Genomic DNA, 288358 nt, shown 5'->3' with positions numbered 1-288358 from the left:
ACAAAGTGCATTAATATGGACATACAGAAGTGTATACCCCACTTGCTTTCGCGAGACAACCCCTTTAAAGAGTTTATAATAATCTTTATTTGTATAGCGCCAACTTATTCCGCAGCACATTAAATGCATGGGGGCTCAATCAGGACGGGGTGGGGTGGGGGTACGGGGGCAGGGAGTGTACAGGATGGGCGTAGTTAGAGGGCAGGGGACTAAAATGAGGGGAGCTGGTATGCTTCTTTGAAGAGGTGAGTCTTTAGGGCACGTCTGAAATTCCATGCATCAGGAATAATTCAGATGCTCTGGGGTAGAGCATTCCATAGGGTCAGTGCTGCTCTGGTAAAGTCCTGGAGGTGAGCATGTGAAGTTCCTATAAGGGGGACATCTAGACGGAGCATGTTGGCAGAGCGCTTCACATGGGCTGGGTGGTGTACGGACAGGAGGGAGGTGATGCATGGTGGTGCAGCACCATGGGGCTCTCTATGAATGAAGGTGATAAGTTTAAATTGAGTTCTGTAATACATGGACAGCCAGTGCAGCGACTGGCATAGTGTGGAGGCATCTGAGAAACGGCTTAACAGGAAGATGAGTCTAGCTTCCGCATTTAATATGGATTGGAAAGGGGAGAGTCTGGTGCGGGGGAGGCCAATTAGCAGTGAGTTGCAATAGTCGAGTCTGGAATGGATGAGGGCAACAACGAACGTCTTTAGTGCATCCGTGGTCAGGAACAGTTGGATTTTTGCAATGTTCTTGAGGTGCAGGTTGCATGTTTGGGCCAGAGATTGGATGTAGGGGGTGAAGGAGAGGTCTGAGTCCAGTGTGACCCCAAGGCAGCGGTCCTGCTATCTGCGGGCTATGGTGGTGCCAGCTTCTAAAATGGAGATGTTGGGTGAAGGTTGGCTGGTAGAGGGTGGAAAGACGAGAAGATCAGTTTTTGAGACGTTGAGTTTGAGAAAAAGGGAGGACAATTTGTTCGAGACAGCGGACAGACAGAGATGTTTTAGAGGAAAGGTGCAGGGATTTCACAGGAAGAGGTGTAGAAGAGGTGAAGAGGAGCACCGCTGAATGAAGCGCGTTTGAGGCGTGAGCCAGGGGTGGTCGTGGTCTGCGATTGATGGCTCTGGTCATGGGGGTGTGGGTGGGTGGTGCTTCATCCAAGGCGCACCTGAGGATGGTGGAGTAATGTTCAGCAGCCAGGTTGGGGCATGAGAGGAGAGAGATGGGGGACAGGGAGGACTCTTGGCAAACTGCTGGGTGTGGATGGTCTGGAGGTTCCTGGAGGTGCAATAGATGGGAGGGTCTGGGGAGATGTTAGGGTGCCTGATGGAAAGGGAGAGGAAGTTGTGATCTGAGAGAGGGAGGGGGAGTTAGTGAAGTGGGAGGTGGAGCAGAGGCGGAGTAAGATTAGGTCGAGAGTGTTACTGTCTCTGTGAGTGGAAGAGTCAGATAGTTGTGGAAGGCCGAAGGAGGAGGTGAGGGTTAGACTTTGGAAGGTAGGAGGGGATATGGGATTGGTTATGAGAATGTTGAAGTCCCTGAGGATGAGGGTTGGGAGTTCACATGACAGGAAGTGGTGGGAGCCAAGCAGCAAAATGATCTAGGAACAGGCAGCTGGAGCCTGGGGCCGGTAGATGACTGCGACCCATAGGGGGAGTGGGCAGAAGAGTCTAAGGGTATGTACTTCAAAGGATGAGAAGGTGAGGGAGGGAGCCAGGGGAATAACCTGGAAGGTGCAATTTGGTGAGAGGAGAACACCTACTCCTCCCTCACGCCTGTCGTCCGATTTGTGGGTGTGGGATAACTGCAGGCCATCTTAGGATATTGCAGCAGGGAAGGCAGAATCATACTGCTGCATCCAGGTTTCGGTAAGGGCCAGTAGGTTTAGGGGCTTGGTGGGGAAGAGATCGTAGATGGTCGGGAGTTTGCTGCATGCGGATTGGCAGTTCCAGAGGGCACTATTGAAGGGAGCAGAGAGGGGTGTGTGCAGACTAGAGCTCTGTCTTTGGGGGTGTCTAAGTGTGGTTTGGGAGGGTATTGGCTATTAGTGATACAGGGAGGGCCGGGGTTAGAGCAGATATCCCCGCAGCTAAGGGTAACAAGGTAGCGAGGGTGAGCAGATGGTTGGGGGATTTATGAGGGTGGCTGTGGTGTTTCTTGGTGGTGAGGGGGGGATGGAGGCATTTGAAGAAGGCGAGAAGCGCGTAAGGGCTATGCATGGATGACGGGAGCAGGGAGGGGCTGATGTAGATAATGTGTTGGGTCTGGGCGTAGGAAGTAGGAGTGGAGGCATGCAGTGAGGATGGCAGTAGAGGTTAGAGCAAAAATGAGTGTATTAGTGTGCAGGGTGTTAGTGTTGGAGGGGATAGCTTGCCTCTTGATCCGTTGAGCGGCCATGTTGAGGTACACTGCATGCTCAGTGAGCAATGTTATGGGTAGAGCAAGCCGTGACAAGTGGTAAGGCGGAGGCAAAAAAAGAGGGGAGTAGCTAGTACAGAGAGGGGAGGATGGCATAGGCATAGACAGGGACAGGACAGAACATGATATAAGTAACACAAAATGTAGCATTAACTGAGTTTTTGACATATCTACGGAATATGTCATAAAAATCAGATAGATGTGGGTCCCATCTCTGGGATCCACAGCTATCTACAGAATGGGTGTACCTGGCCCGGTTGTATGCAGAGACTAGATGTGGCCAGGAGTATAGAAACAGTTGAGTGTTTCTGTACGTTTCTGTTCATTCTGCCATTCTGCCCTATTATCATAACTCCCATAAAAGTGAATGTAAGTCTCTGTAATGGCATAGCACATCAAGCCACATTTTTTTCGCAGTTCCTGAATAATGGAAGCAATGTCGCTCTCTGTACTCTGCTGTTATCATAATTCCCATTCGCTTCCATGGGAGTCATGGAAACAGTGTAGCACATCCGGATCAGCTGTTTCCATGGTTGGCCATGATAGCAATGCCCCTTTAAATTAACCAAAGTCTGACCAAATGAAGTATTTGGTGCACAGTGAAGGATGCTGTGGTTAGGTTGTGTTCATTGGAATTGGAATCTGCACCATTGTTTTTATGGCACAGACTTGAAATCTGCATTGTTTAAAAAAAGAAATAACATAAATGACACTTCTTCACTCGGACGACGCGTGGAATTTGCATGGAGTCTATATGTGGATTAGCCTCAATGGGACTCAGATCTGCAACCTCTGTAAATGCAAATCCGCTGCAGAAATACAAGACTCAACCTCAGATTGCTGCGGCACATTGAGTGGCATATCCATTACGCGCTTCGGGTGTCTTGTCAGGGCAGCATTGCCCTCTAACTCAGGGAGGTCGAAATCGGGTGACAATGCAGACTAGACCAACTTTCCTCAATCTCCATCTGAGAGTATTTTATGTCGGGCAGCTCAGACAATAACATAGAAGTAATTAGGCCAAGTGTTATTATATAATCCATTCCTTAAAGGGGTGGTCTCGCGAAACCAAGTGGGGGTATACACTTCCGTATGGCCATATTAATGCACTTTGTAATATACATCGTGCATTAAATATGAGCCATACAGAAGTTATTCACTTACCTGCTCCGTTGCTAGCGTCCTCGTCTCCATGGTTCCGTCTAAATTCGCTGGCAGCTTGCTTTTTTAGACGCGCTTGCGCAGTCCGGTCTTCTCCTTTCAGCACGAGCCGCTTCAGTGTGCTCCCCGCTACAGCTCTTCTGCGCATGCGCAGACGAGCTGTCACTGCTCGGGAGCGCGCTGGAGCGGCCATTCTGTACCTTCCTCTGTTAGAGGAAGGTGCAGAAACTGGAGCTGCCGTCCGGAGAAGCCGCCCAGCTGTCCTGCCGTCCAGCCGTCCAGGGAAGTGATGGGCCGGGGGGGGGGGCTGCCGCTGCGCCGGGGGGGGGGGGGCTGTCGTCGCTGTGATGCGCCGGGGGGGGGGCTGCCGCTGCGATGGGGGGGCTGTCGCTAGGCCGGGGGGGCTGTCGCTGCGATGGGGGGGGCTGTCGCTGCGATGGGGGGGCTGTCGCTAGGCCGGGGGGGGGGCTGTCGCTGCGATGGAGGGGCTGTCGCTAGGCCGGGGGGGGCTGTCGCTGCGATGGGGGGGCTGTCGCTAGGCCGGGGGGGGCTGTCGCTGCGATGGGGGGGCTGTCGCTAGGCCGGGGGGAACTAGCGCTGGGCCAGGGGGGTAAGTGATGGGTCGGGGGTGATGTTTACTGACAGGTGAAGGCCCCGGAGCCCAGCGCTGGGCTCCGGGGCCTTCACCTGGGCTGAGGGTCTAGCGCTGGGGAGCCGGGGGCTAGCGCCGGTTACCTGCTGCCTGGCGGTGGGTGACTGGTCGGCGGCTGCGGGGCGTCTGGTCGGCGGCTGCGGGGCGTCTAGTCGGCGGCTGTGCGGCGTCTGGTCGGCGGCTGCAGGGCGTCCGGTTGCCATGGAGACACAGCTGGCAGCGTCTCGGGAGCGCGCACGTCGGGCTGCAGCGAGCGACGGGGAAAGAGCCGGCGGCCATCTTGGGGAAACTTTTATAAGTTGCTGAAACGCTGGAACGGTAAGTAGAAACCAGCTAGGAAAGTCATTTACAGGGGTAATTAGTAATGTATGTTTAATTAGGGGGATTGGGCAAAAAAAAAAAATCACTGCTTCCTCGAGACATCTCCTTTAATTGTGTCATAAACCTGTTACAACTACCAAACATACAATCGTAGAGAATTGTCATTTCTCTTGGAAAGGTTGTGGCTTCTCTATGCTGCCGTGGACAGATTTTCAGAATATCTTATGTATCTATAAATACGGTTCCTTCTACAGGAGATGCTACAATTTTCATGTGATTATATTGTTCCCAGAGTCTGTTCGGTCTTCGTGTCGTGTGAAGTTCTTATAGCGCATCTCGCAGGGAGGAATACATTACGGTGATATGGTTACTCACTTTGCTCTGTGAAGAATACATTTAGCACAAGCTATCGAATTGTTGCTCTCATGTTTTAACCTTGAAGTACAGTATATAAAGAGAAGGCAGTGCCCGTATACACAACCATGCTGCTGCCCTGATAGATGCCTTTATCGAAGTCACACATTAGCGGGACACATTAGCTGTTTTGACCAATACATGTAAACTTGGGCTCCTCTCACGCCTGCGTTAGGGTCAGTTCAGGGTTTCCATCTCTCTGCTCCATTGGATTGAAAAATACCGCAGTCTGCATCATTACTTTTCTGTCCAAAAACACGGAAACCTGACAGAATGGAAGCGAATAGAAGCCTTTCCACTTCTTTGAAACCCTATTGAAATCAATGGAGGAAAAAAATGGATCATTTTTTTCCGTTTTTATATCGGTTTCTCTTCTCCAAAATCAGAGCAGAGAAACTGACCCTAACGCAGGTGTGAAAGCAGCCTTACGCCGTAAACCTGTCTGGGTATGTATATTCATATCCAGGCATTAAATTAATCACCTTGAAATGTGTGGAATAAATGTACCTTATAATTGCTATTTCCCTAGCCAAGTAGTAACTCAGACTGTATTAGTAACTGTTTGCATGCAGGGTTAGGAAATACATACTCTGCGAAGGAAAATTGGAAAAATTATACATGAAAATTAACTTTTCTGCATGAAATTGCCATATTCTGCGTTGTGATGATAAGCCCACATTTCCTTACACTTCTGTCTTTTAGGAACTGGAGGCTGAGAGGGTCAAACTAATGGAAGAAGTGACTTCAAACAAGAGGAAAATGCAGGAGCTTGAGGACAATCTCTTATTTCGTCTTACCAGCACGCAAGGCTCTCTTGTAGAAGATGAGTCTCTAATTGAGGTTCTCAGGATTACAAAGAGCACGGCTGAGGAGGTACGGAATATCATGTCTATATCTTACCTAATAGATGCATTTGGTATAATGTGATCACATGAACCAACAGTCTCAGAAAAATGCATCAGGATCTCATGCAGAAGTGATAAATAACAATACTGCGGTGCCAATGGCCCTAAGGATACAGATATCAGACAACTGGCGTTACTTTACCGGCCCCATGCAGTTCGTTCTGCCAAGACCTAGTACAAGGGATAAAAAAGTTATTGCACCCGTGTTCCAGCGTGATTCAAAATGTAGTAATAATAAATGCATTAGCATTACAGATCTTCCAAGAATATTAAAGATTTATAGAACATTAAAAATGATAATTCTGCCTGCTGTTACAGACTTTCATTGCTGATCTCATCTACGTTGGGGGGCATCATTTGCCTTCTGTAGTTTTGTGGGTGCCATCTTACAGTAAATGTTGCTCAATATTTAAGTAGCTCTGTTCATTTTGCAGTTTAGTGATACCTTTGGGTTAAGAGTGCCTCAGCTTACAAGATTTTTCACGTGAGAGCAGACTCTCTCCCGAATTCTTGCTCTGATCTAAGAGCAAAAACTTGGGTTAAGAGCCTTGCTCTCAATGGTGCCGCCACTGCTGCTGATGGTCCCAATGGAAGCAATGGCCTGCCGGCAACCCCTGCAGTGATTTTCGGGGAACGGCTTTAAATATAAGTCCTTTCCTGAAAATCCCTAGCTGTTGTAAGCTGTAGTAAAAAATATATACTCACCCGGGGCTCAGGCGTGTCTAGCCGCTGCTTGTTCTCCCTGCATTTTTAATCCTCGCCTTCTGAAAAGCTTTAGAGAACAAGCAGGGAAAACAAATGGCGGCAGCGCTATTCTAACATCAGCCCTGATAGACACATTTGTAAAAAGTGTAACGACAGGTGAGCCCCGGCAAACAGGTGAGTATATACATTTTTTATTTTTTTACTACAGCTAGGGATGATTTTCAGGGATGGGCTTATATTTAAAGCCCTTCCCCGAAAATCACTGAGGGGGTGCTGGCATCCTATTGCTTTCAAGGGGGCAATGCCATCCCCATTGAAATCGATGGGAGAGCTTCGCGATCCAGAACGGATCAATGGCTTTTCCATTCATTTCAATGGGGAAAATTGATTTGACTTACGAGTGTTTTGCATTAAGAGCTCTGTCACGGAACAAATTAAACTCTTAAACCAAGGCACCACTGTATATGTTGTACTGCAAAAAGTAGAGCAAAATCGTCTTGTCATAGTTACATCGTGTGAAAATGTGAATCCGTAAACCTAGAATTTGTTATGGAACCTACAGCCTTGTTTTATGCCATCAAGTCCTGATCTATTTGGCCCAGTTGACATCACTTCTGCATCCTCTTGGATCCACAGGACTCATAGGCTTACTACATTCTAATTAATCCTATTAGTGATAATACAGCACCCCTAGAAGTCTTCGGGCCTCAGTGTGCCTCCATCTGTTTCCAATTTCATAAGGAGTCTTGCAGAGTTTTTCCTGTCATATTAATCTATTTTCCATCTGAAAAACAATGGAGTGAACGTCTTATTGCAGAAGTGTTTCCCCCTAAGGTAATGGTGGCAGCAGCACATGGAGCGCCCGGGGCTTCTGTATTGCTATGTGCACGAGCTCGAAAACATATTTATATTCATCCGAAATGATAGAAATTATAGATTTTAGTAGAGTCTTTATTAAGAAAAATGAATATGTAAAGATCCTATGCAACTTACTTTACGGATATAAGCTCCAAAATAGCCCTAGATTTGTAAACGTCTGAGAACAAAACTGTGCTTTCTTGTGATTCATGTATATGAATTATAAATGTGCTGCGGGGCTTGATTTTTCAAGGTCAGTGAGAAGTTGACGATTGCAGCAGAAACAGAGTTGAAGATTAATACGGCTCGCGAGGAGTATCGCCCCGTAGCAACGCGTGGCAGCATCCTCTACTTCCTCATTGTGGAAATGAGTCTGGTGAACGTAATGTATCAGACTTCACTCCGACAGTTTCTGGGGATCTTCGATCTATCAATGGAAAGATCTGTGAAGTCCCAGCTGACCGCCAAGAGAATCGCCAACATCATTGAGTATCTTACTTTTGAGGTGTTTAAGTATACAGCTCGAGGCCTGTATGAAAACCACAAATTTCTGTTCACTTTGCTCATGGCATTAAAGATAGACCTGCAAGCTAAGAAAATCTCTCATAATGAGTTCCAGACGTTCATTAAAGGTACAGTATGAATATGTTGTCTGTCAGTGCTTGCTGGGGGAAGGGGGGGGGGGGGGTTAATGTTTTATAAGGCAACAGGTAGTCCCAAAGGAATTAAATAAAAGCCTAAAAGTGTTACTAAATAACATTTTAGATCAGTATTTTACTTTGGACTGTTCACAGATTTAACACGTTGCTGTTGGGTTGGCCCAGGAAATATATGTTGTTTATAGTTAAATCCAGACCATGATTATTACCATTTTTTGTATTTACACTTAAAAAAAATGTATCTATCCCCGGATATTCCAGGAATAGCGACAGCTAATGTCTCTATTCTGTGTCCATCTCAGTAGTTGTTCCAAGGTGGTCGCACATGCTCAGTCTTGCCTCTTCTGGGTATGTGGAGGATCTCCGGTGAGCGGCGGCCTCTGAAGTTGCTGCATCTTCTCTGACGGCAGCAGAGATAATGAGGAGGTGATGAGAGAGGAGATGACGCCACGACAAAGAAGCAAGACTAATGGCTCTTTTACATGGGATGATCATCATTCAGGATCTCGTGCTCTCACGGGAATTTGAACGAAAGTCATCTCATGTAAACGCATACAGCGACTGAACAAGAATCGTTAAGTTTCTGCATGCAGAAAACTGAACAACGAGCCATTCAGTGTAAACAGCAGTCATTCACTTCTGAATGACTGTCTGCTTACCGTGAATGGAAGCTGCAGGGGGTCAACGCTCCTCGGCATACTCCGCCTCCATTCCGGCATACTCCTATGTAACAGCACAGGAGCGAGCATCACTGGGACAAGCTGTCGGGTATTGTTTGCCCGACAGCTCGTCCCATGTAAATGGACCTTAAGTAGGTGTGGCCACTTTGAAACATCTATTGAGGTGGACCGGATACAGAAAGGCTCTTCAGTAGAAACAGCAAGCAGCGGTATTCTAACATTAGTCTTGAAATATATGAGGATAGACACATTTGTAATAAGTGTAAATATTTAAAAAAAAGTTTATAATTATGGACCAGATTTAACTGTAACTAATGTTTCTTGTGGGATAACCCCTTCATGGGGAAGATGTTCTGCCAATTAGTGAGTGCCAACCAACAATAGAGTATTAATTGGGGCTCGTGAAGGTGATTTTACACAGGCAGTTGATTGCTAATATGGGAACAGATGATCATTACTATGATCATTCGTTCCCATGCAGATTGCATTCTTCAGCAGTCCCCACACCCCCTATTTACACGGTTTCATGTACGGCTAGCGAGTCAGCCTTTTTATACCCGCCTAAAATATCCAGCCAACCAATGGGCTAATTGTGGACATATTCACCGGGGACGATGATCAGGCAAATGAACTTTTGGGCAAATGTTGATTCCCAATCATCAGCCCCTGTAAAAGGGCTTTTAGAGTGGTCGTACACGGGCAGATATTTTTCCCATTAATGAGCACTGACCAACCATATAGCTTTTCGGTCAACGCTCGATAAGGTGGTTTTATGCGATTCGGTGATCACTAGTATGAAGACAAACAATCATTTCTACAGTCCTTCATCCTCATACTAATTGAATTCGTCAGCAGCACAGTCCCCTGTTTACAAGGATAGATGTGCTGCCAACGTGCATGCCTTTTTATGCCCACATAAAAGATCTAATGAAGCGCCCCCAAAAATGTTCACTTGTTCATCATCTGTTCATGGGTATATTCACCCAGCCCCATGGTCAGGCAATGAACGTTCATTTGAACATTTGTGCCCAATCACTGTCCTGTGTAAAGGGGCCTTTAACCTAGATACAATGACCTTTACAGTGTCCATTCGGTATCTCATCTAGTATTTGGCCACCCCACTCATTCATGTTTAGCAATCAATAAATAGCTGTACTGGTTATGGATCTGCCATGTAAAGCCACCCATACACATTGGATTAATGCCAACACGTAGATGCCAGCAGACCCTCAGGCATCTATGGTCTTGGGGTTCATTTCAATGGATTGGCAATGATCGGCTTATTCACTTGTTTCTTTCCTTATAAAAGGTCCGCCGCAGACATCTGGTAGATGCTTTCTTATGCGCTACCATAAAAGTCAACTTGCATTTTGAAGGAAAACCAAAACTGCCAGCCGAAAAACATCTGGTCAGCAGTTCGGTTACGTCTGTGGCATCTTAGCCCTCCTGTTAACCATCTCTTCACTCTGCTGCCGTGTTGCAGGTAGATGGGAGATAGTCTATGAGATGTACGACTCTACATAGAGGGTACTTTTTTATTAAAAGGATACAATAGATACGATGTTACGCAATTCTTTCCCCAAATATTCAGCTTCCTATCAAGCTTAAACTATGCTGAAACCAACAATGCTTGTCTTCTGGACGGCGTACACGGTGTTACTGTATGTACAGTAGACATAACTTCAGAATTAGACAGCATTCTCTTTCCTTCCAGGTGGTGCAACGTTAGATCTGAATTCTGTGGAGCCAAAACCAAAAAGATGGATACTTGATATGACCTGGCTCAACCTAGTACAGTTATCCAACCTACCACCCTTCAGTAACCTCCTTGGACAGGTGGCAAGAAACGAGAGAACATGGAAGATCTGGTTTGATGAGGAAGCACCAGAAGAGGCAAAATTGCCTGATGACTATGATAATTCATTGGATACTTTTAGAAAATTGCTTCTTATTCGAAGCTGGTGCCCAGATCGCACTATTGCACAGGTACAATTGCATCTCTATGCATATATGTGTGATCTGTAGAACGTTTCCTGGAAGCTTTCATTATATATTATACTTAATATGTTTTATTGGGAACCAATGAACATGAAGCACCTACAGTATTACAAAGAACTTTTTAGTATTGAACCGCGAATTTAACGTTATTGTTAATCATACCTGTACAGCAGATATATCTTGAAATGATGTCCACATCAAACGGGGAATCTGTTATCTACTTTTAGTCCTATGAGTTGAGCTTATGGGCTGAGAGCAGGTGACCCGCTGAGTCCGGGGGTGTAAGTGTTATATTCATCTCTCCCATTGTTTCCCTGATGTCAGCGTTGAAAGCCGCCACTCAATGCATTGATCGGGGCGCTCAGTAGTCCACCTGTCCTTTTATAGGTAAGTATACTACTTACATCCCCGGACTCAGTGCATCACCTATTTTCAGACCATAAGCTTAGCTTATAAGGCTAAGAGTAGGTGATGGAGTCTCTTTAAGAATGCTATACACTAAAAATTTTGGATGGCTGAAAAGGCCAATTTAGACCATCTTCTGCTGAGCATTGGCACCTTTTCCTGACAGAAACAAGTAGGGCAGATGCTGACAAATGGTAGATATCCGTCAAAGAATTGATCTGCCGTGTTGAATATTTCAGGTTGTTGTCAGGTGCTGTAGTTGACAAGTTGGGCATGTCGAATGATAGATCGGCATCCCATCATTATAAACCCAGGCTAGCCCACAAATCACAGCAGAGATCGATCTGTTGTCCAAAATGTCGTTTTAACTTATTGCACCACTGTCAAAGATGACAACCCTCAAAGACCAAGCATGCAGAATAAGCCATTCAGAAAACGACTGCCTGGAATCCTTAATGTAGGGCCAGTTTGAAAGTGACATTCTTCAGTCAAAAGGAAGATTAGTACAGACATTGCTTTTGATTTCCTGCAGCATTATTACTTTGTTTTGGAGCCTTCAGCTACTGTATCTTCAAGCATCGCCTACCATATATGACAGGGAACTTGGTTGACTTCAGCCTTGCTTCTTTTCACTGTACTCTCAACAATGCGGTGTACTTTTTCAGATACAAATACGATCACTTACAGTATTGGATTGTTGTTTTTCTAAGTATACATGTGTTTGTTTTGTAGGCTAGACATTACATAGCGGAATCTCTAGGTGTAAAATACGCTGAAGGTTTCATCCTTGATATGGAGTCCATGTGGGCTGAAAGTGATTGCAGAACCCCTTTGATCTGCTTCCTGTCCATGGGCTCAGATCCCACAGAAAACATTGAACGCCTTGCCAAATCCAAGGTAGGGTATGATACGAACATAAGATCCTTAGGTCTAGATCTAAACCCTACTTTACCTACCAACTAACGTTGCAAATATATTTTTGATAACTCTTTCGGCAGCGCCTACTGCACAGTTACCAGACTCTACAGCTATGTGAATGTTCTCTATACACATCGTACCACCTTAAATGAGCAAGTTTCATTCATTGCTCAGGCTAATGAGGAGGACTGAAGCTGTTAGATCCATGAATCGTCTATTTTCTTGAGTCTTTTGGCGTCTAAAGAAAGGAGATTAGTTCGATATTGATATTTTGTTTTCTTTCCGTTCACAGAATGCTCCTTGTCGTGCCATTTCTATGGGCCAAGGGCAAGAGGTTCATGCTAGGCGTCTTCTAAGTCAGTCCATGCAAGATGGTGGGTGGTTGCTCCTTCAGAACTGTCATTTAGGACTGGACTTTATGGACGAGTTACTGGATACAATTACTGTCACAGAAACTGTGCATGAAGGTTTCAGAACGTGGATCACTACAGAAGTTCATCCCAAGTTCCCTATAAATTTGCTACAGTCATCGATAAAATTTACTAACGAACCACCTCAAGGTATATTTCTTAGATTTGTCTGAAGGGGAATTATGATGCAGTCAAATATTTGCATTCCTCTGCTGAAGGTTGTATACAATTCTGGTACTTTTAGGGCTAATGCCCACGAATGGATTTCTGCCGCGTTTTACACGGTGGAAATCTGCGGCGTTATGCTGCACCTATTAGGTTCTATTGAACCTAATAGCTCAATGTTCTCCATGCCACAGCGTGAAAGAAACCGCGGCATGCTCTAATTGCCGTAGAAAAACGCGTGCCCGTCTTCCATTGTAGTCAATGGAAGCCGTCTGTCGTGCGATACTTCCGCTGTGAGCACAGCGAACGTATCGCATGATTATGCGTCACCACCTAGCCTCCTTGTCCTTACCTAAAAAAAACCCTAACTAAAAAAAAAGTCCCTGACTTGTAGACCCGATGATGCAGACCCGCCATGTGGTATCTGGCAAGATAGTTGCAAGTTGGTCCTCTTCCGCATTCCAACCCATGTCATTGATCTTGCAAAAATTGTGCAGAACCATGCGAGCTCTGATTATGGCACACCCATTCCCGGGATCCATCTGAAGTGTTCCTTGGAACACACGCCACTTGGTAGTGAAAATGCTAAAAGCACAATGTATGAAATGCAGGGCCAATGTGAGCCTGTCATTAAAAATACACCAACTGGCATCCAATCCTCTGTGTGCAAATGGGCGAAAGCATGGGTGGTCGGGCCGAAGCCCTCATTCACCACAATAATGAATGGGGCTGTATGACCTGAAGAGCCAGGAATCAAGTGCAGTTCTAGGAGGGACAACTGGTTGGAAAAATGCTGCTGACCCATTCTGCAAGCCCTGAAAATGCAAGCGTCCCCAGTGCTTCCATAGAGCTTCCATATCTACAGTTATAAACCGATTGTTACTATCAGCCAATTCCCAGTGGAAAGGAACATAAAAAGAAAAAAAAAAATAATTTAAGAAAAAAAGGTACCACTATTTCTCACTTGTGCGAATGCATTAGGGCACATACACAAGGCAATTGCGCTCAGGTCGCCCTTGACAGACTACCAGTAGAGAGGATAGTCTGATCATCCGACAGGTACGAGCAGCTCCAATTTTTTCATTGTCCGCCATGCAGAGACAGGTGGCACCATTGTTGCAGGTCCCTTTGTCTGTCAGAACCATTTCCAGGCACTGGGCTGAAGGACAGTTAGTCTCACGCTGCTAATTATGTATACTGCCTTTGACACCCACAGTCGCCTCCATTTGCAGTGCTGTCTTTGAACAATGAAACTGGACTGCTTTGGAGTGGAAATGGGTTGTCTTTGGTGATGAATCCAGGTTTAGTTTGGCCACTCATGATGGTCATACTCATGTCTGGAGACCTAGACGTGAGCGCCTCAATCCTTTGCTGTGAAGCGGCACACTGCCCCCTGCTGGTGTGATGGTCTGCACATTATAGTCAATCACCCCTAGTAGTGGTATGAGGGACAATGACAATTCAGCGATATGTTCATGTGTTGTCCCTCATGGTGACTTCCAAGAGGCATTTTCCAGCAGGATAATCCTTGACTACAAACAGCAAGGGTGTCACCAGAATGCCTCCATGACATTGACACACTTCCGTGGCTGCCCGGTCACCAGATTTATCATCAATAGAACATGTATGAGACCATCTGGGATGCCAACTTTGACAGCCTATTAATTTGCACTCTAGAGGCTCAGCTATGGCAAATGTGGACCGATATGCTGCAGGATTCTATATGTAACCTGTATGCCTCCATGCCCACCCGTATCACATCTTGTATCCAACCTGAGGTGGTACAACAGGGTACTAGAGCCTCCATGCCTGCCTGTATCACATCTTGTATCCAAGCTAGAGGCAGTACAATAGGATACTAGAGCCTCCATGCCCGCCTGTATCACATCTTGTATCCAAGCTAGAGGTGGTACAACAGGGTACTAGAGCCTCCATGCCCGCCAGTATCACATCTTGTATCCAAGCTAGAGGCAGTACAATAGGATACTAGAGCCTCCATGCCCGCCTGTATCACATCTTGTATCCAAGCTAGAGGCAGCCCGACCAGGTACCAGTGCCTTTCCAGATCACATCTTGTATCCAAGCTAGAGGGAATGCTCCTTTTGCTCTGATAGTGTAATCACTTATTCATATCAATGTTACAATCACACAGAGAAAGTTTTGTTCAATTCCGACAACTTCTAGGGAAGGGATTTTTCTTGACAAGGAGTGCATGTTCTTACCTCAGGGTGACCAGAAGCCATTCCTCAAGTTAGTGTCGGCATAAGTAAGCCCAGGATCCAGCACCTCCAGCAGACCAACAGATGACAGTGAACTTCTTAGGATGGTGACTCAAGTCACTGTAAAGGCTGTAAAAATGGCCCTTATGTGCTCACTGCTATACCGTAGGGGGAACAAAGCACTATCATTTACCATGCTCCATAATATTCTCATTAGTTTTGGTATAGAAAATAATTTTTCTTTATGCCATTAGGTGTAAAGGCAGGATTGAAGAGGACATATTCTGGGGTTTCCCAAGAACTACTGGATGTTACCAATGTGCCACAATGGAAACCATTGCTCTATGCCGTTGCTTTCCTCCATACAACAGTGCAGGTAATAACAGCATAATGCACTTAATATTATGGCCTTTTTACTTTCCAGTATTGGATTACTCATTCAGTGTTTTCACTCTACAGCTTAGTCATATTTATTTTGTACAGACTTACATTAAAGGGTTTTCTAGTTTCAGCAAATTCATTGTCTTCTTTCTACAGATAAGTTGCTCCATTTCTAACATGAATTCCTCGTGATTTTCTAGATCTCTGTTTTTTGTCATTCTACTTTATTGGTCGTTAAGATGGCGACTAAGAATGTGCTAAGGCCTACTACCCAAATATTACATAGCAGAATAACCAGGGATATATGCTCCCTTGTGCAAATATGGTCTAATAACAGACACAATAAATTCAAAATTCACATGAGCACATGCTGTGTCCAGGGATAAAACATAACTTATTAATTGTAATAATAAAAAACATAATTGCACCGTAATCCTAGCTAACCCTAATTAAAATGAGGAAAGAGGGGGGAGTATATATAAGATAAGGTCCATTTACACAAAGCGATGATCGACCAAAAATCGCCATAAAAGCGATCATTTGAGCGGTCATCGTTGCATCTAAACCCGCGGCCATCATGCACTTTTCATGCACTGCTAGCTGATCGTTAAATTCAGGCCAACCTAAAAATCGTTGTTCAGCCTTATCAGCAGTTCTCCACTGGGAGTGCTGATAGCATTGTTTCCCGTTGGAGAACAAAGGAGCTACTTAATAGTTTATGCAAAATGATCGCTCAAAGCTGTCACTCAAACTGTCGTTTGAGTGATCGTTTGAGTGACCATCGCTCCGTGTAAATGGGCCTTTAGGGTCAAGAAAAAAGAGTGAGATCTGATCCAAATAGGATCCCAACACAAAGGAAGATAAATATCTCTGTCGCTCCAGGATTGGCACTCCAAATGACAAAATTATCATATAAAAATAGACGTACAATATCACTTAATACCAGATTAATAACACCTCCTAATAACTCTAATAACACCAAGATAATGAACATTTCGCATTCACACTGAATGATTATCGCTCAAATTCGTCCATTTAAACAAATTTTAAGCGATAATTGTTATGTGTAAATGAGCCTTTACTATTGTATAATACCCCTCTCTTCTCCTCTTAATTACAGTGATGTAGAGTAATGTAAAATTAGGTTCCTGTGCGGGGTCGTCCTTTTCAGGGCGGTCACTCTGCTATATCATCTACATGTAAGTGCTTGGGACAGATTAGGGTGCAATTAGGTTTTTTATTATTAGAATTAATAAAAGTTATGTTTTATTTTATGACACAGCACGTCCTTATGTGATATTTATATCAGTGTGATTGTTCTCAGCAAGAGAAACCAAGTAATCTTGTAGATATGATACCTTTTAATGGCTAACAAAATCATCAATACATGATGTTATAGCGAGCTTGCGAACCTCTTTAGGGTTCTTCCTCGGTTCTTATATCAGTAATATAGCCTGAACACAGAAGTAGCCCATTTACATTGTATTCCGCCTTCCCACTCAAGCCTGCACATCCTCCTCAGCTTCATGACAAGAATATACTGAAAAAGAAGCTCTGCAGCAGATAAGGTTTTCCAGGAGCTCTTTAAAAAAAAGGTTGCAAGAAATGATAGAATGATTATGTATGAGACCTCCATTACAGACAACAGAGACTCTGGGGTTGCAGAGGATTTCACACTGTAAGGAAGTGCAGTCAGATGAAAAGTTATTTAAATTGTAAGATGAATGCATTTTATTAGATACTACCTGCAGCTGTCACCTGTAAGCATATTTAGGAGAAATCTATAAAAGCCTTGTGGAATAGGGTTTTAATTCATTACCTACTGATGGCAAGGTTCTGTGCCTAGAACATCCAGTGGACAGGTTTCATACCTCTTATTTATTTTCTCCCCCAGGAGAGAAGAAAGTTCGGACCTCTAGGATGGAACATCCCCTATGAGTTTAACCAAGCGGACTTTGCTGCCAGCATACAGTTTGTCCAGAATCACTTGGATGACATAGGCACCAAACGTCCGGTAAACTGGAACTGTCTGCGCTACATGCTGGGAGAAGTGCAGTACGGCGGCCGTGTAACCGATGACCTCGATAAGACATTGCTCAACACGTTTGCTAGAGTCTGGTTTGGAGAGCACATGTTTTCTGACAAATTCAGTTTCTATAAAGGCTATGGCATCCCGAAGGGTAAAACCGTTGATGAGTATGTCCAACATATAGAGCAGCTGCCAATGGTGGACACCCCACAGGTAACGACAGCCTCGTTTAGAGTTACCTCCAGCCCACAATGTCTCTTCTTCTATTGTTATAATGTGACATTAAAACAGACATTACATTATCAAAACATACAAAGCGGGAAAAATGAGATTCACAGATACGTTGACTTAAGGGTGTTGGTCCGAAAAACTGATATCATGCTTGTAAACTTACAATTTTCACTGCAAAAACATTGCAGTTAGTGAGAAAATCGCATGGTATCGCTGAACATGCGTCTTCCACGTGCGTGAAAATTGCATTTATTAATAATTGGAAAAATTGAGAATCGCATCACACTCACATGCAAGTGCAATGCAATTTTTTTTCTCACGTATGGGCAAGATTTCTGTGGACTCGCAGAAAAATAGAACAAGCCACGATTCTTACATGTAAATAGACCCATTGCGAACAGCGGGGTCTATTTCAGTGCGTCTTGCAACGCTCAAAACTCTCGCCAGAACCTCGCTCATGTGAATGCACCCTTAGAAGGACATCTATTTCATTCTGAAACCTCAAGCTCATCATGCTTTATCATTTTAGTATCTAATAGTAATGGGCATTGTTTTCTGTCCACAGCACATTCATGTTGTATTTTCTCAGCTTTCTTGGGCTTACAGTAGCATTAGGCCTATAATGATTATTTAATGTGTGTTTGTTAAAGGTATTTGGATTGCATCCCAATGCAGACATAACCTACCAGACAAACATGGCGAATGAGACTCTAAGCACAATCGTCAATATTCAGCCGAAGGACAGTGCGGGAGGAGGAGGAGAAACCAGAGAGACTATTGTCCAACGTCTTGCAAATGAGATGTTGGAGAAATTACCAGAGGACTACATTCCACATGAGGTATCAGCGTGTTCATCTCAGGGGGCTACTGTGTGTGTGAGAATGGTTAAATATCACTAAGCTTGCAGAAGTAAGCGTCTTCCGGTCAGGTTTGGGGTTTCTGTAAAGTACCGGCTGTACATGCTTGTGTATGTCGGCGATAACGTATCACCAGTAAATGTCTTCATGCATCTGCTGCTGATATCATTCCACTAATTAATCTTTTATTTTACAACATTTCAGCATATATATTAGGTACTCTAAGGGCCCTTTTACATGGGACTACTGTTAGGTGCTTCAGTCCCCGCCAACCGTCCCAGCAGTAATCACTCCTGTGCTTTCACGTAGGAGCGAGGATCACTAGTGAATGGAGGCCACTGAGTGATCCACGCAGTCATTCAAAGACGAACAACTACCCAATTACACAAGCCAATTATCGTTTGTCGTTCAGTCGCTGAAGTGAACGATTATCGTTCAGATTGCCACCATCCAACCTGAATGATGATCAGGCTGTGTAAAAGGGCCCTAAGCCTACAAGACAACATTGCTACCTCTTACACTCAGGGCTAGAGTTGAAGACACAACCTTGAGACGTCCAATCGTCTGGAACCATCATTTGACTTACTCAAAAGAATTTCAGAAATAATTGCTCATGCTAGTATTCCATGTTGATGACATCGCTGGTCTCTAACGTGATGCATGACAAAAACTAGTATCCAACATTAACATACTAGTCTATTTCCAAGATATAACTGATGTAACCAGAATTACTGTAGATTATTGGATGTGCAGTATAGTTTAAAGTTTAAGTTACCACATCTGGGAGTTTGCTCCGAGCATCTACTACTCTTTCAGTATTATAATATTTCCTAACGTTGCTTCTGATCTTCCCCCAACTAATCTCAGATTGTTCCCCCTTGTTCTAGTGTTTTGCTTCCTAATAAGAACACTTCCCTCCTGATCCTTACTTATACCCTTCACATGTATAAAAGGTTTCCATCATATCCACCCCTCTCCCTTCTTTCCTCCAAGCTATACAAACTAAATCCTTTAAGTATTTCCTGTGAAGTTTTGTTTTTGAGACCTTCCACCATTTTTGTAGCCCAGTTTTAAACTCATTCTATTTACTCTTAGATGAGATCTCTAGAACTGAGCACGGTATTTCAGATGCAGTCTCACCAGAGCTCTATACAGCAGGATCATAATCTCCCCCTCTTTCTTCAGGTTGTACCGCTAGCTATGTATCCAAGCTTCCTACTTGCTCTCACTGCTGCTTGTCTGTGTTGTGGGAGGTGGTACAAGGTTCAGGATACAAGGCAGACACCAGACTTACAAAAGCATATATTTTTATTAGAACTGCTAACGACCAGTAAATAGTATACTTGAATGAGATAGATGAGAAGTAAGTAACTTTTTATGCAACAATTTAACATTTTTAGTAGTAAGGCCTGACTATCACTATCTCATAATCACAACACTTAGCATATACTGTAAACAACATACAGTTGGTACACACTATTAGAGAAAAGTACCTGTACAACGAGGAAATAATATTTCTAAAGAAAGTAATAATTCGAACACATTTGCAAAGGAGTTGTCCACGAACTTACACAACAAGAGAAATGATAAGTTCTCCTTGACCTCCAAAATTCCACAAGGCTCTAGCTGAATAATGTGGTTTCTCTGAGTCTCTACCTAGCAGGCCTGCTTACTATTTGACTCTGGTTGTTCGTGTGCCCTCACTTAGTTTTTACTGAGGTACTTCCTCACTTACAAACTCTAGTGTCCTCTGTACTGTGATGGGGGTGAAGAAATGTCCATTTCCATTGCTGGTCTCTGATCTAATAAACTATAGAAGATAGTGTCAGTCTCTGTAATGGCTCCAGCAGTGTCCCTGTGGTTGAGGGACAAAGGAGTTGTCCAAGTACTTGTGCACAACAAGAGAAATGATAAGTTCTTCTTGCCCCCAAGATTCCACAAGGCTCTAGCTGAATAATGTGATTTCTCTGAGTCTCTACCTAGCAGGCCTGCTTACTTTCTGACTCTGGTTGTTCACGTGCCCACACTTAGTTTTTACTGAGGTACTTCCTCACTTACAAACTCTAGTGTCCTTTGTACTGTGATGAGGGTGAAGAAATCTCCAATGTCCATTGCTGGTCTCTGATAGTGTCAGTCTCTGTAATGGCTCCAGCAGTGTCCCTGTGGTTGAGGCCTTTGTGATTTTGTAGTATGAACTCCTGCATCAGTACACTCTTAGCAATCCTTCCTAGTACAGCACTGCTTTGGAAACAATAAGCAGCCCACTGAGTCTCTCAGCTGCCCCTACTCTTGGACAGCTACACGAAGTCCTTGGCAGCTCTCTCTGCCATCTTTTCTCTCTGGTGTGCTTCTCTCTCACTTCCCCTGTCCTTAGAAATCTTGTGCCCATTCTGGCTGCGGTGCTTCATTTTGGTGCATAAACATCCACTTGATCAGATATGTATTCGCACGAGCCACAAGTTTCCGCAAACGCTTCCACATTTGCGCGGCTCCCCATTACAGCTGTTTCATAATTCTAGAATATAGTCTTTGTTTTAAAAGCAGGTTTCTTTCTTAATGAAGCCGTACCTTATATTTCATGTTAAAACGATGCAATAAGTGAATGATTGTGGCAGGATACGTCGCTGGGTTAATTATTGCTGGCAATTAAGAGCATTCTATTTGTTTTGCTTCCAAGAAATATTATCTTTGTATTGCTATCTAGCAAGGCTGTTATTCATGCATGCGAAGAAAGACAAATTGTCTGTCTTTATCTCCTTTGGGCCGTATTTCAGAACATTACGGTACGAATGTATTAGTGTGGGAAAAAGGTCTGTTCTCTGTCATATTTAAATGCAGAGGAGAATTAGGTGCTGAAAATGTAGATGAGCCAACTGTATGAAGGTGGGTTGAAAAGAATATATTAAAATCAAGTTTCATTATGAATCCTGAAAAAAAAAGCCTGTTCATCATTGACTAGAATAGTCAGGCTCTTATAAAGCAACACTTTAGAGTGGGAATTTCATTACATATTGGCAGAGCTATAAAGACAACATATTGGCTTTCACCCAGATGCACATAAACTGCCTCGAATTAACATGCGCAGATATAAAATACAGCTTTTTAAAGCCCACTTACCATTCTGTATTGATAACGTATAAGGACCGGAGCAGTTGTTCCCTGATCATATTAGTCAACCCTTAAGACACATTAAGTAACGCTACTTTGATGGAAACAGCCAAAGGGATTGCCTTTTATCGCCGTGCCTTTAGCATGGCATTGGTGGCGCAGTTATTGCACATCGGAGTTTGTCATTTAATTCTAGAATGTTTTTACACTGCATTGCTAATATATCAGAGTATCACTTAGGACATTTTACTAATTAAAACCAGATAGTGGAACATTTTGCACATTTTTTTTCTTTTTTTTAATTCTGTTGTCGGTACACGAATATGGGAGCGGACATCTTGCCTTTGTTGTAGAGATATGTTTTAACCCCTTAAGGCTCCAGTTACATGACAGAGTTTGGGGTTTGTATGAAGTAGGATTGGAGGTCGATACCTTTCCATATAATGCAGGTGCCGGCTGTTTTCTACTCCTTTGTGCAACACCTTTAGTATCAGCTCTGCCACTGATTATGGCTGTTAACCCTTTAAATGCCCCAATCGGAGATCGCGGGTCCCGAAAGGCAGCCGTGGGCCTTCTGAAAACCCCTAAGGTTGCCACTGTAGATTGCCTATCAAGCAAGGCCTATCAATTAAGGCTTAATAGATTCTGGCAGCAATTCTGTAACAAAATACACATTTAGCCATGCAGATTTTGGTGTGGAGATCTGGGTTGGCATGTTCCCTAATTTTATGTCCCATGTGAAAGCGCCTTATAGGTGTTATCTCATGAAGACAACTCCTGTCCATATGCTCTATTGGCCACCATGCACTACCCAGCTAACCATACCTTCACCAAGCAAAATCAGCGGTTTGCTGGAGTTGCCAGAAATTTGACCTGATGGCCTCATTTTGAAACAAATTGTCTCCCCTTTAACCTCCCAGGCAGTTTTGGATTACAGAGTTTATCATGTTATCATCCACATATCATTCAGAGAGCATATTTGCTCTCTGATTGTCACATATGCTTTGTTTTACCCAGAAAAAGAATACAAACTTATGAGGACTTGTTCATCTAATCCTGTCTCTACATTGTTTAACCCTGCAGATGCTGTAGTCATTGCTGACTGTGGCACGTAAACAGATTTACCGAAAAAAAAAGTAACACTTTTTTCCCCTTAAGGAAACTACTAGAGATGAGCGAACGCGTTCGTCCGAGCTTGATATTCGTGCGAATATTAGGGTGTTCGGGATGTTCGTTATTCGTAACGAACACCATGCGGTGTTCTGGTAAATTAAACTTTCTTCCCTGAGACGTTAGCGCTTTTTTTTGGCCAATATAAAGACAGGGAAGGCATTACAACTTCCCCCTGCAACGTTTAAGCCCTATACCACCCCCCTGCTGTGAGTGGCTGGGGAGATAAGGTGTCCGCCTGATATGAAAGTCTGCCCCTCCCGCGGTTCGCTATGGATGCATTCTATATGCGCTCAATGGGGCCAGCGGCAGCAGCGCTGACCCCATTGAGAACATATAGAAGACAAATCCTTCTTCTCTGGCACAGCTGTAACAGCTGTAGCAGAGAAGAACGATGTTTGCCCATTGAATTCAATGGAACCGGCAATACAGCCGACTCCACTGAATGCAATGGGCTGCCGGCGATCGCAGGATGAATGGTCGGAAAGGGGTTAAATATATAACCCCTTTCCTGCAATTCATCCAGAAATGTGTTACACTAAAAATATATACCGGCGTATAAGGCGACGGGGCGTATAAGACGACCCCCCAACTGTCACCTTATACGCCGGTAATACAGTGGAGCAAAGAATAAAAAGCATTACTTACGTTTTTAGATGATCTGCGGCGCTCCTGCAGGCTGTCACTCCCTCCTGGTCCACGGCAGAGTATTGCTTTCTCCACGAAAGACTTTAAATCCCTGCCTCCAGAAAGACACGTGCCTTCAGCCAATCACAGCCAATGACAATGATGTCATTGAATGGCTGTGATTGGCTGTGTTTCTGGAGGCGGGGATTTCAAGCCTTGAAATCCCCGCCTCCAGAAACACAGCCAATCACAGCCATTCAATGACATCATTGTCATTGGCTGTGATTGGCTGAAGGCACGTGTGCTTCTGGAGGCAGGGATTTAAAGTCTTTCATAGAGAAAGCTTGTCTGCCGTGGATTAGGAGGGAGTGACAGCCTGCAGGAGCGCCGCAGATCATCTAAAAACGTAAGTAATGATTTTTATTCTTTGCTCCACTGTATTACCGGCGTATAAGGTGACAGTTGGGGGGTCGTCTTATACGCCCCGTCGCCTTATACGCCGGTATATATTTTTAGTGTAACACATTTCTGGATGAATTGCAGGAAAGGGGTTATATATTTAACCCCTTTCCGACCATTCATCCTGCGATCGCCGGCAGCCCATTGCATTCAGTGGAGTCGGCTGTATTGCCGGTTCCATTGAATTCAATGGGCAAACATCGTTCTTCTCTGCTACAGCTGTTACAGCTGTGCCAGAGGAGGACGATCTTTATGCTGACAGTGGGGGGGGGGGGGGGGGGGCACTCTTGCCGCTATTGTGGCTTAATAGTGGGACCTGTGAACTTGAGATGCAGCCCACCATGTAGCCCCTCGCCTGCCCTATCCGTCACTGTGTCATTCCCATCACTTTCCTGAATTGCCCAGATTTTCACACATGAAAACCTTAGCGAGCATCGGCGAAATACAAAAATGTTCTGGTCGCCCATTGACTTCAATGGGGTTCGTTGTTCGAAACGAACCCTCGAGCATCACGGGAAGTTCGTTACGAATAACGAACACCCGAACATTTTGGTGTTCGCTCATCTCTAGAAACTACACATAATTGTTATCGCCATATCCATAACAGCCCGTATTACAAAATATTACATTATTTATCTAGCATGGTACATTCTGTATAAAGAAAGAAAAGCCAAAATAGACGTTTTCTAATCATTACGCTTCCCTAAAACAGGAATAAAAATAATTTAAAAAAATCAAATACAACTCAAAATGATACCAATAAAAACTACAAGTCGTCCCACAAAAAAACAGATCTGATACAGCTCTGTCCATTGAAGAATAAAAATGCTCTGGTCCTGGAATGTGGCGCCAAAAAAGTGTTTGCATTCTGCAAAACTGATAAAACAATAAAAAATTTTAATCAATTTGGTGTTGTCATAATTGTAAACACCTGTAAAATAAAGGTAAAGTAATAATTATAGCACATGGTGAACACCGTATATCTAAATTGCAAAAAACAATGATGAAATTGCTTTTTTTGATTGCCCCGAGCAAAAAAAATAAACTAATAAAACTTATGTAACCCTTTCCAATCCACTGTCTGACGTCTGAAGACATTATGATTTAGGGCTGTACAGCTCCGATGTTGGAAGACGTCCGTCGGGGTTCTCTTACTGTATATTGGCAGCCTCTCTGCTGTCGGAGCCTATCCAACGTGTCACCTCATGCAGTACTGGCTTTAGCCAGCAGATAGTGCTGTTGTATAACGGCAGAAAAAGAGTAAGCCCCCTAGGAAAACCAGGATACAAATTGGATTGTAAAGGGTTAATACACTACATGTACCTGAAAGCCTTTTTTATAAAAACTAAAACTTGTCCTGCAAAATACAAGGAGTCATACAGCTATACTGATGAAAAAGTTATAACGGTTGAAAAACAAAAGGGGAAATGATTTACTGGCCCTTAAGCCTAAAATTAGTTATCTCACTAAGGGGTTAAAAATGGTGACTAAGTTCTACACCATGTATTTTTACATGAGACGTGACTGTTGGGGGCTTAGATTGTGGCTCCTGCTCTAGATGTCTTAAAAATAGGGCACTATTAATATATATGGTTCCTAGCTGTCTCTCCGCTGTTTGCACCGTTGATCGTGTCCTTAAAATGTGTTGAATTTGGAAATCTTTGTATTTCTTACCATATATTCTCCTCCATTATCTCTGTGCGGTAGGTTAAAGCTCGACTTCAGAAGATGGGCCCCATTCAACCAATGAATATATTCCTGCGACAAGAGATTGATCGCATGCAGCGTGTGATTGCGAGAGTCAGGAGTACACTTACTGACCTTAAACTGGCAATTGATGGTGAGATGATTTACTGTCGGATATATCTTCTTTTACTCGAGTGGTTTGATTTACTTTTTGTCTCAAAAATCATTTTGATGAGCTCAGTTTCTCAGGAAACGATTAATACGCTGCTGGAATTTTCATCTCGGCAGTAAATTTCGGGTATGATGTAAGTATGCATGAGAAGCCTTGCCTTGAAAATCAGCCATCCAGGAGTGGTTGTCCTTCTTAAGATGGTGACAATTATAAGAAGGCTTAGAAAAGGAGCAGAAAGAATAGAACGTTTCATTTTTCTGCCTTATTTCTTAAGCGGAAGGATATTACAGGATATACATTTTAGGTGACCAGTGGGTTGTTGATCCGGGTCTTACAGACAGGTAGGAACTATTAGAGGTTGATCCAGGAATTAGTCTGATTGCCATTAGGGAGTCGGAAAGGAATTTTGTTTTCCCGAAAGGCTAATTGGCTTCTACCTCTTGGAGTTTTTTGCCTTCCTCTGGATCAACAAGGAGGTTGTATCAGGCTGAACTAGATGGACATTGTCTGCATTCGGCCTAACCTACTATGTTACTATGTAACCACCTGTATCTTACATTCCATTGTTCATTGTCCATATCCATGTAGCATTTACCTTCTTAGCATGTATGAAAAGAAATAATGGCCGATACCTTGCAGTCCTGGTCTATGTATGAGAATGACTGATGGCCATCTATTTTGGTTCACTGCTTCTTGACTAATCTTCCCCGTCCGGTGGTGGCAGCACAATGGAGGTTTTCTGAAGGATGTTGTGCTAGTGGGTAGAAGAAAAGGTTATTTGTGACAATAGAACTCTCCATTATCTTGGTAGTTGCATAAGGGTTGCAACGGCCCAAATATAAGCCACGTAACAAGTAATAAGCCAGTTCTTGTTGGCCATTGGGTTCTATACTGAATGGACGATGACTACACTTATGTACATTTAACCTTTTGTGGGAACAGGATTATTGGGGACACTTGATTTAAGGCTTAGACAATCACACCACTTATATAGATGATTGAGAGTTTGATCTTTGAATTCTCTTTAAGTGAATGGTTTGCTAGCTTAAGGTAAAAACTTCAAAAATGTTAAAAAAAAAAATGCAACTTTTTGCAAAGGGTAAAAACTGTTAAGCTATCCATTAAAGCTTATTAAAAATCTCCATACCGTATCTCTTGAATTGCTAGTTTTACAAATGTCACCTGGCTGTGAAATATCATCTTCCAGGTAACCTTTCCAGTAATATGCTCTGTAAGCAACAAAACCTGAACTTAAGGTTTTACTACATTTGATAGAAAAGGTTCGTACTCTCTCAGGATTCAAGGCCGTAATCAAATTGTACATCGGAAAAATCAGACAAAAAGTTGCTATAGGTAATTTCTGAAACATTGTCCAGTTCACATATTTCAACTTTGTACAGTTTACCCAATGTTACATTTGTCTTCACATAGATGTATCAGAGAATCTTTATATTGAACTCCCTGAAGATGGGAAAAGGTAGCACAGAACTAGAAATGAGCGAGTATACTCGCTAAAGGCAATTGCTCGAGCGAGCATTGCCCTTAGTGAGTACCTGCCCTCTCGAGACGAAAGGTTCGGGTGCCAGCGCGGGGGAACGGTGAGTAGCGGCAGTAAGCAGGGGGGAGAGAGGGAGAAAGATCTCCCCTCCGTTCCACCTCGCTCTCCCCCGCAGCTCCCTGCCCGCCGGCACCCAAACCTTTTGCCTGGAGCGGGCAGGTACTCGCTAAAGGCAATGCTCGCTCGAGCACTTGCCTTTAGCGGGTATACTCGCTCATCTCTACACAGAACCCATTAGAAGTATACCACCGTATACCGTCTCACCCGCTCAACATTATCTATTCCTTTATGTTTTTGTAACCATATGCCTTGTTGTATCTCAAGAAGAGAAACCCTTTTGTTGCCCTCGATGGGCCTGAGGGTTGATAATATACTGTATATGAAAAGGACAAAACCATTTTCTAAATGTGCCTGCAGTTTGTTCTTGTAATGTTGTATCCAATTACTAAAAAGTCTTCCAACATGGTCCTTATCACCGGTCTCACAGGGCTTCGTGAGTGCCAAGGATGAACCCCCCTCCCCCCCCTTACATACATGGTTCCATAAATGGGCTTATTGTTATCTAATAGTCTGAGACAACTCATGGGATCCTTGTTATGGAGGCCATTAGTTGACGTCCCGCTTAAAGAAAAAATAGCAAAGGAGCAAAAACGGGTTATTTAGAAATTAAGAATCAGCAAAATAGAATTTTAACAATTTTAAAGGGACTTTTTCTTCTTGATGGTACAACCACACGGCCTATACACTGCACATTTTCCACAGCTGAGTTGTATGTAGAATGGGGTCATACACATGAGCGATTTTCTTTCCGCATTGCATTGCGGTACGGGAAAAAAATCGCGGCATGTCCTATCTTTGGGCGTTCCCTTGGAACGCATCGCACCACCCATTGGGCTGGCACAGCATCGCGAGGGGCACGTGAATACGATGCAAGGTTTACCCATTGAAAACATGGGGAAGCACTCTGTGATTCTCCCTTGCAGCTTAAAGATAGAGGATTGCTACTTCCCTGAAGTGATGTGAGGCGGTCTTAACACAAAAATACCTCCCATCCGCGGGGACATCGCATGTTGGTGAGCACGACATCAGCCGGATTTTCACAGCTGATATTGCATTGGCCCATGTTTACATGTTGCTGATTTGCTGCAGATTTCGTCTTTCCAATTGAAAGTGTGAAATCTGCTGCAGATCTGCATCAAAATCTACTACGGAACCCGCAGTAAATTAATGGTGTGGAAACACACCCTTAGGGTGACTACGCACTATAGTTCTTTTTCATTACGAAATCCGCCGCTTTTTTTTTCCAGGGGTCTATCACGATTTTGCGGTAACTTGCGATTTTGCCGCGATGCGTTTTTGACATTAGAAAGCCCCATAGACACTTGGAGAAAAAAAAAGCAGCAAATTCGCATACACTAGTGGGTAATCACCCTTAGGGCTCCTTTCCACTAGCGATAGTGATATCGCTGCAAGAAAATCGCAATGTTAAAATCACATCGCAACGCTGCAAAATCACACGCTTTTGCGTTGCGAGAATCTGTTTTGCCGTTGCACTGTATGGGCGACAGAAAAATGCAAAATGCTAAAACATTCCTCCTGCTGCGATTTTTAATCCTCGCATCGCAGCTTGCCTTAAACATCACTAGTGGATGGGTTGTCATAGAACAACATGTGTGGGACCTACCTGCGAGAGCTCACACTGAGCATCGCACTGAAAACGTGCGATTACCTCGCCAGTGGAAAGGAGCCCTTGGGGTAGTTTCATGTGAGTGATAGCATCGCGTGATTTTCGCACGATGCAAGAGTTAGTAGAAAGGCAAAATTATGAAAACAACGATTTTCAATGGTTTCCTTCACATTTTCGTGTTTTCACTCATGCGATGTTGCGATTAAAAAAAAAAAAAAGCAGCATATAACTTCTTTCTGCCTTTTTGCTATTTTTTTTATCGCCCATGTTTCCCTATGGAGCCTCCTTTTTATCTTATCGCATCGGACGAACTTGCGATTGTTTTTTTGTGCAGTGTAATGCGTTTTTAACATTAGAAAGTCCTATTGACTTTTGCGCTAAAAAAATCTCGGCAAAATTGCTTGAGAAAATCCAAGCGCCAGCAACGTTTTTGCGAGGAAAAAGCAGTGCTAATGCTCAAAAATTGCGATATCTCGATTGCCCGTGTGAAACTACCCTTAAGGCCCATTTAGACAGAACGGTTATCGCCCAAAAGCCGTCTTTCACCTCCTGTCACATAGAAGAATTGTACCGGGTTATTACAGATCATCAATAAACTTCAAGCATAAACTAAATTAAAGGGTAAAAGTAAAAATGATACGCCGGGTTATTACATATGATCTTCCTGATGTGAGACCCCATAACTGCCATGTAATGACACTCAGATACAGAATAGTGATATCAATGGAAACAGAAACTCAAAAATTTTCAGTTAGCAAAACTGTCTACCATAAGACGTCCTCGTTGTCCAGAGCAACCAATCACAGCGCAGCGTTCATCTCTCAAGCTGCTGAGGTAAAACGAACCCTGCCCTATGATTGGTTGCTCTGAGGTAACATGGACGTCTTATGGTGGACAGTTTTGCTATATGAGGACCAAAAAGTTGTATTCTGCCGTAGTCATTGCAATGTTATCCCTACCGATTGCAATTGTTACCGGCCCTGAAACCAAACAATGAAGAGAGGCGATGTTCTTTCTGTGGGACTCTGCAAACTGTACGGGATGGTTTCATGGAGTCTTTAGTGTTTAGTGATGAAGCCGCCTTCCACCTTTTGGTCACAGTTACCAAACAGAATGTCAGAATGTGGGGCTGAGGGAAAGCCCACCTGTCTATGTAGAGCATATGTGCGAATCCTCTTGGTGAATATGTTGGGCGCTATGACCTGTAGGAAAGTGTACGGCCCTTTCTCTTTCCATAAGGAAACAATCCCGGTGATTTTGTACCTGAACGCTACAGATATGGCTTCTGCCGCAGCAGTAACAGGAAATCCCAGGTTTCATCTTCCAACTGGACGCCCCCCTCATTTTCACAATGTATTCAGAAGTGAGCAGTGACTACCAAATAGATGGAATGGCCTTCCGTGTGGTGACAGTAGTGAACTTCTTCCTTGGCCCACCACGTTCCCGGACCTGACGCCTTGTGATTTTCCTCTAGGGGAGTGTTGGAGCCATTGCATCCGTCATTTGGAATGCTCTATAACGTGTATAGCAGGAACTTGACTACAGGCTCCATGTGTGCCCAGTGACATGGGGGTTCACGTTGACACCTCTGATGGGGAGGTATCAATGTGAGGTGTCATAAAACTTTTTTATGTTGTACAACGAAACATTTTGAGTTTCTGTTTCCATTCATATCAGATTTCTGTATGTGAGGGTCATTAAACAGGAGCTTTGGCGGATTCACATTGGGAAGAACCCAATAATAACCCTGAATGTAGTTCTGTGCCTACATGTTGTATTTCTCAGTATAGGTTTGGGCAAGGAATAGGTCATTCTTTTATAATTCAACTATGAATGTATTATAATGGGTTATATTAATACGTTATTGGGGTTTGCTCATCGATGAGACCTGACACTGCCCACTGGTTTATGGGGTTACTTCACGTTAAACTGCTTCTTGGAGAAACGATAAGCTAGTAGAACTTCTCAGATCTGTTATTATTGGAATTGCCGCCTTCATAAGTAGGCTGTGATCTTATAATAAACCGAAGGACCATGCGGAATAGTAGCCTCGTTCAGGGTGCATCGTGTATTATTAGCGCTCTGCAGACACATTGGGGACATTTATTAGTAGTGTCTTTAGAATGAAACTTCACAAAAGGGGTCAAGTCATTTAATTTAGCACAAATTGATCACATTTTTCTGAAATGATGCACACAACAAATACACCACGCAAAAATATTACGGGAACACTTAAATCACATATCAGATCCCAATGCAGGAAAGATACAAGTTTAAAATCCTAAATGATATAAACTGTGTAAATGATGTAACAACGGAAATCAAAATCATCAACCACTTCTGGATTCCAAATCACCCAGAAAATTCCTAATGCTGTCCTAGTAGACCTTCTCCCTGACCTGGATCAGGCCATTAGTGAGTTCCTGGACAGTTTGTGGCACTACTTGGTGGTGTTGAATGCACTGATACAGAATGTTCCAGAGGTTCTCAACTGGATTCAGGTCTGGAGAACACGAGGACCGGTCACTGATATCAATGTCTTCATTATCCAGGAAATGCATACACACTCTGATCAAATGTGGATAGTCCTTGTCCTGCTTTAGGAGGAACTCAGGGCCCATTGTACCAGCATCAGGTCTGCTGTGACTCTTAGTATTTCATCCCACTCAGGGTACTGTTGGCTATCATGTGGAGGTTTGCACATAAAGGAGCAGAAATTTTCATGTGATGGCCATCTTTGGAGGAACAGAACAATCTATGCAACCTGACTGGGCTGCAGGTACCACCTCCTGCTACCAGTAGTGACAAGGACATTAGCAAAACACAAAACTAGAGAAGACTGTGAGATAGGATAAAGAGAGGGTAATTGTCTGTGGCCACCACCTACAAAACCATTCCCCTTTTTGGGAGTCCTCTTGCTGGCACCTCTCCATTGTGCCTGTTGACACTTTAATTTGCACCAAAGCAAGATAAAATGATTCACAATTGCTTCTGCTTCCTAACTGGACAGATTGATATCCTGAAAGTTTTAGTGATTTGCGGTTATACTGTGATGCGTACAGCATACCTAACTTTTTAGACAAATTATGCTCATCTAAAAGCCTGTGTGTCTCTCATCAATCTTGTAGCATACTTTCAGTATAATTTTTGGGGTTTTACCTCTGTAAATCAAGATTGAAGTGCAAGCCCTCTGCAATCCACTGCTTGTCATTAGGCATTCAGCTTCCCTAGCAACTGGGACAGAGCATATTCTTATCTGTGGGGGAGGGGCTGTCTTCACAAGCTCCTCCCCTACACTCACACAGCTCTCGGACCTGCAGTCAGTGTGTATACAATCTCTGCCTCTCCTGATGTTATTTTGACCTTGCTATGTGCAGCATAATTTTCATAGATCTTTATTTGCTGCTTGTGCGTTTGCATGGTCACAGCCTGTATAAAGTATATGTTGTGACCATGCAAACACACAAGCAGCAAATAAAGATCAGCCCAGTAAGAACTATGCTGCTTTGGCCACCGCAAACGTTAGACTCATATAATGCCTCCAACATAAAGATAAGTGCACATACCAGGTTAGGTGAATCTAACATCGGGAGAGGCAGAGATTTAGCACACACTGACTGCAGATCTGAGAGCTGTGTGATTGCAGGGGAGGAGCCTGTGAAGACAGACCCTACCCTATTGCTAAGAGCCATTCTAACATCCCAGTTACTAGAGAAGCTGAATGACTAATGACAAGCAGTGGATTGCAGAGGGGTTACTCTTCAGCCTTGATTTACAATGGTAAAACAAAAAATGTTTAATGAAAGTTTATTACAAGATTGATGAGACGCACAAGGGCTATTAGATGAGCAGAAGTTGTCTGAAAAGTTAGGTACACTTTAAGTGTTCCCTTAATTTTTTGAGCCCTACACATGTTGTGTAACCCAGAATACCAGGTTTCCTTTCTTACATGGAAGCCATACTTATATGACAGAATTGTGTGCCAACAGTAGTTCTAGTCCATGGCCACAGCCGGTTGATCCACGTATTAAGAATCTGTTGTACTTGTTGTAGAATAGATATGTCCGAAGTCACTTTCACCATGTTTTCAACCAAATTTTACACCATTTTCTGGTGCAATCAATTTAAAAAGTAAGTCTAAGCCTATCTCGCTCTGCAGATGTGTTTTACAGACGTCAAGTAGCATTTAATAAAAAGGGCAGAAAGCTCCAAATCGATAATATTATTTACCTTTTATAATGCCCGCCGGGCCAATGCCACATTGTTCCCATCCTGTTCCGACCTTCACTGTATGACCGCCTCTCGATGTGACCCTACAACCAGTCTCTGGTCTCAGTCGTGACAGCTGATATGAGATGTGTGCTGTAAATGGAGAATACACTGGATACTGCTGATAGCATTTTCCCAGGCAATGTACATTTCCACACCCTGAAGGTTATTTTTAGTGTGTCTCTTTTAGGCCCCCTGTCCACGGGCGTTGCGGTATCCTGCGGCAGATCTCCGCTGTGGGAGCCGCCGCCCGGGAGCAGGAGCCTGCAAGCGGCTCTCCACAGACAACCCTATCTGACAGATAGGCTGACCGCGAAGAATTGCGGCAAATCACAGAATGCTGCGATTTGCCGCCCGTGAGCGGAGATTTATAATGATTCTCCGCTCGTGGACAGGGGGGAAGCGCTCTCCATTGTGACACTATGGAGGGCTTTCACTGCGTTCCCTGTGGCCGGATTATGGCCGCGGGGAACGCAATTCAAACTCGCCCGTGGACAGGGGGCCTTATATAGAGTCGTTTAGAAATGTTGTATTAGGCTGCGTTCCCACAGGGTGGAATCCCGCCGGAAATCTCGCCGTTTGGCCACAGCAAAAAAACGCAAGGTTACCGCCGGAAAAGCGCTGCTTTAAAACCCGCAGCACTAAGCCACAGGTTTTGGAGCAGCTTGGCTGCATGCTTTTCCATTGCGGCCGGCACTCACATAGAGGAAAGCGCAGCTGCAACGGAAAGAAAATGGACATGCTGCGGCCGGGGAATCTGCGCCACAGTGCCAGCTTTGCCGTGATGGATTGGCCATCCCGTTTGGATGAGATTTTTGACAAATCTAGTCCACATGGCTGGCTTATACCGGGATTAGCGGCTTTAGGCGGATTTGCCGCGGTGAAATTCTGGACAGAATCCGCCCTGTGTGAACCCAGCCTTAGAGAGTTGTCATTTCTGCCATGTCCCAACATAATATGTAGAGTGACCTCTAGCCAGAGTTGTGCTGTAAGTCCAATCATTGCTACTTTACCCATTATCCTGAAGGTTGCAAGTTCGATCCCTGCATGATTCAGGTAGTCAGCTCAAGGTTGACTCGTCCTTCCGAGGTCAGTAAAATGAGAACCCAGCTTGGTGGGGGGTAATAAGTAATAATTACCTGAAAGCGCTGTAGAATAAGTTGGTGCTATACAAATACCAAGATTTTAGATTTTACAGTAGAAGCATACGCTGAGGCATTAAGGTTCTGTTTCCTAAAAGAATATGTGCGATGAATAATACCGACATAGATCTGCCTAGTAATGAAATGTAGAAATGATGCCGTGATTGATGTTCTTTGCTATATGAAATCTAATTGTGGCAATTATAGTGGAGGTAAATGATAGCAATAGCAGTTTGACAAATGTGCGTGCTTTGGTGATCGGTGTATTGTGGATGAACCTGTCAGGTTCAGTACCGTCAATAATCTCTTTGTTCTCGGATAGGGAAATAAATTGCTGTCTTGAATATAATTATTTACGAACTCGCATATCTGTCTGGTGTCCATGCAAGACGCCCAATATTCCGAACACAATTGATAACTTCCTTGTATCTTTATAGTTGCTGATAACCACTCTTGCTGTAATTAAAGGGCTTGTCCACTTTCTTTTTGAGAATTAAATGTTAGGTGCAGATGACCTAAAATAACAAATCAAACAGGACTTACCCCTCCTCAACCACGTCGATCCAGCTCTGCAACTCTGCAGTCCCCCTGATCTCTATTAACAGAGGAAGTCAGGTGACTGCTGCCCGCCAATCAGAGGCTGTAGCATCACCATTCGGAACTCCTCGCATCATGGCGCTCAGGATATGAGTGCTGATGCCAGAAGAATGGGCGGTCATGTTACAGTCTCTGATTGGCAGTCACTTTTTATGCTATCTAATTACTAGAGTGAAATTGTAACAAATTTTGTGACCTTTTTAAAAAAGTTGTAGTTCTGGAATATGGAAAAGTGGAGTGAGAAGCAGAGGAGAGTAATAAGTGACAAATTATTGAGCAAACTCGCACTCTGTTGGGACTTGAACCTGGGTCCTCCTGTCCTTCTCTCCCCAGTGAGACTTGCTGGACAAGCTCCTCTGCTGATCCTAGCATTGTCCTTGTTCCTGTTAAATCCACTTCCTGTCTCCCTGTCCTGGTCCCACCCTGCTTTTAATCAGGCGCACAGCCTGACCTTGCCACTGCACCAGCGTGCAATTATTGTGCTCCAAGCCATGATCAAGCTATACTTCCATCTGCTCCTCTGCTATTCAACGGAGGCCTCCTATTGCTGACTCCTGGCTTCCTTTCTGACTATGCTACCTGCCTCCTCCATCCATACTGCGAACTGAGACCTCCCGTTGCTGACTCCTGGCTCTTCCCTAACTACTCTCCAAACCTACGGCTACTACACCTGAAGCTCCACCCTAGTACCTGAAACCACACTCATGGAAAATGTATAACTTTTTTATACCAGAAATATGGCATAAACTGCTTTGTGAATCCCCCCCCCCCCCCCAAAAAAAAAAAACCTTAGCTGTGCCTTATGGCCCAGACTTGAAAATAGCAATAGAAAGCCCAACTTACAAAGGATATGTCATAGTTGGCAGGATTGTTGCAGACCTAGAGAAAAATTATGTAGCCAATACAGCCATGTTGTGGGTTCAAAGATCTTATGCAAGTGCTGAGGATGGCACTTATTTAAACTTGGTGCAGATGTAAGGTGTGCCCAGTGTATATTAATGTGTACCTGTATGTGCGGGTCCCACAATGCAGGTAGATAAAGAGATGGAACCCATGTTGCACTAAACAGTAACCACCTCTATTTAGCAACTGAATTAGTGGTACAGTCTCTTGCTTGACACACAGTTTCAGAATGTTGTAGCATAATTTCAATATCTGGCAATGCTGCCTCTAGGATTTGGCAACAGTTTTCCAGCTTGTTGGCCCATGCAGGTCTCTTTAGCTATACAGTCTCTTTAGTTACTTAGCAGGCCTGGCGTAACTCCATGGAGACTCTGAACACTTGTCAATAATAGCAATCACGGGGTCTTGATGGTGGACCTCTGCTCTCTCAATAATGTAACAAGTCTCGACCAAAGCTCCCACAGTTATGACGGACTGACTGTTCAGGCCATTTCAGCTCTGAGACTCCCCAGTCATTTTCACAGCACACTCGGTCATGTTGCATCGGACTTCTTCTACAATAGGCTTCCAGGGCTTTTCCTGTCAACCAAGGTCCAGGCGACACCCAAACTTGCATTGACCTCCTGTACTTTCTGCTTACTCAACCACTGCACCCAAAACAACGTCTTGTGTGCCACATCCCACCATTTATACAAAACACAGGTATCAACCTGTGGTGGGCAGATGAGCCTTTCAACTCCTCCATCTAACACACAAACCGCATCCAGCATGGATATCGCTTATGCAAACCTCCAATGGTCACCGTGACTGGGATCAAAGCACTTCCGCAATTTCCACGGAAGCCACGACAGAGACCTCAAGGGTCATCGGGTCCAACCCCCTGCGCAATGCAGGATTCACTAAATAATCACAGACAGATGTCTGTCCATCCTCTGTTTGAAGACTTCCATTGAAGAAGAACTCACTACCTCCCATGGCAACCTGTTCTACTCACTGATCACCCTCAAAGTTTCAGTTTCATCTCATTGCTTCTAGTCTTTCCTTGTGTAGATGAGAATAGAGTTGATCTCTCTGCACTGTGACAGCCCTTCAGATATTTGTAGACAGCCTTCTTTTTTGCAAGCTAAACATTCCCAGATCCTGTAACCGTTCTTCATAGGACATGATTTGCAGACTGCTCACCATTTTGGTAACTCTTCTCTGAACTTGCTCCAGTTTGTTGATGTCTTTTCTAAAGTGGGGTGCCCAGAACTGGACACAGTATTTCAGATGAGGTCTGACTAAGGAAGAGTAGAGGGGGATAATGACCTCACGTGATCTAGACTCTATGCTTCTCCTAATATATCCCAGAATTGTGTTTGTGTTTTTGGCTGCTGCATCACATTGTTGACTCATGTTCAGTCTGTGATCTATGAGTATACCCAAGTCTTTTTCACATGTGCTGCTTCGCCCAATTGCTCCAATTCTGTATGTGCTTTTTTATTTTTTCTTGCCCAGCTGTAGGACTTTGCATTTCTCCTTGTTAAATACCATTCTGTTAGCTGCTGCCCACTGTTCAAGCTTTTCTAGATCTTTTTGAATACTCTCTCTCTTCCCTAGTGTTAGCTATCCCTGCTAGCTTTGTGTCGTCGGCAAATTTGATCAGTTTGCCATCAAATCCTCCTCGAGATCAATTATAAAAATGTTGAATAACACTGGGCCTAGGCAGAGCCTTGTCGTACCGCACTTGATACATTCTTCCACTTGGATGTGCAGCCATTTAGGACCACTCTTTGAGTACAATCGCTCAGCCAGTTGTGAAACAGTGGACATTAAAACATCAGCATTTAAATCATTTTCCCCACTTTCACCAACCAACCTTATTACCTGACTACACTAAGTTAACCGTTTTCAGCCCCTTTACATGTATATGTGCAAAGTTTTAATAGTATACTGCCACATGTATTTACTGTTGCATTGTGTGTGAAAGACCTGTGATCACATAATTAGTGCTGTGCAGGCGCTTAAGCCAATAAGTATACTTCTCATCTATTAGGGGCTTGTCTGATGAAAAGGGACCTCCTTTGGTTTGAAAACGAGCTGGGCATGTGCCCGTGTGTCACCCCCTCCTCAGCTGGCGGATGTGATCAAATCCCCCATGAGAATGAATGCGGAGGGGAAAGAGAGCTGGAGGGACACAGCTATACAGAATTGTAGATGAGATGGTAGCCAAAGCTCAAGGAGGCTGTAGACCAGCTGACAGACATTGAGGGCTCCATTGGGATATTGTGGAGCTGAGAGGGTACATAGATGGACGAGGAGTGAGTATGCTTGCTGTAGTGATGGACTGTGAGCTGCATGAGGTCTAGAGCCAGGAGCAGAGGCTGCTACCAAGGACAGCATGTCATGAGCCAGCTGAGTATGTAAGGGCTGCTGAATGTAGCCTCCGCTAACGAGGCTTATGTACAACTGTCCTGGACAATCTGGCAGTCCACAAGCAAGTGGACTCTGCTGGTAGTAACATCTGCTGGGTGCTTTGGACGTTCCAGCTGGGCAGTAGGTTATGGGACCGTGAGTGGTAAATTAGTGGGGGAGACTGGCATGTCTGGCTGGTGGACAGTGCAGGAGCTGGAGTGACCGGGTGGGATAATAAGCATGCAAGAGGCGGAAGTGGATGCTTGTTAAATCAACAGTAACATTAAACATAAAGCACTAACATGACGTCCCCAGGTTTGTTACTTGCTGGTCTCAGTGAGATGTTTCAGTTGGTCTTGGCTTCTCCAGGACTTTGACACAAGTACAGACCTCCCTGCTGCACCATGTTAGTTGTACTTAAAACAAAGTCCTGTTACCACCAAAGTCTCTTCATGCCACCCCACGTTCCACTTGTCTGACTCTTAACAGGTCTAGCTAGGGTTTGGATTTCTTTGCACCCGACCCTTTTCTAGTTCTCATGGGTTTTTTTATGCAACATATCCTGGTAATCCAAAACTTCAGGCAAAAAAAAATGTTGTATAATGAGGGTCATGACTATAGGGATCTCCACCATCTTTACCAGTTATTAGTCTTCCACACCTTCTCCCTACCTTCTCTGTAACTGCTGTCCTTCCCTCCGAGAGCTACGGAACGCCTTGCTGTACTCCATTAGTCCGTCCTTCTTCGACTGGACAAGCAGGAGAGACTGGGGCTCTGGCTGGTGCTAGAGTATGGCAGTAGGAATGACCGGGCAAAATAATGAATATGTTGGTGGCAAAATTGGATGCTTGAAAACTAATTTTAATTACTCACAACTGCATGAAACCAGGCAATAGAGGTTTGACTCTGCCTCTTGGGCCTGGCAGATACAGTCTTTAGACTTTTTCCTTTTTGGAGAAGTATAGCTTTTGAGGTTTGTGCGCAAATTCCTTAGTCTATGGACTACCCTCATGCCAGGCCATTTTAAAGTCTACCTAACTTTTCAAAAAATTTTCAGAAGCAGCCTAGGTCACCGTTGGTTACTGTTTTGCTGCTCTTTGCATCCAGTTTGAGCTCTATCGAGTTAGTTTTGAATGTAGATTTTCCTACTTTTCTTCTGCCCTGCTGTTTGCAATCCCCTTGGCCATAAGTTGTGTGAAAAGTTAGTGTGCATGTAGAGTTAACTACTAGGGCCTAAGCCCTAAGGCTTCTTTCCCACGAGTGTATATCAGCCAGCCATTTTTACGGCCGGCCGATATACGCTATGTTGAGAGAAATAAAATTGGTGAACGGGCGCATAAATCTAACGTTTGTGTGCCACGCTGCTTAACTCCCTCCCACCTGCGGTCTCTGCCATGGGCTCCCATAGGAGCCCATGCAGTGGCCGACGTATTCCGGACCAAAAGGTAGTTCCAGGACTATCTTTTGGGCCCGACGTAAAAACGTCCAGCACTATATTGGCCGGCCAGGCGCTTTTACGTCTCAGGAATACGACCATGTGATCTGATGCTTTGGAATCCAATGCATCACAGCGCATATCAGCCAGCCATGAAAACAACCGGCTGACATACGCTCATGGGAAAGAACCCTAAGGTGCAATATAATGTTGGAGCTGGGATATGACACCTCTGCTCAATATATAAGGATTATATGTGTTATTGCAAAATCCATGTACATGCTGATACTGTTACTGTTCTTTTTGATTGTGGCCACTTTGTCACGTTTGTGAGATTATACCGTACTGAAGGCTTTGGTGGATCATCGCTATAAACATGCCGGTCATACCTCGTCCAGTAAGGCTGCTGTTCAACACATATTACATATTTCTACATTAGTACAATGATAGTTCAGCACTCCTGTATGTTAAGCATTGCATGGGAGCGATCAGTGCACTTCACCTGCTTGTTCTGTATGGGGATGAAACTTGTCAATGCTTTCTAATAATTTAAACTGTCAGAAAATAGAAAGTTTTTCAAGTTGGCAGGAAAATTCCAAGGCTCAGAGTCAAAGCTGCTGGCCGCGGAATGAATGAAGGCCGATGGCTGCTGGACCTGACGTTGGCGAGCACAGAAACTAAAGAGCTCTCTTGGAGAGGATCGGTTCATTCCTCTGCCTCCTACGCTGAAAGCTTAGAAGGATTAGATGAAGCTGGGTAGGGAAATTGTGACTAGAGGACAGCTGGAACATATGGTAATCTGTTGATTTTCTGAGTAATCTAAAAGCTGCCAGCATACCAGACAACCGGGCTGCCAGGAGGCAGATAGCAACTTTCTCTTGCAAGTTTTACAAAGTTTACTTCTTTACAGACTGCGATAGATCTATGCCATAGGTCACATGTGTATGATACCTCAAGCAGTCACATGAATTCCTTTATCACATAAGGCAACTATTAGTGGTGACAGTCTATTGCTGCCTTAAAGGACCTGTACCCTGAGGGATGCACAATGTTTGACCAAAGCCCACTTCTGGAGGAACCACTCAAGGTCATCACCCTGTATGGAAATGGAATCCATGTAGGGAGATGTTATGGAGGTTCATATTTTGCTTTGTCATGATTGGTGAACGTTCTTAGCATGTATATGTAGGGGGTCGGCCCAAAAGGGGTAACTGGTTGCTGTGCCAAAAGAAAGACTTGTAGCAAAACCCGTGCAAATCCACTGCTTGCACTAATATGTCGCAGTGTACTGCTGAGCATGCCCAGTGAGGACTTAGAGGAGGATGAGGTCAGGACTATAAAGGTGTTTGTAAGGGCGGATTCATACAAACGTATTTGCTCCTGGATTTGCGCTAAAACAATTGCACATGCAATATGCGGAAAATAGAACCGATTCATTTCAATGGGTTTATTCATATGCGCGTAGTTGGCGTGCGTAATTCAATTGCGCAAAAAAATATGTAACATGCTCTATTCTCCTGTGCATTTGCATAGGGGAAGAAGACATCTTGAACTCATTAAACTAATTGGCCATTTCAATGACTGTAGGCATCGGCGTGCGTTCTTTTGTGTGCATAATTAGGCTTGACTTGCGTACACAAAAAGTACAGTAAAAAATGCAGTTGTGCACCCAAATACGCATACGTGAAGCCTAACTATGGCACAGCAGAGCACAATGTGGAGGGGACATTGTAAGGGCTCTTTCACACGGGCGTTGCAATTTTCGTCTGCCCGTATCGCGAACGAAAATCGCATGAACGAGAGAAAGCCATGACCAAGTCGGGGCTAAATCTCCCGTTTTCTAGCCCATTCAGACTCTGGGCTGCGGTGTATATATGCTGCAGCCTGGAATTCCTTTGTCCTGGGGGAGAGCGCTGCTAAAGTCTCTCCCCTCACTCCCCTCTCCTTGTGCGCTGAACGCGACAATAGAGCAGCTGGCAAAGGAAGGGGGAGGGACTTTAGCAGTGCTTGCCATGCTAATTTCCCTCCCCTCTCTCCCCAGCCTATGGGAGCTGTCGGTAAGGGGAGGGGGAGGGACTTTAGCAATGCGACCCGCTGCTAAACTCCCTCCCACATCCCTCCCCTTTTCTGATGGCTCTCATGGGCGTCCATAGGAGTCTATGGGAACCGACTACATATTCTGGCAAAAGATAGGACAAGACATATCTTTTCTGACAGCGCCTAAAAGCGTCCGTCCGGCTGGCCAATTTTACACACCAGAAAATTGCCCATCTGAACGGATGCATTGGAATCCAATGCTTCAGATGGTCATGATTTCCACCATAAACCGCTCATGTGAAAGAAGCCTAAGAGACCCAAGAGAGGTCCGGCAGCCAAAGGGGCGAGACAACTGAGGTGCTGCAGGGAGTCTGCTAAGCAAAGCACATATTGAGTGTCAAAAAGCTGCAGAAAGGACAGCTGCTGCACATGTTGCACCAAGAAGTCCTTGAGTGACTGGATGGAACAACCAGAGACTATCTATAGAGAGTGACCGGACCGTGGCAGCACTGTTTTAAAGCAACAAACCGTAAGTGAGGCGTCCTCACCACAGATAGTAATTGTGCACACTCATAAGGGAGCAAATTAGTTACAACAGACCTGTAGATAAGTAACGCTGCAGCAGTTAATATTTAAAGGGATCTTACTCGCACTTTCCGGTCAGAGACCCGATGTAGTTCACCATCGCGAGCATTGGGAGTAGACCTGCTGTGTTCAGTTACATTGCATTGTTAGGGGTGAAGTGACAGCCTTTCTGAAATGGACTCTCTGTTGAACTATTTGTGCCGTATTTCAGAATTCTGCATAAGTTTGGTAACTCCGTTGGCTTCATCATATCCTGAGACCTGCGTCGTGCACCACCTCCCGTGACACATACGCCATTAAATGCATTGGCACGTCCCAGTATCTGGACCATGTCGGTTTTGCAGCATCTCACATTTATTTTTGCAGTCCAGGGCCGAGGTTTCTTGTCCGCTCGCTCTTTAGTCTTTTTAAATTGCATCCAGCTGATTCATTCCACAGCCCTGAGTCAGGCTGCAGGCGGTGACAGACAGCCGTAGTGACAGAAGTCTCAGTTGCTGCAAACATGGCTCGGCGCCGAACAGATGTACCTTCATGCAGAAAGCTATAATTCTATGGATGTTTATGAAGGTCACACTGCAAAAGAGGCTGTAAAATAAATCTGTGTTAGTCTACCGCAGCTCGGTCACATTCGCTTTCATAATTCGACCTGGTTATTGTTGTTGGACGCCATCATGTTGTGTTACACTTGTTCCTGGCGTCAGGACCTTTCTCACCAAACACCTAGATTTCCTTTATAACTAGCAGAAGACGGAAACAGCCTTCCCTGTTGGTTAACATCAGAATTTGTGGCAACAAGGTGACTTATGGGGGTGAAGGCTGCCAAACCTCTTCAGCAAAAGCAATTTCTGTATGACAGTTGTTGCAATCTGTAAGGAGAAACGTTGGTCCTGCGCTCATAAAGGATAATAATCTCTGTCCCCGAGACCCCTTTGTTGGGATTCCAAGCGATATATGTAGATCCAGTCCAGGGATTTCACTGGAAGAATTTATTGGTCCAGTGAAATCCCTGGACTGGATCTACATATACCTCTTGGAATCCCGATGAAGGGGTCTCGGGGACAGAGACCTCCTCCGGAGTAAGTCCTTCACGATTTTCACTTTGTCAGCCCTATTATCCCTTATGAGCGCAGGAACAACTTTTCTCCTTACATTTGCTTTTTTCTACGTGTGTTCGGTGCTGGTCTGGCTGCTCTCCATCTACAGTGGATGTACTCCATACATAAGGCGTTACCCTGGTGTGATTGGGAGTCCCTCCTCTAAAAGATCTAATATATAAACTTTGCTTAAACTTTCCATTATGTCCAGAGCCTGTCCTTTTAACTTTGAATTTTTGCAATCTCACACATGTACCTTTCCTGGCCATGTGAGGAACCTAGCAGTGCAGCGCTTCCTAAACCATTACCCAGCTACATGCACTGCTGGAAATGGCCAGAAAATAGTGCTCGCACTTTCAGTATTCACACCCAGCCGCCAGTATTCACACCCAGTGCTCGTCTGGCAGAGGCGCAGCAACAGTTTGGCTTACCACCTTACCAAGTTTTGGTAACTCTCCTGCTTTTCTTTGGAGAAGGAGGAGCAGGAGGCCCGTGCTTGAGTGTTCTGCTCAACTAATAGAGTTTGTCTTTGGAAAATGTATGACATTGCTCTTTTAACTACCATACCTGGTGATTTTCTTTGCATCATTTCTGATCTAGGGGACCCCATGTGGCCTCTTTGTTTTCAGTGACAACCCTCTGCTATCATTGACCTCCACACCACTATTTCATCTAATCTTTGGGAGGAGCACAGTGTTCCCCAGATGTGTGAAGGTGCAATGTGAAGGTCTTTGGTTGCAATGGGGACCTTCTGGAGGGCGAATTGGTGAACCTGATTTTTACTCCCATTGACTTTATTAGGAGTTAGAATTGGCCGTCCAAATTTACATGATTTTAGTGAAATCGCCCCAAACCAATTATTCCACTAATCACTCATCACTAGTAGCGGTATTCCTCAGTATAATTGGAAGCCATTAGGAATTATAGAAACCTTGCTGTACGCACATCCTGTAAATCCCCGGAGAATCTCATCCCTTCCCACTCTGGAAAGGCCGTTAGGACTGTCGTACCAGAATGGACAAGCCATGTTCTCTGTGCGGTGGGATTGTTATTTTCAGATGCCTAAAAGTCTCTGCTGCTTAATTTAAGCAATCCTTAGTTAGAACTCCGTGGTCACGCCTAGGATATTTGGCATTGGACGGCGGCCCATAGTCATATCTCCTCTGTTTATTTTTATCAAAGTATTTCTTCTCGTAACACGTATCAACACCCACAGATGATATGTGATCTTTAGAGATGCAGAAAGTCACTTCTGGACTTGTTCCAAATATCTTTCCTGTAACGGCCATAGGTTGTATGCTGCCTGAATAGAGCTGTCTTCTATGTAGCTCACTGTGGTTTTTTTTCTCGTTTACCCAGATGTGGTTTGGGCTTATTGGGTTTGAAACTGCTCATTTCAACACTTTTTTAGAAATGTACATTTCATCCAAATTTTACAAGATTAGTTCATTACTTCCTAAGAGCAGAGTTGTGTGCAGTAGACTATATGGTGGACGATCCACAGTGCTTGTATTGGAGAATACCCCCATATGTACAGTACCCGTCGGAACATGGCGTGCCCCAAGAAAAACCTCTGTATTGTCCTATAGAAAACTGGAACCACACAGGTGTGATAAGACCTTGTGCACCGCTACGGTACCCCATTAGGCCTCCGTACAGCCTACGGTCACGTCTGTCAGACTACAAATAATAATAAATGTTGTACTATTTGTAGCGTCTTTTATAACAGAATGTAAGTAAAACCAAAGTCTGGATTGTTTTTGTTCAGGAACCATCATCATGTCCGAAGACCTGCGAGATGCTTTAGACAACATGTATGACGCCCGGATCCCCAAGCTTTGGTACAAGATATCCTGGGACTCCGCCACTTTAGGCTTTTGGTTCACAGAACTGTTGGAAAGAAATCAGCAGTTCCGAAGTTGGTTGTTCGATGGGCGTCCAAATCAGTTTTGGATGACAGGGTTTTTTAATCCACAGGTGAGAACCATGAAAAGCAACTGTTTACCATAATAATATGTTTCTTAAAGGCACAGTACAGATATTTTGTTAATGAGGGGGATTTTCCTGTTTAGTGCACATGTGTATATTGAAAAATTCTGCTACTTTCTAATATACTTTGTGTTTTCAGCTCTTCATCATTTTCAAGATCCTTCAGATGGACATATTTGCGTGCATATTTGCACATGCAATATGCAGAGAATAGAACCCATTGGTTTGTCCTTATTTTCCTTTTTTGTGCATGTATTTCGCATCCGCGCATAAAAAATCAGTGGGTTCTGTTCTCTGCGAATTGCACACACAAATACATCCGTGTAAAGTCGGCCTTAAGAGAGGGATTGGATATATATTTTGAGGCTGCTCCAGCTGTCAGTTGGATATAATCAGTCCAGCTGCAATGTGCTAATGTGGAATAGGATGGAAGCCGGGCTCTATCAGCACTCTGCGTAGGGTGATAATTAGAAGAACATACACCCAGTATTTTATGTTGTCACATTGCTATCATAATAAGTACGTAGCGCATTATTTCTGATGGCCGGAATGTCTGAACGTTATGCATCGTGCTCATCTAACCCAAAGCATGTATCCTATAGGGCTTCCTGACTGCTATGAGACAGGAAACAACCCGGATGAATCTGTCCAAAGGCTGGGCTTTAGACAGCGTGATCCTACATAATGATGTCACCAAAATGATGAAGGAAGACGTCAACGCTCCTCCTCCGGTTGACATTGGGGGCGTCTACATATATGGACTGTTTCTTGATGGTGCTGGGTGGGACCGCAGGAACACTAAGCTTGTGGAAGCTCAGCCAAAGGTACAGTACACGTAGAAAATGGTGTGCAAGAAATATCATTGATAGTGTTGAGCATCAACCAGGAAAGCAAGAGTTGCTGTACATGTGTACAGTAAAGTCTGTATATCAGTGGTCTTCACTCAATGGCTCATTCTTGTCGTCACACATGGCCACCAATAGATATCTTCAGAGATTTATTTATCACCTCAGTCTTGATTTTCTTTCCATCTCTGGAACTAAAACCAGGCCGCTAGTAACAACTTAACCTGCGGCAACGCTAGTGTGTCATAAAGCCGCTGCAGCACTGTGAAATTTAGTTTTTGTAACTAATGTTTTTGAAATCTTTGGACTTTTGTATTAGTAATATGTTATAGTGGGCAGAGTGCGGGATGACGGCCAACAGTGACCTACTCATGATCCCCTGATTCCTACATTTAGCAAGCATATACACTCTTTGTAAAAAAAAATATATATATCAAATTTGGCTACTAGAAGAAGTTGTCGTGTTGCTGCAAAACTCGTCCTGTAGTTCCATCTCAGGCAGATCTGTAGATGATGAGAGTTGTGGTGATTGAATGAACACCAGAGGTCCTAAAAGTGGTTCCCCCCCCCTTGCCCTAGAAGAGGCTCTCGGAGGCTCCTTATGTGTAGTGACCTCTTCTTCCGCTTGTAGAGCTTGTTGACCACTAGACGCCTCCACGACGCAGAGAAGAGATTTCACCCCATTACCTGAGAGGGGCGTGTTATTGGGATGTGAGAAGCTGGATGGTTGTATTGATGAATTTCCCACCAATCTGGGCCCTTCTTACCAGACTGTTAGGAGGTGTTGGGACCAGTGGATGCTTGAGGGCACACAAGGTGACCAGGCTCATGATGCCCTCAACAGGATCGTCTGATTGTCTGACACGTACGAGCAGCTCCAACTGTTTTGTTGTCCGCCACACAGAGACAGGGGGCCCCTCATCTTCCACTTTCTCATGCTTTTTCTCCTGAGTGGACTCTACGTCACAGTAAGCACTAGGAGCTGGTACCTCTGTTTCCACCCCCCTGAGTACACATTGCCTGTGGAAGGATGACCGCGCGCAATGATCCACCATCATCTTCCTGTTTGGAGGAAAAAACTGATTGGGCATCAGTGGATTCAATGTCTTGGTTGTTTAGACTGCCCAGCTGACACAGAACAAGCAAACCGCTTCTCAGACTGATCCATGTGGACTGCTTTGAACAGTGTGGGAGATATGGCACAGGGTGAAGTGGGGGGGGGGGGGGATGTTCATGACCGACTGTTATAGACTGACTGCTGTGATTTGGAAGAAGAGGAGGTGGTGGTACTAGAGACATGTTGTGTTCTGCATGCCCCAGATGGAACACATGGGCAGAACCTCTTCCAAGGAATGGCAGTGAGCTTGGCTCACCTCCAGCAGAACATGGAGCTGTTACTTCACTGGAAACCAACTTGGCCCATCTTCTACTACCTACACCACCACCACCACCAAAACGTCCCCTACCCCTTTTCTTTCTTCACATTTTTTTTTTATTTATTTTTTGTTTCCTTTTTAGTGTACTTTTATATAACTTATCAGCTAACTTTGTAGTGTGCAGAAAGCTACTGCTGGCTGCGTAAGGCCTGCAGATAATGCGTAGTGGCCGGACGGGTGACTTTGAACAACATCTGAAGCCGCTGAATAAGAAACACTGGCAGCTAAATAAGCTGCAATCCGTGGGAGGCATGATATGTGAGAACAGAAGCCACACGGTACAGCCTGTATATTTGTGCACTGTCCCTGTTTGGCGCAGCGTAATTAAATTTACCAAACCGCACTGCTAGCTGTATAGGATCTGCTAATATTTTGTATATCCCATCTCCGAAGGTACAGACCATATTTCATACAGACATATACACGTACTGCAGCTGCTTCCTCTGCTCCCTCTTATAGAACCCTGTTTAAGTTCTCTGCTGGTATACAAGCTTTCATATTCAGCAGCAATGTATCCTCTGTAGAATAGCTGTCCCTAACAACAGACCACGTGCAGCTTCTCTGTCCTGTACTCAGCTGTAAAATGGCCGCTGTTTACACTGTGCCTATGTTATATATGGCTAGGTCATGTGATGCAGGCGTCCAATGAAACTACTGCCCATATGCAAGATGGAGGACACATTTGGTGAGATCAGCAAGTGACTTCTGATTGGCTGCATGCTGACCTCTGCAGCAGGCATTATGGGAAATTCGATTTTCCTGTGATTTTTGTCAAAAATTGGTTTGGACTTGATTTTGTAAATATTGGGACGACTTTATCGACTACTGGTGACGAATATTATAGGGTTTCTTGGTGAAAGCAGTGGGGAGCCCCAGATAGGAATAACGTGAGCTTCAGCCAAAAGCTAAAGAGACCTTACTGATGTTTAGAAAAAATGGAGCGGTTTGTAACGGCAGCTGCTGCAAGCGCCAGTAATCCGCAGCACCGTTGTCTTGGACTGCAGGGCCATCCGTCTACGCAAAACCTTAATAACAGCCTTGAAAGTCAAGAATTGGCACATTTAGGATGGTTTCACATCTGCATCGAGGGTTGCGTTCAGGGAGCAGGAAAGGGGAATCGCCTGGCTGGGCAGCTTCGTCTTATGTCAAAACGGAACACGCGGAATGGACGCCATTGACTATAATGGGGTCCATTCGGTTTCCGCTCAGCTGCCCGGTATTTTGTTTTACTACATGCAGCTCTCTTTCTTTCGGTATTCTGTGCCGGATCGGCGACCGAACCTCCGAATGGACATTCCAGCGCAGATGTGGAAGCAGCCCTAATGCCCCTTGTTTCACCAATCTTTTATGTCCGCCCACAGATTTGCTTTAGTAATTCTTATAATCTACGGATGTGTTTGGCCTGATGTTCCCCTTGAGTCTACGGCCCTACTTACATTTCCTTCGTGTAACCAGAAGATCCGATTTGCGCGATGGCCGTGACTCCAGTTGACCGCGCTGTCAGTGGAATAGCACGCTGTTTTCTGCGCACGGTATATTCAGTCCAACTTGGGAAATGTAACTCTTATCACTAAAGCTGGCAATGAGAAGCATTTTCTCATGAAGGATTATGGACTAGCGGTCTCACTGTCATTTTGGTTATTTTATTCATTTGCAGCTGTCACAGCCGGTGTGATACGACATGTTCAAACAGGCGCCGGACGGAGATTGCATTTAGTGGTCTGCTGCTAGCAGGCCTGGAGCTGCGGCACCTATAGGCTCTGACAATCACTCCGGCGACTCGCTGCTGTTTGTTTTAATATCTGGTACATATTGTTCTGAGGAAACACGATCTCCACTCCAAAAATATTGCGCTTGTCGGTTTTCTCTATAATATCCTGCTCTGGACACAATTCCAAAGTAGATAGGAAATATCACATAATGCAGTGTATATAGACCTTATATCATGACCTCGCCTGGTCATCTACTCCTCTTATTAGTGAGGAAAGAAAGACACTTCTACATCTAAGTCCTTATAAGGTCACTAACTTTTTAAACCACTTATTCTTACATGACAGCCAATGTGATAATAAGTGATATTTACTGTATTTACCCAAAATCCATCTAAACTGCTGGCCACTATAGGTCTCCCTTTCTTCTAATTTGCTGTCTATTGCCTGGCCAAGCGATGTTATGTCTGGAGATGGACGAGGCAGAACGGGAATTGAAGCGCGGAGGGAAAGAAACAGAGACGCACACAGATGTGCTTTGAGCGAATGGGGAATTACTGCCATTTATTCACAACTATACTGCTCAGTACTGCTGTACACAGTCCTATATAATGATCTTATGACTCTCTGTGTGCTTCAGACAAAGAGCAGAATTTGCTATTTTCTGTACACTGTATAGAAAGTAGCATAACAGCGAAGACTGTTCCCAACATCAATGGAATCTGCGGTAAAATAGGGTTTGCTGCGATTTTTCTTCCGCTCGTGGAATATGTAATTTGTATTCACGCGTGTGAAGGAAACATTGAAAATACATGCCTTTCAATGCCCATGTTTTACCACGGATTGTCCATGCAGACGCTTATTGCGGATCGTCTGAGTCCGGCCTTAGTCAGACCTCATCTGGAATACTGGGTCCAGTTCTGGGCACCCCACTTTAATAAATACATTGACAAACTGGAGCAAGTTCAGAGAAGAGTTACCAAGATGGTGAGCGGTCTGCAAATCATGTCCTATGAGGAACGGTTAAAGGATCTGGGAATGTTTAGCTTGCAGAAGAGAAGGCTGAGAGGAGACTTAAAGGAGATGTCCCGCGCCGAAACGGGTTTTTTTTTTTTTAACCCCCCCCCCCCCGTTCGGCGCGAGACAACCCCGATGCAGGGGTTAAAAAAACCACCCGCACAGCGCTTACCTGAATCCCGGCGGTCCGGCGTCTTCATACTCACCTGCTGAAGATGGCCGCCGGGATCCTCCGTCTTCGTGGACCGCAGCTCTTCTGTGCGGTCCACTGCCGATTCCAGCCTCCTGATTGGCTGGAATCGGCACGTGACGGGGCGGAGCTACACGGAGCCGCTCTCTGGCACGAGCGGCTCCATAGAAGACTGCTGAAGACCCGGACTGCGCAAGCGCGGCTAATTTGGCCATCGGAGGCCAAAAATTAGTCGGCACCATGGAGACGAGGACGCTAGCAACGGAGCAGGTAAGTAAAAAACTTTTTATAACTTCTGTATGGCTCATAATTAATGCACAATGTACATTACAAAGTGCATTATTATGGCCATACAGAAGTGTATAGACCCACTTGCTGCCTCGGGACATCTCCTTTAATAGCTGTCTACAAATATCTGAAGGGCTGTCACACTGCAGAGGGATCAGCCCTATTCTCATCTGTACAAGGAAAGACTAGAAGCAATGGGATGAAACTGAAAGGGAGGAGACACAGATTAGATATTAGACTGTGAGGGGGATCAGTGAGTGGAACAGGTTACCATGGGAGGTGGGGAGTTCTCCTACAATGGAAGTCTTCAGCGGCTGGACAGACATCTGAGCAGGGGGTTGGACCTGATGACCTCAGAGGTTCCATCCAATTCTACCATTCTAACTTCTCATGCACACTAGCCAATCGCAGGTCTGCTTTGCTTACAATTGTAGTATGCCATCCATAGGGGAGTGGGGGCTGTAAGTACCCCCATAGGCTTCTGATTTCATACAGAGGATTTTTTTTATGTCAGCCCGACGGAAAAAAAATTGTGGCGCGTTCCATCAGACTCCATATGGATAGAGGTATTCTTCCTAAAAAGCAATGAGAATAGTTGTATACATGCAGCATTCAATGCAACATGGGAGCATCTGCGGCCCCGCAGCATATGCACTTTATATGCTTACTCCAATAGGGAATGGCACAAGTACATAGCTTTCCCACACTCCTAAAGGTCAGATCTGCCCTGGTATGTGGTGTATCATTCAGTACGAAGAGCCTTATTAATGCTTCCTGTTGTACCCCAGGCCAAAATACAAGGCAGGCTGGATATTGTAGTATTGATCACCCACTGAAATCCTTCCATAAATACTAAGCACATGGCAGATAGTTCAGCTGCTTTTTAGCTTTGGCTGACCCCGCGTAGCACCAGTGCTCGAGTCTATATTAGCATCGCCTTTGTAGTCGCCCCCTCCAAGCAGTCTATGCTTCCTAATCTGTATGCTGTGTAAACGGCTTCATCTAGAGTCATGGAATCCATCGATTTGTCTGCTGGTTCACATCTCTCATTACTGCTGCCGTCCCGGAGTCCTTTAAGGCGCGCTGCCCACTTCCCGGAGATACAATGATATCTTCAGCTGTAGAGCCGTTGTGATGAATAAGGTCAATTATGTTGTAATTAACAGCTGTCCCCCGATACACTAACAGCCGAGGGTTGGAGGATCCAACAGCTTGGGCCATAAATAACGTTCTGCTGCTTAGACTTTTAGCATTGCAGGTAGTAAAAGTCGCAGCATGATGGCTGATGGTTGATGCGCGGCCATCAATATGATATAAGAGACCGTGTTACATGTTTGTTGGCTATGCACAACACATGGGCACATTCGGCAGACTTTCAGCCCTTGTCTATATATTGTGTATCGATGCACTTGATAAACATAATACTGTTCGCACTTTATAACAGTAGAATCGCTACATTTTAACCCAAGTCTGACCGATCCTGTGCATGTACGCCGCTTGTCCCGGGCTTTAAGCCCGCAGCATTGTAAATGAACGGTTGGAGTTTAAAGGTCCTGCAGTGTAGCAGGAACATGTTGTGTGCCGGCTGTTACAGACAGCCGAGGACCCTGAGGAGAAGACAGAAGAGGTTCATAACCACATAACTGCCTACATATTGCACAATGAGTGCTGCTGTTCCTTCTACTAATCCTGGCGATCACGTGATTGCCAGCACCCCAGCATTGGAGAATTAATGGGCTTTCGCAGACCCAGCTCAGCTGGTGACTAATGTCACAATAAACAGATGTTTTCAGCTCCAATGGGGTTCTATGGAGCTGAAAACACAACCAGTGCAGCGCCTCTCCTGGGTTGTCTCTGGTCCTGCAGCACGGCTCTATTGAAGTGAATTCGAGTGAGCTGCTGTACTCACAGACTCCGGACAGATGGGGCTGACAGCATACACAGCGCCCTCTATTGCCATTCAGTTTCCATATTACTCAATCCAGCTGCTGCAGAACTTCTTTGAGAAGAGTGTGCGGCCCCAGCACCCACCTAGTTTAGTTTGCAGGCTGGGTTCATTCACACGGTCGAGCATGATATCACGCTTGCCAACATGTGGTTTTCAAGGTGCAGTAAAGTGTTTTTGATTCAAAATCGCATCGCTTCTGTAAAATTTTCATGCGTGTGAAAGGATCGCAAGTGTTGACTTCAGTGGGAAAGATCACATCGCAATCGCATGGACATCACATAACATGTAAGTGCCATGCGATGTCTTTTAAGGTCCCATTGAAAACAATATGAAACACGTTCCAAGAGAACGCCCAAAGATAGAACGTGCTGCGAAGCAAACATCACGCATGTGGATGAGTCCATTCAAAATAATGCGTTTCATATTCGTGCAAGTTTTGTGTAGGAATTAGTGCAACATCATGTATAAGAGTGCTAAGGCAGCAGAAATGCAGTCCTAAGCTCTCACTCACGACCTGAAGGTTGCGAGTTCAATCCCTGCATGGTTCAGGTAGCCGGCTCAAGGTTGACTCAGCCTTCCGAGGTCGGTAAAATGAGCACCCAGCTTGCTGGGGGGGGAGGGGGGGGTATTAAATAAATTACCTGAAAGCGCTGCAGAATAAGTTATACAAATAACTATGTTACTGGAAATAATTAGAAATCTCCATCTGCAGTTTGGGGAACATTCTGTATAATATATAACTTACCTGGAGTGTATAAAGTGCGTCTGCGACCGTCGTCATTGCTGTTGAGTTTGTAAATACGGACAGACCGTGAATACGATGATAATGCTCAACCTACAAACAATCATCAGTAGGACTAACGGCTGTTCCTGTTACTTCCAGGTCCTGTTCACCAACCTGCCTGTAGTTCATGTCTACGCAATAAGTACCAGCGGCCCTGCAGACCCCAAGAAACAGCTGAGCAGCCTGTACTCCTGCCCGGTGTACAAGAAGCCCCGGCGGACGGACCTGACGTATGTCTTCTCGCTGTACCTGAGAACGGTGTTTGTCCCCGACCATTGGACGATGAGAGGGGTCGCCCTTCTCTGTGACAACAAATAAGCATTAGTGACTTTCCTTCATGTCTGCACTCAACATTTGGGCTGATCTTAAGGGTGTTCTTACATGTAGCGATAATCGTTCACGCATGCGATGGCACCGTTGGTTCGTTCACTCGGGTGCTAAGTTTAAACACAAAGGATGGTTCAGTCTCTGTACCGGTGACTGAGAGCGACCGATCGATCGCTGTTTAACCCTTTCCAATCCACTGTCTGACGTCTGAAGACATTCTGATTGAAGGCTGTACAGCTCCGATGTCGGTAGACGTCCGGCAAGGTATTCTTACTGTATACTACTGGCCGCTCTGTTGTTGGGGGCCTCTCCAGCATGTCACATACTGCAGTACTGGCTATAGCCAGCAGACGGCGTCATTGTATAATGGCAGAAAGAGAAAGCCCCCCTAGGAAACGCTGAATCCAAAATTGGATTGCAAAGGGTTAATCCGAACGAGCCAACGCTGATTATCATGTTCACGTAAAATGCAGATAATGCACAAATGATCATTCCATTGTTGGCAATGTTTACACTGAATGATTATCATCTAGATTTGAACAATCCAGCGATTTTATTTTTTGAAATTTTTTTTTTTTGATTTTTTTTTAAATTTTTTATCTTTTTCTTTAACCATAATCAAATAGAATATTCTGCAACAGCATTGTGCCATATGCCCTCCTGCGCAATATTCATCCCCACAATCCATATTTCTAGTGTGTGGACTGTGCTGCAGAACTAAAAGAAGGCATACTGTATGTGTGGCGCAGAGTGTTAGGGCAGCAGAATGCAATCCCAAGCTCTTACTCACGACCTAAAGGTTGTGGGTTCAATCCCCGCATGGTTCAGGTAGCCGGCTCAAGGTTGACTCAGCCTTCCATCCTTCCGAGGTCGGTAAAATAAGTACCCAGCTTGGTGGGGGGTAATAAATAAATTACCTGAAAGTGCTGCGGAATAAGTTGGCACTATACAGAGGGGGGTAATAAATAAATTACCTGAAAGCGCTGCAGAATAAGTTGGCGCTATACATATAACAAGTCCCTTCAACGCTGTTGCGGAATATTCCATACCGTGTGAAAAGTCCTTCTATTTGTTCTTTTCTATGCTTTCAACACATCTTACAGTAATTAGCATTGTTGCATCCTTCTCACACATGGTTATCATAGATTTCTGACAATGTAATGTATACATCTGATGGGGTATTCAATAAATATTGGTTATGAGGCGCACGTTATCCACAGCTTCTTCATACAGCGGTCTTGTGCGGTAGAATATGGAGATATGATGAAGCAAAATAATGGGAAATTATGAGAAATGGTCATTCTACAGACAGGATTTGAGGTGAGACCTCCAGACGGCTCCCGCTCATCACTGATGCATGAAGTAAGGAATGAAATTGAAACAATGCGGAGGAATGATGGTCGGACTCTCTTATGCTGTAAGTACGATTTCCAGAGTTGGGTCAGCCGGATGAGATTCAGTCCGGGGAATGTTTGGGAATACACACAGTGCACATATAGTTTCTAAGGGGACACTCTTACAAGTCATGTCCGCTTCGGGCATATTTTCACTGCCTCACACGTTATTGTGAAGACCTTAGCAGTGGCGCTATGCGTTAGATAGTCCAGGTCTGTCCTACTCTCAGCACGCTCAAATCTAATTATTAATAATATTGCCTTCTCTGGAAGTACCAACTGGGTTATCTCTGTTTTATCGGTATCTGTTATCCTTATATCATTAAAAAATCCCCCGTGACAATTAAGATTAAATGGGACACAGATGTTGGTCCTATTACGGATGAGCAACGGACCGAGATTCTAGAGGTCACACCTAGCCTGTCCCTTATGTGAAGCCCATAGGCAATGACATCTGTTCTTCATAAACTTTATAGGACTCCAGTGGTGTTAGATAAAATTGGCCTCAGAACTGATTATAGGTTTCCCATAGGTGGGGTTGGGAAATGAAATGGCACGTTAGATAGCTGATTGCTGTGCACTGCATGCAGTTGTTCGCCTTACTATATTGTAAAAAAAAAAGGTAGAGACAAAGTTTGAGCAGGTTTGGGATCCCTGGATGAGCAGATATGGCCTTCCATCTAATTGTTTGTGTAGTGGCCTGAAGTAGGGACACCCACAGCTCTTGGGTGACTAATTCTTTCCTGGTGTGTCTTGGTCAGTTTGTGTGTCCTGAGATTAGACAGCAGAGTGGGAGTAGAATAAAGATGGTAGTAAAAGAGTGATGCGAGAGGAGAGAAGGAAAAGGGAGCCTCCGGGAAAGTCGGCCCTGAGGTAGGTTCCTGGGTAGATGGTCATGGGAACCCAGTACTCGTTCAGCTGCGCCTGATGGGAAATAAGTAGTGAAGCGGGCCGCATCAAGGGTCTTCTTCCTCCCTACTAGACTGTGTCCAAGTAAGGGCAGAAGCCACCCAACCGGAACAATAGGACGAGCCTGAGTATCGTGAGTGACTTGCCACCTTGTCAGTCAGAAGTCAATGTTCCTCCGACAAGCTCCGGCAGTTTCCTCCACAAGTAACCGTTCATAGCAAGGTTCAGATAACTTAGACTGGCCAGTGCATTTATATGAAAAGGACAAGGAAAAGTAGCCAACGGGAGTCATTGCTGATGGTAGGGTGGTCTTCATCGTGACACAATCCAAGGTCCCCACTCAGGCCATCTCTGCCATCTTCAGACCACTGCATTTGCAGAGACGTTCCCTGAAGTATACTGGCCATCTGCTTTCCAGATAAATGCAAACTGCGCAAACCGATGTTTCTTATTTAAACATTTTTGTCCCCTACTTGGGGCAATAATGAAAGAATCTGCTTTATGTCCTTATTTGAAATAGGTCAGTTTCAGACAAAGGAAAGCTGCACCTTGTTGTAGAGCGGACGTTATGGGTCCCAGCCTATTGTCATCAGAGTCAGTATTAACTCCTTGAATGCCTTATGTATATGTATTTTTCTGCTTATATTGTTATTATTGTATTTCTACAATACTATTTTGAATATTTAAGGATTTTGTAATGACAGGGTCTGTCCTACAGGTCTGCTGCATAGCAAACATGGTTACAATGTCCAAAAAGTGAGCTTGGAAACTATAGACATGTAAGTTTAACCTCCTTGACCTATTTTGGGTTAAATGATTGAAACGTTTCTTAGAGATGCTATCCTGGAGCACCTCAGTGTAATTAATGTTATAACGTGGCATCAGCTTGGGTTTATGAGGTGTTGCTCCTGTGCAACTAATCTGATCAGCTTCTTTGAGCAGGTACGTTCTAGACTGGACCAGGGGGAATAGTGAATATCATACATTTAGTTATTTTCTTTAAAGTGGTATTCTCATCTCACAGACTGATGGCATATCTTCACGATATACACTACTGGCCAAAAGTTTTAGAATGCCTCAATTTTTCCAGTTATTTTACTTACTTTGAACTTAGGTTCAAAAGTAAGTTAAAAATATAAGGACATTTTAACCTGAAACGTGTCAAAAGTCTGAATTGCTCTGCAGCACAGAAAGCAAATTATGGTTTGAGATTAGAAGCAAACTATTCCCACAGGTGTCTCAACTTTTGTAGATTACTTTCAAACCCTCCGATTCTATATAACCAGTGTTGGAACAGACTGCATTACACTCTCTAGGGCAGGATGTGGACAAAGCTATCATAATGCAAAGAAAAAGGCAATTAACCAAAGAAGACAGACAATTATAATCCTTAAAACTGCAGGTTTGTCATGCAGAGAAATTGGCAAGAAAGTCAAGGTGGCAGTCCGTACTGTTTCCTATACCATCAAAAGGCACTAGAAAATTGGACGAAACTCTGACAGGAAGAGGTCTGGAAGACCAAAAACCACTATATCACATCACGCAGGGTTTTTGTACAGCATCAAGTATGTGAAAGGATGGTTCCTGAGTGTGATACCAACTGTCAAACATGGAGAAGGAAGCATGATGTTCTGGGGATGTTTTGCCAGATCCAGAATTAACAGCTTTCACAGGGTGACTGATGGGTCATAAAGGGCTATAACACTCACTACTTTGATATGCCATTCAATACCCTCTGATTTACACCTAGTTGGTCAGGGATTCATATTACAGAAAGACAATGATCCAAAACATACTTCTAGGTCAGTGGTGGCAAATCTATGGCATGCATGCCAGAGGCGGCACGCAGCGCCCTCCCTGCTGGCATGCGTCACCATCGGCCGCTCACCACATTACTGAATGCGTGCAGAGGCCGCGGCTCCCCTGCCGACATTCACTCAGAGCTGTTATCTGTGCTGATCCCGGCGCACACTGTGACGTCAGTGTGCAGCCAGGATCCTCGTCCCCCGACGTCTCCTACTTGGTTTCGCAAGAGCAGGGGGAGGAGGCATCCAACAGCAGCACACGGGGGGGTGGGGGGTGGAGGCATTATGACTGCCGGGAGAATCGCTGGGGGGGGGGGAGGCATTATGGTTGCCGGGAGAATCGCTGGGGGGGGGGGGAGGCATTATGGCTGCTGGGAGAATCGCCGGGGGGGCATTATGACTGCCGGGAGAATCGCCGGGGGGGGGGGGGGGCATTATGACTGCCGGGAGCACCGCTGGGTGGGGCATTATGACTGCCGGGAGAACCGCTGGGTGGGGCATTATGACTGCTGGGGGAACGCTGGGGTTGGGCAAGGGGGCATTATGACTGCTGGGGGAACCACTGGGGGGTCATTATTACTACTGGGAGAACCGCTTGGGGGAGGGGGGCATTTTTATTGCTGGGGGGCCGCTATGGGTGGCATTGTGACTGCTGGGGGACCGCTGGGGGGGTATTATGACTGTTGGGGGAACCTCTGGGGGACATTATTACTGCTGGGGGACCGCTGGGGGGGGCATTCTTACTGCTGGGGGTCCGCTGGGGTATGTCACTATTATTACTGCTGGAAGGGTGTCACTCTTATTACTGCAGGAGGGCCGCTGGGGGGGGTGTCACTATTACTACTGGGGACCGCTGTGGGGTGTCACTATTATCGCTGGGGGGTGGGGTCACTATTACTGCTGGAGTATGTTTACATGTGGCAGAAAAGGGCAGGGCTGTTTCAAAATAGACGGGGTGCAGATTTTGACAGCTTTTTGGATGCGGAAATGTTGCAGAATTTTCCACAGTAATTTCCGCATCTAAAAAGCGGTTAAAATTTGTGCGCTGTCTATTTGAAGCGACCCTGTTCTTTTTAGAACAACGGGGGTAAAATCATGTCGTGATAAGCCCCGCCCCCTGACGTGTTGGCACTTTGAAATAAATAAGTGGGTTTTGGGTTGCAGTTTGGGCACTCGGTCTCTAAAAGGTTCGCCACCACTGCTCTAGGTTATGTCAGAACTGCTTAAGAAGACAAGAAGAAGTCGATAGGCTTCAAAGAATGAGATGGCCTGCAGAGTCTCCAGACTTCATCCTAAACAAGGTCACTGGGGTTTATCTGGATGCAGATGGGTAGATCAGGTGTCCAGACTATCTTCAGGGAAGGTGGGGAAAGCAACTCAAACTAGCAGCATGCATGGCACCAAGTACTGAGTGGGAATGAGATAATGGGTAAATAACCAGCACCCTCTAGTAAGAGCAGCTTGTATTTGTATGCAGCAGACCGGTGGTGATTGGCTGGCTGGAAAACTCCATATCATCAGCCAGCCAAATCAACCCCACCCGTAGCAGTGTGATCCTGGAAACCCAACAGAGCCACACATCCCTGGCGCACAACGTGACAACAACAAGTATTTCATAGTAAGTTTACATCTCCTCCACATTTATGTATCTGTAGCTGCGTAAACATAGAAAATTATTTCATTTCAAGGAAAATAATCCTTGAAAAAGGCACTCAGCACATAAGCAACGAATAATGCCGAAATATCAGGCTGCGTGATTATGAATACAAGGACATTGTTACAGAAGAATTCATCATTGTAAGCCTATAACCCGGCTGAGGGAGCGATGTGCTGTTAAACCATTCTTCTTAAGCTACTTTCACACTTCCACTCTTCAAAAACATGCTGATAGGTTAGTATGAGTGTAACAGATAGGGGAAATAGATTGTGAGCTCCATTATGGAGAGCGACTGATGTAATCTGTGTGCTGCGGAATATATTGGTGCTATATAAGCAGCATACATAAATTATATGCGCAGACAGTAAACCATAGTAACCAGTGTCAGTCAGCTGTTGTCAAGGCAAGAACAAAAGAGGCATTGATGCATATGGTTCTACCACTTTACATATCACTAGTCGGACCACGTATGGGGTATTGTGTACGGCTTTGGGCACAGGTGTGCCAGAATTAAATAGTCGACCTTGAGCGAGTTCAGTCGTCCCCTCTTGCTACCTGAGATGTGGATGACGCAGTAGGTGTCGTCCATATAGTGCTGCCAAGTCTCACATATATGACCTTAAGATCGTCAACTGGGGTGAAAACATAAGCAACGCAAATCTACCCACAGAAGGGACAACCTCGCAGCGCACACGTGAGGCTTGGCAGCGCTACGTGGATGGCGCCTACTGCATTATCCATGTTCGAGAGGGGCCAACTTCGGGGCCAAACAGGCTGCTAGCAGAGTCATGTGGCATGAGAAACATTAAACTCCGATTCCTAAAGTATGCTTTTGAGGACAGGTGGTAGATGTTTTTGGTGACAGTCCCTTAGGGGACCTTTCACATAGGGAAAAATATGCAGTCCCTGAATTCCACACCAAAGTTGCCTTCAGAATTCTGCCATTTTCAATTCTGCAGCAAACACATTAGTAGTGTGTATATAAGGGCTGAACATTCCGCAGGAGTGCGTATGCCACAATGCTGTTGCAGTATATACTGTCCCGTGTGATAGGTCCCTTATGGAGCAGTGTGTGTGTGTGTGGAGAGGGCGGGGGGGGGGGGGGGGGGCGCTATCATTACTCCTGTGTGAAAGCAAAGGAGAGATAAGCTAGATATCCCACTGTTTGCTGGACTCCTAAGCTCAGGATGAATGGAGATTTACAATGCTAAGTTAAAGGGGTTTATTAGCGGACCTCTTCCAGGCTTTCTCCCTAAACGTTAAACTGTTCCTGTTGGCCATGGAGAGAGATCTGGAGAGATGGAACCCATTATATCTATCATGGTTCGGCAGCGTTAACGCCATTAAGATGGATATCTTGCTACAGTTCCTATATCTATGCCAGACCCTGCCAGTAAAACTAAACAGGTCATATTTAATGAGCATCCGCCATCTGATCTCTGGATTTGTATGGAGGAGACCTAGACCAAGATTAAAGCATGGCATCCTAACATGTGAGAGACTCTCGGGTGGAGTAGGTCCACCTGATTTTTCCTTATACTATAGAGCGTGTATCAGTAACTGAATACTCGACCTTCTACACCATCCCCCAAACTAAATTTGGGTAAAATAGAATATGACCAGGAACTAAATTGATTACAGGGAGTATTCTGCATCCCAAGAAGGTTTCATGACGATATAGGGGTATCTTCACCACTCCTTGAGCAGATACTGCAACTCTGGGCAGCATTCCCTGATTCATTTAAACTAGTTACCTCCCTAGGTCCGCTCACCCCTTTGGTAGGTAATCTTCAATTTAAGGCCACACTACAGTGCTCCTATCTGCCATCTCTCCCTGGATTCCCTACTCCCCGCCTGAGAGATGTTTATTCACAAACAGGATTGAGACCCCTTAAGGGGGAACCTCATCAGATCCCTCACTCCATTCAAGGCTCTGTTTGTATCTGCTGATTCCCCCAGACATTCTATCTCTGTGATTTACAGGGTGCTGCTGAGTCAAGAAATGGGGGACTCTAAGCCGAGCTTTATGCTTACATGGGAGAGGGAGCTAGGCATGTGCATCCCAGTGGAGCTCTGGCATATAAGGCCTTCCTCTTGTCGCACAAGGTGGTGGCGTACTGTAGATTGCAGGAGCTGAATTATAAGATCCTAACCCAATGATATAGCCCTGCAGCTTTTGAGGAGTGGGCCCACAGCCGAGGAGAATGCGGGGTAGTTTTGGGCCTTGTCACAGGGCTCTACCATCTCCTCCCCTGGGCAGTAGCATGGGCCCGTCCAAGTTACTGCTGGGGGAGTTTCATGGGGGTAACCCAAAATGTAGAATTACCTTAAAAGTATTTTCACTCGTGACGCCACTGTTCCTTCCTCTGCAGTGAATCCAGCTAGCAGATATAAGCAGTCCACACACAGGGAAATGTTTAAAGAGCAACCCCAGAAATGGTTGACAGGGCTCATTTACTTGAAGAAATAACTATGTACAGTCCAACAGTGGTACAAACTTACACCAGCAGGAAAATGGTGCAGAACACAAAGTGGTGTGACAGGGTGGAAAATTGCAGGATAGCAGAAAAATCCACAGTCCATGTTATCTGTGGTGTTCTGTTCCCTAACATTCTATGTTCTCAGCCAATCTCCTACCGGTCACCACTCACAATGGAAAAACAAGTATTCCACTCTGCATGACGGTTCCCCTCTCTCTTCCTCACAGTGTTTAGGGGTAACACTGGAGTCTCCTGGGTAGAATAGGCCCAGGGCATGCTGGTGGAAACCTCTCAATCTCTTCCATTCCCCACCACACAGAACACATGGTGTCTGTGTGGCTCACTTGCAGAACTCCACACACTCCTTCCTTCGCTCTTGCAAGCTCAGACTGGAACTCAGATTTAGACTAACTTTGCAGAAACATATATACAAAGCACGATCACATGACAAACAATAAGATACATTTTCCAGACATCTCACATATCAGAAAGTTAACCCATTCAGTGCTGCAGCTATGCAATACACATCATATTCATGCAACATAGAAGACATTGAGAACACATAGGCACAAGACAAATGCAAGCATACATTATGGAGGGATGGACTCTGTTAACTCTGGGCCACTACAGAACCCCAGAGAAATGACATAAAATGTATAGCCAGCACTCTCCACTATGTTGGAGATGCTCCTCTGTGGTGGGCAACATGTTCCACATATAGTGGGAATGTCCTCCAGCAGCCAGCCTATAGAGCGATATTATGTCCCTCTACAACTTAGCGTGCTAGTTCTGCCCTATCAATGTTTCCCAAACTCAATTCCAAAGTAAAGAAAGGGCTGTTGCGCTTCTTTGTTTTGTCGGCTAGACAGATCATCCCAAGGCTATGGTGTAGCACGACTGCTCCCTCTAAGGTGTTGTGGATGGAACCCATGAACATTCTCATGAGATATGAGGAAATGAGAACCGAAGATGAAAACAAGTATCCCGGGTTCTGTGCCATCTGGCAACCATGGGTGCAGATACAAACATCTCAGAGATTTAGGGATTGGATCATCTCGGGCACACATGACCTACAGCAATCACAATATCTTGATTGAGAAGAGGATGAAGACCTCTAGCTTCCCCCTCCCACTCTCTCCCCTCCTTTTCCTCCATTCTTGGTTTTCTTTATCTTTTACCTTTGGTTTTACGATGTGTTAAGTTGCGTTTGTTCGTTAAAATAACAACAAAGATTCTGTGTAAAACGGATACTGGGGATATCTATAGACCCCCTGACCGGGCAGGGCCTGGAGGGTATGTAATATGCTGTATAGGTTGAGCCCATTAACCTGTTATTTCACCTTAACTGCTGTCTAATAAAATATTTTTGAAGATAAAGGGGTTGATCAGGCATCGATGGCGGTCAGGCCTAGGATACATCGGGTAGGATCGGAAGCCACTGCTCCAACCCCTGTGTAGTGGCCATCACTTTTAATTGCAGGCTGGGGGGCATTGATTTCAATGAGAGATGCACCTAGAGTTACAAGCATCGGTTTTCGCTCCGACCGCCACTCCTGCCTGCATATAGGGCAGCATGTTGATCATGACGGTAAGGATCCAATCCATCTATATCCGTTCCTTCCGATATAAAATATAGAAATATACTTTATAGAGATTTTTAGCGCTAACTTTGTGAATTCTATTTTACGCCGCAGGTTGGAAGTGTGAGAGCAAACTTTTCATTGGAAACCTTGTCATGGTCGTGCAGCATATTTGTATGCGCATACAGATATACCCATCGCTCTCCTTTTATACCTCTGTGGTGGGGGAGGGGTAGCGGGCGTTTGTTCTGCTACAGATTGTTGTTTTTCCTTCTAACTGTGAGAATGCATGAATTGCGGTTACCGTCACAGCTTTCTTTATTGATTGAATCTTAACAGTCAGCAATATACTGTCTGCATCAAATTTGATTTAATCTCATAAAATATTTCTTTCTGAGATAGACCCTTCTTTTATTAGATGGACTCATAAAAATGGAGAGGGCTGAATGGATGTTCATTTTCAGCTTTGTCTTCCCCAGAAAATTCTGCAATTAAATGGCTAATAAGGTTTTATTATCGTATGCATATTTTCTGTACTAGGCTTTTGGAACCTGCATTGCAACTTCTCCATGTGTCTTCTGAACATCACAGTGCAATTTGGTCCTCTGATGGCTGAATGTAGGGCACTCAGATGGACCATAATCACACACATCATAGCTGGGGAACAGTGAACGTGGCATTTGATGTGTTGCTTGAAGTAACTGTAGTTTTTTTGCCAATTAAATGTACATCAGTGAACCGTTTTCAAAGATTAAATGTGGAGTAGTTGGAGAGTGACTGACTGTGCAGGGAGACGAAAAGTTGCATAAACAGTTAGTGTGTAAATCAACAAGTCCAATTCCAAAGAGGAACTCATCCCTCGTAGTGGTAGCGTGTATATAGCTCCAGTTTCCCTTGTGCTAAGGATGTCTGCATGTCAAATTCTGTAAAGACAAGTTGAGGCCAGGAGAAGCTGTCATTGTGGTCTGGGCTGGGCGGTGAAGAAAAGAGAAAGTGAATTACTGCAGTGAAGGGGGCCTTCACCTGCTAGTCATTGGATATAATGGTACTGTGATAATTTATGAAGTTTGCAGAGTACCAGTGTAGAGCTGGAATCTCCCATTATATGGTCATGGTAATATTGGTATTTCTAAAGTGTTTTTTTTCTTTTTCAGCATGGTTTTATTCAGTCAGTAGATGGTGGTAATATATGGTTATGGTGTGGTGGTATTATTTTACCCTTATATGGCAATGTTGGCTTTGGTATAGGTTTTGTTTAGTGACAGTATGGAGGTAATATGAATGGGGATTATACATGCATTTTATGTTTATGGTATATTATATGATTTAGGGGTCTTGTGTAACATATCAGTGACTAGCTGTGTGTTACAGCATTCCAATGCCTGTTAGGGTAAGAGCACACTTAGGTTTTGTTTTTTTCTAGGCAGGACACTGTGTCCTTATATAAACTTTTACATGGGTCTGGGAAGACTGTGTTCACATGGCAGAAACTGTGACTAATTTTTCACACAAATTCCACCTTAAGCTCAGGCTGAGCCACGGATTTGCACTTGAGTTTACTGCAGATCCAAGCACAGATTTAGCCCTCTTCAATGGACAAATCCATTTGTGGATTTCCACATGCAGACGCCACACACGATCATGTCAGCGGTATCTCGCTTCTTTTTATCCCCATGTGGATTTCAAATCTACAAAATCATATATAGTGGATTCCCATTCTAATGAATGGGGCATTTAGATGATGCAGATTTGATTTGGATTCCTTATCATGGAAAGATCCGCCATGTGAACATACCCTAAATGTCCTGGTTGGGGCGGGCCTTCATAATTTTGCCACTGGGCCCAGCGTTTTCTAGTTACACCCTCGTATAAAACTGTTGATATGCATTTATTGTCACATTATCAAATATTCCTTTCAATAAAAAGAGATTTACTTAAAAAAAGAGTAAGGAGCCGTACCGGTACCTGAAAGACGACATGGCTATGTTATCAGCCTAGAAAGGTGCCAGGCTCTGTTAAATGGTGGTAAAATATGGTTGGGCAGTAATGGAATACATCCGAAAAGTTGCAGAAGAGAAAAGAACTTGGAAGTTGTGATTTGTAAAACAGTCCAATTTGTTGTACAATTACAAAACCACAAACGCTGGTGAGGGCGGGGGTGACACCGGCGTTGGGGTCAGTTCATGGTTTTCATCTCTCTGCTCCGTTTTTGAAGGAGAGAAACAAATAAAAGAAAAAAAAATGACCTATTTTTTACCCATTGATTTTAACCAGAAAGCAAACGGACAGACTTCAGTTTGTTTCCATTAGGTTTTTTTAATGCGCAGTCTGCAGCTTGATTTTCCGTTAAAAAAACTGAAACGTGATAGAATGGAAGCAAACGGAAGCCTTTTTTTTGAAGCCCAATTGTAATCAATGGGGGAAAAAATGGATCAGTTCTTTTACATTTTGTTTGTCTCCTCCGAAAACGAAGCAAAGAGACAAAAACCCTTAACGGACCCGAACGCAGGTGTGAAGGCAACCTAAATGTAACAATAGGTTGACCCAACTAATCTAGGGCGGCATCGTCATTTTATAGTCATTATTACTCATTGTACGAATGTAACCTTATTTTCTAGGGATGTAGAAGAGTAAAAACAAGGTAAATCGTTCACCTGTGAGGGCAGAATAAGTGCCTGAATGAAAAACCCACGCCGCTGTATGTCAATAGGAATGGGTAAATGGCCATATATACCTTAGCAGATGTCATTGGACTTGTGCTTCTAGAGTTGACCTCTCCAGTATGTTCACATGTGACAGATTCATAGCAGAAATATCTGCAACTGAAAATCCATTCCATACAGGTGAGCGGGTTCATTCTGCAGCAGAAACGTATGGACAGGATGCAAAAAATCTGCCACGTGGGAACCATACCCTTATTCTATGGAATAGTCCTATGTGAAACCAGTCTAAGTGAATGGAGGCCAAGCCGAGATTGCTCTGACCGCCCGTCCCCATTCCCAGTAAACAGGCAGTTGTTTACACGGCCGATAATCGTTAGATGTCTATGCCTGCATGATTAATTATTGTTGGTCGTTTAGATCATTCAGCATCTACACTGAACATGCTACACGCATTCATTCCGACACGGCAGGTAGATGTGTTACCAGCTTCTCCGCAGCCTTTGTTCTCCAATCAGTCTTTTCTTCTACCTGATAATACAGAAGTGGAATGTAACGACACGGAGATCTGCAGGGCTAATTATTAACACAATGATGAAGAAGAATCATTCATAGGATTGCATTCAACAAAACGTACGTCTCATTGATAGAATCTGTTCGTTTATGATTTAGAGGCGACACCCCGGTGAAATGTGTGAAATGATTCATTTCAAAAGATGGGAATTTATTAATATTGTTTGTTGCGAATAGTAATAATTCTGTCACATTATATTTACCAATTCCAATAAAGCCGTTTCCAGTAGCATGCCATAAATGACAAATGGTTAATTATCCAAACATAATCACATTACAGGTTGAGGTACAAACAATCCTCTTTCTTCATGTCCAAATCCAAAGTGGCTATAAATCAACGAGATGTGAAGGGTTAACTTAAATATAGAAATTCATCTGGAGAGTGCCTGCCCGGGCACGGGGCACATCATCTGTGGGGTTCCCAGATTGTCATTGATATTATACAGATGTAGTCAAACTGTCTTTGTCATTGGAGTAGAGCCGATATTGTAGACTCATTGTCACAAAACATCCCCCCCCCCCCAGAAGTTGTCAGAATCCAATGAAATGAATGATACAGGGGAGGCATGTAGGCTCTAATACCCTGTTGTACCGCCTCTAGCTTGGATACAAGTTGTAATCAGGGGGGCATGGAGGCTTTAGTACCCTGTTGTACTACCTCTAGCTTGGATACAAGATGTGATACGGGCAGGCATGGAGGCTCTAGTACCCTGTTGTACCGCCTCTAGCTTGGATACAAGATATGATACAGGAGGGCATGGAGACTCTAGTACCCTGTTGTACTGCCTCTAGCTTGGATACAAGATGTGATACAGAGGAGGCATAGAGACTCTAGTACCCTGTTGTACCGCTTCTAGCTTGGATACAAGATGTGATCCGGGTGGGCATGGAGACTCTAGTACCCTACTGTTCTGCCTCCAACTTGGATACAAGATGTGAAACGGGGGGCATGAAGGCTCTAGTACCCTGTTGGACCACCTCTAGCTTGGATATAAGATGTGATACGGGCAGCCATGGAGGTATACAGGTTCTGTATGCTAGCCTGAGCTGTCATTGTCCCTCATACCATTACTGGGGGTGACTGACAGTCGTATGTGATAGCCCCCCCAGACCATCACACATGCAGTGGGTAGTGTGCCACTCCACATCAAGGGTAGGATTGAGGCTCTCCCCCCGAGCTCTCGAACACGACCGTACGGTGCCCAAACTAAATCTGGATTTGTCACAGAAGACAACCCATTTCCACTTCGTTGCAGTCCAGTTTCATCATTCATGACATCAATGCAGACGGAGGTGATGGTGGGTGTCAAAGGCAGTGCATGTAATTAGTGACTTCAGACCAAATGTCCTTCAGACAAGTGCCTGAAAATGGTTCCAGCAGACACAGGGGTGTAACAATGGTGACACCTGTTTCTGGATGGTGGACAGTAAAATTGTTGGAGCTGCTTGCACAAACTGAACAAGCAGGCCACTAGTGGTCTGTCGAGGGCATCCTGAACCTGGTCACCTTGTGTGTGCCCTCATGCATCCACAGGACCCAGTACCGGGTAAGGCCTCTTTCACATAGGCTACAACATCGCAAGATTTTGTAGCGATGTGACATCACTACAAAACGCATGTATGTGAAGTCCAGGGTTTCCAATGGGTTCTTTCATGTGAGATGTTTTGTAGCCTGAAAGAACCCATTGGAAACCACAAGCTTCACATACATGAGATTTGTAGCCATGTCACATCGCTACAAAATCTCCCAATTTTGTAGCCCGTGTGAAAGAGGCCTAACAGTCTGGTCAGAATGGACGGAGGGGGACAATTCATCAATACGACCATCCAGCTTCTCACATCCCAATAATGTGCCCCTCTCAGACTCTGGTAACGGGTGAAATCTCCTCTTTGCGTCATAGAGACGTCTAGTGGCCAACAAGCTCTACACAAGCGGAAGAAGAGGTCACTACACACAAGGGGCAACCACTTTTAGGGCCTCCAGTGACAAGACCGTCCATCTAATCATATCAGAACTGTCATCATTTAGAGCAAAATGACAACTTCTAGGGGCCGGAGTGTTTTTGACAAAGTATAGTTTAGCACATTGTTCTAAGATTATGTATTCTTTGTAGTTTCCCCAAAAAATTGCATTTAAAGCTACAGCATTATCTTTACTGAAAGAATGATCAGGATGCACGGAAGAACCAGTTAAATAACAAATTAGAGTCTGGTACATCTATATATATTAAAGTACTTTTACATGGGACACTTTAGTGTTGGAGAGCTGTCCCGACGATATCGGTCCTGTGTTTTTATTTCTTCCGGTTACCCACCTCCATTCAGAGTAGACAGTCAGCTGTTCATAGATGGACTGCCTGTTTACATAGGCCAACAGTTGAGCTAAAAACCAAGCACCTCTGGGCAATTTGGTGAGAATCCCTCACTTGTAAGTCAGGTCCCATGTTTAGATGGGACGGCAGTCACTGGTAATCCCTATCTTGAGTGATCATTCAGGTAACTATTGGCCCATATAAAAGTACTCATAAAATGCTGCATTGACACTTGTAGGTTATTGATGCCCTGAGGTTTTGGTCTGAAGACCCTAAATATCTATTGTTTAGAATAGTGCTAAATGTAATGGAGGAGATTTATCAAACTGGTACAAGACAAAAAAAATGGCACCCATAGAAACCAAAGTACTGTATTCATTTTCTAAGGGGCCCCGGAGCAGATATCTGATAGTTTGCTGTGGGTAACTGCTCCAGTTTTTATAAATCTCCTCCATTGAGTATTGCAGATATAACATACTTTTTGAACTTTTGACATGTGTAATATTAAACAGTATTCATACCAAGAACTAACAGAAATGTTCAGTGTATATATAAGCGAGACTGAATGTACCAATCCTATAGTTAATAATGTAGTAACAGACCGATTGTATATAAGGTAGCTGCCAAGATCATCTTGTATGTAGATATTGAGACCAACAAAGGCCAATATGTATTAAAAACACAATTGCAGACAAGATAACTCACTTACTCAAGAGCAACTAATGTATTTAGAGCCTCACTTACTGTCCACACAGCAGACTTATTACATATCCCTAATGTGAGCAGCTTTATCTGGAATATAGAGGCAGTACAATCATTTGGTGTGTTTAGCAATTAAGTAATTGCCCCTCCAAAGAATTGGGCACCAGAAAACTCCTTAGACTAGGAACATATGAACCTGACTTTTTGGTCAAAAATACCAAAAACAATTATCCTAAACAAAAGTCCATTCCTCCCACTTTTTCGTTCTTACATTCGCAGTCCGTTTCCTATCAGCCACACGTGGAAAACAAAGAAAGAAGGATGAGGGGGCAGAATGACGTCAAAGATTTTCCCCATTTAGTTCAACATAGAATCTATGAACTTCAAAGGGTTGTACGAGATCAGGGAAACATGGCTCCATTCTTCCACAACACCCCAACGTCTTTCCCTTTGGTGTGTGTTGAGTGTGTTTCGGATCATAGTCTATTTCCCTTCCTATTTCCTTTCCTGCCCACCCAACCCCCTTCCTTTTTTATCTTCCCTATTTCCTGGTCTGTATGTTTCTGTCTAGTAGGCTCCTGTTGGTGTCTGCGTTAAGTATAAAGTACTTCACAATATAGTTATTCTATTCTGTTCTTTTTTTGTATATTTGAAACAGAACTGGACGTGTTCTTGTGCTGCTTCTGTATGTCGGTGCTATGAAGACTCTTGTATTGGCGCTTCTATTTGTTGTTGACCATGGGCTGTGTGTTGGGTGTTCCAGCCTAATTCTAAATTCTATTCACTTACTGCCATCCACCATCCTAGACTGTTATGGCATATTGCTAGGGTATTCCCAAACACTCCGATCATCGAAGTATGATCTTTTGCACCCACTCCCATCGTATATATCATTTTCTTATGAAAATGGTGCAATGGCACCTGTCAAGAGGTGGGATATATGGTGCAACAAGTGAAAAGTTAATACTTGAAGCTGATGTGGTGAAATATGCAAGAGTAAGAATATTAGCGACTTTGACAAGGACAAATTGAGATGGTTAGATGACTGGGTGGAGAGTATTTCCAAAATGGCAGGTTTTGTGGGGTATTCCCACTATATAGCAGTTAGTGCTTACTAAAAGTTGCCTACAGACGGACAACCAGTGATAGGGTGATGGGTACCTATGTCTCATTTTGCTTCTAGAGTGCCTCCATATCCCTTTCATTTGATCCCACAAAAGAGCTACTATAGCACAAGATGCTGTAACCGGTAATGCTCACTATCCAATCCAAGCAGCTGTGGGATGTGCGAGTAAAGCGATAGGTTCCATAGCCCCACCTCACAACTTGTCTTAAAGGATCTCTGCACTGGACATCTACAGAGGTCTTGTGGAGTCCATGTCTTGATGCCTCAGAGCGGTTTTGGCACCACAACAGGAAATCAACCCAATATTAGGCAGATGGTTTAATATTATGGTTGATTGGTGTGTGCTCTTGTGTGTATACAAGTACCTCTAAAAGAAGTAATACACTCAGTATTCCAAACTGTGAATGGGTCAAGTTCTGTTCACATTTGAACTTTAACTTTCGAGCAGAAGTTCTGGTATTTTTGATAACAAAACTATCATAGTCTGCAAGGCCCAAAACATTGGAACCTCAACAGAAACATGACAGACCCCAGTGTGATGTGTCACTAGTGTGAGCAGAGCCTAACACCATGACGGAAACCACTGCTGATGAGGCTTCATTCCTTTTGACCAGATGCCTATTTACCCAATGCTAAAACCCCCAATGTGTAGTGGACAAACTACACCATTCCGACCCACTAGATAACTTACTTTTATAGGACCTTCACATTGTTTCACCACTTTCTCCATTTCCATATGTTTTGTGTTAACTCAAGGACGTATATACTAACTTTATTGTACTTCCACACAACCACACATGTATAGAATTCACACATATAATAAAAACATTCGATTACAAAATTGCAGAATCCACAACCACAACATGCTATGAGAAGAGGGCTTGGTTCCTTTCTGATATCGTCTACCAACCACACATAGAGCACCATAGTCGGTATCACCTCATATATTCGTGGTACGGAGGTGTAACAACTCATCACATTCATACTTTTTCTGCTGTAGTTTCAGGTTTAATTTCCTTACATAAATAAATTGAAGATGGAATTATACAATAAGACAATTTACTAACTTCGTGGCTGAAGAAAATTAATCTACTGCCTGTAAAATTGGCTACATTTCTTATATGTGTTGAAGCCAGAAGAACCATTACCATCTAACAATATCCCAAAGTACACATGTATCTGTGTAGACAACATTTGGGTGGGATTAACATGTATGAAGCACGGCTGCCTCTTCAGTGTTTGCAGGCGCACACCTCGTGAGTGGGACATCAGCTCTTCCTCCTTGGTTTTCCGTCTATGACAGCTTGATGTCTACTAGCGGGGTGTCTTCCGAATCTAATTTGGTTTCCAGTTTCAGCAACGGTTTCTCTGAGACGGAGGCGGATTTCTCCTCATCTTGGTCTGGTAAAAGTTCAGCCTTATCTCCATTCTTTTTCTTCTTCTTCTTCACAGTGACCACTTCGGTGTAGGTGACTTCTGAGATGGGCTCAACTAAAGGACCCTCGGAGACCGATTCAGCATCTTCTTTCTCCCCTTCTTGGCCTTCCGCTGTAGTGCGTTGCTTTTCCTTCTTTTTTATTTTAAAGGTGTCTTTAGTAGGTGCTGCTTTCACTATGGACTGCTTGAACTTTTCTCCAGACTGTTTGATTCTCTCCCCGGACTGCCTTAGTCTCTCTCTTCTTTCTGGAGTCACTATTCTTGTGCGCATTCGGTTTACTTTCTTTCCAAAATTTTGCTTTGTTTTCTGCATGCTTTCCTTAGAAAATGCTTTTTTGATATTATCAATGCGCTGCTTGCCAGATTTTTTTAGTCGTGAGGTCCTGGACTCCTGAACTTCATACTCCTCATCGGAAGAGAGGTCATTTGGTGGGTGAAGTTTATCCCTTAGGAGGCCATCTATCGAGGATTCTTTAGCAGTGCTCACTTTAGTTGGACATTCGATATCTTCCTGCAATAAAATAAAATGTAAATGTTTGAGATAGGGTTCATAAATCTTTTAAAGGGTAACCTGCACTACTTCTGCCTTGTCCATTATAATAAGTAACTGCACTTCATTTGGAGTTGTGCCATTATGCGCTGTTATTCCTGCTAGAACTGTATGAACAACTTGACAATTGGTTGTTGTTACATGCTGGGGTTTCTATCCCTACACATTGTCCATTGCTAGTAATTTAGAGCTACCTGCAACTGTCAGATTGCACCTGTACCTGCGAGATTGGCCCGGGCATTGTTTATAAAACACAGGCATTAGTGGCAGCCATTAGTGCTTGAGCAATAGCACCCAAACAGCATCAGATGGAGAATGGGTAGCACACAGTTGTCACCTCAAATGTCTAGGAAGAATAGCAGAAGTAAAAAAACTCAATGCAAAGTTATGAAAGATACTCCAGAATTATTATTTCATGGGGAATACACGTATTTACCGAGGCCGGTTTCACATCTGCGTTGGAACCTCCAGTCAGAAGTTCCACCGCAGACCTGGCTCAAAATATTCGAAGAAAAACACTGCATACAGCGCTCTTTCTTCTGTCCAGAAGACGGGTACCTGGCATTGCTGGGTTTCATCCTGAGACGGCGCCATTTGCCCATGGGGATTTCACTTTTCTTCTTTCCCTACAGAGAAGGAAAGTGGAATCCCAAGTGCAAATGTGAAACCACCCTAAGGCCGGCTGCACCCAAAGAGTTGGATTCTCCATGCGGGAGCCTAGAGCGGAATCCATCCAGCGGCCTCCGCATGTACCTCTCTCTTGTCTTCTTTCTCTGTACTGCGGATAGCTGTGGTGAGTACAGATTGAAAAAAAAAAATATTTATTTTCCCCGTGTCGTCGCTAGGTGATGACGTTTGTACCTGCGACGTATCCGCAATGTCAATGAGCCGTGTGTCGGACGGCTTCCATTGACTTCAAAATTTTACATAGCATGTTACAAATGGTAGTTGCTGTGGATCTGCGATGCGGACGCCAACCATGGATTTACACAGACATGTGAGGAGTGATGAAAGGAAAAGTAAACGCTGTAAAAGAAACTCCGCGCTCATAGGAGTACTGACATATCTAAACTGTGTCCAATTCAGCAACAATAAAAGTATTGGTTGTTACCACTTACTTTGAAGGAGGGGGGTGTGGTGTACAGAAGCTTCTCCTAGTAGTAGTAACCACAGATCTTAATTACTTGGTATAAATTGTGGAAGCAAAAATAATAATTTTTACCAATTACCTTGAAGGAGGGGGGGGGGGGGGGGGTGGAATTATTTTTTCTTTTTGCTTCCACAATTTATGCCAAGTAATTAAGTGGCTACTGCTACTAGGAAAGGCTTCTGTACACCACGACCCCCTCCTTCAAAGTAAGTGGTACCAACCAACACTTTTATTGTTGCTGAATTGGACACAATTTAGATATGTCAGCACTCCTATGAGCGCGGAGTTTCTTTTACAGTGTTTACTTTTCCTTTCACGTTCCAAAACTCTGTTGGAGTTTATTGGATTCCTCTGTGGCTCCCTTGTGTTGTGGATGCCCCTGGTGGCACAGGAGGACTGGTTATCCATAAAGCCAAGACTGGAGGTGTGGAGGTCTGGTCCCTACGCTTTGTGTTCCAGGCGTCCACACCAGGCATGTACGCTCATTAGTTCACCTTTATTCTTTTCAGTATTTGATTTGATTTCATTTTCCTCTGTGGTCCTACTCCATCTTTACTATGTCAGGAGTGATGAAAGGCCTTCTTTAGGGCTAATGCCCACGGCGGAAACCTGCGACGTTATGCCGCAGCTATTAGGTTTAGAGATGAGCGAACATACTCGTTTAGGACAATTACTGGATCGAGCATTGCTTTTTTCGAGTAACTGCCAACTCGGGCGAAAAGATTCGAGGGGCGGTGGGGTGGAGCGGGGAAAACATGGAAAGCAGAGAAAATTTGCTTGGAAAAAATAAAGCCTTATGTTTGCATATTTTTGCTTTTTGTTGGTAGTGCAAATTTTAAGAACCTAGCTTTCGAAATTGAAGCCTTACAATGTGCCGAACGGTCTGCTCATGGGTGGGAATGGAAATCCAGTCATAAAATCACACTGTGGACGTATTCTATCTAGAGATGAGCGAACGTACTCGGTAAGGCCGATTTCGCAATCGAGCACCGCGATTTTTGAGTACTTCACTACTCGGGTGAAAAGTACTCGGGGTGCGCTGTGGGGCGTGGGGAGGCGTGGCGGAGCGGGGGGGAGCAGCGGGGAACAGGGGGGGAGCTCTCTCTCCCTCTCCCCCCCACTCCCCTCTGCAACCCCCCGCTCACCCACAGCACCCCCGAGTACTTTTCACCCGAGTAGTGAAGTACTCAAAAATCGCAGTGCTCGATTGCGAAATCGCCCTTACCGAGTACGTTCGCTCATCTCTAATTGTAAACCTCCATTGTAATATAGTGGCCCCAAAAGGATACAACAGCAGACCGTGCTGAAGAAAACAGATGTGCCCATGTGTCATTACAGAATTACAACATGTATCCGTACGTCTGATGGGCTGTTTTATGGTTTGAACTCACTGCAACATTTGTGGCTGCCTGTATAAATCCCAATAAATCTGAAAGTAATCCGCAAGATAAAAATGATCATATATGGATTATTACCCCCAGAATAGAAGCGTAATGTCATCTTCAGATAGAGTTGTATATAATGGGCATTAGCTGCACACAATACAGTTTCCCGAACCCGCTGCTGCCAGCACAAACTGGCGGGTGGTCTTATCTGTAGGTGGTCGCTCTCATGTTTACCTGTTGGCATACAATTAGGCATATTGGATTTCAAGATGGGCAGTCCCTCTGTGATGGGCCGTCCCTCTGTGATGGGCCACACTCTAGCAGCAAATCAATGTCCTCTTTGAATGTAGGAAATCAAGAAAGAACAAGTGTTTGGCCGCTACTATCTAATGTGCAGGACCAGCTTAGGTGCTTTTACACGGGGCGACTGTTGGCACTTAAGCAGTAATCCGTATAGATGTAGCCAGGCCAGCACTCAGGAGTTGTTTCTTTTAAATAAAAATCATCTTTATTCCTCAATACAATGAAAGCGACGTTTCGATCCTCAGATCTTTGTCAAGCATGCTGAAACAACTCCTGAGTGCTGGCCTGGCTACATCTATACAGATTACTGCTTTTCTGATCCTAGGGTCTGGATCACCAACTGGGATTGTGCACCATAGGCTGCTATAAGCCTGGATTTAAATCAACTGGTAGTGCTACTACTCCTACCTAATTCTTTCTGTTGGCACTTAAGCATCTGCCAGCCACCCCAACAACTATTGCTCTTGTGCTTTCTCATTGGAGCGACAGTCATTCAGTTGAGCATGCTGGAGATCTCCGGCTACCTGTCTCCATTCACTAGGAACAGGCAGTTCCAAGATGAATAACTGCCTGTTTAGACAGAGAGAGAAATCACTCGTTACTTTGTTTCGGTGAGCTGACATGAAGCTACTCAGTTTCTCGTTCAGTTTTCTGTCATGTCCCACTTTTACATGGGACGATAATCACTGGAAACTGCTTGTTTGAGCGATTTTTTTTGGTCGATGGTCAGCCTATGTAAAAGTACCCGAACTCTATTGTAGTTGTAGCAATCTGCAGTTTTGTTCATTGGCGAATCATAACTGCACTTTACTGCATCCACTGCGCTGTTAATTGGAGCTGGTTGTTAAATTTACACTGAAATTGTAATATTGCAATGGGATATTGTTATGCAGGATCATTTAAAAGATTCATATCAGATTGTCAATGCAGGTGAAATGGGTATCCCATGTGGCAGCAAGTTCAAGCACTCCGCCATCTCTGGTGGTGCCATTGGAGTGACACACATGCAACAGCTGCCAGAACTTTGGGACATGCCAGGGCTAAAATCTCAGGTTCGGTAAGCGTCGCAGAAGTCAAACCCCCACTGATGTTATCCCTTATCCACTGGAGGGGGGATAACCCCTTTAAGACTACCTCTATGAGAAAGTAAGGCCAACAACCAATGATCAGTATTCTCAATTATTACAGGCTTTCCCATAGAGTTCTAATGCAGTGATTTAGTGTCAGAGGTAATAAATAATCTGGTAACTCACAGATTTAAAAAAAGTAGTTCTTGTAAAGTTTTGATGATCGTTGAATAATTTAAGAAGATTGAAATAAGTGACGAGTGTGCAGAAAATGTGATATAAATCGGAAAAAGGGCAGCATATATGGGGTAGTTTGATTAATGGCTATAACAGTGACATGAGAGCCTTTACTTTACTACCTTCAGGGTAGGCAACTAATGGACAATGTGGGAGAAAGGCGGCACAGCTTTAAGGATAGATCTGCAGATATGGCAAATTACAGGTTTGTGTAGGTAAAGGAACTGTGAGAAGAGATTGTGATCGCCACGATGCTTCATTGATAATATACTTGTGTTGCATTAACAATCGGCACAAATGGTGACATTTCAGTTTACCCTCCTAAAACATGACACTCTTCCTCGCATCAGCCTCTGACCAAATACCAAAACATCAGATATGTTAAAATACACCAGAAATGTGTCCCCAAATTATCAGCAATATGTAAAATAGCTCCAAACATGAATGATATTGCAGCGCTTTAACTGTCTTGATCTTTTTTAGTGCCAGATGCCAGTTTACCACCGTTACCATTCTAACCCTCCAGCTATCCTCAGCATTCCCTTCTTGGAAAGTAGGGCAACAGCTCTGAAAAGAGCAACCCTACACTGAAGCCTTATCCCATTTTACTCTAAGCTTGCCCCAATCCTCCTGACACGTTTCCTCCTGAATTATACGGTATGAGCCAATGACAATTTTACCATGGTATCACATCACAGCTGCCAGTGTATTCGGGATCGCCCACAGGCCATTCTGGTCTCCATGATCTGTACTTTGGACTTCGTTATTGCCTGCTGCCTGCCCCGATCTTCTGCCTGGACCTTGTCGTTGCACTTGTAAGTAATGGCTTGAGTACCCCACAGGTAATACAATATCACACTTGCAGGGATCAAGGGTGAAATCTGGGGTACCCCAAGTGCTGCCTTCTTAGATAGTCCAAGGTCAAACTGTTGTGTGGCAAGGTGGATCCTCATTCCTTCACCTGACACTTGAAAAAGTAAAGAAACATGTCCCTCTGTAAGGGCTAAGCATGTAGCCGAACTGCAAAATCAAAGTGGTTGGTTACCCGATCCTGACAGTAATGGAAGGATACAATCTATGATTTGTAGGCGTTATTCCGTCTTATAAAATGATGGCCTATTGCTAGGACATTAGCAATCTTGAGAATGAAGGGCATAGTATTGGTTCAGTGCTGTGTCTCCTTCACTGTTTTTTTGCACCTATTGACACCCCTTCGCCACCTGCTGTGTAGATGGTGAGACACAGCCCCCCATTAAGGGTTGGGGGGCAATGCCGTTGTGCGAGGAGAAGTTAGACACAGCTCTCTCTGATCAATCTACAAGATGAAAATAGCCCTTTAACCCTCCTTTCCAACCCAGTGTCGGCCCTCGTCCTCCATTAAGATTTTTCTGCATCGCTCCAATGTCTGAGGAGGGCCGACACAGATTTCTGACAGTATGAAGGACAGAGCTCTGATGCATATATGTGCAGAACAGTCTCTGACATCAGAGAGCTTTCATGTATACTGTAGCGCATTATATATAAACATGTGAGCAGTCTCTGACCGGAGAGCTGTCCTGCATAGTGTAGCATACTGTAAGAAACATGCGTTCGTTGAATGCTGGGTGAGTGCTAAGCAGGAAAATCTTATTGGATTGTGAAGGGTTAATACTTGGTACACACTAGCGTTGTGGCATTCCATTCTTTGTTGCCTTCTGTCATGGAAACAGGAAAATAGAATGACAAACGAGGGATGATGGAAACGAGCGCCATAATTGGGTCAGTTAGGCGCTTCCATTATGCTGCCTGGAATTTTTTCAGATAAAATAATGCAACATGCAGTGCCACTTCATCTGGGATTATGTGTGGGGTCCGCACCGGAGGCACCAAACGAAGCCCAATCAGACTGAAGGAAGATCTTCTAGAACAGAGTAGGCTGGGGTCAAATCATATGTCCCAATGATATAATGCTGCAGAAAAGCGAAGATTTAGATACAGATGTAGCAGAGTCTAAAGACTCGTTTAGACACAACGATTATCACTCAAAATATGTATTCTGAGCAATAATCGTTGTGTGCATTTACAGGGCAAGGTGATCGCTCAATCGTTGAATGATCACTTTGCACTCTGAGTGGGGTATGCAGAAGACAACTAGGATCTTCTGCATCCAGCTGTTCTCTGCACAGAGCGCCCGGCTGTTATACAGCGGAGCGTTTCGAGCAGGGTATGCAGAACAGAGCTGGACCGCTGAGTTCTTCATACCTCGCCTGTCATCAGGGAGCGGGTTAGAGCTGAAACAATAGTATCAGCTGTATCCTGCTGTGAATCCCTGATAAGGCTCATCGCTGTCTGTCAGCACGCTGAAAGACAACGATGAGCGACGGCCTAACGAAAACTGCACGATGTCAGTGCAGATAGACACAACGATTATCGCTCAAAAGACGGCTTCGAGCGTTTTTTGTGCAATAATCGTTGCGTCTAAACCAGCCTTAACTTGAGATTTACAATGTTATGATGACTCGCGGCAGCACAGTTTGTTTACCCTTTTAATTGATTTACAATGTATTTTCTTAAGATGAGCGAAGAATAGTTTTTTAATGGCTTAAGATAAGATTAATTTCTGTAACAAATTATCCCAAGTTAAACTTTACTACATTATTATCGGGCATCTTATAGAAGAACAAGAGAGCACTCTATTAACCCCTTGAGTGGCACGCCCGGAAATTTTCCGGGATGAGCTCCATTGCCCATAGCGATATAGCCCAGAAGATTTCCGGGCTATGTATCACTATGGGAGCTGCAGAGCACAAGGCCACAAGTTGTGGCATTGTGCTCTGCCTGCACACTTCCAGAGAGAACAAGGCAGGACTTTGGAAAACAGAAGCCGGAAGATATTGACGATCTTCCGGCAATCTCCCGCTTCTGAATTCAAACTTCTGCACTGGTTTGTTTACAGGTTGCCATAGAGACCAGCGGCTTGTGCGAAGCAAGCCGATGGTCTCTGTGGCAGGGAGAGCTGGTGCTTGGCTGGCAGAGGACAGACAGGCAGGCACCAGCTCTTACAGCAGAGATCAGAGAAAACCTACGATCTCTGCTGTATTAACCCTTAAATGCTGCAGTCTATGTGACTGCAGCATGTAAAGGGCTGTCACCATCAGACCCCTGGAATGTGATCCGGGGGTCCTGATGGGTCACTGTGGAAGTCCCCTAAAGGGACAAAAAAAAAAAAAAAAAGTTAAATTATGAAAAAAAAAAAAACTACTTGTCTCCCTTTACTTTGTAAAAAATTAAAAATAAAAATCACACATGTGGTACCCCTGCATCATAATGACTCAGAGGAGGAAGCTGGTACATTATTTAACCCCTTAATGACATGGGCCCCTTTTTTTCTTTTTTCCCCTATTCCTTTTTTTCCTCCCCCCCGTTTAAAAAATCACAACTCCTTTATTTATTCATCGACGTCACTGTATGAAGGCTTGTTTTTTGCAGAATGAGTTGTGTTTTTCAATGGTGCTATCTAAAGCTTCCTTCCTCTCTGTTCTATTGCACGAAAACGCGATTTTTGTGCGGTGCAATGCAACTTTGACAGTAGGAAATCCTACTGTCAAAGCGAATCCCCAAACTGCAGGAAAAAATAAAAAAAGGCATACATTACCTTCGAAGCACCCACCGCAGCTTCTCCCTGGATCCCGGCACTGCTTCATCTTCAGGCCAGGGATGGAAAGATCTCCTCCTCCTGGAAACGCTGGCTGTGATTGGCTGACGCTTAGCCAATCACAGCAAGTGCTCAATGGATGGCAGTGATTGAACCAATCACAGCCATTCATTGAGCACTGGTTGTGATGTGCTAAGTGTCAGCCAATCACAGCCAGCGCTGCCAGAAGATGAAGATGATGATCGGTGCTGGGACCCGGGGAGAAGCTGCTGCGGCGGCACCCTGGACAGCACGAGGTGATGTATCCTTTTTTTTCCCCTTCAGTTACAGCTTATTTTCGGGGTAGGGCTTATATTTCAAGTCCCTCTGAAAATCCTCACATGTGATGCTACAAAGTTGCAGGACTTTGTAGCGCTATAAAATCACGGTATTGACGAGAGCAGATGCAGCGATATCGCACAGTGCAGCAATGTGATATCGCTGCGATTTTCTTGCGGCGATGCCGTGTCGCCCGTGTGAAGGAGGCCTAAATGCCACAAACAGTTTTGTGAATTAGATAGGGCAACCCCTTTAAGGCCTTGTCCCCCCCCCCCCCCCACACAGCAGAGCTGTATTGCTGAAGGCTGTAGAGCCACACACAGATGCCATACACAGCGTTCTCATTTGTTGGATGACGTGTGCTGAAGACATTCTCCACTGGGAGCACTGGATGAAGTGATCAGGCTTTTCTTTCTGTTGGATTCATACGACATCTGTCAGAAAACTCCTACATATGACTCAGACGCCTAGCAGCCACGTACATGAGGCCTAACCAACAATGAGTCATGTATACTAATACAAAGTTTGACACTTTACAAACAATGATCCATATACATAATAATAAAAAGGTTGACTATTAGCTTTTGCGCATGTTCATCCAGAATCACAAACAACACTAAAGACTAAAGTGTTTCGCTGCAAACACTTGGGCCACTCTTACACATGCACTTTTTAACACGATTACGCTGCGGTAATCGCGGTATAATGCTCCATTGATTTCAATAGGGCCTCGCAAACATGTGCTCAAACGATTTTCAAACGCTGTCTGCTCTATTTTGCCGTGATTAATACACCTCCTCACCCATCAGAATGTTCCAAAAGATAGAAGAGAAAACAAGGGGATCTGCTATCTTGGACCCAATTCCTACCAACAGGGAGGACATGGTTGTGGAAGCACGAGTGGCTGGGACCTTAGGAGGCAGTGATCATGCTATCCTTGAATTTGGGATAAAAAGGGGAGGAAGACCTGAGAAAACTCAGACCTCAAGGTTCGATTTCAAAGCAGATTTTAATGAACTCCGAAAGAGGATAGGAGAAATAATCCAATGGCTGGATGTTCTTAAGGACAGAAATGTCCAAGAAGGTTGAGAAATATTGCGAAATGAGATTCTCAAAGGACAATCGTTAACAAACCCTAAAAGAAGGAAGAATGGAAAGGATTTGAAGAGACCAGGATGGGTGAACGCAGAACTTGCACACATGTTAAAAACGAAGAAAAATTTGTCTATCAAATGAAGGGAGGGGGAATATCTAAGGAAGAATATAATGCAGTCTACAGAAACTGTAGGGCAAGTGTCAGAAAAGCTAAGGCTAATAATGAATTGAGGCTTGCAACAGAGGCGAAAAGCAATAAAAAAGGATCTTGAGGGTATGTAAAACGCAGAAGGAAAGTCAAAGATGCTATTGGATGCTTACAAGATGAAAATGGTGGATTGGTTAAGAATTGGGAAGGCCAAACTTTTAAATTCCTATTTTGTATCTGTTTTCTCTCAGAAAGCAGATGGAATATCAACTAATCTTCCCTGTGCTATTGGGGGAATAAAAGAATGCAGGCTATCTATAAGCAGAGAGATGGTGAGGGAACAATAGCTAAGTTAAATGAATTCAAGTCTCATGGTCCAGATGAATTACATCCTAGGATACTAAAGGAAGCAGCGGAGATAATTGCTGAACTACTCACCATAATCTTTGAAAATTCCTAGAGAATAGGAGAGGTCTCAGAAGATTGGAAAAGGGCAAATGTTGCCCCTATCTTCAAGAAAGGCAAGAAGGTGGATCCAGGAAACTACAGGCCTGTGAGCCTGACGTCTATATCGGGAAAGATCTTATTAAACAGCATGTATGCAAGTACTTGCGAAAAATGGAGTAATTAACCAGAGCCAGCATGGGTTTGTGACAAATAAGTCATGCCAGACAAGTCTAATTTCCTTTTAGGACACCGACTGGGTTGATGAGGGAAATGCGGAGGATATAGTATATCTTGACTTTAGTAAAGCATTTGACAAAGTATCTCATGCCATACTTATTGAAAAAATGACCAAATATGGGATTGACAAGGCAAGTATTAGATGGATTCACAACTGGCTGAGTGATCGTACCCAAAGAGTGGTCATAAATGGCTGCACATCCAAGTGGAAGAATGTATCAAGTGGGGTACCACAAGGCTCTCCTAGGCCCAGTGTTGGTCAACATTTTTATAAATGATCTGGAGCAGGGAATTGATGGGAAACTGATCAAATTTGCCAATGACACAAAGCTAGAAGGGATACCGAACATTAGCAAAGAGAGAGTATTCAAAAAGGTCTAGAAAAGCTTGAACAGTGGGCGGCGACTAACAGAATGGTATTTAACAAGGAGAAATGCAAAGTCCTACATTTGGACGAGAAAAATGAAAAATGCACATACAGAATAGGAGAAATTGAGCTAAGCAGCACATGTGAAAAAGACTTGGGTATACTAATAGATCATAGAGTGAACATGAGTCAACAATGTGATGCAGCAGTCAAAAAGGCAAACACAATTCTGGGATGTATTAAGAGAAGCATAGATTACGTGAGGTAATTATGCCCCTCTACTCTTCCTTAGTCAGACCTCATCTGGAATACTGGGTCCAGTTCTGGGTACCCCACTTTAAGAAAGACATAGACAAACTGGAGCAAGGTCAGAGAAGAGTTAACAAGATGGTGAGTGGTCAGCAAATCATGTCCTATGAGGAACGGTTAGCTTGCAAAAAAAAAGGCTGAGAGGAGACTTAATAGCGGTCTACAAATATCTGAAGGGTTGTCACACTGCAGAGGGATCAGCCCTATTCTCATTTGTACAAGGAAAGACTAGAAGCAATGGGATGAAACTGAAAGGGAGGAGACACAGATTAGATATTAGACAGTGAGGGGGATCAATGAGTGGAACAGGTTGCCATGGGAGGTGGCAAGTTCTCCTTCAATGGACGTTTTCAAACAAAGGCTGGACTGATATCTGTCTGGGATGATTTAGTGATCCTGCAGGGGGTTTGACCCAATAGCCCTGGAGGTCCCTTCCAACTCTACCATTCTATGGGGTGCGTTAAAACCCGCTGTTAGAGGCAGTAACCTGCATCCGAAAATGGTGGTGAAATCGCCGCGTTATGCCAATGCTATGTGTGAGAGTGGCCTTAAAAGTGAGACTTTGGTCTTGGACAAAGAAAGATAGGTGCACTGCTTGATTTAATACCCAATGCACACTGTGCAATAGGTATGCATCGTTAGTTTAAAGGGGTTGTACCAGGATCGCAAGTTATTACACTGCCGAAACCCCCACTAATCCCGAGGGGGTCCCGTGTCCCTGGTTCCCCTCACTGCAGGCTTACTGTACTCCCCATAGTGAGGAGGAGATTGAATAGAGCGCTGGCTGCACAAGTGTGCTGACTTTTCATTTACCTTCAATGGGACTGTGGAGATAGCCAAGTGGAAAGCACTCAGGAATGTACGACATCTCCACTGAAATGAATAGAGCTCTGACCTCCATACTTGGCCAGCGCTCTATTCATTCTGACGACACAGCAGGGGGTGACGTGACCAAGCAATAACAGAGTGGACACAGAACTCCCATTCTCGAGTGGTGAAACCCCCACCAATTATTCCCTATTGTGTGGGGGGGACAGCCAGTAATCCTGCCAGCCCCTTTAAGATCCTACACGCTGGTTTGATTGGCCAGTGCTGCCCATCTGGAAAACACTAGCCAATCAGATCAGCGTGGCGTGTCGTAGACTACTGATGCACACTAATACACAGTGTGCACAGGTAGTCAGAGCAGTGGTGTGGCCATCTACTTGTCCAGGACTGGAGGGTCACTGACTGCTGTGTTCACTTTACATTTACTAGAACTTACAATCTTTGTGCCGCGTACAAGAGCTAAAACTAGAAAATAATGAAATGCTGTGCATGTCGTCCAGATAATGTAGAGAAGAGCTGCCTCCAAGTTATGTATCTGTTAATAGGTCACAGGCTAAATAAGGCCACCAGCCGGACATGCCTGACCTATAAAGTTACAAAAGGCTGATAGTTTCTAAACTATACTAAAAACTAAGCAAGTATAAAATATTTATGTAAACCGTTTTTTGCCCAGATGATAAAACAAAGACTGTACTAAAATATAGTAGGTGTAATACATATAAATAAATGTGACTGACTACACGGCTGGGGAGCCCAGCAACTTTACAGTCACATTGCGGTCAATGGCGGCGCAGTGCGGGTCGCAGATCCCAAAAAATCCACAGAGATTTGTTGCTTCGCGTTGTGTGAGAATCAGAGACCGCAGCGACACATCCCCGCTGACCTCAATGTGAGTGCAAGGGCGCAAGCCTACATCACGATCGGAGGTCGCGTGACCCGTGTTGCAAGCAAGACTCGCCGTAGAGCTCTAGCCTAACTGCGTAGATTCCCTTCTCTGAGGCAACAAATAAGTCACACCGGTCAGCAATTTATTCTACTCTGCCTGGTGATGGTACGAATCCTATATTTAGATGTGTTCATCTCCTTCACCCCACATAGCGACAGCAGAAAACTCATATGCCATTTGATCCCAGGAAACAGCAGTTGAGTGAATCATGCAGTAACTACCTTTTGGTGAAGTCACTTATAGTTATCATAACTTTCATATATTTGAGTTGGTTTACTGTGAACACAAATGTATTTTCAAAATTTTGGTGAAAATTAGTGAAAAAAAATACAAAAGTAGAAAAAAAAAGTAAAAATTAGAGATGAGCGAGCGTACTCGCTAAGGCAAACTACTAGAGCGAGTAGTGCCTTATGCGAGTACCTGCCCGCTCGTCTCAAAAGATTCGGGTGCCGGCGGGGAAGAGCGGTGAGTTGCGGGACTATCCCCGATTTCCCCAGCTGCTCCCCGCCCCCCGCTGGCACCCGAATCTTTAGAGACGAGCAGGCAGGTACTCGCATAAGGCACTTCTCGCTCGAGTAGTTTGCCTTAGCGAGTACGCTCGCTCATCTCTGGTAAACATATATCATGTACAAAGCATAAACAATATTAATCACCTTCATAAACAAAATGGGAAAACCACTTGAAAAAATCCAATATTCTGGACATTTCTTTTACAAAGACCAAATCTAATCCCCATGAAACATCTGACTCCGACCAATGACAATTGAGTTTGTTTCATTACCTGGAAAATGACAACTCTGAATTTGTTCTTTCTCAGCATCTCCTCTTGCTTGGACTCAACTTTTTGGACCTGATCACTCTGTTTATCGACCCGAGACCTCACATCTTTCACATTGGTGCTTACTTTACGGGTCTTTTCAAGTAGTTTGTTCACCGTGTAGGTGGTATTGCTGTGAGCCTGTGCAAGTTTCAGGAGGTCAATCTGGATCGTCTTGATGGCATTCTCCATATCTCTGTGACGTTCTTCGATTCTTTTCTGGCTGGCTTGCACAGTCTCCACAATGGTGGCCACTTTGTCAAGAACAGTAACAATAGTCAAGGCAGAATCGTGGTCTTCGTCATCTTCAGATACAACTGACAAACGGTTGAGGTTAATGCTATCTGAAGTTGCTTCTCGATGATCCATGATTAGGTGTTTGCCGGAGCTGAAGTCCTCTAGTTGCTGTTTAGGATGGAAGAAGCAATTCTGGCATCAGAGCAATGAGACAGCTGCCTCAGTAGACCCTCAACGTGAAAAGAAAAGCTCCACCCCGGGAGGCTGGGAAGACATTTATAACTACTCATCGTTCAAGCACCGTGGTCAACATGCCTCATGAAATACCAAACCACTAAAATTAGGAAGCACGCTCTGAGTAATAAATCCATGAAAGAAAATACCATGGGGCGCTTAACTCAAATATCCAAACCATCTGTTGTATCAGGGTGAATGAACAAGATACTAGAACTGGTTGGTGTACAGAAATACTACATGACTGCCACCTCGATACCAAGTAGAGTTGTACGGCTTCCATTAAACAGGTCAAACACATTTCTAATACCCCGTCAAGTACGGCCACGTCTCCCTAGTGATAAAGCTCTTTAGTGTTAGTGTAGCCATGACAACATTAAAAAACATTTTGCATTGAGTGGAACTTTTTTTTTTTGAAATTTTTTTTTAAATTAAAGCAGCCTTTTATTTTTTTTTTAATGGTGTTCGAATAAACATATGTATGCTGATCAACAGTTTCAAATTTTATTTTACATGAATTTTTAACATTTATCTAAATGTAACAAAAGTATTTGTGCGGACCTTAATGTAAGAGCCAAGGAAACATTTTTTTCTCCCAGTAGTATTAAATGCTAGGTTTGTATTAAAAAAAGGAATGAATTATTTTTCGAAGGGTCCGTTGTGGCATGGGAGCAATGGGGATTGTTTGTGCGGTGTCTTTTTTTTTTTTTTTTGGTGCCCAATTAACATATTTTATTTCAATGGTGTAGAAAATACAGATCGTCACACACACAATCAACTAAAAAATAAATTAAAAGAGAATACAAAACAGTTACAGAGAAGGACACCACAGAACAATGCACCTACTGCAGACCCCAGCCCCTGAATACAGACCCCAATGGGTAATAAATGTCAGGATTAGAAACCATAGAACATATAGAACGTGTTACCACTACTCACAGAATACAAGTCACATATCATGCGATAGTCAAGTGTTTAAAAAAAAAAAAAAGTCCATAACTAATTCTATAAAACATTGAAATATCTATTAAACACAGTGTCTTCTATGAAGCTTGGTAAGAAAAGAAACTGTAAACATTACTTTTTAGCTCATGCCTGTTTTGTAGGGTACTTCTTTACATTTTTTCATGTTTGTTCATTATCTACAACCACAGGAGGCCTGAGCCTGTGTTCCATAGGAGCAACCAATTGTGGGGATGTAGTGAACATTTCATCCGCCATTTTGTTTTAGACATTGGAGGTTCGGATCGAGTTACGGTCTCTTTTTTTTTCTCGTGCTAACGCATCACATATCGGTTTACAAAACGTAGCCTGCAATCATTTTTTATTACTCTTACATCAACCTTTGACCTACCCTCATTTAACAAATCTTTGCTCAGTTTTTTTGGCTGGACTCCAATGCTGTCAAAACCGAGATGTTTTTAAGAACAAAATATGGGTAATTAACAACCATGCGAAAGCAGACACAGAAAAATACTCAACTGTGTTTCCGGGAAAGGAATATAAAAAAAAAAAAAAACAAAAAGAAAAAAAAAAATCATGAAAGCTGTATCAGTCCATTGCTGCCAGAGCCGATGATTCGCAAGTACAACAGACAACCAACGAAGCTAAAACTATAAAATGTCCAAAAATAAGGCCTCTGAAATAAATATTTCCATTCTTTAAAAAAAGATATAATAAAAATGTACAGCACATGGTCAATGTAAGTATCAAAAATAAACGAGAAAAGTAAAGAAAAAAAAAACACCAAGGCTACACCATCCGGGATGAAGCGTCTGAAGTGAAGTGACCGAGATTTTGCTTCTGTCGACGTCCCCTGTTGTTCTTTGGACATTTCCTGCAAGCAAAACCAGACGGGTCTTTAAAATAACTTAATTGTATCAAAAACGTTTCAGACGGCTCCTCCCTTATAAGCACTCATACATGAGAGAATGGGAGAGATGGAGAGATGGCTAGGTGGAGACTCACCTCTTACACCGGGGGTGTCAAACTCATGGCCGGCAGGCTGAATGTCATTTATTCTCTTCCACCTGTGCATGGTCCGACCGCTCCTTGAGTCATAGACAGAGGTTATTGCTGAAGGCCCATTTAGACACAACGATTATTGCTCAAAAGCCATCTTTGTGTCTAAACGAGCAGCCATCGTGCACTTTTCACTAACTTTCAGCGAGCTAAAAATCAGCGATGAGCCTTGTGAGCATCGCACGCCAAGTTCTCAGCAGGATACCGCTGATAGTATTGTTTCAGCTGGTATTCTGCTCCGAGAACACAGCAGAAGTATGCAGAAGACAGCCCTTCAGCTGTCTTCTGTATACCCCGCTTGGAGCGCTCAACTGTGTACCAGCTGAGCGCTCCAAGAACACAGCAGCTGTATGCAGAAGACAGCGCTCCAGCTGTCTTCTGCATACCCAGCTTGGAGCGCTCAGCTATATACCAGCTGAGTGCTCTGAGAACACAGCAGCTGAATACAGAAGACAGCGCTCCTGCTGTCTTCTGCATACAGCTGGAGCCTTCATTTACACACTAATATGCTCTTAAGTTGCTAATTAGCTACTTAAGAGCTTATGCAAAGTTAACGCTCAAAACGGTCACTCAAACTGCTGTTTGAGTGAATTTTGAGCAATCATCTTGCCGTGTAAATGCACACAACGATTATTGCTCAAAAGATTGCTTTTGAGCGAAAATAGTTGTGTCTAAATGGGCCTTAAAGTATAGACTCTGTCCATGACTCACGGAGCAGTTGGGCAATGCAGAGGTGGAAGAAAAGAAATGATATTCAGTTGAGTCTGACACATGTGCCTTCCACTATGTAGTAGGATTTGTTCTGGAGTGGCTAAAGCTCCCTATCCATCCGTGGCACCACACACCCTCCTAACTCCAGAAATGTAATTCAAGCTATCTGGATACCTGTTGGAGATGTCTATTGCAGAAGGAACCCTCCAACATCTCTACTGGGACTGTCCTGTTTTTGAACCCTTCTGGCAGTCAAGATGTCCAATAGTTTGCTAACCAGAAATACAAGATACAAATAATTTACGCTACTCTCACTCTTGTTTCTGTATCTCATCCATTTCAATGGAGAGTGGCCATGTTTTTCTTGAGAATGAGGATTCAGACCTTGTTCTTGGCACTACTGTAGGTCCCAGCATTCAGACCCTCATTGATAACACTTTATGGCATGCCATAAATGTACAGTACTTCAGTGATAATTCCAGAGGGGAAAACAGCTGGATTGCGGAAGCGGGAGTATAAAAAATACCTCCGGCCCCTAACAGCACTATAACTTAGTTTATGGTGCTGTGGGGTCACAACAGGTTCCCACGGACAGTACTGTATTGGAGTATACAAAGCAGCTCAGCAAACATGGCAGTCTATAGGTTGGGGTGGTAAATTGGACAGGCTGTGTATCCGTATAGGTAGAGGAGGACTCTGCTGAGACGAGAGGAGGAAGTCACACTCCTCGGCATCAGTGTTTGTCAGGATGAGGGAAAGGAGATCTGTGAAGTCCAGGAATGAAGCTGTGAACCAGTGAAGGCAGCAGCATCCTGGGCACAGCACTCACATCTGGTATGTGTTTTGCAAGGAGAACATGAGAAAAGTCTGAACCCAGGAGCAAGCGGTGGGTCTAAAATGAATGAAGAAATGAAGAATGCAGTGTGAAACCGAGTGCAACCTTAGATTTAGCATGAGGTTACCACTAAGATATAGAAAAAAGAAGATGCTTATATATCAAAGTTGTGCATAGCTTTTAATTTTATGCCTCCGTGTATATATAAAAGCCCCGTAGCTTTATGGACAGTCCTAAATTCTGCTAAATATGGAATCTAATTGCAGGATTTGACCGTTCTCCATTTGGATTAAACATATAGGGTAGTGCTGCAAAGTAGACCTCCGGTTCACAGTACAAATTTCACTATAAATGCAGAATGTATACTTAAAGCGACCCACCGATCCTTGAGAAACAAAGACGGGCGCACCGCTTCTCTGTCTACCTGATGGATACTAATGCACAGTCTGCACCCGGTAGTCAGACAAGCGGTTCAGCCATTGTTTGTCCGGGACTGAAGGGTCACTTTAAGATACCTGGTGTCCCCTCTTCATGAATGCAAATTGACAAATAGAAAAAGTGAAACCAGCTTACCCGCACCGGGCACCATCATGGAATGTAAGTAGCATGGTGCAGAAAAGGAAGACACCTCAGCCTCGGGTGGATCCAGTTCCAAAACACAAGCTTTCTTCCAGCACTCATATGCAGTTAGAAACAACTTTTATTGTAGGAGCCTTAAAAACATCCTTCTAGAAGGCCACTATAAAAAGGGGAACACTTTTACGCGTCTTAAGGCTCTTCCTAATGCAGATTGGCCACCAGTTCCTCAGAATACACTATGCACAGATGAGCATGCATGGCCTTATAAGTCTCCTCACTCACCTCCTAGGTGTCTCCACACACCTTCTAGGTGCTCTCCTTAAGGAGAGATGATACCCTTCCAGACCCATTTGCAGCCTGACAAATTCCACCCTGTTCACTGATGGACCAAAGAAGGTGATCTTAGAACTAGTGTCCATCCCCGGTCTTCCCTACAGGTCCCCCAGGAGCTGAGGGAATGTCTTACACTACTGAAGACACTGTGGTAGTCTGACAATCTGGTGGCCATTCATATACCTGAAGAGGTGACTGGGACAACCTGTAGTAGTAATGCCAAAACTAGGACGCCAGGTATATTGCTTACTGCATACATTCTGCATACATTGTCACGTTATTACTGTAAATTACAATGTTGCTTTTAGGTTAGTACACAATAACATAAGTCTGTACCTTGTTATGCACATAACTATGGCGACTATAATGGCGATCTGTACGGCTCCAATGATGGCTGCGATGAGGACATGAGTGAGCTTCTGTCTGCTTGGCACCACATAGAGAATGTTGAAATCTGTCTTGTCACAGTATTGGCCTGTGTACCCCGACTCACACCTGGGGGGAGAAGAAGCAGAATGAATTACCGGAGTGCGTCAGGCTATTCCCCCTGGTCTTGTTAGCTTCAAAAATGTCCATGTTCACTTCTGTGCACGATCTTCTACTTCCTCATATCTTAACGTATATATATATTTTACTAATCTAAACCAGATTAAGAAACATTTTCCATTTTTCCAATGTTAATGCAATAAAAAAAACCTATAAATCAGAAAATATTGTCTGTACATGATTATTGTATTTGGCCTCTTCCCTCTGCTGCAGTTAGCCATTCACACAATGGACAGGAGGGGACCCAGTGACTTCTATGGGAGAGTGTTCTAGAGCTGCTCTGTGACCTGCGCAGGGAGGAGTAGAGCTCTGATTATCACCTGCTGTGAAGGGCAGATTCTGAGGTATCTGTATATATACCCGGTATCTGTATATATAGCCTTCACCTTTCCATTGTAATCCTGTCTGTGATGATAATGAGATTGTGAAAGCCACTATGGGAGATGAATGATCGCTCATACAATCATTCGTCCCTCATTCAGTTTAAGCTCTCTTGCTTTTTGTTGTTGGTGGGATGCCGATATCCCACGATGAGTAGTGCCGGGCATTCTCTTACCTGGCACTTCACTGAAGAGACGGCTCCAATCCTGGCACCCACTTCATCATGTAGGCGCTACACTGAAGCTCCAGAGCTGCGCGGCCTGAACTTATTACTACTTCTGCGCAGCACAGAGTTCAGTGTCGCGGTCACATGATGAAAGGTGACTGGGATGGGAGTGCTTTCATCAATACATTCTTGGGTAAGAGAATGCCCAGTACTACTCATCACAATGCAAGCAGCGCCACATAGCCAAGGAAACATGCAGAGTGCTTCTTTTAACCGTGGTTGGCAGCACAGCCCCATTTCACAAGGAGTTATGTGCTGCAGAGAACAATTAGTTTTTTTTGGCGGCAAAAACAAATTATTCCCTTAGTTATATACACATTAAGAATGGGTTCCACACCCCACAGTCATCCCAGCCCCCTCATGTATATGCCCACACCCCACAGTCATTCCAGCCCCCCATGTACTATGCCCACACCCCACAGTCATCGCAGCCCCCATGTACTATGCCCACACCCCACAGTCATCCCTGCCCCCATGTACTATGCCCACACCCCACAGTCATTCCAGCCCCCCATGTACTATGCCCACACTCCACAGTCATCCCAGCCCCCATGTACTGTGCCCACACCCCACAGTTATCCCAGCCCCCATGTACTGTGCCCACACCCCACAGTCATCCCTGCCCCCATGTACTGTGCCCACACCCAACAGTCATCCAAGCCCCCATGTACTGTGCCCCCACCCCAGACATCCCTGCCCCCATCTATATGCCCACACCCCTCAGTCATCCCTGCCCCCATGTACTGTGCCCACACCCAACAGTCATCTCAGCCCCCATGTACTGTGCCCACACCCAACAGTCATCCTAGCCCCCATGTACTATGCCCACACCCCACAGTCATCCCTGCCCCCATGTACTATGCTCACACCCAACAGTCATCCAAGTCCCCATGTACTATGCCCCCACCCCAGACATCCCAGCCGCCATGTACTATGCCCACACCTCACAGTCATCCCAGCCCCCATGTACTATGCCCACACCCCACAGTCATCCCAGCCCCCATGTACTATGCCCACACCCCACAGTCATCCCAGCCCCCATGTACTATGCCCACACCCCACAGTCATCCCAGCCCCCATGTACTATGCCCACACCCCACAGTCATCCCAACCCCCTCATGTACTATGCCCACACTCCACAGTCATCCCAGCCCCCTCATGTACTATGCCCACACTCCACAGTCATCCCAGCCCCCTCATGTACTATGCCCACACTCCACAGTCATCCCAGCCCCCTCATGTACTATGCCCACACTCCACAGTCATCCCAGCCCCCTCATGTACTATGCCCACACCCCACAGTCACCCCCCCCTTGTACTATGCCCACACCCCACAGTCATTCCAGCCCCCCATGTACTATGCCAACACCCCACAGTCATCCCAGCCCCCATGTACCATGCCCACACCTCACAGTCATCCCAGCCCCCATGTACCATGCCCACACCCCATCACAGTCTCCATGTCCTGTACTCTCCTTCCCTATCCTAGCCTCCAAATACTCTCCTTCCCTATCACAGCCCTCATATGTACCTTTCCTCCCCTCCCACAGGGGGCAAGACTAATCTTGATTCCATGATTCTGATGAAAGTTAGAATTATGCCACAGCAAAATAGGGATTAATCAAATTACCGTATTCACTCGAGTATTAGCCGACCCGAGTATAAGCCGAGATAATAAGTTTCACCACAAAAAACTGGTAAAAAACGTATTGACTCGAATATAAGCCTAACTATACTTGAGTATATACGAGGTAAAGAAAAAATGCAATACTCGCCTCCCAGATGGCATCTGTGTCCCCGGTGGTGCGACAAGCTGCTTGAGAATTCTCCCCGTTGTCATCTCCATGCTCGGCTTTGAATTCCCCCCACCATTAGTACTGTGTAAGTAAGCACTGTGATTGGATCGAGCGCCAGCCAATCACAGCCGGCGCTCGATAAACCAATCACAGCCATTCAGTGATGTCATCCACAGAATGGCTGTGAATGATAGAGTACCGTCTGTGACTGGCTGGTGCTTGATCCAATCACAGCGCTTACCTACACAGCGCTGACAGCAGGGGAATTCAAAGCTGAGCAGGGAGATAAAAGTGGGGAGAATTCTCAAGCAATTTGCCGCACTGCCGGGAAGACCATCGCCCCAGGACACAGACGCCGGCTGGGAAGTGAGTATTGCGGGTTTTTTTTTTGTACCTCACTCGAGTATAAGCCGAGGGGGGCTTTTCAGCATTAAAAAATGTGCTGAAAAACTAGGCTTATACTCGAGTATATACGGTAACTTGATTAATTGCCTAGCCCTAAGTTCAAGGAACAGAAAGTGGAAGGCTAGCACACTGTCAATTGCTGGGACACATCGCTGCTTATCTATCTGTCTGTCCATCTAATCTATCCATCAATTCTCTGCTCTGTAATCGCCCCCTTAGAGAGGAGGACAGTCCGCTACGCGACTGCATGAGTGCCGATTGTTGGCGTTTAAACAGGGAGATCACCGTTGAGTAGTCAGCGATCCGGTGATGATTCTCAAGCCGACTGAAAATTAGCGAAGTGCAAACAAATAGATCGCGATGGCGGTGCTTTAAGACGCAACAATTATTGCAGAAATTCGTTCCTTTGAGCGAATCTTGCGTGATAATCATCCCATGTAAAGAGCTCTTAAGGCTCCTGGGGCAAAAACCCCAAGGAGATAATAGCAGATTATGTTTGCGTTTACCCCCTTCCAATCCACTGTCTGACCTCTGAATACATTATGATTTACGGCTGTACGGCTCCGATGTTGGAGGACGTCCGTCGGGGTTCTCTTACTGTATATTGTCAGCCTCTCTACTGTCAGAGCCTATCCAACGTGTCACCTCATGCAGTACTGGCTTTAGCCAGCAGATGGCGCCGTTGTATAACGGCAGAAAAAGAGTAAGCCCCCTAGGAAAACTAGAATACAAATTGGATTGGAAAGGGTTAATATACATTATTCACTCAGTTGGGGATAGAAGGATTCTTGGGTAAACCAAAGTGAAAGACAAAACCCAAGACTGAACCAAACTCCTGTTTATTTCAAGTGTATGTTTATTGGAAACAGTATAAGTGAATTATCGCCGCGCCCCGCCAGCGCCGTTACCGTATATTTATTTGGATATTTCATTTGTATATTAAATGTAGCTTTTCCTCATCTTAATCATAAAAGCCCCAGTAGAAATAAAATTTAAGGCTTAGCAGGTCTGAGATATTTCGCCCGGCAGGCAGCTCTCCTGCTAACGGCATTCAAATACATCTATTTTAGAGACTTATATTGAAATGACAATATCATACAGCGCTCGTTTTTCCCGATAAGATTAAGAGATTAAACAAGATGCAAAATGGAAATGTGTCAGCAGCTTTATTGCTAGAAAACATTTTACAATTTCCACCTTAAAGGGGTTTTCACGGAATTTATAAAAAGAGAGCTTAAGTAAGTAAGTTGTAGACGTGAGCCAACTTTATAATACATATGTTGACTCCAATCCTCAGAATCAACAGCCAAGAAAGGCGAGAGAAGACCGGGTTCTTATGGGAATTCTAGAAGGTCCGGTGGTTGTTACCTACTGCTTATACATCCACCCTCCTTCAGTGGGCTGTTATAATGGGTGGACTACTTAGCAGCGCCGCGCAATAGATGGAGCCACAGCTTTCAGCGCTCAAACCGGGCACTGTTTGAGCTTCTCTTCCACCTTGTGTCAAGTGAAAATGGAGTGCGGCAACCATATATTGAATTACTACAAACCGGGGAAACACTTACATCCCCAGACTCAGCGGATCACCTACTGTCAGTCCATAAGTGTAGCTTCTAGGGCTAAAAGTAGGTGACAGATTCTTTCAGACCAAATGCCAGCCGGTGAACACCTACCTCCCCCCCTCCCGCCCGCGTACCTTTCCGGATTCTTCCTCTCCGTGCTGCGGACATGCCGGGGCGGCACACCAGCGCAGTGCAGAGAGTGCCGCGCTGTCGATGACACGGGTCCACGTCGATTTCGAAATTGACATGCAATAGAGGCTGTCCGTGTGCATTGGGCCTAAAGATACAGCTTTCTACCGATCACAGTACTATCACAGTAAACTTCACCATATTCGTACAAAAAAAAGATAAAATAGGTCAGCACTACCCAATGGAAATATATAGGTGTACGTTAAACGGCGGCTGCAACATACAATAGAAGCAGAAACCAAAAATGGCAACAGCACATAAAATACATTTACTATCAGAGTATACATACCTATAATAAATGTTCTAACCACATTAAATAATGCAAGGTTCTTGGTATATAATTTGATCAAATTACATTGGCCCATCTATCAACGTCCAGCTGACCGAGCTCTTTAGGACCCATCTGAGCTTGGTCACCTGGACGTTGGTAGATGGGCCGATGTAATTTGATCAAATTATATACCAAGAAGCTTGTATTATTTAATGTGGTTAGAGCATTTATTATAGGTATGTATACTCTGATAGTAAATGTATTTTATGTGCTGTTGCCATTTTTGGTTTCTGCTTCTACTGTATGTTGCAGCCGTGGTTTAACGTGCACCTATAGATTTCTATTGGGGTATATTTCCATAGGGCAGTGCTGACCTATTTTATCTTTTTTTGAAGAAAGTAGGAGGAGCCCTAATAATGTGCACATTATATATACATATCTTCCCATCACTGCAGTAAATCTGCATGTACTCCTCTATGAATCCTGGCCCCACATCGGATGTAGACTTTCCTCTTTTCCAATAATGGACACTATTCTGAGCGAGTAAGAACAGCATTTACTTCCAAAGAAGCTGCCAATGCACATTATTTCCTTTAAAGCCCATAGATGCAGGTACAGATATCAAAACCTGACAACCATGAAACCTGAACTAGACATCCAAGCAAGGAGCGGTGGAGGAGGCAGCGGAGCATGAAGAAGGTTGTGCTCCGTGTCCGGATGACGCAGCGCTGGGTGTAAATGAAGGACTTCAGTATAGATGTGATTGCTCTAAACAAACAATGGAATCTGTCCTGTTACCAGAAAAACAGTTATGTCAAAATGGAAAACTGAAGACAGACATTGAGTCCTCCGGGGCTGCGAATAACAAAGAATGAGAACCGTGCGAGTGGAGAACGGTCACCGCGGTATTTCTTCATATAATGTCTGAGGGAATGAAATGTATCTCGGGTTTTTGCACATTATTGCCATTAACACTTCTATCTATAAAGAGTGCCGCCACTAAGGAGGGAAGTGGATTAACTTTTGTTTGTTGTATTACATTTTAAAAATAAAATATCTTTAAAAAACAATGCGATATGGCAAAATAAGACAGCAGAGATGCAGTCCTAAGCTCTCGCTCACGACCTGAAGGTTGAGGGTTCAATCCCCGTGTGGTTCAGGTAGCCGGCTCGAGGTGGACTCATCCTTCCAAGGGCGGTAAAATGAGTACCCAACTTGCTGGGGGGTAAAAGATAACTGGGGAAGGCAATGGCAAACCACCCCAAGAAAAAAAAAATAGTCAGCCAAGATGTCACCCTAGGAGTCAGTTATGACTCGGTGCTCGCACCAGGGGACTTTACCCACCTTTTTACATTTCCTGACTCTGAATATTGGGCTGAACATGGAGAAATGTCACATTTGTTTGTTCAAGGCAGCTTGGTATCCTTTGAATAGATACAATAAATATCATGCAGCAAAGACCTTGGAGGGGTCAAGGGTGAAAAAAAAAGTTACCAAAGTGCTGCCTCCCCAGACATCCCAAAGTCAAACCAGCGGATAAACATCCATATCGCTATGAACAATCTTTATTAGCATCTGTTTAACAAATACATCCTGAAAAAACTATTGAAAACCTCATGAGATATAGATTAGATGTGTGTAGTACTTTTTTTTACTGGACTCAGTGGGATAGTCTACTACACTGTTCTATGCCTTTTTTGATATATCGACATTTATGGCCACATGGAGGCAAAAAGCACACTCTTTTGGCCCCGTCTAACGGACCCCTATGAACATGTTTAGCGTCTATATTGAAAACTTTCCCGGTGTCCACATTAACCAGTAATAAAATGCTATGTGAATGGGGCCTAGAAGAGTAACCTTCATATACTCCTGGCACACCCCACAGCCTACGTCGGGAGCGTCCGATAGGCAGAGGTTGTACATCCAGGACCCCTATTGTACACAAACACATCATCATCATCACAGCACAAGAAACATCCAATATATGATGAGAATCTTGTTCTATAAAGTATTTTAGCTCTAACTCACCGGCACGACGCTTTCTGTGTTGGGTAGCTTAATTCACACGTTCCATGCACACAATATCCATTGTAGTTTTCGGAGCATGGCATATAATTTCCCATGTAGTCATCTTCCCTTTGATCACTGGAATCTAACAAAAAATGTTACAAATAAGGAAACTGCATAATAACATTGTAACATTGAGAGCTCGGAGCCGGTGTCGGCACACACATCTCATTGAGCGAAGTCTCTGGTCACATCGCGCTCGAGCCTTCTGTCATAGGTATACATCAGGAGGACTGGTGTACCGCTAACAGAAGGCTCTACATCTTCCACTGCAGATTAGTATTCAAATAGCAGAACCTCAAATTAAGTTCCTTCTGTATTACGTACACCAAAGAAAGAGCCCCAGCTGGTTAAGTGACAATCCCCCCGTCCTCGGGGGTCCATGGTGAATAGGGTAGAGAGCCACATCCGCGGTAAAGAAAACCACTGTGGAACAATTCCGTGTGAATTCCGCCTCTAAATTCTGAGTCGTGGATTTTCATGTGGGTCTGCATGTGAAATTTGCCCTGTCAACATCTGCATGCGGAATCTGGAAGTACAAACGACCCAGGAACATAAAAGAAGTGACATGTCGAGATTTTCCGCATATTTTGCTCTTCGACAGGGCAAATTCTGCATGCGGAGCCACGGATCTTAGAGGTGGGATTTTTCCATGGCGAACTTACCCTCCACCAGGTATATAGAGACTATGGATACGTAATTTGAACAGAGCCTAAGGTTAGTTTCACATGGCCATAGTTTGGCGGGAGCACCAGGACCCCAGTGTTTCTATTGAAGCAAACTTGAACCATGCAGTGATCAGTAACAGTAGGTTTAGTGGAGTAGAACCAAGAGTGGTCTGGTTGTGTTGTGGGCGTACTGCTGGCATGTCTAACATTATAAACACTTTGGGGTAATCCTGAGTTAAGGCCCATTTAGACACAACAATTAATCACTCAAAATTTGCTCAAAAGCCAACTTTTGAGTGATAACCGTTGCGTCTAAACACATGCCCATCATGCACGGTTTGTGCAAGCTAGAAATCACCGATGACGGTTATCAGAGCCGCACGCTGATTTTCTCAGCGGGCAGCGCGGATAGTATTCTTTCAGCTGGTATCCCGCTGGCAGTTCTCAGCGGGACACAAGCTGAAAACTCCGAGAACAATGCAGCTGTTTGCATATACAAAACAGCTGCTTTGTTTTCGGAGCTATCGTGGCAGTATCCCGCTCCGCCTGCATTAACTCTTTAGTAGCTAATTAGCTACTTAAGAGTTAGGCAAAGATGATCGCTCAAAACTGTCACTTCAACTGTCGTTTGAGTGATTATTTTTCAGTGTAAATGGGCCTTTACATGTAGTGGATGGCTGCACAGTCACAAAGTTGAGGGAATTGCATTTGAGCTACAACTTGGGAAATTCTGCAATAGTGGCAGGTGACTTGTCACTGTTTTTCCATGAGGAGCCTCCGAGGTCACATTGGAAGTTGTCCAGTGTGGTATCCACTAGTACAAATACGATGCATGTAAGAATGGAATTCACAAGGGCAAGGTCAGATTAGACACCGAAACATCAGGGAGTTCTGGGAGATTTCAACTTTGAAGCATGCAGAATTGTAAAAGGGAAAGTCGCATATTGTAGCTCAGGATCAGCATGAGACAAGTTATACAATGTATTTACAAAGTTTCTCAACATTAATTGATTTATTAAAGGGGAACATATGATGTCACCACATGAAGATTCTGATACTAAAGTAGTAGTAACGATTTTTTAAAGTATAGTACACACGTCAAACTCAAAGCCCGTGGGTTAAGTGCAGCCCACCATGACATTTTATGTGCCTGTGAGGTCTGGACGCAGAAGAGCTGGCTCTACCCTTTCCCTGGAGGTCGCAGCCAATGGTTGGCAGAGGGGGCGGTGCCAGTACAGGAAGCGGGTGCCATCTTTGATGGGTTTCACATAGGGAATGTGAATCACTGAACAAGAAGAGAACGATGCTAGTCGAACAAGTCAACGATGAATCTGCCGGTCTAAACAGACTGCACAAGCGCAAACGAGCTACTGATGACGTCACTGGCTCATTCACTCGTGCAAAAGGGATTGCGTCGTCTAAAAGGAGCCTTAATGATCAAGTGGCGCTATAACATAAACCATCAAAACCTGCTGGGACACTTACATTGGGTGCACAATACATCTTGTGTAACTCCTGCACGTGTTCACTGTGTATCCTTCTTGCATTTTTTTTTTTGCGCATGTATTCACCGTGTTTTTCATGCGTGCAAAAAACCCCAAAATCCCATAGATTATTCCTGCATTCTTGCATAAATACGCAGTGAAAACGCCTGCATCATGTGTATTCTCTGCATGTTTATGCAATCCCATTGACTTTAATGGGCGACTATACGACCAAACAGGATATGCTGTGATTTTTTTTTCATGTGCGTAAAATACACAAAAGAAAAACACGCGCTTGAATATCCCAATGCAAATCAATGGTATTTAATTTGTCCGTATTAAATGCCTAAAAAATATGCGCATAATGATGATGATTTATCCGTTCAGTTGTTGCCAACTTTCGGTCACCTTGTAGACCGGCATACGCCATGCTTTCCTGTCTTTGGCCGCTTCCCTCAGATTTCTCACAGCCATATTCGTGTCCCAGTTGATTGTGTCTACCCAGCGTGTTCTTTGGCATCCTCTTCTTCTGGACACACTGACTGTGCCGAGCATTAATGTTGTTTCCAGAGAATTGGCTTGTATGAGCAAAGTATGAAAGCCGTTGTTTGGTGATTTTGCCTTCTAGTGATACCTTTGGCCTGACACGATCTAGGATCGCTTTATTTGTGACCATCTCTGTCCATGGTATGCTCGGCATACGCCGCCAGCACCACAGCTCAAAGGCCTCCATCCTTCTTCTGTCTACTTTCTTGAGTGTCCAGTAGGGTTATGATGACTTTTTAAACGTTCTTCAAAATATTAAATTTTCCTGATGTTGCATTTCATGAACTTTTGCCTATATGTTAGTTTTCTGGTGTTTTTTTCCCTTGGTCATGTAAAAACCTCCCACACTTGCTATTATTTCATTTTTGCCATATTAGGGAAATAACAAATAATAGGAGTTTAAAAGTTGTAAAACATAATAAAAAATAGAAGCCGATCCACTAGGAAAGAGCTAATTCAAGCTTGAATACAAGAATTTCTGTCAGTAAGGTTACTAGGTCATGTGCAAAGTGTAACTAATGAGTCACAGAGGATGGATAAGCGCTGGATAGTGATGCTCTACATTCGGTTTTTTTATTTACATTGGTTTAAATATTGTTAGCCTCGTCAATTGACGATTCTCATGTCTAACGGGATGTTTATTTCAGATTTCATGCTTCAGGCTAAGACAACATCTCGTTAGGTGCAGAGGGTTTTTTTTTCTACAATTGAACAAAATGCAAATAGTTTTTGAGAGTTAGATGCTAAAAGTCATCGTTTGCCACCACAGGCTTTCAAATTTGAAAAAAAATGTGAAAAAAAGTCATAACCCAAGTGTCCAGCCTTCGCATGCATATGTAGTTATTGGGAAAACGATTACAACAAAGATCTGAATAATCAATGCAATGCTGATGTCTTTGCTCATTCCTTGCATTGCATTACGGCCAAGGCTGATTCTTCGTTTGATTTCAGGCCCCGATTCGCCACTGCGGTCGATCTTGGATCCAAGGAAAGTGAAATCTTGGACTGATTCAATCTCCTCATTGTGGCTTGTTATGCGTGATACAACATTGCTTACTGTTGTCAGCAGCCTTGTTCTCTTAATATTGAGATACAGTCCCATGTGTTCGCTTTCTTCTTCGACTCTTCGAATTAAATATTCATGGTCATGATAAGAAGCGCCAATACGCCCATGTGACTGAGCCCCTATAAACAACCCTTTGAAGACAACCCTAATGCTGGTGTGGCCCGCGGTGAGAAGGAGTCTGACACTGCTGGTATAGTAGATATTTCTTGTGGACGTGGAGGCCGTTGTCAAGCCTACAGGCAGCATAGAATGCGCTCTCCGCTGTCTGCTCTTTGAAAACATTTACAAAACTGGATTATTTATTGTACCTATTGGCTTTTTCATAAGATAATAAAGACCCGCAGCGTCAGCCGCCTCCATAGAGGTACAGTGTGTGTATAGCCGAGGCTTCTAAGTTCGCTAATATGTGAAAACATCATCATAAAAATCAGGAGAACGGCAGAAGAAAAGACGACTTGACTTCCTTCCTACAATATGACTTTCTACTTTATTCCACGTTTGATACATGAGTGTTCCGACCTGCTGTGTGTTATCTAAACTGCAATCTCCGGGCTTCATTAGCTTCATGCGTCGCCTCATCCGCCATGTATATATCTGCAGGCGGTGGGACGGTTTTGGTCTTCACTTCATAGTACTTTATTCTGCTCTTCAGCATTCCAAAACATCACTCGCCCGAATATATATTCCAGAAGTAATTGCAGCTCTGTGACAGCCGGAGACACGTCTGTGTGTTCAACTACAAATGTCCTTTGTCCGGTAAAATGAATGCGGATCATGAAATAGCAGAATTCTGCAGCGGTAAGCGGCTGTTGTCAAAGTGTGATGCTAACGCACATGTCACACTGAAGGGCCGTATTCAGCCTGCCATCTCATTTTATGTGGCCTCTTATAGATTGGAGGGTCCTGAGAAGACCCCTTGGTGCACAGTGCACTCGTTTGCGGGCTGCCGCTTTGTAACAGGATCATGGCCACCATCTTGGTCCTACTCTATGCATGCTTACTCAGCGCTATGGCTGTTACTGCAGCCCCACAGCCTTTGGTGTGCTCCCCTCTGTGGTTCTCCCACTGAGCCTATCCTGCAGTACAGCGCTGCTCGCCGGGGATCAGGCCATAAGGCGGCTTGTATGTCCCAGCTGACCTCGCTACCATCCTGCAGAGGACAGTATCTTCTGGCCTGCCTGACCATACCCTGTGAACCCGCTGCACGGATCAGAGAGGACATTGTGTTATACTGCTGCTTAACCCACTGAGTGCGGCTCTGCGCTAAGGGAATTTTTTGGAACCCGTCACCAGGTTCTGCCGATTACTTGGCAGTTTAGATTTGTATGTGTGTTGGGGGACTTGTGCCCCAATTCTTCTGGATTAGAACTTTGTTCTGGATCTCCCTCCACCCCTTTTAAAACATCCTTTAAAATACAGTTTTACAATTACAATCGGCCCTTGGAAGCCGACTATAACGTTGAGGTGGCCCTCGGTGAGAATGAATTTGACACCCCTGTCCTAACATTTACAATCGGAAGGTGCAGAACTGCAGGCGTCTCCAGCCGTCTTATGGTGATTTCTAAGTGCAGAAATGAAGGCAAATGAACAGATAGGGAGGAGTGAAGGGCGTCAACAATAGTGCCTTCGTTAATGTGAGGCTGGAGGGGACCTACCTTTCACCTCTGGGCGGTACTGTAAGCCATCATCCTTCTTCCCAACTGGATTGGTGTCATCTGTGACTGCATATAAACAGGTAGAAATAATGATGCTGTTAGAAACCTATTGTCTAGAACCTTGCCGTACTAAAGTGACAACTAATACATCTCCTTCTTACCAGGGTTACAGAGATATGTGGCCCATAGCCCGTTATTGGGCCATATTGCACTTTCAGATTCATACAGAGGCACACCCAGTTTTGTTCTGATGGTTTACAATACATGTACCCATTGTTGAACTGGGGGCCTAGGGCCCAACAATAAAATGCATTCTGGGGGCCCATTGTAGGGTTAAATGAAATTACCACTTGCCCCCTGTTCACAAAGTCCTTGCCAGTGCCTTTTCTATATACTTCAGTAGAAAAGTGGCTGCATTTGCATGTGGCCCTGTTTCCACTGAAGTATATAGAGAACGCAGAGAACAGGAATTAGTGGACTCTAAATTCACGCAATATGGGCAAATTCTGTTCTGGGGGTGGAGGACTGGGGGCCCGCCCTGACTCAGAGCCGATTCGCCGTGGACCAGTCCGAGCCTACATGTACCACAAAGGTATTGTCCTGTATGGGCCTCACAGAAGCACCATATGGCAGTTACATGGGGTTCCTACAAGTGTCTATGACTAAGCCTGCCACCATACAGGATCTGTGTACAAACTCTGCATTTTCAAGTACAAGTTCTGTGTCTCCTTCAGATATGTCTGATGCATTTAGTTGAATATTTTTCAGTAATTAGCCCTAAAGGCCCATTTACACCAGCCGATGATCGCTTTAAAAAAAAAATATATCACTAAACGGCGATTGTTTTAGCGACAATCGGTGCATCTAAATGTGCACCCATCATCCGCTTTACGGGCACTGTTAGCTAATCATTAAATTCAAGCTAACCTAAAAATCGTCACTCATTTTTATCAGTAGTTCTCCACGGGGAGTGCTGATAGCATTGTTTCCGGTGGAGAACAAAAGGATCTGAGCGCAGATAAGAGCCCTCGGGCTATTAACTGCATTCAGCTAAGGCTTCATTTGCACACTTAATTGCTATTAAGTAGCTGAGTAGCTACTTAATACTTTATGCAAAATGATCGTTCAAAGCTGTCAATCAGACTGTCGTTTGAGCGATCTTTGAGCGATCACGGGCCCATGAAAACCAGCCTTAAGAATTACCCATCACACATCTTCAGTATATTTATTGTGTATGTCATAAACGTACAAATATTGGGGTACCAACAACTGAACCCTTGAGGTGCCTGGATCCCCATTTCTAGCAAACACTTTTCTGCATATATGTGGTCACTTTCTACGATAGTGGAAACAGCTGACATGTTGGATATACCAGACATTAAAGACCTATCTAATCAGTATTCCATAGAGTTATGTCTGTACAGAACGGGCACAATGCCAAGGCACAGACTAGGGTTGGATGGCAGGGGGTGGCAGTGCTGTGGAATACTAGGTTTCGGGCTCTATAAAGCGTTTTATACCTGTACAACTTCCCAGGTGCTTCACATCGATCTGCTCCTGCTTGATGCATGACGCCTCTCTCACCATACATGGATTGGAATAGGAGTTCCCATCAGAGGCGCAGACCGGATTAAAGTTATGTCCGCTGCAGTCTATGTTACACACACATCTGTCGGGAGAAAGAAGAACATGAAGGAATGATTATGTAACGGAGGACAGTCATTGTAGGCCTGCAACAATAGCTTTATTAAGTACTAGGATTGATTATCGTCATAGGAAGCTACAGTATATGCCATGTTAATATGGAACCACGGAAGCTGTGGGGTGCGTCAGAGTGTTCTCTGCTAATCAGGTTATGGAGACCATTAAAACCACATAGTGAAACACTTTCCAGTTTTCTAATCTATTTTTATTTTTGCATTGCCAAGTGCCTTTTCCATGTACTTCAGTAGAAAAGTGGCTGCATTTCCATGTGGCCCTGTTTTCACTGAAGTATACAGAGAATGCGGAGAACAAGAATTGGTGGACTCTAAATTCACTCAATATGGGCAAATTCTGTGCTGGGGGTGGAGGACTGGGGGCCCATCCTGACTCCGGACCCACCGGGGGATGTACCGATTTCCTGTGGACCAGTGCGAGCCTGGCCATGAGGCTGCTGTAAGGCATCTCGATCCAGCAAAGGCAAGATGGCCTTCCCCATAACTATAAGGAAGCTCATCTTGCCTTTGCTGAATCGAGATGCCTTACAGCAGCCTCATGGGCCATTCAAACAATAGACAGGAGGGGACCAACTAACTTCTATGGGAGACTGTTGTGGGCAAGGTCTATGACCGAGGTTCATACCCTGGTTATAATATCTGATGTCTTCAGGCAGTTCTGACTGGGAAGGACCATACTGTCTGTTCCAATTACCATCCCATTTCCTTAATGTATTTGTATCTAAAGCTTTATGTCAAAATACCATCTCTTCGGTTGGCCCACAACTTCCACAGTTGATCTCAAATGACGAAGTTGGCTTTATAAATGGTTGGGAGGCCAGAGACAACACAATTAATCCTTATAAAACTTATTGCTAGAGTCACATCTATGAGAATCCCAGCGTGTGTTCTGTCAGTCGATGCTGAAAAAGCATTTGACCGGGTGAATTGGGCTTTCCTCAGTAGTCCCCCATCTTAGATTATGCTACGTAAGATTATGTCCCTTTCTCATAGCCTTATTGCACGGGTGCGTACTAATGGTTTATCCGACCCCTTCACCATCTCAAATGGAAGTAGGCAGGCGTGTCCTCATCATGGAGCCCGTGGCTGCAGTCGTACACAACAGCCCTGACATACCGGATATCAGTCCGGCACGGGGAATACAAGGTTGCTGTCTGCGCAGAAGATCTCTTATTATATAGAACTAATCCTAGAATCTTCCTTCCTTCTACTTTGGTTTTCTCGGCAACTTCAAAGTGGACCTAAGACTCAGGTTTTAAATGTCTCGCTGTCCTCCATTGAAGTCCCAACTGTAAAGACCTCTTTCCCCTTTGTTGTCGCTTTGGTGTTCAGGTGCCATCAGACCTCCCGATTATACAAACTACATATTCATGCCCTTCTTTTACGCACGATTGGAGATCTTAACACATAACTGAGCACAACTCTCCGGTGCGGCCGTATTAACCTTATAAAAATGGATATTTTACCCAATTTCATATCTCTTCGAGGTTGTACCAATAGCTCCACGGGCTATTTCTAGGTTTGTATGGGGGACCTCCAAGCCGTGTCTGGGATGCCAGATTTTATGTAGATCTAAATCGGAGGTAGACACGGGTCTACCTGACCTGCGGGTTTACCATTATGCCACAACTCCTACCCGTGCTGTGACAGACTTCGCTGCGGTAATCTGCTTGCGGAGCCCATCACGGCTGTGGGCATGAGGCCAAAGGAAGGGGAAAAACAAAGGAGGATAAAATCAAAACAAAAAACATTACACGGTGGATAAATGGATAAAAAAAACAGCAATATAAACATAGTAATACATGCGTAATAAGAACAATATTGATAAAATTGCAGTTATTTTTATCCATTTATCCACTGTGTAATATTTTTCATTGTTTTGATTTTATCCTCCTTTTATGTTTTCCCCTTCCTTTGGGAGAATACAAATGGGCGGAAATTCCACGGCGAGATTTCCCGCAGAATTTCCGCCCATGCACGCTGCCATAGGATTGCATTGGTTTATGCAATCACATGCAGACAGCCACATTTTGAACACGTGAAAACTCACGCTGTAAACAAATCACGACATGTCCTATTTCTGTTCGAGCCTCAAAGAGGGTGCGATAGGGGGCCAGTGGCATTGGATGACAGCTGAGTGCTGCCTGTGATTGGCTGAGCACTGTGACCAATCACAGGCAGCGCTCAGCTGTCATTCAATGATGGCTGGGCGCTGCCTCTGATTGGTCACAGCGCTCAGCCAATCAGAGGCAGCACTTTCTGGAGGTGGGGATTTTTCAATCCCCGGCCACCAGAAGATAGAAGATGACTGCTGGGGCCGGAGAGAAGAGCCGGATGTTACAGTTAGGAATGATTTTCAGGAAAGGGCTTATATTTCAAGCCCTTCCCCGAAAATCATCACCGCGGCGGTGGCCTTCATTCCATTGCTTTCAATAGGGATAGCATCTAGACCTCTGCCACGGCTGTGACAGGGAACTCCTTCATTCCCATGGGGACGAAGGAATCCCCTGCCATAGCTGTCACAGCTGTGTCAGAGGAGCACAATGCACTCCCTATGTTTTCAATGGGGCTGGCGTTGCTGCCGCCGGCCCCATTAAAGACAATGTGTGATATCGCAGATTCTTCTTTGCGATGCGAGGTTACAGTGGGACTGCCAGTGGATGTGAGCGCTAAATCATTGATTTCGTATCCCCCATCCACACGTTTATTTTATGTTTTGCCATTCACCAATAAGCCACATTGTTCTTCACCAAATCCTATAGGTTTTGTATACATAATATATAAATAATACACTATTCTACCTGCCTGTTCGGTCACATTTTTGCTGATTCTGGGGATGTTTTGCAGGATTGCTTCTATATAAATCTGGAGCACAAACTATATTCTGTTCACCATATATTCGCACGCATGTAATATGCAGGTAGATACACCTGAGCGCTTGCGGAGACCGTAAGACGCCGGCGGACACCCCCAGCAGCTCATAGGAGTAGAATATGTTGCAACGTCCAATGTGACGTACCAAGTGCTTTCCCTTACACCCCGCAGACGTCCGCCAGGGAAGGGGCTGCTGGAGATGTACTCTTCATGGGTAACACCTCCGCAGCCTTCTTTTACTGGGAATCACATTTAAAGGAATCTCCTAATAAACTCTAGTACGTCCTTGTTGTCAGGAAGTTTCCTTTAAGTACCGTAAAATGTACTTAAAAACTTTTTTTAAATTTCTGAGTGAACTGAAGAAAAAAAAAGAAAAGAAATCCCGCCATCTTTGGGAGGGGTCTCCATTCTGCCTGCAGAGGGAAGAATACATGAGTACGCGTGGGCCGGGAGAAGACAGCATAGCACAATACAAGGCTTCAGAAGGCAGCGTGGATGAGGTCTACCAGGTCATAGCGGACTAGGGGGGCGGACCCAGGTGGGAATCAAGCAGTGAGAAGAGACCGCGCGGCACGCCCTCCGGACGCTCACCTTCATTTACAGTCTTTAAACCTCTATTAGTCCCATCAGCATTGCTGGCAGCAGCAGGAATGACGGCTACGGCACGGCGGAGCGCCGCTAGCGGTTTACTGGCTGAGAACGGCTGGACATTTTCTTGTGTGAAATAAAGTGAAGCCGTAAATGAAGAAGCGTTGAGGTTCCCCACTGCCATTTCTTCTACCCAGCCAGACTGTGATTACCGCGAGCTCCTCTGCTGGCGCCCCGTGCCCCTACGGTGATGCTTCTGCAGTGTTGTGTTTGCTTGGAGGGCGAAGACCTTGACGGATCTCAGTCTGACATCAACGCACCGAGAGGAAACTCAATGAGCAGAGATGTCAGCAATTAAGTGGCTGGAAATACCGAGAGCCAGGCTATCTTCTATATACCGTAGCTTCAGATATAGATAGATAGACTTTTATCACCTAGCCATGATCGGTGGGGGTCTTATTGCCCATCCTGAGAATGGGGGTCCCTTATGCCCCCCAATCCCTGTCCTCACAGCGGGCTTGATGCACCCCCTACAGTAAGGAGGTGATTGAAGGCAGTGATGCCGCACAAGCTCAGCGCTGCTCTATTCACTTTCAGTGGGACTGGCAGAGATCGTCAGTACAAGCACTCGGCTATTTCTGTCATTGAAATTAATGGCGCGGCGGCCGAATATGCAAGCAACTGCTGCATCCAATCCGACGGGTGGAGGAAGCATCTCTGCAGCGACAGAGGACGGGGAGACGGGATCCCTGTTCTTAAGATCAGGAAGGGTCTCGGCAGTGATCAGACTTTTATCGCCTACCCTGTGGCTAGGAAGCCTATGCTGGCACGGCCCCTTTAAGGACCTGCTAATTACTGGCTTGACGTTGCAGCGTGAAGTCTTGTTTTTTGCATCTGAGGTTTGTTTGTTTTCTTTGTTTCTAAGCCATTTTTGCCATTGTTTTTTATGCCATTTTCCCCGATCTCTGAGGGAGCGACGGATTGTTTCTGAGAATAGATGAATGGGTTAAATGTGGTGGCGGGGAGCGCAGCGATGGATTCGTTTGATTACTTACAAAAAAAAAACCAACGAAGCAGAGTGAGCGTTGGTTTGGATATTGTCAATAGCAATGTTTACATAATGTGCCGGCTGCCGCAGCCGGGCCGGCGCAAGCCGCGAATATTAATAAGACTGGCGGGTACGAACAAAGCTGAAGGTTGAGTGCCCGGCCGGAGTCTCAAGATAACTTTCCTTAAAGAAGGCTGACAGTTTGAATTCTATGTAACAATGAGAAGGCTAACAGGATTACTTAGGAAAATTGAGGACGGAGTCATCTAACAGAAAAGCCGAACGTCTCGACGACGGAGGCCAGTTTGTTCTGATTTTACAGGAATCTCTCACAAGGGAGATAAATTAATCTGAATGTAATGAAGAAAGTATCAGTGTGCGCAGAGATAATCAAGAGTCTCAACGATGACCCAAAAATGTGTAGCCAAGGGAAAGAGCGAGAGGATGCCGCAGCCCTGCTCTTCATCAGGCCGTTAATTGCCATACATTACAATGTAAAGCCCCAGAAACTTGTCAAAGGACATTTATTCAATAAATCCATCCGGGAACCTTACCTGGTTTTCATAGGGCGTTGGAGAAGAAGGATCTTTATCATACGCCCCCCTCGCCCCATTAATGTTACCTTCAACTCCGACAGGGTGCAAGCCATTACTGAGATAAGAATACCCACCCGCATGCCACGATGACCAGTGGCCAGGATCAAGGACAGCGCCAAACCAGCTGCACTACGCTGATTCTGTAGCCCCCATAGAAGTGAATGGGAGTTATTGAAATAGCGCAGCACCGTGAGCTAAGTTCTTACTGCAACGCATGAGTACAGTGCCTACTGCACACAGACATGACTGGCTACAATGCGAATATCCCTTTAAGGGAGCAAGGGTTGTGTTTTTTTTGGTTTTGTGCACTTTCCATGTTTAATGCAATTTTGATGGCGTCACGTGATGAACTTTGAAGTTTCAAAAAACTTTTAAGTGGTATTTTGCCTTCGGTGATCCCCATATACCCATTAACCACCTCCTTCCCAGTCTCCACCTCCTCACTATCCTGTAACATATCGGGCTGCAGCAGGAGCCTCCTCCCTCTGCTCTGTTTGCAATACGACGCACAGACTATTAAGCCTCAGCTCCGCAGCCATTCCACAGCTGAAAATTAAGGAGATCAGTAAAAGATTAACCACTTTTATAAACCATTTTTATACATTTTCTGGAGAAGGGAATTGGGAGAAAATTGAACAAATTTGTCGACAACACAAAGCTAGGAGGGATAGCTAACACTAGAGAAGAGAGAGAGGATTCAAGAAGATCTAGAAGAGCTTTAACAGTGGGCGGCGACTAACAGAATGGTGTTTAACAAGAAGAAATGCAAAATCCTACAGCTGGGCGGAAAAAAAAAATGACAAAAAGCACATACAGAATGGGAGGAATTGAGATAAGTAGCAGCACATGAAAAAGACTTGGGTATACTAATAGATCATAGACTGAACATGAGTCAACAATGTGATGCTGCAGCCAAAAAGGCAAACACAATTCTGGGATGTATTAAGAGAAGCATAGAGTCTAGATGATGTGAGGTCATTATCCCCCTCTACTCGTCCTTAGTGACCTCATCTGGAATACTGTGTCCAGTTCTGGGCTCCCCACTTTAAAAAAGACAGACAAACTGGAGCAAGTTCAGAGAAGAGTTACCAAGATGATGAGCAGTCTGCAAATCATGTCCTATGAGGAACAGTTAAAGGATCTGGGAATGTTTAGCTTGCAGAAGAGAAGGCTGAGAGGAGACTTAATAGTTGTCTACAAATATCTGAAGGGCTGTCACAGTGCAGAGGGATCAGCCCTATTCTCATCTGCACAAGGTAAGACTAGAAGCAATGGGATGAAACTGAAAAGGGAGGAGACACAGATTAGATATTAGATAGTGAGGGGGATCAATGAGTGGAACAGGTTGCCATGGGAGGTGGTGAGTTCTCTATCAATGGAAGTGTTCAAACAAAGGCTGGATAGATATCTGTGTGGGATGATTTAGTGAATCCTGCACTGAGCAGGGGGTTGGACCCGATGACCCTGGAGGTCCCTTCCAACTCTATCAGTCTATGATTCTATGTGTTTGCAAGGAGCTTCAACTCCATCCACTAAAGATCGAGCAACTGAGGTACTGTGATGGATACTCATGAGCACAAGAACTAATTTCCGCCCCATTCAGTACTAAGAAACGCTCAGAGCGCCAAGACAGGCACCACCCCCCACCATGATGTGGGTGGTGAATGTGCTCTGGAGATCAGCCCCATGTTACTGAATGTGTCAGGGTCAAGCCCCACCCTCAGCATGATGCGGGTGATGCTTTTGAAGATAGGAAGGGCAAATTAAAAGCACCAAATAGCACCATCTTTCCAAGGGTGTAATACAGGTCAGGTAACGCATCACCTGCCCAGTGGTGTGGCACTCACTAGAGGCTGCTGGGTATTGGGTGAAGGGTTGTGCTGTTGGCATGAAGGCTTTCGAGGTGAGGGGGGGCGTTGTGGCTGCTGAAATCAACCGCGGATACATAGTTGATTTCTAGTCAAAATCTTCCAGACGGCACGGAATTTGACTCCTGTCTTATTCGGAAATGCTGCAGATTTTGCAGTGGACTTTTCAGTATTTCTGCTACATGTGAACATTCATTAATATTCTTTTCCCAAATCATAAGGTATTCATCTACTTTAGCGATCATACTAAATGCACAAGCACTGCTAAAAACATTTTCAATCCATATGAATTTCTATGTTCCTTACAATATTATAATAGATCCTCTTTTGTAAAGTGCGGGCTGGTAAGGTTGGTTTTTATATGCAGGTATTAGCGGTTTCATTGTAGAGACTTTTACCAGTTACTCAGTTAAGGCTACTTTACTCCAGAAAAAAATGGAGAGAAAAGGTGTCTGGAGAGCGGAGTCCAACCTCATGGCTCTAGAAGGTAGAGTTCAGTAGACAATAGTTGTGCTCTGCTTCTGGGAACAGCCCAAGAGAAGAAAGACGCCTTCTCCATTATGGCAGAGGGGCCTTCATCAGGTCCCTTGTTTTCGATTATAATGAAAACTGCAATTCGTGACCTTGTGCTGTCAGGACCAGTGTGTGACTATACTGTAACCAGTGAAATAGTTCAAGGAATCCACACCCAGGGACATGCAAACACACTCGTCAAGAAAACATAACCCCTAGAGAGAACTGTCATTTTGCTGCAGATCTTGTCCTGCAGTTCCATCTCAGGCAGATTTGTAAATGGTTAGAGTTGTGGTGATAAGATGAACGGTCTTGTGACCGGAGGCCCTAAGGCTGGGTTCACACAGGGCGGATTTGCCGCGGAAATTCCGTGCGGAATTTCCGCACGGCAAGTCCGCCTGCGGCCGCTAATCCCAGCATTAGCCAGCCATATGGACGAGATTTCTCAGAAATCTCGTCCACACAGGACGGCCAATCCGCTGCGGTAAGTCAGGCTGGAACCGCGGCTGCGGCGACCGCAGCCGCGGTTTCAGAATATGCAGCATATTTTTTTTTTTTATTTCCGCCGCGCTCTCCTCTATGGGAGCGCCGGCCGCAGCGGAAGAGCGAGCGGCCAGGCCGCTTTAAAGCCACCCGGGTTTTTCCGCAGCGGTTCTCCCGGCACAAATATCGCGGTTTTTGCTGCGGCCAAACCGCGGGATTTCCGGCGGGAATACGCCCAGTGTGAACCCAGCCAAAAAGTGGTTCCCCCCTTGGCCTATAAGAGGCTCTCGGAGGCTCCTTGTGTGCAGTGACCTCTTCTTCCGCTTGTGTAGAGCTTGTTGGCCACTAGACGCCTCTACGACGCAGAGAAGAGATTTCACCCCGTTACCAGAGTCTGAGAGGGGCGCATTATTGGGATGAGAGAGACTGGATGGTCGTATCGATGAACTGTCAGAACCGGGGCGATTCTGACCAGATTGTTAGGGGGTGTTGGTACCAGTGGATCGGGGCACACAAGGTGACCGGGCTCAGGACGCCCCCTACAGACCACCAGTAGAGAGGATCGTCTGACCAGACTGTTAGGAGGTGTTGGGACCCGTGGATGCCCGAGGGCGCACAAGGCGACCGGGCTCAAGACGCCCCCTACAAACCACCAGTAGAGAGGAGCATCTAACCAGACAGTTAGGGGGTGTTGGGACCCGTGGATGCCTAAGGGGGCACAAGGCGACCGGGCTCAGGATGCCCCCTACAGACCACAAGTAGAGAGGAGCATCTGACCAGACTATTAGGGTGTGTTGGGACCAGTGGATGCGTGAGGGCACACAAGACGAGTGGACTCAGGTCAAACATGAGTAGCTCCAACTGTTTCATTGTCCACCATCCAGAGACAGGGGGTGCCGTTGTTACACCCCTGTATCTGTTGGAACCATTTTCAGGTGCTTGGCTGAAGAACATTTGGTCTCACAGCGCCCATTACGTGTGCTGCATTTCACACCCACCCACCATTGGTGAAGGGAATGAAATAACTGGGGCAACGGAGTGGAACCAGGTTGTCCTCAGCGATTAATCCAGGTTTAGTTAGGCCACTCATGATGGACATTTATGTTCATGTCTGGAGACCTCGGGGTGAGCGCCCCAATCGTGCCTTTGCTGTGGAGCAGCACACTGCCCCCTGCTGGTGTAATGGTGTGGGGGGCCATTGCATACAACGGTCGGTCACCCCTAGTAGTGGTACGAGGGACAAGGGCAGCTCAGCGATATGTCCAGGACATCCTACATCCACACGTGTTCCTCTCATTACATTTCCGGGTGTAGCTTGGTAGGGAGGTGGGAGGAGGGTGATGATGTCTGGAGGTTCTGCCTTCTCCCTTAATTTCATTCTTTAACCCCTTAAGGCCACAGGATGTACGTTTATGTTCTGGGTGGGTGACTGATCAAGGTTCCCCGCTGTTAACTCCCTACATGCCATGATCAATGTAGATTCCAGCATGTAAAAGTGTTCACAGAGAGGAGTGCACTCCCTATATGAAGTCATCAGCCCTCTGCTATGTAATTGCAGAGGGTCGATGAGTTGCCATGGCAATCAGATGCCAGACAATGCATTGCAATATAGAAGTCAGGCAATGCATTATCAAAGAGTTTGTGGTTCAAGTAGCCTATGGAAACATAAAAAAAAATAAGATAGATAGTAAAAGAAAAAAAAAATAACAAAAGACCCCTTTTTTGTGCAATTTTCAAAGATGATCCTGTTTTCCCCTAGTGCAGGAAAGTGGAAGTGCAGGTCGGACATAATGTTTGTATATGGTAACATAATCTTCATTTTCAGAAACACCTTTGTGTGAAGTCAGGAACACAAAGTAGCTTGGAAAGTGTCCCAGGAGTTACACGGACTCGCCCCAGGCTCGTCTTCTGTGATCATGGAAGCACAGATGTCTGTGCCGTCTCTATTATACATGAATCTGGGATATTTACATAATTAGAATCTGATTTCTATATTTCATGTAGATCCCAGCAGGGCAGGAAGGATCCAGTCCTGTCCTTCTATACACAATATATACATATAATAATACAGAATACTGACAAGTAGTAGGAGAGACATCTCGCCTTTGTGTATTCTTCCTGAATACCAGGTCTCAGAAGTTCTCTAATTGTTCCCCCCCTTCATTTGCATGGCTTGGCATCATTATGAGGGGTCTTTGAATAGGCCTCCCAATACACAAAGGCCTTGTTGAGCCTCTACTAGACGTAGTGCCAGTATGAAAGGCGTGTGATGTCAGCTTCACACAAAAGCCAGAAAGCGCCTGTCAGCGGCGCATGAAGTGAGCAATTAGGACGGCGCTACAAAGGAGGAGCGTGTTAAATATTCACAGGAACACAAAGGAGGCGAGATCCAGCAAGCTACACGGAGATGAAGGGCTGCGCAGATCAACTGCTGGAAACAATCGGACAGACGCACCGGTGATCAGTGGGAAGGAGAGGAATAGGAAGAAGCGGCATTAATAAAATATCAGACATGTTTAGCGGCCCGGGCACAAGTAACATTAGAACGTATGGCGCCTCCGTAAACGTAGAGCAAACCCCCAACATCAAACTACATAGAAGGAACGGCAAAGAGAACAAAAACTACCTAGATTATTATATATTTACTAAGACAGTCAAAAAGAGGTAGAAAAAAAGAGCCCTTAAAGGGGTTGTATGACTCAGGATTAACACTTTCCAATCCACTGTCTGACGTCTTAAGACATTATGATTTAAGGCTGTACAGCTCCGATGTTGGAAGACATCCGTCGGGGTTCTCTTACTGTATATTGCCGGCCTCTCTGCTGTCTGAGCCTATCCAACGTGTCACCTCATGCAGTACTGGCTCTAGCCAGCAGATAGCGTCGTTGTATAACAGAAGAACAAGACTAAGCCCCCTAGGAGAACCAGGATACAAATTGGTTTGGAAAGGGTTAACAGAATTGGTCATGAAAGACAATCGTGGGACTTCAGCTGCAGACGACTTCAGGATCCGTATTCTGTACTAGTCTGCTATGTACACAGGTCTTCCGGATGCATGCACCCATGAACCCCAAAATCTCTGCCCAGGAGCCAATGTGTGCAGAATATAATATTAAGGGGCCTATACAATTTGTTTCATTGAAAGGGATTTTCTAGGGAAAATACTACTAATGACCCAGTTGATCGGCAGGAGTCAGCTGATCCGGCGCCGGCTGACAGTGCTGCAAATACACCAAGGTTGCAGTGGAAACCGCTGCCCTGACCTGTGTAGTGTCCGTCTCTTGTAACTGCAGGCACGGCTCCTACTGATTTCAATGAGAGCTACGCCTGTAATTACAAGAGCCGGCCACTACACAGGGGTCGGAGCAGCGGCATCCAGTCTGCTCCCAGTTTACTTGCAGCACCGTCAGCTAACCCCCCGATCAGCTGATTGGTCAGGGTCCTGAGCGGCAGACCTAAGGATAGGTCATCAGGGCTAGTGTCAACGGCATTTATTCACTGTGATACGCGATGAATAGAGGCAGTGGTAGTCAATGGGCTTTCATTGATCCATGCACACCGGCGTGTGGGCACAGTGTATCCATACAAGAGAAATAAATCATGCTCCATTCCTCTGCGTATCATATGAAGCCCTTCTACGGCCTCCGTATGAAATACTGTCCCAACGCCGGCATTGCGAGGGGCCAGCATTTTGATATGCATCCCCACCCTGAACAGAGAGCGGAGAATTTGGGGAAAAAAGAAAATAAAAATATCACACTGCGCATGTCCGTGACGTCATATTCCCGGACATGCACAGTGCATGCTCAGCCCATACGCGGTCTCTGCGACATTCTCTTAAGCTGAAAGGGGTTATACAGAATTAGATAAAGTTATGTTGTGTACACATCTGGAGCCCCGTGCCATTGACTTTAACCCTTTCCAATCCACCGTCTGACGTCTTCCTACATTCTGATTGTACAGCTCCAATGTCAGAAGACGTCCGACAGGGTATTCTTACCATCTATTGCCAGCCACTACACTGTCGGAGCCTCCGCTGGCGCACACAAACCAGCAGATGGCACCGTTGTATAGCAGCAAGAAGAGAAAGCCTTTTAGGGAACCCTGAATCCAAAATTGGATTGGAAAGGGTTAATGGATCTGATCCGCGATGCCAGACACTCCTGCACCGCTGCGGCGCGGTTCGTGGGGGAAGCAGTCGTGTCCTTCTAATTCTGTACAACACCGTGAATCCAGAATAAAGGTTCCACCTATTTCATGTTACTATGTGCTGCCATGTAGTTTAATGGATAAAGCAAGCAAATTAACGCTAATGAACGACCCTTTTACATTCCGCCCCTGAGCCGGACGGCCTGGCGTGGTTTGTGCGCGCAGCGTGGGCCCGGTGTATAGGCGCACAATACCTACTTCGGCTGTTGTGACTTTCTACTGACAAAGACTCGGGAAGATGGAAACAAGCGCCTTGGAGGAAGCTTGCCGGCTATGTGGTTTATAGCATGCTGTGCGTTCTAAGCTGCAACCAGCTATTAGATAAAACATGAAGCAGCCATACATATTTCACAAGGATTAACTTATACCGACAACCACTACGCTTCTAGTCACAATCCATGGTAAAAAAAAAAAACCTGTAGCAGAACGGCTCATATAGAAGGAGCTCATATAACGCTATTGTGTAATTAGTGCAATATAGGCAAGAATACATATCCTCTAGAATCATAGAATTAGCATGGAGTCCCTGAGGAATCCTTTTCCATCGAGGAGTTAACGTTCATGAGCCGGTCTACAATGGACATTGCTTCCCCCAAATAATCTCAGATTGTTCCCTCTTGTGTTTCGCTTTCTAATAAGAACACCCCCTCCTGATCTTACTTATACATTTAACATATGTGAAGGTTTACGTCATGCCCCCCCCCCCTTTCCCCCAGCCTAAAAAAGAGACACTGTCACCATCTTTTTGTACCTCTCACTGAGACCACCATAACAGCGGTTACAGCGATATGTCCACTGTGCGGATCTGTGCAGGAGTTTTGGAGAAACTTGCATTTAATTAGTAGCAGCCAGATACAGAACTCGTTCTGCATATTTGCCCACGCTGTCCTCCTGCCAATGATTGGCAGCTCTCTCACTATGCACAGTAATAGTCAGACCGCTGCCAATCATTGGCTCATGACTATGCAGGACTACTTTAAGTAGAAGCAGCAAATGCATTGAGGACTACATAAAGTAGTCCTGGAGATTCATGAGCTGCAGGCTGACTACACCCACTCCACCCTATTACTGTGCATAGTGAGAGAGCTGCCAATCATTGCTTGGATGGCATGTGGGTGTGGCTAGCCTGCAGCTCATGAATATTCAGGACTACTTTAAGTATTCCTCTATGCAATTGCTGCTTCTACCTAAAGTAGTACTGGATATTCAGAAGCATGAACGCTGGCTCCACCCACCCCACCCCTCCCGTCATAGTCTAAAATGTGTATGTTTATGTTCCACAACTTACGGTCTCCCAGAACCAACAAATATCCACTGTGTCCTTCTCCTCTAAGGTCTTTGAGGTAAGTGCTGATTATTGGCTACTTGATGGCACTCACTGTCCTGGATAGCCTTATAACCTCAGACTGAAATCGGCACATAAGATGATCACCATAGAAACCAGACAACCGCATAGATATTAGACCCCATCCCAAATTCCAAAGGGTACTATGGAAGACACAAACAAACATATATTGCACTGTACCAGCCCAGACAGCTCTATCAGTATAAGTACTCAGAGAAGCCCCACATTCCTGTCGCTGGGTCACCCTTTTCGGGGCGTGTGCTCCACTTGTTAGGCCAGTTTACAACTAGGAATAGATCCCTACCCTTACCTATCAGTTACCATGGTGTGTTTCCAGTCCCCTCCTAGTCCTGGTGGTGCTTGTAATACCCCGCTCAGACATGATAGCCGTCCCTGTCTATAGTGATTATATATTGGTCTGCCTATGCGAGTAACACATTAGTTCTGACATTCTAATTGATCGGTCTCAAACAGGTCCTCCTAGACAGACCCCCATGACGAGGTTCTCTCATCTCCGTCGCGTTCTACTACCCCATCCGAATGACTCTATTAAACAGAATGCATTCCGTGTTTTGTTTCTGTTTGCCAAGAAATCATGTATTATAATTTTCGGATCCAAACATTTAATTCCACATACCAGTTAGCATATTCTGGTACATTAATTTTCCCTGCTGGTATCCTCTTTATGACAACCATCTGTTCAAGTTTGAGCCTTCTTTCTCTAGTGCAATCCAGCAGAAATTAAAAACCAACAAGAGTTATTTCTGGAGGGACAACAGAGCGTCGGAGAGAAGATTGAAAATACGGATTCCACTAAAAACCATCAGCGCTGTATTCGCAGGCTTAGGAGCGCACATCTGCTCGGATGATATAGGCCCCTATGTCCTTCTACCGTCTGCAGACCGTTGGAGGGTCTACCGGGATGTATCCATGCTGGTACCAGGGCATTCTATGCTGCTGGGCTTTCCCAGTCTGTGGCGTACAATCGTATAGATACCAGTAACATGGCCTAAATAGCCCAGAATTAAAGGGGTTGTCTCGCGAAAGCAAGTGGGGGTATACACTTCTGTATGGCCATATTAATGCACTTTGTAATGTACATCGTGCATTAATTATGAGCCATACAGAAGTTATTCACTTACCCTTTCCTTTGCTAGCGTCCCCGTCGCCATGGTGCCGTCTAATTTTCAGCGTCTAATCGCCCGATTAGACATGCTTGTGCAGTCCGGTCTTCTCCCTTCTGAATGGAGCCGCTCGTGCTGGAGAGCTGCTCCTCGTAGCTCCGCCCCGTCACGTGTGCCGATTCCAGCCAATCAGGAGGCTGGAATCGGCAATGGACCGCACAGAAGACCTGCGGTCCACCGAGGGTGAAGATCCCGGCGGCCATCTTCGCAAGGTAAGTAAGAAGTCACCGGAGCGCGGGGATTCGGGTAAGTACTACCCGTTTTTTTTTTTAAACCCCTGCATCGGGTTTGTCTCGCGCCGAACGGGGGGGGGGGGGCTATTGAAAAAAAAAAAAAACCCGCTTCGGCGCGGGACAACCCCTTTAACTTAGTCAAGGGGGTCATAGGGGGAGCAGCTACTGCTAATATACACCATTAGAGGCGCCCGGTTCTAGAATTGGCACTAAAATGCCTGGAACATATTCTTTACAACTTCTTATATTCTGCCTATTTTCGGCTACAGGTAGACGGCCGTAATGCAAGTTGCAACTAAGAAACTCAGCGGCGCCTCGCCTTGGACAGTGTGCGGACCGCAGTCCGATGCACATGGCATTGCATGGCCTATTCTGCTCTGTACAATGGATGGGAATAGGACTTGCCATGAGTTTTTCATGCTGAGCTTGTGACCATGTGAAAAACATCCATGTGCATAGCCTGAAATTATATGGCCGGCTCAAAAACACCTCCGTGTGCGATTAGACGAATAGCAATGACTGATCGACAATTTACAAGCCGCTTTAATCGTTAACAGCACGTAGAGGTCTACTTAAAGTAGATTCATGATCTGCAGTCTAGCTCCGCCCATTAATTGACAGCGGTCTGCTTATCACTGTGTAAAGACAGAGAGCTGCTAATCATTGGCTGGAGGGTGAGGTGGGTGTGGCTATCTCACACATGAATATGCAGGACTACTTCTGCTGCTACTAATTAAATGCAAGTTTCTCCAAAAATACTGCACAGAAGTGCATAGCAGACATATCATTGGAATCAGTGTGATGAGCACTACCTTATGGTACTCAGTGAAGGCTGTAAGAATATAGTAACATAGCATGTTAGGGCTTATTCACACGGGTGTCAGTGTTTTTACCTTCGCCCACCAGTATCGTAAAAACACATGAAGGTGCGCACAAATCTAACGTTTGTGCGCCTGTTCAGATGCTTAGCAACAAGCTCTGCCACTGTCCCGGCGCTCCCATTGCAAACAGCCAGAAAGGGGCAGAGAGGAGGAGGGAAGGGGGTTGGAGTTTATCAACTCCCTCCCAATTCACTTCTCTAGCAGCTGTCATTGGCTCCCATAGGAGTCTATGCAGCCGGCGGCGGCATAAAAGTGCCCGGCCGTAATGCACTATCTTGGCTAGCCGGGCACTTTTACACCACAGAAATATGCCCATGTGAACTGATGCATTGTAAACCAATGCATCAGAGGGGTAGTGTATATCTGACGGGCTTGAAAACCCGCCCAATATCCGCCTGTGCGAATCCAGACTTAGGCTTAAGGGAGACAATGTCAATCTAGTTCAGCCTGTTTCCACCCCCCCCCCCCCCCCCTTCCAGACGAAGGCAAAAATCCCTGAATGAGGCAGAAGCCACTTAGCCCATTTGGGGGAAAAAACTCCTTCCCGACTTCATAATGACAGTCAGAATAATCCCCGGATCAACCTTCGAGTTCCTACCCGACTCCAAGACCCGAATCAACAACCCCGCTGGTCACCTAATGTCTATACCTTGCAATATCCTTCTGCACTAGAAAGACATCAAGTCCCCTCTTAAACTCCTCTATGGATTTTGCCATCACCACGTCCTCAGGCAGAGAGTTCCACAGTCTCACTGCTCTTACAGTAAAGAACCCTTTTCTGCGTTGGTGATGAAATCTTTCCTCTAGACATAGCAGATGCCCTCTCGTTACCGTCGCAGTCCTGGGTATAAACAGATCATGGGGGAGATCCTTGTATTGTCCCCTCATGTATTTATACATAGTTATTTGGTCGCCCCTTAGCGTCATTTTTCCAGGGTGAATAACCCTAATTTTGTTAGCCTCTCTGGGTATTCCAGTCCTCACATTCCGTTTATGGTGAATGGCCATGATTATTTTTGCATACCATATCTCAAGCCTGGAGGACAAGACACATGCAGATAAAAATGGCTGACCTAAAGCTCCCCAGGTTACATCAGGTCACAATTTGGCTGTAGTCTCAGTTTGTGACGACTGAAGTTGTTCTCATATGATATCCGAGAAAGTAATTACCATGTATTTTGGGTTTGTATGGGGAAACGAGTCGCGTGCAGCATAAGAAGTGATGGCGGGTTCTGCCAGCTTCCTCTGTATACGCCATGTTGGAGTCTGAGATAAATGAATGCAGATGGCGTTTTCTTCCATTTTCTGGCAATTAGATGCATTTTACACACTGTATACGGATGATTGTGTCCCTCCATCTCTGGATGTTGCTACATGACATAAGTGATTTGTGAGAGCGGTGAATAACTCCGTTACGGATCTCATTTTTCATACAGAACGTGGACACAATTCGATTCCATTCAGTGCGGCGGCGGCGGAGGGTTTGACAGCCGCATGCGTCTTCGGGCCGTGTGAACTGGAAGGGTTTGTTATTACCAGCATTATTACTGTCTATCACGTAGTCACAGAGCCGCCATACACAACATCCGCGACTAAACACTTGTATTGCTGTTAGTAGTCGCTGCAAGCCGGTGGCGACGGCCCTGCCGCTCTACAAGAGACAAGATCGTGTACAATGTAGGGGGCCGCCAGATTGCATCTCCTGCACTATACACCCGTGGGACAGAAAGGACGGGCAGTTTCTCCTTTTCAGGGGATACATAGCCATTAGAGATGAGCGAGTATACTCGCTAAGGCACATTACTCGAGCCAGTAGTGCCTTAGCCGAGTATCTCCCCGCTCGTCTCTAAAGATTCGGGGGCCGGCAGGTGACAGGTGAGTTGCGGCGGGGAAGGGGGGGGGGGGGGGGTTGAGAGGGAGAGAGACATCTGCTAGGATTTGAGGTTTGTCCTCTTCTTATGGTTGGAGCAGGAATCGGGCTGTCAGTAATCAGCCAAGCCACCGCCATAAAAATAAGTATGTGCAGATTTAAAGCCCATTGGTGAGGTTAATATAAAGGTGTATTGGTGGTCACTAAGGGGTTAATATACCGCCTGCAGAGCACCTGCGAGGGGAGTACTTTTTTTTTTCATGTAGTGTAGCTAGGGCTTAATTTTTGGGGTTATTTAAATATTTAAAGCCCACCCTCCGAAAATCAGAGTAGGGCTTATTATCGGGGAAACACGGTACTAATATATTTGGAACAAAACCCTAGGAGAAATGATGGGCATATATAAACTATACAGATCGGTCTCGGCAGATGGGTAATTAGTGCTGGATATTATTTCTCTGCCTCTGTTCTTCTTCCTCCAGTCACCACCCTGTCCAATATATATTACATGAAGCGCGGCCGCCGAGCACTAAACGCTTGCAGAGCGCGAATTAATAATTTACTGAAGTTTATTTTTTAACATGTCCTTTACTAAAACCCATCGCTGAGAGGAATTTGCTGCCTGGCTACACCCCCTCGCTGATCGCCACAGATCCCCTTTGATGTCGTCCTTGCAACGACTTGCACTTTTTATAGCGCTGACATCATCTACGCCTCACGCATATTTATAGCAGATTATGGGCTTCAAACATTTGTATATATCAACTAATAAAACTGGTCTGCTGAATAGTTTAGATCGGGGTGTCAAACGCATCTTCACTGCGGGCCTCATCAGCAATCAGGTTGCCTTCCAAGAGCCCTTTATAAGGGTCATTCACATGGGCGTATTTGTGTATCATATTACGTGTAGATTTGTTATACGCGTAACAGCTTAAAAACAATTGGTCTGCATTGGGGCATTCAGACATGCGTTTTTTTTCAAGTGTGTGAAAAAAAAAAAAAGTCGCCGCATGTCCTATTTTGGGCCATATCACAGAAAAAAATGGCCATTAAAGTCACTGGGATTATGTAACTATGCAGTGTATACTCACAGCGCAGCGTAGTCACTATATATTTATGGATGGATGCAGGAGCAATCTATGGGACCTTCTTGCGCACGTGAAAAACACGGTAAATATGCAAGTAAAAAAAACACAAGAAAATCCGAATATGTAGTGAATGCACATAGGTTCAGTCTGAAAACGCTGTATATTTTACTGAACAAACCTACATATGGTGCTCAGAATCCAAGATGGCAGCTGCTCCCTGTGCCCAGACCTCATTCCATCCGTGGCGGGATGCTTTCGTCCTGCGGGCCTTGAGTCTGATGCACGGATAATATAGAACGCGAGACATCTGATAGTCGTCCCTCACAGCACCAAATCTACAGCCTTTATAGGGAATGAAAGCCTTCACTGCAGATCTGATAGAGGCATGACTAACAGCACAAAGTCATAAGGGCGCAGTCACACCGCACATTTTAGAGCGTGACTCGCTTGACACAGCGCACGTATCTGTGCGGGAGGCCGTACATCTGCATGTTCTACTCTAGTGCGATAACATGCTGCGATTTTTCTGTCTGGCAGCATCAAGTGAGAGCAAAACCGCCTGTGTAAACACTCCCGTTACAAAGAATAGGCTGTATTTTCATGCAAGTTTTGTGCATCTCAAAACACAAAAAGCGATATATCTGCAGAAGAGAATCTCACACCTTCAGGATGTGAATATAATGAGCAGTATGTGATAAAAGAGCTTTCTGTAAAACACTGCGAAAAACAACAAATTTCTTGCCAAAGTAGGAGAGCCGCAGTCAGGGATGTCACAGCAGTCACGGAACAAGACACATGGCTGTTGGTACTAAGGTAAAGTCCCCGGGTGCAAGCACCGAGTCATGACTGACTAGTAGGGTGACGTCTCCTTGGCAGACTGTTTTTGCAGGGGGGGGGGGGGGGGGGGGGGGGTTGCCATTGCCTTCCCCAGTCTTTACCCCAAGTTCAGTACTCATTTTACGGACCTTGGAAGGATGAGTCAAGTCTTTTGCCGGCTACCTGAACCACACAGGGATTGAACCTGCAACCTTCTGTCCGTGAGCGAGAGCTTAGAACAGTCATCAAATTACTAAATAGAATAGACTCCAGGCTAATGTACCAGATGAGTAGATAAGCAGGATAATAAGCAGAAAACATTGAAGTCACAAGGCAGAAGTATAAAAATGAATATAAAACATACATGTATGTACGAAAAGGCTTGAAAGGTAAAACCTAATAAAAGACGCCTATCACCAAACTGATCTAATGTCAGAATAGGGACGGCAGGAAAGTAATAATCACATTATTAGAGTAACAGACAAAGGCTAAACTGATCTCCCAAACAGGAAACCTAATTAGTTGATCCACTGGAAACTGCAACGTAGGAAAAAATAACAAAAGAGGATATTGAAAATAAATAATTCAGCTGAGCAAACAATTAATTACTACAGTATGTGTAGAACTGGGGGGTGGGAAGGGGAGGAATAGATACAGGGAGTGTGATATCAACCCCATCGTATCACAGAGGATTAAAAACTAAAACGCTTGGGGCAGTTCATTGCCCACTGTCATCACATCCCTTAAGGCCATTGAGGACCAGAAGGCCTCCCACCCATCGGTAAGTGGAATCATTGTAAGATGCCGGAATCAGAGTTGTGGGTCAATATAAAATGGCATGATACCCGTGTAAAGCAAACTTGTTCAAATTAGACCTATGCTTATTCATCCGGTTACGCAGGGACTGTGTAGTCCTATCTACGTACTGGAACCAACTTGCACATTCGATTACATAGATCACAAAATCAGAACCCCAATTCAGAAAAGACGAGTCCATAATGGAGTCCAAGGCAACTTTGGATGCAAAGGTTTAACAACTGTGTACAATATTTATACAACAGAGACCGTGACTCTTGCCACACGTCTAGGAAGCCACCAATGATGCTAGTAAGGAAACAGAGTTCAGGCTTCCTGCGCAATCAGCTCGGAGGTTGCACAAGGTAGCGGAATTATCAGAATGTAATCGTTGGGACTCCAGGCAGTGATTCGGCAAGCCAAGGATCACTGAGCAAAGTAATCCAATGTCTGTGTGGTATCGCTTTAATCAATCTTTGTCCGGAGTAGAACGTAGTAATATCGTTGTGTTTAAAAGCATGGTCATCGGCTGAAGGGAAGCCTTCCCTGGCAGTTGGTTGGTCTTTTTTCGGGCAATCCAAATCAGGTGTTATGGGTAGAATTTTTGCCTGAAATGCGCCTCAAGAGTGTTGGCTTGGAGCTGGAAAGCCTCATTATCCGAGGAGTTCCTCATCACCCACCTAAATTGTCCAAAGAGGATATTCAATAACCACGGTTGATAATGGCCACTCTGGAAGACCAGAAAACTATTAACCCTTTGCAATCCAATTTTGGATTCAGGGTTTCCTAGGGGGCCCTCTCTTTCTGCCATTATGCAATGGTGCCATCTGCTGGCTAGAGCCAGTACTGCGGTATGGGATATGCTGGAAAGGCCCCCAACAACAGAGCAGCCTGAAATATACAGTAAGAATACCCTGCCGGACGTCTTCTGACATTGAAGCTGTACAGCCTTCAATCAGAATGTATTTAGACGTCAGACAGTGGATTGGAAAGGGTTAACATTGCCGGATTTAAAATGTGTTTTGGCTTGAATGGAGGTATCCATCTATCCAGTTATAAGACCGTCTCAACAAAGGAGAACTGGTGCAAAAAAGTCAGACTGAGAATTGGAATTCATCCATGAGATGAAATAGGTGGCCACCCGTTCATCACCCCTCCATGGAAAGAGGCCGTCCATGTATGTATTATGGTAGACAACATGGTTGTTGAAGAGAGCGTTGTACGTCAGGAGTCTATCGTCAAAATAACTCATGAAGGTTATTTCCCATGCATAGGACAGTGCATGGGGTGTGCATTATGGTTCAGTGTAAACGCACGCCCCGACTGGACGACGAATGAAAATTTGCTTGCTTCTCGCTCATCCTCTGCATGCATAAAACTGAACAACGTATCAGTGCGTGTAAACAAAGGAAACAAAGGAGATGTGAGAGTTTCTTTTTTGGCCTATACTGGTGCTTAATATACCCCACAGGGGTGCATAAAGGACGGTCCGCCCCTTGGACTAAACACTCTCTTTACATATAAAATTTAGTGAAGAGGTTTCAGGCAAATAAAGATTAATCATGTGTAGAATACTGTAAAAATGTGGTGCAACACCATTGGAATGTTCCATCTCTGCGCCATCTTGAAAGGTTTCCATTGTTCTATAAAGTTCAATCAATGTATACTAAAAAATTGTAAGGCTTCTTATATGCTTAATATTACAATTCCTCACAATTGTCCTCATCGCCGCTCGCTGCCGAGGCTGGAAACATTCCTGTTAATGCTCGAGGTCTGAAGAGCTCTCCTACCCTCAACATCTCCCACAGCTCCTTGACTTGTCGGGCTTCTCCTGTAACAAGCCAAGTACGGGGGTCTGTAGGACACTAACCAGGGCAGGCTTCCATTCTCTGGGTGCAAGGGAGGCCGTTCCCATTTATTAAAAGCGAACAAAAAGAAGCAATACATTTTCACAGTTAGGACAAATTCGAAGGATCTGCCCGGTCGGACAACCCTGTGAGTTGACCAATGTGAAGAAAGGATGATTGCACTTACCCTATATCTTCTGCATCTTCATCACACTCCGCACCATATTTGCAAGCACCGCATTTAGGATGTTTCCTATGAACCTCAGTCCCCGATCCTTCATATTCTGACAAAACAACAAGAACACAGATTGAGCGATTTCATAAAGCTTCCTCAGTATCACAAGTATACCAGTTATCGGCGAGGTTCGCACTAACGTTATGCTTTCTGCTCTGTCACAGAAGAGAAAAACGGAAAGCCGGATTCGTCCTCTTTTTGAGCCTAATGGTGCCGGATGGACTTCATTCCCTGTATTGGAATCCATGCGGCTCCCGATATCACATTCAGCCTTTTTCTGTGTGAAATGAAAAAGGTTTCGTACGATGTCGCCAGTAGAGCAAAATGTGATTGTTCCCAGTACAGAAACCAAGTAATCCTGTAGATAGGAGACCTTTTAATGGCTAACAAAAATACATGATGCTATAGCGAGCTTTCAGACCTCACAGAGTCCTTCCTCAGCAATAATGATTCATTCATGTCTGAGGAAGGACCCGGAGAGGTTGGAAAGCTCGCTATAACATCATGTATTTTTGTTATTTCATATTCTGCTATTTTATATAAGATTGGAAACTCTAGTGCAGAAATAAACATAGACTAATGATGATTGTTTAATGCTGTGAGTCCTAGCAAAGGCAGGATAGCACCAAGATTCCCATGTCTCCCTTACTGGTAGCGCTCCAGTGATGACATTGGCACCTTACTTGTCACTATGGGAGTCTGTCTGTACATTACCATAGACAGGTCTGTGCTTCCAACGAACCACCAAAGAAGCCAATCTGTGTTATGTCTTGAGTAGCAATTCCCTTTATATAATAATTTCCATGAAGAATGTATCCATTTTATTGTATCATTCAAGTCAAAATAATTGGATCTAAAGAGTATATGCATTGAGGTGCACATGAAGCTAAAGAGGCACTTGAGTACGCAGGGTATGGCGCATGCATAACCCGCGTTGTATAAGAGTACGGCTAATGCTTTGTGCTGCCGTGAATAAAAACGAGTATTGCATGTAGTTTAGGGAATAGTTGGACATGTCAAGTAATTCCCCATGTCATATGCATGTTACTATGGGTCCCTGTGCACTTTGGAATATTATGTTCTACATCATGTCACGCAGCAGGTATGTCACCCATCATATTCTAATTTACATACCCTTTATGTGTATAATTTACTCATATATGATGTGTTGTTCATTGAGCATAGCAACAATGTAAAGGACAAATAGTTCTTGAGATCTTTCTTCCATCTGTGACTCGGTGCCAACGGGTGTAAAGCGGGAGCTTCAGTACAAAGGCTGCACGCTTCTACCCATAGCACATCGGCCAATGAGAAGGGTTTTATGAGCGTCTCTCGGAATATAACCTACCAAGTGTCGTATTCTATCTACACTGTAAGAATAGTCAGTCTGATACTTCTCAGCTCCACAAATGTGTTTGTACCAAGTCTGCAGGGTTATGGAGCCTAAACCTAAAGGAAGGGTAAAGCCTGTTGTAGGGCCCAGGGAGTCCGTCTCTGACTAACACCATGGCAGAAATGATTAGTTACACCCATGGACGTCAATGCAAACAGCTCAGTGCAGAACGTATTAACCATCTGATATACGAGACTTTACTACTTTACGAGCTGCTGCAGCGCACATTAGAGCTCAGAACGACACGCAAGAGTCCTTCTCTTTTCGAGGTTCACACAATATTATGACCGATGCAGTTACTTAAATATCTAAGCCGGGCCAATTATAGCTTATCCATAGGTCTAGTATATATGTGGTGATCTAGATCACAGATAATTTAGTGACTGTAAATAGTCTGGTAGCTCCAGCAGTCATTGACTGGGAAAGAATCTCAACAAAAAACCCACTCAAATGCAATTAGTCACAGTGCACCCCGGGAGATTTCAGGGCAGAATGGAACCGGATTTAGTTTAGGCACCAATGACAGCCAAGTTCATGTCTGGAGACATCGGGGTGAGCTCCTCAATCCTGCCTTTGCTGTGGAGCTGCACACTGCCCCCTGCTGGTGTGATGGTCTGGGGGGTCATCGCATACGACAGTCGGTCACCCCTAGAGATATGAGGAACAATGACAGCTCAGCGATATGTTCAGGACATCCTGCAGCCACATGTGTTCCTCTCATGGCGGCTTCCAGCAGGATAATGCCCGGCCGCACACACAAGGGGTCACAGGAAGCCCCCACAACATTGTCACACTTCTGTGGCTACCCGGTCACCAAATTTATCACCAATAGAACATGTATGGGACCAACTGGGACACCAACTTCTACAGCCTATGAATTTACAGGAGGTAGAGGCTCAGTTACAGCAAATGTGGAGCGATATGCCGCAGGATACAATCCAGAACTTGTATGTCTCCATGCCTACCCTTATCACATCTTATATCCAAGCTAGAGGCAACCCAACGGGTACTAGAGCCTTCATGCCCGCCTGTATCACATATTGTATCCAAGCTAGAGGTGGTACAACAAGGTACTAGAGCCTCCATGCCCCCATATCAAATCCTGTATCCAAGCTAGAGGCGATACAACAGGGTACTAGAGCCTCCATGCCTGCCTGTATCACATGTTGTATCCAAGCTAGAGGTGGTACAACAAGGTACTAGAGCCTCCATGCCCCCATATCAAATCCTGTATCCAAGCTAGAGGCGGTACAACAAGGTACTAGAGCCTCCATGCCTGCCTGTATCACATGTTGTATCCAAGCTAGAGGTGGTACAACAAGGTACTAGAGCCTCCATGCCCCCCATATCAAAACCTGTATCCAAGCTAGAGGCGGTACAACAGGGTACTAGAGCCTCCATATCCCCTGTATCACATCTTGTATCCAAGCTAGAGGCAGTACAACAGGGTACTAGAGCCTCCATGCCCGCCTGTATCACATCTTGCATCCAAGCTAGAGGCGGTACAACATGGTACTAGAGCCTCCATGCCCCCCATATCACATCTTGTATCCAAGCTAGAGGCGGTACAACATGGTACTAGAGCCTCCATGCCCGCCTGTATCACATCTTGTATCCAAGCTAGAGGCAGTACAACATGGTACTAGAGCCTCCATATCCCCTGTATCACATCTTGTATCCAAGCTAGAGGCGGTACAACATGGTATGAGGATATCTCTGATGGTACCTTATGTTGGTCATAGCACATGATCACAATATATCGATGATCTGTTTCATATACCTCAGCTTTTAAGAATTCAATGTAGCACTCAGAATCCTATTATGTACTGGAGATAATAGATTTTATATTTAATAAACCAGCAGGTATTTTGCCAACACGGCCGTATGTATTAAATGGGTAGATAATTACACCTGAGTCTCCCATACTAATATAGTGTAATATTCTACAGGTGGATAAACCAATTAAGTCATTAATCTCTGAGACGTCATCCTGCCCGTTGGGTTATCTCTGGTGCAGGATCTACCCCATGAAGAGAGACACAATCATTGTTCCGACCCTTCTACCATCCCTACATATAATGGAATGAATGAACTGCATACAATCCATCACAAGAATGAGAACTGCTCAGCGAGGAGGACATGAAGCCCCAACAGATCTCAGGCAGCACTCAGATACTTTGTTGACAAGTAAGACAAGCGGCCGCCGTCATCTCCAAGCGGCGGATGCTATTGGTCGATAGCAGATTGCGCTGGATCTGAGCCAATGATCGATACATTCAGATTTCTATTAGGATTTATGATGGTCTTTGCCAGCCATCATTTATCTAATCCGGCACGTTTGTAATGTAATGTTTGCTTACTGCCTCGGCGCCTGGAACCGGCCGAGAAGACGATGAAGCAGCAAATTGAGTTCTGACAAAATCCTCTTAAGCAATGTTTGTAGAAAACCAAATGCTTCCTAAACAATCATCTCAGCCGGCGTTTATCTACTGCGCGATCGTGACACCAACCGTCCTGGGAAGCGCAGCGCCAACCAATTCCACGCATGTAGCAAAACTAATTAGTGTCCACCTGCAGGATGCCGGTCGTTAGGCGCTACCTGCTGTTCACACGTTTCCGACGCGGAAGACACGGATGTAATTCAGGTCTGCTGACCCATAATGTAGCATGCAGGTGCCGTACACCGAACACATCCAGACAACCGCAGGTTAAACTATTCCTGGTCTATACGCTACACGATTGGTCGAAGAGATTCTACTCGCCCCACTAGTTTCTTCCAGCAGTAAATAAACTTCTACTAGTTTTAGCTCCAGTGGATTCCACGTTTTGGAACAATAAACATAAGGCCGGCTGAACGCGACTGGATTTGCCTTGCGGATTCGGAGCGGCGTCTGCCTATAGGTTCCGCAGCAAATACCGCCCATAACATACTATGAAAAGCGTGACTTCAATGGAAGCTGTCCGTGCGGACACCGCACTAAAATAGGGCATGCTGTGATTTTTCCTTCGCGAGCGGAAATCCCGATGGATTTCCACCCGCGAAGGAAAATTGGAGCATGCTCTATTTTATTGGGGTGTCCGCACGGACAGCTTCTATTGAAGTCAATGGAAGCCGTCTGAGCCGTGGCCCGTCCGCGGATTTCGCGGGGAAAAATAGCAGGAGTTTAAAAAAAAAATCTGTACTGCACGTCTGTCGGCGAGTCATGCGGACCATCTGCAGTACGGAGAAGCAAGAGGATGACAGTTACGCAGGGTCGACGGTTGCAGTCAGGACCTGATTCCTTATGCGATTCCGCAGACGGAATCCGGACGTGCCGTGTACATGTACCCCTAGTCTAATATAGAATGACACTGATTTGGCCTATAACAATTTTCACAGTAAACATTATAAGGCTGCGATTAGGAATGCCGCTTTTTACCTCGCTTGAAGATTATTGCTACGGTTTTACCTTGATAATGAATGCACATTAACCCCTTTAAGACCAAGCGGTTTGTGCCCTAATCACCAGGCCAAATTTTGGTAATCTGGCAAGAGTCACTTTGGCAGAGAATAACTTTGTAAGGGACCTTTAACACAGGAGAGAATTACTAATTTTTACCATATATATCTCATTTCCAATTTTTTACTTTATTTTGGAAGCAAATTTGAAAAAAAATGCACGTTTCTGAGCTATTAAAGGGGTTGTCCCGCGCCGAAACGGGGTTTTTTTTTTTTTCAATAGCCCCCCCGTTCGGCGCGAGACAAACCCGATGCAGGGGTTAAGAAAAAAACCGTCCAGTACTTACCCGAATCCCTGCGCTCCCACGACTTCTTACTTACCTTAGTAAGATGGCCGCCGGGATCTTCACCCACGATGCACCGCGGGTCTTCTCCCATGGTGCACCGTGGGCTCTGTGCGCTCCATTGCCAATTCCAGCCTCCTGATTGGCTGGAATCGGCACACGTGACGGGGCGGAGCTACAAGGAGTGGCTCTCCGGCACGAGCGGCCCCATTTGGAAGGGAGAAGACCGGACTGCGCAAGCGCGTCTAATCGGGCGATTAGACGCTGAAATTAGACGGAACCATGGCGACGGGGACGCTAGCAACGGAACAGGTAAGTGAATAACTTCTGTATGGCTCATAATTAATGCACAATGTACATTACAAAGTGCATTAATATGGCCATACAGAAGTGTATAGACCCACTTGCTTTCGCGGGACAACCCCTTTAAGGAAACTTACTAAATTTAAACTGAATGTTGAAAATTTTTAAATATATAGTTTTTAATTTTAATTTATAAAGGATGTGATTAAATTAAATTCACTGATGTAATAAATTATTATAAGGGTACATTCATGTGTAGTGGAAAATCTGCACCAAATTGCACATCATTGATGCAGATTCACAGGGGTCCTTCATTTGAAAGAATGAAATCAGCCGTGGATCCACGTCAAAAACTGCACCAAAAAGTGTAATGTGGTATTTGACCTCGTTTTTGGTGTAGAACCGCACTAAAATCCACAGTGCAAAAATACTATAGATTTCTGATCCACACCAACATTTCCTACATGTGAACATACTCTTGTAAGTGTAATTTACTTCTAGATGTATCTTATAAAATGAACACTACACTATACAATAAGCTATACTAACTAAATGGCATAGCGGATTGTAATAGAAGGGGTTAATTTGGTGTTTGACAGTATTTTTTGATTCTCTCCCTCCGATATCACCAGGAGACCGGGGGGAGGTCAAATGCAGGGAAAGTTTGTTACTACAACAAACTTACCCTACAGGCGCTTTGAATGGCCGTCAGTCTGATGATATAATCGGGACGGGACCCGAACCAATCAGATCCCAATGTCAGCACCTGAATCATAGGCTGTTAGTAACATGATTGCCTGCAGAGTGGACAACATATATTTACGTGACGTAAAGCAGTGATGTGACTTTTCAGCAGGCGGCAACAAAGTGGTTACATACTCCTCTGTTACAAAGAAAAATCACCAGTGAATATGTTGTATGTTAACTCGCTTCTTTGTTGCATCCATCTCCAGAACATTCCTCATGGCAGCCATTACCATTCTCACGCAGATTTGTTACCCAACTCTCCTTGACTGCTGAGCAGCAAGTATTCTGAGAGTTGTAGATCTACAGGAGGTGCGGGTGTATCATTGCGCAGCAGATCTGCTGTTCACGACGACTCCTCAACTGTAATGGACACTATATACGCTTTACTTCAGCTGCCCTAGAAATGTCAGAGCATCATTTACTCAATCATTTACAAACAACTACTAAATATTTCGTTTCCTCAGTTTCGGGAGGGGATGCTCTTGTAGGTTTATTCATTATCATGGACGGTCGAGTTCCATAGCAGGTTAATGGACAGTTTTTGGCATCATCAAACTACTAATGACCACTTCTCCGTTTGTATGTATGTTTGTGTGTGCTCCTCATGCTCCACTCCTGGTGATGTCATCGCAGGTCCTACAGCATATATATAACACAGAGCCTGACCCACAGAAGAACAAAGTTAGGGCTCTTGGAAAGGGAGGCCAAAAATAACAAAATGAGTATACAACTAAGTTGTTATTATCTTAGAGACAACTCAGCGGTCCTGTCAGGAAACACCGATCTACCACCACCCATAGAGATCTGGCGGGCTGAAGGACCTGCGGTGACATCACTACTGTGGGAGGAGCCATTAAAGAATTTGGCAGAAAGTACTGTATACTGGAGAAGATACTACATCATCGCTCTGCACCTGGTGATGTCATTGCAAGTCCTACAGAATATATTAAACACAGAGCCTGACTGACAGAAGAAGCACAAAGTTAGGGCTCTTGGAAAAGGAGGGCAAAAATAACAAAATGAACACAACTCAACGATCCTGACAGGAGACACTGACCTACTACCACCACAGAGATCCAGCAGGCTGAAGGACCTGTGGTGACATCACTGCTGTGGGAGGAGCCATTCTGCACTTTGGTAGAAAGTACTGTATATTGGATAAGTGAACAGCAGCTACCAGGATCTGTGATGACATCAGTTGGAGGCAGAAAATGGACTGTTTTAAATTCGGTAAAAAGTGGCGCTAATAAAACTAAATGAAAGTTGGTGAAAAAAAAGAGGCATTTGGTGCAAATATTTGGCACATGCTGGTTTTTAAACATTTTTCGTCTCAAATCCAACCACATGGATAGGGTTTTTCTCTTTACTTTGTCTCCATTTTTTTATTTATCATTATTATTTTGACTGTTGACTAATTATTTTGTATTACTAAATGATGCAAAATAAAATTTTCGGTGTAAAACATTTTCGAATGCAAACTGGCATAATTTTGGGGCATGTTAGGCGGATATTGGTATATTTTTTTGCACAAAATAAACTACATGAATAGGGTGTTTTTTCATGTTTTTATGTGTTAAAAATCAATATTTAGACTGCTGGCTATTTCGTATATTAGTATATAAATCAGAATTTAATTTGTGGTGGAAAAGATAGTTCAGAATACAAAACTGGCACATTTTTGGAGTACGCAGCGCTGCTTTGCGAAAACTGGCACATTTTTGGCACATCTTTCCTAGTTCAATTGAAGTGTAACATTTCGCTAGTTTACAAGTCCATGCACCACTTTTCTAAATTTGGCGCAGTTTAACACTATTAGCCATTCTCATTTGCTCAAGGAACAACTTGAAGCAATGGGATGAAACTGAAAGGGAGGAGACACAAATTAGATATTAGACAGTGAGGAGGATCAATGAGTGGAACTGGTTGCCACAGGAGGTGGGGAGTTCTCCTTCAATGGAAGTCTTCAGAGGCCAGACAGACATCTGTCTGGGATAATTTAGGCCTTAGTCAGACGGGCGTTTTTTCGCGCATGCGTCCGGCGATTTTTTAAAACCATTGCTTTGCAATGGTATCGGACACATGGGCGCTTTTTATGTGCTCGTCCGATAAATTATAGAACAGAAATCGCAGATCGCACCTATCTGCGATTCCTGTTCTCTTCTCTATATGCGCTCAATGGGGCCGGCTGCAGCAGCGCCGACCCCATTGAGAACATATAGAAGACAAATCATTCTTCTCTGCCACAGCTGTGGCAGAGAACGATGTTTGCCCACTGAATTCAATGGAGCCGGCAATACAGCCGGCTCCATTGAAAGCAATGGGCTGCGGGCGAGTGTGGGATGAATTGTCGGGAAGGGCTTAAATATATAAGCCCTTCCCTGCAATTCATCCAGAAAAGTGTTAAAATAAAAAAAAAATATATATATATATATATATATACTCACCTGCTCAAGGCAGCTGGAGTTCAGCGCGGCCGGCCTGCAGTGGGTGTGAGTCAGACCTGCCCCCTGATTGGCTCAGCGCTGAGAGCAGCTGCCGGGAGCAGGTGAGTATATATATATTTTTTTTATTTTAACACTTTTCTGGATGAATTGCAGGGAAGGGCTTATATATTTAAGCCCTTCCCGACAATTCATCCCACACTCGCCCACAGCGCATTGCTTTCAATGGAGCCGGCTGTATTGCCGGCTCCATTGAATGCAATGCGCTGGACAGTTCCGGCCCGTTTCTAATGAAACGCGGCTAGGAGCAGATTTTCGGGCGATTTTCGGGCACCGGTCACGCGATTTGCGGATGCGCATCCGTCATGCGATCCGCAAATCGTGCGAAAAAACGCCCGTCTGACTAAGGCCTCAGTGAATCCTGTACTGAGCAGGGGGTTGGACCCGATGACCCTGGAGGTCCCTTCCAACTCTACTATTCTATCAAGTTCTAAAAAGAATTGACGGGATATACACCAATATCCATAAATAAAAGCCCTTGTGTCCAGTAATCAGTGGTTGGCACATTGGAAGGAACTTCCTCCAAAACTCTTGTGCAGATGCAGATATAGTTTAAGAAAGGTCCCTTTGACCAAAAAGTTGTGCTTCTATTTGTTTGGAGTCTTGAGTAGTAGTAGAATACATGTGGATGGAAAAACAGAGGACATCTTCATCTGACTTTTCAATGAATATGCTTTGAACCGTGTCTGCAGCTTGGAAGGTGAGCCGTGGATTCCTCCCCTACACACAGCTGGATCGAGGAGTCGGAGTGCGATACCAAGAATAAATGGATGTGCACATTGTACAGATGTGGGATATTTACGATGAGTAGAACATGTTAAAGGGATACATTGTGAGCAAATGCACCTGGTTCTCAGGATTGTAACGTTGCCCTTATGGTCACATGCGGCATGAATACGGCAGCTCTATATGGACACTGAAAGAAGAAGGTGGTGGAACGGAGAGACAACATGTTTTGTTTCCTTCTGTCGCTGTTCGTTTTTAAACCAAATATTAATTACACCGGGAGACAATAAAAGTGTCAGTTTTATACTTTCCTTGTAACCTTCTAATTATAATTGGAGCAGTGGCTCTTGGCGAGGTGGACGGTCGCCCTAAGATGAGCTGCCCACCAGAGGAGAAGAGGCCAAATGATTCATGGTGTGTGATTTATTGTGGACGGATCAAACACTCACGCTGGATATTAACTTTGACACTGTGCTAAATCCGCTTGTCGTGGGACACCGCGGGGGGCACTTTTCAGACTTAAAGGCATCTGCTTTTTCCGAGCTTTGTTCCCGGCTCCTCCAATTCACGGTATTATTAGAGAAGCTAAATGTCAAGTTTTTCGTACTTACCAGCGCAGACTATACTGAAGGGGAAACAGCCAATCGTGAAGATTTGGAGGAGTTCAAGCTGTGCGATCAGGGCTGTGTTTGTACATTACATTCAGATACTGTTTATCCAATATGACTAATTGGAGAGGAACTGACTTTGCTGATTAATACGTTGGTAAGCGTCACAAGAGCCACGTTTTACCACGAGTGAGTGTGAAGCTTGAGCGTTCTATCTATTTATGGATGCTGTTCGCTAATACTGAGGATATGGCATTAATTACCGTCATTTTTATAGTTTTCACCATTACTTTACCTTCCAGATCCATGTCCTACAGACCAGGTGACGCGGGTTACTTGGCTACATAATGACGCCGATCCAACATCTCGCATTTTCCTTTTATACCAACATTTTTCTTTGTCCGAATTCCCCTATTTTTTAGGGATCTTATTATGGGTTCACTAAAGTCTACGTGGTTACGCTGGTTTACACATTGTAGTTGCGACACAGCCAAGGTGTGTCTGGGACGTGGCTAAGGCTTTATTCACATGCGCGTTTTATCACGGCGATTTTGCCGCGATAAAACATCGGCCGAAAATCGCAACCACCTTAAGCATTGGATTCCGATATATTCGTTCAGATGGGCAATTTTGTGGCGTGTAAAATTGGCAGTCTGGAAAAATAGCACATAGAGTGCCGATTTCTACAGCCACTTTTACGCATGACGGGAAAAGATACGACTTGTCCTATGTTTTGGCCGCGCTTACCCAGTGGGAGCCGCCAGCAGGCAGAGGGGGAGAAGTTTAGCACGACTAGCTCTGCTAAGCTCCAGCCCCCTCCCTTTGCTGGCAGCTGACAAGGGGCGGAGAGGGGGAGGGAGTTTAGCAGAGCTGAACTCTCTCCCCCTGTCCGACAGTATTTCGGGCTGCGCCGCAGCCTGGCCATCTGAATGGTTGAGAAAATGGGGGATGCAGCTGGGTTCATGCCATTTTCTTTCGGAGCGCCCGTGTGAAAGGGGTCAAAGACCATGTAGACATGAAGCTCAATGTGGTTTTTAAATTGATTGCAGCTAAAAGTTGTTTCATGCTGCTCAGCTGCAAAACATGTGGCGGTTAACAATCACATTACTTTATCAGCAATCGATTTGCAAAAACCCAGACGATCGATATGTTTGCATGGTTTTGCACCTTGGCCACAAAGCGTGAACCTAGCTTTAGCAGTGCATGGCACCAAATGCATATTTAACCCTTTCCAATCCACTGTCTGACGTCTGAAGACATTATGATTTAAGGCTGTACAGCTTCGATGTTGGAAGACGTCCGTCGGGGTTCTCTTATTGTATATTGCCAGCCTCTCTGCTGTCAGAGCCTATCCAACGTGTCACCTCATGCAGTACTGGCTTTAGCCAGCAGATAGCGCCGTTGTATAACAGCAGAAAAGAGTAAGCCCCCTAGGAAAACCAGGATACAAATTGGATTGGAAAGGGTTAAACACAAATAATCTGATCAGTAGAGGCCTAACGTGCCCATACACACAAGATGAAAGTTCATGAAAATGGAGGCTTTCATCAAGCGAAATTCAACAGCGAACGATCATTTTAGCCAACAGCTAGATTGCTTTCGTCTGGAATGAAGTTGGCCCCGTTCAAAATTTTCTTCCAGGAGTTGTACGAATGATCTTTTTTTGAAAGAACCTTCCAAAAAAGATCTGTTGTCTATTGCCCAGCATCACTGAACATGTGAGGCCAGTCTGGACAACTGTAACAGACAATAGGCAAATGTGCATGGCTACGAACCATCGACCACAAGATAATTACTCAGTCAACCAACAACCTACTATTATCTAATGGAAGAGAAGAACGAAGAACGAGGATCTTGGCGTGAACCACAAAAGGGAAAGTGGACCTGAGAATGGTATTAAGTGAAGACCTTTATTACATGGCAGCATGTGACGCGTTTCGAGGCAAAATAGCTTCAATCTCAATCAGCTGGAATTTATCCTGGAGGAAGTTTCAAGTTGAGATGTCAAATGGGATGATATGATAGGAGTCAGGGATCTGGTGTTACTGTTAGCGAGCAGCAAAAAAATAGCTTTAGGCAATAACTGTAAAGATGCCTGATGACTGTTTTTGCTGATCACTAACATGACCCCCTGTTCTGATGATTGGTGAAGGTCCCAGTGGTCGGACCACCACCACTGAGCCTATAGTTATCTCTTCTCCTTGTCTCTTTTATTTACTTATTTCCCATTGTTTATATAGGCCCTCATATTCCTCAGTCCTGTAAGAGATCACCACTCACACAAATGGCTTACAATCATATTTCCCTATCTCAAACACACATATTAAAGGGCCATTCACACACAACGATTAGATCTCTCAAAATTTGTTCAAACGATGACTTTTGAGCGATAATCGTTGCTGGTCAATGCTGCCATTGTTCTCTTTTCTGCCGAACGATGATTTTTAGTTCAGCATAAAAACGATCGTTCGTCTGGCCTGCTGGAAGCAGGGACCTCAGGCTGTGATTCACTGCAGGAGCGCTGATAACATTGTTTCAGCTGCTGTCCCGCGGGAGAACAATGGAGCTGTAAGCAAATAACGGACCACCTGCTGTTATCTGCATACTGAGAACGGAGGCTCATTTACGTGCAAATGACGCTAATAAGCTACTAATGGGCATTATTCAAGCTATCTTTTGAACAAATTTTGAGTGATCATCTTTGCGTGTAAATGAGGCTTAAGGCCAACCAAATAGTGTGGGAGATGAATGAGAGGGCAAATTAGGCTAACAATAGTAAGCCTACTAAGTCAGTAGCATGGCTTATTTTTCTCTGTCCTTGGTGTTGGATTTTGCAACCTAAGGGTGACTACCCACTACAGTTTTTTTCACTGCGAAAGTTGCGTTTTTTTCCAGCAGGGGTCTATGGGACTTGTAATGTTAAAATCGCGATCGCGCAAAATCGCGATTTCGTGGTAAATTGCGATTTTGCGCGATCGCGATTTTAACATTACAAGTCCCATAGACCCCTGCAGAAGAAAAAATGCTGCGAATTTCGCAGTGAAAAAAAGACTGTAGTGGGTAGTCACCTTAAAGTAGAGGAGAATACATGATTTGCCTTCTTCTCCACTCACTTTCCGTGGCTCTTAGGACAGTTCCCTACCACCATGTATGCCAACTATGAAGTTCTTTTGGAGACAAAAATCAGGGCAGAATACCCGGGCAGGGTTTCCAAGAAACTGGCATGAGTCAGATGCTCTGCCCCTGTGGCACATACTCCATTGGTGGCTGAGCATAGCACGGACCCCTGTAATACTATGAGCGACAGCATTCACATCGTATGTAAGTAGCACATATGAGTAATGGACACTAGGTAGCAGAATAACTCGCTCATTCCATCGGTCTTCTATTAGACAGTCACTGATCATACTGAAACTAAAAGGAGTCAACTGAGCGAAACCGAACATACAACATGCATGAACAGAACCACTATATATATATATATATATATATATATATATATATATATACACACACACACACATACATACATACATACATACATACATACACACACACAAATACATGCATCCATCTTTAGATTAGATTTTTTTAAAATTGGTACATTAAAAACATAACTCTACCCATGGTGATATGGTGCTATCTGGTCATTCCATACAAATGACTGCTGGGTGAAGCACCAGATGAAACAAGTCTTGGGGTGCGCTGAGCTGTGCTGGTCTGTACCCCCTGGCTTTACTTGCTGTATATCATCTGCTCCATTGTACTTCCATTTATCACATATATATCTGATTAGTGGGACAGTTCAAGGTCATTTCCAGCATTATAAACAGAGTTTTCAAACTAAATGATGCTCGTTTAAGGAAGAAAAATATTGCTAAAAAGTTCCTGCATCTCATAGTCCAAAGTCCGAGGGTCCAGCTCAGCAGGCTCAGGATTCATATAAGTGCTGGGGCTGACCACTGAATGCCCTTTTTATAGCCATCTTCGACCTCAGTGCTCCGAATCTCCTGACCGGCCTCTTCTGGACCAGCTGACTTTACTGAACACCTTTATTCTTGTTGCGGCTGGCACTGCCCGTTTGGTCATTGGAGTACTGCACTTGCCTCTTCCGACGGATCAATCATAGCCGTAGCCATCTCCACCCTCTAGACATCCACCAGGTAGTCCCTTGTCAAGGACGCCACAAGATATCTCAATGCCCGGGTAGTGGGCTCTCTGTCACTACAAGAAGTAGCCGGCTCAAAATTGAACGCTGCCAAACCGTTGAAGCATACTGCCCATTTCTAAAGACAGCCCTTCAGTCCCGCATGCGGCACAGCCCTGTGGCCACGCAGCATGTGCAGAGAGCTGCCTTGTAAATGCATGCATTGTTTAGCTGTACGGGACGACATTATCCGACTGAGCAGTAAGCGTCGCGCTCCGATGTCTCAGATAGTGACATTGATAGGTCTCCTAGTGCCCAGACATGGATGGGCTAGATTAAAGAGGAGCAATGCCAGCCCTCTGAGCCATAGCTTCCTGCTACACCTTCTACATGGTGTATATAATAACCAGATAGCACTAGTAGTGGCCATACAGACCAATATACTGATACGAAGATACACAGGGGCAGATATAAGCACCACTTCCCAGAAGAATGAAACAGGCAGATTGCTATACGGTGGAGCATTGCACAAATATACTGAGGAACAGCCATTCCATACCTACCATATATGGGGGCAGCTGCTTAGTATTATACTTGCACATAGATAAGGCATACAAAGGGTGCCAGTCCTGCTGATATGTGTGGTGCCCCATTAATGATGCCCCATATGAGTCAGTCTGGCAGGCTACCCTGCACCTCACAAGTAAACCACACTGGACACCCCGACTCTGGGCTGAACCATATGTGGAGTCAATAATCAGCTGCAAGTGGGACTGGCACCCGTTGCGGCGGTTCTGGGATCTGTTCCTTTCTAGTCATCTAGTTCAGGTCTTCTTTGGTTCTCTCCATCTTCTGGCTCTGGTGGGAGTGGTATTAGGGAAGACTTGCTTGGTCTCACCTGTGGGTAATTTGCGAGGACTATTTAACCTGGCCTGCTGCTTAACTCAGGGCTGTTTAATTCAGTCTCCCGCTGACTGTGGTGGAAGTTAGTTAGAGGTTGGTGCTGGATCTCCTGTTTTTTCTCAAAGCTAAGCACTGAGATTATTATCGTTGATATCTTGCTTGCTGTGGATTTCTCCTATCCTACGTAGAGTCTGCTGGTGGCCTAGGTATGTGGTCAGGTTCGCCCTTGTCAGGGTGGGTAATCTGCAGAGAGGGAGGTCCCTTTCCTGTGAAAAAAGTTTATACTCCAGTTTTTCCTGGCATCAGTTTCCTTTATTGTTTCCCACTGTTTTGTGTGTACTTGCGGTCTGTTTGTTCACAGCCTGTGAGCCCTTCAGGTTTTCGGATCCAGCGAGTCCAGATTGGATGTGACAGCACCCTAGTATACCTTATCTATGTGAAGCATACTACTAAGCAACCGATATGTGGTAGTTGTGGGAGTGGTTGGTCATCCATATCTTACACTGGTATAGCAATTTACGTTTCTGCATTTTGTTGGGAAGTGATGCATACCTGCCCTTGTGCATCTTTGTATCTGTATATTGGTTAGTATGGCCGTTGGGAGTAATTGTTGGGTTTGGCCTTTTGCGGATATCCCCATGGCTAGGTTTCCATTTGTAAATGTACAACATACTCGTTTTCCTTTTAATAAGCACAATCTAAACGAAGATGAAGGTCTGTTTATACACGGCTCCTCTGTCATTTTTGTCTTTTGCTACATGGAACTAAAAGGAGACTAAATTAAACTTCCATACTTCCTGTTCACGGAGTTTGGCTGTGTACAATAGACCGTTCTTTTAAGATACATACAATTTGAGAATTTAAAAAAACACAACTTACCACCTTCTCCAGATCCAGATGCTGCATCTAAGGATCAAAGAGAAAAAAAAATCAAACGTTAATTAAACAGAATTTTTTGTGCGTTTGTTGTTTCTGGATTGATGTGTAAATCTCCGTTTTATTGCCATGATACTCCAGCTGTTAGGCATTCTGTCTTCTCACAGCCATAAAATACATCTGGTGTCTGGTGGAGACAAACCTGGCGCAATGCGAAGTAGAAAGCAGCAGATAAAAATTCCAGCCACACTCCTGCATACTTATGAAGCAATGGCAAGACCCGAATATGCATAACACAGCTTGTGCCCCTAGCTGTACCTGCTCTGTGTAAATAACTATACGAGGGAAATGCTCTCAAAGACAACTCCATTGTTAAGTCGCCACCCATTACTCCAGCAATCCCCGCAGTCTTGCTAGGGAAAGGAATTATTCTTGTAGCAAATTTACAAATGGTCTGAAAATTTAAACGCAAAATAGCATTGGAGGGCGTAAGTGAGCCTGAACCTCGCACCCACGTAAATGGAAGTAGAAATGGTCTTTGAGTGTCTGAGCCGTTTGAATGTCCTACAGACACGCTAGAGGAATAATGAAGGAGCATTCAAAGAAGCTCATTAGTCGAGCAAAGGGAAAGATCTGAAAACAGTCTGATGCTGCATTACATTATATGTGTTAGGTTGTGCTGCTGGGACCTGTTCCACGGGTTTCCAGAAGCACACCTTCACAGGTGTGGGATAAATGAGCTGGCTGGGCGTTGAGTTCTCCAGCCAGTCAATTACCACCGGTCTGCTGCACATATATGCCAGCCCCTCTGGCTAGAGGATCCTGGTTTCCCAATACCCTGGGGTTTTGCTTTCATGCATTGTGTTCTGTGGGTCTGCGCAGGTGGCCACACATGATGTATGAGCAGTCCTGTTCCGTGTAGTATGTATTCTTGGGTGTGTTGGTGTGAACTGTGTCCTGTCCCGCTTTGGATTGTTTTCCTTCCTAGATGAGTTAGGTCTGTAGGTTCCAGCGTGGGGCCATCCCTATTTGGACAATTGCCCCACATGCAGGCAGGATTCAAGTGGAAGTTGTCTTGTGAGAGTAGGAAATCACGGGACAACGAGCCCCCTTGTCGCTGGGATCGTGGGCTTAAGTGTCTTGGCCGAAATATGAACCAATAGCTCTTACCTAATCTATTCCATTTGGTTATGCATGCAGATATGCTAGGTGAGCGTTTTGGCCGTTTGTCAGTCATTGTGTTATGTCTGCCCCTGAGTGCAGTTTGCAGTTCAATTTCTATTTGGTGTTCCATGTGTGAATTTAAACAACGGTTTCAGGTTCCAGGAACAGGGCGCCCTGGGTGGACGTGACAATATTAAAGGGTTTTTTCTTTTTATTTGTACTCTCCATGCATAAAAACAATAAATGATCGTATCCTCCACTCTTCCTGCAGCTCTGTTCTCCATGCCAGGTTTGTGCTGACAGGCTATAGTCAGCCTGGGACATCCTGTACAGAGGTCAGAGGGGAAACGGAAGGGTGTGGCGATAGCACTGAGGGGATCCCGGAAAGGGGAGCATACAATTGTTTTTATGCTTAGGTATGGGAGAGGAAGTTACAAAGAAATAACTGGGACAGCCCCTTTAAGGAATGTTGACAGCTCAGCACAATGGATTAACTGAATAGTTTTATTGCATATCAATTCTTGAAATCACAATTTGTTATTTTTTTCTGGTGGACAAAACTTTTAGAGAAATAATGCTGATAACTCAGATAATATTACATTGATCTTTACTATTTAGCCTGCAAACATACATAGCAGACAGCTTGTGCAGACTATGTCCATGCTTTATAGCATATGTAGCGTTCTAATTTTGGTCAGTTTCAGATGAGCGTATTACAGAGGTTGTGATGATTCTCGGCCCAGCTGCTGTCTTACTTTAGGCCGGCTGTCCACAGGCGTTGCAGTATCCCGCCACGAAGCTCCGCAGCGGGAGCCGCCGCCCAGGAGCAGGAGGCGCCTCCGAATCTCCACCAGTCAGCCCTATCTGATAAGCTGACCGCGGAGAATCGCGGCAATTCGCAGGGCTACGGAAAGCTTCAGGGGGTGTGATTCGCCGGCGGTTCACCCTTACCGCCCCTCACTGGCAGTCGCAGGATGTAGGCGATGGGCTGGAACAATCCCCGGCCCGCTTAGCCTCCATCCACTGAGTGATGATCGCTGCTGTATGACAGCACAGAAACCATCATCGCTGGAATGGCTGTCCGCTTCTGTGCCAGACAGTCTTCCCGTGTAAAAGGGCCCTTAGTTTAAGTTACGGATTCCCAAAGTATGCTCCGCTGAGCCCTGGAGCTCCATGACTAATTATCAGGGGCTCCAGCGGAGGGTCTAGGTCCCCGCTTTAGTGGTGTTGGAATAGCTTGTAACAAGGAAATAAACATACAGGACTTGCAGTTAGCATAGCAGCGCGGATTACCTGAGCCGGCTCCGGTCATGTGATCCGCGTTGCTATGTTGACCGCAGGCCCTGCACATTCATTTCCTCAGTACAGGCTATTCCAACACTACTAAAGCGGCGAGTAGAGTGGGGACCAATGGTGGATAATGATATGGGCAATTGGGACGACCGCCTCGGCCTGATACTCCAAGGGGGCCCACGGAGGTCTCAATCACCCCTATTGTAATCCGCACTGCTAAACCTCCAGCTTCAGGGAGAGGTAGGGGTTAAGCAACTTCCTATTCTCACAGCCTTCTACCTCTGCTGCCTGTGATCTTCTGAGAAGTGATGATGTCCTGCTGTGAGATCTGGTGCAGCAGAGACAGCGAAGGCTGTGTAGTAAGTAATTAAATCCCTTCCTCTCTCTGCATCTGAAGAGCATAGCAGCAATGGGGGACCCTATCGCTACTGGGGCCGATCTAGGCGACACGAATACCACTGGGGCAGATCTAGGCGACACGAATACCACTGGGGCCGATCTAGGCGACACGAATACCACTGGGGCCGATCTAGGCGACACTATTACTACTGGGGCCGATCTAGGCGACACAAATACTACTGGGGCCGATCTAGGCGACACAAATACTACTGGGGCCGATATAGGCGGCACGAATACCACTGGGGCCGATATAGGCGGCACGAATACCACTGGGGCCGATATAGGCGGCACGAATACCACTGGGGCCGATATAGGCGGCACGAATACCACTGGGGCCGATATAGGCGGCACGAATACCACTGGGGCCGATATAGGCGGCACGAATACCACTGGGGCCGATATAGGCGGCACGAATACTACTGGGGCCGATATAGGCGGCACGAATACTACTGGGGCCGATATAGGCGGCACGAATACTACTGGGGCCGATATAGGCGGCACGAATACTACTGGGGCCGATATAGGCGGCACGAATACTACTGGGGCCGATATAGGCGGCACGAATACTACTGGGGCCGATATAGGCGGCACGAATACTACTGGGGTCGATATAGGCGGCACGAATACTACTGGGGCCGATATAGGCGGCACGAATACTACTGGGGCCGATATAGGCGGCACGAATACTACTGGGGCCGATATAGGCGGCACGAATACTACTGGGGCCGATATAGGCGGCACGAATACTACTGGGGCCGATATAGGCGGCACGAATACTACTGGGGCCGATATAGGCGGCACTATCACTACTGGGGCCGATATAGGCGGCACTATCACTACTGGGGCCGATATAGGCGGCACTATCACTACTGGGGCCGATATAGGCGGCACTATCACTACTGGGGCCGATATAGGCGGCACTATCACTACTGGGGCCGATATAGGCGGCACTATTACTACGGGGGCCGATATAGGCGGCACTATTACTACTGGGGCCGATATAGGCGGCACTATTACTACTGGGGCCGATATAGGCGGCACTATTACTACTGGGGCCGATATAGGCGGCACTATTACTACGGGGGCCGATATAGGCGGCACTATTACTACGGGGGCCGATATAGGCGGCACTATTACTACTGGGGCCGATATAGCCGGCACTATTACTACTGGGGCCGATATAGGCGGCACTATTACTACTGGGGCCGATATAGGCGGCACTATTACTACTGGGGCCGATATAGGCGGCACTATTACTACTGGGGCCGATATAGGCGGCACTATTACTACTGGGGCCGATATAGGCGGCACTATTACTACTGGGGCCGATATAGGCGACACTATTACTACTGGGGCCGATATAGGCGACACTATTACTACTGGGGCCGATATAGGCGACACTATCAGTACTGTGGCTGATATAGGCGACACTATTACTACTGGAGCTGATATAGGCGACACTATCACTACTGGGGCAGCAATCAGAGACCTTATTACTAGTGGGGCTGAAATAAGGGACCCTAATACTACTGGAGCCAAAATGAGGGACCCTATCACTACTGGGATGCCAATGGGGGGGGGGGGCTTATTACTACTGGAGCGGCAATGGGGGACCCTAGTACTACTGGGGCCAATATAGGGGACACTACTACTACTGGGGTCACAAATATAGGAGGTCACAATTACTACACAGGACAGATTTGCTACAAAATTTACAGTAGCAGCAAAGTAGATGTGATTTTGAAAATCTCATCCACATTCTGTGAAAAGAATCTGCACAAAACGCGTGAGAACATTGACATGAGGTGCGGGATTAAATTCTGCAGCATGTTAATTTTAAACATAATGTATAGCAATAGCCCATCCAGCGCTCCTCACAGTTTGTTTTTTTTCTTAAACGGCGCTGTCCTTTTAAGAACGACGGAGGTAAAAATCATATGTTGTGATAAGCCACGCCCCTAACCCCTCCCTCTGACCACACCTTCTGTCTCGCTTTCTTGGGGCTCCAGGAGAAACTTTTGCTTTAAAAAGGGCTCTATGGCTGAAAAAGTTTGGAAAGCACTGGATTAGATAGTCTTAAAACGCATCAGTTTATCACAGTAGCTCTGTTGAATGAGAAATCTGTTGAATTTTAAGACAATCTAGTCTAAGTGTAGACCACCTTTTAGTTGGCTCAATTTACACCAAAAAGTATGCCAACATTTGCAGCAATTTTTTTGTAATTTAGGCTACGCACCCATTTTCTTTTTAAATGAAGGAATACCCTTTGTCAGACATTGAAACCAAAAATGCCTGATAAGGTCTAAAACACGTAGGGAATATGGCACAAAGCAGGTTTGCAAGTTTTCTGGCCCAATTAACGCCAGAGTTTTCAACAGTAAATAAGCTCCAGTATGTCAAGGACATTGTGGTTCCAACATCTCTCTCTAGTGGATACTAGGCATTCTGACTTCTAAAAAAAGTAATAAAGTTTCTGGGACCAATGCAAAATCTACAATATCGCCGGCCGGCTACCGTTTCCCAAAAAATAAGCCCTACCTTGATTTTTCAGGATTTTGGAGGAGGCTTGAACTGTAAGCTCCATCCTAAAAATAAGCCCTAGCTGCTTTACATTTAAAGAAAAATAAATAAATAAATTACCTAGCAGGTCTCTCCTGCTGCTTTCCAGAGTTCAGACACATTTCTTGCAGTCCTCAGCCACCCTCAGGGCGGAGGTGTGACTGCACCCGCTGCATCCATAAGGACGCCTTCACATGTGACAGATTGTTGTGTTCCCACCAGCACCAGGGCGGAGGTGTGACTGTACCCGCTGCATCCATAGGGGCACCTTCACATGTGACAGAGGCCGTTGTGCTCCCGCCAGCACCAGGGCGGAGGTGTGACTACACCCGCTGCATCCATAGGGGCACCTTCACATGTGACAGAGGCCGTTGTGCTCCCGCCAGCACCAGGGCGGAGGTGTGACTACACCCGCTGCATCCATAAGGGCGCCTTCACATGTGACAGATTGTTGTGCTCCCGCCAGCACCAGGGCGGAGGTGTGACTGTACCCGCTGCATCCATAAGGGCGCCTTCATATGTGACAGATTGTTGTGCTCCCGCCAGCACCAGGGCGGAGGTGTGACTGCTCCCGCTGCATCCGTAAGGGCGCCTTCACATGTGACAGATTGTTGTGCTTCCGCCAGCACCAGGGCGGAGGTGTGACTGCACCCGCTGCATCCATAAGGGCGCCTTCACATGTGACAGATTGTTGTGCTCCCGCCAGCACCAGGGCGGAGGTGTGACTGCACCCGCTGCATCCATAAGGCCGCCTTCACATGTGACAGAGGCCGTTGTGCTCCCGCCAGCACCAGGGAGGAGGTGTGACTGCACCTGCTGCATCCATAAGGCCGCCTTCACATGTGACTGAGGCCGTTGTGCTCCCGCCAGCACCAGGGCGGAGGGGTGACTGCACCCACTGCATCCATAAGGGCGCCTTCACATGTGACAGATTGTTGTGCTCCCGCCAGCACCAGGGAGGAGGTGTGACTGCCCCCGCTGCATCCATAAGGGCGCCTTCACATGTGACTGAGGCCATTGTGCTCCCGCCAGCACCAGGGCGGAGGTGTGACTGCACCTGCTGCATCCATAAGGGCGCCTTCACATGTGACAGATTGTTGTGCTCCCGCCAGCACCAGGGAGGAGGTGTGACTGCACCTGCTGCATCCATAAGGGCGCCTTCACATGTGACAGATTGTTGTGCTTCTGCCAGCACCAGGGCGGAGGTGTGACTGCCCCCGCTGCATCCATAAGGGCGCCTTCACATGTGACTGAGGCCGTTGTGCTCCCGCCAGCACCAGGACGGAGGTGTGACTGCACCTGCTGCATCCATAAGGCCGCCTTCACATGTGACTGAGGCCATTGTGCTCCCGCCAGCACCAGGGAGGAGGTGTGACTGCCCCCGCTGCATCCATAAGGGCGCCTTCACATGTGACAGATTGTTGTGCTTCCGCCAGCACCAGGGCGGAGGTGTGACTGCACCCGCTGCATCCATAAGGGCGCCTTCACATGGGACAGATTGTTGTGCTTCCGCCAGCACTAGGGCGGAGGTGTGACTACACCCGCTGCATCCATAAGGGCGCCTTCACATGTGACAGATTGTTGTGCTTCCGCCAGCACCAGGGCGGAGGTGTGACTGCACCCGCTGCATCCATAAGGGCGCCTTCACATGGGACAGATTGTTGTGCTTCCGCCAGCACTAGGGCGGAGGTGTGACTACACCCGCTGCATCCATAAGGGCGCCTTCACATGTGACAGATTGTTGTGCTCCCGCCAGCACCAGGGCGGAGGTGTGACTGTCCCCGCTGCATCCATAAGGGCGCCTTCGTACGTATCAGACGTTTCTGCTGTAGCAAAATCAGCACCAAAATCTGCAGATATAACGTGGATTTTTGACACGGATTTGCACTGGGATTGCTGCAGATTTCCCCATTTGCATATTCGCAGCAAGTACATCTCAACCTCTGCATGATGGAACACTTTGCAGCGTGTGAAATAACCCCTATAATCCCTTCTGACATCACATTACTCCATTTAATGCATATTTAGAAGTGTTCATTAGTCTGAATGTCGACATCCAGCTCTTCCTAAACAGCCTTGAATTCTTCATCATATATTAGATTACGACTCATGATGATGTAGAGATACTTGGGCTCATTAGGGAACTTTGTTAGGACCCACTGAAATCCTTGTTAGGCTTTCCGGACGATTTCCATTTTTCTGTTCTGTTTTTAGTAACAGCGCCATTTTTTCCCCAATGATTTGAATGGGTTTGTTAAATTTTACTTTTGTCGTCCATTTGCTTCGGGTCCATTAGGTTTCTGTTATTTTACCGAAACAAACAGCGCAGTCCGCAAAGCTATTTTTCTGGCAAAAATGATGGCGACCTAACGGAGAGGAAAGTTTTCCTTGAAAACCAACGAGAACGAGCGGCTTTCATTAAACGGATCCGTTAAATTAAGCAGAGCACACTCAGAAGACTGCGTGACATCCAGTCAGCAGAGAGTCTGGAGGAGACCCCAAAGGTGCCATATGGACTGCCCACTACGTAGATGCCCCACAAGGTACAAGCGGCCAGAGACTCCGCCACACTTTGCTGCATGGGCTTTTTAGTTCATGTTACCCACTGGTAGTTAAAGCTCTCCCAGAATAAACTGAGTCAAGTCAGTTTGTGGAAAGTACAGAGTGTCTGTATTACGCTTGTAGTCACATAAAAATTGGAAAAGCCTTCCTGAAATTATCTTAAGAAAATATAGATAGCGCATAACGCAGCAGTCCAAACTGCATTTTAACCCCTCAGTGACCAGAGTTTTTAGAATTTGAAACAACTAAAATCCCCCCATGTTCTAGCAGTGTTATTTTAAGACATAGCTGCATTACAGGTTGTACTGATAGCGTAGTAACAATTGTGTAATTTTTTTTAATGAACCCTTGTATACTGAAAAAGCTTGCTTTATTCCTCAGTAAAACCACTTAGGTGCCGTGGTCAGCACTGACCACAGCATCTGAATGGTTAAACAGCTGAGTCATGGAGTCAATAAATGGCCTAATTAGGCACAGATGAGCGACCAGCTGAACAAGCGCTCATTTTCTCATTCCTTTTCTAGAAAAGACCATTATACAGTATGTGACAATAAGACACTAAGTATGTTCTCTGACTTATAAGGAAGGGGGGAGTAAAATGGACAATTACCCCTCTCCTTCTCTCTTCCTGCTGTCAGTTCCTTCCCTGCTGCCACCATCCTCCTCTTCATAGAGGATTAAGTGTATGCTGAAAGTTCAGTACATTCAGCTGACTCTGGCACCAAGTCTAGCTCCGGCTACAACTAGGTAAGATTTTTCACTTTAAAATAAGATCAGCACAGCGGCTCTAGCCACGATCTAGCCGGAGCTACAGCCTTTAGAATAGGTGATCCCTTCTGGTCAAACTGTACTTGTGAAAGACTGTTAAACCATTTTCTCCAAGCCTTAATATAGTTTGGGCAAAACTGTTAAGTGGTTAATGCATTAATAAACTATATTACCAGATCTCACTACAGCTTCATTGTGAATTCTAATAACAATTTTACTACATGCAGAAGCCTAGAAAAAAAAGGTTAATTGCATATTTATCTGTTTTCTGAAGCCTGAAATTTAAAATGCATGGAACAACCTACAAGATAATTAATTTATAATTTCTAGCATTTAATGATCAGTTTTCTAGTAAATTAGATTTTCATTCATCAGTAAGAATATTAATACAGTCTGGCTGTCTAAAACAATGTTCAATAAGTAAAAATGTTACTCATTTTAATAGATTTGCTAGCATGTTTTTCATGGTTATCAAACTGATTTAAGGGGATTTAATTGTCTGGAAATGGGTCACTCTTCTACACTAGAAAAATTCTACTATCCCACAAAGCAGAAACGTCTGTTCCTCTCTGCATGGTGCACGCAGTTCCTGCCACCCTCGGAGGTAACCCGCCATCTGTATACATATTTATCTGCACAAATGACACAGTGGTTCCTGACATTATGGGTGAAGCCACGGTTGGTGCGATGAAGTGGCAGAATCATGCAGAGAAGAGCGGATAGCTCAACATTGTGGTACCCGCGATTATTGCGTTGGGTTAACATTGCACCATCCTTTGCGTAGAATCAGAATTCTTCATGTTCAGCTACGTTGTAGCCAGCAGGGTTCCTGTTCACCTTTGGCGCTTCCATCATCAACATTTTCAGAGGAAGAAAGCACACAGAAATTTCCATCTAATTTTGTTCTTTTTACAATGAACTGACTTGGGTCACTCAATATACCTTCGCCACATAAATGCGACAAATACTTATTTTCTAGAGGCTATTCTAGTGGACATACAGGTCCTCTGGGGAGAATAGACTATTACTGGACAGTGACAGCAGAGATTGCTAAAACCACATCTCCCTCGGCATTTTGTAGGGGGGGGGGGGGGCAGTGCAAGAGAGCACATTGCTCACAGACACTGTGCAGAATGGGTGGGCGCCAACGGGGAAGAGCAGCAATACAGTCATTGCTCTGTAGCTCTAGAAAAATGAGGGTGGGGGGGGGGGTCATTGAGGCTCTAGTACCCTGTTGTATCACCTCTAGCTTAGATACAAGATGTGATATGGGGGCATGGAATCTCTAGCACCCTGTTGTACTGCCTCTAGCTGGGATACAAGATGTGATACCAACGGGCATGGAGGCTCTAGTGCCCTGTTGTACCACCTTTAGCTTAGACACAGGATGTGATACGGGGAAGGGGTGGATGGAGACTCTAGTACCCTGTTGTACCGCCTCTAGCTTGGATGCAATATGTGACACCAATGGGCATGGAGGCTCTAGTACCCTGTTGTTTCCAGCTGTAGCTTGGATACAAGATGTGATACGGGTGGGCATGGAGGCCCTAGTACCCAGTTGTACCGCCTCTAGCTTGGATACAAGATGTGATACGAGCAGACATGGAGGCTCTAGTACCCTGTTGTACCACCTCTAGCTTGGATACAAGATGTGATATGTTGGGTATCCTGTGGCATATCACTCCACATTTGCTGTAATTGAGTCTATAGGTCGTGTAAACTTATAGGCTGTCAAAGCGATTCAAATGGTCCCATACATGTTCTATTGGTGATAAATCTGGCGACCGGGCAGTCACAGGAGTGTGACAATGTTGTGGAGGCTCCTGCAACCCTCTTGTGTGTGCAGCTGAGCATTATCCTGCTAGAATGTGTCTTTTAGAAGCCGCCATGAGAGGAACACGTGTCTGCAGGATGTCCTTAACAATCACTGAGCTGTCATTGTCCCTCGTACCACTACCAGGGGGACCGGCTGTCATATGCGATGACCCTCAGACCATCACACCAGCAATGGGGGCAGTGTGCTGTTCCATAGGAAAGGTAGGATTAAGGCACTCTTGCCTAGGTCTCCAGACACGAAATAGGCAGTAGTTAGTGTCCAAACTAAACCCAAATTCATCACTGAAGACAACCCGCTTCTACTCTGTAGCAGTCCAGTTTTGTCATTCATAACACCACTGCAAATGGATGCGATACTGGGTGGGTGTCAAAGGCAGTACATGTAATGAGTGCTGTGAGACCAAAGGGGACTGTAATGATGGCGCCACCTGTCTCTGGATGGCGGACAAGGAAAGAGTTGGAGCTTCTCGTGCTTGTTGGACAATCAGATGATCCTCTCTACTGGTGGTTTGTCGGGAGGTCCTGAGCCCGGTCACCATATGTGCCCTCACACATCCACTGGTCCCAACATCTCCTGACAGTCTGGTCAGACGCTCCTCTCTACTGGTGGTCTGTCTGGGGTCCTGAGCCCAGTCACCTTGTGTGCCCTCACACATCCACTGGTCCCAACATCCCCTAACAGTCTGGTCAGACGCTCCTCTCTACTGGTGGTCTGTAGGAAGTGTCCTGAGCCTGGTCCCCTTGTGTGCCCTCACACATCCACTGGTCCCAACACCCCCTAACAGTCTGGTCAGACGCTCCTCTCTACTGGTGGTCTGTAGGAGGTGTCCTGGGCCCGGTCACCTTGTGTGCCCTTACACATCCACTGGTCCCAACACCCCCTAACAGTGTGGTCAGACGCTCCTCTCTACTGGTGGTCTGTAGGGGGATCCTGAGCCCGGTCACCTTGTGTGCCCTCATTCACTGGTCCCAACACCTCCTAACAGTCTGGCCAGAACGTCCGGTGGGGGACAATTCATCAATACAACCATCTAGTTTCTCACATCCCAATAATGCGCCCCTCTCAGATTCTGGTAGCAGGATGAAATCTCTTCTCTTCGTTGTAGAGGCGTCTAGTGGTCAACAAGCTCTACACAAGCAGAAGAAGAGGTCACTACACACAAGGAGCCTCAGAGAGTCTCTTATAATCCAAGGGGGACCACTTTTAGGACCTCCGGTGACAAGACCGTCCATCTAACCACCACAACTCTCATCATTTACATATCTGTCTGAGATGGAACTGCAGGACGAGTTCTGCAGCAAAACAACAACTATTTCTAGGGGAGGGATTGCTTTGACAGAGTTAAAGTCATCCCCTTAATGCTGGGCATGTTTCTAGAAATTGGCCTGAACACATTCTAGATCTGTTTGACCATATACTGTAAATAAAAATAAGTCATATATTTGGAAGTCTGAAGAATACCCTAATGAATAATTATACTAATTCCAAGTTTTTATTCAAGTTCCCCTTTAATTTATTGCATTCCATTCCATACAATAGAAGGATATCAAATACATTGTTATCTTACATCTGATTAAACTTCACAGCAACTAAGATGAAGTGTGCTGTCAGAAGAACTCAAGAGAACATATCTGACTCTCCACAATGTCTGCATGTGAATGAGCACATTATCCCATTATCCTGTCACATTAATACGGAAACATTGTAATTTGGGGAACTCGCAGTCAGATACACAAAGTTTGTTTGTCTAGAAATGAAATAAACCGCTCAAACCGATTTATGAAAAAACGGCTTTTGGCGTACAGAAAATGATAGAAACACTGAGGCTGTACTTACAAGGGCAATTTTCACGCATGATTTCCGTGCGTTGCAAGATGCAGAGACATCGCAGGTGAAAAGAACCCATTATCTCTAGTGGATAATATATATGGGGATTGTTCTCTCCCAGCGAGAGAAATCGCAGAATGTTCATCTAGTTTTTGGGTGATTCTGTTCAAGAATCGCCATTATTTCCTATGAGAGCCCAAAAAGATTGGACTGTACTCGCATGTAAAGGTGATTTTCAGGTGAGCACAATCGGTTATATCTATTTTAACTATTGCAACATCATCTGATTTTTCAAAGGCGTGTGTGTGGGGGGCAAAAAAAAAATCCTGCAGCCGTGTGAAGGCAGCCAAAGGGTGCTAAGCATGCAAGTGGGCTGTCACGTGGCCGCCCTTACCAGAGTGGAATGCAGGGAAGGGTTTTTGTGCGCTGAGCGGTGATGTATTGTGTCGGTGTTGTTTAGTCAATTGTTATGTAAGGAAAAGCAGGTAAGATGCTATACGGCAGCGGGCGCTGCACTACCAAACCAGGCTGCTCCCGTACGGACATCGCTATCTATTTCCTGTGTTATCCGGCTGATCAGCAAGGACCCCGAGTGACAAACCCCAGCTGATCGACTACTGATGACCTATCTTGAGAACAAGTTATCAATGATAAAAGTCCCAGACAATCCCTTTAAAGTGTGCCTCTCCCACCCGACCGGACATCAATCATAGAGATACACAACTGCAAGCAGAATGATCCAGCTGCTGAGAACTGTGGACAGGTCTTATTAGTTGAAGGGGTCTTCAGGGAGAATACTATCCTTGGGATAGGTCATCAATAGGTGATCAGCGGAAAAACCATCACTCAGGCCCTTAACAGGTCACCTCATTGTGCACCCGCTGACAGCGCCGCAGTTACTTAGGAGTCGGAGCAGAAGCAGCGGAAGTCTCGGTGCCAACCTCTGTATAGTGGCCTGTGCATGTAACTGTAGGCACGGCTCACTTTGATTTCAATGACTGCAAGGTCACACTTGCAGTTACAAGCGCCGGCCACTACCAGAAACTTTCCCTTCCGGCCCCTGTGTAACTGCAGCGCTGTCAGCGGGCGCACAATCAGCTGACTGGTCGGGGTTCCGAGCGACAGACCCCAGCCTATCAACTATTAATTACCTATCCTGAGAATACCTCATCAATAGTATTCTCCCTGGAAAACCCTTTTAAACTTGGCACAATACTCCATGTTTTAAGCTACAATCATGGTCTGCATGTGAAGGGGTTGGACACACTTCCGGTACAACAGCCCAAAGATGAGCTTTCAGTAAAAGGAAACTAGCAAAGCAAAAACAGAACAAACACTGTGTGTCGCAGGTCTGACATAACAGAACATTCTCTCAAGTGAACAATGAGTACATATAAGCGAAGACGCAGGTAACAAAACAGAGAAAATCTGCGGCTAGGAGAGCGTTCCGTCACTCTTCACCGAAGCACTGTTTACAGGGATGTGAATGTATAATAGTAAATAGTCAATTAACAGCCGCCATGACTATACCGCTAACAGTCCTCCCTCACAAACAGAGCTGCATGGCATTCATGGCCTGTCCTTTAAAAGACTTTTCTTTTGTCTTCCTGTAGAAGCTAATCTGTAAATAAGTGAGTCATGTGGAGAATAACAATGCGCCGAAATCAAAGGCCGAGCAGCGTGCAGAATTGGGAAGGAGATTGCTATAAATCCATCCGTGGACCTCGGTGGAGGCTCTCCTCGCTTATCTCTGCTATTGTTCTGCAAGTCACATCAGTGAAATCTCCTTCACACTTAATACAATTTGCGGCTTGGGGTTCTTATGAATTTGCAGCCATGTCTCAGACTTTCCGCTGCTTACTTCCACCCACCCCATAATGCGTAAAACAGGTCAACCGTTCCTGTAAACAGCACTTTCTAGGGGGTCCTGTCACACGGGACGACTGTCAGGTGCTTAAGTGCCCGATAGTCATCCCAACAATTAGCATTCCGGTGCTTTTGTAAGGGGGGGCGCTTCCCCTTACTGTTACAGCAGCCTTGACAGCCATGCGTCTAGCCCTGGACCCCCCCTTTGATTCGAGACTCGGCCAAGAGGCAGTGCAGGACTGTTAGGCACCTCCAAAGCCTCAAGAAAGCTCCATCGCCCTACCAATATAGCTGGCAGGGAAGGTGTTAATAAAGATGCTCTGAAAGCTAGTATGAATAAGCCCCACCCCCTATGATGTCACTGTTCTAGGGACATCCCCTATGCATAGGATATAGTGAGCACAGGGCTAGGACCTGCCCAAGCCCCACCCACCTTCCCGAAATGTCAGGAAGATTCCCGGATGCCTGCTATATACAAGAAAGGCGCTGCCACACAACCGCTGTGCGGTCAGCCAGAGGGGTATCAGAGAGCAGCCACCGGCAGGAGCATGATAACTAATTGGTTACTGTCCCTTTAAGAGAGTGTCAAGCATTAAATTACTCCCAGTTAGTACATTTTATGCTTGAAAAAAGTGCGCTTCCTCCGCTTCCGTCTGCCATTGCTGCGCTATCCATCCAGACTAAACAGGTAGCGGTTCATAGATGGGCTGACAAGGGTTTGATTTTTACACCTGCCTAAAATGAATGATCAGCAAATGAATTAGCCCCTGTCATTCAGTTGCTGGCAGTGTTCACACAGAACGATTACTGGTCAGTTCTGCAGGATCCAGTGATAAACGGAATGATAAACGCTCCGTAAAAGGGCGCCTGTTACGGCACTCTGACCCCCTGAGCGCCAGGTGGGGGGCCCTGAGCTTCCCGCACCCCACTGTCCCTGCCTACTTGCCTCGGCCCTGGCTAACCCCAGGCGGACAACTGGGCGGCGGTCCCTACCCTAGGCTAGGGACCTGGCGACTACACAGATGGAACTCCCTAACAGGGGGCAGAGTGCCGACAAAGGAGGCAGATGGAGTTACCAACAGAAATGCTGAGCAAAGACAAAGCTAGAGAAAGGAGCTGACTAGCAACCTAGCCAGCTGACTGAGGGGAACCAACAGACAGGACAGACTAGCCGCAGACTGAACCAATAACTGGCAGTGAGCTCAGGTCACTGCCAGCCTTATAACTGCAAAACTCCGCCCATGGGCAGATAGTGGGAGGAGCCAACTACCCCACTCACAATACAAGAGAGAGGAAGGGGTGCGGGCGGCGCCCTACTGGCAGACCCGCCCACACCGCCGCACCCCGACCGCCTCACGGCGCCGGGAGAGCCCAGACGTCACAGCTCCGGAGCCGAAGCAGTGTGCGCCGACCGCAGGACCCCGCGCCACGCTGTATGGTAACAGCGCCAATACGGACTTTATGTCTCGTCTCCATGAAAAGAGAATATCACCACTGATGATAACCCAAAAAATATGTAAACTTTACAGAAGCTCCTTCCATGCTGCACCATCACATTGTGAAGCGCTCATGCCTGCCGGACGTTTTAGTGTGTTCTTAGAGGGGTTGCCAGGCAGCGCCGGGTGTCAGTGCCGGCCGGGATACGCTGAGGTTGGATTGGAAGGCGCTGTCCCGCCCCGTGTAGTGGCCGGGCTCGTTATGGAAGGCTGGGGTCCCATTGATTTCAATAAGAGCTGCACCTGTAATTACAAGCATTGGCCACTACACAGGGGTCGGAGCAGCAGCTTCCGCTCTACCCCGGAGTATCTGCTGCCTGGAACACCCCTTTAAAATCTATGAAAGAGTAAATACATTGAGACACTTATTTTGCACTGATCCTTAATTACAGATCTGCGCTCACCGTTCTGCAAACTTCAGAGCTGCAATCTCTTAGAATCCTTTGCAGGCTCAGAGCTTCAATGATTTGCATTCTGGCTCACTGAATCTCATGGCTCTCAGTGCCAGTTTTACGGTGATAATACTGAAATCTACCGCTTTGCCCAGCGGCACCTCTCTGCTATCTAAAGTTCCAGAGGGCCGATCAGCTCCATACGCCTTTCACTCACGCTTTCCCCAACTCCCTCTGCTACCCACCATCATCAATCACAGCCTACGGCTGCATGCTTTCCCCGGACTCGCTAGCCTGCTTCCCGTTACTGGAATGGAGTGGGCCTGCGCAGTCCATATATACCATCCTAGTATTTAAAGGGCTACTCCTACACTTCACTGAGAAGACAAAACATGAGCCACATAGACAGAAGGAGAATCTGTGTGTCATGTACCAGCTCATCGGACCTTTGCACTAGGAATAACAGTTTGTATCAATTTTACCTGCCTTCCTTTAACCTCTTCTTGACCACAGACTGTAAATTTACATCGCTGCTGCCTGGGCTCTGTGCAGCAGTGATGTAAATTTATGTCAGCCACTCTACCGGTGATTGCGGCTCCTGCAGCAGGTAAAACACCTGAAACAGGCTGTTACTAACGGGTGCAGTGATTGGGACCTGATTGGTCCCGATGAGGTCAGCAGTGACAGCTAAATCACAACACTGGCAGGGAAAGTTTACATACTACAAACTTTCCCAGCATCTCAGCCTGCGACATTGCTAGACTACAAAATCGCAACATGCTCTATACAGCCGCGTTTTGCAATTTTTTGTAGCCCATGTTTCCCCATGGACCCTTCCTTTCCGTTGCATCGCATGAAAACATGGTTTTCGTGCGGTGCGATGCAACTTTTACAGTAGAAAATCCTACTGTCAAAGCCCTAAACTAAGCCCTAGCTGCAGGAAAAAAAGAGAATACATCACCTTAGAAGCACTGTCCGACTCCACTGCATCTTCTTCCCGGTCCCGACACTGCTCTTCAGAATCTCTTCTGGAGGAGAATTACAAAATCCCCACCGCCCGAAAGCGCTTCCTCTGATTGGCTGAGTGGTGTGATGCTTAGCCAATCTAAGCCAGCGATCAATAAGCCAATCACAGGCATTCATTGAGCGCTAGCTCTGATTGGCTAATCATCACAGCACTCCGCCAATCAGAGGCAGAGCTTCCAGTAGGGGGATTTTTCAATCCCTGGCCAGAAGAGATGATGAAGAACAGCGACGGGTAGTTGAAAAAGCAACACATTTTAAATATTTTCCTCGATTTTGGTGTTTCTAATTAAAATTGTCAACTTTTACCACCTAAATAAAGTGCATCATGTGACAAAAACCACCAATGTCTGGATTACTTCGATGTGCAAAGCTTTTACAGAGTTATTCTTGGTTAGGCTTCCTACACACGGGCGAGCGCCTGTGTTTTCACTGCGTTGCGAGGCGTTTTTCTGGCAAGACGCCTCCCATCACTTCAGTGAAGTAGCGATCCGCCGGCGCAGTTTTTAGCCGTGTGCAATGTGCTCTACTGTCCTACTAAAAACAATGTGCGATGCGTTCCGAGGAACGCGAGAAGATAGGACATGTATAAGACTCCATTCAAAGGATTTGGGTTCATACTGGCGTGATATCTGGGCGTCTCGCAACACACAAATCCTGTGCAAGTTTGTGGCCATGTGATACATACCAGATTTCCAACATTTGGCCTGGTCAATAAGGTACAAACAGGCTTGGTGCTCCATTCATTTCCATGGTCCTGCAGTAGCTAGCTGAGCCCTTGTACCCGGCTATCTCTGGTGGTCCCATTGAAAAGACTGTGTGACCATCGCTCCATTCATACAAGGCCCTTTGGGACCCCTGTTAACGTGATTAGCGGGGGTCCAAGCGGTCAAGCCTTCACCAATTAGCTAGTTGCTCCCTGTCCTGGTGATGACTTCTATTGGTGGGACAACCCCTTTAATGAAGAGTGGATCAAGCAAGTCCAACAGAAGCGTCTGGGCTGGGTGCCACTACAAGTGCTTGAATTCAGCACTGCAGCGCAGGAGATTGTCACTTAGCAGGTGCTGGAAGACACATTGTAATCGCCGTCCGTAGAGGAGCTGTGGTGACATAGTGGCCGCCCGGACAGCTGCTGCTGCTGTCCCTCCCGTCTGTCCTTCAACAGCCTGTCGGCGGAGTATGAATAGTAGTGGCACGCGGTCCTGTCCCGGGCTACTCCTCTCTCCGCACCGGTGTTTACGCACGACCTTCGGTGTTTTGTTCACCAGTCTGGATACAGGTCGGTATAAGTGCAGAATGTTATATCTAGGGGTTACCGCCGTAATAGGGAGGGCTGCAGTTATCACGGTTATATACTGAAATCTCTCGCCTCCAGTTATTCTTCCTCTTCGCTTTCTTTGTAAAAAAAAAAGTTGAATTTCCAAACTATAATGAATGTATTATAATATGCTTGTACAGCAGTGAGTGTCAATAAAGAGACTGTCACCATGTTTTTGCACCCTCATCTGAGAGCACCATAAGGTAGTGCTCGTCACACTGATTACAGGGATATGTCTGCTGTGGGGATCTGTGCAGGAGTTTTGGAGAAACTTGCATTTCATCAGTAACAGCCAGACACAGAAGTAGTCCTGCCTATATATTCATGAGCTGCAGGCTGACCACACCCACCCCGATCTCCAGCCAATGATTGGCAGCTCTCTCTCTCTATGCACACCAATAAGCAGATAGTAAGTCTGGGGCAGGAGGGCAGGGTGTGTGTAGCTAGTGTGCACCTCATGAATATCCAGGACTTCTTTAAGTGGACCTCTATGCATGTGCTGCTACTAATGTGATTGTTCCAGCGAGAGAAACCAAGTAATCGTGAAGATAGGATACCTTTTAATGGCTAACAAAAATACATGATTTTATTGCGAGCTTTCCGACCTCCCAGGGTCCTTCCTCAGGCAACATTGAATAGATCCGAAGAGGCGTGCATTTATATACACACATACTTATGACGAGGCACAGACATAATGTGATTAATTTGCACCACAACAGGATGAGTAGAGAAATAACTCAATACTTAAATAGTCCACTGATAAAGATGGGAAGGTTTTATGGTCCCTGAATTAGTGTTAAGAGGTCACCAGGCCAGAGTGTTATCTCTGCTATAGATTTCTCATACTTCCCAGTCACACATGAATCCTCTTGAAGAATTTAACCCTCTGTTGAAAGTGGCAAAAGTTATTATAAATTCGTACTCCGAAATTCTTCTATTGCTTTGTGACTTGAAATTGACTTTTGAAGTATAACTTTCTTATTGCTACTAATAAAATGTAAGTTTCTCCAAGACTACTGCAAAGATCCCTACAGTAATGCAATCAGTGTGACTGTCGCTGCCTTGTCCTGTCCTCAGAGAGGGGTGCAAAAAAATGGTGGCAGTCTCTTTGAGACTATTTATACATAATTAATAGAGAATAAGATTAACTGCAGACATTTACTTAGATCACACTAAAAAACCCAAACTGCACAATATTGGAAGTGCTCTTCTAATATATATTTCACTAGCAGTTGATACTTTGTCTCTTGACTAGGAGGCACCTATATTTCAGTCCCCTATAACTGTTCCTACGTGCTTTAATGCACCTATCTAGGTGGATGGGAGCTCCATACAGATGTACACCGATGGGAGCTCCATACAGATGTACACCGATGGGAGCTCCATACAGATCTACACCACACATACCGTCACACCCTTTAAGGGCTCAGCAGGTTTCCTTGTGTGAAGTCTCTGTGCAGCGGCGTGGATGTCTTAGGGCTCTTTTTTATGGGACGAGTTGTATTTTTCAGTGTTACTATTTAACCCTTTCCCATCCACTGTCTGACGTCTGAAGACATTCTGATTGAAGGCTGTACAGCTCCAATGCCGGAAGGCGTCCGGCAGGGTATTCTTACTGTATATCACTGGCCGCTCTGTTGTCAGGGGCCTCTCCAGCATGTCCCATACTGCAGTACTGGCTCTAGACAGCAGGTGGCGCCATTGTATAATGGCAGAAAGAGAAAGCCCCCTAGGAAACCCTGAATCCAACATTGGATTGCAAAGGGTTAAAGTACCACAGAATGTACTGAAAAACTTAAAAAACATTCTAAGTGAAGTGAAATGGAAAAAAAAAGGAATTGCATCATCTTTGGGGAGGAAGGTTGTTTTTACTGCGAACGCACTGCGACAAAAATTACATAATTTATTTTTTTAAAGTAGGTATCGTTATAATCATACTGACCCATGAATTTATTACCTTTAAAAAAATTATTTATTTTCTGCTGCCATGTTCTGACCGCCATAAAGTTTTTTTTTAGCTTTTCATCAATGGCGCTGTATGAGGGCTTCTTGATGCGGGACGACCTGTGGTTTTTATTAGTAACATTTTTGATAAAATACAACTTTCTGATTGCTTTTTTTTTGGAGACCGGGTTACCAAGAAAGTACATTTGTGGCGTGTATTTTTTTTCTGACAGTATTAACCATGCGGGGAAAATTAGGTTTAAAGGTTGGACTTTTATGGACTTGGAAAACCAAATGTATTTTGTGCTTTCTGTGTTTTGATATTTTTTTAAACATTTTTTTCACGTATTTTTACTTTTTTTTTTGTAGTCCCCTAGGGGTACTTGCAATTATTTCATCGCTTAACATATACTGCAATACTGAAGTATAGCAGTTTATGGTATATTTCTGCTGGCATACTATTAACCCTTTCCAATCCACTGTCTGACCTGTGAAGACATTATGATTTAAGGCTGTACAGCTCCGATGTTGGAAGACATCCGTTGAGATTCTCTTACTGTATATTGCCAGCCTCTCTGCTGTCGGAGCCTATCCAACGTGTCACCTCATGCAGTACTGGCTTTAGCCAGCAGATAGTGCTGTTGTATAACGGCAGAAAAAGAGTAAGCCCCCTAGGAAAACCCGGATACAAATTGGACTGGAAAGGGTTAAGACATGGCAAACTTCGGGGCTTTCAGAAGGCCCTGGGCTGCCATAACAACCCAACGGCCGTCAAACACCGACTGAAGCATTTCAATGTCATTGTCAGAATGGACAGCGACATTAAAAGTGTTAACAGCCGTGATCGGTGTGAACTGCAATCGTGGCTGTTACAACCGGGTGTCAGTTGTCAAAGATAGCTGACACCAGCAGTTTGTGGAGCGAGCACACCCCCAGGACATTTATATACATGCAGGGTGGGAATGGGTTAAAAATGTTACAAGCCATTTACAGAGATTTCTTACACAGGCATAAAACTTCCTCAATTCTTTGCAGTGGAGATATGCATTAACCCCTAAACGACCACCAATATGGCCTCCACCCCCCATTATATGTACCCCGGAGTTGTTCTGTCAAAATATACAACTGGTCCCAAAGACTCAAACCCCCAAAAGCTATGGGTTATGGCTCTTGCAATGTGACTATGAAAATCAGTTGGTCCTTAAGGCAAAAAAAAAAGGGCTGGTCACTAAAGAGTTAACGAGCATGGTAACATCACAATATTCCTCCTTAAAATCGCAGTCGGCACAGCAATCATCTGTGTTTAGAAACCCCGGTGGTCAGATGTAATTGGCAGGGAGATCTCCAGCCGACCATGCGCCCCCCCTGCAAGTCAAACCTGTTATTACATGCAGCCGTTCATATGAACACCGGTCCGTGAAATAACACGGTAACCCGGGTTGGCCACAGCGAGAGCAGCTATTTGCTCAGGTGAATACAGGGGGTCTCCAATGGGTGACCTGCACGCTACGATGTGCCCTGATAGGGTAAATAGTTACGAGTTGTCCCCATTAAGCAACCTCTTTAACCCCCTTTTTCCTAATTTCTCTCCATTTCCCCCCCTGCAGCAGACACGGAGTGCCCATCGCTTATGATGACAGCCCCATGGTTATCAGCAAGCATTGCAGAAGCTCTTAGTAGAGTACCATACGACATATTTATAGAGCTCTACGCGGTCCTCCATTCCCCGACTGTCACAGCGGATCCGGCCGTCTTGGCATCCGATGCAGGAAGCTTAGACTGAACACTACTTTACGTCCCTCCATAGCAGGAAAAAGGATTTAGGACATAAACTGTAAATTAGCATGACCTGATGGATAGAAGGAATATAAACGCCCCTAAGGGTCCCCTCCCTAGTCTTTATCCAAGTCTGCCTGTCCCTTTTTGCCTTTAAATGTCCCTCTTTTTGACCTTGGAAATAGATTTGGATTAACCCTTTAAAGACCAAGCACCGTAAATTTATGGCGCTTAGTCCTGGCCTTTAATCCTGGCTGATAGTAAAAATACGGCATGGGATTAAAGCTCCTGCAATCTAGCAGGACCCGGAGGAAAAGCCTGAAGCTGTTCTTACACACTTCTACCTTAAGGCGTTAATAAACCATCTGTATGGTCATAATGTATCGCAGACCCCGATTTGTAGATCATTGTATCATACGGTGTCTTTTAGAGCAGAAAAATTGCTTTATTCCGATGTTTTTTGTGGCTTTATTTTCTTTTTTAAACAGGTTTTATTGAAGAACATGTCCCGCTTCTACAAACGCAGCGACAGTCACTTAGGGTTTCATTACATGTAAGAGGTTACATAGATGTTAAATTATTGCGTGTACTCCAATTATTACAATCCGGAAGTACAGAGAATTCTAGTGTGAAGACGGATACTCTAAGGGGAAGGGAAGTATATGTGACATGTGGGGGCCGGTACACAATACCCTGGATATTGGCCTTAGAGCAGTGTGCTGGGATTGTTGGCTGGTCTGGGAAGAACTGATGGGCTTGCCGAGTACAGACAGTATTTATCTGCACCGTATGTCTCGTACTTTGTGGACATTTTCAGGACATTTTCTGGTTTTATAAACCATTTCTTCAAACGATATGGTGGGGTTTGCCATATTTTGCCGTTGAGCCACATTGGGAGGTCACCTGTCCATCCATTTCATCACAATGGTGTTATGGGCTACAAAAAGTGTTTTACGGAGTAAAATTGGTAAATGGTGGGGCCTATGTTCAACACCCAATAGGCCAAGGGAACAAATACCTGGAGTTTTGGGGACAGGGAGTCCAATTAATTAACTAAGTAAACCTGTCACCAGTCGAAACAGGTCTGAATCTCATTGCAATACCAGATAAAGAAAAGAAAATTGGCATCTGGTGTTAAACCTCTACGGCATTGAGAAGTGGGTCGTCTCCCTATGTGACATAGTTTAGTTGGGTGGTTTCACACCTGTGCCGGGGTTCCGCTTTTCTGCTCGAGGAGTAGGAAAGGGAAATCCCCAGTGGCTGAACAGCTCTATCTTAGGACAGAACCGAACAGCGCTGAACGGACCCGATTGACTCTAGTGGGGTCCATTCGGTTTCCGCTCAGTAACCCAGCTTCTATCCTGCGGCACTGTTAATTCCATTACTTTATTCTGGATCTGTGGTGAACCCCTGACCAGATATTGATGAGTTATGTAAAGTTGTATAAGTTTATTATTAGTGGCTGGAGATACCAACAAGTGGGATTCCATAGCATCGCCCCATTCTTCATCTGTAACAGAGTCTAAAGGAACATTTGTCTTCTACCTTCAATCTCATGCTTGAGAATTTAGATCTCATTGAGTGTATAAATGGGAGAGAAATCCTTTGGGGTCCCTGTGTATGTAAAATCCCCATTAAAGGGCAAGAGGAAATGGATTGACAAGGCGGCGAGTACAGAACACACACAGCATGGCGCACTAGCATTATTGTGCTACTATTTAGGCCTCATGTCCACAGGGACAGATCCGCAGCGGGTGTCCCACATGCGTGATCCGCGCCCCATAGGGATGTATTTAAATACCTGCGGATGTCATTTTTCCTTGAGGCGCGGATTGCGTGTGCGGGAAAACACCTGCAGCATGCTCCATTTCAGTGTGGGTCTCCCGCGTGGACGGCTCCCGCAGGCTTCTATTGAAGCCGTCCGGATCTGCGGCACGCCCGCAGCTGAATTCCTGCGCGGGAGAGCAGGAGTTAAAAAAAAAAAAAAGAAAAAAAAAAGAGTGCACGGCGCATGCGCGCGGCTGGCGGGCCGAGCACATCCACCGGGCTGAAGAAAGAAGATCCGGCTGCGACGGATGGAAGATCTGCAGTGTCCGGACAGGTAAGTAAATCTTTTTAGGCCTCATGTCCCGGGAAAGGAGGGACCCGCTGCGGGATTCTGCATGAAGAATCCACGGCGGGCCTGATTTTCCCCGTGGGCATGAGGCCTTAAAGTGTATAGATGCAGATGGAAAATGCATGTGTGACACAGTGAAGCAAAAGTGTCCCTCTTTGATAGTCCAAAAAGTTGGGAGGTTTGCATATTTATGTTAAGTTACAATTCTCATAAGCAATGATGAATCTACCTCTGCAATATCTGAGGGTCTCTTGGGTCGGGAGGGGCATCGTCTCTCCCTAAGGAGAGCACCCAAAAGGGGTATGGAGACACCTAGGAGGTGAGTGGGTCAGGAGGGGCATTGTCTCTCCCTAAGGAGAGCACCCAGATGGGGTGTGGAGACACCTAGGACGTGAGTGGGTCACGAGGGGGATCGTCTCTTCCTAAGGAGAGCACCCAAAAGGGGTGTGGAGACACCTAGGAGGTGAGTGGGTCGGGAGGGGCATCGTCTCTTCCTAAGGAGAGTACCCAGAAGGGGCGTGGAGACATCTAAAAGATGGATAAGGAGCCTTATAAGGCCATGCATGCTCCTCTGGGTAATATAAACAAATAAGGAAGATGGAACAATACCTCTGCAGCGCCACCTATTGGATGGATCTTGAGGGTCAATGAGCTTTCTAGTCTTCTATAGATGCAGTTAGTAGATTGTGGTCAAACACATCTATTCTAGTTCTGCCCTGACCACAGAGCGATAACATCAGAGAGTGAATTGATTTTTATACTCTGAAATTACGGTGTAAATCAAACGTGATGCCAGGAGACAAACCGGAGGAAAAGGCTTTGATTAAGAGTCACATTTTTGTAGGCCTTATTTATACCCAACCTAAGCTGAAGAGACAAGTTTACGGCGATGATACACTGTTCTTACCGGAAAAGCAGGGTTCTTTTAATACTACGGTTAAATCTTTCTGTTGTTTGCAGGCGGCTCTCCTCATATAGCATTCATTTTGATAAGTGTCTCCATTTGATCCGCACACTGGCACATAGTTATTGTGGCACTGCAAAAGAAGACGGCATTTGTTACACGGGTACGAAAAGACAGCATTATATCCAAGTTCCATCTCTCACAAGGTGCACGGGGACAATGACGGTGACGCGGCGCAGAAGAAGACACTTTAGCTTCACTTATATTTTTATCCTGGTCACCAATTCTCTGCAACATCGGAAAATACTCAGAAAAGACACCGCAAAGATATTCCACCTAAATCTGTGTTTATAGATATCCGATAGTAGCTGAAGTGGCGTCTTACACCACCTCTTCGCACCGTCCACTCGGTATAAAGTTTGGCAATTGGAATTTATTAACTCTTTCCAATCCACTGTCTGACGACATTCTGATTGAAGGCCGTACAGCTCCAATGTCGGAAGACGTCCGACAGGGTATTCTTACTGTATAATACTGGCTGCTCTGTTGTTGGGGCCTCTCCAGCATGTCCCATACCACAGTACTGGCTTAATCCAGCAGATGGCGCCATTCTATAATGGCATAAAGAGAGAGCCCCCCAGGAAAACCCTGAATCCAAAATTGGATTGCAAAGGGTTTAGGGGTTTTCCAGGCAGCACCGGCTGCCAGTGTTGGGCCGCGCCGGGGTCAGAGCGGAAGCCGCTGTCCCGCCGCCTGTGTAGTGGCCGGCACTTGTAATTACAGGCTGGGGTCCCACTGATTGACCATAGAGGTTCAAAGGATGTGAAAACGGGCAAGAAAAACTTTTTGTGTCCCTTTTTTAACTCATCTAAACCTGCTCCCCGGTGAATATTTCAGGCATTCACTCATAGTCCTTGGTGTGTTGAGAGAAACTCATGGGGACAGCGAGGTTGTCACAGTGATCAGGTTTACACTGCTTTCTACCCCTCCATCACTCATACATGTATCATTCTATTACAGGCAATATCTGGCCGAAGGAGTACGGTTGTGGCCAAAAGTTTTGAGACTGACACAAAAGTTTGCAAAGTTTGCTGCTTCAGTGTTTTTAGATCTTGTAGTAAAATGTTTCTATGGTTACTGAAGTACAATTCTAAACAAAGTTTTTAAACTTTTATTGAAAAATCCATCACATTTGGGCAAAGACTCCATATTTTCAGTGTTGACCTTTTTTTATTTTTTCTTCCAAAACCTCTGCACTTTACCCTGACATGTTGGATATCCTCTTCTGGGCCAAATCCTGACAGATGACGATCCCTTCATTCTTGCCTAATCCGTTTTTGGAGTTTACCACAGCTCCTGTGTTTTTGTTTGTCCACCTGCTTTTTGAGGATTGACCACAGGTTCTCAATGGGATTGAGATCTGGGGAGTTTCCTGGCCATTGACCCAAAATTTCAATGTTTTCTTCACCGAGTCACTTACCATGATTCCCCGAAATAAGACCCGGTTGTATATTAATTTTTGTGCCAAAAGAGGGCAAATTGCCCTCACTTTACATATATATGTAAAACCATGTGACGCTAACAATGATAAGGCAGATCACGTTAGGGTCTGTTCACACCAAATGATATATTGATTGGAGGAGTGACCGATGTCAGAGTTTACTCGTTCGCTCCTGCAGCCTGTTTATACCAGCAGATACGTGATTGGCTCGTTCCAACGAGAACCGTTCAGTCCTTTACATTCGCTGTATAAGTGACTGAGAGGGACGGAACAAGTACTGTTTAAACCGAACGATAAGTGAACAAGCCAACGATGATCTTCACACCAGCATACAATTACCAAACAATAAGTATACAATTATCCTTCGCTCGTTGGCGTGTTTACACCGAACGATTATCAGTCACTTTTGCTCATTTGATCAATTTTTTGAACGATAACACTGGTCAACAAATCAAAATAATTTCTGTATCTGGTCTGGAAACAGGTTGATTCAACTAATTCTGGGGGGCTGAATTCAGTGGAAGAATCAGATTCCATCCATCACGTCACATCTCTGAGATACACGGCACTATTACATAGACAATAATACAGGATTGCCAAATATTGTCTGGCTTTAAATACAAAAAAAAATAATACTCAGAGCTCAATAATGTTTTTCTGGTAATGTATTTGAGAATGAAACTCAAAAAATACCGATATGCTGAGGAGAATGAAGAGAAGTGCTTCATGCAGATTACAGCAAACACTAAACAGCAGTACAGATGGGCTCATGTCGGTAACCTTCCTGCTCAACTACATTGTTCTGCCATCTAGTGACCATTTTTAGAACTTGATCCACTGTGTATTACATTCAAATAGAGTTTAGCTTTATATAATTAATTCACCAAAAAATGAGCACAAGCACAAAAACCTTTCAAAAAAAATTTAAAAAAAATTTAAATTACATAAAAACCTTACGTGATGCATCATTTCTAACAGTAAATTCGGATTCTACACCTGAAAATCCATAAGAATTGATATATCGCACACCAGATGCAAAAATGCCGTTGTAATCATTCTGTCTAAGAAGGCCTTAAATCCTGTCAGCTGAATACCTGGCTGGTACTAGTTTATCTTTTCACTAAAGAAACAATAAGCATATATGTGATGACATTCATATACTACTAGTGTATAGAGGGGACTGTCGTAATGAGGCAACCCCTTTAAAAGGGCCACTCTGGGGATTTTTTTTTTCATCCATTAAATAGCTATCCCCCCAGTGTATAAAGGTTTACAGTCAGTTTATTCTAATCCTCTCTGGTTCCACATCTACTCGTTAATTGGTATTCTAAGGCCCAATGCCCACGGGGGAAAATAGAATTACAAAAACCGCGCGGGTATACCGCACACGTGATCCGCACCCGTAGACAAGCATTGGGCACCCGCTCAAAATTAGCTCAAAGCCGTCTTTTGAGCGATAATCGTTGTGTGTAGCTGCACCGCCGTCGTGGATTTTTCGTTAAGCCGTCGCTCATCGTTGTCTTTCCGCGTGCTGATAGACAATGATGAGCCTCATCAGGAGTTCACAGCGGGATACAGCTTATACCATTGTTTCAGCTCTAACCCGCTCCCTGATCACAGGCGGGGTATGAAGAACACAGCGCACACGGTGCAGGTTGTCAGGGGAAAAAAAACGCAGAATGCCAGAAGTGCACTTTTTTGGTCTCCCCGTCTCTAAGTAAAAGTGTAATAAAAGGGATCAAAAAGTCATATACTCCAGAACCAACGGAAACTACAAGATGTCCCGCAAAAAATGAGCCCTCACACAACTATTTTTATAAAAAAATAAAAGTTATGACTGCCAAAAGATGGCAGCAGAAAATAATTGTAAAAAATTAAATATTTAAAAAAAAAAGTTTTCTGAAATTCCAGCGACTTTAAGTAAATGCAGGCGCCATATTGGGCCCATAGAAGGACTCTTCCAGTACGTACACGATACACTGCCTTACTGAAGTACAAATGGCGCGAGTCCAGCATATTGCGGGAGACCATAAAACACATTGCTGCTTCTTGCAGATAACAGCATGGCTTCTCAAGGTAAAGGAGGGGTTACTTGTGCCGACGGCCGTCCATTCACACCAAAGCACTGAAACCACCGGGGGTTGGAAGGAGGTGCGAGTAGCGAGGGGGTAGAATCATTGCTATGACTAAGGGGGCCTCTACACGGCCTCCTTTTTTATCGCAAAGCACAAACTTGCGTTTTTTGTGCGACGCGGTTTGGACATTAGAAAGTCCTATTGACTTTCGCGCTAATACCGCATGTGGCAGCGATGTTTTTGTGAAAAAAAAGCAGCACTGATGCTCAAAAATCACAGTAAAAAAAAGTTGTGATTTTCTTGCGGCGATATCGCGATTGCCAGTGAGAAGGAGGCCTTCGGCAGGTGTGCTGCCACAATGAGTCAGCCATTTTGGAGTACCTGCGTGCACGCAGGCTGCGGTTTTTAGTGTGATGCAATAAATTGGAAGTTTACTTTACTTTTGGATGCTGCATTGGATTTTTTCTTATATAATCAAAACGTCTGAAACAAAATGAGGAACCCATTCCTGTACTTTAGTTTAGCACAAAAATACTAATTTAAAAAATAAAACTATACATTTTTAAATTTTTATAGCCTTTTATTCCTAAAAAAAAAAAGGGAGAAAAAAAATTCTGCAGAAAAAAAATGTGTGTGTGTATGTATATATGTGTATATATATATATATATATATCCCTATGTGTCACAAACAACAAAAGCCACTATAATAATTTTGGTAGCGAAAGAAAAAAAAAGATAGGGACATAAAACCACCACATGAGCAAAATCCCTACAAAAGTATTCGATCCGAAACACCCTGGTCCTCAAGGGGTTAAATAGCCCAGAGTGGATTTGTCTCTGATCCCAGCCTTTTGTGCAGGAAACTGGCTGTCAATGACAGCTACCCCCCAGCAGGTGACTGCACCCACCCCACACCCCACACATGCAGGCGGGGGGCCCACCCCACACCCCACACATGTAGGCGGGGGGCCCACCCCACAACACACACATGTAGGCGGAGGGCCCACCCCACAACACACACATGTAGGCGGGGGGCCCACCCCACAACACACACATGTAGGCGGGGGGCCCACCCCACAACACACACATGTAGGCGGAGGGCCCACCCCACAACACACATGTAGGCGGGGGGCCCACCCCACAACACACACATGTAGGCGGGGGGCCCACCCCACAACACACACATGTAGGCGGGGGACCACCCCACAACACACACATGTAGGCGGGGGACCACCCCACAACACACACATGTAGGCGGGGGGCCCCCCCCCACAACACACATGTAGCGGTTGAGGTACGAGAGCTGCAGCTGATCCAGGGATCCAGTATGGAGATCCTATCTGCTGCGGACCCCAAGTGTGCGGTTACAGAGCTGATAAGGATGGGATTACCATTTTTTATAAGCTTTGGTTTATTCTGTTGGCAGAAAGACAGCAAATAATTTTAATTATTATAATTAGGCACCTGCAGAATTTTCTTACAGACATCTGGAGGAGTTAAAAGATTTGGAAGCGGGAGAAAAACACCTATTAGAAATGTATTAACCACAATTGACATTGAATGATTCATTTCTTAAGAAAATGCTAAAAGACCCAAATTCTCCATAATAATTAGGAAGCAGGTGCAGAACATTCGCTGCCGCCTATCGCGGATCATAAACGGGGGAATGCATCAACGTCTTCACATGAGTGAGGTTGTCAAGCTACTTTTACCTGGACTTAAAGTTAGGGGACTCGGTCTTCCCAGGGTGATAGCGGGACAGAGGGGTGTGGTCAGGGGCGGGGTTATCACAAGGTAGGACTTTACCTACATTGTTATAAAATGCACAGGGCCGGCTCAAAAAAGACGGGAAGCAAATTTGCAGCATTTCTGCATCCAAAAAACCCTGTCAAAATCCGTACCATTGCTGCGAATCGTGACCACGATCCTGCTGCATACAAACATCCATGACCTAACCGGATGTCCTGGTGTATTAAGGGGTTAAAGAGGAAGATCTGCCACAGACCCAGCAATAACTTTAGTATTACTATTGTCTGTGCTGGCCAGCCTTTCTAGAAGCCCTTAAAAGGAACCTGTCACATTGTAAATCCAGTCCATTGTGCAGACAGCAGGTGATGGAGCCGCAGCAGGCGATGGAGCCGCAGCAGGCGATGGAGCCGCAGCAGGCGATGGAGCCGACTCATATATAGTTCAGTGGGAAAGAATAGCTTATAACTTCTAATGTATTGTTCTAACCATGGGCGGTCATCCTCAGTGACTGTTAAACAGAAACCCAGATGAACATAAGCCTATGACCTGTGCTTCTATATGAAGATCAATAGGACGGCCCCTGCGGGCCGAGGAGGACACGCGACGCATGGTGTTTGGCTCTGATGGGCATGGGCAACCTGCTGATAGCAGAACACACAGTAGGCACCCAAAGAATATGACCAATTAAGTGATTTAACTTTTAATTTACTTTGTTTTACATGTATGATCTGTATGCCTCTACTTATCCCCTTTTTAGGCTCTGTGTAGCTTTCTTGACACCCCTTTTGACTGCTTTATTTGTATGTTGTATGAATCAGTTACCTGCGCCCCGTACAGCTCTATTAGTTGCATCCCATATGGTCCCGTCCTGTGTGCTCACCAGTATTTGTGTCCTGTATGGCCATCTTGTTTATATGACATTACTAGTAATTATTAGGAAATTATACCAATACTAATATAATAGAGTGAAATTCCTCATTCAGTGCACCAGGATGAAGGCCCTTTGATTACATCACCGTCATGTCATCAGGAGTGAGCTCAGAAGCCTGTTGACTGATCATATGACGGTGACATCACAACATGTAACGCACTCACTCACTCACGGACAAGTGGTCATTAGTATTTTGATTTATACTGTATTGACTTATTGTGTGGGTGGCACGCTGGTCACATTATTTTTGCATTACCACCTCCCCTAACAAAAAAAAAAAAAAAGTATAAAAGTATAAATGTTACATTAAATGTAAGTACTCCAAAGTGGTGTTATTAAATAATGTGATAATATCACTTCACTATTAGCGCTTTAACCCCTTTTGTGGCACGCCCGGAACATCTAAAAAAATCAAATGTTGAAATGTGCTGAAGATTACCTAAACCTGCCACTGAAGGGGTTAAGCAGCTTCCATTTTTCGCAGCATGAACTAATGTTTTTGCATAGTTCCTCCGTATTGTCATACCTTTCCATCGGGCAAATACAGATCAGAATTTGCCTCATTATATATCATTTTCTAGTAGGGAAATACTGAACAAATAGTAATGACATGCGGTTGTAATGTCATCTATAATACAGTCTGCATTACAACACGCTCATTGTAAACCGGCCTTAGAGGGATGGCTCACATAGCTCACATATCTCACATATGGTATGCTGTATCTATTTACCTCCCCTGGGGCAGCCATATTGGAGGCAGACTCCCTGTATATACAGTGCGGCAGGGTGTATAGACTTTATGGCAGCTGGAATAAGTTTGACTCAATAAGCAGAGACATGTCATAGACTATTACAGTATCCAGAATACAGCAGTCTCCTCCAGAGACCAGGGAGAGACAGGGAAGAAGCATTGAGAGCCTTATCAAAGTATCTTGAAGTGTTGCCCTTATCTACCTGCAACAATACAACAGAGCTGCCATTAAATTCCTTGGCCTCAGTAGAGGATTCTACCCATCCTATCCAAGTTTATAAGCAAAGCTACAGTCAACCTGCGGCCAGAGTGAAAACTGCAAGATTTCAAGACTTTTTTTTTTCAGAGAAAGAAACAGAAAAACCTGATTTAAGAAATACACCAGCAAGAACAAAGGAGGTGAACCTTTCTGAAGTACCTGTGTTTCTGCATTGATACAATCTGCTTGTATCGTTAAGTCACCATCAGGGTGCGTTCGCATGTAGCCGATTTACTGCTAATTTTCAAGAGCTGAAAAAATCTGGTGCAAAGCCTCACAGAAAGCGATGTCAAAATCCACACCATGTGATGCAGGTTTTGTTGCAGATCCGCAGCAGATTTTCCCCCTTTTGATGTGAATTCAATTTAGGATTTTGACGTAGATTTTGTACGGATTTGCTGCACAATTTTTCAGCTGATCTGTTCCGTATTTTCTACAGCTAAGCGTGAGCAAACCCTAATAGACAAAGACAGACAATCTAACCAAAACTAATAATACACAAACGTTTTGTACTGCTCATGCCTTTCACTAAGAACATTGAGTAAACATCCACAGTGCAATGAGAGAAAGCAAATGAACCCTTGAATTTAATAACCTGTAAATAAACCCCTCTGAAGCAGCAATCAACCCCCCCTCCTCCACACCCCTCTCCCCATCCCCAAGTGTTTCCTATAGCTGCAACAAATGCAACAAAAGGGGTATTGGGCCAATCCTCACTGCAAATTTATTTTTAGTTGGTCAATATTTCTGGGATGCCTTGCGTGCCGAAACCATATTCTTGTTGCTTCACCCAACATATCTTCGGCTTGAAGTCATGGACTGCTGCTCTACACTCTCCTGTAAATTGTTTTGATGCGTCATAGAATTCACTGTTCCTTCAATACCTGCAAGGTGCCCAGGGTCTTTTTTCCTGCAAACATAGAATTCTGCATCTATACTAATTAGCGCTGTTCAACATCCAGGAAGTCCTGGGAAAAAATTGCGAAGGGCCACAATGTTTTTTGGACAGTGTCCTGCCATGAGCACCATTCACTTTAGTCCCCCCCCCCCCCCCCTCCGCACTGTGGAGCTCGACAACATGAACACTACAACGGTTTGCGTTATCACTTTAGTTAGGTTGAGTCTGTATATACTTACGACCCAAGGAACAGTCAGATGACATTTTATCAGTAACCATGTAAAACTGCAGGATTTCAGGAATTAGTACAAATGTAGATTGGGAGATTGGAATAAAAAATATTCTTAAAGAATAGGTTTAAGATAAAAACATGCTTTTTAACAATAGGTAATGTTCTTTTGACAAGGTCTTTTCAGGTGTCTCTGTCCTCAGAGCTGCGCCTTACCTGGAACTGGCAGGCACATTTGACAAGATCCCCATCTTCTTTACACACTCCTCCGTATTTACAGGATGTCTCATCACACACTCGGCGGACTTCGGACTCCCTCATATTTAGCTCTGGAATATAAATGAAAGACACATTTAATTGTCAAGTAATGATACTATAACTGCTGAGCACAGTGTAATCCAACATCACTAGTCATCAGTATGAGAGGCCTACAACAACCGGATCAATACATCCCATGAAGCCAACCCGTGAGCATCGAACCCCATGCCACAGCTGGAAATACACAAGTCCAGTTCATTTTACCCCAATGGTCCTATGGCAAGGTTGGGAAGTGGGTTTATGTTCGGACTTCCACCCAAGAGTTCTTCACTGGAGTCATCTGTCTTTCAACAACAGCAACACAAATCTTCCTCCTGAGCTCACCGCTCGCTACAATGTATCAAAGCCCGGAACCTCCAGGCTGGATACAATCGCAGGAAACAGGCATCAGACACATGAAATCACTGATCAAATTACTGATCTCCGAATGGTGAAGACTCCGAATTAGGCCTTATAGTGCATCAGTGCGCCGGCTGTGTCCTTTTAGACAGCACAAGGCCACATTATAGCCGATGAGACTATTTATGAGTTTTCTCATTGACCAATGGTCCATATGAAGATAATCACAGCATGTCCCACTCTGGTCCGTATCATGCCTGGGAGTACGACATGTAATCTACATTGTCCCTGCACATCGGTCCGCACACAGACAGGGTTACACCAAAGAATCCCAGCCGTGACTCCTGTATGGGTGTCTGAAAAGGTTAGGTTGGTTTCACCTGACGTTTAGTGAAACCAGTACCGGCTACGCCTGGGGTCTGTCCTGCATGTGGATGGAACCTGGACAGCACCATACGGGAGAACATGTGAGACCTCCTTGGTTTCCATCCCCATCAGACTTTTATGGCTCTTTGACACGGGCCAACAGTCAACTAAACGACTGCATGAGTGCAGATGTCACCGCTAGGGTCGTTAGCGCTCGTGGAAGACTTACCGCTGGATTGTTGGCTTCTGGCTCAGTGCTTCACCTTCTATATAAAGCGCTGAGCGGGGGGCGTTTACACGGAACAAGAAGCCAGCGATCCAGCGGTAGTTTAATGACAAGTGAATAGTGAGTGATTTTATTTGCATCTACACCGTATGATTATCCCTTATATTCATCTGTTTGACCGAACTTTGAGCGACAATCCTTACGTTTAAATGGGTCAAAAAAAACACTGAACAGAAAACCGCAGTACTCAGGAAGATATGCGCAATTGTATAAGTGTAACTGGAAACTTCAGTGTGAACAACTAGCACACGTTACTACTTTACAGAGAATGTGTGATCTGAGGACGACCGGTTCTATAGCTCAAGTTTTTAGAATAAACAGGTTTATTGAATAAAATTTGGGGTGATTTTTAAAAAAAAATTTTTATTTTCCATATCGCTATCTTACATCTTAAGAGATTCCTAAAACCCCGCAGTTTTCACTGTGGACACTAAGGGCAATAATTGGCCGGTACTTGTTCTGTACAGAGAACTTTTCAGTAGTCATTTCAGGACACCTCCTCCCCCTCCCTGCACAGTTTACAATCATTCTCCCATACAAGTCATTGGGACCACCCTGTCCACTGGGTCTATGTCTGTTGACTGCAGCTCAGGCAGGATGGCCGCTCCCACAGTCATGTTCAGACAACAGGATTAAAAAAATCTCAAAGCAAAAAATAAAAGCAGATTAGCAAAATGGAAAATGTTTTATTATCTGGTTGAAATTAGTAAAAAAAAAAAACAAAAAAAATAAACACGAAAAAAATAAAGCGAAAAATAAGAAAAAAAAATACAACATGAATGAAGAATGTCACACTTCAGCCATGACATATTACTTATCTCCATTTTTTTTTCAATAAATTCCCACGGGTGAGGACTCGAGATGAGCGAGCATACTTCTGTACTTACCTTTTCCTCGCCCGTCAGTCTTCTTACCAAATCTTCTCCTCGCTGATCTTCTCCTGGCTCCTCCAGTCCTCCTGAGTGACCTCACCTCCAGCTGGCCGGATCCTCCTCTTCCGGTGACGAAGCGTACATTACTGGCATTCTCCTTCCTGCAGGTCAGTGTATCCGGTCACTAGTGGCGTAGTGTTCACCGCCTAGCAGGGAATGTTGAATCCTCGGCAGCCTACTTTAGAGCACAGGCGCGGACTATTGCTGCGGCTGCACATGCGCGATGTCTGGCTGTGAGTATACGTAAACTATTCATATGAACACTAGCGGCGAGACCCTGTGCATGAAGCTAAAGCAGGCTGTCGAGGATTCAGCATTCCCTACTAGGCAGTGAAAGCTATGTCACTAGTGACCGGGTACACCAACCTGCAGCGAATGTACGCTACATAACAGGAAGAAGAGGATCCGGCCGGCTTGCAGTGAGGTGAGGTGATTCGGGGGGCTGGAGAAGCCAGGAGGAGATCGGGGAGGAGAAGATGCAGTAAGACGGCTGCCTAGGGAGAATAGGGAAGTATAGAATATATATATATATATTTTTTTTTTTTTTCTAATGACAGAACCCCTTTAAGTGAACGAGTTTCTGCACTTTCACCTTTGAAGCTCTTCTGCTCCATCGGCTGTTTTTGTCTCCTTCCAGCAGCTGAAGGTGGCCCCATATAGCACTATATAGCACTATGTATGGCCATCTTTAGCTGCTGGAAGGAGACAAAAACAGCCGATGGAGCAGAAGCGCTTCAAAGGTGAAAGTGCAGAAACTCGTTAAGTGAAACCTCCAACATAAGTGGCTTAAATCAGTTGAAGTTAATTCAATACAGAGAAAAAAAATAAGAAAAAGGAGCAGAATACAGCATTCATATAAAAGAGGTCAAGTTAGCGGTATTTATCCTGTCAGCAGCGGCTTCAAGTCAGTAGCGCTCCCACAGCAGCCGCCAGCGCTCCCACGGCAGCGCTCCCACGGCAGCCGCCTCATTGTGATTTCCAATTCCACCACTATCTCTATATAGCAGGTTTACACAATGATTTCAATCATATACAAGTATGGAGATATATAGGGAAACCCCATATACATGAGACGGGAGCTGCCAGAAGCACAAGAAGAGTCTACAGATCTCCGTGCATCTGGAGGAGCGTACATGCGCCGTATCTAGGAACCGAAGTGCCTAAGATACATATCTCTAAGAGAATTAGAGGCAATTATGACACAGCTGCGCCAATTGATTGCTTTGATGTGTTTCTAATTATTCCAAAATGGAAGGTAAATTACACAGGATAAATTAAAAACGTCACCGCCACTATGTGCTCGTAATTAGCCTCTGCCATCAAACATCAGATACTATTACTTTCAACATACAAGCTTTTAATTTGGTAGGTTTCATAACATCAACACGCTATTCTACTTTATTAACTCCGGAAGAATGAAGTATCAGTTTGAAGGGTGTAGTTGTAAAGTGTGCCGAGGTCGCCGCCGTGCCCGGCTCCGAGGCCTCAGGGGCACCAATGACCTTCTGACACTTTCAATTTGTAAAAATCCTCCCGAAAATGTTACTTTTTTTTATTGTAGATTTTGAATTTATATCTCATGTAAACATATTTGGCACAGAATTTAGTTGCCTTAAATGCATTGTTAACCCCTTAGTGACTTAACTAATAAGTAAAAGCCTTGTGTAAGGGGAAAACATTCTCTGTAAAAATATTTAGAAGCTGTGGTCAGCACCGACTGCGGCATCTGCAGAGTTAAACTGTGGAGTGGAACGATGAGATGAGCAAGTTCTCATCTTTGCACTTCCATTCCTTTTCTAGGAAAAAGACCCCTATGTGACAATGAGAGAGCAAATATGCTCTCTGATTGATGGAGGGGTCATAACATGAAGAAAAATCTATGTCACACTATCCCTGGGACAGGGGGAAAGCCAGGGCAATCACAGATCTAAGCGGCTTGCTTGTCCACCCACCATATTTCTGCTTAGTATATATTCTGTCGCCATGTTTTTGCACCCCTCTGAGGGCGGCATAATGTAGTGTCATAATGCTTGCTGGATGGATCTGTGCAGGAGTTTTGGAGAAATTTACATTTTATCAGTAGCAGCACATGAATAGAGAGCTACTTAAAGTAGTCCTTGATATTCATAAGCTACAGGCTGGCCACACCCACCCCTCCCTCCAGCCAATGATTGACAGCGGTCCGCTTATTACTGTGTAGAGAGAGAGAGCTGCCAATCATTGGCTGGAGGGAGGGGTGGGTGTGGCTAGCTGCAGCTCATGAATATGCAGGACTACTTCTGTGTCTGGCTGCTACTAATAAAATGCAAGTTTCTGCAAAACCCCTGCACAGATCCCCACAGTAGTCATGTCACTGTAATCAGTGTGACCGGCACTACCTGATGGTGCTCTCAGTAAAGACTGCAAAAACATGGTGACAGATTTCATTTAAAAAAGCTTGATACAAGGGGTGTGACGTAGCTTTGGAGGGTGCAGGGGGACCTGCCTGTCGGAGTGGAGACGCACAACTGAGACAGATAACCCAGGATAACCTGGAAATATGCAAGAGAAACACAAGAAATCAAACCACTAACAGGTAAGGTATCAATTTGGTTTATTGTTAAACATACTACGGGTTGAGTGTCCCGACCCTAAATTTTCCCCCTCTGCTTCTCTTCCTCACCCCCTCGACCCTCCTCCTCCCTTTCCTCCATCTTTCCCCACTGACCCCCCTCCATACAATTCAGGCTGGAAAACTATGAAGGACTATGAGTTTCGGAATAACCTAGAATAGTCCATCGTGTAGATGTCATGACTCCTCAGGATGTCATTCCGTCTACAGTTGGTCATGGCCTGCATCCAGTCTAAGAATGGAGGACCTGTACAACCTCCAAAAGGAAACGGGTTCTCAATAATAGTTGAACCAGGATAGCCTTGATCTAGGGGCCAACACCATGCTCTAATCTGCAATACTTGTACTGACCTAGAAGCATGGTCTGTTTTAGAAGTGTTCACTATTTTGCCAAGAATCCTTTTTGAAGGTTGAAACCACTTTGTTGCTTCTTCTGGGACCCCATAACGAGAGCGTCAGGGACCGCTGGAGGGGGAAGCACTGCTCTAGTCCTAGGATTACAATTCTGACAGTTCACATGATGCAGTTTTCACAAATGGCCTTAAATCACTTCTTGTTCCCCCCGAGTTGCATTGCTGAGACCAATTACAGAGCCAAAACTGTAGAGCTGTCAGTATGAACCAACATCCATCCAACGGTACCATATGTTCAATGATCTAATCGGATGGCGAGCCTACCTGACAGCACACGGCCACCAGAGAACTGGCTCTACAGCGTGTCCCGATTCTGTGGATACACGTGCAAGCGGTGTGCAGGGTACGTGGCCTAGAGGGGAACCGTTGCTTAATGAGCTTGGTTTCTAATTGTACCGTATGTTCTATTTATTCCGCAGCTCATCATGTCTGGGCTGTTTGACACATTTGAAGAGTTCTGGACTGATTCTGGCAAATGTTCACATTTGAACACAAGCAAATACACGGCTTTCATACTGATGTGTTGTCCCGAGTTACAGCTAGTACGGTATTATGCTCCAGAGCTGCATTCACAATACTGCCAGTCTGCACAGAGCTCAGGTGATCTAGATTTCGGTAGGTGTAGCATGTACAGCAGGAAAGCAGCGCAGAAACCACCTTGACTGTAACGGGGTCCATTCGGTTCCTGTCACCCTGTCCAGCATTTACCAGCCGGAGAGGCCTGCATGCTGGATGTCATCCAACACATCATGCCGGATCTGTGTTCTGGGCGGAGCCTCTTGCGCACATGTGACAGTCTTAGTGTTGTACAGGTCAACACACATGTCCGACGTCTCCAGCGGCAGCCAGCAGGAGTATGCTAGATTAGAAAAGGTTGGTTCCAGCAGTAATCACCGGAGAGCTGCCGGTGCACATTTCAATGACTTAGTGATGGAGTCATACGAGCTGCACTCAGATCCACAGAGCGATGCTCTGCAGCAGCTCTCTGCACTTTCTAAAGCCACATTCAGATGGATGTGTGCGAGCTGCGCTCGAGACTCTTGGGCAAAACTCAAATAGGACAGCGGACGGGCATCCGGTCCGTCTGCTGCCTGATGTGTGAGACATTGGACATTGCATGTTCTACCCGGGTCTGTGATAAGGACATGAATGACATGCTGTGATTTTTTTTTTTTACACCATCGGTCCAAGAGAAAACTGAAGGCCCATTTACACGCAACGATTCACTAAAAATTCGTTCAAACGGCCAAAAATCTGCGATCTTCATTACATGTAAACACGGGAATTGTGCCCCTTTTCTTCCTTGAACAATGATTTTAAGGTTAACTTAAAAATCCATCGTTCAGCTACTGAGAGATAAAGCAAACACATTTATCTCTCAATAGACCACAGACTGTTCTCTCCAATGCATGTTTACACTAGCCGGGAGAGAACAATGCAATTTGCCGGCAGCTGCAAGGAGAACAATGCAGATGTTTGCACAACTGGGCCTGTGTTCAAACACACGCTGGGCTCTGCAAACAACTAGTGTAGGCCCTTTTACATGCAAATAAAGATGATAAAGTGTTATTGGCCATTAATACTTTATGCAAATAGATTGCTAAATCTTTCAGTCATTTGAAAGATTATCTTTGCGTGTAAAGAGGCCTTTAACACATGTTAATAGCCTCAGACTATAGAGTCCATGTGCTATCCGTGAAATATAGACAGCACATGGACGTGAGCCCTAAGAGGGTCATCTTGGATAGAGGACCTCCCCTCCTCCATAAGATCCATATGACTTATAAGACCGCTTGAAACTACTGTAAAAAGATTTACCTACATAGAACCAGAGAATCCCCTTTAACAGTAATAAAACGTCTTATTCCTGTTCCTCTAACAGCTCCTTCTAGTTTGTAGGAAGAAATAGGATGGCGCCAACAAGTGTATTCGTAGAACGTTTGATGGTCTTCTTGCGTATTCCACTATTACGCCGTGCTTTCTCACGCCGCCGCTTGCTCTGGGAACTGTTACATTGTATCTACTGTAGAATCTCATGACATTTTATAAAGACTGCTTTTTATCATTAAATTCGAAAATTTGCTCTTAGGCAAAAAAAAAAAAGCAAGATCTCAGTTAATTTTATCCTTCTGTTCTTAAACAGCATGCGTGTCTTGACCCGGAACAGATGGGACACGGAAGGTTTACAATCCGAGCATGCAGCATTAGACAATAGCCGGCTAAATGAAAGAAGCTGAAGACTTGAAAGGTCTGGGCTCTAGTGGAAGATGAGACACTTGGGATGCAAGTAAAAACATTTAATGACAGAATGGGTGTGCCGAAGTCTTGTCAGAAGAAAGAGATGCAGAGGTTATGGAAAGGATGTGTAGCCATTAACAGAACCAAACGTGTTGATCCCGAAGACCCAGCCAACTTTTCGGCACTCTTGATGCTCACACAACACATCATCTTGGAATCAGTTTAAATACTTTAGCCCTCGTGTCAAACTCAAGGCCGAATTTAGCCCACCAGGTTATTTTTCTGTGGCCCGCAAGGTCCAGATGCAGGACCGGCTCTACACTTTCCCGAGAGGACGCAGTAAGCACTTGGCAGAGGGGGCAGCGCCAGAACAGGAAGTAGGTGCCATCTTGATTCTGAGCTTTGACGCACCTCCACACTGCTCTGTTGAGTAACTCACCAGTGGCGGCACAGCACCGATAGCCCTACCCAAGCATCCTAGCCACCTTCCAAGGTAGGAAGCTCAGGGCTAAAGGACATCTTGGCCTTTTACTGACGAAGTGGCACACCATAAAATCTCTGGTGGAACAAGTTGAACTGCTTTATCAACAACCTAGAAAAAAAGGTTCTTAGAGCATTTTGTTTTGTGTTTGTTGTTATTTTCAGATAGCGATCAATGGATGAGAACCGTCTGATCTGGCATCTTAGGTTATTTAAAGAGTATCTGCCCTTTCACCTTCGGAGCGCTTCTCCTTGGTCGGCTTTTTTCAGCTCCTTCCAGCAGCTGAAGACGGCCTCTATATAGCACTTATATAGCTGCCTTCAGGTGCTGAAAGGAGCTGAGAAAAGCCAACCAAAGAGAAGCGCTCCGAAGGTGAAAGGGCAGACACTCTTTAACCCCTTAAAGACAATTAATTTTTTTTTTTGGGGGGGGGGGGGGGGGGGGGGATTTTCATCTCTACTTTCAAGAGCCATAACAAATTTGTCCGTCGACATCGCCATATGAGGGCTTATTTTTTGCATGACGAGCTGTAGCTTTCATTAGTATCATTTTGGGGTACATGTGGCTTTGATCCCTTTTACTGGGTGCATATTGCCCTTTTTTTCTGTGCAGGATGAATAGTATGTTCAATTTATCGTATAGATTGTTACAGACGTGATATCAAATATGTGGGGGGGGGGGGGAGACATTTTTAATTTTTGTATACAAAGAGGGGAAGTGCACATAAAGGTTTTTTTTAACATTTTTTATATACCTGTCGGACCACAAATAGAAAAGCTCTGATCACTATGATAATTCACTGCAGTACTGCAATGCATTATTGCTCACAATAGCGATCACGGGCCACAGAAGGCCTAGACACCAGCGGTGCCTTGTTGCCATGGCAACCCATGAGCCGTCCACAATTGCATAGGGGGGGGGGGTTGGGGGGCTGGTGATGTCAAAGAGAAAGTGTGCTCCCTCTGTGAACCCTTTACAGGCATGTAATGCATTAACCCTTTCCAATCCACTGTCTGATGTCTGAAGACATTCTGATTTGAAGGCTGTACAGCTCCGATGTCGGAAGATGTCCAGCAGGGTATTCTTACTGTATATTACTGGCCACTCTGTTGTCGGGGGGGGGGGGGGGGCCTCTCAAGAATGTATAATATCGCAGTACTGGCTCTAGCCAGCAGATGGCACCATTGTATAATGGCAGAAAGAGAAAGCCCCCAAGGAAACCCAAAATCCAAAATTGGATTGCAAAGGGTTAACAGTGAGGATAGGTGTCTCACCGATCCCCACTGTTGCAGCTGGAGACCAGCTGTCAGTCACAGCCAGGATGGTGCAGGCTTACTTCTGAGTCCATGCCATCCAAAGGATGTAAGTTTATGTCCTGTTGCATTAACTACCACCATTCCAGGACATAAGGGGTTAACTATATGTTAAGGAGTAATTACAGTTATACAGTCTCACAATTAAAAAATGGCCCTTAGAAGGAAACCATAAGAAAATGAGTTTGCCAGCCCTGCTATAGACTATTTGTGGAAGCCAGATGCACTTCACATATAGCCCTTGTGCTTTTACATGGCAAAATGAACTATTGTTTGAACAAAGTTTTTATGTAAACAATTTCTTTTATAGCTCTTGGTGATTTTTTTAAATTTTCCATGTCACTATGTATATACTTTTTTTTTAAAAAGAGTATCCTGCGGGGTGCACTTAGGCAGTATTAGTGTATCTTGACGCCACCAGGAACTCCTAGTGGAGTCAAGATTGACACTGTGGCAACGCCCCCTGTACCCTGATTGGCTCCACATGTGCTTAGGCTGCTGGTTCTGGAAGGGCAGTAGAGATGTTAAGAAAAGCGATACAGCGCCCCAGGTGCAGAAAACATACAGCAGGACAATCTGTAGCAAGGGCTTCCCCGGCGCTGAACCTGAAGCCGCAACCCCCGTAATTTTCCTAGCGCAGCGGGTGTTTTAAAGCTGGGAGGTAAATGCAGGCTGGAGCTACTGAAACGCTGCACTCGCCACCCCCCCCCCCCCCCCCATCACAGTTAAACCACGGGGCGCTTCAGGGGGTGCAGTGGCCGCTGTGCAGCTGCAGCAAGTGTCCCGTTGCTGCTGTTCTGCCCTCATCGGCTGTCAGCTATGGGAACACCCCTGTCTTCAGTCCACGCTGTACTGTGATGTGCGGCACTCCAGGGACCCTGCTGCTGTAAGTGTGCCGCATGTTCCATGTTTGCATGTGCGCCCCTGAGCTCTCAGCTGCTGTCCACACACACCTTGTCCCAATCACGGGGGAGGGGGGCCATAGAACTCACTATCCGCTTTCTGAGGGAGCCAGGGACCGCTGGCAGGGAATCACCAATGGGGAACAGTATGCAGACCCTGGTAAAGGACCTTCAAGTACCTTGACGAATCCAGCTAATCGCCAGCTAGGGGTGTGAGAGGGGCGTTCCCCCTGTCAAACCCCTAGCTTCCTGGTGGCGTCAAGATACACTAATACCCACTCAGGCCACTAAGCCTTAATAATCCGCTGTGATTTCTTGTTGTGTGTATCAGCCGAATCAACCAAAGTAAACATTAGAAAGCAGATATTCACTAACTTATGGGGGAGTGTTGTAGCATGTTCTGTGACATGTGCAAAGGTAATTGTGCAGGGAGTCAGAAGAGGTGAGCTGTGACCAACTACTATTGAGAATGATGAATCCCACATTATCTATATAAGGGTGTCATCTATTATTATAATCCTGTGATGATAAAGAGAAGATTACTGAGAAGTGATCTCTGCACAACAGGAAGTGTCAATTACTAGTCTTAAGTGGCCAGGGTGAAAACTGTAAGATATTCGGATTTGTGTTACATTCTAGCATGCGGCTTCTGTGATTGGGCGGTTTCTGAGAGCATTTAATGTATTCCACACAACAGTAGTCATCTAACATTATTCTGTATCAATGCTCTATTCTAGTACTAATCGGGGATGGCTCCAGTGAAAGTCAGAACTGTTCTAGATGTTACCTTAAAGGGGTTTTCCTATTACTTAAAATTTCTCCATAGGCACTCTGTACTTCCTGGTTGCTGCTGACCAGAACATGTGACCACTGCAGCCAATCAATGACCACAGCAGTAATCTTCTATAGCCAGTGATTGGCTGCAGCAGTCACATGTCCTGGTCAGCAGCAACTAGGAAGTTCAGAGTGGCTGTGCAGAAATTTTAAGTAATGGGAAAACATGTTTAAAAAGGCAACGCCTGGAGTCTAAAACCCACTGGGACTACATGTAACACCAGTATTAAGTACCCGGCTTTGGTGTTGTCCGCTGAAAACAGAAGTATATTTACAAAGACTTTAAAAAAAAAAAAAAAAAAAAAACTGCAATATTTGCTAAAATATAAAACTTCCCGCTGTAATAAATGGAAGTAGACCGCTGCTGACTGTGAAGAGGGATACATTGACTCTCGTCGCTGAGAAGGGATGGCTCCCGGTCATGTTTGTTACATGTATTGCTGGTGAATTAGAGACGGCTGAGCCGCAGCGTTCTCATCACTCCTCACTGCCGGCGGTGAGAATAGCCGTGGGCTAATAATGCATTGCAAAAATGTCAATAGACTTCCAATCATGGGAGTCCCAGGAGTCAGATCATTATGGGATTTCTTGTGAAATAATTGTATTCACATTGTCCAGCGTGTGGCAGTGGGGCATTGTGGGAGATGGCAGCAATAAGTGCTACCGAGATTGGATGGTGGCATTAATTGTACTGGTGGGGTAGTAGCATAAACCGTACCAGCGTTAATTTCACTGGTGGGGGCGGAAGCATTGATTGTATTGGGCGACGGCGGCATTAACTGTAAAGTGGTTCAGTTCTGGCATTAAAGGGGTATTCTGGAGACTAGATGACATTTTCAAAATTCCCCTACAGTTTCCCAAAGTCCCCTGGTGCAAGCACTGAGTCATGACTGACTCCTAGGGTGATGTCACATCGTGATGTTTTCTTGGCAGACTGCTTTTGCCATTGCCTTCCCCAATCATCTCTTTACCCCCCCCCACCAAGCTGGGTACTCACTCTACCAACCTCAGAAGGATGGAAGGCTGCTGAGTGAACCTCGAGCTGGCTACCTGAACTATGCGGGGATTTACCCCCGCAACCTTCAGGTTGTGAGCGAGAGCATTAACCCATTCCCGCTGCAGGGCGTAAGTTTACGTCCTGGCAGCCTGGTACTTCCCGCAACAGGGCGTAAACTTACGTCCTGGAGATAGCGCGGGATCACATATGATCCAGCGCTATCCCGCAGCGGGAGCCGGCTGTCAGTCACAGCCGGCGTCTCGCTGCAACAGCGGGGGGACATCGGAGATGCGCCCCCCCGCTGTTAACCCCTTCCCTGCCGCGATCGCGGCAGGGAAAGAGTTCACAGCGGGAGCGCGGCTCCCTCTGTGTCTCCGGCCGGAACTCGCGATGTCATCGCGAGAGCCCGGCCTGTCACCATGGCAACAGGACGCCAGACACTGGCGTCCTGTATTGCCTATGCCTGAGATCGCTGTATGAGCGATAAGGCATGGGAGAGCAGTAGCTCTGCCATGCCTTATGACAGCGATCATCAGGGCAGTGATTAAAGTCCCTCAGAGGGACACAAACAGTGTAAAAAAAAGAAAGATTTAAAAAATGAATTAAAAAAAATGTAAAAAAAAAAAAGAGTAAAAAAAACATTTTTTATGCTTTTTCTCAGATTAGCATTAGAGATGAGCGAACATGTCCGTTACGGACACATCCGCACCCGGACACCGGCTTTGCCGAACACTGCAGTGTTCGCGCGTAAAGGTCCGGGTGCCGCCGGGGGGCGGGGAGATGCGCGGCGGCGCGGGCGGCAGTAGCGGGGAACAGGGGGGAGCCCTCTCTCTCTCCCTCTCCCCCCCACTCCCCGCCGCACCCCCCCGCGCTGCCACGGCGGCCCCCGAACTTTTTCGCCCGAACACTGAAGTGTTCGCAAAGTTCGGTGTTCGGGCGAAAAAGGGGCGGGGCCGAACGTGTTCGCTCATCTCTAATTTAGCATTAAAAAAAGGTAAAAAAAAAATAAAACCCCACATATTTGGTATTGTCGCGTCCATAACGATGCGTACAATAAGTTGCACATGCTTTTGACTGTGCACGGAAAAAAACGCTAAAAAAAAAAGCTAAAAAACTGAGGCAAAATGCTCATTTTTAGCATTTTGCCTCACTAAAAACGCAATAAAAGTGATCAAAAAAGTCGTATGTACGCCAAAATGGTACCAATAAAATCTACAGCTCGTCTCGCAAAAATAAGCCCTCATAGAGCTCTGTACATCAAAAAATAAAAAAGTTACGTGACTTTGAATGCAGCAATTTAGAATAGAAAAAAGATTTCCAAAAAAAGGGTTTTTATTGCAGAAAAGTGGGAAAACCTAAAAAAAATGTTAGAATTTTGGTATCGTTGTAACCGTACCGGTCTGCAGAAAAAATGGAAAGTCTCATTTATGCTGCATGATTAACGGTGTAAAAAAAATAAAAAAAAATCTATGGCAGAATTGATGCGTTTTCTCTCTCTGCTATCATTAAAAAAAAATAAAAAAATTTTACAATATAGTCTATGTACCCAAAATTGGCATCGATAAAAACTACAGTTCGCCACGCAAAAAACAAGCCCTCATACGGCCGCGTCGACGGAAAAATAAAAAAGTTATGGCTTTTGATAAACGGAGAAGAAAATCCGCCAAAAATTGTTGCGTCCTTAAGCCCAAAATAGGCTGTGTCATGAAGGGGTTAAAGGCATTTTACTGCCTTAACACTCTGCGCCAAACATCCCTCTACATCAAACTCAAGCCCAGTACCTTTTCTTGCTGACCTGTGCCACGGCGGCATTCCAGGCAGCTTCAGATTTCTACATTGTTACGGAAAACCAGGGAGTGCAAAAACTACATCTCCCACAATGCTCCACTGCCAGTTACTGATGACTGCGCATTCACAACTGTGTCATTATAGAGTATGAAGACACTGAGCATGCCTGGCCAGTAAAACAGCAGAGCGTACAGGACGTAACCGCGGGATACAGGTGGAGAACTAAGAGGCGGGACAGCCCCGATACCACTGTAGTGGGCTGGCTTGGTATTGCACACAAGGATACAACCACATTTCCTTTTCTCTCACCATATACCCACATGTTCTTCTAGTAGGAAACTTTACATTTCCAGGGTAAACGAAAAAAAATTATATATATATATATTATGTAATATATATTACATATACACACACACACACACACACACACACACACACACACACACACACACACACACACACCAGACGATGGAGCTCATTGAACTTCGTGACATTTTTTCCCTGTAATGTTCTGCTTGCTGGCTGGTCACACTGCCGCTGTACTAATAGCAGATGCATGCCTTGCCTATAGCCCGGCTCATATTTTACAAGCATTACACGGATAACTTACTTTTGATCTGGCAGGGTTAACAGCATGCCTTTACCTTAATAAGTCGCATTACAGATGGAGTCAGCGTTCTGCCCAAAGTGATACGCGAGGCGACCTCAGATAACGTATCATTAGCCACGGTGCATTCAGAAGAGTAAACACAATGGCGCCCAACAACAAACACAGTTTTTGGTAAGACACATGTGAAATTCTTCTGTTATAAGACCTTCTGGCAATAATATACAGTAGACCTCTTACTAGCAAGAGATTTCTTGAAACTATATTAATAGGACATTTATGAGGTCCTTCTGCAAAAGGACTATGAATCTTCTAAAAGCGACCAACATACTAATGGAAGCCGTGTGGCAGTCATGTAAGCCTTCATAGATCTACTGACTGGTCAGAAGGGATTATTAGGGGAGGTAAGCACCGCTATATGCTGTTCATTATAGGCAGAGTAGTAGGTCTTCTAGCACCCAATCATCCCTTCAGCTGTTGCTTGTGTGCAATGGCTGGTATAGTGCCACTGCGTATTTTACTTCCTCTCTGAGTTTTTGAAGGTAAGGTAAAAGGTAAAGTCCCCTGGTGCAAGCAGCAAGTCATGGCCGGCTCCTAGGGTGATGTCACATTGTGACGTTTACTTGGCAGACTGCTTTTGCGGGGTGGTTTGCCATTGCCTTCCCCAGTCATCTTTACCACCCACCAATCTGGGTACTTTTACCAACTTCGGAAGGATGGAAGGCTGAGTCTACCTTGAGCCGACTACCTGAATCAAGGGGGATTGAACCTGCAACCTTTAGGTTGTGAGTGAGAGCTTAGGATGACATTCTGCTGCCTTAACACTGACTCACGATGAAATCAATGAGGAAAAAAATGGATCCGTTTTTGATTTTCCAGTTTATATTCTCCAAAGATGGAGCAGAGCGATGGAAACCCTGAACTGACCCTAACCCAGGCGTGATAGCAGCCTTAATCAGAGGGGATTAATGCAATGATAGATCCACTGATACTTCACTACTTCAACTCAAATTGCCTTTTCTTATTAGGAAACTTCCAATTTCAGACCAAAACTAACCAGTTCATGGTTGCCATACAGTATAGATAGAAGAGCTCGGATAAAGTTAGGTAAACCAGACAACTGTAGAGTAGGTGTTGTATGTAGGGCTAATTACATCCTATACGTTTCCCTTCGTAGCCGCCTCTACAGTTTACATCTGTAGTTAGAGAGTATAGATGGTAGTGGGCAGTAAGGGCGGCATGTAGACATTAACAACCCCCCATAAAAATCCCCAAGGTGTACGGTCCGGGGAACGTGGAGGCCAAGGAAGACGTCCACTGTCATCACCACCGGCATGGCCAATCCATCTGTTTAGTAGTCTCCGCTCACTTCTAACTTCATTGTACCAATACGGGGGCCCTGTCCTTTTGGATGATGAACTCTGGGTTTTCGTCTGAAACTAGCATGGATACGCTCTGCTGTTTCCATGCTTACTGGTGGACGGACGGACGGACGATTTTTAGTTACCAGTGCAACCTTTTTCCTGATAATTGGGAGTACCACTTACCAAATGTGGGCCCGCTGGGTGGATCTTCACCAAACTGTGTTCAAAAATGATGTTGTACACCAACTGGTAGACGTGAAAATCAAGGACATAAAGCATTCGCCTGTCTTTGGTGGCAGCTCTTTTGTCTTATATCCCCTTAAGTGGTGACTACGGAAAAAGTTTTGTTAAATGAGGGTCAAAGTTAACAGCAAGACGTCCTTGTTGTCCAGATCAACCAATCACAGCACAGCTTTCACTTTAGCTCAGCAGCTTGAGGAACGCTGCGCCGTGATTGGTTCATATGGACAACAAGGACGTCTTACTGTTAGACAGTTTTGCTAAATGAAAACTTTTGAGTTTGTTTCCATTGATGCCAAAGTTCTGTATTTGAGTCATGGGGGCTCCAAATCGGGAAGAACCTCTGTAATAACCCGATATATGTACACACGTATACAAGACACACACATCCTTGTTACTATAAATGTGAATGCCATCCAGGGCTGCAATTCCACACTAGTCACAGATTTCTGGAGATAATGGAAGACGCCAGAACCTCGATGTCCATGGAAGGCAAAGACCATCTTAATGAGAAGCAGCACGTAACGCCAAAGAATGATCAGAGACGGGACTGTGGGCTGCTGACAGAAGGGGAGGCAGGAGGCTAAAGCAACCAAACAACAGGGGGGGGGGGGGCGGGGCGGCAAGAAGGGATTATGTGTAACAGATATAACAACATCAGTAATGATAACTAGCGCACGGCTGCCAGTCTATTCACCAGGTAGGAAACACTGCCAACAGACTAAACATCGAGGCGATGAGGAAAGCTGCCAACCTTGTGTCCACCAGGGGAAAGGGGCACAACCACAGTGTAACGATGATCATTTCTTCTCACATTTCAGCAGAATTGTCATTTCTATGAAAAAGTTCTAAAATAATTCCAGTTTTGCCTCTTTATGATGATTGTGTGATTGGCCTAATTGGCAGCAACCTAGCAAACACCTGGCACAAGAGGGGCATAATCACAGTAGTTCTTCAGTGGGTTGTAAACACTGCCTGCATTTACTAGCAAGGAACACGTGTACCGAGAATCGGGCCTCCTTGAATTACTTCTAAAAGTGACTGAAGGTTTGCCGCATGTTGTCTGGGTGCCACGCGTGGCCTGGCATTCTGTTCTATGCCGCCGGCGAAGGAGCGACACTCACATTGAAAAAATTCGAAAGCTATTTGGGGCATAAAACAGACCTGTCATACTTATGTGGTAAAGAGGAACTGGTCAATGGGGTTGGACTGCTAGGACTCCTACAAACCCCAGAGCGGAGGTTCCTGTATCTACCATTGTATATACTGGAGCGGAGAGAACTGGAGAGTTACCAGGCATGTGTAAACACTATGGTAGTCTACGGGAGGTATGAAACAAGCCAAGTATGCAGGACTCGGAGAAAAGAATTAGTATATTAGACCCAAGGGTAGGGTCGGGCAGGAATTGCCGAAAGGCAAAAAAAAAACAAAAAAAAAAAAAAAAACTTTCATAAGCTTCCCTAAGTAAACTTTACTAAATATAACTAAGGGAACTTAAAAAAAGATTTCCCGCTGGAAATCTTGTGGTTTTGCCGCACCGAAAAACTGCGAGATTTCCACCAGAAAGCGCAACTCTAAAACCCGCGGGTTTTGGAGCGGCTTGGCCGCATGCTTCTTCGTTGCAGCAGGCTCTCCCATAGAGAGGAGCGCAGCTGCAACTGAAAAAAAAAAAAAAAAAGACATGCTGCGGCTGTGAAATCCGCGCCACAGTGCTGGCTTTGCTGCAACGGATTGGCAGTCCCATGTGTAGGAGATTTTTGACAAATCTCGACCACATAGCTGGCTAATCCCGGGATTAGCTGCCGCAGCAAAATTCCACATGGCGGTTCTGCAGTAAATCCGCCCAGTGTGAACCCAGCATTTGTTAATGTATCACCACAGAAGGATTATAAACTAAGAAATAAACGAGAAGAAACTCGTCATTATGAGGGCTCACTCAAAAGGGGGTTATACAACCCATGTATTACGTGTGTATTTTTCACACATGCAATAAGCAGTGCTAATGGCCCATTGATTTCTATTGGGCTTGTTGGAGTACTCCTTAAAATTTAGAATTAACAATGAATTTAACAAGGCTACAAGGATCTGAGTTCTCTCATGTATCCAAATTAATTAACCATGAATCAGAGTAAGAACAAGAGACATCAACTGTATGAAGTCACCACTGTGCTCTTTCTGAGGAGACCAGCCCAGTGCTAGCTTTATTTATAGTGCAGCACAGGACAAAGGAAATACTGTCTAGTCGTGGTGGACAATGTCCAAACACAAAGTCTAACACTGAAGAATGAATTATGTTGCTTACATCACTCATAAGGGTGAAAGAATGTGGATGCAGCTAAATACGGTCTCCAGGAAACGCTGCTTCTACGAGCTTCAACTAAGCTGTATATTAACCTTTGAATAACAAGTTTAACACAGAATACTTAATTCTTTCCCACCTGTGGGCCACTCCCACCTGCTTATTACACATGCGAAAAAAAAGCAGTATGCCACTGATGCAGATGGCGGTATATACTAAGTATTGGCTGGTATTAGGGGGGGGGTACCAAATTAAAATAAAAATATTAACCAAAGACTGTTTTTGTGGGGTGGTTTGCCATTGCCTTTTCCAAGTCATCTTTACCCCCAGCAAGCTGAGTAATCATTTTATCGACCTCAGAAGGATGGGTCAACCTTGAGCTGGCTACCTGAACCACGCGTGGATTGAACTCACAACCTTCAGGTCATGAGCGAGAGCCTAGGACTGCATTCTGCTGCCCTAACACTCTATGTCACACGAGGCTCTATACTGAAATCTATGCGTGTACGTAAATATGCGTGGTATACGCAGGAAACCTGGATATTGGCTATTTACATACAAAATCAATGTGATTTCATGCATTCTTATTTATGCGAGTAAACAGACTGCTGATAAGCAGAAAAACGCAAGGCGGCCGTGTATTTCGCTGTGTATTCACGAACTGTAACACATACACCTGTAACACATACACCTGTAACACATACACCCGCGTGAATGAACCCTTAATAAAGTTTGTATAGGGAAGCTTATGAAGGTCTGTTTTGCCTTTTCGAGACTCGGAGAGAAGGATCCTCGTGTCCCGGTGACCCAGTGGTCAGATCCCCAGAGATCATCCTTGTTTGTTATATCCGGTGGATATTCTGAATTGCGCCTTAAGAGCAGGAATATATGAATAGCGCTCAGTCAACAGAGTTTATAAGCCGTGATTTCTCAATATGACAAGGCTCATTCCTAGATGAGAATGACAATCTGACATTGGGAGGTGAATCATTCATATAATGAGGACTGAAAAAGACTCCTATTTATATACCGCAATACCCACAACAGGGAGCCGCTGATGGGGGCTTCGGAGGGTTAGAGAATTAGACCCCTTGCACAATAATAAACTTTATTTGTATAGCGCCAACATATTCTGCAGCGCTTACATAGACAGGGGGAATACAGACAGACAAAAGTACATAGTTACATAGTAATCAGTTGATGGAAACAATAGGGGTGAGGGTCCTGCTCCAACGAGCTTACATACTACAAGTAATAGGGTGATACAGAAGGTAAAGGGGCTGGAGATGTACACGGTATGGAGAGGGGGAGAGTGAGGGATGTTATACACATAGACAATGGTCAGACATTTAGCCGTGTGACGGCAGAAACAGTGTGACTGCAGGAGCGGTTTATGATGGCTATCAGGGATTGCAGTCAGTAGGTCAGGGAGCATGTTATCAGGCGGAGTACAGAGGGGTTTGTTTAGGGAATGCGGTATGCCTCCCTGAAGAGGTGCATTTTTAGAGCACGCCTGAAGTTCTGCGAGTCCTGGATTGCTCGGGTAGCCTTTGGTAGTGCGTTCCAGAGGACTGGTGCTGCTCTGGAGAAGTCTTGGGGGCGGGAATGAAAAGTTCGAATTAAAGGGGTGCTCAGTCTGGTATCGTTAGAGCGGAGAGCCCGGTCTGGGTGATGGATTGAGAGTAGGGAGGCAATATAGGGGGGCGCTGCACTGTGGAGGGCTTTGTGGATGAAGGTAGCGAGTTTAAACTGAATACTGTAAATTCCTTCTGCACCATCAATGCCATGAAAGTTACACACTGTAATACACAGGCACCTCCAATTCTGCCCCCCGAGTAGGTGGTGTTTAGAAGGGGAAAAAAAAATAAAAAAATCAGAAATGCACAAAGTTGACAACGCCCCAAAAATGCAGCAAAATGTCCTGTAAATCCTGCGTGTGAATCCCAGCTTCTGGTTCTACTGTTGACTCCAACTCCAACGTACATGGTAATTCTGCAACTACAGTCTTGATCTACAAAACACATGGACTGCAACGAGCGTCTTCTGACAAGTCCTGATTAGTTTAGATAATGCACCGCAATCTTCAGTGGCACCAGAGCTGCGGCACGTATGGATAGCTGAACAGCTCCTACAATAACTAGCGGCCTTTGGACCTCACTTATTACGGGCACAGCAAAGCTCAGTGCAAATAATTGTTTTATGTTTGCTGGATTCCAGCTCAATTTACACAAATATGACTCCGATGCCCGCTAAGCGTGAGGGTTTATGGAGCAATATAAATCTCAATTGTTTCCAAAAGATGGTAGTACTTAGACAGATCAATGCATTCCGTGAGGCATAATGCTGCAAAGTGGCATATTTATTAGAGCATGAGACATAAGCAATGAATACACAAAGTGTTGTTTGGGGAGAGGCTTTCCTCTTTCTCAAGTGCACATCTGATTAATAACAGCATGAATATAGAACCCAACATGAATCCTAATAAGATCCCACCGTAAAGAGACACCAATACCACAATCCATCTCATCTATCTGCAGGACATACTGGAGTTGGTAAGTAGCCATTTCCGGCTGGAGACAGGCCAACGGTGTCATTGGGCTAGGGCTACTCGGCAACTTTGGCCATGACATGGGACGCACAACCAAAGATCACAGGGTAGCTCTGGCATATCCTCATTTAATAGACGTCAATGCGGGTTGTATTGTGGTTTGCAAGTAGTTGCAACAGCAAGGTTGGAGGTTTTTGTGATACGCGGATCGCTGTTGCGCCTATTTGCGAGTTGCTTTCATTATCAGGGTAGCAAAATAAAGGGCCCATCTTCACTACGTCCACCATTAAAACATAACTTTTATTGCAACATTTTCTTTACTTACATACAGTGGGGAAAAGTATTTAATCAGATATCAATTGTACAAGTTCTCCCACTTACAAAGATGTGAGAGGCCTGTAATTGACATCATAGATAGACCTCAACTATGAGAGACAACATGAGAAAACACATCCAGAAATCACATTGTCTGATTATTAATGATTTTTTTTGCAAATTATGGTGGAATATAAGTATTTGGTCACCTACAAACAAGCAAGATTTTGGGGTCTCACAGACCTGGAACTTGTTTAAGAGGCTCCTCTGTCCTCCACTCATTACCTGTAGTAATGGCACCTGTTTGAACTTGTTATCAGTATAAAAGACACCTGTCCACAACCTCAAGCAGTCACACTCCAAACTCCACTATGGGGAAGACCACAGAGCTGTCGAAGGACACCAGAAACAAAATTGTAGCCCTGCATCAGACTGTGAAGACTGAATCTGCAATAGGCAAGCAGCTTGGTGTGAAGAAATCAACTGTGGGAGCAATAATTAGAAAATGGAAGAGATACAAGACCACTGATAATCCCCCTCGATCTGGGGCTCCACGCAAGATCTCACCCCGTGGGGTCAAAATGATCACAAGAACGGTGAGCAAAAATCCCAGAACCACACGGGGGAACCTAGTGAATGACCTGCAGAGAGCTGGGACCAATGTAACTAAGGCTACCATCAGTAGCACACGCCGCCGCCAGGGACTCAGATCCTGCAGTGCGAGACGTGGCCCCCTGCTTATGCCAGAACATGTCCGGGGCCGACTGAAGTTTGCTCGAGAGCATTTGGATGATCCAGAAGAGTATTGGGAGAATGTCATATGGTCAGATGAAACCAAAGTAGAACTGTTTGGCAGAAAAACACAACTCGTCGTCTTTGGAGGAGAAAGAATGCTGAGTTGCATCCAAAGAGCCATAGCTACTGTGAAGCATGGGGGTGACAACATCATGCTTTGGAGCTGTTTCTCTGCAAAGGGACCAAGACGACTGATCCGTATACATGAAAGAATGAAGGGGGCTATGTATTGTGAGATTTTCAGTGCAAACCTCCTTCCATCAGCAAGGGCACTGAAGATGAAAAGTGGCTGGCTCTTTCAGCATGACAATGATCCCATGCACACTGCCAGGACAACAAAGGAGTGGCTTCGTAAGAAGCATTTCAAGGTCCTGGAGTGGCCTAGCCAGTCTCCAGATCTCAACCCTATAGAAAACCTTTGGAGGGAGTTGAAAGTCCGTGTTGCCCAGCGACAGCCCCAAAACATCACTGCTCTTGAGGAGATCTGCATGGAGGAATGGGCCAACATACCAGCAACAGTGTGTGCCAACCTTGTGAGGACTTACAGATAACGTTTGACCTCGGTCATTGCCAATAAAGGATATATAACAAAGTATTGAGATGAACTTTTGTTATTGACCAAATACTTATTTTCCACCATAATTTGCAAATAAATTAGTTAAAAATCAGACAATGTGATTTTCTGGATGTGTTTTCTCATGTTGTCTCTCATAGTTGAGGTCTACCTACGATGTCAATTACAGGCCTCTCATCTTTTTAAGTGGGAGAACTTGTACAATTGCTATCTGACTAAATACTTTTTTTCCCCCACTGTACATTGGCTGGTGGTTCGAGCAATCGCCCTAGAACATTCCCTTTTTGCTAGTCATTAGTCTATAGCGTCACTCGTAGGCAGTAATGTTATCCATTTAACCCCTTGAGTGGCACGCCCGGAAAAGTTCCGTGACGAGCTCCACTGCTCATAGCAACATAGCCCGGAAGATTTCCGGGCTATGTATCACTATGGGAGCTGCAGAGCACAATGCCACAAGCTGTGACAGTGTGCTCTGCCTGCACAGACCCACACAGAGCAGTGCAAGGGCTTTGAAAAACCAGCAGAAGATATTGCCGACATGTCGGCAATGTCCTGCTTTGTTTACAGGTTGCCATAGAGACCATCGGCTTGTCAGAAGCAAGCCGATGGTCTCTGTGGCAGGGAGAGCTGGTTGTTAGCTGTCAGAGGACAGCTAGGTACTAGCTCTTACAGCAGAGATCAGAGAAAACCTCCGATCTCTGCTGTGTTAACCCTTTACATGCTGCAGTCTATGTGACTGCAGCATGTAAAGGGCTGTCACTGCAGCATGTAAAGGGCTGTCACCATCGGACCCCTGGAATGTGATCAGGGGTCCTGATGGGTCCCTGTGGAAGTCCCCTAAAGGGACAAAAAAAAATAAAAAATGTAAAAAAAATGTAAAAAAAAAAAAGTTTAAAAATTATTAAAAAAATAAAAAAAACACTTGTCTCCCTTTACTTTGTAAAAAATCAAAAATACAATCACACATGTGGTATCCATGTGCGTCGTAATGACCCAGAGAAGGAAGTTAATACATTATTTAACCCCTTAATGACATGGCCCCTTTTTTCTTTTTTCCCCATTTCTTTTTTTCCTCCCCCCTGTTTAAAAAAATCACAACTTGTCCCGCAAAAAACAAGCCCTCACATGGCCGTGTCAATGGAAAAATGAAAAAGTTATGGCTCTTGAGACGCAACTGCAAAACTAGTTGAAATTCAATGATTAGACCATTTTAAAAAACCTGCCCTGGTGGGCACGACAGGGTGGTAGGAAACCTGCCACTCAAGGGGTTAAAGGAGAGGATTAGATGATAACATCCAAGTGTTTATCACTGCGGCACTTATCTTCACAAATTACCAGGACATTTTTACAGAAAGCATAGCCCCCAGAAGCTTGTTCCAGTTAGATTAGTCATGTAAAGCATCACAAAAGCTCAAAACACCGGACAACAGGGTAGGATAAGTAGGATACCACTGGAGGAGATCATAGCTAAAGCTATAAAAAAATATTAAAAAATCTCTTACAATTTTTTCATAATATATATTTATTGTTATTATTATTGAGCCTTTAGAACCCCCTCTTCCCAATAGTGCTTGTGTTATAGTGCTTCCACAAGGTTATAGTGCCGTCTTTGCGCCCCCGCAAAAGGTTATAGTGCCGTCTTTGCGCCCCCCTCAAAAGGTTGTAGTGCCGTCTTTGTGCCCCCACAAAAAGGTAATAGCGCCCTCTTTGTGCCCCCACAAGGCAATCATGCCTGAGCCAAGGCCGGTTTGATTTCTATGGTCAACCACTTCTTTTGTTAGACAGTATTCACATCTGAGGCCCGCTGCATGCCAAATACTGCCCCATACTCACAGCTAAAGGAATGGATTCAATACAGTAGGTTATTCTGGTGGGTATCTAGCTCACATTTCCTTTGGATTATCAGTGCCTCCAGCATAAGATTTATGAATTTTGCTCCAAGAATTTTTTAATACCTTTTTTAATAAGCTCTAATAAATGTATCCATAATAAATTAGACATTTTCAATTATTTTTCTGTGCAGTTGTCCCTTCGTCAAATACCTTTCTCACCACTTAAAGTGCTTCAGGACACGGCATTTTTTTTTTCTTTTCATCCACTCAATTCTACTTTTTTCCCCCTCTGCCAAAGCGGTTTGATAGCTTGGTTTTTAAGTGAGAACAAGTTGTAGTTTTTATTTGCACCATATTTGGTGTACATATTAAGGTTAAAAGAAAAAAAGAACAAAAAACAAAAACAAAAACAGCAATGCTTCCATAGTTTTTTTTTTGTGTTTTCTATAAAGGCCATGGGGTGTAAGGTAGAAATATCATCTTATATTTACCTTATGGGTAGATACATTTAACCCCTTGGTGACCAGCCATATGCGTTTTTCTGGCGGTCACTAAGGGGCTTTCGGCTAGGCTGCTGCAAAAATATGGCAACCTAGTATGAGGGCCCATGTTCACCCGCATTAGGGATTTTGGTCACAATTCTATTTCTCTGTCCCGCCTCTGGAGTAGAAAAATGGAATTAAAGGTTTCTTTTTTACTCCCAATGATATCAATGAGTTTTCCAAAAATGGAATACAATCAAGTTTACTTCCGTTCTGTTAGGATTTAGTTTTTTTTATTAGAACAAATAGTGCAATCTGCAGCACTATCTGCTCCAATAGGAGAAAAAAAAAAAAATTAACATAACGTAACGGAAGTAACCTTGACAGTATTCCATTTTTTTTTTCTAGGGGGGCTTACTTTTTTTCTGCCGTTATACAATGGCGCTATCTGTTGGCCAAAGCCAGTACTGCATGAGGTGACACGTTGGATAGGCTCTGACAGCAGAGAGGCTGGCAATATATAGTAAGAGAACCCCGACGGACGTCTTCCAACATCGGAGCTGTACAGCCTTAAATCATAATGTCTTCAGACGTCGGACAGTGGATTGGAAAGGGTTAAACACAGTGTGAATGAGCTCTAAGGCCGGCGCGGGAGTCCCATGCTGAAAAAAAAAGCCATGACTCGGTCGCCTACTGAAAGGCTTTGCGATTCGAGGCTAGAGTAGACCACGGATTGTGATCATCTTGGCAAACTTCAAGAGACTTCTTCAGTGAATCCTTATACCTATTCTTTGGTCCTCCTTTACTTTGGTGTCTAGTAACGGGCTCGCCATACGACATAATCTGGGGCAGATAGGGATTCTCCATACTGGAGATTTATCCTACTCAGCATAATTACGTATTCAGATAAGAAAGATGGAAAAATACCATTTATTTGCATAAAATTTCCCAGAGGAGCATTGCCTTATAAGTCTCCTTACTTAGCTATTCGGTGTCCCCACACCCCTTATAGTTTCTCCCCAAGGAGAGCGCCTAGATCATCCCTTGATCCACTCACCCCCAAGGTGTCTCCACACCCCTTCTAGGTTCTCTCCTTGGGGAGAGAGACAACACCGCTTCTGACCTACGTGTTCAAAAGCTTCAATACTGGTTATTTCCACCCGTTTTCAATGTTGGCAGTGAAGTTCTACCAATAAATGTTAAGAATAATGCAGAGACAGCGCTTGAGGAGACGTAGATGGTGCCCGTAGATAACCCATGACTCGGAGCCATAGAAGGGTTGTCAATACGACAGCTGTTTGTGCTCTTTTTCCAGTGTCTGTTGCACCATACTTGTTTATATAGTCTGCTGAGCGCACTGCTTGTCGTTGCTAATCTGTTGTCAACCTACCAATCTTTTGCATCTGTAGAGATGATACATAACAGATAGCTGTACTGATGGACAACCTTCAATTCTCACTTGCCAATTGTGATACTAGAAGGATAGTAGTTTTCCGTTGGTGCGGGCTGATAGAGAACTTCTGTTTTCTTCAAGCTAATCTCCAGCCCAAATAATCTGATGGCTTCTGCAAAGCAAACTGTTGTATGTTGCAGTGTTGCCTCCGAGTGGGACACAAGCGCAGTGCCATCAGAGGAGTTCTTCCATTGTCTTAGTACGGACCTTTGGTCTCCTTAGGTTGAACAGGCTACCATTAGTGCGATATCGAATGTAAACACCATCCTGGTCACGTGGATGGACTACAGCTCTCTGAAGCATCATACTGAAGGAGACCGTGAAGAGAGTTGGTGCAAGGACGCAGCCGTGCGTTACACTTTGTATATTGGAGAGGGTTCTGGGAGTTCATTGTTGTATTTGTCTCAATCTCGCTGCTCTTCATGCAGTTGGATGATCATATTGAGGAATTTTGAAGAGCATCCCAGTTGTGCCAAAATTTGCCACAGGGCTTTCCCATCAATAGCGTCAAACGATTTAGTGAGGTTGACATGTGTCACTTATAATCCTTTCTTTAGTTCCCCATGTTTCCCTTGAAGCTGTCAGAGAACAAATACCATGTCAATGATACTCCTGGCTTTCTGGAAGGTTTTAGTCAGCGATGATGAGGATCAGTCTATTGAGGAGAACCCTAGCAAGGACTTTTTCCTGTGATGGAAAGCAGAGTTATCCCCCGATAGTTGGAGAAGTCTGACTTTTCCCCTTTATTCTTAGGTGAGGTGATGATTGTATCTCGGAGGTCCTCTGGCAACTTCCCATGTTCCCGGCAGCAAACAAAGAACTGATCTAGTATGTAGTGCTGAGCTGCCATGTATCCAAACCCAAGGTGGAATTCCAACAATTCCTGCAGCCTTGGCACTTCTCAGCTGTTTGATAGTCTTGATGGTCTCCAATGTGGCCACCGACATTAGATAGCTGTAGGTTGGTGGTTGATCAACCGCCTGGGAATCGATGGTTTCCCAGACTCAGTCATGGACATTTTAGTCCATACTGGCTGTTACACTTGTTTAACCCGGCCACACGTATTCAAGGATGCCGGGCGACAGACAAATGATTATTCTGGAAACGTTCTCCATTTAATGATGTTCCCAGAAAAAAAGAAAGTCTTTCGTTAATGAATAACCTATCGGACAAACCATGGTTTCTTTCTAGGCAGCGACAGTCTGTCCTGCGTTGGCTAAAACAGTAGATTATTGATAAAATTTCACCCGATGATCAAATCACTTTAGTTGAAATCATCCATTTTCATCTACTTTAGTCATTCACAGAAGCGTATGCGATTTTGGTCCGTGAAAAGTGCGCCATTTTGACTGCGTGTGTAAGTGGGTGTTGCATGCGTCCGATGCATGTGCGCGTTTTCCATCTGCATTGCATCCATGTCTCCTGACAATGTGTAAAAGACAGAGTGAATACGTAAACAGCAGACTTGCGTGATTTTGGTCCATAAACACGGTTGCAAGTTGTTTTTTGTCTTTTTTTTTTTTTTTTAACACAAACAAAAATCGGTCCACGAACAAAAACACCCGCTCATCCGAACACACCAATGCAAATCAATGGCGAATATGTATATCACGTCTGTAAATACGGCCAGAAAATACGCCCCTGTAAAGTGGGCCCTTATGTGTTTGGGCACTGCTACAGTTCTTTTACCTTTCCTTCAGGCCTTTCCATATGAGAGCACACTTTCCTTGGGCTGGTTTGTACCTTTTTTGCACCATTTTGCGGTATGCATAATATTTTTTGACTTATTATTATTTAATGCAGGGATGGGAGGAAACAGCAATGGCGACATTGTTTTAGCATTTCTTTCCCGCCATATGCACTCCTTTTCTATGGGTTGTTACACTTGTAGTGCTCACATATAGATCTTTTTTTCAGCTGTCTTTATTTGCATTTCTTATTGCGAACTTTCCAAGTAATGAGAGTCACACAGTACAAAGTCCCTAGAAATGTTCAAGAGAAAGGAAGACATCACAGGTATAACTTATCAAGAAATTATCAAAAAGTATTCTTGATCCCAGACATGGCCGGGGGTACGAGATGTTCCACTGCTGATTCTGCCAAGCCGGCCATCATATAGGGTTATCCAACCTAGGAAGTCCAGAATAACTACATTCTAGGGGGCCGAGTCGCCCAACTGTAGGGCACTGTGGATACGACTCCATTGGTTTAGGAAGGCTTGAACCGAGTGGTTTCCATTAATGTTCTCTTATTAGATATATTTTAACCCCGTGTGTACTTACCTTACTATAGGTCTGCTATCTATCCTACTAGCTCATGTCAGTCTATCGAACAAATAGGAACTACTGCTACAAAACCATTGTCGCAAATCTATGGCAGTAAGAAAAACCCATCCAGGAAACCCAGAAATTAGGAAGTGATGTGCCCATTACTAGCGCCAGTATGAGGAGCGGCAGCAACGCTGGATCGGCCAGGACTTTTCCTTCCATCAGTGTCTCTCAGGACAGAATTGATTTCTGCAGCCCTCTCATTAGCTTCCAGTAAGCCTCCGATAATTACTATGCTGAGTGTCGCAGGATCCGCCGTCATGACTGGAACTGCGAAAATCATTTAGAAATAAAAAAAAGTCTGCCTTTCCCAGAATAAGTGACGACTTTTTGTGGCAATTAAGTGAATCTCTCGTGCGGCGGAGTTACTGGTGACACTATGAACAGCAGTTTCATCCTCGGTGTACAAGCAGCTCCTTCAAGTGCCTTCTGATGCGTCTTCTGCACTTTCCTAACAGAGTCATCTGGCTTCTCCACGGCGTCTCCTCGTTGAGTCTTTGTTCGCCTGTTAAGATCCTCATTTGAGGCGGTGAAGAGTGTAAACAGCACTTGTAAGCAGTACGGTTGTTTGTCCGCATCTTCTGTGCAGTCAATAACACCGCCGACTAGGATGAATTGCGCTGGTAGGAGTCGCCTTTCGCTCAACAACCAACCGAAGACCTAGCGCCTGCGCCAATGCTTCCGAAGATATAAAACCTAGAATAACTCCTCCCTTACAAGATAGCTATACAATAGAGGTCTAGCTTTATTAACCAATTGAATATACAGGTCATATGGATATGAGGAATATAATCTAGGAGAAGGAGGAGCTACAGACCTCAATGAGCTACGGAGACCATCCAGAAGATACCTCCAGTACAGAAGACAGTGCTGTCTGCACCAGCGATACTACATGGGAAAGTGGGGAAATAATAGTATATTAGGCTACAAAGTGAAAAAATATTATATATATATGTTTTATCTCTCAAAACTCCTTGAGACATAGCAAATACCAGGGAAAGTCACAAGAAATGCCTCGAGGTACAGGAAAGGTCACAAGAAATGCCTCGAGGTACAGGAAAGGTCACAAGAAATGCCTCGAGGTACACATCACTGCATCAGCAGGCCAAATAAAACGGACTCACATGACCGTAAGGTAAAACGTGGCGTAAAAAAAAAAAAAAATAATATCGCAGTATGTCCTAACTTTCTGCGAGATCGCCCATTGATTTCAATGGGAGAACTCCCCGATCCTCTGCCACGGCTATGAAAGCTGCAGCGGGGATTCCCTTCATCCCTGCAGTGATGCGCGGCTGTTTTCACATGAAAACCCCTCGCACCCATGGGTTTCACATAAATGGTGAGGGCAATATGGGGCGGTGAGTCTAACACCTATATGGCCCTCGCCAGTGTGAAGGAGATTTTAGAGTATGACTTGTGTGCTGACATCTAGTGGCCAATAGAAAAACTGCAAAATGTCACAGTGGATAGGCTTTTTAAATCACAACATAAAAGATTGGCAGTTTCCAAAATTATTGGATTTATGATATTTTTAAATTTTTAAAGAAAAGACCACATGCTTTAGTATGAAACACGATTACAAGTGGAGGAGCAAACAGCATTTTATGCTGAAAAAAGACGTATGTCCATTTAGTTCAGTCTTGAAATCAGAGAAAGGCAAAAGAAAACAAAAAACAAACAATGAGGTAGAAGCCACTTCTTTATTTAAAGAGAAAAAAAAATCCGGCCTAACTCCAATCTGGCAGTCAGAATAATCCCCGGATCACCGACCCTTCTCAAGTAATCAGTGATATAACATGTAATGTTGTATCACTAAGAAAGGCATCCAGGACCCTCTTATCGAATTTGTCACCACCACGTCCTCAGGCAGAAAATTCCACAGTCTCACTGCTCTTACAGTAAAGAACCCCCTTCTATGTTGGTGTAAAAACCATCTTTCCTCTAGGCGTAGAGAGCGCCCCCTTGTTACAGTCCTGGGTATAAACAGATGATGGGAGAGGTCTCTGTACTGTCCCCTGATATATTATACATAGTTATTAGAGCACCCCCTTGTTACAGTCCTGGGTACAAATGAATAATGGGAGAGATCTCTGTACTGACCCCTGATATATCTATACATAGTTATTAGAGCACCCCCTTGTTACAGTCCTGGGTACAAATGAATAATGGGAGAGATCTCTGTACTGACCCCTGATATATCTATACATAGTTATTAGAGCGCCCCCTTGTTACAGTCCTGGGTACAAATGAATAATGGGAGAGATCTCTGTACTGACCCCTGATATATCTATACATAGTTATTAGAGTGCCCCCTTGTTACAGTCCTGGGTATAATAGATGATGGGAAAGATCTCTGTATTGTCCTCAGATATATCTATACATAGTTATTAGAGCGCCCCCTTGTTACATTCCTGGGTATAATAGATGTTGGGAGAGATCTCTGTATTGTCCAATGATATATTATACATAGTTATTAGAGCTCCCCCTTGTTACAGTCCTGGGTATAATAGATGATGGGAGAGATCTCTGTACTGACCCTGATATATCCATACATAGTTATTAGAGCACCCCCTTGTTACAGTCCTGGGTATAATAGATGATGGGAGAGATCTCTGTACTGACCCCTGATATATTTATACATAGTTATTAGAGGTCCCCCTTGTTACAGTCCTGGGTATAATAGATGATGGGAGAGATCTCTGTACTGTCCCCTGATATATTTATACATAGTTGTTAGAGGTCCCCCTTGTTACAGTCCTGGGTATTAATAGATGATGGAAGAGCTCTCTGCACTGACCCCTGATATATCTATGCATAGTTATTAGAGTGCCTATTTTCTAAACAAAATAACCCCAATTTTGGTAACCTCTCTGGGTATTGTAGTCTGTCCATCCCATTTATTACTTAAGCGGGTACAAAGGTGGGCAACTAAAGTTCTGATATGTCCTTCTTGAGTACTCATGCCCCAAACTGCCCACAATATTCCATGTGTGATCTGACCAGTGATTTGTAAAGAGGAAGAACAATGCTGTCGTCATGCGCCCCTAGACCTCTTTGATGCACCTCATGATCCTATTTGCCTTGGCAGCAGCTGCCTGACACTGGTTGCTCCAGTTGTGTTTACAACTAACTAAAAGAAGTTGATAGATTGTGTTACTTTATCACCAAGGAAACCAGAAGAGCAAAAAAATTATACGGCAACTTACGTATGTATCTATTTAATTTGTGAAGGCTTAATGTTTGAGGAAAAAAAAGTCATTCCACCCACGGAGATATTTCCAGTATATTGTTATAAACAGCAGAACAATGCGCCGTGCTTGTCATCCGAGAGTAATGAAGATTGCTGTCTTGGAGCGTTTTCTCTGAAATGGTCAGCAAGCAATTAAGATGTGTTCATCGGTGCCTTTATAATGGCGGCACGCTCATCACCTTATGTATAAGCCGCAGCTATTTATATAGAAGTAATTAGATGGTATGAAATGCTCCATAGTTGAAATATGTGCCAAGAGGTACACAGCCAAAGTGACTAATGAAACTGATAATATACAATACACACTTCAAGATGGATAATTGGAAAAGGGATATTGTGTTTACAGGCGAAGGATACTTATAGCCCTTATTACTTAAAGTGACCCTCCAGTCAGGATTTCACAATTGATATGCAAGTCAGTACTTACAGGGATGATTATCTATTAACTTTTACTCAATGCTCCCTGCTTTATCTTGGCTCCATTAGGACAGAGCTGTGACTATAGTTTAATTACAGTGCCTAATCTGATGTAGTCTGGGACACACCCCCTGTCTAACCATTGGCTCAAGCTGCAGATGAGGCAAACCTATTAAAAGGGTTGCTTTAGGAAGCTTTTAAGTGTAGCATGACATGTCAGCTCACCATACTGGCACAGACAGGTGGTCCCAGGCAGGGCGCCCCCTCTTTAAGAAAAAAAAAAAAATCTGTTTCAAAATGACAGAGTAAGGGGGAATTGGAAGCCGCCATGAGAGGAACACATGTGGTTGCAGGATGTCCTGAACATATCGCTGAGCTGTCATTGTCCCTCGTACCACTGCTAGGGGTGACCGACTGTCATTAAATGGCCCCCTGGACAATCATACCACCAGTGGGGGTCAGTGTACAGCTCCACAGCAAAGGCAGGATTGAGGCGCTCACCCAGAGATCTCCAAAACACAAACACGGCAGCTGTCAGCGCCCAAAAGTCCTTCAGTCCTGGAAATGGTTCCGACAGACACAGAAGTGTAATGATGGCGCCCCCTGTCTCTAGATGCTGGACAATGAAACAGTCTGTCTTACAAACACAAGTCAATCCATCAGATGATCCACTCTACTGGTGGTCTGTCGGAGGCATCTTGAGCCCGGTCACCATGTGTGCCCTCCCGCATTCACTGCTCCCAACACCTCCTAACAGTCTATTGACAACAGTCGAGGTGGCGGGCAATTTGTTGATATGACCATCCAGCTTCTCACATCCCAATAATGCGCCCCTCTCAGACTCTGATAGTGGGGTGAAATCTCTTCTCTGCGTCGTAGAGGCGTCTAGTGGCCAACAAGCTCTACACAAGCGGAAGAAGAGGTCACTACACACAAGGAGCCTCCGAGAGCCTCTTATAGGCCAAGGGGGAACCACTTTCAGGGCTTCAGGTCGCAAAACCGTTTATCTAATCACAGACGAGAGATCCATGAATTTTGGCTTGAGGTGACTACGCATAGGTTGCCTCCCTACTAAAGTGTTCTGGATTGTGCTGCTGCTTGTTTCTATATGCATTCATCTAAATCACCCCACAACTCTAATCATCTGGATATCTGTCTGAGATGGAACTGCATGCTGAGCTTGGCAGCAAAACGACAACTTCTTCTAGATGCTTGATTTTTCTTTTTTTTGGACGAAGATTGTATATGGTGAATGAAGATGTCAGGTCATCACGCTGCAGGTCTTTCGCATAAGAAGTACCTGCTGTTCCCATAAGCTTCTAGCGTGAAACAAAGATGGAATGAGAAATGGCTGATCAGCAAGCTCCTATCCATGAACCACTGCGCTCCGCTCAATGCTACATTAGCAGGCACCAGCAAGGCACAGCTATTTCAGAGGATCAATAGGTGAAACCACTGATTGGTAATAGGAGGAAATTTAAAATCCTTCTGGGACTTAGCAGGGATTTCTGCTGAGTCTGTTACCGCTCACATTCTTAAGAAAGTGATCTACAGCGTTGAGTGGATAAAATAAGGCGTCTGTTCTGCAGTTTGATAGGCATTCAAATTTCCATTACCAATCTGTGTCAGTATGTCTTAAAGTTGTACGTAATTAAATATGTGAACACAGCTATGAAATGTATAGTGTTCAGGGCCTCATACATAATAAATGGAACACAAAGGGAATGCGTGGCTTTGTTTTAGCTCTAGTTCCTTCATGTATGCGGCAAGAAATGAAGAACGGCTCCAGGAGCTTCACACCATAAGATGCAGACGGAATGCCATCTATGGAAACAGTCCTTCATGTAATAGTAATGTGAATGACATTAAAGACAAGGGCTGTTAGCAAGTCATGGCTGCTGACTACAGCAATATCAAAGGTCATTAAACGGGATGTGTACTCCACTCCAACATATAATGTATATATACACATGGCTTGATGTGTGATATGTATTGAAGAGGGAGCCCTGTAAATTCGAAAGCATTTGTGAAAATCAATGCACAAGAGAATATTTGGGGGCCAAAACTAAGCCCTGACCTGAACTTCCTGAGGATAGGGGAAGTGATAGTGAGGCGCACCTGAGAGGGGACAGCGGGGAGGGTCACCGAGGACTGTGTGTAGCTGTCCATGACATGGGGCAGTTGTGAGTCTGTGGGCTGCTAGCTGTGACAGTGCTGGGCTGTGAATGAGTGCTGAGGCTGTATTACTGCAGGAGTTGGATTGCAAATCCACTAAGGCCACAGTCATAGCGAGGCTAAGATAGACATTACAGAAACGAATCCTACCTTCTACAGTTGAATGCTTTGGAGACTGACGGCAGACATTGGACAACCCTGTACCCTCATCACTGGGAGAAGAACACTGGAGTTTGTAAGTGAAGAAAGTACCCCAGTAAAAACAAAGTGTGTGCACATGAACCATCAGAGATAGACCGTAAGCAGGCCTGCTAGGTAGAGACTTTGATAAATGTTAGTTTACCCTTCAATGGAGCTTTGAATTGAAAGAAGCGTGTCTTTTCTCTTGTTGTGCATTGGCTCCTCGGACACACTTCACTAAATAAGAAAAAAAAGGGGTCAAACTAGCAGCACCAAAGAAAACCCTTCTGGGTCAGGCTCAATCATGCACGCCAGGCAAGGAGTCCAAACCAGATAAACTCCAAATCGTAAGTCGTCCAAAAAGAAGTAGCCGGCAGCATAAGTGGATGAAAGTAAACAGTTACTTTATTGCCCCATCACCATAACAGCGACGTTTCGGCCATATTGGCCTTCTTCAAAGGCAATAAAGGCCCTTTTACATGCAACAATTATTGGTCAAAATTCGCTCAAACGGCTAAAAGTAATCATTAGATGTAAATACGGGCAATCGTGCACTATTTATTCAATTGATGTTTAGCGCTGGGTTTTAGCCGGCATAAAAACCATCGCTTGATCACTCCAAATGGAACGAATTTTGAATGGAATTTTGTGAGGCTTTCAAGCGGCTGCAGGATGGGTTTGTTTGCCTTGGATACATAATAAGTACACCTTTTACTCATTATGTACTCTGCAGGGAGAAGACAATGGAATCCTGCCGCCCAGATAACCATCACCTAAACACACTCCCAGCTGAGCAAACAACTCGTGGAGGAAATGCAGAGGATTAAAAGCCATCATCTGTGCGCATAATTTTATTCCTAAATGCCGGCCGTTCGTTCAGTCGCGTGGTTGGATAAGCAATAATTGTTCCGTATAAAAGGGCCTCAACTCTACGTTGTTTACCATATCAGCCACAGGTTGTGAGCAGCAGGTAGCGATAGTCAGGTCTTATCACCAACCGTTAAAGTGTTGAATTACTGTCATCAGTCTTTTGTTTACTCCATTTAAGCACATCTACATGTCATTACCAGTTATAATGAAAAGCTATATTTTTGTAGACCAACGTCCGCATCATATCTTGCACCCGGTGTCATCCACCACCGTTCATATGTAATCATGATGAGCGCTAGATAATGACCAGGAGAAGCCTATAATTGCCGCTACAGATGTAGCACTGTGTACTGCCATTTTTGTGGCTTTAGGAATGATACTTTTTGTGTGTTCTTCAATGATTCTATGTATTGCAGTATATCCTTTGATGGGATTTGCAGCACTTTTCATCAGGGGCTTGCTGGTTCAGGAATACAATGTCACAAATACTGTGCATACTGACACATTGCATGACGGAGAGATGGGGAGGGGGAGATAATGAAATACTGTATAACGCTGGAAGGTATGTTGAAAGCAGTTTGTGACTGTATTTTCACTCATGAATGGTTATCACTTATGAAAATCTAGTATCTGACAAAAATCTGTTCATAGTTAAATCCCGCCCACAGTAGATGTTCTTCGGTGGTCGCGCCTTCTCAGTCTTCTTTGTCGTGACGTCCTCTCCTCTCTCATCACCTCCTTATTATCTCTGCTGGCATTAGAGAAGATGCAGCAACTTCAGAAGCCACCACTCACCAGAGATCCTCCACATACCCAATAGAGGCAAGACTGAGCATGTGCGACCACCTTGGAACATTTACTGAGGTGGACACAGAATAAAGACAGCAGGTGGCGCTATTCTGACATTACTCCTGAAATACCTGGGGGCAGAAACATTTTTTAAAACGTATAAATATAAAAAAACATTTAGAATTATTGGGTGGATCTAACCGTAAACATTACTTGTTGGACAACCACTGTTACTGTATTGTGGGCCTATTCTTCTAGGGTATAATTGCTGGAAGGAGAAAATAACCCCATAATACAGAGTACCATACAGTGGCGCATGGTTGGTCTATAGATATAGAGTCGCAATGCCTCCATACAGCCTCCTACAGACAGCTCTCCCATGTGTACGAGGCCTAGACTGCTGGAACAGTGCAAGTACGCCAGGCAAAACCCTCAGAGCTGACATCCCTGTACAAAAATACATGCCTTTAAAGCTCAACCTAAATGGAAGTTTTAGGAACCTGCGGTGGTTAAACCAGCCGTAAGGAAATATAGAAGGTATACAGAAAGTGGAATGCCCTGTACTCAGCATATGGAGGAGGGCTGATGATTTTTCCTTCAGAGCTTTTTAATTGGAATTTCAATACCAAAAGATAAACTTTGTCCCTTTAATTCCCTATTCATGAGGTGTCAGGGCATTTACCGCTAAAATGTAGATTTAGCAGCACTCCATACAAGGGGCGACGTACTCCAAGCTATCGGCCCATAACAGGCTGCAGGTTTTTTCATCTTCCTTGGTCGGATTCTGTTATCAGCGTCATTTATCGCAGATTTTCTATCAGCCTCATGTAAAACACTTGGCAAAAGCAAGGTTATCAGCCGGTGCACAGCGCGCTTTATAGTGCTTGGTCGCCAAGGAAATGGCCCTTTAACGGCGCTTTTGCAATAACCTAATTACATCAGCAGAGATTAAATCAAGTTAGCATATCTTGGTGAAATGAATGTCACAGAGTTTCCACATATCTGCAAGGAATATATGCAGTATTATTACATAATCATATAGCCAAGACTGTTCCCCAGTAAATGTTTGGTTTTATTAATGGCATTATATATGTTCAGGAGCATTAACCCTTTCCAATCCACTGTCAGACGTCTTAAGACATTATGATTTAAAGCTGTACAGCTCTGATGTTAGAAGACGTCCGCCGGGGTTCTCTTACTGTATATTGCCAGCCTCTCTGCTGTCGGAGCCTATCCAACGTGTCACCTCATGCAGTACTGGCAGAAAAAGAGTAAGCTCCTTAGGAAAACCAGGATACAAGTTGGATTGGAAAGGGTTAAGGATGGACCCCTGTGCTGCTTTTAGGCACTAAAGAAAAGCTTCAATTTATTTTTCAGACTTTACAAATTGTTAACTCATCAAAGATCTCGTCGATCGCCGGATCACACTATCTGCTTCCAGGATGACGCCTACAAACCAAAAAGTAAGCAAAAAGACAAAGCATCCGCCTTCCCAGGATGTCAACAAGGGCTTCTATAAAGCCACCTGCCAGCATCCCCCCAGCAGTATAGATCCTCTACGGACAAATCTTTAGCATTTTCTCCATTAATACTCCAAGATGCGAATCGCTTGGTTTCAAAGCGTATCTGAAACTTGCTGCATTGATTCTACTAATGCCTACTAAAAAGGTCCAAAATGCTAACAAATTCCATGTAACCCCTTATTGACAGACCCACTTTAAGCCGTAATGACCAACTTTTCAGGTGTTCTGTCACATTCCTAGAGCCATAATTTGTTAATTTTTCCGATAACACGGGCGCAGGAGGCGTGTTGTGTCTTTTAGCGACATCATTTATGGGTACATATAGTGTATTGTATAACATTCATTGGGGGGGGGGGGGGGGGGGGGATCAGTTTTTTTTTTTCATATCTACAGCTTTCAGCCTTCCAAAATAAATAATGTGAATACATTTTTGGGGTAGGTCAGCAGTTTTCTGTTCACTAAAAACGCGTTTATTTTTACAATTAGTTTTTGTGTCACCACATTCAAAAAAGCCATAACAGTTTCATTTTTCCATCATTGGAGCTCGGTGAAGGCTTGATAATCTCTGTAGTCTTCATTTATCCATTTTTAGGAACATGTAACGTTTTGATCACTTCTCTTTTTGTCTAGAACTACCACATCAGTATCAAGTCCATCAGTGAGCGTTGTCAGAAGGCGGATGGGTGGTCACTAAGGGGTTAAGATCTGGTTACAAAAATATACTTTATGGCTATGTATTGTATTAGCGTTCCTTACACAAGCGGATAGGATTGCTCATTCATACAAGCTATAAAGGTTACAACCATTTATATTACGGAAAGCGAGGTGGTGGTCATAAAAATAACGATAGTAGAAAGCTGGAGCTCCTCGATGAAAGACTTCTCCCACTGCAGAAACGTAACTAGTATCACCGACGGGCCTGGCTACAGGGATACAAGGGGGCAGTCAGCAGTCTTGGCTTAGGGGGGCTTTACATGGGAGGACTAACATTCATTCCAGTTTTCCATTTCACTCCACTTTGAAATTTTTTTTTCGTACGTCTCTCAGTACACATCCCGCAAAAAACCAACAAGTCCCGGACATCTACAAGATGCTGGGTAAGATTATCTAGAGCTTTTTATACCATCGATGTCCCCCGTGACATCATATAAGACCTTGGTGGGTCATTCACATTGCCTGTAGGTGGGACATCCACAGGAGCCCCAGTGACAGGGCAAACCTCTCCTAGTGTGACAGTAGGTGGTCTGAGTCTGCTAGGACCCTGCAGCTCTGCCGTGGCAGGGGGCACCCGCCAGGTCGAATAGTGGAAATAACACTTCCGCTTTACCTCTTCACTGCATAGCGCTCATTGGGCACCATGTAGCCCACAAGAGAGAAGGCAGAAGCAGTATAAGACAGCAGGAGCTGTAATCCTGCGCAGTATTTTTAATTTTTTTTAAAAGCTCAGGACCAATCGCTGTAAATTTACAGTGCATAGTCCTTTATGGGCTAATGCCCACGGCCGGATTCCTGACACGTTGGAAATCTGTGGCGTTGCCCTGCAGCTATTAGCTTCTACTGAACCCAACAGCTCAATGTTCGTGCTGCAGAATTCCACCGCGGAATTCCACAGCATGTTCTAAATTCCGCGGGAGTACGCGTGGCCGATTTCCATTGTAGTCAATAAAAACCGGCGTCACGCTATACTCCTGCTGTAGCACAGCGGAAGTAGCACGTGAATACAGCGTCCCCGCCCACCGCGTCATTTGACACTGCCGGCACGTCATGTGTTGTACTGCGCATGCGCACCGGCCCTCCATGCGGGACGCGTATAGCGGAACTGGAGTTGTAAGTATGGGAGTTTTAGGGGTGTGCCGTGGCGATCTCTGCTGCGATATTCCGCTTTAACCCTTAGGGCTATATTTAACCCTTAGGGCTCATGCCCACGGCCGGAGTCCATCACGGCTGTGGGCATAAGCCCTAAGAGTTAAATATAACCATTGTATGTCAGGAGTATTCTTTGCCAAATCTTAGCAGATACAAGTAGAACATGTTGTTACTTGAAGTCATTACACCGACAGGGAAGGCTGGACGGAATTGCCTCGCTCCATAGATTTATGTATGCCAACGGGAAGGGATGGCACTGAGCTGGCATTGGGCTCCACGACAGCCGCTTGCTCCTCCTGTACTACGCTGGAAGTAAGCAAAGTGCCTAGTAGATGCCTACACAATGCTACTAGCAGCTACAGACATATCAGAACACGAATGACGGGGAGAAAAGCGACCAACTTCCATTACGTCTTTCTCCTTTAATCAGATTTACTTGAACGACCTTTTTTGCTGCCACTAATATGAATATTTAATATCACATTCCTGTGTGGAAGAAAGTGTACCTTGTAATTTATGGTTGTTTCATCGACTCTACATTACAGGATACCATGACTAATGCCGAGAGTTCATGCCAATAATCTTCAGTAGCAAAATGATGGAAACCTTTTGTATAGCTTAGGATTTTTTGTATTTTAATCATTATTGACCAATAATTACAGTAGATTGTAAACTATTAATTATAAACTCCAGTTTCTGCACCGCCAATCCCACCCATATGTTTGAAGCACCAACAAGCCCCTTCCTCCTTCAATAACGGCCCTTTTACACAGGCCGATAAATTGTTCAGATTTCAGCATCCAGCGGGATCGCTCAGTATAAATGACCAGGTTGCCACAGGAGGTGGTGGGTTCTCCTTCAATGGAAGTCTTCAGAGGCTGGACAAATATCTGTCAGGGATGATTTAGTGATCCTGCACTGAGCAGGGGGTTGGACCCGATGACCCTGGAGGTCCCTTCCAACACTACCAGTCTATGATTCTAGGACAGATTATGGCTGGCATGACCTGTGGGACATCTGCATCCGACCAGGCCCCAAGTTGAGACATACTGGCAGCTAGGGACATGATGTACCCCTTGCAAACGGTCTGTCTGATCTGAGAGTTGCTGAATCTGGACTGGCACTGTGTCAGCGGATAAACCGCTTGATAGAAGTCAACCCACTCCCCTCTCGGCATGCAGTGGAGAGCCATTTAACCCTTTCATCACCAAGGGTCATTGATGTGCCTGCATCCAGGTCACATTCTGCAGTTCTGATATTCTCACTTTCAAAAAAAAATTTAAAAAATCAGAACTTTTTGAGCTTTCAGGTGACATTGCCCACAAGTTGTATTTTTCGGCGGAGCCATTTAAAAGTATCACATCGTGTATTGTCAGATTTTAGTGGGCCAAAGGGAGAAAAAAAAAACCCATAATTGAACCATTTGTTATTTAACGGTATTCATGGTGCAGAAAAATGAATAAACACTCTATTTACCCTGTGGGTCACAGTACGAACACTGCGATACCAAATTAGATAGTTTTTATATAATAGTTGTTAATTTTTTTTTTATTTTTTTTTAAAGGTAATCACTTTCTGTTGGCATCCCTTGACTTCTATAACGTTTTTTTTATCTCTCCATCGTAAGGCTGTGGAAGAGCTCGCTTTTTGCAGGTGGGGTCTGTAGTTTGCATTGGTAACATTTTGAAAGAACATATCACTTTTTGTTTATTTTTTTTCCTAAAGACTGCCTGACCAAAAAAAGCGCAATTCTGCCACTGCGAATTTTTTTCCTGATGCAGTTAATCATGCAAGATTAAAACATGTGAATTTTTTTAAAAATTGACCTTTATAGATGCGGCAATAGCAATTTTTAGGTGCAATAACTAGGAAAAAGAAAAAGTTTTTTTTAACTTAATATTTTTTTTATTTTGAGTAATAAAAAAGTAATAATCTTTATTTTATTAGCCCCCATAGGGGACTTGAACCTGTGATCGTTTGATCACTTATACAGTATAATGCAATACTACAATACGATCTGTAGCGAACCTACTAACACCAGTCTGAGACTGAGAATCGGAGCTGAACTCCATCCGGCTTGAAGAGGCCGTCCAGATCAGACTTACAGGAGATTATGGCGGTTACTAGACATCTGTTAGTCTGGTAAAAGATGCTAAATTATTTAATCCGTTTGGCCTTGACTACATAAAGCTCTTAAACTGGTTTTAAGCGACGGATCATTCAATATTCTGCTACAAAAACAGATTGCCTTTCTAAGTGTAATTATGCCTAAATATGGCAGAAAGCATCCAATAAGACGGAGCTGAAACTGCAGGATCTTTTCGGCTAGATCCATATTATAAGTAGTACCGACACTACACATACAGTATTAGTGCCGTCACCGAGACTAGCCGGCCGGTGCACATACTCCGATCCCAGACATCCCCAGAATTGTGCACGATGCGCTGCGCTCTCCATGTTATTCCCATAGGGGAGGGAGGTAAGTGGTCAGAAAAATTATATATTCCAAAAGTCAACAAAAGACATTGGGGACCGTCAAGCTGTTGGGACTCACCAGGGGGCAACAATAGGGATTATTCAAATCAGAGAACCCCTTTCACAACAGGTCAATCAGACATTGGTGGAGGTTGATTAAAGCCCCGACAATCCAGGATTAAAATGAAGATGGCAATGACCAATCAGAGGTTTCCTTTAACGCCCGTGTATTTTAATGGTCACTGTTCATCTTGTGGTACTTCTATATGGGCTATTGGCCAAAAAGAAGGCCCAAATGAGCGATTTCTAACAACGGTTGCAAAAGCAGGACTTGACAGGAAATCGAGCAGGAAATCAATCTTCTTGCTCAGTATAGACAGGCAGTCAGTCGCTCATTTTTGGAAGAACTGCCTGGTCATCAGTGGAGACTGGAAAGATCTCTGGTGTGCTCCGCCTCCATTTACTGAACGGCTAACGCTCATGTGTGAAAGCACAAGAACGCCAGACAGTCGTCCTGTTTAAAAGTACCCTCACGAGCTGTGAGATTATGGAACCCTCTGACTGAGGACGTGGCGATGTCAAAATCAACGGAGGAGTTTAAAAGGCCCATTTACATGGAGTGATGATTGCTCCAATGACAGTTTGAGTGACAGCTTTGAGCGATTATTTTGCATAAACTATTAAGTAGCTACTTAATAGCAATTTAGTGTGCAAATGATGCCTTTAGCTGAAAGCAGTTAATAGCCTGAGGGCTTTTTTCTGCTTTCAGCTCCTTTGTTCTCCAGGAAACAACGCTATCAGTACTCCCCCGTGGAAAACTGCTGATAAGACCGCATGATGATTTTTAGGTTGGCCTGAATTTAACGATCAGCTAGCAGTGCACGATGGCCGCACGTTTAGACGCAACGATGATCGCTCAAACGATTGCTTTTTTCCGATTTTTGAGCGATCATCGCTCCGTGTAAATGAGCTTGTAGAGGGGACTTGTTGATCCAGAGGAAGGCAAAAAAAATGAGGCTGTCTGTTTGGAGCACTATGACCTTGCAGGATATAGACCTTAAATAACCAGTGGGGTTGTTGTTCCGCGTCTTGGCGTCAGGTAGGAACTTTTCAAACGGTGATCCAAGGATTATTCTGACTGCAATGATTGAGTCGGAAGGGAATTTTTCCCCCCAAAATAAGGTAAATTGGCTTCTGTCTTATTGGAGTATTTTTGCCTTCCTCTGGATCAACAAGGACGAAGGGTGTGGAAACAGGCGGAACTGGATGGGCATTGTGTCCCTTCAGCCTAACATACTATGTTACACTTAGACTTCTTTCCCATCATGACCAGTTATCAGTCTACCCCATCCCCCCCCCAGGGAGATATCAGACCAGACTCATATCATAATCATTTTACATAACTGAATTAGCTGCTTTGATTATCACACATATAATAAAGTACTACGTTCCCATACAGAGCATCACATTACTCTGACTTGTGTTCAGGGAAAATGTTGCCCCGTTGCTTTTGGAATGACGGTCTCTGCAGTCAGCTGGAAACTTTCACTAATACTCTTTGATTCCCCTTGAAAGTCCAACACTTTCCTTAAAATCAATAGCAGTCATTGTGGGCTTAGTGGCTTCTTAGCATGGGTGAGCCTGTAATGGCATAATCATTAATTAGCCTCTACCTCCCAAACACATTGATACTTTAAGTAGCAGACAGCTCTGACTTGTTGAACATACCCCGGCCCTAACGAAGGAGGGGTAATGGATTTACGGGTCATGTACACGCGAAGCAAGCCAACGATGGTCTTGAAAGATACATTAATGGCACCTGTTAGTTTCTTATCTATAGCAAAGTACTTTACAAGAAAGTGGGAAATGTAACTTGCTCCCCTTAATACAAGGTAACAAGAGACAAATAAGTGTTACCTTTGGCCTTGCAGGTCACAAAGAAATCTTGTTTTGTAAACTTAAATTGGCAAGGCAACTGTTAGGTGGATTCACAGCTGGTTGAGTGATCAAAAAGATCTAGAAAAGCTTGCACAGTGGGCAGCGACTAACAGTATGGTATTTAACAAGGAGAAATGCCAAGTCCTACATCTGGGCAAGAAAAATGGAAAAAGCACATACAGAATGGGAGGAATTGGGCTAAGCAGCAGCACATGTGAAAAAGACTTGGGTATACTAACAGATCATAGACTGAACATGAGTCAACAATGTGATGCAGCAGCCAAAAAGGCAAACACAATTCTTGGATGTATTAAGAGAAGCATGGAGTCTAGATCACGTGAGGTCATTATCCCCCTCTACTCTTCTTTACTCAGACCTCATCTGGAATACTGTGTCCAGTTCTGGGCACCCCACTTTAAAAAAGACATAGACAAACTGGAGCAAGTTGAGTTAAGGGTTACCAATATGGTGAGCGGTCGGCAAATTATGTCCTATGAGGAACGGTTAAAGGATCTAGGAATGTTTAGCTGAGAGGAGACTTAATAGCGGTCTACAAATATCTGAAGGGCTGTCACAGTGCAGAGGGATCAGCCGTATTCTCATCTGCACAAGGAAACACTGGAAGCAATGGGGTGAAACTCAAAGGGAGGAGATACAGATTAGACATTAGACAGCAAGGGTGATCAATGAGTGGAACAGGTTACCACAAGAGGTGGCGGGTTCTTCTTCAATGGAAGTTTTTAGAGGCTGGATAGACATCTGTCTGGGATGGTTTAGTGACCCTGCATTGAGCACGGGGTTGGAACCGATGACCCTGGAGGTTCTGAGGACCTCAGAGGTCCCGTCCAGCATTACAATTCTAGGATTCTAGCCAATCCGTCGTCCTATGCTTTTCCTATACAGAATATACCCAAGTGGTTTTAAACTTACAATTGTAACTGAAGACACAAACCCGCAGTGACTTTATGGAGTTATTTAAGTTTGGACAGCACCATTTATTGGGTCCCACGGAAACAAGCTCCTTGCTGGGGTTTTGCGTCCCGTTCAATCCGATGTCCTCTTTAAGGTTAAATGAGGGCAGATGGGCCAAAAGTTCTCAGGGAGCCCACTTCCCCCAATTCCTCTAATCAAGCTGCAGCCCACTGTAGCTCTGCTAGCCAAGGGCCTATATAAAACATGGAGCCGACTGTGTAGAGGGGGACGTATGGTGCAGGATTAAAGTTCCCGGAATCAAACAGGAGCAGGTTGGGTCCATGGCTGTCGGACACAGCCGAGGACCAGGAAGAGAAGAGAGAAATGGTATTTAACAACTTCTGCCTTCTCCATTCCAGGCTACATAGTGCTCAATGAGTGCTATGTACTAAAGAGAGAAGGCAGAAGCATTACTTCTGCTACGCCAGTGTTCCCCAACTCCAGTCCTCAGGGACCACAACAGGTCATATTTTCAGGATTTCCTCAGTATTGCACAGGTGATAGAATTGTCTTCGCCTCAGACATTGCAACGAGTGTTCTTTAGGATATCCTGAAAACATGACCTGTTGGGGGTCCTGAGGACGGGAGTTGGGCAACACTGCGCTACGCAACCCAGTGGTCACGTGAAAGCCAGGTGCCTCCTGCAAGAAGCTACATGGTTCCCCACCAAAATCCGCAGAACTTGCTGCAGAATTGCAGGAGGGTTTTAAGCAATTTTCAATTCTGCATCAAAATCTGCAGGTACATAATGCGGTTTATTCCGTCACGTGTGAAAGGTCCTCGAGGCATCCACTAGTTGCTGGAGAGGCTCAACAGTGAAGGCAGGTTTTAAACAGATTATTACATGCTGCTTCCTATGGTGGCCCAATCTTTGGTTTTGTATCTGTATTGACTCCCTTTACGCTTTTTTATTCTTATATTGGATTTATGTGACACACAAAAAAACAAAAACGATGCATTTTCAATTTTGGCTTCGACTTTGCCCAGTGGTGAATCCTGGGCATCACTATATTCTGGCTCGTGAGATTCCTATAAAGCAAATTTGACAACTTCTGATCTGAAGCATTTTTATGTGCTTAGTTAATATGGTGTAGGAGTGCAGTATACAGAATGGCCTACAGAGGGTGATAAGACAGGCATTCTGATACCTATTGAGAGGGAACACCTGTGGGTGTGACAGGAGGTGAGATTAAAGGATCAGTTCCTGCCACACTCAGGGGGAACAAAAAGCTGGCTGCTAGCCAGAGAGACTGTAGGAGCAGCTGTCAGGAACTTGGAGCCCGAAGCCCGGTGCGGACCAGTTTGGGCCAGTCACCCGTCTGAAAGAGGAGGATGCCCTCTAGACGCCCCAGGTGGGAGTTAGTGATAGTGACCCTGTGGATTGTGAACCTTGGACATCGTATGTATCACAAGTTTTGCTGTGCTTTGATGTGGAATAAAGCTAGATTTTAACGAAGTTCTTGTCTCTGGAGCGTTTGTGCATGTGAGGAGTCCATTCCCGAATTAAGAGGTCGGCGATCCAAGAGGTGAGTAACCTCGGCTTGCCACAACAGATATGTATATTTAGTAGAAATGGCTGCAAAGTATTGTGGGATTGTTACAAACAGCAAGCACACAGAGCCTAAGCTGTACAATATAAAACACCTGTAAGAAGTTTTATGTGTTATTACTTCCCATTCTTCTACTTTATAAATCAGCAGAGGCGAAGCGCGTGAAGTTTCACTTGAAACCCGTTACTGTATGTATTCTCCATCCATCAAGCCGGGAATCAGAAATTAATTTAGCATGGTAAATGGCAGGATAAAGAGAACGCTATTTCTCTATAATTCCCTACCTGCATCTGGAAGGATTAAGCACAAGCCCCCCGCTGTTCGGCCGCCCGTTGTCATGATAGCTATTTATTTGCCTCCTTGTTCTACTTCTGCTCGGCGCTGCGACTGAAGGCGCATTATGTAAGTGACAATGAAGGAAAGGGTAGGAGGGGTCAGCTAAGATTTTATAGATCCCACCAAAGACCATGCTAGCCGTGAAATATCACAACGCAAAGTGCTTTTACTGTAAATTACAGCGACGGCTGAAGGATCGTTACTGAGAAGTGCTTCAACGACTTTTATGCTACTCAAAAAGAATCCCTTTCAAGAGACGGTCTTGGAAATTACCGACACCCCGTGACACCAAGTCGAATGCTACGGAATGGAAAAAAGGACCCCGTCAAGAAGACGTTCCTTACACGCCCTGTTCTCCAGCAAATTCCTCACCGCAAAGTTCCGCAATAAATCTGCAACACGTAGGGCAAGCAGCAGATTAAAAGTCTCCTGAAATTCGTGGTCATCTGCTCCCACCAAATGTGAGACCGGTATCTAAGACTCCATTTACTGGCACTATATTCTAAAGCCCCTTTTACACGCAATGATCATCGTTCAAAATTCGTTGAAGCGACTGAAGATGAGCGATCATCGTTACATGTAAACGTGGGCAGTCATGCACTATTCGTTCAATCATCGTTAGCCAAGATTTTTAGGCTGGCATAAAATCCATCGCTTGGCTGCTGGGAATTCTTTCAGTTTGAATGCATTTCGTTCGGCGTTTCCAGCAGCTAAGAGATGGCTTTGTTTTGCTTTGCTTATTCAATTACTTCAGTGTTTACTCAGCAGGGAGAGAACAATGGAATGTGCCGGCCAGATGTTTGCTCAGTGGTTATGTAGTAACAAATCGCCTAAACACACGCCCATCTGAGCAAACTCCTCATGGAGGAAACACTGATGATTAAAGACATTAATTTGTTATTCACAAATGTGGTCAGCTCACTTGAAGTTTGTTTAATCTTTCAGCGGATTGAGCGATTATCTTTGCGTGTAAAAGGGCCTTAAGTTGTAGTAGATTTAGGCCGGGCTCACATGAGCGGGTCACGTTTCGCATGCGGATATCCTGCAAATGATCGTGCAAACAAATTGCATATGGTCGCGTATGTGTACAGTTTTCTGCGCAGACGTACGGGGATGGACAATGTATTGACCACGCGAAGGAAAGATTGCAAGCACGGAATGACATCAGAAAGCAGCTCAATCCCCTGGAAACCCCCTTCTATTGCTCAGGCGACATTCTCTTGTGCGTTCATAGTAAGCTGCTCTGAAAGCCTTCAGGATGGGATGCTGCTCTCTCGGCGCGGCTGGTATATACTTATTCTGGAAGTAATATAAACCACTTCTGGTGGAGGAGCGCAGAAGAACAAGCGGAGGCTGCAGACGGTCTGGATGATTTGTTGCCCCCCCCCCCCCCCCCCCAGACTCCGTTCTGCATTGTCTGCCCACAAATTTCTGCTTTCTTTATACCATTTGTTATCTGGTCTTGCAGCAACCTGCAAGTGAATCCGTGTCCATACGCAATGTTAATCAAACGCATCCATAGAGAATCCGCAGTAAAACAGAGCATGCTACGATTTTTCGCAGAATTCGCAATTCCTACCGTCAAGTGTGAGCGAAACTTCAAAAGTCCATGCCCATCATTCCGTATTGTCCACACAGACAGTGATCGTGGTATCCGCAATTCAAATCCGCTAATGTTGACCCCCCTCCCTTGCATGTGCAGAATCCGCATGGATTTGGAGGCTTCCAATGAAAACCTATTTGGGTTCCTCAAATTTGTAATAAACCTAACCCATCTGAATGTGGTCGGAAGCCAGAATGAAAGGAATCGCCTCCACAAACTATTCCTAATTGTGGAGATTTAGACCCCATTTACACTGACAGATGATCGCTCAAAAATTGCTTAAACAACAGTTTGAGTGACAGTTTTAAGTCCTCACCTTTGCATAGTCTATAGTAGCTGAGTAGCTACTAAAGAGCTATGCAGGCGGAGCGGGACACCTCCGCTATCACCTGGCGAACAATACAGCTGTTCTGCATAAGCAAACAGCTGCATTGTTCTCCGCAATTACAGCTCGCGTCCTGCTGTGAACTACCAGCGGGCCAAGGGCTGTAAGAATCTTATCAGCGCTGCCGACTGTGATAGCCAGCACCGCTGATAAGAGTTCATCGCTCAAAGCAAGCAAACTAAAATTAAGCGAGGAGCGAATCGTGCAGGAAAACTGTATGACGTCTGTGCATTTAGACCCAACGATTATCACTCAAGACAGCTTTGAGTGAGACTCATTGGGTGTAAATGGGCCTTCACTAAGCAAATTCATCAGCAAAAAATGTGCCGAAATACTAGAGTAGACAGCGTGCACCAAACTCATTATGCCTTTCAGATACTTTTTGCACTTTCGACAATTTTGAAAAGCACCCCCCCAAAAAAAAGGGGGGGGGCCTCGATCAGAGGATAAAAAGAGTGCAGTTTTTTTTAAATTCCGTTTCCCTGCTCCAAAAACGGAACAAAAAGGCGTAACAATAACTGGCAGCCCCAGCGGGAGTGTGAATGCAGCCTTAACCGAAGTCCACTACTGGAATTAATTATAAGATATACCTTACTGAATGCGGAAATCGTAATAAAACATATTTAATTCCAATGTACTATGATGATCTAATTTCATTAGTGCTTCATTAGTGCCACGTTTAATGCTGATTTACTTAACATAATAAACAGCGATGCAGTGTTGACCGAGTGCATTAAAAATAATTTTAATTTGCATATCATTACCAGTAACACGTGTTTATTAATATGGAAGTGAAGTTCATTGAATGTGACCAAAGACTTGCATATTCTATGTCCAAATCACATGGATACAAGATGGACAAGGAATTCAAATTTAATTGGAGGGACAACTAGTGGAAAAGCTGATAAATAACCCGCTGCCGCTAAGTCACATGGTATAAGTCAGGGCCGCATAGGACCAAAATTAGATATTGCTGTAGTAAATAGTCAATAGTATATTGTATTGAGTACTAGCTTACCCGTCGCGCGTTGCTGTGAAGATAGACAGACATGCATACATTCGTTTTTATATATCTAGATAACAACCAATCACAGCGCAGCTTTTTTATGTTACCTCAGTGGTATAATATATAACAACCAATCACAGCGCAGCTTATATGATACCTCAGCTTTATAATATATAACACCCAATCACAGTGCAGCCTTCATGTTACCTCAGCAATAAGAGAAATAACAACCAATCACAGCGCAACTTTTATTCTGCCTCAGCAATATAAAAAATAGCAACCAATCACAACGCAGCATTCATTTTACCTTAGCGGTATAATATATAGCCACCAATCACAGCACAGCTTTCATGTTACCTCAGCAGTATAAGAAATAGCAACCAATCACAGCACAGCTTTCATTTTACCTCAGCATTCTCAATATCCAGCAATTCTCTTGCGAAACGTTCGGCGGATGCATCATTTTCTGGTTGAACACTCATCCCGTTGCTCGTAATGCCTTTTGTTTTTCTGCTTGAGATGGAAATCAAATGATCTTTGTCTGGGGGGCATAACTGTCGACGATGGATAGTTGTACTATGCCAGTAATCTTCCCAGGAGTGTACTCAACAACTTCCCAAAGTTTCATGGTGATTAGATGAATGGTGTAGTAATGCATAAAGGACAGACAGACATACATATTTATATATATAGATGACATCAGGAAGTGAGAGAACTAGATTCCGTACGTAACAATAGGACGCTAATTCTTTGGCGCATAGAATTGAATAATTAAATTGGGACCCATTAGCTTTTCCTATTTATGACATAATCAATGCTCGTGCCAAATTTCAAGTTTCTATGACATCGCGAAGTGAGAGAATTAGTGGCAGTGATGGAAATCGAACGATCTACATGGGGGGGGGGGGGGCGTAACGGTCGACGACGCTCGCACGCGCGCCATTTATCGTAGGATATTTGTACTATGCCTATAATCTTCCCAGGAGTGTACTCAACAACTTCCCAAAGTTTCATGGTGATCGGATGAATGGTGTAGTAATGCATAAAGGACAAACACAGACAGACAGACAGACAGACAGACAGACAGACAGACAGACAGACAGACAGACAGACAGACAGACAGACAGACAGACAGACAGACAGACAGACATTCAATTTTATATATATAGATTGTCGACAGCAATGAGACAAACATTGAGATGAACCAAGATTTACTAAGGACAGAAATAAGGAGGCTACAAGAGCTCGTCACGTCGGGCCAACACGGACCTATAATATAGTGATCCAAAAGGAGTAGGAAGACTGCAGTATTTAAAGGGGTTGTCCGAGTTCTGGAAGGCCACCTCACCGGGTCCCCCGTGGTGTAAAGTATGAAAGCTGCTGATACTCCGCTGATCCAAGCCGCCGGCTACAGTCTCCCTGTTCACGCCATCTTGCTCAGCCAATGACAGCGCTCTGCAATCATTGGCTGCAGTAATAGGTTTACGGGATGTCACAGGAAGCCTGTAAACAATAGAGCGGAGACCGGAGCTGGCGGATGGGGACAAGCGGGGAGAGGCGAGCTTCAGCCGCTTTCCTATTTTACACTACGGGGGACCTGGTGAGACGGCCTTTCAGAACTCAGACAACCCCTTTAAGTTAAGAATTTTTGATGCCTATAGGAACAGTCATACTGCTTCCACCACAAGTAAGTGAGCGAAGACGAGGACCCCCGAGCCAGGTAGAAGGTGCTCCCAAACGAAAGGCTATTTCACTCTACATTTTGTGAAACTGAATCACATTCCCAAACAAAACTATAAAAGTAGCATTTATGATTAAAATTATTATACGCCAGTGTATTGTGAGGAGAGGGAGGGTGTGTGTGGCGAAGGGGGGGGGGGGGGGGGGGGTCAAGATGCAAAAATTTAGTGTCACTTATGTTTAGGGCCACTCAAAACCAACAGAGTACAAGTGAGCCCTAGACAGGAGCTCGAAACCTTCTCTTTCCGTAATTTTTAAAAACTTTGTGTGACTCAGTTTTGGCATAAAGAGAATGAGTGATCAGAAAGTGACCTACAGAATTACGGAAATCAAGTTTGTCTTGTTTTCATATTGGTGTATTTTTTAAAGATTTTCACGGTCACTGTATATATTTAAAATAAAATCATAATATCCTGCAGCTTTCACTCTGGCCATTACAAGCTTTAGGTTTTACACGGGACGACTTTTGGTCTTTTGGGCGCTTCTAGGAGATTTCTTCCGGCCACCCGCCTCCATTCAGAGTGATCAGGCAGTTGCTTATAGATGAGCGACTGCCTGTTTATATGGCCTGATCTTTGTTTGATTCTCATGCCTGCATGAACGATAAGCAAACAGATTATCATCCATCGTTTAGCCGCTGGCAGCGTGTACATTGGACGATTATCGTATCACACAGAATGGTCTAACAGTCCGACGCTTCCTGTTCTGTAGAGAAAACTTTTCAACTGTCACTATGAAAGCTAACACCTATGTATACATCGATAACACAGTATACAGCATTCACAATAGGTGATAACCACAACCTCTCCCCCTCCCTGCCCAATGTCCTCTGCACACGTCACAGAACACACAACACTCTCCCATAGAAGTCAACAAGCCCACTCCTGCCTATTGTTATCATAGTGCATAAGGCTGCTGTACAGAACCGGACCTGCCAGGCTATTGTTCGTGACAGGGTGAAAACTGCAAGATATTAGAATATTTTAATGTACGAAGTGACATGGAAAATTGAACAGTATCACCAAAAAGGTTACAAAATCTGATTAACATAAAAGGTCCATTTAAAGTATAGGTCACGTCTGATGGCACACTGCTTATAATTCACAATCCATTATTCTAACTGACTTGCATTGTGAGCTCCTACAGTGCAGGACCTTCTGTATAGCCTTTGATCAATTATATAGATAAAAGGTTTGTGATACATCCATTATTTAACCCTTTGCAATCCAATTTTGGATTCAGGGTTTCCTAGGGGGCCTTCTCTTTCTGCCATTATACAATGGCGCCATCTGCTGGCTAGACCTAGTACTGTGGTATGTGACATGCTGAAGAGGCCCCTGACAACAGAGCGGCCAGTAATATACAGTAAGAATACCCTGCCGGATGTCTTCCGACATCGAAGTGGTACAGCCTTCAATCAGAATGTCTTTAGAGGTCAGGCAGTGGATTGGAAAGGGTTAAAGGGGTTTTCAGGTCACAAAATGGAAATTCTGAATATGCTGAAGTCTAGGAGGTTCAATTATACCTCTAATCTGCCGCTTTAGACCCTCCTCCTTGCCCCGTGCAGCCGCGATTTGCCGCCGTGTTTACGTGCAGCACTTTCGCAGTAACACAACACTGTTGCCTACAAATCCCAGCATGCGTAGAGCTTGTTTACCAGCCAATGTCGTAGCTCCGCCCACAGCTCATGTAGCTCCACCCACAGCTCCTACAACTTACCAGCACCAAGAGTGCCAGAGAACCTGCTGAAGCCGGAGGACCGGAGCTTCCAGCACTCCGAACTGCACATGAGCAATACAGCACTGTGCGTCCGCTCCTGTCCTCCCATCATGCACTGCTCACAGGAAGTTGCCGGTTACAGACAGGGGAGGAAGTAGCAAATGCAAGAGGTCAGAGGAAGTGGAGATATTTTTCAAGCGGAGGGTCACATGACAATGACAGAAAGTGAAGACAGTAGCTGGATCGGGCACAGAGGACTATTACAGAATGCCCTTTTGTGGTGATGGGCATCAGATTTTATAATGCCTGTGCCCGGAGTGCCCCTTTAACTAAAACCAAATGTATCGGAGGGATGAAGGCCCGGACTATGCTGGCAGGCTGGCATCAGCTGGACGGGCTTGTTATTTTAGTCTTGCAAAGTATAATAAGCCGAACCGCAACGAGATCCTGAATGAACTTGTATTTTAGAATGAAGGTACTTCATCTGTGAGCAAAAGACCCATCAGTCTGCTCCGCTGTCCGCTGGCCGCCTGGTGATCAGGATCACAACCTGCTGACCTGCAGAGGGAATGGATTACAGACGAACGTATGAGAGGCGGGCAGCCCAGAGAGCGATAATCCGGCACTCCAAACAGTGCTCACCACTTTACTTTTACAGTATTTCTCCCTCCGAGCCTTCAGTAACTGGAATAGCAAAGAGCGGCTGGCATGCACCACGATATCCCCATGAGCTACGGACTGTACGGGTTATATACCGCATGTGCTGCTCCATGGCGGTGCTGCTCAGCAGGGAGGCAGGCTCACGGCCCCCACAACAGTGTCATCCAGCAGGTACATGCGGTATTACAGGCTCACGGCCCCCACAACAGTGTCATCCAGCAGGTACATGCGGTATTACAGGCTCACGGCCCCCACAACAGTGTTATCCAGGAGGTACATGCGGTATTACAGGCTCACGGCCCCCACAACAGTGTCATCCAGCAGGTACATGCGGTATTACAGGCTCACGGCCCCCACAACAGTGTCATCCAGCAGGTACATGCGGTATTACAGGCTCACGGCCCCCACAACAGTGTTATCCAGGAGGTACATGCGGTATTACAGGCTCACGGCCCCCACAACAGTGTTATCCAGCAGGTACATGCGGTATTACAGGCTCACGGCCCCCACAACAGTGTTATCCAGGAGGTACATGCGGTATTACAGGCTCACGGCCCCCACAACAGTGTTATCCAGCAGGTACATGCGGTATTACAGGCTCACGGCCCCCACAACAGTGTCATCCAGCAGGTACATGCGGTATTACAGGCTCACGGCCCCCACAACAGTGTCATCCAGCAGGTACATGCGGTATTACAGGCTCACGGCCCCCACAACAGTGTCATCCAGCAGGTACATGCGGTATTACAGGCTCACGGCCCCCACAACAGTGTCATCCAGCAGGTACATGCGGTATTACAGGCTCACGGCCCCCACAACAGTGTCATCCAGCAGGTACATGCGGTATTACAGGCTCACGGCCTCCACAACAGTGTCATCCAGCAGGTACATGCGGTATTACAGGCTCACGGCCCCCACAACAGTGTCATCCAGCAGGTACATGCGGTATTACAGGCTCACGGCCCCCACAACAGTGTCATCCAGCAGGTACATGCGGTATTACAGGCTCACGGCCCCCACAACAGTGTCATCCAGCAGGTACATGCGGTATTACAGGCTCACGGCCCCCACAACAGTGTCATCCAGCAGGTACATGCGGTATTACAGGCTCACGGCCCCCACAACAGTGTCATCCAGCAGGTACATGCGGTATTACAGGCTCACGGCCTCCACAACAGTGTCATCCAGCAGGTACATGCGGTATTACAGGCTCACGGCCCCCACAACAGTGTCATCCAGCAGGTACATGCGGTATTACAGGCTCACGGCCCCCACAACAGTGTCATCCAGCAGGTACATGCGGTATTACAGGCTCACGGCCCCCACAACAGTGTCATCCAGCAGGTACATGCGGTATTACAGGCTCACGGCCCCCACAACAGTGTCATCCAGCAGGTACATGCGGTATTACAGGCTCACGGCCCCCACAACAGTGTCATCCAGCAGGTACATGCGGTATTACAGGCTCACGGCCCCCACAACAGTGTCATCCAGCAGGTACATGCGGTATTACAGGCTCACGGCCCCCACAACAGTGTCATCCAGCAGGTACATGCGGTATTACAGGCTCACGGCCCCCACAACAGTGTCATCCAGCAGGTACATGCGGTATTACAGGCTCACGGCCCCCACAACAGTGTCATCCAGCAGGTACATGCGGTATTACAGGCTCACGGCCCCCACAACAGTGTCATCCAGCAGGTACATGCGGTATTACAGGCTCACGGCCCCCACAACAGTGTCATCCAGCAGGTACATGCGGTATTACAGGCTCACGGCCCCCATAACAGTGTCATCCAGCAGGTACATGCGGTATTACAGGCTCACGGCCCCCACAACAGTGTCATCCAGCAGGTACATGCGGTATTACAGGCTCACGGCCCCCACAACAGTGTCATCCAGCAGGTACATGCGGTATTACAGGCTCACGGCCCCCACAACAGTGTCATCCAGCAGGTACATGCGGTATTACAGGCTCCATAAGCACAGTAGAGGGCTTAGGAGAAGGGCAGCGCGGATTCTCTGCCAGGAACAAGCAGCGATTGAGGTTTTTGCACGTTGATCGCCACTGGTTCAGCTCCATTTACACAGTACAATCAGTAGAGCTTTATGTGCCTGAGCCATCATCAGTACAATCATTCACACACACACAGTTCCATTTTTGTCAGCAGCGCCTCCCTCTTTACACGAGGTGATGCACTTCTGACTACCAATAAATGAAGCCCCCTGTACTAGCCCATGTAAAAGGGCCTTTACCTGGTCAAACTTTAGGAGACAACCACTTCAGAAGGCGTCACAGTGGCTGTCTATGAATACTGTCACTTTTGAACTTCCTGCCATTAAAACCAGTGAGACTAAAAATTAAAAGAAGTCCCTTTCAGTACATGACAAATGTCCATGCTTCCAAATAAAAATGCCATACTCAGTATGATAAATAACGAATGCATTTGTGTAATATACAAGATTTTGCATAATACTTCGCAAAATATTGATCCTTTCTAAATTACATATATATCATTTAACAAACAAAATGCATATTTCCAGCCTGCCAAGAAAGGGCATCAGACGTTAAGGCTAGTCATCTGAAGAGGATTCATAGATCACAAAGACTTGTTGACAAGTCTGAAAACTGACTACTAAAAGAGACAGTTAGAATAACAACAATTTATCAAAGTATTCTACTTTAGCTTAATTTGCTTGCCCTACTTGTATCCGCGCACGAATGATGGATCAGAAGCAGGAGACATTTGATGTTTATCTGACACCTTAGAACCTCACATAAAAAGTTTAAATCAAAGTTACACAAAAGTTTCCTTTTCAAATATGAACTAATCATTAAGGGACCAGAGAGACGACACCAAGAAAATGTGTTCTTGGCACAAGAAATAAAAAAGGACTGTAGAAGGAAGCGTGTCACTTCCAGATGATGTCATATGAAGTCGCATCTCCTAACTACTTCCACCGCAAGCTGCTCAAAAAGCATTTCCAGTCTAATAAATTATTCATTGCTGAATGAATAATGAATAAGTGTTAATAAATTCAATATTAAAGCTAAATTATGCACATATGAAGAATAATATCACAGCTTTCACTAATCAGTTCTTCTTTCTGTCTTAATGAACTCTCAAGCAGGTTCTGGAGAAGTTAAAACAAAATTGTTCTTTATAGAAGGAATTTACGAAAATAGACCGAGGAATGCGCCATACATTAAACACGGGAAAACATAGCATACGCTCATATGTGGTTATTGGATGTCACCCGTGTCAAGGTAATGAAATGGAATTTGCTGACGGACAAAGACCTGATGGAACCCGATATAACAATGAACATATGGCACCCGTTGGCTTGTTTACAAGGCTCTGGCATGGTCATGGACAGCCATCAAGAATAATGCATTGCTTATTACCTTCCTCAATTAGCACAGGAACCCTACTTTAAACTATTTAGAATTTTTTAACCTAAATACCAGGAATTTACGCTCACCGACTTGGAACAAGAGGACATGAATTAATCCTCGAAGCCCAATTCGCTTCAACAATGGATCAACAAGCAGGTGATAAATGTCTTGGCCGGTCTTGGTTCATTTGTGCAGTAGATCCTTAAAAATTCAGAATAGAGAGCGAACCATGAAAGATAATTGGGCTCAAAATTTATATTCTTTGGGAGGTGAAGACAACATGCATATACATATTTAAACGCACTGTGCCAATAATAATCCCTGAAGGAACGAGCTGTGTCAGGTTGGAGGGCTACGTGGAGAATACTTAGCAGCTGCTGTCTGTGCAATCAGAAGGCTCGTGCGGGGTCTTTGCATGTGTCGGAAGGTGCTTATTAGGCATTTATTAGTTATTTAGCGAAGAATAAAAAGAGGTTCTTCATTAGAGTTGCGATTTGTAACCCTAAGTCTAACCAGCATGTATCAATTAGAGAGATACTACATACAGGGACCGCGGATCAAAAATGGAACTTTTACAAGCATTCTGCTACAATTTGTCAAAATGTGTTGTGCCTGCAGCAAAATTATAAAACATGTAGCATCATTCATAAGTCACAATATTCTGATTGTGCAGTCACACTCCTCCTATCAGAGCGGTTGGTATTTGAGCAGACGATAGTGAAGGGTATAGGTAAATCTGGTGCGCGAGTTGTACTTTACTTCTTTGGTATGAAATAAGGAAAGTTATCATACGGTAAAAGCGGTTGTCCATTTTGGACAATAGAGACTATGGAGCTAGTCTGCCTACCCATATCACACTGCAGAGGCCCACCTAATCTACATTGAACCTAAAATGCGCTGTTAGGACAAGTTCACACTTGATGTGCAGGTATTACATGACAGGAGCAGAGATGTGAGGCCGGCTGGGACGTGTGTCAGCTGTCAGGGGGATGGCCGCTACTTTTGTGTCTAGGGAGGCGTGTGTGCAGCAGCCAATTCGCAAATGTGGCCATCACCTGGGCGTTCACTGTAACTGAGCCCGCCCAGCGCATGTCTCCATCCATAGTTCCGGTGGAGACATATGACACCAGTACCCAGAACAGGAACCTAAGAAATAGAGCTCTGGCAGACAAAAGCAGTATGACCAGTCCCCATGAAGGGGCGCTGTAGGATTACATAGCATTATGTAAGTACTACAGGGGATGATACAGCAGGGAAGAGAAAAGAACTCCGAGGCATTCCCAACAGCTGACACAAGGTACTTCTGAGGTATTCCCAACGGCCGACACAAGGAACCTCCAAAATGATGGCAGACTGCAACACATCTTCTCTTCTTTATCCTCAAGACTGGACAATGACCAAACAGACAAAGCAGATGGAAAGTCCGACAGCCAAACCACAATGTGACATCATATTGGAGATGGAAGTGATGTAGTTGCCGAGATAAAAACAAAAAGTAATATTCTCCACACAATGTATACTAATGCCATAGCTTAAACAAGCTCCATGAGCTATTGGATATTATATCCAATATATCAGGGATAATTTAGTTTGCCTAGTTGCCACAATAGTGACATGCTTCAAAGATTTTAATGACTGGGAAATAGCTATACCTGGGTACACATTGTACAGAAAGAAGGGGAGGTGGAGTAGCCATTAGTGTCAAGGATAGTCTTAAATCAATGCAGGCTCAAAATACCCACAAAGAACAAGAAACTCTCTGGGTTGCATGCAAACAAAGAGGGAAATTGTAAGTAGAATTGGTATCATATATAGGCCTCTGAGGGAAACTGAGAATTATGATAACCTGTTTGTTGATTAAATTACTAAAAGGACAATGAAAGGGGGATATTGTAATAATGGTTGGCGTCAACATGCTCAATTTTGATTGTAATTGCACTAGAGATAATCCAAACAAAGGCAAAAATTTGATAATGGCATTTAAATCTCTAAAACAGTTTGTTAGGTCATCTAGCAGAGGAAAGAACATTCTAGATTTAGTATTTACTAATGAGGATCTGGTGTCTGATGTTAACCCCTTCCAATCCAATTTGCATCCTGATTTTCCTAGGGGGCTTACTCTTTTTCTGCCATTATACAACGGCGCTATCTGCTGGCTAAAGCCAGTACTGCATGAGGTGACACGTTGGATAGGCTCCAACAGCAGAGAGGCTGGCAATATACAGTAAGAGAACCCCGACGGACGTCTTCCAACATCAGAGCTGTACAGCCGTAAATGATAATGACTTCAGATGTCAGACAGCGGATTGGGAAGAGTTAAGGTGGAAGAGAATTTGGGTTTCGCAAACAGCACCGTTTACGGTTTGACATAATAGACTTTGTACAATCCTTTACTACAACCAACGTTTTATATTTTAGGATATAAGCAGATAAAACAGGAGTGTCTGCCCAGTGGACGCCATGCAAACTAGCCATCTTAAAAGGCAACTAAAACTGTCAAACAAACTAGCAAAAGTAAAAAGAAATCACAGTGGTTCACTAGAGAAGCTAGTAATAGAGTAAGAGAAAAGACGTCTGCCCATGAAAGAAACTGGAAGCGTAGCTGACAGAGAATTGTATGAAACTAGACAGTAGGAGGCAAACATATTATTAATGCTGCTAGAGCACAAAAGGAGGAAGAAATGGCCAAATCCATTAAGGAGGGGGATAAAACACTTTTCAGGTATATTAATGACAGAAAGAAGAAAAACTGTGGAATTACAAACATTACAATGGAGATAATCATTATATTAATGGAGATAAGGCTGTTGATTACCATTTGAATAGCTAATAATATTCAGAAGCCGGTTTTCAGACTATTATGTTTGTCCTGGTAGTGCTTCTAGTTGTGGGGGCTCAGATCTAGTGCTTTTGGAGGCCGATCTTGTAGGTGAACTTGTGTGTTTAAAGGGGTTCGGTCACTATAAGGGGGGGGGGGGTCACTTCACCTCCAGCTGCCTAATTCCTCTCCTTCCTGTGAGGTTACGTACATTTGGTTGGCAGTCTTCTGCCTGCCAACCAATGAACTTTATGTCACAGCTCACAGGCCAGCAGGGTGACTGCCTGTTCAAGAGAGCTATCTCTGAAATAGAATACAATTCCTTCCTAGGCAGTGAAGCTACAGCACAGGGATGTGACCTTCACTGACCCAGCCGGAAGGAATTTGAGATAGGCAGCCCTCATAACAAGCTGGGCCCAGCCTGCAAAGAGCTGACCTGGGGCACTGGAGAAGCTCAACCAGGAGAATATGTGATGAGGAGACAGACAGGGAAGGAATAGGTAAGTTTAGATTTTTTTTTTTAATGACAAAACCCCTTTAAAGTTGAATAAGGGGATTATCCCAGACGTTGTCCGCCCTACAGTTCTTAAAGAACTCCAACCTGTGATTGCTGCACATCTAATGGATTTGTTTGACCAGTCCCTTCTAACAGGCGACGTTCCTGCTGACTGAAGAATGGCCAATGTTGTACACATTCATAAGAAGGGTAGTAGAGAAGAAGCCGGGAACTACAGGCCAATTAGCTGGACATCTGTAGTAGTTAAACCAATGGAAACGCTCCCGGAAAAGACAGTATTTCACCAATAACCCATTGGCCCCTAAGCAGCACGGCTATACTGAGGGCAGATCATGTCAACCTAATCTCATTGATTTCTGTGACTATGTCACAAAAGTGGTGGATGAAGCCGATGCCGTGGATATCTCCGGATTCCAATAAAGCCTCTGATACAGCTCCACATACAGCACTCATAGAGAAGTTACTGAAAATTGGACATGATACTTTTAATAATTCAGTAGATTTGCAGTTAGTTAAAAGATAGATATCTGAGTTGTTAATGGGGTTGTCCGAATTGTAAGAACTCTGGATAAGCCCTTCCCCATGCATTAAAGTAGGGGTCCCCAACTCCAGCCCTCAGGACCCCCAACAGGTCGTGTTTTCAGGGTATCCTATAGAGAGAACACCTGTGATAATGTCTGAGGCACCAACAATAATTACATCACCTGTGCAACACTAAGGAAATCCTGAAACATGACCTGTTGGGGGTCCCTGAGGACTGGAGTTGGGGAACACTGCATTAAAGCTATAAATGGTGATATACTCATCTCCCGCGCTCCAGTGTCTGCTGACAGCTACATTCCTGCCCTGTTTATGGGATGTCACAAGGGCCGCAGCCAATAGAGCTCAGTGATCATTCGCCGAGTTCTGTCATTGGCTGCAGAGCCTGTGATGTCCCCCAAACGGGGCGGGACTACAGCAGTCAGACACCGGAGTGGAGGAACGAGCATCAGTGCGACACAGCGGGGAGGGAGAGGGGAGTATATCACCATTTGGTATTTTAATGTATGGGGAAGGGGTAGCCCAGAGTCCTTACAACTCAGACAACTCCTTTAATGGAGTATATTCTGAACAGGGACGAGTTACAAGTAGTAAATCACAAGGGTTTGTCCTGGGCCTATTCTTTTTGCTATGTTCATAAGGGACATAGAAGGTTTAATAGGCAAGGTCTACCTGCTGATGACCAAGTATGAAATGGGGTTGATACTCCTGGTGGTGTCCTGAACATGGAGAACAATTTAGCCTTACTGGATTAATGACAAGAACAATAGAAACTGCAGTTCAATGTTTCCAATTATAAAGTAATGTACTTTGGGAGAAGGAATCCTTGGACTGAGTATCATGTTGGCTGTTCTGAAGTCCTGAATAACACAGAAGAGAAAGATTCAGGGGTTCTGATTTCTGACAGATGGTCTCAAAATGAGTGTGCAGTGCGGTCAGGCAGCAAAGAAAGCAAGTAGAATACTCAACTGCATAGTTAGAGGTCCAACCATTAGAAGGAGGGAGATTGTGATCCTGCTGTAGAGCGCTCTGGTGAGAGCACATCTGGAATACAGAGATCTCACCTACAGAAAGACTGATAAAATAGAACCAAAGTCCAAAGACGGGCTACAAAAATAGTGGAAGGTCTCAGAGTAAAATCAGGAAAGACTTCTAAGGAACTTAAATTGTATAGCCTGGAAGAAAGGAGGAGGAGGAGGGGAGTCATGATGGAAACCTCTAAATATGTTAAAAGGTATAAGCAGGTTCAGGAGATACTGCCTTTACACTAGAACAAGAGGGAACAATCTGAGATTAGTTGGGAGGAGAGCAGAAGCAACGTCAGGAAGTATTATTGTACTGAAAGAGTAGTAGATGCTCGGAGCAAACTCCCAGCAGATGTGGTTGGAAAATCAGCAATAAATTAATTCAAGCTGCCTGGGAGCAGCAGAAATTTAACCTAAGAGTGAAGTAAAGAGGACATAATATACAGGTGGCTAGATGGACCTGCAGCTAGAAAAAAAAAACTACCAAAAAAAAAAAAAATAGAACAAAAATAGAGTGAACATACTTGTAGGAGAAGGGGCGAAATAACAAAGATCTCAATCAGTATTTAGGAAGCGGTCAAACAACTTCCCATATCTCAGTTTCCTGCAGCCAGGTGAGTGTAAGATATGGAGAGTAGCTGCAGTCACAGCAGACGGTTCAGACATCACATGGAGTTCGGCTGCCGCTCCGACAGTGAAGTCTACAATGGATTGGTAATGGCCAGCCATTCTGCAGGTAAACTGTACGGCCATTAGGGGGCTATTGATAAATGGATACACAATTTTGCAGATAGCAGTTTACCCACAAAGCCACGCATCCATCAACAATCCATGAGAAAGCTCACTGGGCAGGTTGGCGCGGTCTTTGCCGGCATCGCGGCCACAATGGGTGAGCAGATTCTTTGAATGTAGTGTGATTGAAGGAGAAATTAGTAAATTAGCAAATCATAATTAGTCTTGGTATTAATATTCTATACAAAGTGTGATTATTGTTGAACTGCCAAATTGCCACTCTCCAAGTCAGGCTTTGTATGTTGGTGAAGAATAACCCTAAGGCTCGCCAAGTGTCATGTGACTGCGAGCAACCAGCTGGAACAGAGCTGCTTATCCCAGCGAACATGCAGCATGTGGAGGGCGAAGCGGAGGCAGTCACTGGTGATACAAGTATCTGTCACTGGGATGGACGGCTCTGGGTATAAATGTCACCACACACAGGATACAATGAAGAATCTCTCAGGGGGCCGGCTACTCTGGTGCTAATGGAAGGAAACGCGTGAAAGATGCTTATGGGAAAAAAGGGCAGCTTTTTTTTTTTTTTCCCTTTAAAACAGATACCTGCAATTTTTACAAGCGTCTTTTAGGTCACGTTTTTTTTTTATAGTCGCACATTTCTGCTTTTCTTTCATAGAGAGAAGCCAATAAATGGCAGAAAAAAGACAAACCTACAACCCGCTAGGATTGCAAAAAAAAGGTCAATGATTAACCCTTTCCAATCCACTGTCTGACCTCTGAAGACATTACGATTTAAGGCTGTACAGCTCCGATGTTGGAAAACGTCCGTCGGGGTTCTCTTACTATATATTGCCAGCCTCTCTGCTGTCGGGGCCTATTCAATGTGTCACATCATGCAGTACTGGCTTTAGCCAGCAGATAGCGCCGTTGTATAATGGCAGAAAAAGAGTAAGCCCCCTAGGAAAACCAGGATACAAATTGGATTGGAAAGGGTTAAAAAAAATGCTACTATAAACATATCATTTAAATTTTCCAGTTAAATCTGGTGGTGGTGTTTTTTGACAACAAAAACACAAAGAAAAAACTGAAGCAAACCTGCCACAAAACACACATTATCCCAAGACGCGCGGAGTGTGAGACCGCCTTTACTGAAGCAGCAAATGCCGTCCATAGCATGCTATGGAAAAACACGATTTCCTCTACACGAGCGGAAGTAGATTGCGATTTTCCGCTCGCGGAGAAGCAATTGCAGCGTGCTGCGATTCTGTGCAGCTTCCATGCGGACAGCTTGCATTGGCTTCAATGAAAGCCATCTGCCCCTCGACCAATACAGAATCATCATTGCGGAAAGGTCACAGGATCCGCGTCATCGCCTTATGATGGGGCAGCACAATCTGTACTGTGCATGTGCGCCAGCCAGCACAGATTAGAAGACGGCGGATAGGTATGCTGGGGTGGCCGGACAGCCACCTGGTCGGATTCTGCTGCGAGATCCACCATGCGGAATCCAACCCAGCCATATACAGGTGGCCTAAATCAGACAATAATAGATGCAGATGAGAAGGTTATATAGGCGAGGGTGCGTGAGCTGGGACCCTCACTTACCACTAGAATGACAAGGCCCTATTATGGAGGAACATCTGGAGCAATCTGAGGAACTCAAGCTCCCAGCTATCTGACATGCCTCTACGACTCTGGAAGGTAGGAGGGTATTATCCTTACCATTAATTTGGTTTTTACAAGCCTTCATGACCGCAAACAGGGAGATTGCGCTTTGAACTTCAGGAACAGGAAGCACAATGAGGTTAAAAAGACCCTCCACATCTTCAGTGACTCCCCCTGGCATTTTATTCTCCAGGAATGATTGAGGACAGTCAGCTTTAGCATCTCCCACCACCAGAAGTGACATCAGACGCCACCAAGAAGTCATTTATGGTTCACTTCGGCCACTTCTGGTCACCCAGTATGGACCCAGCAGCCTGTTGGCTTTCCAACTGCCCAGGAGAGACCACCAAAAGGCTCTACCGTGTGGTGACCCGGACTGACATTGTTGTAAAGCACCCATAACATCTGGCATACAGCCCCCTCCCCCCATGCACAGCACAGGTGACCAAGGGCTGGGAGCTCTGAGCACCCGGGGGCCAGCGCAGTGTAGCCCAGGGGAAGGAGTATACAGGCGCATCCCACACTGCCGGGTGAATAAACGGGGTTTCCTGCCAAATTCCAGCCACTGGGCCAGCAGTGAGGCAGTCTCCTCTGTGTGCTTGTCCGGATGCTGAGTGGAGGGGTCCTTTTAACCTCTTTGTGCTTCCTGTTCATGAAGGTCGAAGGGCAATCTCTCTGGATGTGCTATATTAGATGTAATTGCATTATTACACCCTGCTAAGGTACAAATCCATATACAGCACAAGGAGTCCATGAATTAATTTTTACTTACTAATACATAAACATATTTTTGGGAAGACGACACTGACCTTGGCTCACAATTCACAGTCATTATTCCATATTCCCATTTGCATATTTCCCAGAGGAGCATGCATGGCCTTATAAGTCTCCTCACACCTTCCAGATGCTCTCTCTAGGGGGAAACGATTCGCTTCCCAACTCCCGTCTACAGGCCTCTAACTTTCCAAACCAGAACCTGCTGCCCACTGAGGGGTAATCGCCCGTAACGGCTGTCTGTACATGGTTATCTTTCCCTTCTAGAGAAGACTCTGGCTTTGGCTCATAATTCCCAGTCATTGTTACAAGGCTTGTTAAAAGGTCTGACACCGATTTCCAATATTTGGCTCTGCAGAGGCATTATTCTATCTTCCCATTTAAACAAAGATTAACACTGTAAGTGCATCACTTCAGGAATAAAAGAGCAATATGCTATAAATCCAATGTTCCCAATTCTGGTTGCTGTAGTTTTACTCACCTCAATGTAGGGACCTTTTTTTAAAGGAACACTTTGAGGAAAGCAGATACGTTGTGCTATTCCCACATGTCGCTTAAGGGGGCGACACATGGATGTACCCCTTGTTTTTAGTTTCGCTTCTCAGGCCCTGCACCAGGCATAACGCAGCATCTGCTTAGCCCAAGACTGCATTCAGACGTCCAGAAGGACATTGCACCCAAGTGTCTCAAAACCAATCAGACCACACATGGCTGCATTCCGTGTGCGGTATGATTTTAATGGACCCCATTCGCTCAGTGTTCTACTTTTGTGCCAGGAAACGGATGAGAAAAGGACAAGCAGCATTTTGGGGGAGGGGGGGGGGGGGAGGGTTTAAGTGTTCATCTGACTAGCTTACAGTAATTGGCCAGAATGAGTCCGTAAGTTGTCCAAGCGATACACAGACCGCCCAGGGACCGAAAATACGCCCATCTGAATGAACCCCCTTTGAAGGGGTTTTCTAAATTCACGAAACTGAAGCAAGCCAAAACTAAAATAATTTGCAATTCTGATTTTTTTAAGTGCAACTTATGTGATTCTATTGTTGCGATCACCATAGAGGTTTCACTGGAGCTGCGTGCATCTGTGTATCGGTTTACCCTAGTCATATAAGAAACTCCACCGGAACGGTCGCCATTCCCAACGATGCAACAATCAGCACATTTAATCCATTCTAAATGTTACATTTCAGGCCTGCAGAACAGAATTCACATGTAGAATAATGTCCCGCTGCGCCGCCTCTCAGTAGTCAATGGTCACCCGAAAGAAGGGATTAATAGCTTAGAAACTAAATAAGCTGAAAGTAAAGGTTTACGGTATTTCCCAGAGAAGCCCCCGGATACCATCATTAGCATGCAGCAATCGCTGTCTATAGGCCCCTTGCGATGGCAGTCTGAGTGACAGCAAAAATAGCTGCAGGATCCTTGAAAGATGCTGAACAGGAACTTGTTCGATGAAGAAGCAATGCCGCTGGTCGGAGAGTCTTCGCAGACGACCGGACGTCAGTCATAGAATGGTAGAGCTGGAAGGGACCTCCAGGGTCATCGGGACCCCCTGCTCAGTCAAGTATTCCATTCACCATATGTAGTGTGTGGGATTACATAGCCAGCCCTAATGTGTCTGAGAGCGTAGCTGGCCGAGTCATCAGGACAGTAATGGACTTAGAGGAAAATGTAATTAATGTTATAAAAGCTCAAAGAAGTTTCTCCGGTTTTGGAAAACCTAAATTTTCAAATACCCTTTTAGGGAATTCTCAGTTAATTGATGACGGTTCTGCATTCAGGACCGACGTTCATTAGGCAGAATTTAAAATAGTTACGAAAGATACATTATTTCAGTCAGGAGGACCTGGGTTTAGACAGTAGACTGATTTCAATGAGAACAGTGCAATACCTCATTTCTCCTGTGGAGGCTCTGTGGGGAACTAAAGACTTGACACCAGCTTACAGGTGATTGCTGACAGTTTCAGCAACAGTATATCCTGTGATCAGTTTGATAAATACTATATTTTTAGATTAAAAGGGAATTAGTCTAGGCCCGTATGAAGATAATTCTATTTAAATGTTCTTTGGTGGCAAATTTAAAGGGGTTTTTCAAGTAAATTGTTGGCAGTAGGGGTGCAAAGTACATCAATAAAAAAAAAAAAAAAAAAATAAGAGTACTCACCTTCTACTGCCACAATGCTCTGCGGGTCACCCTGGTCTTCAGTTGACAAGCACTGCGGCGGTCACATGGGTTCTTTACCCATGTGACTGCTGCAGCCAATAGTAGGCCCGACTGTTGATGTCCCATAAATGGGTCTACATTAGAAGCCAAAGTAACAGGCTTACGGGACTGGACGTCACCTGTCGGATGCCGCGGTGAGCGTAGGGGCCCAAAACTATATAAATAAGCAACTCAGAAAACCCCTTTAAGACTGAAGAACATGAATCCAAAAGAGAGAGTGGTGTAACAAGTACTTTCCCCATTAGCTTTGTCTTTGGATATTGGCTATACTGCATGCAGACACACTATGATTGCTGGTTCTTCTGGCTACGCAGGGTGGGGATGGTCTACCAGACATGAAGAGGATCCGATGGACCCATGGATGCCGTTGATGAAATGTATCACTTTTTGCTTTAACAGGTTACTACATAACAGCCAGCATAGATCTAGAGGTTGGGCTCCGGGGGTCGTTCCCTACGGTGGGCTCCGGGGGTCGCTCCCTACGGTGGGCTCCTGGTATCCGAGTCAGGCAGTGTACTCGCATCTGTTAGTATAAAGCGCTCCACTGTCTTCTAGGAAGATTGGTCACATAACACGGTGTGACATCAATTAAAGCTACAGTGCTTATCAGATTGCCCGTGGCATCGCTGCTCCCAGGCTCCTTGACGGATGTCACAGATCAATGCTATACCAATTTGTGCTAGCAAGATGAAGCATAATCTGAGGTTTACTGGATCCGGGGCAGACGAGTCATTCACTGCTTTATTAACATTATTCTGAGACATGATCCTTTATCAAATGCACCAGAAGCCGCGACTCCGACAGGTAAGATTTCAGAATATTTTAACTTCCCGACACGCGAATACAGCGCTATCAGGTAAGATCTGAGCAGCCAACGCGGATGACTTGGGCATATCAGGCATACTAAAGCCTTGGGAAAGCAATCAAGCGCCTGCGCTGTGAAGTACTCCAGTTGCCCGCCATTCGTGGCACGTCAGGTGGATGCTGGATGTCACTGGTTAGAGGGGGCTCATGAGTCAAACCCGCTATATATGCTGTGGGTGCCGGCTGTCTTAACAGCCAGCATCCAGTTGTAACTACTACAGAGGGAGGGGCTTCCTCAGCTACTGTTCGCAATGAGACTGGGTTACCATGACAGGGGTCATGTGAAGTCCCCCCAGACCTACCATGTAGGGCTTCCTATTAAGCCCCACCTGTGGTAGGACCTAAAGAGACTCGGTCATCATGTTTTTGCACCCTTAAGTAGTGCCAGTCTTACTAATTACAGTGACATGTCTGCTGTGTGGATCTGTGCAGGAGTTTTGGAGAAACTTGCATTTTATTAGTAGCAGCCAGACCCAGAAGTAGTCCTACATATTCATGAGCTGCAGCTAGCCACACCTACCCTGTCCTTCAGCCAATGATTGGCAGGTCTTTGTCTATACACAGTCATAGGCAGACAGCAGTCAATCATTGGCTGGAGGATGGGGTGGGTGTGGCTAGTCTGCAGCTCATGAATATCCAGGACTACTTCCTGTGGTCCTCTATACATTTGCTGCTACTGATAAAATGCAAGTTTCTCCAAAACTCCTGCACAGATCCCCACAGCAGACAGATCACTGTGATCAATGTGACAGGCACTACCTTGTGCTGCCCTCAGGGAGGATGAAAAAAGCATGGTGACAGAATTTCTTCAAAAAGGGGTTTTCCAAGATAAAATGTTTTCTTTCAAATCAGGTCTCTCATGTGGAAAAATATAACAAACCAGCTCATAGTCGTCTTTCCCCACTCTCTGCACGAGCCCCACGAGCGCCTCCAGGTGTCTGTTGTGACGTGTTGTTTACAGGCTGCAGCAGCATGTGATCACTCACTGGACTCTGCTATTGGATGCAACAGCCTCAGACATCCCATAAACAGTCTGCTGCAGCCTGTAAAGCCATTTCACTAGCAGGCGTATAAAACAACAATGTACTGCAATACTTAAGTACTTCGGTATATTGTACATTCATCAGAAAAATTGTAAGTTCAACTTCTCTCTACAGACTAAAGAAAAAAAATAAAACTAGGAAAAAAAAAAAAAAACTTAAAGTCTCCGCTTGTCCAAGTCATTCATGCAAGTGATTTATGATTCAGTGCAGAAGGGTCCTTAGTACTGAAGATGGGTAGACCCTCTGGTACTGAAGTGGTTAAAGCGAAGGTGTGATCAGAAAATGTGCTATTGTATAGATTACATATTTTTAAAGAGTTTTTAGTAACTCTCCATTTCACAATCTAGAATCCTAAAACCCTGCACACTAAGCCTGCTAATACTCTGATGCTTCTTGCCACATGGAGAAAACATTTCAGCATCCATCTCATCAACATCAGGATTACAATTAAAGCCACGACACGATCAACCAACTATTCACAATAGGTGATGATCACAGCTCACCTCCTCCCCCACCCTGCAGAGGTCACAAAGCATGCCTAGAACAATCTCCTATAGAAGTCATTGGGTCCCCTCCAGTCTATTGTGAGGATAGCCCATGGGTTCCGCTTTGAAATGGGTTTTGCAGGCAGCGCCAGCTGTTATAACTAGGATACACTGGGGTCAGAGCCGAAGCCGCTGCTCCGAACTGCCTAGTGGCCGGCGCTCGTAATTGCAGGTGCAGCTATTATTTAAAAAAAAAAAAAAAAAAAAAAATCAATCAATGGGAGTTACTCTTATAATTGCAGGCTGGGGTCATACTTGATTTCAGTGAGAGCCGCACCTGCAATTACGAGCGGCAGCCACTACACAGGGGTTGGAGCAGCGGTTCCGCTCTGACCCCAGTGAACTCACACACTTGATACATTTCCAATCTGACTTTTTCTATGTATTCTCTAGATTATTCACCACATTCTGGTATTTGGGATCATTCTGATATAAAGCCTATGCAAATTAATTTCACCATTCCATGCCAGGCAGACTTAAGGGGCGCAGTGTTGTTCGGAGGCGGGGTCATTACCGCGGGGCTTCCTGCTGCACATAACAGTTGTGGTAACTACTTGCAGGCGAGGGGTGAAGCGGCTCTCCTGGATCTCCCCTCTCGCCCCCGAGGCTTCACATCAGCGCTGCCTACCTAAGCCGCTCTCTGTACAGGGTCATTGTAGAACAGATCAAGTGCTCGCTGGGCGAAGTCAGACTGGTGAAGAGGAGGAGGCCGACGGCCAAAGTGGCAGATAAAGCCTAACAAATCGCAGCCATCAAGTCATAATGGAGGAAAGAAGCCGCAGAAGTGGTTGAGGGTAAAACCCTTCTCCCAGACGGGAGCCGATGACCTAGATGGCACCGAATGGCGTGGCATCCATCAGGCACCTGTCCTCCGGCTCTCCAGCGCAGCTGCCGCTCAGCTCTTTGTGACGCGAGCCAAATGGCGGAGAGGACAGAGAATATCTCCGATGTCCGTTCACAGCTTCCTGTATTTATGGACCGGTCGCTGCCAGACGGCTTTAGGGCTCCTGTCCACGGGCGATAGTGCATTGTGCGGCAATAATCCGGCAGCGAGTAACACAGTGAACGCTTTCCATAGCGTTGCTACTGAAAGATCAGCCCCCCTGTCCATGAGCGGAGAATCATAGCGATTCTCTGCTCACGGGACTCAAATGGCGGCATGCCGCGATTCTCCACGTCAGATAGGCCCACCACAGAGAACGGTCAGTACTCCCCAACGGCGGAATATCGCCTTAGAAGCCTCGGATTTCATCTTCATCCTGGTTAATCATTTTGGAGCTCGGTTGCTGCGAGTTTCCATTGTGAATATATTGGGATAGTGTTTACGTAAGGAATGCAGGAACGCAGCTTTCCTAAATTATTCAGTACCCGTTGGCTGCATCAGTGACAGGATGGCGTGTGGTTCTAGTTCACTGTATAACCATAATTATGCCATTACTTCCATAGCGGTTATGCGGTCTTCAGCAAAACGCTTGCCGCCTACAAGAGCTAGCCATGTACATGGCGGCCAATGCCGTGTATATGCCCGCCTACTAGAGCTAGCCGTGTACACGGCGGCCGATGCCGTGTATATGCCCGCCTACTAGAGCTAGCCGTGTACACGGCGGCCGATGCCGTGTATATGCCCGCCTACTAGAGCTAGCCGTGTACACGACGGCCGATGCCGTGTATATGCCCGCCTACTAGAGCTAGCCGTGTACACGGCGGCCGATGCCGTGTACATGCCCGCCTACTAGAGCTAGCCGTGTACACGACGGCCGATGCCGTGTACATGCCCGCCTACTAGAGCTAGCCGTGTACACGACGGCCGATGCCGTGTACATGCCCGCCTACTAGAGCTAGCCGTGTACACGACGGCCGATGCCGTGTACATGCCCGCCTACTAGAGCTAGCCGTGTACACGACGGCCGATGCCGTGTACATGCCCGCCTACTAGAGCTAGCCGTGTACACGACGGCCGATGCCGTGTACATGCCCGCCTACTAGAGCTAGCCATGTACATGGCGGCCAATGCCATGTATATGCCCGCCTACTAGAGCTAGCCGTGTACACGATGGCCGATGCCGTGTATATGCCCGCTCACTAGAGCTAGCCACGTACACGACGGCCAATGCCACATATATATGCTGCCTACTAGAGCTAGCCACGTACACGACGTCTGATGCCACGTATATATGCCGCCCACTAGAGCTAGCTGTGTACACGACGGCCGATGCCGTGTACATGCCCGCCTACAAGAGCTAGCCGTGTACACGACGGCCGATGCCGTGTATATGCCCACCTACTAGAGCTAGCCGTGTACACGACGGCCGATGCCACGTATATGCCCGCCTACTAGAGCTAGCCGCATACACGACGGCTGATGCCGTGTATATTCCCGCCTACTAGAGCTAGCCGCGTACACGACGGCCAATGCCACGTATATATGCTGCCTACTAGAGCTAGCCACGTACACGACGTCTGATGCCACATATATGCCGCCTACTAGAGCTAGCCGTGTACACGACGGCCGATGCCACGTATATTCCGCCTACTAGAGCTAGCCGTGTACACGACGGCCGATGCCACGTATATTCCGCCTACTAGAGCTAGCCGTGTACACGACGGCCGATGCCACGTATATTCCGCCTACTAGAGCTAGGTGTGTGCACACGAGGGCTGATGCCACATATATGCCGCCTACTAGAGCTAGCCGTGTACACGACGGCCGATGCCACGTATATTCCGCCTACTAGAGCTAGCCGTGTACACGATGGCCGATGCCACGTATATTCCGCCTACTAGAGCTAGCCGTGTACACGACGGCCGATGCCACGTATATTCCGCCTACTAGAGCTAGCCGTGTACACGACGGCCGATGCCACGTATATTCCGCCTACTAGAGCTAGGTGTGTGCACACGAGGGCCGATGCCACATATATGCCGCCTACCAGAGCTAGCTAAGTATTGGTATAGGTGTTATTGTAGAAGTGCCATTCCTCTATTGTACAAATACTACTGAATTTCACCCAAGCGGCACATACGTGTTTTCTAACTCATAACCATATGAGTGTCCATGCTTATCTCCCATCCGCCCCATGAGTCCTTGTTGGGACGGAAGGAGGTCGGGATACAGTTGTGCTGCCCCCATACACCTCTATGCCACTTGGAGGCTTATAGGGCTATGAGAGCTGTACAGCCTGCTCCGATGAAGACAAAGGAAGAGCACATCGAAGCATCTGCCCAATCAGAAAGTGCTAAATTAGACTATTTTTGACTGAAGGACCATGATCTTCGAGACCATGCGGTATAAACAATGCACTACTTTGCTAGATCCGACCTTTACGGGCACAGTGATACCAAATATATTTTAGGTCTTTTTGGCTTGTTTTTTTAAGTTATAAATATGAGAAAAGGAAGAGGGGGGGGGGGGCTTGTTCAAACTTTTATTACCTTTTGTTTTTTTAATAATTAAAACATTTTTAAGCACGTTTTAACACTTTTAGTCCCCGTAGAACTTGCGATTGTCTGAACGCTCCGGCAGTAGAATGCATTTCATTATACCGCGATCCGACAGGCAGTCTATCAAGCCACGCCACAGGTGCCATGGCAACTGAGCGGCACCTTGTGATTCCATCAGAGGGGGGCTGTTCAGGACCCCGCAAATCTGAGTGGAGAGATTTAAATGCTGCTGTCAGAATGGTCAGCGGCACTTTGGGGAGATAAGCATTCATGCTGATCGTGGCTCCTGATCCCTCTCTATACAAACCCAGAATGCAAATGACGCAAGTCGGTAAGGGGTTAAAGGGAATGTATCATCATAAATGACCTATTGCATAAATGACATTTTTATGTTAACATATTTTTAGTCCGACCCTCCTTTAGAGATCACCTTTCAGTAGTCGTCTCATCCTCATCACAGGCAGGAATACAATGAAAAGCAACACCTCTATATAGACAATACAGGACCCAACATTCACAATAGGGGATAATCACAGCTCACCTCCTCTCCCTCCCTGCACAGGTCACAAAGCATGCCTTAAACAGTCTCCCATAGCAGTCAATGGATCAGCTCCTGCCCATTGTGTCTGCAGACCATGAGGCTGCCGTTAACGGCAGCTCATGCAAGATGGCCGCCCCTGTAGTCATGTAGACAATGGAATGTTTCAATATCTGGGATTAACTAGTAAAAAAAGAAAATACCAGAGACACATTTCCTTTAACGGTTGTGGAATAGATGTTGGTTAACCCCTTAGTGACCAAGCCTGTTTGCGCCTTAATGACCAGGCCAAATTTTGCAAATCTGACATGTGTCACTTTAACATGGAAAAACACCAGAAAGGTTTTGCATATCCAAGCGATTCTGACATTGTTTTTTCGCCACATGTTGTGCTTCATTTAGGCGGAAAAAATAGACCGATAGAAATTGTGTTTATTTATTAAAAGCGCCAAAATTGGGAAAATTTTGAAAAAATCGTCATTTTTTCACATTTCCAACTGCAATATCTTAAATATGTGCAAACATAATATAGAAATTTTTGCTAAGATTTATATTTCCACCCGTTTACTTTATTTTGGGCGCACATTGGAAAAACTTTCGTTTTTTTTTAACTATTTAGGAGACGTACAAATTTAACATTACTTTTTAGCATTTTGAGGAACACTTTGTTTTCCTATACCAAGCCGAGATTGGAAAGGCTCATGAGTGTCAGAATAATAGATACCCCCCCAAATGACCTCATTTTAAAAACTACACCCCTTAATGTATTCACTGAGGGGTGTCATGAGTATTTTGACCCCACAGTTTTTTTTCAGGAATTAATTCAATTTAGAGGAGAAAAAGTAAAATTTCATATTTTTGCAAATCTGTCATTTTAAAGACATAATTTTTTCCTATAGTTTACATGAAAATCAGGATTTACACCCCAAAATGGATACCCCTATTTCTGCCGTGTTCAGAAATATACCCATTGTGGCCCTATTGTTATATCTGAGTCCACAACGGGGCCCAAAATGAAAGGAGTAGTCAGTGTCTTTCAAAACAGAAATTTTGCTTGAAGTCCTTTTAGGCCCCATAGCACACATGTAGAGTTCTTGAGCGCCCAAAACCATAGAAAACCCCCACAAATGACCCCATTTTGAAAACTAGACCCCTTAAGGAATTTATCTAGGGGTGTACTGCATATTTTGACCCCACAGTTTTTGAATGAATTCAAACCAAGCAAAAGGAAAAAATTGTGATTTTCGTTTTTTCGGCAATTCTGTCATTTTAAAAACAGCTTTTTTTGTACAGCACACATATGAAGGAAGACTTGCACCCAAAAATGGATACCCCTGTTTGTCCCGTGTTCAGAGACATACCCATTGTGGCCCTAATCTTATGTCTGGATACACAACGGAGCCCAAAATGAAAGGAGCGACCGGTGGCTTTCGGAACACAAATTTTGCTTGAAGTCCTTTTAGGCCCCATTGCCCACTTGTAGAGTTCTTGAGCGCCCAAAACCATAGAGAACCCCCACAAATGACCCCATTTTGAAAACTAGACTCCTTAACGAATTTATCTAAGGGTGTACTGCGCATTTTGACCCCACAGTTTTTGAATAAATTCAAGCAAAGCAAAAGGAAAAAATTAGGATTTTTGTTTTTTTGGCAATTCTGTCATTTTAAAAACAGCTTTTTTTGTACAGCACACATATGAAGGAAGACTTACACCCCAAAATGGATACCCCTGTTTGTGCTGTTTTCAGAAATATACCCATTGTGGCCCTAATCTTATTTCCGCATGCACAACGGGGCCCAAAATAAAAGGAGTAATCGGTGGCTTTCAGAACATAGATTTTGCTTGAAGTCCTTTTAGGCCCCATTGCCCACTTGTAGAGTTCTTGAGCGCCCAAAACCATATAGAACCCCCACAAATGACCCCATTTTGAAAACTAGACCCCTTAACGAATTTATCTAGGGATGTACTGCATATTTTGACCCCACAGTTTTTGAATAAATTTAAGCAAAGCAAAAGGAAAAAAATAGGATTTTCATTTTTTGGGCTATTGTGTCAATTTAAAAACAGTTTTTTTTGTACAGCACACATATAAATGAAGGCTTTCACCCCAAAATGGATACCCCTGTTTGTCCCGTGTTCAGAAACATACCCATTGTGGCCCTAATAGACTTACAGGACCCATGGCTAGGCCTACAATGAAAGGAATACCCGTTGGATTTCAGGGTACAGCTGAATAAATTCCAGGCCCCATTGCCCACTTATAGAGCCATTGAGCGGCCAAAACTATAAAGAACCCCCTCAAATGACCCCATTTTGAAAACTAGACCCCTTAACGAATTCATCTAGGGGTGTACTGCGTATTTTGACCCCACAGTATTTGAATGAATCTAAGCAAAGCAGAAGGAAAAAGTTACGATTTTCAATTTTTTTGGCAATTTTTTCAATTTAAAAACAGTTTTTTTGTACAGTGCACATAGGAATGAAGACGTTCACCCCAAAATGGATACCCCCGTTTGTCCCGAGTTCAGAAACATACCCATTGTGGCCCTAATCTACTTACAGGACGCATGGCAAGGCCTATAAAGGACGGAACACCTGTTGGATTTTAGGGCACAACTGAATAAATTCCAGGCCCCATTGCTTATTTGTACAGAATAAAGATTGACTCCCTAAAAATCCCCCCCCTCCCCCTCAGCGCCCTTTTTGGCGTTCGCAAATCTTAGATAAAAGTAAAAATGTGAACTGTGTAGTATTTCCGAAGACAGGGGTAATTACGGAGGCTGGTTGAATGGGCCCATGGGGCAATAAAACCGGGTATCCCCCCCCTCCTCTCATGCTTTTTGGGGGTATTTCATGACCTCAGTGGCGGGTATGGGGTGTAAAAAGTGGCGTTCCGTGAGTCTCCGTAAGCTTGATGAGGTGCGGCGGTCTCACACAGAAGGCGCTCAACAAGGTGCTCCTGGAACTGCAGGAAAGCGAGCGTTCCCGGGGCTTCTTGTAAAATACGTATCACAGGTAGCGGTCTGAATAACGCCGGGCTCACGCGGGTGCAGGCGGAATCCGCTTGCGGAGGCCCACAGCGGATCCCATCTGTGAGCCCGGCTGTGACCCTGCGTACGGCTGCGTAATGTACTGCGCATAACTGCCTACTCACACAGGCGGTCATGCACAGTACACCTTTGTTTGTATTTCCCGCACCGTTGCTTAGCGATGACGCAGGTACCCGCAGCCCGTATACAAGGTAGTTGCGTATGGGCTGCGGGTATATCCACGACCATGGAGCACAATGGGCTCTATGTTGCCGATATCCGCAGTAAAATAGAACCTGCTGCGTTCTCTTTTCTGCGAGTGGATAACACAATTCTGACCCGCTAATGTGAGCGGAATTGTGTAATCCAATGCGATTGATCTGCGTATTACCGCGGATCAGACGCATGCGGAATCCGTCATTCCTATCCGGTCATGTGAGACCGGCCTAAGGTAGATCGCTACCTTTTTATCACGTGACCGGGGACCGCTCAACGAGGCCCCTGGTCACTGCTCCAGGCTCTCTGTGACCGTTGGTCGCTGGGAGCAAGGAGATTTTAAATTTCCTGGGCTCCCTGACTCCTGCGCATGTGTCCGGCTTTTTGCCGGCAATCGCATGTGCAGAATCCTGGAAGGTCCACGGAGGAAGATCGCGTCGGGATTCAAATACGGAGGCCTCCGGTAAAAAGATTCATCTCCTCTCACCGATCGCATCAGTGAGGGGAGATGAAACTTCAAATTTTTTTTTTAACTTTTACGTGATCGCCATTATTGGATAATGGCGAACACGTGACCAGGAACCGCTCACCGCGGACCCCCATTAAATCTCCATGCTCTTGGCTACGTTTTGTAGCCAGGAGCAGGGAGAATTTAAATTATCCTGGCAATCCACAGCTTTTGCGCATGCGCCCGCCATTTTGGCGACGGGCGCGTGTGCAGAAGCTGTGGTAAGGTCCGCGGATAAATCTGGGGGCCTTAGGTACGTACTTTCATCCTCCCTCACGGATATGATCCATGAGGGGAGATGAAACGTACGCTTTTTAAACTTTTAAAAACTTTTTTTTACTTTTTTTTTTTTTTACTTTTTTACACTTTTTTCTCACTTTACATGATCACTGTCATCCATTGGATGACAGTGATCATGTCCCCGGTATAATCTCTCTGCTCCCAGCTACACATGGCAGCCAGAAGCAGAGGGATTTTAAATTTCCCGGGGCTCGAGCCCGTCTGTTCACGCGCCCGATGTCAATCATCGGGCGCGCATGCGCAGACGGGGATTCGGGTCCCGGGACATCGGGACACCGCTGAGGACTGGGGGTGAGTATTTTCACCTCCCCTCATGGATCCGATCCATGAGGGGAGGTGAAACTGACTTTTTTTAAACTTTTTTTTAACTTTTTCGCGATCGCCGCTAACCATTGGATAACGGCGATCGCGGTACCGGGGACCGCTCACCGCAGTCCCCGCTGACATCTCCTGCCTCCCGGCTACCTACAGGAGCCGGGAGCCAGGAGATTTTAAATCTCCCGCGCCGCCGGGCCTTCTGCGCATGCGGCTGACGTAATGCCGCCTGGCGCGCATGCGCAGAAGACCGGCTTCGGGCCCCGGAGCGGCAGGAGAGCGGGGAGCAGCGTGCCAGACCTGGGTGAGTAATTTCAGCTGCTCCGATGGATCCGATCCATCGGAGCAGCTGAATCTTTAACTTTTATGTACGTTTATTTACTTTTTTTGCGATCGGCGCTATCCATTGCATAGCGCCGATCGCAATGCCGGGGGGGGCTCCGAACAGCCCGGGATGACAGCTCCATGCTGTCAGCTACCTGCGGACACCGACAGCATGGAGCTGTCACGTCCACAGCCCGAGGGGCACTATTCTCTGCAGGAAGCATGTTTTTACGTCCTCAGAGAATAGAGCCCACTTCGGGAGGACGTAAAAACACTATGGGCTGGTCGTTAAGGGGTTAAATCAAAACCTCAGGCCAAACCAAGTCAAGATGTCACCGGCCGCGCTCCCGCACCTCCATACCACCTATAGATAAAGCAGAGGTCTGGAGTACGCCTCCATGTGGCGGGACCTCGGGGACATGTCCTTGCAGGCAGTTGTGGAACTACAAGCTCTTGGGTCCCAAATCTGCAGCTGGGCTCCCTCCCTAGCATTTATAATGTGTCTTATGTGATCGAGGGGTCTCCGGACCCTGGTAGTGACTGCTAGACCAACGCCCTGCAGGAAGCAGGGGGGTAGGAACACTAGTGGTGCATCACCAATATGGGCCACATGAGGGCACTACAGTACCGATATCCCCCGGCAGCTGGACAGTATATTACTGCTCTGCACTGCCCACAGATATAATCCATCTGGGGGAAGGTTTCAGATTCTACACTGAACGTCCCGAGAAGGACGCCGCGGAGTAACCGATAGGATGGGCTCCCCTTACTGGATTCATTTCCATTCTCACAACCAGCAGACGTCGGCACTATTTGTGGCATTTTGAAAACTAAATGAAACACAACAGAATCTGACGGAAACATGTTTTTTTCGCTTTCTTTTTAAACCCATTGAAATCAAATCGGGCAAAAAAACGGAAACATTTAATTCAGTGGAATTTCCATTTCTCTTCTCCAAAGACAGAAGAGAGGAGCGGAAATCAATAACAGCGGTGTGAACGAGCCGGACATTTGTAAAGGCAGTAAAGGCATAAGAGCAGAGTAACAATATGTAAAACTGGAAAAAAGACAGTTCAGCCTATTACCCCCAAGGTTGATCCAGAGGAAGGCAAGGAGAAAAAAAACAAACAATGGAGGTAGAAGCCAATTTTCCTCATTTAAGGGAAGGAAAATTCCTAATCCCTGTAGTACCCCACTAGTAATAGTGAGCCCTCCAAAACTATCCCCTCTGCTACCCCACTAGTAACCCCTCCATAACTACACCCTCTGGTACCCCTCCAATACTGACCCCTTTGGTACCCCACTAGTAATGGTGACCTCTCCAATACTATCCCCTCTGCTAACCCACTAGTAGCCCCTCCTAAACTACACCCTCTGGTACCCCTCCAATACTGACCCCTCTGGTACCCCACTAGTAATGGTGACCTCTCCAATACTATCCTCTCTGCTACCCCACTAGTAACTCCTCCAAGCTATACCCTCTGGTACTCCACTGTTAACTGTGGCCCCTCCAATATTGTCCCCTCTGGTACCCCACTAGCAACCCCTCCAAAACTACACCCTCTAGTACCCCTCTAATACTGACCCCTCTGGTACCCCACTAGTAACCCCTCCAAAACTACACCCTCTGGTACCCCACTAGTAATGGTGACCTCTCCAATACTATCCTCTCCGCTACCCCACTAGTAAACCCTCCAAAACTATACCCTCTGGTACCCCACTGTTAACGGTGACCCCTCCAATATTGTCCCCTCTGGTACCCCACTATTAACCCCTCCAAAACCGACCCCTATGGTATCCCACTAGTAACGGTGACCCGATCAGAGTATGTACCATTTATAACCCCCTCTGCTTCCTATCCCTAACCAGTTAGTTCCCCCCTTACACACATTCTCGCCCCGCACCAAGCATTCTCCTCTTATATACAACCTTTTATGCGGCACAGGAAACGCTCTGGAAAAGTCCAAATGGATTACAAAAGGTTCATCAGTTTAGTCCATAAATCCATTTGAAAGAAGCGTTCCCCCGTGCCATGTGGGGGACCTTCTTCAAATCCTTCTTCAGGAAGGAGAGTGATGGGTGTCCACACTTTCTCCGCTTCCGTTACCTCCCCATATGGACTGATCAGCTCATGTATATATGAGCAGATGTGATGGCGGCGTTATCCACCTTGACGATTACTCTTGAACCCTTCTTTGTAGCGTCTTTACATGTTTTGATCAATTTGAGTGAGTGGAATGAGAAGTGGATTTCATGCAGGTTTATTTAGGAGACGGACTGATTAAGGACTGATTCATCCTTGTTTGCACGTGCAGTTACTGCGGAGACTCCTGCCCTTTCTCTATGTTTGCTGAATATTGACTTTCTTCAAAACCCATCCAGCCCGAATTAGAAATGGACATGCAGAGGCGCTGGTGACAGATGATACATACAGAATAAAACATATTATTAGAAAGCAATCGCTGGCAGCAGCATCAATCAGCGAGCGATCCCACCTAATGACCTGGAGGAGCGAGCGGGCCGGGGACGCAGCCCAACAAAGACCCCCGTCTGCTGCAGCTTTATTAGCCGGCTGATAAAAAAAGATCTGACATAAAGCTTCGCTGGAGCAGAGAATCAATAATTGCTCAGAGCTCCAAGCAAGTTGTCCCTCAAAACAATCTTCTGAGGGAAAACACGGAGGAGCGGAGCGGCGCAGGAAATTTCCCTTTCAATTCAGCTAAGAAGTGATTAAAAAGCCATTTACCCCGACAAGTCTCCGGCTGCCATGGGGGGCCACAGCATTATTTTCTTTGTCAGCTAAAACAAATACAAGACAAGCCGACTGTAAAGCTGCAGAACGTTGCGGTGGCGGGATGCTGCAGAACATCGCGTATCCAGGGGCTGGAGATAATTATGTAGCAAGTGAAGACATCGCAAAACAGCCGTTTATTAGAGACGGGAAATCAACACCTGCGGTAACGGGGTTTATTATCCCATGTCAGTTCCGCTGCTATATCCATCGCCTGGTTGGTATGCCGGGTTGGCTCATCACACAGCTATTAAAGGTTCTTCCGTGCAATACATGTATATGGACCTGCGGCCCTTCACAGAGGACAGGCGTGGACCCCCTCGGAGGTCCATAGTCACCGGTATTACATATAGAACCCCCTTCTATACATAGGCACACACACGTATATACAGTCAGATCACATTGTTAGGACCACCATAATACCCGCAGTAACCGCCGTGTGCCGCACGGACAGTAGACAGAGTGACTCAGTGAGGTGGCGGTTGGTGGTCTCGGGTATCTGCAGCCATGCCGACTGCATCCCACTGGAGGGTCGAGGGGGAGGATCAAGAGAGCGAACAGGATGGTTGAGGTGGTCCTACAGATGCTCAGTTGGGCTTAGGTGTGGTGAATTACGGGCCAGGGAAGCGCTTGGAAGTCTCGGTCGTGAGCACTGTCGGACATTTCTAGCCGTGTGACGTGTCCCATTGTCTTGCTGGAAGATCCTCTCTGCCCCGGGAAGGCAATCAGCATGGATACGTGTGATCTGCAGGGATGGAGTCCTAACTAGATGGGATCAGAGCGCCTTCCACATGGATGAGCGGCCCAGAGAATACCACAGAAAGATCCCCAAACCATAACGCTGCCGGCACCGGCTTGTGTTTTTCCAGCAATGGTTGCAGCATGTTTGTTGCTCGCCTGACGCGCCAATGTTCATCCAGAAGCAGAAAACGGCTTTACCAATCAGTGGCGGTCCAATTCCAATACAGCCGTGCTAAGTGAAGCCTTTTCTTCTGATGCCCCTTTGTTATGATGAGTGCAGTGACCGCCCGTCTGCTTCAGAGCCCCATAAACAGGATGGTTCGCTGCACCCTTATAGACGCGTCCGGTAGCCCCCTGGTTCATTCTCACGGTGGTCCGCTCTACTGTAGACCATCAGTCGGCCCTCACGGACCTTCGTGGCGATCATTCACCTCTCCCATCAATGGCGCGCGGTGCTCCACAGTTTCCACGTCAGTTATTCCCAATGGTGCCATTTGTCCGCTCAGAATACACGGTCACCACAGCAGCACGCGAACACGTCACAAACTGTGTGAGGAATACCGCCACCCTCCGCCCAAAAGCCAATAATTATCCCGTTTGCAACCCTGATAAATCGCCCCTTTTACCCTGAAAATGAGTGATATGCGAGCAGAAGCCCATTGCCCACCTTATATACCCACCAGCCCACCGCACGTTACGTGCCTCATGGGCTACACGCTGCCGACATCAGAACTAGGAGGTGGTCATAATAATGTGACTTGACTGTCTCTTGAGGAAGCCCAAGGCGAAACGCGAGTCGGGTAACTGGCCTGAAGTTTATGACTGTTTAATATGCATATTTATTAGATTTCTGTTGCTGTTATGTGCCGATTTGCTGCTAGTAGTTTATATGTTTGTGCACCTAATCTAGTCTGACTAGTGACTGACACGCATCGCTGGATTTCCTAGTTGCTTATCCACTGATACCTTTTACACAATTGCCGATATTGGTAAAGTCTCTGTATCTGCACTGTGCTAACCTATCCACTCACCCCCCTCATATCCATCCATCCACCCCCCCCCTCATATCCATCCATCCGCCATTCATATCCATCCATCCATCCCCCCCCCCTCATATCCATCCATCCATCCCCCCCCCCTCATATCCATCCATCCACCCCCCCCTCATATCCATCCACCCCCCCCTCATATCCATCCACCCCCCCCCCTCATATCCATCCACCCCCCCCCCCTCATATCCATCCACCCCCCCCTCATATCCACCCCCCCCTCATATCCATCCACCCCCCCCTCTCAAATCCATCCACCCCCCCCTCTCAAATCCATCCACCCCCCCCTCTCATATCCATCCACCCCCCCCCCTCATATCCATCCACCCCCCCCCCCTCTCATATCCATCCACCCCCCCCCCCTCATATCCATCCACCCCCCCCTCATATCCATCCACCCCCACCCCCCCTCATATCCATCCACCCCCCCCCTCATATCCATCCACCCCCACCCCCCCTCATATCCATCCACCCCCCACCCCCCTCATATCCATCCACCCCCCACCCCCCTCATATCCATCCACCCCCCACCCCATAGCCATCCACCCACCCACCCCATAGCCACCCACACATTTGTTTATTCTTTTTTCCTTTACACTTGCACTCTATTATTGCGGTATTTTATATACTTTGTATGATATCAGCATACGGTTTGCCTTGGTCTAGCCTGCACTTTATTATTACACTAGTTGCTATATATTGCGCAGTTCTTCAGCACACTTTGCCTTGTGGTCGCCTTCAGTCTGATTTTCCCATCTCAGCCGTATTTCATCCCGTGGGATTTTATTTTAATCATCTTGTTTAATAAAACATGTATAATTTATTTGGTGAGCGGCTCTGTGATTCACGCTTCCCCTTTTGGGTGATGTTTATTATCCTTCCCTAGTACATTGTATTTCCTCTCTGGTGTATATATGTGTTATACATCCAGGCACACTGAGGGCAGGACCGTGCTGCGCTGTCCAACGTGCTGAACACAGCAGACCACAACAGGCTGGCATTTGGTTTGTTTAACTTGGACTATTCCTTGAATAAAAAGAAGCCCATGAGCGTGCGCCCACGCAGATGGATTGGCGCTAAGCGTGCGCCCGCGCAGATGGATTGGCGCTAAGCGTGCGCCCGCGCAGATGGATTGGCGCTAAGCGTGCGCCCGCGCAGATGGATTGGCGCTAAGCGTGCGCCCGCGCAGATGGATTGGCGCTAAGCGTGCGCCCGCGCAGATGGATTGGCGCTAAGCGTGCGCCCGCGCAGATGGATTGGCGCTAAGCGTGCGCCCGCGCAGATGGATTGGCGCTATTTCTGTCTGATCGTTGGACCAGTTTTTAGTCAATAAAAAAAGCAGATGATGAAACTGATGATTTACAGCGGTCTCCTTCCATCTGCGAGGTTTTCTCTCTTACAATGTTGAGAAGAGAAAAAAACAAAAATAATATATTATATATAATCTCAGCGCGCTCTATCTTCCTTCTGCGATATGCGATTTTTTATCTCCCATGTTTCTCTAGGGGGGCTTCTTTTTATCGCATCACAACGCAACAAACTTATTATGTTATTTCACATACAAGTTACTAGTATTTATTCCATGACTGGTCTGTACAATATGTACAGACCGTGTATATTCTGATGCAGTAGGGCCCAACAACACATGCAGCATCCTCAGGCATGCAATAATCATGTGTGTAGCTTCAGCGTTGGTTTTAGGGCCATTTACATGACTGTATTTTCAGAACATGTATTGCCCGTGTATTCTACCTGAGGTACAGCTCACCCGAGCGTGTGGAGAGAATAATGCACACAAGAAAGATGACAGCATGTTCTATCTTGGCGCATATTACGCACATGCATATATGCCAAGACTGTACATGGCGATTGGCACTTGCTGCATACCACATGGACACCACATAGATGGGTGTTCATACGTGGTCCGATGTGTGCTCCACCCAAATGCAGCGCTGACACACACGCAAAAAAAAACAAAAAAACACACACACACACGAGAAAAAAGTCACGCTTTCGCTGCGATTTCTTGCGGCGATATCACGATTGCCAGTGTGAAGGAGCCCTTCGCGATTAAAACTTATCGATTTCCATTGGACCACTCACACCTACATATTATGCACAAATATAGGCTACGGAGAAGTAACACGCATGCACAGGTGTATTTGTTGTGTACATAATACGTTATGCGTGTAATACGCAGAACACATACGTCCGTGTGAGGCAGTCCGCAGGCTTACAGCAGGGTTCACTTACTAACATTTGTTTCAGAGGAAGTTTCTTTTATCTATTTATATCTATTTTCCACTCGCATTTGTGTACCAAATGACGACCCGCTATCATACAATTATTAATGAGGAACCAATACAGCGTTCACAGATGGTAGATGCATAAAAGAGGAAAAAGATGCATTGAATACAAGATAATTGCTTGTAATTTTGCAAGGGCATGGATGGCACAGAGATGACAGCTACACCCAGGCCCAGTAACTAAGGGAACAGATATGCAAGCTACACCCAGGCCCGGTACCTAAGGGAACAGAAATGGCAGCCACACCCAGGCCCGGTACCTAAGGGGGCAGAAATGGCAGCCACACCCAGGCCCGGTACCTAAGGGGGCAGAAATGGCAGCCACACCCAGGCCCGGTACCTAAGGGGACAGAAATGGCAGCCACACCCAGGCCCGGTACCTAAGGGGGCAGAAATGGCAGCCACACCCAGGCCCAGTACCTAAGGGGGCAGAAATGGCAGCCACACCCAGGCCCGGTACCTAAGGGGGCAGAAATGGCAGCCACACCCAGGCCCGGTACCTAAGGGGGCAGAAATGGCAGCCACACCCAGGCCCGGTACCTAAGGGGGCAGAAATGGCAGCCACACCCAGGCCCAGTACCTAAGGGGACAGAAATGTCAGCCACACCCAGGCCCGGTACCTAAGGGGACAGAAATGGCAGCCACACCCAGGTCCAGTACCTAAGGGGACAGAAATGGCAGCCACACCCAGGTCCAGTACCTAAGGGGACAGAAATGGCAGCCACACCCAGGTCCAGTACCTAAGGGGACAGAAATGGCAGCCACACCCAGGTCCAGTACCTAAGGGGACAGAGATGCAACAGTGCCACATGAGAAGACCATTATTATACATGGACAAAGGCAGGTACAGGGGGTCTCTGTTTCAGATTCCTCATTGGCCCCAGGAGCCTCACGTTACTCCTTAGATACAATCTGTACTTTTTATTCCTCTAAAGCGTTCTATTCTTCCATCCGACTGTCTAACGGAGTGCTGATTAATACAGGAGGGCCGTGTGTGTCACACAAATGTTTTAGGGTTTACCGAGTTGCATTCTTCACCCTTCATCGCTCTCGGTGTGCGATGACTCTGAGCACTCTAATTGACACCATGTAGGTGACAGTTAACAAAAGCTGGTAAAAAGAAACCTCCTTGAATTGAGACCTATAGAAAGGATATTATTTAGCTACAGAACAGGTGGCAAAACAGACTGTAAATGATCCGTCTGTCTAGAGCCGCTCAAGCACAAAGAACATTTCCACCGCACATCGGAATCCGGGAAGCGTTCGTCACTTAAACTGCGCTCACTTAAGGAAAAACAGGATCGCTGAAGACTCCTTGCCAAAAGAAGATAAAACCATCAGGCTTCACACCTGAAACATTACTTATCCCTGCCCGGTGCTGTAGAGGGAGACTCGGATACAAAGTAGCGCGCATCAGAAGTGACGCTTTTCAGATCAGCTCTCCAACATGCGGCTAAAGCTGCAATCTGATTGGCTCTTGGATTGGCCATCCACTCCACTTTTTATGCGCCAGTTTTTATCAACGAGGACCACAGCATACGCCACAGGATGTCTCCCCGAGTGCCGCACCTTCTAGAATCACAAGTGATTGGCTGCAGGGGGGTCACATGGATGTTATCACAAAAACAAAGACTGGTGGGGACGGTCGGCGCGTCAGGTTGGGAGGGGCTTAGCAGGGGAGGAACGTTGGCTTTTCATTCTATAACATTTCCTGCAACTAATTTAAAACTCCAAGACATTCTGTTTAAAGGGAACTCATCACCTACTTTTAGTCCTATGAGCTAGGCTTATGGGCTGGGAGTAGGTGACCCGCCGAGTGCGGAGATGTAAGGGTTATACTTGCCGTTGTGAGTGCCACATGCTGCCACCCAGTGCATTGAGCGGCGGTGCTACATAGTCCGCCATCATAAAATTAGAACAGGAGAACTAATTAGGCGCGCTGCTCAACCCACTAACAGCGGCTTCCAGGGCCGACATGGGGAAAAAGACGGGGGAGGAAAGTATAACACTTACCGTACATCCCCCGACTTAGCTGACCACCTGCTAGCAGCCCATAAGCCTAGCTTTTAGAACCAGAAGTAGGTGATAACTTCCCTTTCAGACGGTTTCAGGCACCCATGTATGTCATCAAGCTATTGCAGACAGTCTGCTGCTACGCCCCAATAGCTATTAACTCCTTAATGACTAGCTATACGTGTTTTCACATTTTGGGTGTCTGAGCTTTATTCTACAGGGTCATGATAAGACATAGGTCCTGTAGAATAAAGCTGCAGGGTCGGGGAGTGAGCCAACTCCGGGAGGTAGCCGACAGCTTGGAGCCGTCACTGGGGGCCGTGGTGTGTGGTCCCCCGTCACATGATCAACGTTATTTAATGGATAATGGCAATCATGTGAAAAGTTTTTTAAAAAAGTTTAAAAAGTTAAAAGTTTCATCCCCCCTCATGGATCCAATCACCTAAAGCCTCTGGCGATGTTCCCCGACGCAATCTTTCTGCACGAACCTTCCCCTGCTTCTACGCATGCGCTCGCCGGCAGAATGGTGAATGCATGCGCAAAAGCCAGGGAGGTCTTGGCAAATTTAAAATCTCCTGGCTACCAAAAGTAACCAAGAGCCTGGAGCAGTGACTGGAGGCCCCGGTCACGTGATCACCGTTATCCAGTGGTATAAAAAGGTAGTGATCTACCTTATTCAGATCGCTAACTGCAATGCCTATGTAATTTACAAGAAGCCCCGGGAACGCTCGCCTTCCTGCAGTCCCAGGAGCAGCTTGTTGAGCGCCTTCTGTGCGAGACCGCCACACCTCAGCAAGCTTTCGAGTCTTAGGGAGTGCAAAGGTTCACAGAGCGCCATATTTTACACCCCATCCCTGCCACTGAGGTCAAGAAACACCCCCCAAAAATGTGTCGGGATAGCATCAAGCATGGGAGGAGGAGGGATACCCGGTTTTATTACTCATGTGCCCAGCCTAACCCAGAATTACCAGTTTTCAGACATACCACACAGTTTACATTATTACTTTTATGTAAGGAATGTCAAAAAGAGGGGTCATTCTTTTTAAGGAGTCAATTTTATTATTTTCTTTTTGCACAAATGAGCAATGGAGCCTGGAATTTATTCAGTTGCGCCTTAAAATCCAATGGGTGTTCCTCCCATTACAGGCCTAGCCAGGTGTCCTGTAAGTAGATTGGGGCTACAGTGGGGATATTGCTGAACACAGAAGAACCAGTACTATAAAATTTAGGGTGCGTCTCCCCAGTGTTTCCTGCTTGAAATAACAAAAACGGTCATAAAAGTGATAGGTTTGTGGGGGGAAAAAAATTATTTTTCACCTATGCTATAATAATTTTTTCAAAAAACTGTGGGGTCAGAATGCTCGCTACACACCTAAATAAATAGGTTAAGGGGTCTAGATTTCAAAATAGGTCACTTGTAAGGAAGGGGGGGGGGGTCTATCATTTTGGCACCTTGATAGCTGTAAGTGTGCAATGGTGGCTGGAATTTATTCACTTGTGCCCTGAAAGCCAGTAGATGTTCCCTTCATTATAGTCCGAGCCACGTGGGGCCACAATGGGTAGGTTTCTGAACAAAGGACAAACAGGGGGATACATTTTGGGGTGCAAATCATCATTTTCATGTGAATTATAGGGGGGGGGAACAAACACTGTCTTTAAAAATGACACATTTGCAAATATATGAATTTCTAATTTTTCTCTTCTAAATTTCATTAGCTCCTGAAAAAAAACTGTGGGGTCAAAATATTCCTGACCCCCTCAGTGAATACAAGAAGGGGGAATCTGTCATTCTGATACCTATGAGCCTGTGCAATCTCAGCTTGGTGTAGGAAAATGAAGTGATCCTTAAAATTTTAATAACTAATGTTAAATTTGTACGTCTCCTAAATAGTTTTTAAAAAACCTAAAGTTTTTCAAATGTGCTTCCAAAATAAAGTAAACAGATGGAAATATATATTTTAGCAAAAATTTGTACAGTATGTTTGCACATATTTGACATATTGCAGTTGAAAATGTGAAAATAAAATGATTTTCCAAATTTTGGTGCTTTTAATAAATATACACAATTTTTTATCAGTCTAGTTTTACCACCTAAATGAAGTACAATATGTGTCGAAAAAACAATGTCAGATTTACTTGGATATGCAAAACCTTTACGGTGTTATTCTATGTTAAAGTGACACAAGGCAGATTTCCAAAAATTTGGCCTGGTCATTAAGGCGCAAACAGGCTTGGTCACTAAGGGGTTAAGCATCAATCTTTCCAAGGCCGGTTTCACGAGAGATTATTACGGCTGCATAGTTATCTATGAGGCTTTGAGTTCAGGTCAGTAAACCTGCACACTCACCCCTATTACGCACATGAATGCACCTGTAATATAGTTCTATAAAACTTATTCTCATCCTTTTTGCTCTCCTCTTGCATGTTTCACCCCAATGCTGAACTTCTTGCACATTAGGCCCATGCTTCCTGCTGCTTGGGTGAGAGATGCCTAATATTCTTGTGTATTATAGAGATTAAATGCACCATGTGTATACTATGAAAATACTAGTAATCATTAGGAAATTATAGTACCAGTGTTCTCGTGGCACAACGTGCCACACAGCTCTGCTACATGCACGCCACACACACAGCTCTGCAACATTGCTTTTGCATACGAGCTGCATGTGTTTTACAAACTTCAGCTGGTGTCTGAGGTGAAATCATGGCTTGTTGATGTGTCATGTAAGCTGTATTAGCTTCATGGCGGCGTTGAACCCTCAATGGTGACAGAGCACGACAGCGATGGTTAGTTCCAACAAGGAACACGATTCCAACGGTTGACGATTAGATGAAGGCTGGACTGGTGTTGGCAGCATTAGCACTTGAGATGACATGATATCACGTTCAGGAGATGTGAAGATAACGGTGAAGGACTATGCTTCAATGTTGTTGGTCAGTATGCACTGCCAGCTATGTATGTGTAAAGGACCTGGGATGACATCACCGTCATGTGACCAGGGGGTGGAGCTAAGAGCCAGTATGTGTAAATTTGTGAGGAGTCATTCATTGCAGTCTCCACACAGGTGTCCAGATGTCTCACAACCAGCTACACACTGCCAGATTGAGTACTGCTGTATCCATAACAACTGAGGCCACAGGGGTTTGTGGGAGATGTAGTCTGCCCATAATTCCTCATTCACCGCAGGAGGAGGATAAAGGACCTGTGATGTCGTCAGAGGGCGGAGATAACAGCCAGTAACTGATCACAGGTGCTGTCAAGCTCTGCATGTAACGGATCACACACAGATTAAAGGACAAGTGGTCGTTAGTACTTTAAAAAAGCACTTCTGCCTTCTCCTCCGGGTCCTCGGCTGTCATTGACATCTGAGGACCCGACCTGCTCCAACTAGATTGCAGGAGCTTTAATCCCGTACTATATTTTTTACTATGGGGCGGGATTAAAGCTGAGGACCAAGTGCTGTATATTTCTGCCACTCGGTCCTTATCAGGTTAATGAGGACCAGTCCGGACTCCCGACAGGTCTGTTGGGAATACAAGTATTTACTCATAATATAACAATTCTTTCATGTCCCTTATAGAACTCAGATGGGCTTCTCCCTACACGCTGACCAATCAGTGGCGGCATCCAGGAATCGCAATGCGCACTTTTATTAATATCTTTTTCACGTTTGATTAATTCCAATGTGCGTTACAAAGTTGTCCATTTGGGCCGGGCTCACATGGTCCGAAGCGGAATCTGCTGCTGGCCTTCCACAGCAGAGTACAGCTGTGAGCCGGTCCGAGACCCTGCATATGGACGCGAAGTTGTAATTGTGTATGGGCTGCGGGTGTATCTACAACCATAAAGAACCGTTGTGGTGGATACAGGTGGTAAGCTAGAACATGCTGCGTTTTATTTTCCACTTGCAGATTACGCTATTCCGACCCGCTAATATGTATGATCGGAACTCTGCAAGCCAATGCAGTTGATTGCCTGCGTATTACCGCAGAACATACGCTCGCAAAGTCCGCTATTTAAAATTTGGTGCGTATACATTTTGGGATGAAGGGCGCTGAAAAACAAAAAAAAGAACAATAAAAAAACACTCTAAAAGTTGTTATTTCCCAGGGAATAAAAGCACCAACTAAAACGGACACGTCAGGAAAGCTGACAGCTTCTCTTTATCAGACGAGCCTGAAACAATATTTATTCTGCATAAAATGCTTGAAAAGCGCGGCGCCGTTCCCTTTTAAGTGAAGCGCAATATCCTATCCAGCAATTTCTCGTTCCAGCGATTACTGGGAAGGCTGAGTGACAACCAATATGGCCACAGAGGTCGTCATCTAGGGGGACACTACTGAACCCTCCGGCTTCGCACCCGCCGCCCTCCACAGAATATCTTCATCCCGTTTCCCCTAAAGCACAATTTAATGCAGTTATGTGAACTTTAAAGACGTCTTCTGGAGGCTGATCTTCTGACCCCGGTGCGGGAGGTGAGTTCACGCCGATACGACCTTCCACCAGAGCCAAGTGGCCGTCTTTGAATTAAAAAGAAGCTCCAGTTTGCAGGTTGTCACAGTAGGAAATGGGATAAATGAATGCTGGTGCAGTCATTTACATTGTAATAGTGACCTATATACGAGTCGGAGCAAGCGGCTAATAAGTGGAACATGCTAACCTGCTCACCTCGCTGTGCGCTCCACTAATTGCAGCGCCGCAGAACTGGGACACTTCTCTTAGATTTTACATAACGATTCAAGACAGAATACATTGGAAGAACGCTTTCCTGGAAGTCATCACCACGAGACCACCAACTCACAACGAGGCTGTCATCCCCTGGAGCTAAGACCCTGTAACTACCCTGGCCCTCCACATGGCACCAGGGGCACATGCCCCACCAGACCACCCTCATGCCAGCTACACCCCTGGCTATCTCCTGCAGACGTTCTTGTCACCTAGCTTTTCCAAACTCCATCCAGGGACCATTCACACGGGGCGGAATGTTGTAAGATGCGCTGCAAGTCGCGGTAAATTCCGCAGGCGAAGTTGAAAATGGCTTAAAATTCTGCATCAAAATCCGCATTTAGACTATGGATTTGGTGTGGAATTCCGAAATTGTGGATTTGGGTGCGCCCTGCGCCGTAATTCCAGGGTCCCTAATGGGTGACTTTCTGTTTAGGCCAACCCAGTTGCCGGTCGCCACCCAGCTTTGCCGTATAGGAAGGTTTTGAGTGGAGTGCTGGAAGTGATTGGTTACCTCCCGGATGACAATGTGACATTATGTGTCCGGCTGAATCTCATCATTCTAGGTCTTGTATAAAGAAGAGTATGGAGATGGCTTTGCAGACCGAGCTGCTCCACAATGCAGAGCAGTATATATATATATATCTCTCCACATCTCTCCGTATTACTGACACCCCAGCACAGCTAACAAAGGGTTACTTCCCCACCAAGTAGCAGAACGTCCGCAGCGATGAGTCCTTCTGCCTAATATCAGAGCAAACAAATCAGTGCTACATTTATTTTATGACTCCATTCAGTGCCAACGCGCTGGCATTAATACATATTAGGTGCCGCCTCGCATCCAGGAGACTTTGATAAAGAAATCCACCATGATGAGTGATTAGCGGACGTTGCCGTTATTACGCCACTGGAAGTGCCCCTTAGGGGAGGAAAATAAATGATCCCAACACGAATAAATGAGCTTGACCAAAACTTCCCATTAAGTCAAGGAGCCGGCCGCCCCGGTGTGCATCAATGTATCTGGATGGAGAGCACAGTTCACCCTTCCGTGCCTGGCAGCGGTGGGCACAAGCCCCCCCAGAGCTGGACATGAGAGAAGCATACAATTACTTCTCCCACAGCAGCCATCTTTCTGTGTCCTGAGGGTCGCGTCACGTGGCCGATTCTGGGCTACAGAAAGTGCCCAGCCAAATCCAGCAAGGGGTGCGGCTTGCTTATTAATGCCTCCTGCCATCCACCTGCCAGCGGCCGGGCGCTGATGGATCATCTGCCTACACACTGTGACAGCACGCAGGGAGCCGCACGGCCCATTGTTCGCAGGGGTATACTAAGACAATAGTCCTGCTGGGCTTTGTCTACAGCGAGTCCACAGATACAAGAAGACACCTTGTTGGTAAATACTGGAGCCGGGTCCGGCACATCGCAACATTGTATCCAGTTATGTGTGTGCTGAGAGATACATTGTATACTTGGAGGGGAGATTATTCCACGGATCACCTGGTGGATACTGATAATGTCTGTATATGTACAGTCACACACGAGGCACAGGGTATATATATATTATACTAGGCACAGTGTATATATATATATATATATATATATATATAAATATATAATACTAGGCACGAGATCATGTATATTAGGCACAGGGTCTCTATATACAGCAGGCACAAGGTATATATATGGCATCCACACAGGAGGCACAGAGTATACACAATATATACATTATACACACACTAGGCAAAGGGTCAATATACATATATTCACAGTAGGCACAGGGTATACATATACGTATACGCAGTAGGCACAGGGTATACACATTATATATATATATATACACTAAGCACAGGTTATAATTACATCCACACAGTAGGCACAAAATCTATATATACATACAGTAGGCATTAGGTCTGTACATACATATATCTATATATATAAAATTGAATGTATGTCTGTCTGCGTGCGTGCGTGCGTGCGTGTGTGCGTGCGTGCGTGTTTGTCCTTTATGCGCTACTACACCATTCATCCGATCGCCATGAAACTTTGGGAAGTTGTTGAGTACACTCCTGGGAAGATTATAGGCATAGTACAAATATCCTACGATAAATGGCGCGCGAGCTTCGTCGAAAGTTACGCCCCCCCCCCCCACGTAGATCGAATAAGTAAGCCACCTGCTATTGTGATGTCATCACTGATGTCATCAACATCGGACGCCCTTGAACATGCCCCAACATGTTCTATAAAGCTGCATTGTGATGTCATTAAGGCTCTATTATGACACGTACAGCTTGGAACCACTAGAGCACGCCAGCCAATTACCATTGGAGTTGGAAGTGGGTAAACAAGTACTAGGATATCTTCCTAAGAAGCCACAGCAGCCGGATAAATTGTATGTTCCACCCAACGGCTATTTTATTCAGCCCGCAAGGGGGAAGCAGCGGCCTACAAAATCTCATTCAGGTAGGTAGGTTCAGTTCTTGGAGGTTGGGGAATGCTTATGGGCAAGGCCTTATGTCTCATCCCAACTCGATTATTCAATTCAAAGCGCCAAAGAATTAGCGTTCAAATTTTACGTACGGAATCTAATTCTCTCATTTCCTGATGTCATAGATAGATAGATAGATAGATAGATAGATAGATAGATAGATAGACTGTATGCAATAACCCAGATAGATAGATAGATAGACAGACTGTATGCAATGACACGTACAGCTTGGAACCATAAATACTAGAGCACGCCAGCCATTTACAGTCAGTCTCCATTGGAGTTGGAAGTGGGCAAACATGTACTAGGCTATCTTCCCAAGATGCCACAGCAGCCGGATAAATTGGATGTTCCACACAACGGCTATTTTATTCAGCCTGCAAGGGGGAAGCAGCGGCCTACAAAACCTCAGTGGTCGCTGCTGCCGTCATCTAGATATATAAAAACGAATGTATGTCTGTCTTCGCAGCAACGCGCGACGGGTACGCTAGTATATATATATATTACATCCACATAGTAGCACAGGGTCGGTCTCTCTCCATTATATATATATATATAGGCACAAGTAGGCACAGGCACAAGTAGGCACAGGATACATACATATATATACCAGGCACAAGGTCTGTCATTACACCCGCACAGTAGGCACAGAGTCTATACATTATATATACATACACAGTGGGCACGGGATATTATATACACACAGTGGGCACAGGGTCTACATACATTATATACACACGGTGGGCACAGGGTCTACATATATAGACAGTGGGCACGGGGTGGCACGGTACCTGAGCAGTTGATGCCCTTGCCCCTGCCGCTCTGGCACTCGCTGGGCAGCTGGTTGGACGCCTGGACGCCGGAGAGGGCGAGGAAGAAGACCAGCACGGAGGAGGTGGACCAGAGAGCCAGAGGGGCCAGCCGCCGGCAGGCAGGGACGGACGAGCCCTCCATGGCGAGCAGGCTGCCGGCTGGGTAGGGCGGGCCAGCGGCATCAATGATGGCACGGGGCGGCAGCGGCGCGCTCTTCATCCCCAGCGGTGTCCGCACCTCACAAGAGGCAGCCGGCCGTCCTCAGCGCCATGCGAGACCAAAGCAGGAGCCTCCCGCCCCTCACCGTCGCCCGGCTTATTGTTCCAGCAGCACGGGGACTGTCACCAGCCGCGGATGGGCGAGGACGTGTGCTGACAACAAAGGGACTGAGGGGGGAGGGCCGGGGGCGGGGCCAGGGGCACGTGACGCCAGCCCGGAGTCAGGAGCCGACCCCACGGGATGCTCGGAGTCCTAGCAGGACGGAGGAGTGTATATATATGCTGTGTATAGTCGTGTCAGCCCTCCCCTGCAAGGTGTATATATATATACTGTATATAGTCATGTCAGCCCTCCTCTGCAAGGTCTTTACTATACTGTATTTAGTCATGTAAGCCCTCCCCTGCAAGGTGTATATATATATATACTGTATATAGTCGTGTCAGCCCTCCCCAGCAAGGTGTATCTATATACTGTATATAGTCATGTCAGCCCTCCCCTGCATGGTGTACAGGTAAATATACTGTATATAGTCATGTCAGCCCTCCTCTGCAAGGTGTATATATGGGTATTATTGTATCTTGACGCCACCTGAAGCTAGGGGTGTGCCAGGGCTTGGATGCAGGAATGCCACTGTCACACCCCTACAGCTACCTTCATGTAGGTCCTAGGAGTGTGTAGATTTTTGTTGCCTGGGCTGGAGGATTAGCATAACATTGTGGCAGAGCTGGAGGGTCAGCCTTACAGATTCCTATTACCAGGCATACACCACTGGCCAACTGCTCCGGTCATTAAAGTGCGCCCCCGCCGCTCTGCACCGCTCACCGGTCCTGGCCGCCCACTGCTGGAATGTGGCAAAGTGCTCCGGTGCTACTACTGGGCCTCCTCCAATACTCTGCACGACTCACTGCTCCTGTAGCACCACAAACTGCTCGTATTACAGTTTGGCACCACCACCGTTGTGTATATACACCCTTAAAAGTAACACCCCTTTTTATTTAAATTGAACCCCAGACTGGACGTTGCAACCCCTTCCCTGCAGTCCATGGCGGTAGATTCCTCTCAGTATATACACATAGAGGTCCAGTAGATTCTCCTTAGTATATACACATAGACGTGAGATAGATTCTCCTCAGTATATACACATAGAGGTGAGGTAGATTCTCCTCAGTATATACTCACAGAGGTGAGGTAGATTCTCTTCAGTATATACACATAAAGGTGAGGTAGATTCTCTTCAGTATATACACATAGAGGTGAGGTAGATTCTCCTTAGTATATACACTGAGAGGTGAGGTAGATTCTCTTCAGTATATACACATAGAGGTGAGGTAGATTCTCCTCAGTATATACACAGAGAGGTGAGGTAGATTCCCCTCAGTATATACACAGTGAGGTGAGGTAGATTCCTCTCAGTATATACACATAGAGGTCCAGTAGATTCTCCTTAGTATATACACATAGACGTGAGATAGATTCTCCTCAGTATATACTCACAGAGGTGAGGTAGATTCTCCTCAGTATATACACATAGAGGTGAGGTAGATTCTCCTCAGTATATATGCATAGAGGTGAGGTAGATTCTCCTCAGTATATACACAGAGAGGTGAGGTAGATTCCCCTCAGTATATACACAGAGAGGTGAGGTAGCTTCCTCTCAGTATATACACATAGAGGTCCGGTAGATTCTCCTCAGTATATACACATAGAGGTGAGGTAGATTCTCCTCTGTATATATACGCATACAGGTGAGGTAGATTCTACTCTGTATACACACATAGACGTGAGGTAGATTCTCCTCAGTATATACACAGAGAGGAAAAGTAGATTCTCCTCAGTATATACACAGGGAGGTGAGGTAGATTCTCCTCAGTATATACACACAGAGGTAAGGGAGATTCTCCTCAGTATAAACACACAGAGGTAAGGGAGATTTTCCTCAGTATATACACACAGTGGTGAGGTAGATTCTCCTCAGTATATACACAGAGAGGTGAGGTAGATTCTCCTCAGTATATACACAGAGAGGTGAGGTAGATTCTCCTCAGTATATATACATACAGAGGTGAGGTAGATTCTCCTCAGTATGTACACATAATGGGGAGGTAGATTCTCTTCAGTATATACACATAGAGGTGAGGTAGATTCTTCTCGGTATATACACATAGAGGTGACGTAGATTCTCCTCAGTATATACACACAGAGGTGAGGTAGATTCTCCTCAGTATATACACATAGAGGTGAGGTAGATTCTCTTCAGTATATACACATAGAGGTGAGGTAGATTCCTCTCAGTATATGCACATAGAGGTCCGGTAGATTCTCCTCAGTATATACACATAGAGGTGAGGTAGCTTCTTCTCAGTATATACACATAGAGGTGAGATAGATTCTCCTCAGTATATACTCACAGAGGTGAGGTAGATTCTCCTCAGTATATACACTGAGAGCTGAGGTAGATTCTCCTCAGTATATACGCATAGAGGTGAGGTAGATTCTCCTCAGTACATAGAAAGAGAGGTGAGGTAGATTCCCCTCAGTATATACACATAGAGGTCCGGTAGATTCTCCTCAGTATATACACATACAGGTGAGGTAGATTCTCCTCTGTATATATACGCATACAGGTGAGGTAGATTCTACTCTGTATATACACATAGACGTGAGGTAGATTCTCCTCAGTATATACACAGAGAGGTAAAGTACATTCTCCTCAGTATATACACAGAGAGGTGAGGTAGATTCTCCTCAGTATATACACAGAGAGGTGAGGTAGATTCTCCTCAGTATATACACAGAGAGGTGAGGTAGATTCTCCTCAGTATATACACAGAGAGGTGAGGTAGATTCTCCTCAGTATATACACAGAGAGATTAGGTAGATTCTTTTCAGTATATACACATAGAGGTGAGGTAGATTCTCCTCAGTATATATGCATAGAGGTTAGGTAGATTCTCCTCTGTATATACGCATAGAGGTTAGGTAGATTCTCCTCTGTATATACGCATAGAGGTTAGGTAGATTCACCTCAGTATATACCCGAAAAAGGTGAGGTAGATTCTCCTCAGTACGGTATATACGCATAGAGGTTAGGTAGATTCTCCTCAGTATATACCCATAAAGGTGAGGTAGATTCTCCTTAGTATACACACACATGTGAGGTAGATTCTCCTCAATATATACACAGAGAGGTGAAGTAGATTCTCCTCAGTATATACACATAGAAGTGAGGTAGATTCTCCTCAGTATATACACAGATAGGTGAGGCAGATTCTCCTCAGTATATACACATAGAGGTGAGGTGGATTCTCCTCAGTATATACACATAGAGGTGAGGTAGATTCTGCTCAGTATGTACACACAGAGGTGAGGTAGATTCCGCTCAGTATATACACATAGAGGTGAGGTAGATTTTCTTCAGTGTATACACAGAGAGGTGAGGTAGATTCTCCTTAGTATATACACACAGAGGTAAGGGAGATTCTCCTCAGTATATACACACAGAGGTGAGGGAGATTTTCCTCAATATATACACACAGGGGTGAGGTAGATTCTCCTCAGTATATACACAGAGAGGTGAGGTAGATTCTCCTCAGTATATACACAGAGAGGTGAGGTAGATTCTCCTCAGTATATACGCATAGAGGTGAGGTAGATTCTCCTCAGTATATACGCATAGAGGTGAGGTAGATTCTCCTCAGTATATACAAAGAGAGGTGAGGTAGATTCCCCTCAGTATATACACATAAAGGTGAGGTAGATTCTCCTTCGTATATATACGCATACAGGTGAGATAGATTCTCCTCAGTATATACACAGAGAGGTAAAGTAGATTCTCCTCAGTATATACACAGAGAGGTGAGGTAGATTCTCCTCAGTATATACACAGAGAGGTGAGGTAGATTCTCCTCAGTATATACACAGAGAGATTAGGTAGATTCTCCTCAGTATATACACACAGAGTTGAGGTAGATTCTCCTCAGTATATACACATAGAGGTGAGGTAGATTCTCCTCAGTATATACGCATAGAGGTTAGGTAGATTCTCCTCTGTATATACCCATAAAGGTGAGGTAGATTCTCCTCAGTATATACACACATGTGAGGTAGATTCTCCTCAATATATACACAGAGAGGTGAAGTAGATTCTCCTCAGTATATACACATAGAAGTGAGGTAGATTCTCCTCAGTATATACACAGATAGGTGAGGTAAATTCTCCTCAGTATATACACAAAGAGGTGAGGTGGATTCTCCTCAGTATATACACATAGAGGTGAGGTAGATTCTGCTCAGTATGTACACACAGAGGTGAGGTAGATTCCGCTCAGTATATACACATAGAGGTGAGGTAGATTTTCTTCAGTGTATACACAGAGAGGTGAGGTAGATTCTCCTCAGTATATACACACAGAGGTAAGGGAGATTCTCCTCAGTATATACACACAGAGGTGAGGGAGATTTTCCTCAGTATATACACACAGGGGTGAGGTAGATTCTGCTCAGTATATACACAGAGAGGTGAGGTAGATTCTCCTCAGTATATACACAGAGAAGTGAGGTAGATTCTCCTCAGTATATACACAGAGAGGTGAGGTAGATTCCAGTCAGTATATACACAGAGAGGTGAGGTAGATTCTCCTCAGTATCTGCACACAGAGGTAAGGTAGCTTCTGCTCAGTATATACACAGAGGGATGAGGTAGATTCTCCTCAGTATATACACAGAGGGATGAGGTAGATTCTCCTCAGTATATACACACAGAGGTGAGGTAGATTCTCCTCAGTATATACACACAGAGGTGAGGTAGATTCTCCTCAGTATATACAAGGAGGGGTGAGGTAGATTCTCCTCAGTCTATGCACATAGAGGTGAGGTACATTTTCCTCAATATATACACATAGAGGTGAGGTAGATTCTCCTCAGTATATACACATAGAGGTGTGGTAGATTCTCCTCAGTATATACACAGAGGGGTGAGGTAGATTCTCCTTAGTATATACACTGAGAGGTGAGGTAGATTCCCCTCAGTATATGCACAGAGAGGTGAGGTAGATTCTCCTCAGTATATACACATAGAGGTCAGGTGGATTCTCCTCAGTATCTTAAATGCAAGATGTGATATGGGCAGTCATAGTGGCTCTAGTACTCTGCTTTAATGCCTCGAGCTTGGGTGCAAGATGTGTGATGGTTGGGCATGGAGGCTCTAGTACCCTGTTACACCACCTCTGGCTTCGATACATGATGTAATTTGGGCGGGCGTGGAGGTTCAAGAACCCTGTGGTACAACCTCTAGCTTGTATAGAAGATGTCATATGGGCGGGCATGGAGATTCTAGTACCCGGTTGGTTGGATGAAGATATGTGGCGGTTGGACATTGAGGCTCTAGTACCCTGTTACACCGCCTCTAGCTTGGATACAACATGTGATATCGGCAGGCATGAAAGCTCTACTACCCTGTTGGGTTGTGTTTAGCTTGGATGATAGATGTGATACAGATGGGCATGGAGATTCTAGTACCCCGTTGGGCCTCCTCTAGCTTGGACACAGGATGTGATGCGAGTGGGTATAGTGCCTTCTCTAGCTTAGCTACAAGATGTGATAGAGACAGGCATAGATGCTCTAGTATCCTGTTTTACCGCCTCTAGTTGGATACAAGATGTGATACCGGGGGCATGGAGGCTCTAGTACCCTGTTAGGTCATCTTTAGTTTGAATACAAGATATGATACGGTCACGCATGGGGCTCTAGTATTCTGTTGGGACGTTTCTACCTTGAATCAAAGATGTGATTTAAATGGGTATGGAGACTCCAGTACCCTCTTGGGCTTCCTCTAGCTTGGATACAAGATATGATATGAGAATGCATGGAGTCTCTATGCAAAATGTGTTACAGGCAGGCATGGCGGCTTTAGTACTCTGCTGTATCTACTCTAGCTGAGATACAAGATGTGATACGAGGTCATCAAGGCTCTACTACCCTGTTGGGTCGCCTCTAGCTTTGATGAAATATGTGATATGGGTGGGCATGGAGGCTCTAGTACCCTGTTGGGCCACATCTAGCTTGAATGAAATATGTGATATGAGCGGGCATGCCAGCTCTATTCCCCGGTAGTCTGCTTCTAGCTTAAAAATAAGATGTGATACTGGGGGCATGGAGGCTCTAGTACCCTGTGGGTTACCTCTAGCTTGGATGAGATATGTGATATGGACAGTCATGTAGATTCTAGTACCCAGTTGAGCCTCCTCTAGCTTGTATACAGGATGTGATGCAAGTGGGTATAGAGCCTCCTCTAACTTGGATACAAGATGTGATAGGAGTAGGCATAGAGGCTCTAGTACCCTGTTGTACTGCCTCCACCTTGGATACAAGATGAGACACCGGGGGCATGGAGGCTCCATTACCCTGTTAGGCCATCTCTATCTTTAATACAAGATATGATATGGGCTCGCATGGGGGCTCTAGTACCACGTTGGGACGCCTCTACCTTGGATAAAAGATGTGATTCAAATGGGTACGGAGACTCCAGTACCCTGTTGGGCTTCCTCTAGCTTGGATACGCAATGTTATACGGACAGGCATGGAGACTGTAGTACCCTGTTAATCTGCGTCTAGCTTGGATACAACATGTGATACAAGCATGCACGGACGTTCCAGTATCCTGTTGTACCACCTCTGGCTTGGATGCAAAATGTGTTACTAGTAGGCATGGTGGCTTTAGTACTCTTCTGTACCTCCCCTAGCTGAGATACAAGATGTAATATGGGGGCATGAAGGCTCTAGTACCCTGTTGGGTCGCCTCTAGCTTTGATGAAAGATGTGATACTGGTGGACATTAAGGCTCTAGTACCCTGTTGGGCCACATCTAGCTTGGATGAAAGATGTGAAATGGGCAGGCATGGAGGCTTTAGTACTCTTCTGTACCTCCTCTAGCTGAGATGCAAGATGTGATATGGGGGCATGAAGGCTCTAGTACCCTGTTGGGTCGCCTTTAGCTTGGATGAAAGATGTGATACTGGTGGACATTAAGGCTCTAGTACCCTGTTGGGCTGTCTCTAGTTTGGTTGAAAGATGTGATACAAACGGGAATGGAAGCTCTACTACTCTGTTGGGATGCCCTTTAGGTTGGATACAAGATGTGATATCGGCAGGCATAGAGGCTCTAGCACCCTGTTTGGCCATCGCTAGCTTGGATGCAAGATGTGATACGGATGGGCGTGGAGCCTCTAGTACGCCTGTTGACCGCCTCTAGCTTGTATACAAGGTGTGATATTGGAAAGCATGGAGGCTTTCGTACCCTGTTTGGCCATCTCTAGCTTGGTTAAGAGATGTGATACGGGTGGGCATAGAGGCTCTAGTACCCTGTTTGTCCATCTTTAGCTTGGATGGAAGATGTGATGCAAGTGGGTATGGAGCATCTATTACCCTCTTTGTCCGCCTTTAGCTTGGATACAATATGTCATATAGGCGGGCATGGAGACACTAGTACCCTGTTGTACCTCCTCTAGCTTAGATATAAGATGTGATACAGGGGCATGAAGGCTCTACTAACCTGTTGGGCCGTCTCTAGCTTGGTTACAAGATGTTATATGAGTGTGCTCTAGTTCCCTGTTGGGCTGCCTCTAGCTTGGATACAAGATGCGATACTGGGGGTATAGAGGGTGTAGTACCCTGTTGGGTCTCTTCTAGCTTGGATACAAATTTTGATACTGGGAACATGGAGGCTTTAGTACCCTGTTGGTCCACTTCTAACTTGGATACAAGATGTGATATAGGAGGGCATGGAGGCTTTAGTACAACGTTGGGCCACCTTTAGCTTGGATGAAAGATGTGATATGGGTTCTAGTACCCTGTTTGGCTGCCACTTGCTTGGATGCAAAATGTGATATGGATGGGCATAGAAGCTCTAGTACCCTGTTGAGCCACCTCTAGCTTGGGTGAAATATGTGATACGGGCAGGCATGGAGGCTCTATTACCGTGTTGAGCCACCTCTAGCTTGGATATGAGATGTGATGCTGGGGGCATGGAGGCTCTAGTACCCTGTTGTATCGCCTCTAGCTTTAATACAAAATGTTATATGGGCTGGCATAGAGGCTCTAGTACCCTGTTTGGCTGCCTCTAGCTTGGATGAAAGATGTGATATGGGCGGGCATGCAGGGTCTAGTACCCAGTTTTACCGCCTCTAGCTTGGATACAAGATGTGTAACAATCAGTAGTGGAGGCTCTAGCTTGGAATAAGATGTGTCACAGGTGAGTATGGAGGTTCTATTACCCTGTTTTTCCACCTCCAGCTTGGATACAAGATGTGATACTTGCAGGCATGAAGGCTCTAGTACCCTGTTACGCTTCCTCTAGCTTGCATACAAAATGTGATACGGGCAGGCATAGAGGCTCTATTATCCTTTACGCTTTACCGCCTCTAGCTTGGATACAAGACGTGTCATGAGTGGGCATGGAGGCTCTAGTTTGTATACAAGATCTATTACAGGTGGGCATGGAGGCTCTAGTACCCTCTTGGGCCACCTTTAGCTTGGACACTAGATTTGATGCGATTGAGCATGTAGGCTTTAGTACCTTATTGCGCCAACTGTAGCTTGGATACAGGATGTTATATAGGCAAGCACGGTTATTCCAGTACCCTTTTGGGCCACGTCTAACTTGGACAAAATATATGATACCGGACAGTATGGAGGCTCTCATACATGTTGGGCTGCTTGTAGCCTGCATAAAAGATGTCATATGGGCGCGCATAGAGGCTCTAGTACCTTGTTCCGCTGAATCTAGCTTGAATACAAGATGTGCTATGGGTGTGCATGGAGGCTCCAGTATCCTGTTGGGCTGCCTCTAGCTTGGATCCAAGATGTGCTATAGGTGGGTATGGAGGCTCTAGTATCTTGTTGGGCCACCTCTAGCTTGGATACAAGATGTGATATGGGTGTGCTTAGAGGCATACAGGTTCTGTATGGTATGCTGCAGCATATCGCTCCATATTTGCTGTAACTGAGCCTCTATATTGTACACACTCATAGGCTCTTGAAGTTGGCATCCCAGAAGGTTCCATACATTTTCCATTGATAATAAATCTGGTGACCGTGCAGATCACTTAACAGTGGCAATGTTGTGGGGGAATTCCTGTGATACCTTTGCTGTGTGTGCCTGAGCATTATTCTGATGGAAAATGACTCAAGGCTGCAGGATGTCCTTAATATATCGTTGAGCTGTCGTTGTGCCTCATAGCACTACTAGGGTTTACCAACTGTCGTAGGTGATGGACCCCCATACCATCACACGAGCAAAGGCAGGATTGAGGTGCTCACCCCTAGATCTCCAGACTCGAACATGGCACCCAGTTCCATTCTATCGCAACCCAATTTTGTTCTTCATGACTCCACTACAAATGGAGTAGATAGTGGGTGGGTGTCAAAGGCCATACATGTAATGGGTGCCTGGAAATAATTCCGACAGACACGGGGCCTGTAATGATGGTGCCACCTGTCTAGATGGCGGACAACAAAACAGTTGGAGCTGCACGCGCTTGTGAGAGAATCCTCTCTACTAGTGGTCTGCTGAGGGTGTCCTGAGCCCGGTCACCTTGTGTGTTCTCACGCATCCACTGGTTCCAACACCTCCTAACAGGCTGGTCAGCCGCTCCTCTCTACTGGTGGTCTGTAGGGTGTCCTGAGCCCGGTCACCTTGTGTGTTCTCACACATCCACTGGTTCCAACACCTCCTAGTAGTCTGGTCAGAATGGCCCAGGTGGTCGGCAATTTGTCGATACGACCATCCAACTTCTCACATCCCAATAATGCGCTCCCTCTCAGACTCTGGTAACTGGATGAAATCTCTTTGATTATGTCTTAGAGGTATGTCTGTAGTGAGCTCGGGAAATGGGGATCAGTTTGGGTAATATTACCATGGCTAGGGACTCCCAGCCAGCTATGCTACAAATTAAGGTAATAGTTAGTGGTTGTAGTTCATGACATCAATTTGTAGTATTCTAGAGTGAGGGCAGCTTTGTACTCTGCCTGCTACCTGGTTATACTACGAATAAATAATGGTGCTTATAGTGGTTTCCTGCAGCATTCAGACACCCTGGTAGGTATTGTTTTAGGTTACTGAGGTGTTTAGTGCAGGACAAATAAGTCAGAGGCCGCCAACTTGTGAAAACAGAAACTAGAAATTTACTAAGCATTTAGTAACAGATTCCAGCCAATCTTTACCACAAATCACAGTACAGTGGTGCCTCGAGTTAAGAGTTTAATCTGTTCTGTGATGAAGCTCTTAACCCAAAATACTCGTATGTCAAAACCAGTTTCCCCATTGAAATGAATGGAAACAGCATTAATTCGTTCTGCTCCCCGCATGGAATGCGAAGCAGGCTCGTAACCCAAGTTTTTGCTTTTAAGTCAGAGCAAAAATTCGTGAGAGAGCCTGCTCGCAAGTCAAGAAGCTCGCAAGCTGAGGCACTCGCAACCCAAGATATTACTGCACTTGTAAAATCCACAGTTTCTCCAAGAATTATCTCTTCTACAAGTCTGGGGAACATTTTGGTATATAACTGTCGACAGCCTAATCATATTAGTGACTTAATCTGGGAGACCCCGGTTTCTCTCTTGCACATGACTCTTCACATTCACGCTTGTACCTTATCCAAGATGTAGTTTTCAGGTGCTCTGGGAACAGATAAGTCATTTCATACTCTGCTCCTACTCCACACACTCTCTGCTCTCTCTGCCTGAATGACTGACTGTCTCTTTAACTGACTGACCGACTAACTGCCCTCCAACAGGGGATGCAGGGCGTTATATCAGCTTCCCTTCCAGAACTTTCTTGCATCTTTTGCCAATCAGGGTAAAACGTACCACATAGTGGCTGACCAATAGCAAGAGATCTTTCTAGCTGCTACGGCTAGGCAGAGATATTGGAGATGCAAACATATGACCAAATGCAGTGAAATAAAGGTATATGGCATGTAGCAATGTCTGCATGAGGGGTGGGGATCAGCGATGACACATCGGCATACTCAGTCCATGTAAAAGTTTGAATAACTCTAGTTTCTCGAATATTCAACAATAATGGAACACCCAGTGGAAAACAATCGCACTAGCAACACATACACTTTCTGCAATCAACAAAACAAATGCTTGCCCGTCAAAGTGCTAACCAAGGAGTAGTTCTTTCCCTTACTACTAACTTGCAGCAATGGTCAGCAAACAGCAGAAGTTCATCATGGTAGATGTGCTCACTCCAGGCTTTGACCCTGACTGCCTGAACTTGCAGCTTTTTATGTCCCAGTGCATCAAGCTGAGCTCACTGGGACCCAATAGAAAGATCTGTACTGGAGTTTTATCTCCCCAAGGCTAAGTATTTGGGTGAAATGTACACTCTCTCCAGTACATTTCCTTGTACATGTCTACTCTTACCCCCCCACCACCACCTCCCTACCTCTTCTCTAGACCAGCCACTTTAGCTACCATGCAGTGCATTCTAGATAACACATCGGTATAAGGCTGACGTTTTATTCTCTCTTGCGCTGCGAGAGCAAGGGAAAACACTCGCCTCGCAGCGCAAGAAAGACGCCGTGATGAGGCCGGGATATCGCCAGTCTTTTCAATGGGGCCAGTGGCAGTAGCGCTAGCTCCATTGAAAAGATAGGGAGAATAATGCGGACTTCTGCCACAGCTGTGACAGCTGTGGCAGAAGTGCAGCATGCTATCCCATTGCTTTCAATGGGATCGGCGTTGCTGCTGGTCCCATTGAAAGCTGTGGTTTGTGGCAAACCCTGCAGTATGATTTTCGGGGAAGGGCTTGAAATTTAACCCCTTCCCTGAAAATCATCATTAAGTGGTAAAAAAGAGGAAAAAAGTTTACTCACCTCTCCGCCACTCAGACACATCCTCCGGCTGGCTCCCCAACACTGCTGTCCAGCACTTTCAGCAGGCGGGAATTTAAAAATCCCTGCCTCCTGAAAGGCCTGTGCTGATTGGCTGAGCGCTCAGTCAATTACAGCTAGTGCTTAGCTATTGGCTGAGTGCTCAGCCAATTACAGCTAGTGCTTAGCTATTCATGAAATCCCCGCCTGCTGAAAGTGCTGGACAGCAGTGTCGGGTAGCCAGCCGGAGGACGCGGCGGAGAGGTGAGTAAATTTTTTTCTTTTTTTACCACTTAATGATGATTTTCAGGAAAGGGCTTATATTTCAAGCCCTTTCCCGAAAATCATACTGCAGGGTTTGCCACAAACCACTGCTTTCAATGAATGAATAGCATTCATGAATCAATAGCTAAGCACTAGCTGTAATTGGCTGAGCGCTCAGCCAATATCTAAGCACCAGCTGTTATTGGCTAAGCGCTGAGCCAATTAGAACAGCCCTTTCAGGAGGCGGGGATTTTTAAATCTCCGCCTGCTGAAAGTGCTGGATAGCAGTGTCAGGGAGCCAGCCAAAGGACGTGTCTGAGCAACGGAGAGGTGAGTACATATTTTTTTCTTTTTTTACCACTTAATGATGATTTTCAGGGAAGGGCTTATATGTCAAGCTCTTCCCCAAAAATCATACTGCAGGGTTTGCCGGTATTCTCCCTATCTTTTCAATGGGGCTAGCGCTGCTACCGCTAGCTCCATTGGAAAGACTGGCGATATTCCGGCATCATCCCGGCTTTTTTCTCGCGCTGCGAGGCGAGAGTTTTTACTTGCTCTCGCATCGCAATAGAGAAAAAAAACGCCAGTGGGTGTCAGCCCTTACCCTGAGACATGCTGGGTCTATACTCGAGGACAAATAAAGTTCTGTTGATGTATGATCCAACATCTGATGCCACACCCAGGATAACATAGGAAGTTAATCTTTTTATTACAGTATCGACACTTGTCTCTCAGAGGGACACGTATGTTCTCAAATCTCTGAGTGACTATTACATCACATACACAAGTTTATATAGTGTGTAGGCAGGCTTATTAAAAGTTACCACTAATAGTATCTCTGGCTCACAGCAGGGCGGCTGCAGGAATTGTCTGTCCTTGCACTCCCCCGACCCTCTCCATTGACTTAACATAGCAGCCGTTCAATACTGAACAGAAAGAGAAAATAGGCAGCAGAGTCCAAATCTTCAGGTGCAATAAACGACTTGTATTTTCATCAGAACATCACATCATCAAAAGACACAGCGACGTTTCGACCGTTACATAGATGGTTGATGATTAGAGATGAGCGAGCGTACTCGGAAAAGCACTACTCGCTCGAGTAATTGGCTTTATCCGAGTATCGCTGTGCTCGGGTCTGAAGATTCGGGTGCCGCTGCGGCTGACAGGTGAGTCGCAGCGGGGAGCAGGGGAGAGCGGGCGGGAGAGAGGGAGAGAGAGATCTTACCTCCGTTCCTCCCCGCTCTCTCCTGCAGCTCCCCGCTCCGTGCCGGCACCCGAATCTACAGACCCGAGCACAGCGATACTCGGATAAAGCAAATTACTCGAGCGAGTAGTGCTTTTCCGAGTACGCTCGCTCATCTCTATTGATGATGTGATGTTCTGATGAAAATACAAGTTTTTTATTGCACCTGAAGATTTGGACTCTTCTGCCTATTTTCTCTTTCTACTTTGTTAACCTGTGGGATTAGGATTAATTCCCAGTTAGGCGTGCAGTACCCTGTGTGTGGAAGAAACCCCCCCTTAAAGGTTATGGTGAGTGCTCCTGAATACAATTTTTTGTCTATTGTTCAATACTGAACGACCGCTATTTACACTGAACGATGATCATTCAACTCATCGACCATCATTTATGCTGCCTAAACGCCTGCCGCCTCCCCGCCCCCTGCTGGCCGCTCTATGAGCGAGCTAGCGATACTACCGTAGCTCCCGCGCAGCAGCACAGGAGCGAGTGTATGCGGGGACAAGTGTCGGGCATCCTTTGCCCAACCTTTGTCCCGTCTAAATGAACCATTAGTAAGGAAAGTAAGGATTTGCAGCTACAATCCTCCTGGTATGCTATGTACACAGTGTTCTTTAGCTACAATTTGTGAGAAAGTATCACACAGGAGAGGATTAGATACATAGCTCAGCAGACAGTATCACACAGGAGAGGATTAGATACATAGCTTAGCAGACAGTATCACACAGGAGAGGATTAGATACATAGCTCAGCAGACAGTATCACACAGGAGAGGATTAGATACATAGCTCAGCAGACAGTATTACACAGGAGAGGATTAGATACATAGCTCAGCAGACAGTATCACACAGGAGAGGATTAGATACATAGCTCAGTAGACTGTATGTACTTTTGTTAGAGGAAAAGATCTTTTATTCAACTACGTTTTATAGGAAGAGGAAGGGAAGTTAATAAGGGAAGGGAAGGGAAGTATACAGG

At 45.2% G+C, this 288358-nt stretch overlaps 3 protein-coding genes across 3 annotated transcripts in view; 1 reads left to right on the top strand and 2 right to left on the bottom strand.

Moving 5' to 3' along the window:
* LOC136578989 (dynein axonemal heavy chain 5-like) overlaps nt 1-55049 on the top strand; it is a 363128-nt gene extending 308079 nt beyond the window's left edge. The window contains exons 66-77 of the mRNA XM_066579223.1: nt 5663-5833; nt 7682-8060; nt 10482-10753; nt 11903-12067; nt 12381-12648; nt 15137-15258; nt 17158-17505; nt 18174-18362; nt 25452-25584; nt 45072-45280; nt 45895-46116; nt 53609-55049. Coding sequence (XP_066435320.1) covers nt 5663-5833; nt 7682-8060; nt 10482-10753; nt 11903-12067; nt 12381-12648; nt 15137-15258; nt 17158-17505; nt 18174-18362; nt 25452-25584; nt 45072-45280; nt 45895-46116; nt 53609-53827 — 2697 coding nt within the window. The 3' untranslated portion in view covers nt 53828-55049. The remainder of the gene's footprint in view (nt 1-5662; nt 5834-7681; nt 8061-10481; nt 10754-11902; nt 12068-12380; nt 12649-15136; nt 15259-17157; nt 17506-18173; nt 18363-25451; nt 25585-45071; nt 45281-45894; nt 46117-53608) is intronic.
* Nucleotides 55050-67024: 11975 nt separating this feature from the next.
* CAVIN4 (caveolae associated protein 4) lies at nt 67025-86789 on the bottom strand. Its single transcript, XM_066579222.1, has 2 exons — nt 86274-86789; nt 67025-72982 (listed from the first exon to the last, which is right to left on the bottom strand). Exons 1-2 carry the CDS (start codon nt 86676-86678, stop codon nt 72329-72331), a joined length of 1059 nt encoding a protein of 352 aa, XP_066435319.1. The 5' UTR covers nt 86679-86789; the 3' UTR covers nt 67025-72328.
* Nucleotides 86790-87233: 444 nt separating this feature from the next.
* On the bottom strand, nt 87234-274168 carry TMEFF1 (transmembrane protein with EGF like and two follistatin like domains 1). The gene is made up of 10 exons (XM_066579221.1): nt 273766-274168; nt 178157-178269; nt 169551-169680; nt 144307-144333; nt 128269-128365; nt 105646-105794; nt 104126-104191; nt 98668-98791; nt 91597-91755; nt 87234-88617 (listed from the first exon to the last, which is right to left on the bottom strand). Exons 1-10 carry the CDS (start codon nt 274004-274006, stop codon nt 88533-88535), a joined length of 1191 nt encoding a protein of 396 aa, XP_066435318.1. The 5' UTR covers nt 274007-274168; the 3' UTR covers nt 87234-88532.
* Nucleotides 274169-288358: the final 14190 nt, after the last annotated feature.

The sequence above is a fragment of the Eleutherodactylus coqui genome, chromosome 9 (assembly GCF_035609145.1).
Source record: "Eleutherodactylus coqui strain aEleCoq1 chromosome 9, aEleCoq1.hap1, whole genome shotgun sequence".
NCBI lineage: Eukaryota > Metazoa > Chordata > Amphibia > Anura > Eleutherodactylidae > Eleutherodactylus > Eleutherodactylus coqui.
The sequence above is the reverse complement of the archived record's forward strand: the minus strand, read 5'-3'. Positions and strand labels throughout refer to the sequence as shown.

Excerpts from the sequence above, each read along its gene's own strand:
- CAVIN4 (XM_066579222.1), bottom strand. The coding sequence starts at position 86,678 with ATGGATCATCGAGAAGCAACTTCAGATAGCATTAACCTCAACCGTTTG. Across the intron at positions 72,983-86,273 it reads TCAGAGTTGTCATTTTCCAG|GAAGATATCGAATGTCCAAC; the intron begins GTAATGAAACAA and ends ATTTTATTGCAG.
- TMEFF1 (XM_066579221.1), bottom strand. The coding sequence starts at position 274,006 with ATGAAGAGCGCGCCGCTGCCGCCCCGTGCCATCATTGATGCCGCTGGC. Across the intron at positions 178,270-273,765 it reads CAAGGGCATCAACTGCTCAG|AGCTAAATATGAGGGAGTCC; the intron begins GTACCGTGCCAC and ends TTTATATTCCAG. Across the intron at positions 98,792-104,125 it reads GTACCGCCCAGAGGTGAAAG|ATTCCAGTGATCAAAGGGAA; the intron begins GTAGGTCCCCTC and ends ATTTTTTGTTAG.